The sequence below is a fragment of the Hippoglossus stenolepis genome, chromosome 9, assembly GCF_022539355.2.
Source record: "Hippoglossus stenolepis isolate QCI-W04-F060 chromosome 9, HSTE1.2, whole genome shotgun sequence".
Classification (NCBI taxonomy): Eukaryota; Metazoa; Chordata; class Actinopteri; order Pleuronectiformes; family Pleuronectidae; genus Hippoglossus; species Hippoglossus stenolepis.
The window spans coordinates 14,297,273-14,585,630 of record NC_061491.1 but is presented as its reverse complement, the minus strand read 5'-3'; the positions used below and the strand labels follow the sequence as shown (position 1 = coordinate 14,585,630).

The following is a 288,358-nucleotide window of genomic DNA, read 5'->3' as shown; positions in this document are numbered from 1 at the left end:
TACACCAAGAGGGTGACCTCCGCTTTAATCGAGATTGAGCCCATCGTAGGATCTCCGGTCTCAGAGATCAACAGTGCAACGGAACGGGCAGAGCCCCGCAAAAAGATGTATGTCAATCTCGTCATCGACCAGTTCATCACTCGAGTGTATGCAAAGTCCAAAGTGAACTTGTGTGACGAATCAATACACCTCACTCAATACCTGTTTGAAAAAACATGGCCCGAAGTCCAAGACATTGACTTAGACATGTCCCCAGATATAATCAATGTCCTCCACAAGGCAGTGTTCAAGGACCTGTGTAAGATGTGGGACTGTCCAGAAACGCTGCTGCTTTCCATTTATAGAAAAGAACCAGAGGTCGAGAAAAGAATCGCCGCCTCTATGGAAAACCACATGTCCAAAAAACCCGGCAGAATGTCCAGATTCTTCTCCTCTTTGAGCAGATTCTTTAAACGGTAGAAATGCTATTGCTTTAAATGAGGACGCTGAAGGGGTGTGGATTCACTCTGGGAGCTCAGTTTACCACATCCAAACAAAAAAAAAAGTCTGCATGAAATGTTTTCTGTAACCATTTTCTGTCACAACTGTTAAAAAAGAATAAAAAATAAGAAGATGAGTCGCAGAGGTTGTCCTCTTGGTGTGAAAGCAGCCAGTGTGTGAGGAGGACCATGCAGGAAAGAGGGGGGGATAAGGGGGAGCACAGGGGGGGGTCTGCTTCATTAGAACCGAGCTTTGGTCCCATGAGCTCTTTTCACATCTCATAGCATGAAGTTGTGTGTGTGAGTGCATGTGGCAAGCACACCCTCTGCCCAGTGGTCGTAGCTCAGTGTTTCCCCTACCATTATATTAGGGGGGCGCCCCGCCCCCCCAACGGCACCCCTCGCCCCCCCTGGAAGGTCAAGTTAATTATCCGAAAATCAAATAAAATATTCGCGTTTTTTAAACGCTCCCAGGGTGGTGAAGATGGCAACACTCACTCTCCTGCGAGTAGCAGCCGGAGTAGCTCTCCTGCTTCGGGTCCATGTACAGAAAAGAGCCCAAGTGTTGCACGCCCTGCCCCAGACAAGCATCAGTCCAGTCACCACCGGATGACAGGTTTTGACCCAGCTTGGCTGTCAGAGGGGAAATACTCCCCCTGGCTGTACAAGACTGATCTTGGTAAGTAAGCAAGTAAGGGCCCATCCACACGTAACCTGGATTGACTGAATCTGGAAAGAAATGTTGTCGGATCTGCCTTCCCTTCACACGAACCCGCCAGCGGATCCGTGTTTGCACATCTTCTAACCCGATGACGTGAACGCACCACACCTCGCCTCGCAACCTCAGCCTGAACCCTTATTAACCCCGCTGCGTCACTTCATAACAGCAACAACATAAACCAAATCGATGTTAAGAAGCTGGTTAGGAAAGGGATGACATTACCAAGCAACACTTTAATCTATCACTGTTTAATCTATTTTCATCGGACCATTGTTCAAAACCGGCAAATCTGACGTGAAAAGATTTTTATTATAGACGGAAGTTTCAAAACGGTAACTTAACACAAACGAGGGTTATGGCGAAGTGCGTGATTCTAACTAGTCCTGTTTGATTGCTGTGGTAACAGTGATTTCAGGTGGTAGAGAAGTCGTTCCGCAATGGGAAGATTGCTAGTAGGATCTCGACTTTTGTCTTCTTTCACTTTATGCGCATGCTCCATGACGTCTTTACAGCGATTTCAACCACTCCGCTCCAGCGTTTCCGTGTTTTCTTGACAGGGCTTCGTGTAGACGGATAAACAAAAGTACCGGATCCAAAAATGTTTCCGGATTCAGGCAATCCAGGTTAGGTATGGAAGTCAGTAAATACATACATTACATACATACATACATACATACATACATAGATAGATAGATAGATAGATAGATAGATAGTATAATAGATAGATAGATAGATAGATAAAATACAGTTCATAGAGAATGAATAGGGGATTATTTCAGTTTTCTTTTTGGTTTTAGGAATGTTCTGTCGAATATGTAGACAGCATAAACAGGCAGTTGTGAGAGGAAACCAGACCCGGCCATTTATAGTCTCCCTGCCAGTCCTACAGAAAGGACAAACTGGACAAACACATGACGTCTGAGCACCAGCTCCAGCCCCACTCACTTGCTCAGAGCGACACACGCAGTGTGATCAAAGCTCATTCACGTGAAGCAGGCGGTAAGTGACTTCACCGCCCTCCTTTAAATTATTAATGATTTATTAATGTCTGCCGATGCTGGTGATTGCGCCGTATTACTGCTTCTTGACCTCAGTGCCACATTTGACACTATTGATCTTAACAGTCTGATCAATAGACTAACGCAATACGTCAGCATATCTGGAACTGCCCTTAGTTGGTTCTCTCAGATAGACAAATCTCTGTTTCCATTGAAAATGAGACCTCATCCTTGGCCCCACTGATGTGTGGAGTGCCACAAGGTTCCATTCTTGATACCATACTATTTTCGCTCTACATGCTCCAATTAGGAAACGTAATCAGCCGTTTTAATGGGATATCATATCATTCCTATGCCGATGACACCCAAATATACGTCCTTCAAGCCAGACAACGTCAACAGCGTGAGTGTCCTAACAGAGTGTCTATCCACCATTAAAGAATGGATGTCACTTCCATCAGTTAAATTCAAATAAAACTGAAATAATAATCTTTGGTCCCGACCAGCTAGCGGGCAGACCCCTATCATTTCTTGGTCCCCTGGCAGCCAATATTAAAACTATAGCTAAAAATCTTGGTGTCACATTTAATTTTCATCTGAACTTCTAAACACATGTTAATCTAATCATTAAATTGTGCTACTTTCATCTTCGAAACATTTCTAAAATCAAATCAGTTCTATCTCTCCCGGACTTAGAAAAACTAATACATGATTGATTTAAAGATTCTTTTAATAACTTTTAAAGCTCAACATGGGCTGGCTCCAACATTCAATTTCGCAGCTCTTGACTCCCTATAATCCAGGTCGTAACCCGAGATCGACCAGCCTGTCCCTGTTGGCTGTCCCTAGGTCAAGGCTAGCTGCTCATGGTGACCGGGCTTTCTCTGTAGGGGCCCCAAGGCTCTGGAACTCCCTGCCTGATGAGATTAGGCTCGCCAACTCACCGATCTTTAAATCATTGCTCAAAACTTATTTTTATAACATAACATGCGGCTTCTAATAAATTTCATTACAACACTCAGTCTCAAAGATGTCATCAGGATAGAACTGACAAATCCCCCCCCCTCCATTTAACTTCCAGGTAGAGTTTCAAAAACAGTCTGAATTTCTTCAAAACTGCCTTATTTTGGAAAAGGTGAGTATTGGGGCCACATTGAAGAGAAAAAAATCAAGAGATTTCAAGAATAAAGTCATAATATTACTGGAATTAAGTCGTAATTTAATGAGTGAAAAGTCCTAATATTTCAAGAAATAAGAGGGAAAAAAAGCTTTTTTCTGTGTCCACATCACTTGACTGTCATTGAATTGATCTACAGAACTCAGAAAAGTTGGGACGGTACGGAAAATCCAAATAAAAAAAGACAGCAGTGATTTCTAAATTTAATTTTACTTGTATTTCATTGCAGACAGTATGAACATAAGATATTTTTTGTTTTGTCTGGTCAACTTAATTTTATTTGTAAATATACATCCATTCCTGCCATTCAGGCCTGCAACACATTCCAAAAAAGTTGGGACGGGGGAAATTTAGGGCAAGTAATGAGTTACAATGATAAAAAAATGAAGTTTCTGAAATAGGTGATGTCAATAGGTGATTGTAATCATGATTTGATACAAAAGCAGCATCCAGGAAAGGTCTAGCTCTTTAGGAGCAAAGATGGGCCGAGGATCGCCAGTTTGCCAACAAATGTGTGAGAAAATTATTGAAATGTTTACAAACAGTGCCCCTCAAAGAAGGATAGGAAGGGATTTGGATATTTCATCCTCTAAGGTGCATTACATCATCAAAAGATTCAAGGAATTTGGAGGAATTTCAGTGCATATAGAGCAAGGGCGCAAGCCTAAGCTGACTAGCTGTGCTCTCCGATCCCTTAGACGACACTGCATCAATAACCGTCATTTATCTATAAGAAATATAACTCAGGCTCAGGATAACTTTGGCAAACCTTTGTCAAGCACTACAATACATAGTACATCCACAAATGCCAGTTAAAACTTGACTGTGCCAATAGGAAGCCTTATGTTAACCGTGTCCAGAAGCGCCGTCGACTTCTCTGGGCTCGAAGGCATCTGGGATGGACCATAACACAGTGGAAACGTGTATTGTGGTCAGGCGAGTCAGTATTTTAGGTCTTTTTTGGAAGAAATGGACGCTGTGTACTCCAGACCAAAGATGAAAAGGACCATCGAGACTGTTAATAGCAAACAAGTCCAAAAGCCAGGGTCTGTCATGGTAGGGGGTTGTGTCAGTGGCCTTGTTAAAGGTAACTTACACTTCTGTGATGGGACCATCAATGCAGAAAAGTACATAAAGATTTTGGAGCAGCATCTGCTGCCTTCAAGACGACATCTTTTCCAGAGACATCCATGCATATTGCAACAAGACAATGCAAAACCACATTGTGCACACATTACAAAGGCATGACTGCGGAAGAAGAGGGGTGCTGGACCTGCCTGCATGCAGGCCCCACTTGGCCACAAAAGAGAATATGTGGCGCATTTTAAAACGCAAAATGCGACATCGGAGACCCCGTACTGTTGCACACCTTAAGACTTGTTTGCAGGAAGAATGGGACAAAATGACACCTGAAACGCTTCATCTCTTGGTGTCTTGAGTCCCTAAACGTCTTTTAAGTGTTGTGAAAAGGAATGGCAACATTACAAAGTGGTAAATGCTTTACCGTCCCAACTTTTGTTGTTGTTGATGATGTAGTTACACGCTCTGGCCGCCAGAGGCTTTCAAGGTAGACTGTGATACATCAGTGTTTCCAGTAAAACCCTTTCACAATAAAACCTTCTAATGAGGAGAGACTCTCAGACCTGGTGGAAATCACAAAAAGTGTACATGTTTGTCTACAGTGAAAACGGTGACATCAGCAGGACAAGCCTGTTATTGCAGCTGTATGAAAACTCCTGAAGCATCAAGCTGCTGCTGCATCAATGTGTCAGGTAAGAAATAAGTGCTTACATGGCCACATCCATTTTCTGCCATGCCCTTCAATGCATGATGTCACATTGGTTTCTTTGGAGGGTGAGCAGGGATGCATTTGTCACTTCAAGCAGGAAGCAACTGTTACCATGGATACTGACACACATTGCTTCCCTAGCTGCTGTTGCTATGTGGTGTTTCTCTGTAAAACAACAAAGATGGGGACAATGGTACAATACAGCTCCTCCACGCATCTTATCAGGTGAAGAACAGTAACAGTCAACATGTGGATCGTTTTTTAGGTAACAGACGAGGGGGCTCTTCTTAATGCAGATGTAACATCCGAGGCTCCCTGCACAATTAGTACAGGATCAGGTTCAATGTGGATTAAGAATATCAGAGAATGTGTCCAGTATTTCTCTTTCCTGGAACAGAACAAATCTATGGAGATTTGTTCTCTGAGGTATTGCATTTGTCACATTGTGGGGATATGTCTGGAGGCATCTTGTGGAGCTTTGATTTGGAATAATGGAATATGTGGATAACACAAAACTGAGCCAATGCCTTGAGTTTATTGCATTAAATAAGCATTATTCTCTGTACGGCTGAGATGGTTGCGTTGGTTTCGTGTTTTAAAGCTGTCAGTTCACCTGATGTTGGTCGATCTTTGCGTAGATGATGTCCACAATCTCGGTCTTTAGTACAGAGCGAGATGAAAGCCTCTAGTAGCCTAATGTCGTATTCCCGGTATCTCGAGCGTCTCCAGTTTTGCCCTGTTGTGCATACGATACATTAAGCACGACACCTTTAAATGGTGTGCCTTTGGGCATTCAATAAATTTGGTTATCAGAAAAAATATTGAATATTAATATTAAAAATATTAATATTAAATAACTTGAATTGATTAAAGTTACCTCAGGGCACCAGTAGCTAGTTTCATGCAAATAAAGACTGTGAAGAGCATAACATAATTAACATTAACTTTCAAATAACTTATAACCAAAATATCCCAGCAACACAAATCAAACTTATAAACATCACACGGAATAGAATAAACAGTCTTTGCTTAGCCTAGTATAATTATTAAGCCCAGTTTTGTTACCCGTCCATGAAAAGGGGAAAAAGGTTGATGTGCTGTTTGAAGTCCAGTGAAGTCATCTTGCTGGTTTCCTGGCTCATGTTTTTGTGGTTCTACTGTGCGATGCAGCTCTTGTGCTGAAGTTCTTAGGCAGGCTCTCGCGTCACTGCCTTTTGGAAGGTTTTAGCAGTCTGCTCCAGGCAGGCCTGCTTGAAGGTTGGTAGAGCTTGGGTAGGGAGGAAGTTTCCCTCGCTTGGTGAGCTGGAAAGCTACACCTCTCCTCCCGTGGGGTTGAGTAGAAAGAGAGGTGAGCTGGTAGCTACACATCTCCTCTTGGAGAGTTGAGTGGAAAGGAGCTGAGTCGAAAGAGACAGAAGAGAGGGGGACCTGGGCTTATATTGGCCTGGTGACCTCATGGGTCATGGGGCCTAGAGTGACCAATAGTGGTTGAAAGTTGTGTCCATGGTCAGTTTTCACACCTCTGGGTGAAGTTGAAGCACCCTGGGAGACTGAGTTCTGGAGGCTCTGGTTTGTCTCCAGAACAAAGTAACAGGTGGTCAGGATTTGACTACACATGTAGGCTGAACTGTAATTCACAAGTACCCGGTCCCAACAGCCCCCACCGGGACAGTCCGAGGCAGCTACTGGGCCTTCTTCATTTCTACGTGGTTAATTCGGCATGACGTAATTCACCGTGTTATTGAGTGTAGAGACAAAACAAAGTTTTGTGAGAAGTTAGTTAATTTCTTGCATTAGTTATTTGCCGGGTTATCTTGCTTCAAATAAGTTTTATGAACTTCGACTGCAGGAACACTGTGACTCGCATCTTTAAACATGGCCGCTGAAGTAGTCAGTATTGAGATTTGTATAATTAACTGACCAAAAAGCCTTTAAAATGAAAGACAGGAATCTTTTATTACTTCATCCAGCATTACATCCGGTGCAAACACTGAGCAACATCACCAATGTTATGCCTCTATACATTTATTAATAGCAGGTTTTTCTAGTTTAGTTTTATAACAAAGTGTTAAACAGGGGTGGAAAACATGTTTTACATTAAGTAAGAATATTTTAGGTCAGTTACCACATAGAATGCAATGGCACAAACTGAAGCGTACTACATGTAAAAAAAACCTCAGGGACACAAGGAAGGAAACACAAATAGGAAGAAGCCCGACACTGCAGAAGGGAGGAAATGAAAGAAGAGATCGCTTATGAGATATGTCTTTACAACTGAGGAGTCAAAGCATGAAATCTTAGGACAGTGGTGTACAAACGCTATCACTGAGTGCACATGCAGACATGTCAGCCAGGGACAACCACTAATTAAATACTGGTTCACTGCGGTAAACCTTAAAAACACGATTGATGGAGATCTCTTCTTTAGCCAGGTCAAAAAAGATTCTGTTCAAAGAAAGTACAAAGAAGTATAAAAGAAAAATCTACCGAAAGAAGGAAAAACTATTTTCCTTCCCGAGTTTTCTTACAAGACCATATTGAGTGAGGAGCCAGTTCTGTTAGAGGAGAGGGATCATGACAAATGAGATTCCTTGAGCCTGTTGATACATCAGACAGTCCTTTTTTTAATGTTGTTTCACAGCTGCTGTTGACAGCCCGAGTTGTGCCGAACATCTAGTGGTTACGTTTCTGAATGTGCCACTTAAATCTCTTTGGCCTCCAGTCACTAAAGAGCACGTGGCCTCTTGGGATTGATCTGCTTACTGGCCTGCTCCTCCTCCTGGAGAGTAGAGCGGAATGACTTCACTTTATCTGTCGAAAAGAGGAAGAGACATCATTGTAAAACAGAAGTGATTCGTGTTTGTGGGTCGTAATCGAAATGTGTCTCGACTGGACTTATACCTCGGAGCTCGATGAGGATTTCTATTTTCTGGTCTAGGATCTGCGCCAGCTGAGTGGCGTACGACTCAACGTCATAATCCACCTCCTCTGTCATCTCCAGCAGCTCCTTTTCATTCTCCAGCCACCGGATCGACTCCTGCTCACAGAGAAAGGTGCTTCATTAGTTAATGAAATCCAACCAGCAACACAGAAGAACAACTTCTTAACTAGCACAGCCTTTACAAATGATACCAGTGTGAGCTGATTGAGAGAGAACATGAAAACTACAACTCCTTTGTTACACACAGTTTCTAAAATGATGAGTGATGTCAAAATTGATGTTTAACAATATACAGCATTTATTAATACTAATGGTAAGACATGGCTGTGTTAGTCCAGCTTTATTTGCATACCTAAAAGCACATGGGATATACTGTCTTCATATATGGACATAAAAAGTCATAAAGAGGCGAGCTGTAGTATTTAGGGCGTCTTCACACATAAAAGCTTTATATCTTAATTACATGTTTACCTTAATGATCGGATAAGTTTTAGTCTCCCAGAGTAATTTAGGGAGCAGACTAAAGACTTTTATCGAAATGTGGTTAGTCTTGTCATCATCACCTACGTGGGCTGCGTCTACCCGTACCTGGTATTGACTGGTTTTTAGATGGGCGTGCATCTGACATCTGTGTGTTGTCAATTCAGACATTGTGTTCTGTACGTGTTTGAATGAAGGGCATTCAAATTTAGTCTATCTGTTTGAATGGAGAAAATTAATGACCTGCTTCAAATTAATAACCTGCTTCATCATCATGGTTCCACTACCCGCAAAATGAGCGTCCATGTCGTTCGCACATGATATTCCACTTCTATTGTTTAATGCTGTCGCAACTTCCTGCAATTGGTTCAAACTATCAAATAAAATGTTTTCACTTTGCAAACGAACCGCACCATGGTTTTGTTTTATCTGGACCAAGACCACCTCGGGCCAAATCTGTTGTCTGTTGGTTCAGACCATGGTCCTGGGCACCTTTCACATCTGGTGTTTTAGTTAAAAAGTGGAAAAGTTCACACCGTACAAGGTAGGTGTGAAAGCGGCCTCAGTGTAAGTTTTCTTCAGTGCTCTTACCTGGAAAACAGCTCGGTGGTCCTCGAGGACCTGATCCTCCATCTCCACTACCTGAGACACGGCCTCATGGAAGGTAAATAGCTGGGGAGACACCTCCTCCTCCTGGAAAACATTTACAGGAGTTCACATGACTTCACTATCAACAAAAACTGAACATCCGACAGACACATCTGGATTCCAGTGCACATTACTGACAATGTCAATTCTGATTCTTAATTGTCCATGAATTACTTATTTAGAATTTGCTGTATACTAATATGTGATATGATGTTTCATATAACTTGATATAAGATTAGATCCATACCCGTAATACTTACATTCTGCTCACAGAGCAGTTTGAGGTCGTCTCTCTGTGGCGAGATACTCAGCCACTGCTCATCTAAAAGATCCAGCTGATTGACAGCGTGGATGTTGGGTCGACCACCCTCCATCACTTGGTTGGTGTCCACAGTCAGCTCCTTGACTCTGCAGAGAAAAGACAATGAGCTGGTCAGGCAGAGTCTCCCGCGGCGCAGACCCACTCTGAGCGTGGCTGCCGTTTGATCTGGAGGTGCGGCGTTAACGGTTGGGTCAAAAGCGTTCACGAATAGCACAGGATGACAGCATCATGACAGCAGTGAGATCATGCATGGGGAGAGATGACTGTTGGTCCTGTAAATGTTTATATAATTTCTGTGTCCACACACAGTGGGAAGATTGTCTGGTTCACCTGTACAATACAATTCAATCCAATACATGCCACCTAAAGACTGAGCTCATGTTTAATGAGGCCTCACCCAGCTAATAAGATATTAGCACCTTGGACCTGACCTGCAGGTACAGTGGTAATTAATCAGGACCATGTGAGAGGGATTACCCGCTTAGCATTTGACCCAAAAGCTCATGCTTGATACTTTTACTTAATGGCTTCACAGTTTTCTATTTCATCCTTCCTGAGCATCAGAGGGAGTGTTCACTGAACGACTATGTGCATGCATAGGTGGAATATTTATAAAAACAAAGTGACGTGTGACCCGAGATGATCCCAGGCCAGGCATCAGTGTGCCCTTATCTTCTTCTTGCTTGCGCAGGTTACTGGCTGTAGAACCATTTCATTGAATCATATCAGTTTGTAAACTGCTTGCTGCCTGTAGCATTATGACCACATCGGTCAGAGTTGCAGATTATTTTACCTCCAGAGGCTGCGACAAGCTTTCCCTCTCCCTGGGGAGAACGGAGGAGAGAGCAGTGGAAACGCTGAGGATATTAGTAACTATGTTACTTTGTAAAACATTATTTTTTCAGTTAGCTCAAGCTCCCGAGGTAACACTGACAGGAGCGTGTTCTGGCCGGGGGTCATCTGGTGGTGTTACCTTGCTGAGATATATATTCAACCTAAGCAAGCATGAGAAGAAAGATATTCAGTGTTGAACTTTGCCTCTGAAAGTCATCAAGGAATCATAAAACTGTGGCTACATCCATAACCTCACCAAGTCCAGTTTTGAACTGTAATGTATATATTCACAGATGTCCCGACCAATCAGGCCTCACCACTGATGATGTCATACGGAACAAATAAAGGACACACCCACATTGAGATATGGTTGTGTTGTTCTTCAGGAGTCAGTGAAAAAACAGTTATGTCCACAGCTTATTTAAGATTTAAAAAAAGACACAAATGAAAGCAAAGGAGAAGGATGAAAAATGTCACATCATGCAAAGGAAGGATGAGACGACAGTGGAGGTTTTCCACAGTGAACTGCTGATGAAGTGAATGAAAGCAGCGAAAATTAGATCATGGACGTGTATCATATTGATAAAATCTGAAGGGAGCGCATGCTGTGTGTGTGTGTGTGTGTGTGTGTGTGTGTGTGTGTGTGTGTGTGTGTGTGTGTGTATTTTGTGCTGTTCTTTGGGGAGCTCTTGACCTGCTGGGAGAGGTAGCAGCAAAGTCATCGTACTCAAAGGTATTGGTGGGCGAGAGGTCAGAGCGGCTCCCCTGGCCGCCCTGGGAGAAGGGGATGTCCGACGGACTAATCCCAAACTCCTTCACTCTACACAACGGCACCAGCCCACAGACGAGCAGAAGGCGGGAGAGAAGAGAGGGAAACAAAGCAGGAAAAAGAGAAGTGAGAGGGGACACGAGAGTTAGAACTACTGAGGGTAGGGAGAGGAACTCAGTTACATTTGTACAGCTAATTTCAATCTACACAAAAACCACTGGGGATTATAGTAGAATTATAAAAACTCTAATTTCCTAATTTCCATCGGTTTCTGTGGCAAAGAGGCACTGTTGAAATCACTGTGGTACATCAACATATTCCCACCTGTTGGCGTAGCGTAGTGTGTTGAGTGTATTTTCACAGGATGTCATACCAGGAGAGATTGTTGCAATCTGTGGAGATAAAGAGAGAGTATCATTAAGATGAATGTCATGTATGGCAGAGGTGAGACAACACGTTATTTATAAAAACAAGAGAACTGACCATGCATGTGCGTGAATTTTCCCCAATGAAGGAGTCTCTAAGGACCTGGGTCAGCTTACTGGCTCTAAATGGAGTGTGGGGCTTGTTGCGGCCAAGAGCCCTGATGCACTCCTGAATCATGAAGAAAGGGAGTGTTTTAAAAAAGCAATTGAGTGATTATGAAATAAAGTGAAACGCTCAAGTCTCTACAAAGAGAGCTACTCCCCTTCCCGCCTACAGACCTTCAGCGCCAGCAGGCTTTTGTTAATCTCAGCTCCCTCCAGCCGCGTCTGGCGGTCGGCACTCGACGTGTCAGCGCCCCTCTCATTTCCTGCGAGGTCGATGAGGGAGAACTTGCCATGCATCTTGCCCTTCCTCCGAAGAATTATCTGGAATACAGCGTGGCTGCGAGATGAGTGAGCGTTGGCTGACGTCTGCCCTGATGTTCTAGGAGAGAGAGCAATCAGACATAAAGATGAACAAAAGGCAAACAAGGGTGCAGAGAAAAGTGCAGCAGCCAGAAAAATATGATCATAATAACATTTAGTGAAAAATAACAAATTCGGAGTCGTGACATTGCACCACTAACAACTAGATTGCCTGAGTTTCTGTTTTCATACCTGCAGCTGTTTCCCACTTCTATCAGTTTCAGGACGTCCTCTGTGCACCTCACGTCCTTCTCCTGAAGCCCCAAAACCTGCACCTGCTGTTTCCCATCCTCCAGCACCCTCAGCTTAGTTTTACGATTCAGCAGGTCAAACACCTAAAGGTACACACAGCAAAACAACAAAAACTAATGATTACATAAAGTGCTGTGGCGATTATCTGATATTGACTATAATTTTAAATTATATCTTGTTAATATTAAGCACATGATAATGTTGTGTAAATCCAGTGCCTCCTAAATCTTTTCAGTTTTTTTCTTGTGTGATGCAGTAACTATCTGATTGACACCCCAACATGGTGAGTATTATTTATTAAGGTAGAATTAATAGTTACAACTAAGTAGTGAGCAAAACTCATCTCTCTCTCTCTGTTAGAGCGGCAGAGGAGCGATTTGGAAATAAATCGATAATAAATAAATAAATACATTTCAATTTTAAATATTACCAATATGAATAATTACAAAATATTGAATACATTAGTAGTAGTTATTATTGTATTAAATTTATGATCGGTCTAACCGCCAGTGATCCTATTTTTACTTTATAGTATTTCCATATTTAATTTGAGAGCAGAATTAAATCATAATAATCACTTGCCTTTCCACTGTAGATTTCAAAGAAGGTCGCATACACTTGTAGATCTAATTTCTTGTAGTTGGGTTTCTTCAACATGAGAAATACATCCCGAGCTGCAAGAAAAGAAATGACAGATCGAAACATTTAACCTAAATTACATCATTAGAACACAAAACATTACTTGAGAAAACATGGTTCACGGACTTACCAGCTAACGCATAAATTCCTTTGGAGCAGTCTTGGTTCTTCCCAGAGAAATCTCCACCCATAGTCTAAAATACAGAACACAGAGAAAATAAGTGATATTTTGAAATTATAGGCAATAAAATTCCTCCAAACTCTCATAGGAAAAATTAGGTTTCATCTGTTTTAAGAAATGTGTTTTTTGGCTTTTCCTTGAATGTAACCCACGTGTGTTTTTCCGCTGCCCGTCTGTCCGTAGGCGAAGCAAGTGGCCATGCCTCTCTCAAAGATGGTCTCCACTAGAGGTCTGGCAGTGAACCTGCAGTGAAACACAGAGCACACATCCATTCACTACTCCTCCTGCCAAAGATATAACATCGAACCATTTTACACAGGGTGTGTAAAGTTTACAAACCTGTAAACCATCTCGTTGGTGGTGCTGTCATCAAAAGCGTAGTCAAAGCGGAATGTCTGGTTTTCCAGGTAGCGAGTCAGGTCCACTTTTTGTTTAGGTTCATGCACCATCACCACATCCTTACTGGGGATGGTGATCACATCCAAATCCTTCATGGACAATTCTGCAAAACAGCAAAAAAAAGACTTGTAATACTTTTATTTTTAATAAAATATGGCGTGTAACAGTTGCTCACAAAGATAAAAGACTTTACCTTTTTTGTTGAGTGGACGTTTCCTCACACAAACACATATTCTGTGCTCTTCAATCTGGTGAAACAGAGAAGGACTTTTTAATTATTTGTGACTGAGGGCTAACATACAACAACCAAGAAAGAAAAAAAAGAAACAGTCTACTCACCAAATCTGATGTGGTCAGTGGCCGGTAGTCTAGACTGGCTCGGAAATCTCGGATCATGTACATGATCTCATAGTTAGGAATCGTCGTATCCACCTCCTGAAACAAAAATGACAAGAGGGAGATGTATTCACTGATCAGAAAATCATCTAATGTCTTTCAGGATATCATCTCAGTACCATGACTGATTGATGATCAAGATTAATTAAATAAATTCAGAAAGTTGAATGGTATTGTACCTGAGCTCTCTTCTCCCTGAGCTCCTGTTGCTGAAGCCGACGCCTCTCTCTCTTCTCCTGCAGTTTCTCCACCTCTTTCACACAGTTCGACTTCCTCCTCGCTGCCATAAAGACAAGAGAGACTGTAACTCTGCTCCCTTTCACTGCCAATATGCCATCAGCTTCTCTTTTAAGATATGTCTCTTCCTCTCTCATGCCTCTTCCAATCCATTTCTTCTTTTTCCTCGATCTGCATACTTGACTTGAGCAGCATCTTTCTCTCACTGCATCTTTCCTTTCTCTCAGGCGGCCTTCCCTCAAACAGAAGGGGGAAACCTTGGCCTATTTCCAACTAAAGTAGAACAGTGATAGTATTCAAGCACAGACCAGGATGCAGTGTCTTGCACACAGTGGCCCCAGTATAACAGTAGCTGTTTTCTCTACATAACAAACAAAAGGCCTTTACAATGTGTTCAAACCATGCAGAGCGCATGTTGTTTTGCTCTCTCTCTTCATTCATCACTTCCATTTATTTAGGCTACACGATATATATCTCAATATTTTGAAATCTCCTCTAAATCACTGTACAAATGTTAAATTCAAAAAAGTCCACAGGAAGTGTCTAAGCTAGCGGACGTTAGCATTTCCGACGGTCCCTGAATACACCTTGTTGGAAGATAACAGCAGACATTTTGTCTTAAAACAAGGTGTAAATGACCTTGTTTGAAGCTCAGAGAATTACATTACAAATTCAAATTCACGTGACAATTTATACTCGATGGTCACGATATAGTCATTTTATACATCACACGTGGTACAAACCAGGATACATCGAGTATATTCGATATATTGCCCACTCCTAAGCCAAGCCATCTTTATTATACTGCAACAAACCTGCAAAGCTGACAGCAGACAAGACTTGTTTGTCATCCATCACCGGGACAATAAACAGACAAGTTTGTGAAAAGCTCTATTTTAAATTAAGTTTAGAAAATTGTTCAATCAGCCATCAACGGTTGATGGCTGATTGAACAATTCTCAATCAGAGGATTATTTCAAATTTCCCAGCACAGAACACCCAGAGATTAGTATTAATTCAGGTCAGTGACAACCTCAATAAGAAAACACAAGTTAGCAAACGTGTGAGTAAGCCCTCTCTGACTCCTTAAAGGGATAGTTCACCGAAAAATGAAATGTGTTTGAGTCCACAAAAAACTTTTGGAGTTTCATGGGTAAACTTTCTTGCAACCAAATCCGATACAATTAAAGTAACCGGCAACTTATACTTCAGACGTAATAAAACAGCAAAATCATAACATGCCTCCATACAACTACACCATGTGGCTACGTTCACTAGTTTAGCCACTTCCAGTTGACTTTTAGGCCTAAAATACAATGTTTTTCTGTTGTTTTATTATGTCTGAAGTATAAGTCGCCAGTTACTTCGATTATATTGGATTCTGCTGCAACAAAGTTTACCCCTGAAACTCCTGAAGTGTTTGTGGACTCAAACACTTCCCCCACTCCTCCATCGGCATAGTGGTGAGTAATGAGAGAATTTTCATTATTCGGTGAACTATCCCTTCAAGAGTTCATAACGTTCAGTGTCATCTGATAAATCATGGCAGCCCAGCTTCCCTCTGCAAAGGCAGACCAAAGCCTGCTGGCACCAGTCACTGAGAAACTAGACTACCAGAGCAGAGGGATTAATAATTTGCTCTAATCTGGGAGGAGTAGATGAGCTGGGTCAGCACTGGGACACAGCTCTACAACAGGGTGGCAGCACCGTCACTACTTAAGGGTTATTAAGTTATAGAGGCAGTCGGAGGGGCAGCTGAGGGGATGAGGAGGGGGGACATGGTGTTTCCCTCCTTCTCTTCTTAGTTCATCAAATGACAGTGAGCATGTGGAAGGAATGGAGGACAAAGAAAAAGGTCATTGTTGCCATCTGAGCCTGGAGGAGCATCGCAGAGTGCCACAGGCTTTTCCACATGTGCTTGTGTGACTCAGCAGAAATCAGACTGATAAGAGACAGCACAGTCAAACAGCAGCACAAACCTTTTTTTTTTTTTTACTCCTCGTCTAATACCCAGAAAGCCTGTCTGCTGGATGGATTTGTTGTGCTACTTCACCACAGCTCTGAATAGTATCTGGCAGACATTTTCGGTGTACAATCTTCTCTTAAGGACTAGATGACTCTCAGATTCTATTGGGTACTCTATTAGAATCACCATGAAGCACTTAGGGCAGGGGAAACATGCAGGTGATACATACAAAGCTGTCCAGACTCCTTTCTGGATATCAGGTGATGTGAGGACTCTGTGATAAACATGTAGTCAACAAAAACACGAGACATTAAAAAAGTGATGTTTGTTTCTGCAGGTGGCCTAGAGTCAAATGATCCAATCCTTCATAAATAAAAAAATAATATAAAATTTAAAAAAAACTATTGTTTTGAGGATGTTACCATTCTGTAGTTGCTGTTGAGTCTGAGCTTGATTGGGCAGCACAGGCTGCTGTGATGGAGGCGGTGGCGCTGGCTCTGGTTGCTGAGGCTGCTGGGGTCTTGCCCGGGTCGGAATCACTGAAAACCCAAACCTCAAAGATTAAAGACAAGCCTGTTTGACTCATATGCTCCTAAAACAACACTTTAGATTGAGATTAAAATAGAACCCTCCGTTGTAAATAGAATATTCAAACAGCTTAAAACGTGTTTGTCCACAGTTGATTCCGACACAGAAGTAGCAACTCAATGTATTGAGTTGTAATTAAAAACTAAGGCTGCGAGCAGCACTGTGCGGACCGAGCACTTGCGGTCTCGGGACCTGATGCGGCCACATTGGATTGCGAACAGGTAAAGCCGAACGGCTCCTTGTTGCGTGCGTTCTGTGCGCAGTATAAACACGTCACTTCCTCCGTCCGTCACGCGGCTGGACCACGCCACTAATCATTCATTACCGTCCACGCCATCTAGTGTAGACCACATGGTGAAAATTTGATATAATCGAATTAAAGTTGTAAAAGAAGCTTACTTTCTTTGGCAGTAGGTGGTGCTATCACTATCACTACATACAATAGATCTGTTTCAGTCAAAAACACTCTTGTTTCTCTTCAGATCGTATAAATCTTTCACCTTTGCAACAATCTAAGACATCAAAGGAATCGAAGGACCACTGGCATTGTGACATTAAAGCAAACTGACAAAAAGGAATTCTCAGCTTAATGAATAGTACTTCACTAGCCTCACAATTTGATTACTATTCAGCAGTCAATGATTTGATTCACAACGATGCATTTCAATGCTTTTCAATGCATCACATCCACAATTTTCTGTATGACTGCACATGGCTGCTTTTTCATCAATTAATAAAATCAGTCAGACAATCATCTGTTGTAATTTACTAAATATGGTTTTCAATTAAAAAATCTGATTACAACACTGAGTCTATGAAAGTGGTCAGTGCTCTCCACACTGTGTCTCGGCCACACGGTGAAAATTTAATGTAAATCAAATTAAAGTTGTAAAATGAGGCTTACTTCCTGTTGCCAGTAGGTGGCGCTATCACTACATACAGAGTAATAGATCTGTTCAGGTCGGGGCTCTGATGAAGCCTGAGCAATTTGGGGCTGATGGGACAATGTGCAGTGAAGTTAAAAAAACGTCCTGTTTCATGGCGAATCAGAAAACTATTGTTTTGAGGATGTTACCATTCTGTAGTTGCTGTTGAGTCTGAGCTTGATTGGGCAGCACAGGCTGCTGTGATGGAGGCGGTGGCGCTGGCTCTGGTTGCTGAGGCTGCTGGGGTCTTGCCCGGGTCGGAATCACTGAAAACCGAAAACCACAAAGATTAAGAACAAGCCTGTTTGACTCATATGCTCCTAAAACAACACTTAAGATTGAGATTAAAATAGAACCCTCCATTTTAAATAGAATATTCAAACAACTTAAAATGTTTTTGTCCACAGTTGACTCTGTAAAATTTATTTATTATAATCTATTTGGGGCAGATTGGACAATGTGCAGTGAAGTTGAAAAAAACGTCCTGTTTCAAAGCTAATCAGTAGGTGGCGCTGTGACCCTGAATTAGTTTTGACATATGGAGCTGTTAAGGCCGGGACTCTGATCATAGGTGATGATTTTGTTACCGATAGGACAATGCACAGTCGAGTTACAACAACTTCATTTTCACGCTGGTCAGTAGGTGGCTCTATGACCCTGAGTTAATTTTGAAATATGGAGCTGTTCAGGCCTGGACTCATAGGTGAGTATTTTGGTGCTGATTAGACAATGCAAAGGGGAGTAAAAAAATACTTATATATATATATATTATTATTTATGAGTAATATATCATGAGAATAATTTAACAAACAAACCTCTATTATCCTTGGACGGAGTGTCATTCTTATTTGGTGCTATCGTCCGACGGTTCTGCAGGAGAAAAACAAAAGCCACAGTAAGATATTGTAGGACAAGAGGTTTAGGGAAAAGTTAATCCTAATTTCACTGTTACACAGTTCATTCCTGCCCAGGACCTGAAGGAGGAAACATTATTTTTCTTATGTGCCTCTGTTATGTAGAGATACAGAAATAGACGAACCCTGAGAATCAGATTAGTGTGAGTACAGAGACCTCTTCCATTGATACTAATGCATGTAAAGACAAAGCTCATGCATGAATCCTAAAGTATCTTTTACAAAAGTCACAAGAGTAGCACACATACATATAGAGTATATAAACTATCAGGCTAAAGGTTTAGAGGGTTATTTAAATGCACATTAGTTAATGTATGTTTCTGAGATTAGGGCAAAGAAAATGTGAGATTTATAAAAAAAACAAGCAATAATGGAATCTTTTTGTTGAAGTCTTCTTCTTCTTTGTTCGGTTTATTCGCGAGTGACAACCAATGTCTTCTTTGTTTGTTTTTTGTTGAATTAAATTTAATAAAACTTCATAGTTCAAAATTCATCCCAGAGGTCTCACAAATTCGATGCACTTGCAAGTTGCTTTGCTTTTTTGCCTAGCCCCACTTTTGGCCAATTAAACTGGACATTAGTAAAAATAACCGATTTAATTGATACTTAAACCACATAATTTCATTTTACATGGCCTCACAGTTTTGACTTTAAATGCTCTATGTTGAAAACATAAGAAAATAATACAATACCACAGGTTGAATCATGACTGCAATATTTAACGAAACAATCACTGTGATTACGTGGTAATATGCAGTTACTCTAATCTACTGTGTACTTCACACAGTGTACAGAACAGGACCAATTAGCTGGTTACCTTGAAGGATCCAGGTTCTATATTAAGGTCTAACTGCAGCCACATAACTACCCGAGTAAGCCTGAGCACTTTAGATGCCCTCTTGCTTTCATGTGGAGCCAGATACTCAAATCAAAAAGAAAAAGAGTTACGGTCTTATTTAAACAATATAAAAATCATATTTTGCACGGATTTGTTACCGTTGCTGACAGATAAAGTGGGGCATTGGTACTCACCTTTGCAATTTTGTTGATCTTCAGACATGTGGGTGTTGGTGGGGGTGGAGTCTCTGGACTAGGGGCAATCTCCTCATCGGGAGCCACATCTAGGTTTAGTGCAAATATACTCTCCAAGTCAATCTGTCCAGAAACAGAGGGGCATTGATGTTAAAGTCATCTGATTACATGTACGCTAATGAATGTAACAACAAAATGTATTACCAACAGTTTCAATATAGAAACACTTTCGGCCAACTCTAGGTAGTGAATAACCCTAAACTGAACATTTCAGAAGTGCACATAGTTCCCTTCTGCCAAGTGATATGTAAACAAAGGCTTTAAGTAGGATCACAGCTTATGCAGTAACCTGTGATTTGTGTTTTATATTTGTGATTAATTCACAATATCAGTCATTATTTGTAGAGAATTTTTTTATAAACCAACTTTTTTTGCTGATTATCCTCAAATAAGCTGAATTATATGTATATACCAGTTTTAAAAGTGTACACATTTAAAAACAGGGATGATCAGTTTTAACAGGAGCTGCAGTTTTGAATTGCGGAGGAACGTTTGCCTTTAAACTAGTAGAGGGACAGACTAGCAGAGGTTAAAACTTAAGTCATTGTAACATTAGTTGGACAATCACAATAAAATAACTTTAATATGGACCGGACAAAACACAATATTATCCACAGATAAGCACACTAGTAGTTCATGAGCGTGTATTACTGGTTAGACCTTTAAAAGCCCCCCTTTAAGACTAAAAGGGTCTTTGATACCAAAAAGTGTAAAATAATGTAATACTTTTGCATTCAAGCTTTTGTAGCCTAAATATTGATAATAAATTAACAACCATATCAATATCTAATGTTAACATTACAAGATACTGATTTTACTGAATATTTATTTCACTGTTCGAAAGACTGGAACAACAGAACATAACCTATAACAACTTCATAATAGACGGTCAATTGACGTGTGGTGGGACTGTCATACAGGCAAACTGGTTGTGTAATAGTTGCAGCTACTGAATATCTCTGGATGCATTATTCATTGCTTTGGACAATAAAGGAACCGGCTGCTGCTACTGCTGTTTTGAGTGATCGTGAATGGTGGCTTACTTCTTTCCCTTTTGTGTCTCCATTTTCTATCCACTCCACTGTGACACTCTCGTTGTCCTCATTCAGCGAGGTCACCATCGCCTGGTGTATACGTCCTGTGGAAGTATCATAGAGAGGAGACGCAAACATTAGATTGGCAGAATAACTTGAAAGCAATGAAGGTAGTTCTTACTAAAACCCATCCCGCTCTCTTTAAGGGTGCCAGCAAGTTTATAAAATAGCTGCAGGGATTGCCACAAGATGTAAGCTTTTGGATGTCAAGTTGAACAAAGGGTAACCATATTTTTAACAGTTTATGGGTAAGGAAATAATGGTCCTGTAGTATTTGCATTCTCAAGTTTGACTAATAACAAGGATAATTTAATATAAACAAAAACAGGTGTCAGTTTTAAATGAGAGAAAGACAATATGCTAAGGTTAGTTTTAAGTTTTAGTTCTGACCGTGATCTTTGATAATGACCTGTTGGAGAAAATCAATGATAACGGAGACAAGCACAGCTGCTGCTTCTTCAGTGTGCTTCTGTCCGCCTCCCTGTCTGCAGTGTAATAACACCAGCTGTAAAGAACATCCTCAGCCCTCCCATCTTTGTCTATGAGGATCTGACTGTGCGCTGTAAATTCCCAGCACAATCCAGGGAAACACCATGTTCCTGTATCCATTATTCATAGACACAGAGGGAGCAAAGATGCTTTCAGTGTTCGTGACTGCTTAACATGTGACTGATTTACCTTACAGTGGTTTTACACTGGCAAAATGCAGCAAAGAAAATCTAGCGTCTTAAAACAGGGGGAGCTGGGGAAAAAAAGACATTTTGACTTAAGAGTGTAGACCTATCTCATTCTGAATAATAGATTTCTATCAGCTGAAGATGCAAATTAATATCGGATCAAAAGCATCCTCATCAGAATTTCAACAGTATCATGCCAGAGATTTCCATAAGTGCTGGCTGTCAGCCCGATGGCCAGACATCAAAACATTACCAGCCAAAAACAGACTCATAATAACTTATTTTAAATAAACCCTAAGTAACTTCTGCTGCTAGGGGTCTCTCAATCAAAACTGTAACAAAAGACCTAGTTTGATTTGACTCAGGCGCAAATCAGAATGAGGTAATCTATTAAAGTTCTATTCACATTATGTAGCAGACTGTGATGACTAATCATGATCCAATGAGAGAGTGTGAGTAGTGTGTCCTCCGCCACACATCGTTTGCCCCGGAAGTTATGGCAGAGACAGGTAAGGCCACGTGTAAAACAGATATGACGCAATTAAAAGGCGACCAAATTGAAACGTCCCGTTCCCTTGATTAAAATGTGGTTTTTTTTCGTTTCTTTGGTGCAAGGTGTGGAGAGCACCAGTCTAAAATATTTGATAGGTGCTGATGTTGGATGGAGATCTAATGGCTGTGAGTGTGGAGCCTAATCATTTGTTTCATATCATTTTCATACTTAATCATAATTTTGCCCTATATGAAGAGACCTGCATTTATTATGTTTCCCCAGTCATTTATAAAAAAAATTCTATGATTTGTCACATGTCTAACTGTGCCTGTAACTTTTAGTGTACTTCAGTAACTACTGTGCTGACATCTGCAAGGTCTGGGCTGTAAAAAGTCAACTATAAATGATACCAGTTCAAATCTGAATTTCAAACCGTGATCAACTAGGTTGCAGACAAACCCACTGGAACAACAGGCGTGTGGCTCTTGGTGTCACATCTCTACTTAAGGAGCACTGAAAGCACGTCATGCTGCAATAGACACTGCAGCACTCAAGAGGATTTACAAGGCCCACTAAATCACTACTGCTTCCTGTTAAAAGTTATCTGCTAGCAATACAAAAAATGGTACGTGTGGCTAACTTAGTTTATGTCAATGTTTCAGTTTGCTCCCACATCCTGCCTGTGGGTTCATAGAGACTGGACTGCTCTGATCAGAAATAGAGTTACAGCAGCTCAGTGAGAATTTCTTCCATTACACTTACAGTATGTGGAAAACTGTCCTTGTTCCACATTTTCAGGAAAAGTGAAGATAATTTAAAAATACAATTTGAAGCAAGTCCAAACCTCAAGTATACAAATTGTAGTTTGGCTATGGAAAGGATAGATGACAGAGGGATCAAATTACAACAGTGAACCAGCAGCTAGACACAAATAAATGTTACATGAGGCTCAGTTAATCTTCCCAACTCTGCTGACTTAGCAAGATGTCTGTCGTTATCAACCAGCACAAAGTGGCCTCCTGTTTGTGTAGAACTTCTTCTCTGCTATAAATAGAAACCAGCGTGTCATGACATAATGACCTCAATAATGGGCCTGAATACAAATCATGGTTGACATCTAGTCAAATACTGAACTAAACATCACCAGGTTTACAAGGTAGCTGCGTGTCGAAGTATGCAAATATGAATACACAACCTGAAAATGAAGACCAAAACCGCAACAACAGATAAACAACAATTGGCTTGTAACACACCTTTCTAATCTGTTGCTGCCAGAGGCCCCAAGAGATGAAGCCAAAGAAGCAAGATCTTCATCACCACTAAAACATTGTTTTACTGCAAGAGCAACATACTGCCTCCACACAGGGTGCAATACCGTGACAATGCTAAATTTAAGATTATTTTTGATGATTGATTAAAGGTTGAATATCATTTTTCTTCAAGCGACTACATTCGTCATATAAAATTGATTAAATAATGACAATTATTAGTCCAAAATCAAACTATAGATACAATGCATATTTAGTAAAAACAGATTTACCTAAAAGGCAGAGGAATTGTTGATTGTAACCAATGTGATTTTAATAAAAAATCTGCGTTTTGTCAAATAATGAATGATTCCATCATTAAACATTTCAGCAAACAAGATCCAAATGAGCTGAAATATGTAGTCACATATGCTGGTGTGTCTGACAGCAGATGATTTGCTGATATCCTGTAAGTGAATTCACTGTCCCTCTGTGTCCCACTTTTATACTAAAACCTGGCTGATTGGGTACGCTGACACCTCCCAGGAGCTGAAGGGGCGCTTCAAGCTCTGTTAAGCCGGAGGAACGAACAAACAAAGCCCCCAAAGCATCAGTTTCACTACAAAAGTTAAGGGACCCATAAATGTCACAGATGCACCCACAGATGCACATAGCAGGTGGGTGGCCCATGCCTCTCTAGTACGCGAATATAAAAGGAACTAGTATATTTCACATAAAAATGTAGGCTCAATAACAACATTTTAGAGATGAAACAGGGAATCTATTATCACATTTAAAAAGTGGATAAACACTCCATTGCGATGAGGGCTAAGCAGTGACTGCAGGTTAGCTATTGGACAGTAAAAGATTATTCTCTTTGAGATCTTGCTCTCATCAGGACTGACTGGGAAAAGGGGGGGAAAAAATGCAGAGGGAGCGAGAGTGAGTCCTGGCAGAATCAAGTGAGCTGCCTACAACAGATGGGGTGGTGGCTAATAGTCTGAATCTGGCTTGAATCTGATCACCCCCCCCACACACACACACACACCCAGAGTGAGGGCAATCCCTGCTCTGGATGCAACACCAGACAGCAGGGAATCAGACAGACAGAACCACTTCCCTCCCTGGGCTTGCTGAGCATTTCCTTCACATCAACCCCCTGGTCTCCGGATTTGGGATGATGGCATTAGGAACAGAATGAACATCAACCAGTGCAATATTTAAAAAATACACTTAAAATGCTTTTTAAACTGTTTACTTTGAAGTACGTTGTTGAATCAAGTATTCGACTATGTCAAAATACTCTCACTAGGTGTAGCCTGATTCAGGAAGGCCCGGCAGGAATGACGTAAGCTTCTCAGTCATCTTTTGGCTGCCCTGCCCTCAAGCAATGCTCATTGACGACACAGGACTGGTAGAATAAAGCAGACATTCACACAAGAGTCATATACAAACAGCCAGCTCTCCCTTTCTGGGCCTACTCCTCAGTTTACCCTTCAAATAAAGTGACACTCCAGTGTGTTTACGGTCATACCAGTTTCTTCTTGGGGATAGTTAAACTACAGTATGGAGTACCTCTGTAGAAATCCCAGAGCTGCCATGGTCACTTCATACACCTTTTATGGCTTTTTGTCATACTTATCTTGGTATGGGATTACATTATGGAAAATTACTTTTCATTTATTAAAAGGGGCGACCTTGTCCAAGAAAGGTTATACGGTCAATAAATAGAATCATCAGTCATTATCTAGAAAACCAATGTAACTAATAACTTGGGGATAGTACAGTGCATGATCCAGTAACTACATCACCTTTGACACTCACAGTAAAGATGGTAGAACTGGGTTCAGGTTGAATGCCCATTTTAAATTAAATTAGCTGGAAATTCTCCTACAACTGGGGTCTTATATTCCCCATCTTTGTTATCTGATGTTTTTCATGATTCTTGTAACTGTGTCCTTGCTGTGTTAAGTTTTTTTTTAATCAACTCTTCGTGGTGTGTATCGTTGTGAATGTTTCCTGTTCCCAGGTCTCTCATGAAAAAAAATAGATCGCAAATCTCAATGATATCTGAATGAATAAAATGAAATAAAATTATACAAAAAATACGTCTGTCTGTGGTGTTGCCACAGGATGTTAACAGGACGTTTAATGAAGTGTCTTCCATAACAACTAACCTTCGTTTAGTTAGCTCAATTTATGGATTAAATAGGGTGAAATATAATGTCAAACAGCAAACTTCCTGGGTCGGGGTCTGGTTTCAGTCCAGCGTTGTTAAGCTTCAGTATATAATAAAGCCGGTTGGTAACATTAGCTAGCGTTAGCTATTAAGCTAATCACAACGAAGGTTGCTCTCCATCGAAGCAGCTGACGTTAAGCTAACTTGCTTAGCAATTGCGCTAGCTTTGCTAATGTGAAATCTCGATCACTTGTTAGAATACATAATTTGTGTGGCGTTGTACGAGGCTGGCGACGTTTTCAGTTTAGCTTAGTTGATTTCTCATTGCCCGCGTTTGCTCTTACGATTTGAATTAAGAGCTAACGGCTAATGTGTGTTGAATTCGCATTGCAGCTAGCTAACAAAGATAGAGGCTCATTCAAAGGCTCTGGCCATGTTGAAGCCCTCCGCCCTGACAGCCTCTCCGAGCGGGTAACGTGAGCGCCACCCTCCGCAGTGAGGAGCGGCGGTTGCTGTATTGAACAGCACCGCAGCAACAAAGATCCCCGGACAACTTGCTCAGTGCGACGGGGACAGAATCGACAGGATGAAACTTACCATCACTGCGCTTTATCTCCACATAAGTGCCGACCACAATCTTCCCAAAAGCCGACGCCATTCTATATTACTTAAACAAATACCAGGAACAGGAGCGACGACTTATTACGAGCCGGGGAGACGCAGCTTCTTGTGTTTAGCAGTGTTTGGTTGGGGAGGAAGATGAAAGGCAGCAGAAAGGAGCTAGCATTACGTGGCTAACCAGAATAGCTTAGCGTTTCCGGTCCTGCCTTCAGTTTTCAAAATAAAATCCAGAAAGAAAAAAAAATCATCCTTGCTTGAATAGAAATATCAGATAACTCATCACACTTACAATCTCCAAAATAGTTGAATATTGTAATTGATATGGTATTGTACCAATTGAATGCAGACAGTTATATATAACCTAATGACATACATGAAATCCAGTTAGTTGGTGGAAACAGACAATAATAATGTTGGCCCTATGCATTTTGACATCTTTGAAGGGACATAGCATCTGCAAATCATGGTGAATTAATTAATCAACTAATTGATTTTTAATATGGATGATGCCAGTGATGGGGTGTGAGTGCATTTACTCAGTTGTATACATTTAAGGTTCAGTGTGCAAGATTTAGGTTAAGGGATCTATTGGCAGAAATTGAATATAAAATAACCCTAGTGATGATTTCACTAGAGTGCAATCATCTAAATTGTACGAATTATTGTTTTCTTCCCCTTAGAATGGGACCTTGATATTTTAATACTGTATATGTACATCAGGAGTGGGTCCTCTCCGCAGAGGCTGCCATGTTTTTTACAGTAGTCCAAACTGCACAAATCAAACGCCTTTTGAGTTTTTATGACAACTGAAGGCTACCACAGGTTCTCTTTCATGTTTGGAAGGGGAGGGTGAGGTGAGGGGGATTCAGCTGCAATATGCAACTTTACCCTTAGATGTCACTCAATTCTACACAATGAACATTTAAGAGGTAATCACTCACTGTTTTGCACCAGCAGGTGGCACCAAAGCTCTAATAGTCCACAAATGACACATGCCAAGGCCCAAAAAGAGCTTTCTCCTCTTTGTGTTGTGCATTTGCGTGTTAGAGAGAGAGAGACATATGACAGCACTGACAAAATATGAAAGACATTTAATAATGGCATTTCATCCTGTAATGATTATGCAAATAAACTGTTCCAAATAATTCTATACTATCACTATCCTGTCACTAACAATTGTATTGTTGACCTTTAGACCACTGCATTACTGTCCATTGCACAGATGTCCCATTGCACATATTTCTATTTTTTTCTTACGTCGATATATATATTTTGTATTTTGTATTTTTACTTTTATTGTATTTTATTTTTAAAATCTTAAAGCACGGTACTTGTAGCGGAAGGCTAAGTAACAATTTCATGTACAGGACTGTATATGACAAATAAAACACTTTGAACCTTGAACTTTGAAATGGCTCAACTGAAGCTCCATTTTGCTACCTCAGGGACACTAGTGCCCAGTCTCCTTTGTTTCAACAGTCAGAGAGTGGGCCTCACCAGCAGGATGTAATGCATGTGGGAAACATGAGAGTTTACAAGGTTATCTAGTGTTCCTTGGATTCTTCTTTTTTTGGCTCATTGGTCAATGTAACTGTCTGAGCCAGTTACATTGTGCTCGACCAGAAATGGGATGTCTGGACTGTTTATTTTCTTATTTTGCTGTTTTAATGTTAAGTCTTTCTTAAAATTCGGCCTCTGGTGTTTCCTTGTTGGTGCTTATGTTTCTTGGGGACTTTTTGCCTCTTTTCCGGGGGGCTTCTTTGGTTTTAGCTGACGGGTGGATAGTTACATAGTTAAATGTCCAACAGAGCTGGCTGGGAGCCCATCGCTGGGCAGCTTGGGCTGGGGAGGCCTCTTGGAGTACAAGATAAGCAAGTACAAGCAGGGTCAGCTGTCAATTTCCTAGAGATTGTTCCTCACTTCCTGTTTTCCTTCTTAGTGCTCTGTTAGGCCCTGACCAAAAATGGAATAAGTTGGGATGGGAGCTTGGTATGTTTCATGGTTTATGGTGTGTTTCTCTCATGAGAGCTAGATCTTAAACTTAATTTATTTCCTATATTTTAAATAAAAGACATATCAAATTGTTACAGTTTAATTTGTTAAACCTTACACCCCAGCCCGTCACCAGCACGTCCACTCTGCTCTGCATCTGCCAATTGGCTTGCTGCTCCCTCCTTGCAAGGGACAACTAGCCTCTCAACAAAATCACAACTGAAGCCCAGAAAAACAACATGTACAAAATCCAGATGTCTAGCTGGTCTGGGCCAAATGTCCACTTTGTCAATCCAGAGATGCTTAAGGTACAGTGTGTACAAGTGTATGTGTAGGTGTGGTTTATGTCTGTAGATGTTTTGTGTTATGTTGGTGTGTGTTAAAAGCCCTGTGATTATTCTCTGCAAACCAATTTCCCTATGAAGACAAATAAAGAATATATCTAGTCCAAGATTCAAAGGCTTTATTGTCATATGCAGAACAAGTTATCAATGCAATGGAATTGTTATTTCCCTATTTCACTAATAATATCTTCATATACAAATATAAAAAATAAGAAATAAGAATTAAAGAAATGATTAAGAAATAGAAATAAATGCACATTCATACACTCATCAAACACCTCATACACATACTCTCATACTTACAGCAGACAGTAATAACAGTAGTTAAAGGGAAAGTGAAAAAACAAGTGTGCATATAGTCTGATATAATATTTTTTATATATATATATATATATAGTTTTAACTTTTGCCAGTTTATTGTTATCTAAACTAATCACATAGTTAAACTTCAGCAATGTCTCAAGGACATCGAGGCCTGGATGACCCATAACTTTTTACTTCTAAATTCAGACAAAACTGAAGTCATTGTACTTGGCCCTGAACACCTCAGAGAAACATTGTCTTACCAGATGATCCCCTTGGATACCATTGGTTTGGCCCCCAGCTCTACTGTGAGGAATCTTAGAGTTTTGTTAGACCAGGACATTTCATTCGACCCACACATAAAGCAAGTCTCTTCAGCCTTCTTCCTCCTGCACAATATCATGAAAATTAGAAACATCCTGTCTCAGAAGGATGCTGCGAAACCAGTCCATGTATTTGTCAACTCTCGACAGGACCATTGTCCTGTTGACCATTGAAAAGCCAACAACTGGTTCAAAATGCTTACAGGGACTAGAAGAGGGGATCATATTACTCCTGTCTCATCTTCTCTGCATCATATACAAAGCCCTTAACAATCAGGCCCCTTCATATATCAAAGAGCTCATAGCAGCATATTGTCCCAATAAATTTGTGTCGGTGAAAGCGATACCACGTTGCAGTGAATGAATACATAAATCCTGCACTTTACCGCTTTGGGGGCATTTTGTATTCTTCAGTTGTACAGATATCATGATGTATCATTACACGGTTGTCAATATATTATTGCAGAATCACTGTATCAATGTTATTATATTATTTATACATATTATATTAAATGTGATCGTGGGCCACGTATCACGTTTTGTATCGTATCGTGAGTAGCGCTGCAATTCCCTCCCCTAATAATATACAGTGACTGTTGTAGTGGGATGACTTCAGTCCTCACTGGGTTCTATTATAATCGAATGCATTCTATGTAACAAATCAGCTTATAAATTCCAACATGCTTATTCCTATTTACACTCACAGTGGGCCTGCAGCCTATCCCAGCATGCACTGGGAAGGAGACTAACACCCAGTTCATCAGGTCACCGCCTCACTGGAGTGTGGGATTCGGGGTCATTCTCTTTCCAGAAGCTACCAGGTTCTTCTGTTTGTCACACAGCTGTCGGTCCCTCCTCCCATCACCGCCACTTTGGCATCAGGCATTTGCTGGTGAGTTCTCAGCTGTCTGAGCCTGAAATAGATCTTATCAGGAGCAGACCACCTCTGACGGGGGTCAGTCTCGCAGAATTCATTGAATGGGAAATAACAGTTTCATTCACGAGGCCTTTTATATTTCAAAAACACTGAAATGATATTTGTTGCAACACAAGTAATCATGGTTTTTGATGACATTCGGTGCAAATGATCTTTAAGGGGCCTTTGTATGCTGGGAATGAACCCCTGTGTGTGATGGATGGTCCACCTCAGTCCTGTCCCATCTCATTGAGCTGCAGTATAAATATAAATTGAGGTGTTGGTGGGGGGAAACTTACACCAGACAGAAAAAGTCTGAACAAACACTGGAGACTGGAGGTGAAGGCCGTCTACGTGGGACAAAAAAACCGAAGAACAGTTCCATTGAAGAGGATTGAGCAAGACACACAATCCATAAGGTACAGCACAGCTTCCACAGAAAACTTTTTGTCCCTGTTTTTTCGTGTCCATCAGGCATGGATAGGGTGCTTAGGATAAGAGCACAGTGGGGGGTGGACTGTGCCATATCAGGGGGAGCATGAGGACATGGTGTCTGTCTATTAGGAAAGAAGCATTTGTTCCAAGGCTCCACTTGGGGTACGAGACCATGCCCAAATAAGGCCTGCAGGGCAGGCCATTTAAAGTTAGGGATAGCATGTGCGTGGCCATTTGCTACAGGAGAGCCAGGTCAGCAGGACACCTTTTAGCAAAAATGGTAAGTTTTAAAGATTTAAATGATATTATTATATTAACAGGTTACGATCGCTGTCCTCCAGGGTGATTGTGAAATAAATAAGTACTGCTTTTGAACTGCTTCCATACTTATATTCTGTTGATCTTTACAGTTACAATGGGCAAAAGTATAAAACTGTTCAGGAGGTTTGTTTTAAACCTTTAGATTGTTTGAAATATTTATTTTCTAACCAGAAACCTCTGTATGTGATTGGAATGTTTCACTTTAATATGACGCTTGACACATGCCACATGTTTGAAAGACTGATGACACTGAAATTGTAAAAATTGTGCTTTTGCTGGTGAGGTGATGCTGTCAGACACAAGAAACGTGTGCGTCTCGTCGCACATGCTGATGATCAATTAACATGAAATTTGAGGATTTATAAGGATTTTTTTATTTTATACATGATGATTGAATTCTCCCCCAGATGGGAGACCCAATCCAGTTAAAAGATGAGGGAAACAAACACTTCCAGGCTGGAGAAACTGACAAAGCCATTGACTGCTACACTGCAGCCATCAAGCTATGCAAAGACAAAAAGGTGCTGGCTGTCATTTACAGGAACAGATCAGCATGCTACCTCAAAAAGGTAAGCAGTTTTTGTTAAAGCAGATTTGTAATTCCTCTGGTGAATAGACTATAATTTTAATGTTTTCTGTTTTTGCTGTTGAAGGAAAACTATGCCAATGCAGCATCTGATGCATCAAAAGGTAGCATAATCAATATAAAATCAAACTAACCCAATGAATATTAATTTGAATAAAGGGTCCACAAACTCATTGTGACTCACCCTACTTTTTTAGCAATTGATGTAGATGCAGCGGACATTAAAGCCTTGTTCCGGCGATGTCAAGCTCTGGAGAAACTGGGGAAACTAGACATGGCTTTCAAAGATGTGCAGAGATGCGCCACCATCGAACCAAAGAACAAGACCTTCGTGGAGACTCTCCGTAGACTGGGGGCAGAAATTCAGGTCAAGGTCAGTATTAAACAGAACATCACAGCCACGCACACATTCATACAGGGCAGTATATGACTTCATACATCACTATACATAAATACATGCAGCATTCACTGATTTCTAATAAAAAATCTACACTGATATATTTATTGAACAGTCAATATTCGGCTGAAAAGAAAATCATATTTACCCCTGCCAAGGGAAATGATGAAATGATCGCAGGAAATTATCACAGGAAATGATGCCAGGATATCACAGAACCTTCATATACAAAACTTTTTTCCTCCACAGCTTAAAACAACATTCTCTACAGATTCGAGAGTACAGAACATGTTCGACATCCTCCTCGATGCAGAGATGGAAAAAGACAAGCGGGAAAAGGTGGGTTTATTTTAAATCTGGATACAAAATAACTGGGAAATTAGTTTGTTTCCTGAATTTGCAGCTGTGGATTTAGCACTACTTCCACTTTTTGACTCCACTTCTTTTATGTCTAGGCTGCAAATAACCTGATTGTGCTATCGAGGGAGGACGCGGGAGCAGAAAGGATTTTCCAGAACAATGGAGTCCCTCTGCTGCTCAGTATGATAGAGACAAGCAAACCAGAGATGATCCTGGCTGCTGTCCGTACTTTGTCAGGGATATGCACAGGACACAAGGCTCGCGTGAGTATAGTCTTACAAATCGCATCTTCTGAATAGAGTCAATATAGTGTAACTCCTGCCTATATGACGCACTCAGACATATGCTCTATACTATTTACATGTTTCTTTTCACTCCCCTGGATAGGCCATGGCTATTGTGCACATGGTAGGGGTTGATAAGATGTGCAGCATCATGGCAGTCGACAATGAGGAGATTGCACTGGCCACCTGCAACCTCTTCCAGTGCATCAATGACTCCCTCACTGGTGGAGACTCTAGGGAGTATGGGAAAGAAGAGGCCTTAGTTTTGGGTGAGACCACATCCTCGTCTGTAACTGAGTGACCTCAGCTGTTTGGTATTTTTTTCCCCAGCACTGCTCACACTTTTTCTATCATCTGTCCCTCTGCAGACACAGCTAAAGACCTGAAAACCATCCTCCTCTCATTGCTGGAGATGGTTAACAATGCGAAGGTTTCCGGCCATGGCAGAGACCAGGCGCTGAACCTCCTGACCACGAATGTGCCGCGCAAAGAAAAGAGAGGGAAAGACAACACTAGAACCCTCTTCACCATCGATCACGGTGAGACACGGCTGCATCACATCGCTCAGAATCCAATTAGACCTGGTTTTAACATCCGTCCTGAGTGAGCCGATCACAAATGGTCAGCGCTAAAAGTCAGAAATGCTTCCTCAGTGCGTCCTGAGATCTGATCACTCTGACCACATTCAGAGGTGGTCTGGGATGCATGTGACCACATTCTTTTCACTGTGTGAACCTAAATCCATCCTGGGCCACATATGAAAGACTCAGCTGACGTCCTCTGACCTGCTGCAGTTTAAACGTATTTTCACAGTCATGTTGCTGGAACCTCGACTCTCTGACATGATGTATTCAGCAGATATCCATGAATGCATTTATGTGCTTGTTCTCCAGGTCTGAAGAAGATCCTCAAGGTGTGCGGTCAGGTTCCTGAACTGCCAGACCAGCTGCCCTTGACAGACAACACACAGCTGATCGCCAGCGTGCTGCTCAGCAAGCTCTATGACGACCTCACTTGTGACCCAGAGAGAGACAACTTCAGAGACATTTGTGATGACTACATCAAGTACGTCCATAGAACACTGATCCCCCAGTGGCTCATTTTGCCATCGCGACATAACTTATTATAATGTCTCTGTTCCACAGATCAAAAATTGACCCCAACAACATGGACAAGACCATTCATGCTGTCAACACAATCTCGGGGCTGCTGCAGGGTCCCTTTGACGTCGGTAATGTACTGGTTGGACGGCAGGGCATCATGGAGATGATGGTGGCACTGTGCGGCTCAGAGCGGGAGGTGGACCAGATGGTTGCCGTGGAGGCGCTGATCCACGCCTCCTCAAAGATGAGCCGCGCCTCCTTCATTATTACCAATGGCGTGTCGATGCTCAAGGATATTTACAAGAAGACAAAGAATGAGAAGATTAAAATACGTTCGCTGGTGGTGAGTGTGCCAAGGAAAGAACAGAACATAGAGGAAGTTTGCTAATATAAGACAGGTTAAAATATATATATACTGTATATATTATTTATTTTTACCACGGTATGAACACATAGGAAAAGTAAATATAATGATATACTGTTGTTCAGTTGGAGCACAAAGTTGTGTTGGGATGTAAGAAAGTTTGATGAGAGCACATAACTTGTGTCTATGTGCATATATGCTCATCTCAATGTCCCCTGCAGGGTCTCTGTAAACTGGGTTCAGCTGGAGGAGATGATTACAGTTTAAGGCAGTTTGCTGAGGGCTCCACAGAGAAGCTGGCCAAGCAATGCAGAAAGTGAGTACTCACACAGAGACAATAAGCAAATGTACGATTTCAATACAAAAGTTGCAATGGATTTATCCCTAGATATATAGCAGAATGTCCCTGTACCCTGCAATCAATGTGCGTAACTTTGTCTCATTCAATTTCCTATTCTGAAACCAAAATCAGAAAATTGGTCTATTTTAAAAATAAAACTGAAATAAAAAAAGGTATCGAGGCATTTTCAGACATGAAATATAATTTGTAAAGAAAGGCTCAAAATTCTTTGTGTCTTCATAGGTTTATTTTTTCTTGATTAGAAACCCTCTTCTAATCATACCCTCTCAACATTAACAACATCAGCTAAAATAAAGACAGTTCAGTTATAAGAAGGCTGTGTGCAGTCTGTTGTAGTGAGGGAGGCTGTGTGTGGCCCTTTGTGAGGCGTGCAAGAGATTTAAATGAGTGTTTGGACAAGCCTAAACATGCAGTTAATATTGTGAAAGGGTCTATTTTAACCCAAACAATTTGTTGTTAAGATATTTGTTGGGCATTTTTGTAATTATTGACAGCACAGACTTATACTGTACACAGATGTACAGTAAAAGGCTGTCGGTCAGAGTCATACCTGTGACCACTGCAATGAACTCAAGCCTTAATGTATGAGCCGCCCCATTCTTTTTTAAACGTAACCATGCAGGGGTTTTTTGCCTAAATTTTAACGGAAAACTAAAGCCAGAAACCCTGGCTGCAGCAAGAAAACAACCCCAAATCAAGAAATGGAGAAATTAAAGCTTAAAAACTATTTCCTTTTACAAAACCTTATTTTAAACATTTTGAATTTTACGATTTTTGTCTCAGAATATGAAATCAATTGAGACTGAAGTACACTGATTGGCCAACCTACTACCTGACATCATCAGGATACAAACTTGGTGTTAAACCTTTCCCCTGTTCCTTCAGGTGGCTCTGCAATCCCCAGATTGATACCAAAACAAGGAAGTGGGCTATCGAGGGTCTCGCTTACCTGACTAATGATGCTGATGTGAAAGATGACTTTGTTGAGGACGACCTTGCCATGAAAGCCATGTTTGAACTGGCCAAGGTATAGAAATTATAGTCAGAAGCGAACCTGCAGTATATCTGATTAGATATGAGAAATAACCTTTCTCTTTATTTTCTAGTCGAAGGACAAGACAATCTTATACTCAGTAGCTTGCACACTGATCAACTGCACAAACTGCTATGATAAGAAAGACATCCTCCCAGAGCTGGTCCAGCTAGCCAAGTTCTCCAAGCAACATGTGCCTGAGCAACACCCTAAGGTAAAAGAGGAAGCACAGAAAACTCTATCAGACAGCAGCAATGGGCAGAGCGGGTAATGTCACACGTTCATGTGCATAAACACATTTTGCACACCATCGTTTCTCAGGACAAGAAGGACTTTATTCAGAGAAGAGTGAAGAGGCTGCTGAAAGCTGGTGTCACATCTGCTCTAACTGTAATGGTCAAAGCTGATAATGCCATCCTGACCGACCAGACCAAGGAAATGTTGGCAAGGTGAGGGAAGCTTCTGTGGAACTCACTGGAAACCCCCAAAACATCATCACAACATGCGATGAGTCATATCATTAGTTAAGTCACAAGTTAAGAATGAAAAATTGAAAGCAAACAATAAACAGTTAAAAGCTATTTGAAGATCACACAGCATAAGAGCACAGATACAGAAATACAAAATGTTACAGATGAGAAAAGAGTTAAAACAAGATAAATAAAAAACATATATACCACAAATTAAAGTACCTTTCTTGTGTATTCGTCCTTAAACTGCAACACTGCTGAGAAATATATGAGTGCTAAACTTATTTTGTATTTCTTATCTACAGGATTTTCTTGGCATTGTCAGAGGATTCCAAAGATCGTGGTATTATTGTAGCCCAAGGTGGTGGAAAGGTGAGCGATCGGTTTGGAAATCAATGTTGCATGAATCTACAACATGACACAAAGTCCTTCCACTGTATTCCACAGCTGAATACCCAGAAAAAAGTCTAAAACAAGAATTTCCTTTACTGCTACTACCCAGACAAACTGGTTCTTTCATAATATCCACGCCGATGTTTAGCCACTGTCTTTTAAATCAAACTGTTGCTCTGCCCTCAGGCTTTAATACCACTTGCTCTGGAGGGGACAGATGTCGGAAAGGTGAAGGCATGTCACGCCCTCGCCAAGATTGCAGCTATTTCCAACCCAGAAATCGCCTTCCCCGGGGAGAGGGTAAGACGCGCTGCTTTGTTTTTGAAAGGGGAATGGAAATTTGCTGAGTCACCCAGATTCCTCCCAACCCCCCCTCACTTGGCCTCTTTTTCTCTGTCTCTCCATATGCTGGAAGATGCAGAACTTTCTCAGCGTTTCCGACTGCTGTGATCTTCTGTTGGGGGTTTAAATTATCGTAATTATTAGAGTTAATCTTCAACTGTTGCTTTGTTGACAGGTGTATGAGGTGGTGCGGCCTTTAGTGAACCTCCTTAACACAGAAAGAGATGGACTGCAGAACTTTGAAGCTCTGAAAGGCCTCACCAACTTGGCTGGCTTCAGTGATAAACTGAGGTGACAACTCCTTCCTCAGTAATAAGTGTCTTCGGTGCAGCTTTCGGGTCTTGCCTCAGTGTGGTTACATTGTCGTCCTGTTTTCTAGAGTAAAGATTGTGAAAGAGAACGCTCTGCCCGAGATCGAGAACTACATGTTCGAGGAGCACGACCAGATCCGACAGGCCGCCACTGAGTGCATGTGCAACCTCGTGACATGCAAAGAGGTGAGAACTGAAAAGTTGCCAAAATCCTTACATCATAACTTATGGTGCACAGTCAAACATGTGCGGTTTGTTTTCTAGCAGGTGAGTCATAATGGAACATTTCAACTGTGTTTTAGGTTCAGGAACGTTACATGGAAGACGGCAATGATAAGCTGAAGCTGCTGTTGCTGCTGTGTGGTGAGGATGACGACTGTCTTCAGATAGCTGCAGCTGGAGCTCTGGCCATGCTCACTGCTGCTCAGAAGAAGCTCTGCAACAAAATTACTCAGGTGGTAAGTACAACAGTGTTTGTATGCCCGTAGCCGGCTATGATGTCACCCAGGTCTGGACCTCTGTAATTGTAATATGTAATAATTGAACCATTTTTACGCACCCGTGCTCAGAAATCCTGTGGTTACCTTTACCTCATGAACTGATAACTTACATCTGGCACTTCTAACCATGGCAAATAACGAGGACCACACACCCTTTGAAGCACAATATGACCTAATTTAACTCACTTCTGCCACTTCCGTGAGTCCGGTTCCATGTGAACCTTCCAATGAGAGTAAAGGTGCAGCTTGAATCTGTCTGTGAATGCGATGTCATAGGAAAAAACTAGGACACTTGTAGTCTACCCTCTTGGTTGTTCTTTTTGGGGCATCATGCAGTGCTGCCTCATCTATGCTTTGTGGCAAGACATATTATGCACCCCACCATGTGTACCAAAGCATTCTTTGTGCCACTGAATGCACAAGGAATGAGGGAGTGAAAAGCTGTGAGTTCCACGCACTTTTATTGGTATTTAACAAAATAGCCAAACATCGGTAGCTGGTTTTAACACAGACCTAAATGTGGTTAAGTTAACTTACTGTTACAGCTGTGATTTAACACTACTTAGAGATTTAGTATAGCTGTTTTAAGATCATGAACACAGAAAATGTTTGGACAGTTGGGTCTGGACTTTCTCCAGATTTTGCCTTTGACACATGAAGAACACAGCAGGGAATTTCCAGAGTTTAGTGCATGTCTGAAAGCAGCTTACGTCTATAACAATGTGAGAGGGGACTTAATAACAGAGAAGTGGACTCACAAGTAGTCTCCATTGGTCAGCCTCCAAAAACAATGGATCCTGCAATTTAATGCAACTCTATGGCATTGCATCTCAGACTCCACAGTCCCAGTTTGTAATGGAGGCTGTTATAATTTTGTTGAAATAATAGAGATGAAATTAATTTGGCATCATCAGTGACATAGCATTTTTTTTTATAAGCACAGGGAAACTACACTGGTGGTCATGTGTAGAATCATTGGAAATCTCTTTTAAAACAAAAAATGAAAGAAAATCCATTCACAACCCTGATTTCAACCTATTGACTCCGCTGAAATATGCATGAAACTTGTGTTTCCTTTTATTTTCATCATTCACACACTTCACCGTGTCTGAACTCTCCCAACAGACCGAGCAGTGGCTCGAGATCCTTCAGAGGTTATGTCTCCATACCAACCCTAAGGTCCAGCACCGCGGCCTTGTTATTGTCTATAACATGCTCAGCTCCGACAACAACGAGCTGTCCAAGAAGCTGATCGAGAGCGAGCTCCTGGAAATCCTCACAGTGATTGGCAGGGCCGAGGATAATCCCAAGAGGCAGGAGCCCATTGATGTGGCGCGCACATGCCTTGTTAAAGCTATGGATCTCAGCCTCATCAAACCCTTCACTAACCCTTCTTAAAATGATGGCAACAACCAGAACAGCACCAATGGACCTTTTTCTTTTTTGTTCCCTCTGTTAAATAGAGACATTTTTCAAAATGCTTTTTCCACATCAAAAATATTAAAAGATTTAACAACCTCTCTCCCACCATGAAGCTTCTCTCTCTGTTCAACATATGTGCCTGGATGACAAAAGCAAAAATATTTACTTTAATAACACCTAAATGTTTCAGTTTCAATGTGGAACAAATAAGTAGACAATCGCCTACCTACCTACCTACCTACCTACCTACCTACCTATATCTACGTACCTACCTATACCTACCTACTTAAAACAACCTACACCTACCTACCTACCTATACCGACCTACCTATATTTATGTACCTACCTACACCTACCTACCTACCTATCTACCTACCTACCTATCTATGTACCTATTTATACCTACCTACCTATACCTACCTATCTATCCGTGGTTTAAAAAAAATCCACGTTTCTCGTTCCATACTAGACGTGTGATTCTTGATTCTTAGATGCATCACGATGTGGACGTGGACTCTGCATCGATGCAGTGACTGAATATAATTAGATTAGATTAGATTAGATTCAACTTTATTGTCATTGCACAGAGTACAAATACTTAGACAACGAAATGCAGTTTAGCATCTAACCAGAAGTGCAAAAAAAAAGCAGAAAAAGTGCAGAGTATGTGCATATGAAAAGTGGAATATGTAAATAAATAAGATATGTACAGTAAGAAATAGATATGGAATATGAACAGTATAGATACAAGACTAGCAGCAATAGAGGTAGGTAGTGTAGATATGATAAGTGTATATAAAGTGCAGGTGTAAGTATAAGTGGTGTTAGTAAGTGAGATAAAAATGAGATATTAAGTGAATGAGGTAGTAGTAATATTGTATACAAAAATAACAGTCTAGTGCAAATGTTCAGTGGCTGGAGGAGGGTGTGTGGCAGTCCAAGCCAGGGTGGAGGGGGGAAGTACAGTCACATATAATGATTCATGGTTTCCACCACTGAAACATTGTAACCACCTTTGCTTCAGGACAGACGCACATTAAATGTCCGGTCGTCCTGTGTCAAAGTCTCTGTTTGGAGCAGTGGCGCTGTTAAGGGGGGGGCAGAATGTCGGGGCTTGCGGACACATGGATGACACCACAAGAGTAGTATGAGTATGGAGGCATGTCATAACTACCTATCTATTTATAGACAGTGGTTATTTGTATATTTAAACACAGTTGTTTACAAGTAATCATATTTAGCCCTTTGTGTGCAATGTGCAGAAGCTGGTGCAATATGAAAGAAAATAAACTTGATTCAGCACTTTGTTGAAATGATCCGTCATTACAACACTTGCAAACAAATACAGAACTTAGACTGAAACTAAAAATAGTAGAACTAAATAAAATTATAAACTAACTTAACCTCAACAAAAATGATACTGGAGATAAATGATAATAATAAAAAAAACACCTTGTGTTTTAAAGACCCACGTGCTTTAAAGTTAGCTCTGTAATGGTTGCTGGGGGGTGAGATTGTTGTACCAGGTGATTTAAAATGTTAAAGCTATGTTTGTATTTCTGGAGGTGCATTTCAGCTGTTCTTTCTCCACGTTCTCAAGCTGCTTGTGTGCGCTCGAGATGGCCCTCCCCCTCCATTCTTCACTGAGACAGGCGAAAATGATTTCTTCAGACGAAGCTTTCCTTTGGGAAGGCACAAGAGGCTGAAGACAAGCCCAAGAGAAAAAGACAGAAAGGTGGTGATGATGAGAGAGAAGGATCAGGTACTGCCCACTGTTCCCACCGAGGACAGAATCTGTATTATATCGCTGTGCTGTTAAATACCAAGACTGTTCTAATCCTGTTCAAACAGTGTAATAACCACATATTCTTTGGCTATTATAATGGAACTTACAGGCTCAAGTTAACTACACACCTAGCGGAAGTTTCATAAAAATATATGGTATTTATTGTATAACACATTTTGCTTATGTGGATGCACTGTTTGAGACACATTTCTATAATTTAAATACAAAATGATGAAAACTCAAACACAATGGTAAGTCATTTATGCTATTGTCCACTGACATGGTTTTGAACCTACTGTTTTGAACCAAGTTGTAACCAATAGTTGCTCTCCATATCTAGATCGGGGAAATCCCCCCCAATATTCTGGTGATAGTGCCAACAGGCCTCTTGAAATTGTACCTTGACAATGATTAAACTCTGGCTACGGGCCCGGAAGAGATAGTTCCATATGACGTGAGATCAGACCACCCTCTCTGTGCCAACCACAATTAAGACGGGACTTTCGAGACAGACACAAATATAACTGCTGGCTGCTCAACACACTCACTCCTCCTTAGGCTGAGCCTGACTTCTATTTAAGGACAGGAGTGTGTCAGTGAGTGGATTCTGGCTGGGAATCAGCAGAGTGTTTCGAGGGTGAAACTTGCCATACCTGTGAGTTGTGTACTTTGTGTTATCAGTTACTTCAGATCGTTCAATTTGTTAATTCGTGAGCACGAGCTGCTAGGTGTGCACGTGATTGTTTGTGTCAGCGTATATCCGGATGCCTTTTCACTGTCTTTCTGTTTATATTACTAATTGGGATCTGTAGTTTACACTGTGTTAATATTACAGTAGCAGGAAGTTAAATAGATCAGGTTAAAAGGGTTTTCATCTAATACATATACATGGATATGGATATATTATGCCTATCTATACATACTTCTATTTGGTTTGATTGGTTTGATTGGTTTTATTATTATTATTATTATTATTATTATTATTATTATTATTATTATTATAGGGGAACCGGAACAAGGAAGAAAGGAATGTTGTTGAAGAGAAAATGAGGAACGATGAAATGTGGAAGTGACAAGTGCAAAGAGAAAAAGATGCCAATAATAGAATGTTGTTAATGAAAGAACTATTGCTTTTGCTCAGGAATCTCATATGATGAAAGTAGAGTTGAGTGAAAGAGAGAATGGATGTGGAGGTACAGGGGTGGCAAGATCTTTTTTTCTAGGGAGTCTGAAGATAAGCTCTGTTTCCGGTTTGTAGTGTTTATGATTTGGACAGAAATAATTAAGAATCTAATGTTCAGTCAAGGAGGATTTTGAAAGGCGTTATTGAGATGCATTAACTGATTTACTTCATGGCTCTTGCCACTTCACAAACCATTAGGTGATTTGGTTATGATATGGATGAATGTTTAATCCACCCCTGCCACCTATTGTCTTTGTTAGGTCAGCTAAATGACATTTAAAAGTCTGTATAATTTCATTATTTTTGTTTCCTGTTAGCAGAATCAATTCTTTAAAGCCGGGCAAAGCTTGCTAAAAACTTGTCAACAGGAAGTGAGCATCATGAAGGAGTCCACCCATTCACCCAGACCCGCAGAGTTCTGACCGAGTGGTGATGACAGGATAAGTGCGCGGTGAGCAACCAGTGAGCAGCAGGAAGACATCAGAGGGATTGTGATTCAGAAGGCTCTCTCCACACTGACCTCCAACATGAACAGTAGGTGTCTGACAACTCAGCAATTTAAACTGTGGTTAATAAAAACAACTACAGAGCCTCCAATTTTATGTTACACCTTTTGTGTTGACAGATCTGATCTTCACCGTTCTGCTGTCTCAGTTTATTCCTGAACTCGTTCCGTGCTTTGCAGTTGCAGCAGGTCAGAGAACGTCATCTCTTGTTTACATTCATCTTGTGATTACAAAAAGCCAGAGAATAAACAAACAAAACCAAACAATGTCATGTGTGTTGCAGGTGGAAAAGGATTGAAGCAGGAGTTTTACTGTGAGGCTCAGGACTGCGCTGCTCATGTGGCTGTGGTGTTCTGCAACGACGAGCAGGTCTTCAGTAGTGGTCACATCGAAGAATGTGTCGGACACCTACCACCCAATTCTGTCTGCCAGCACCAAGGTCGGGCATTCGTTTCCACCGTTTCAGGAGGAAACTGTGAATTCGAAGGCCCTGACGGTTATCTTGAGACCAAAAAATGCACAGGTATTTACTTTTACTCTCTAGAGTTCTTTGTATTTACAAACTGTACTAATACAGGTTTTCATTGCACACTATGCTTGAACATTGAACATTTTCATTTGTCCAGAGGATTTCACAGATTAAGTCTGTTCAGAGAAACCGGAGTTTCCTTACTCTGATGTTTTTAGTGTATAAACCTGCGCGTTTGGTTTCATATGGTTTATCCTAGTTCACTCTGACAGAGATGAAGATATAGTGTCCTGTGAATCATTTATCTCAGGGTTTTTATGACATGTAACACACAAAGTTGTAATAATGTGATGATTATCTCTATGGCGCTAGAAAGACAAATAAACCACATCAACCTGAGAATATAAGAGTGGTGAATGCAGCAGATAACAGCAGGAAGCTTCACTTCCCTGTTTCACATACAGTTATGTAAAATAAGTAGGTGTACTAGCTGAAAGACGTCTGAACAGAATGAATCATTCCAGGCTGAGGGTGCTGCTTTAAAAGCATTTCCTCTTTTTAAATTTCATCACTGCCGCCACATTTAAGCTGTTGATCAGATTTTTAATTTGTGTAAAACAATGCAAAATACCCTTAGTGACAAATTAGACCCTAGAATTATATTATTTCTGATGAATATGTTCCTTAAGACGAATAATAATGACACTGAAGATAAATTAGAATTTTACACCCAGCACATTTTTGGATTAAAAGTGATCATGATGACATTTATTATTCCGTCTCAGGGTTCAGGTAAAAAACCACACAAGATAGAATAAAATGCAAAGGAAAGCACAACAAAGTTTATATACTGCAAATATATTAATGTCTAAAAGAGAGATGACTATACCAATGCCTCCACAGCTGGAATTGGTAGCATTAAGTGCTAAATATAACATTCGATAAAACCAAGATGACTTCATTTTCAGATTCATTGAGCCGGCAAATACATTTATACATAAGATTTCTTAGGACGTATTGGAAAGTGTCGACTCCTGCAGCGACATACATTTCACTAACACTTGACCTTCTCAGTCTCTTGAGTAATAATCTCATAGCCTCTCATAGCATCATGATAAGCAACTTCAAGTTTCTTTATGCTTACGTTTTTTTAAAGTTTGACCAAAACATGGGCAGAAAAGAGAAGTGTGAACAGAAACACCTTCGCTCAGTGTGTACACTCACTAAAGCTGCGTCTGTGTCTTCTCATCAGTGACCAAGATAATTTACCTGATAACTGACACCAGGATTACTGTTAAACAATTTGAAGTCTGGACATTTCTGCACATTTTTCCTCTTTGTATATTGATAAATATCTTTGCTGGTGTCTGTAACTGATACTACACTGTCTAATAACACTTTGTAACACGTCTCTTGTTTTCTCAACTAGACCTCGACAGCACATGTGTTTTTACCACTGGTGAGTTTTACCTGCAGATACACCCGTCACATTAAGCTTCTCGCTGTTTTGGTCGAACGTTGACTGGAGTTTTTCCCTCTTTCCTGCAGATACCTCACCACCGAAACACCTCCTTCCTGCAGGTACCTCACCACCGAAACACCTCCTTCCTGCAGATACCTCACCACCTCAACACCTAGGCCGAGCCTACGTAGTCAGCATCGTCTGTGGAGTTATAGGTGAGTTCTGAGCTTCAGTAAACCTGACACTTTGTCTGCATGCACCATGTTTCCTTATCTTCTGAACAAGCAACTGTCAACAGCAGCCACGTGTAACTCTTTCCCTTCAACCCCTTCTAACCCACGTCTTTGCATTAACTTTAAGAAGATATGGCTTTTTGATACTTTTCCCACTTGCTCTCTCTCTCTCTCTCTCTCTCTCTCTCTCTCTCTCTCTCTCTCTCTCTCTCTCTCTCTGCCTTCTAGCTTTCTCTCAGGGCTTAAATGTTCGTCTTTCAAATGCTGGCAACTAGGTGACATCAACATTTTATTGAGCGTTGTATCTATTGTGCATTTATACAGTCGTCTTATATATGCATCTCTGGATTTCACAGGTTTGGTGATAGTCCTGTGACTGGCTGCATATGTCTATACAGACACATGGGGCTTAACAAGGTATGACATCCTCTGCCCTCAACCCTTGACTAGCGTGACAGAGCATTAACCAACAACTACATCAACAAAATAACAATGTTTACAACATTCCTGAGAAATTTCTAACATAAATGGAGAGGTGTATCAAAGTATTTATATAAAAGAAAATGTCTGACAGAGGTTGGGGTGGCATGGAAGGCAGACCAGCAATGACAATTGTAATGATAGAGGTGTAGCAGTAATGGTAGTCAGTGAACATTAAATTCCATCATACAGCCCATAGTTTGCACAAATGTAGTTGTAAATATATTTATGATGACGTCTCTCATTCTTAACATGACCATGGGGTCTGCAGCCTCCTCTCTCTCTTTGACGAAGACAACAACCTTTATTTATAGATCACTATTTAAAATCCAGATTACTAAGTCTTCGTAAAACCCACTAATCGGCCTTGTGTACCTTGAAAGGCGCTACATAAATCAAAGCTGTTGATTGATGAGATGAATGCATGTAGGATGGTCACAGGACTGGTCACATTTTGTGGGTTCTCCCACCCATGACCTTACGATCACCATCGACAACTCCGTGGTAGCCTACCCCCAGACTGGTAGGAGCCTGGGTGTGACACTCGACAGTCAACTCTACCTTACTGCCAACATTGCTGCAACAACCTGCTCATGTAGATTCATGCTGCACAACATCAGGAGAATACGTCCACTTCTCACTCAGAAGGCGGCAAAGGTTCTGGTCAAGGCCCTTGTCATCTCACACCTAGACTACTGCAACTTCCTCCTGGCTGGTCTGCCTGCTGAAGCCATCCGACCTCTGCTGCTCATCCGGAATGCAGCAGCTCGACTGGACTTCAACCTACCTAAGTTCACTGCACAGCATGATTCTTGCGGTCCTGGGTTTGTACCCTCATAATGCACGTATTGTAATCGCTTTGGATAAAGCGTCAGCTAAATGAAATGTAATGTAAAAGTTTGGTTGTAGCTGCTCTTGTAATAAACCTAGTCAATACTAAAGAAGACCATTGTCTCTGTGTGAACTATTGAGTGTTTAACAATTGTGTGAATGTGAGGGTAATAAAATAAACTAAAGTAAGTCAGAGATGTGCTACTACATTTAACTTAAAAAATAAATGTTTTTTTATAAATAATTATGAGAAGTGACCTTTTTCCTCACTTGAGCCCCTGCCCCCAAAATATCTGTGCATGTCCCTGATTCTCACTGCAAATTAATTATAATAGTTAAATTAAATTAGTCCAACCACAATCTAAATATGTTATCTTTAGATAAGTAATTCGTGCTATCTCATAAATGTATAAAAATAAATAAAAGTATCTTGGAAATCATTTAAATTCTTAAATCCCCATCTTTTTTTCCTTTGTTTATTATTCCTTTTGTTATAGAAATTGTCTGAGAGAGATATTAGGCTCATGTTAAAAATATTTTCACCACGTCAACTCAGAACACCCATGTCATGATCATTTTAATGGATGGATTTGGAAACCTTTTACAGACCCCCTGCTAGCGTGTCGCGGACGGATTTGATTCAATATCTATTCTTCCAATGTATCACATCCACAATTTCCTATATTACTGCACATAGCTGCTTTTTCATCAGTTAACACAATCAGTCAGACAAACATGAACTCCGTTTTTATTTATATAGCTCTAAAAAAGTATTGTAGACTGTTACTGTTATTACAATTGTGCTGTAATTTACCAAATGCTGCACCTAAAGCTTAAAACTGTATCAGCTTAAAACTGTATCAAGGTGGCCCCGCCTGGCCCCCCCTTGGCAGCGACAATGCACTAAGGCGCATTACTCCACAGGTGAACAACAGATTCTGCTCCTCTGATGTTTTCTAATCACTCACATGTAGAACTGATCTTTATAAAAACCTGCTAAATTCATATTTATGTTCCTGGATAAACGGGGCGTCACTTCTTCGGCAACAATGAACACTGCGTTGCAGCATTATTGCAACTTCTCTTCTGTCTGCAGGAGTGTGTGTGTGTGTGTCTGCTCATCTCTGCCCCTCTTCACACACAAATTGCTAATCACATGGGATATTCACCATCTCGTCCTATATTCTTAAATTGTTATTAATCAATGATGTCGGATCATAATATCAGATCGTTCCTGTCACTTTAATCCCGATGTCCTGTCTCTGCACGTCACGTTACGTCCTTTATATACAGTCTATGGTTATGTCTCGTGTTGTGTAACAGGTTTAAACGTGTGTCTCATAAGAGTGATCAAACGAACACAAAGGATGCATACAAGTCTGCTGCGCTCCCCCCTCGGCTCTGCTGACCACCACACCATTCTGCTCGCCCCAGCATACACTCAGGTGATATGGAAGGCAAAGCGGGTGATTAAAACCATTAAGCAGTGGAAAACCCTCTTAGCCCCCTCCAACCACATCAATGAGCAAGAGGACGCTCTTTCATCAAACATCTCCTTCTGTGTAAACAGCATCATCCTCAGCAAAACGGTCTCAATCTTCCCCTGCAATAAATCCTGGATACCAAAGAGCTCAAGGAAATTATCAAGAGAAAGAAAATAGTCTTCTTTCCTGGCTCCCAAACAGAAAAAAATGAGGTCAACTAAAAGGCGAAACGTGCAATCAAATCTGCCAAGCGGAAGTACAAAAACAAAGTGGTGGAATAATTCACACAGTGGAACCTCCGCTCAGCTTGGCAGGCCCTCAAGAACATGGCTGCCGTGTACCACCCACAAAGCCATCCAGGTTCCAGGCAGCAGTCCTGCATCCCTTCTTACAATCTCAACTCCTTTTACAACAGGTTAGAAACAGACAACACCACCAAGCTTGAGCCTCACTCAGACCTGGTGACCCTGCACTCATCTTCAACCCAGCAGATGTGGTGAGAGCCCTCAAGAGGACCAGAGAGAACAGCTCCCCTGGCCCAGATAATATCAGTGGCCGAGTCTTGAGGTATTGTGCTGAGCAGTTAGGGGGCATGTTTCAGATCCTATTCCATATGGAGCTTTTTTCCTATCTTTATTCAAGCACGTGGTCTTTCAGCTTGAGAGCATGACTTGTTGAATTTATGTTCAGATTGTGTATTACATTTCATCCAAACCCTGCCTGTGCACTCAAATAACCCCTCTTTGCACTTAAATTTGCTCTGCTTCTGCTGGCACTCAGATATATTGTTGCTTGTGTAGCGTGTAGCGCGGATTTCCTGTGCTCCAGCTTCAGCCCTTCTCCGCACTTGGGCTGCGTTCTGTGCGCTCGTGAATCGTCTGCTCTCAGATTTCTCCTCTGCTCTTGGATTTCATTGTGATCCCCGCCTCCTTGTGGGCGCGTTCGCTTTACGTCAGAGCAAACTTGACGGGAGAATGTGCACACTCTCTCTCACACTTACTTTGACACAAACATTTTGGAAACGGGAAATCGAGGATGCAGACGTGAGGAGGTGAACTGAAGCCAGATTATTGATCCACTTCATCATCAACATTTAAACCAACAGCATTAGTTGTGCTCGCGCGACATAACTGTCCAACGGAAAAATATATGAAACAACTTACAGCAAATAACTAGTTTCATTCCATCAGCCTCCAGACCAGGAACCGGTTGCAACCGTCACTGTCTGCTCTAAGATCATCAGGCTTCCCCTTAGATCACTCACTAACATCTATGAGCACAGTTAGCAAGTCCGATTCTTCTCGACCCAGCACATGCAGTCTTCTCAGCGTTTGAATGGCTCCCCTCAGTAGGTACAGTATTTATTAATTTGCTGCTACCTGGTCCTGTACATATATTCTTATTCACTTTAACTGTATACAATTCACATCTGTACTACTTACCTCAATGCACTCCGTTCACTTCACTCATTCAGTATTAATCTACATTCTTACAATCAGTTTTCACAGCCGTTATCCTGTTCACCCTCCTTTTACATTTATATACACTGCTCTTACTTTATAGTTTTAGTATACTGCATTGATTTGTTTAGACATGCTCTATGTGCCTTTGAATTTCCCTCCGGGGACAAATAAAGTTATTTGAATTGAATTGAGTATTCTAACTAGCACTTATTCCAAAAATATCAGTCTCATTAAGAACTTATGGCAAAAAAGCTTTTTATTCATCATCAAAGATATAGCATGAGCTCATTCTTGTTCTGTGGAGGGAATTCATTCGTAATGAATTATGTTTATAGGGACATGTATGGTTTGACCGCAGTAGCATCCGGGAGTACTGAAGTAACAGCCCGTCTACCTCCGCTCGACGGCAACAAGCGTTACTGTCACATTCAAGGTCAGAGTGAGTCGAAAGCGAGAGGACGGCGAGTGACTTCTGTCTCGTGTGTGTGTGTGTGCGTCCTTGAGACTTGTGAGTCGTGTACTTTGTGTTATCAGTTACTTCAGATGTTTTTTGTGAGAACGCGCTGCTAGGTGTGCATGAGATTGTCTGTGTCAGTGTATATCCAGGTGACTTTTTACCGTCTTTCTGTTGAATGGATAAGGTGGACTGGCAGTTCAGTAAAGTTGGAACGATATTCACAGATTCGGACTTCCCGGATCAATAAGTCATAAGCGAAACGTTGTTAAAGAACCATCGCTGCATAATTCCCACCGTAGTAAGGTGGACAACGGGCTACAGGCCAGTTCTCATCAATATGAGTCGTCCTCCGTGATGGGCACAGACCATTGGCGTCTATGTACAGCCTGCTGTGAAACGAGTGCGCAGGGACCGTCTGCAAAGTGCAACACCGAAAAGAGATATTACACAAATATTCAATAACTTCACTGCAATACTGTATATTCTCACCAAAATCATGTCACAGGTCCAGGGAGTCCTGCTGGCTATGCTTCAGTACTTAGTTTGGGAAAATGGTGTTTCGTATAATTTTGGGAAATATGTATTATGGAAAATATTCAATAACTTCACTGTAATACAGTATATTCTCACCAAAATCACGTCACAGGTCCAGGGAGTCCTGCTGGATATGCTACAGTACTTAGTTGGACAACACCTGTCAAAAGTGATTCTATATGATCTCGCTTATTGGTCATTAAAACAAAGGGAGGTTCACAACTAATTATTTCGATTAAATGTTTTGATTGTGGGACTGTAATGAAACAATAAACTGTTCAGCGTGAAACCCACTTTTCAACTACTGACCCCTGGGAAGGGCTCCTACACCAAATGCTCAGCCTTCTCAGAAGAAGTAGTTTAGATGGATAAGATGGGTTATGTGTCTGAGTCATTTCTGTACGTCAATTCATGAAAATATGAAATAACATTAGGTTCTGGTTTGTGGAAAGCAAATATGGCACCTTCTTACATGGCTTCAATGTTGAAGAGATTCTTTTAAAAATTCAACAAAATTGAGAAATACATTTTCCGTTTGTATTGCATAACCATCAAGGGTCTCCTTGTGCTTGACGTGTAGTTGGTGTCAATACACTTTCTTAAACAACTTTAAGACCATTAAAACGAAAGAAATTTTCCAAACGAAGTACTGTAGCATAGCCAGCAGGACTCCCTGGACCTGTGACGTGATTTTGGCGAGAATATACAGTATTACAGTGAAGTTATTGAATATTTTCCATAATAAATATTTCCCAAAATTATACAAAACCACTTTTTCCCAAACTAAGCACTGTAGCATAGCCAGCAGGACTCCCTGGACCTGTGACGTGATTTTGGCGAGAATATACAGTATTACAGTGAAGTTATTGAATATGTTTCATAATAAATATTTCCCAAAATTATACAAAACCACATTTTTCCAAACTAAGTACTGTAACATATCCAGCAGGACTCCCTGGATATGTGATATGATTTTGGTGAGAATATACTGTATTACAGTGAAGTTATTGAATATTTGTGTAATATCTCTTTTCGGTGTTGCACTTTGTAGACGGTCCCTGCGCACTCGTTTCACAGCAGGCTGTACATAGACACCAATGTTCTGTGCCCATCACTGAGGACGACTCATATTGATGATAACTGGCCTGTAGCCCGTTGTCCACCTTACTACGGTGGGAATTATGCAGCGATGGTTCTTTAACAACGTTTCGCTTATGACTTATTGATCCGGGAAGTCCGAATCTGTGAATATCGTTCCAACTTTACTGAACTGCTTCACTGTGCTGAGAGGCGGTGTTCACCACAGCAGACTTGGACTGAAGCCAGGTCAGACTGGGATTGATTAACCCTGTGTGCAAAGCTGTGGCTGTATGAACTACACTACCGTTCAAAAGTTTGGGGTCACTTAGAAATTTCCTTATTTTTCAAAGAAAAGCACTGTTTTTTTCAATGAAGATAACATTAAATTAATCAGAAATACACTCTATACATTGTTAATGTGGTAAATGACTATTCTAGGTGGAAACGTCTGGTTTTTAATGAAATATCTACATAGGTGTATAGAGGCCCATTTCCAGCAACTATCACTCCAGTGTTCTAATGGTACATTGTGTTTGCTAATCGCCTTAGAAGACTAATGGATGATTAGAAAACCCTTAAAGACCCTTGTGCAATTATGTTAGCACAGCTGAAAACTGTTTTGCTGGTGAGAGAAGCTATAAAACTGGCCTTTCTTTGAGATGAATATCTGGAGCATCACATTTGTGGGTTCGATTATACTCTCAAAATGGCCAGAAAAAAAGAACTTTCATTTGAAACTCGCCAGTCTATTCTTGTTCTTAGAAATGAAGGCTATTCCATGCGAAATTGCGAAGAAACTGAAAATTTCCTACAACGGTGTATACTACTCCTCAGAGAACAGCACAAACGGGCTCTAACCAGAGTAGAAAGAGAAGTGGGAGGCCCCGGTGCACAACTCAGCAAGAAGACAAGTATATTAGAGTCTCTAGTTTGAGAAATAGATGCCTCACAGGTCCTCAACTGGGTGTTCTTTAAATGGTACCCGCAAAACGCCAGTGTCAACGTCTACAGTGAAGAGGCGACTCGGGATGCTGGCCTTCTAGGCAGAGTGGCAAAGAAAAGCCATATCTGAGACTGGCCAAAAAAAAAAAAGATTGATATGGGCAAAGAACACAGACATTGGACAGAGGAAGATTGTAAAAAGTGTTATGGACAGACGAATCAAAGTTTGAGGTGTTTGGATCACACAGAAGAACATCTGTGAGACGCAGAACAGGTGAAAAGATGCTGGAAGAGTGCCTGACGCCATCTGTCAAGCATGGTGGAGGTAATGTGATGGTCTGGGGCTGCTTTGGTGCTGGTAAAGTGGGAGATTTGTACAAAGTAAAGGGATTTTAAATAAGGAAGGCTATCACTCCATTTTGCAACGCCATGCCATACCCTGTGGACAGCGCTTGATTGGAGCCAATTTCCTCCTACAACAGGACAATGACCCAAAGCACACCTCCAAATTATGCAAGAACTATTTAGGGAAGAAGCAGGCAGCTGGTATGCTGTCTGTAATGGAGTGGCCAGCGCAGTCACCAGATCTCAACCCCATTGAGCTGTTGTGGGAGCAGCTTGACCGTATGGTACGCAAGAAGTGCCCATCAAGCCAATCCAACTTGTGGGAGGTGCTTCAGGAAGCGTGGGGTGAAATTTCTACAGATTACCTCAACAAATTAACAGCTAGAATGCCAAAGGTCTGCAATGCTGTAATTGCTGCAAATGGAGCATTCTTTGACGAAAGCAAAGTTTGAAGAACAAAATTAATATTTCAAATAAAAATCATTATTTCTAACCTTGTCAATGTCTTGACTATATTTTCTATTCATTTTGCAACTCATTTGATAAATAAAAGTGTGAGTTTTCATGGAAAACACGAAATTGTCTGGGTGACCCCAAACTTTTGAACGGTAGTGTAAATAATAAAGTTTATCATTTTCTATTACTCCAGGTTTCCTTCTCCTGTCATTGTGTACGCAGTAAAATCATTCTGTGTGTGGGCTCTCTACGTTCTCACCTGAGACGAGGTTTATTCCAACATCATCAGAGGGATTGTGATTCAGAACGCTCTCACCACACTGACCTCCAACATGAACAGTAGGTGTCTGACAACTCAGCAATTTAAACTGAGATTAATAAAAACAACCACAGAGCCTCCAATTTTATGTTGCACCTTTTGTGTTGACAGATCTGATCTTCACCGTTCCGCTCTTCACCGTTCTGCTGTCTCAGTTTATTCCTGAACTCGTTCCGTGCTTTGCAGTTGCAGCAGGTCAGAGAACGTCATCTCTTGTTTACATTCATCTTGTGATTACAAAAAGCCAGAGAATAAACAAACAAAACCAAACAATGTCATGTGTGTTGCAGGTGGAAAAGGATTGAAGCAGGAGTTTTACTGTGAGGCTCAGGACTGCGCTGCTCATGTGGCTGTGGTGTTCTGCAACGACGAGCAGGTCTTCAGTGGTGGTCGCATCGAAGAATGTGTCGGACACCTACCACCCAATTCTGTCTGCCAGCACCAAGGTCGGGCATTCGTTTCCACCGTTTCAGGAGGAAACTGTGAATTTGAAGGCACTGACGGTTATCTTGAGACCAAAAAATGCACAGGTATTTACTTTTACTCTCTAGAGTCCTTTGTATTTACAAACTGTACTAATACAGGTTTTCATTGCACACTATGCTTGAACATTGAACATTTTCATTTGTCCAGAGGATTTCACAGATTAAGTCTGTTCAGAGAAACCGGAGTTTCCTTACCCTGATGTTTTTAGTGTATAAACCTGCGCGTTTGGTTTCATATGGTTTATACTACTTCACTCTGAAAGAGATGAAGATATAGTGTCCTGTAAATCACTTATCTCAGGGTTTTTATGACATGTAACACACAAAGTTGTAATAATGTGATGATGATCTCTATGGCGCTAGAAAGACAAATAAACCACATCAACCTGAGAATATAAGAGTGGTGAATGCAGCAGATAACAGCAGGAAGCTACACTTCCCTGTTTCACATATAGTTATGTAAAATAAGTAGGTGTACTAGCTGAAAGACGTCTGAACAGAATGAATCATTCCAGGCTGAGGGTGCTGCTTTAAAAGCATTTCCTCTTTTTAAATTTCATCACTGCCGCCACATTTAAGCTGTTGATCTGATTTTTAATTTGTGTAAAACAATGCAAAAAACCCTTAGTGACAAATTAGACCCTAGAATTATATTATTTCTGATGAATATGTTCCTTAAGACGAATAATAATGACACTGAAGATAAATTAGAATTTTACACCCAGCACATTTTTGGATTAAAAGTGATCATGATGACATTTATTATTCCGTCTCAGGGTTCAGGTAAAAAACCACACAAGATAGAATAAAATGCAAAGGAAAGCACAACAAAGTTTATATACTGCAAATATATTAATGTCTAAAAGAGAGATGACTATACCAATGCCTCCACAGCTGGAATTGGTAGCATTAAGTGCTAAATATAACATTCGATAAAACCAAGATGACTTCATTTTCAGATTCATTGAGCCGGCAAATACATTTATACATAAGATTTCTTAGGACGTATTGGAAAGTGTCGACTCCTGCAGCGACATACATTTCACTAACACTTGACCTTCTCAGTCTCTTGAGTAATAATCTCATAGCCTCTCATAGCATCATGATAAGCAACTTCAAGTTTCTTTATGCTTACGTTTTTTTAAAGTTTGACCAAAACATGGGCAGAAAAGAGAAGTGTGAACAGAAACACCTTCGCTCAGTGTGTACACTCACTAAAGCTGCGTCTGTGTCTTCTCATCAGTGACCAAGATAATTTACCTGATAACTGACACCAGGATTACTGTTAAACAATTTGAAGTCAGGACATTTCTGCACATTTTTCCTCTTTGTATATTGATAAATATCTTTGCTGGTGTCTGTAACTGATACTACACTGTTTAATAACACTTTGTAACACGTCTCTTGTTTTCTCAACTAGACCTCGACAGCACATGTGTTTTTACCACTGGTGAGTTTTACCTGCAGATGCACCCGTCACATTAAGCTTCTCGCTGTTTTGTTCAAACGTTGACTGGAGTTTTTCCCTCTTTCCTGCAGATACCTCACCACCGAAACACCTCCTTCCTGCAGATACCTCACCACCGAAACACCTCCTTCCTGCAGATACCTCACCACAGAAACACCTAGGCCGAGCCTACGTAGTCAGCATCGTCTGTGGAGTTATAGGTGAGTTCTGAGCTTCAGTAAACCTGACACTTTGTCTGCATGCACCATGTTTCCTTATCTTCTGAACAAGCAACTGTCAACAGCAGCCACGTGTAACTCTTTCCCTTCAACCCCTTCGAACCCACGTCTTTGCATTAACTTTAAGAAGATATGGCTTTTTGATACTTTTCCCACTTGCTCTCTCTCTCTCTCTCTCTCTCTCTCTCTCTGCCTTCTAGCTTTCTCTCAGGGCTTAAATGTTCGTCTTTCAAATGCTGGCAACTAGGTGACATCAACATTTTATTGAGCGTTGTATCTATTGTGCATTTATACAGTCGTCTTATATATGCATCTCTGGATTTCACAGGTTTGGTGATAGTCCTGTGACTGGCTGCATATGTCTATACAAAGACCTACCTACCTACCCCTATAGCCCATATTCGCAACACAATGTGCCACATGGGGCTTAACAAGGTATGACATCATCTGCCCTCAACCCTTGACTAGCGTGACAGAGCATTAACCAACAACTACATCAACAAAATAACAATATTTACAACATTCCTGAGACATTTCTAACATAAATGGAGAGGTGTATCAAAGTATTTATATAAAAGAAAATGTCTGACAGAGGTTGGGGTGGCATGGAAGGCAGAGCAGCAATGACAATTGTAATGATAGAGGTGTAGCAGTAATGGTAGTCAGTGAACATTAAATTCCATCATACAACCCATAGTTTGCACAAATGTAGTTGTAAATATATTTATGATGACGTCTCTCATTCTTAACATGACCATGGGGTCTGCAGCCTCCTCTCTCTCTTTGACGAAGACAACAACCTTTATTTAAAATCCAGATTACTAAGTCTTCGTAAAACCCACTAATCAGCCTTGTGTACCTTGAAAGGTGCTACCAGGCTCTGGTCATCTCACACCTAGACTACTGCAACTTCCTTCTGGCTGGTCTGCCTGCTGAAGCCATCTGACCTCTGCTGCTCATCCAGAATGCAGCAGCTCGACTGGACTTCAACCTACCTAAGTTCACTGCACAGCATGATTCTTGCTGTCCTGGGTTTGTACCCTCATAATGCACGTATTGTAATTGCTTTGGATAAAGCGTCAGCTAAATGAAATGTAATGCAATGTGTTGTGTGACTCATATACTATAGTCAGGCCCTAAGAGTCCTTACACAAGGTCTTTTGTCAAGTGCTGTGATCCAGTTTTGCTTGACTGTAGCTGGAGGACATTGTTAGACATCCACTTTTTGACGTCATTAAGACAAGTAATTTAACAGGTCAGTGACACCAGGATTACTGCAGGTACGGCAGGTCTGTCATGTGGCACAAATTCTTTCCTCTTTGTATATTTTTTCCTGTTTTTTGTACTAATATAAATGTCCAAATTTCTACATGGTAGTATGAATACAAAATTTTAATAAATAACCCTTATTAACAATTTTGTATGTTTGTATTTTGTCATTTGTATATCTTTTTGGCGTGGCTTTCATATAAGCCATCACTGGTTCTGGTTCATTCTCAAATGGGGGTCCGTGACACACGCTGCCAGGGGGTCTGTAAAAAGTTTCCAAATCCCTCCATTAAAATGATCATGACATGGGTGTTCTGTGCTGATGTGGTGAAAATATAAAATAGACAATTTTACTCATGTTGATCTTTTACCTTGTTCATTAGAATTTTAATAACACGTAGGTCATGTCAATAGATTAATATACTGTGTGAGGGGGGGTCCCTGGGATGCTTTCCATCTTGTAGGGGGGGTCCTTGGCTGAGAAAAGAATGAAAAAACTTATGATTTTATCCAGAAACTAAACCTTCGACCATTAGGGGGCGTAGCAGAGTTGTTTATCGTCCTTGTATGCAGTGAATGGCAGCGTTGTGTGTAAAGAGGCAGGGCAGGGACATAGCACACACATACACACACACACACACACACACACAGCTCCTTGCTGCTCTCAGTAGAGGTGAGAGTCTTCAGCAGTCCACAGTCCTCCTGTGGTGGAGATACATCCTGTCACTTCAACTGGCTTTTATTCCTCTGTCTGCTGGGGATTGATTGTCAGCTTGGAGGAGAGATCCTCTCTGTGAGGACTGCAGCAGCAGCAGCAGGAAAAACAATATTTCTACACGACTCTACAGCCAGGAGGAGACGATCAGGTGGTGAGATTATACTGTTTGTTGGGTGTATGATCTGAAACTGTTGATATCTTGTACAAATATTCACTGACTCAAAGCCCTCACCTCACACACTGTGGTATTTCAGAGTCACTTCTCTGGTTGTTGTCAAGTGAAAAACTGCAGGTGTGCGTTGAGAATGAAGTCACCCAGATGTTCAGGAAACATATCAGCTGTTCTGAACTTAAAAAGGCAGAATTTCTCTAATAAGGCTCAGCATGTGTTTCGTGTGATTGGGTGAAGTGTTGATTCAGAATTGAAGTGAAAGTGAGACTAAAGATGAGTGTGTAGCTCATGTGAAGAAAGGCAGTTTTATTTCGAAAGCACATTTCACACACAGAGGTATATTCAAGGTGCCGTACGGGGACATTAGAAACAACACAGCAGAGGCCAAATGAAAAGAGTCAGTAAGAAACAATTTTCAAGCAAATTAAAAAAGGCAAAAATAAATAAAAAGGGCTAAATCTATATCAAAATTTAAAAATCAGCTAAAGGAGTGAAAGTGTACAAATAAAATGGATAGAACTGTGTAAAACCATAACAATTTAAATATAAGATCATTCATTCATCCTTAAACTTTAAATCACTTTATTTCTGCTGTTATTGTTCAGATAAAACCTGTGGTTCAAACTTGGGGAAGTTTTATTTTTGTTTTGTTATATGACTCCATCTGTGCCATGCTCATTTAATGTTTAGTTTGATGGGAAGGAAGAGGAAGAAATGGAAATGTGACCTTTATGAGTGTGGATGTCTTGGGGTCTGACAGCAATCATGTCCACATATTGCTTTTATCACTTTAGGGGGAATAAAACTGTCTCAGTTGAACTTTTTGTAAGACATGTTGAGAAAGTGGCATGCAGCAGTGCACTGGACCAGGTGGCAGATTTGTATCTGTATTATCTCGGGTGCTACGTTATTAAAACCTCGACCAGGTTCTAATAACGATTTACTGGCCTGGAGTGTCAGTGTCTGTCACATCGTCACCGGTCTTCACAGTGAACTGCTACATTTCACCTCCTGGTATTTGACAGCGATGCTCTTTACGATTCCTCCACCCTGACACATCCCACCAGGAAAAAGGGAGATATATATGCTGATGTTTTTTAACGTTATCCCAGTTCGACTGTGAGCAGCAAAGTGAGCAGGGAGGCTGCTATATGGAGCTCAACAACAGCAGTGTTGGACTCACTGGTTACGACTCAGTGGCAGTTCAGCAGCTGAGTTTGCGTTTATATGACATTATATTACTGACAAAATACTGAATTTTATCAGATAATGTTTTATTTGTGTGTCTGAGGGGGAGTTTTGCTGAGTTTTATGCGATGATCTTAAACACATTTAATATGGATGTGATATTTCCCCCTTAAGAAGTGTCTTTTTAGAGGGATTCTATCATAGGTATAGTCATATTATGTCTTTGCAGTTTGAATTAGAGCTAATAAAGCATCACATGTTCAGATATCTTGGGATTTTTCATTGGAACATTAAAGTCTAAGGCTGATTTGGATCAAAGTGTGATGCCGCTACTGTATGTTCGGGGGAAATTATTATCATGCAAATCTGACTGGTCTTTGTTGCCAGACTTTAGGAAGGGCAAGGGCAAGGTGCTACGCATGGATACAAGCATCTGGTTTCCTTTATTAACTTCCTGTTTCTTCCACATTTGACTGCCGGGGCCAGGTTGGTCAGTTTGCCGCAGAGGATGTTTGAAAGGGAAAATCTTTCATGCAAATCCTCTGCTCTCTCTCTCTCTTTGGGAATAACACCTGAGCTCACTGCCCTCGCCAGGCGATGGTATCTCGCTTGTCAAGAGTGAGCGGCATCTGCACATTATGAAATGTTTTCCGGCCGAGTAGCAGCAGAAGTACCACATCACTGCAGAGCAAAAAACTTGTTGTCAAGACAAATCCTCTTTCTTTTGTGACCCTCTGGTTTTGACTGTGGTGGATCGGATTCTCTCGTAAATTAGTGATTGAATTGGCTGCAACAGTGAGCATTGATTAGTGACACTGATTCACAGCAGAATTTTTTTTTTTTTTTAAACCAACATTATTATAATATCTCTTTGTTGCTGCGTAAGCTTCTTGAGGAGAGGTAGCACAACAATTAACGGCTGTTGGGTTTTTAGTGGCGCCTTGTGATTTTGGGTCAAAGAGCACTCTGTGTACTGTGCTCGCACTGTACCATCGGATCCCAGCAGTGATAGGTCCAAAAATAACAGGCATATGAGGCTTATTAAGACAGTTACATAAGTCAGGGCCTTAAACAGCACTACGCTCTCATTTCTGATAATGGTCTGACTGACCCATGTGCCTCGAATCAGCACACAGGGGTGTGGCCCCGTGTTGGTCTGGTTATATTCCAGATAGTAATCTGATTTGAAAAAATAGAAATAGCTCACTGTGCTGTGTGCGTGAAAAACTCCATAATGTTTGTGTGTGTTATAGTGTGACCTAACCGATTCTTCTCTCAGAGGAGCCTCTCTCACTCCTGTCTGCTATCACACTCTGAAAGTGCTAATGTGCTAAGTGTTCGCTGCTGTGAGCTAAAAACATGACGAGCGTTTGTTTCCTTCCCAGATGCGTTTGACTAATTAACTCCACCAAAGGAGGTTATGATGTCACACCTGACATTTTGTTTGTTGGTTGTTTGTATTTATGCAAGATTACACAAAAACTACTGAATCCATTTCCACGAAACTTGGTGGAAGGATGTGGTATGGGTCATGGAAAAACCCATTAAACTCTGGTGTGGATCAGCATCAGTGGGTTGACCCTGGACTCGGACCCCCCATTCTTTTTACTGAACTGATATCTATGACCGTCTAATGTTTGGTGCAGCTTGATAACATTTAAGGGGAATGGTGTACACGCTCTACTGAGTGACCATCCAGTTGAATCAATGCTCTAAGCATCATGAAAATATGTTTAATAAAGAATCTGGCATTTTTTCCCATGGAGAGACGTTCATATGAATGAGATCACTGCTGAATAAGATGGTGTGTTGTGGCATAAACCACAGACTGGTCAGTGCTCAGTTTGACCCACATACTCCCTTGACCTGATGAGGTTTAGCCTTCACACCTTTGTTCAGCTGTGCTGCAGAATTACCTTTACATGGTCTCTTCTCTCTCTCTCTCTCTCTCTCTCTCTCTCTCTCTCTCTCTCTCTGTTATCTCTTTTATTGTGCTCGTTCGTTGGTCGGGCTGCGCTCATGTCAGCACATACCACATACGTATTTGTCTCCTGATAGCCACCATGTAGGACTCGGTCAGGATTTTTATAATGAGCTGTGTTTTATTGTCAGTGCTGTGATCGATGTTCCCTTGAACATATACTGTACAATCACAGGAGCCAGAGTCTGGCACACAGCACATGAAGCGTATATGTGAGCTGAGACAATTAAGATAATCATCTCCTTGACATAAAGTCACTCCCTTTATCCTGTGTTGATGTGATTTGTTTATTTGATCCAGAGTACAAGAACCAGGCAGCAGGCTAATGTAATGTTTGTAAAAAAAAACATATTCTGGCACATTAGCACTTTCTGATAACAATGATAGAAAAACATAAAGCATGAGTAAAATGTTGTGGAAACAGGCATAATAAAATAATTCAAGTTCTGAGTATAAATGCTTGAAATGTGAAGAGGTTGGTCTTTAGACCACTGTGTCATAAGTCAATTATCCATCACTGTTTTCTGGTTGAAAGTGAAAACAGTCAAATGAATAATTAAAGGGGCACTCCACCAATTTTATACATATGGATCCTTCTTTTTAGTCATATAGGGAGTACTGAGTGAAAACTGATGTATGGCTCTTAAATGGTTGAATGGTCTAATGTTTTGTTTACCAAATTAGTAGCAGTTTTCTGACAAGTAAACATGCAAACAAACAGGGTACATCTCCTTTGGATAGAACAGAATACTTTGTATCAGTGGTAGTTAGTGGATTCTGTTGTTAATGTTATTCATTTGGATTTGTAAGTACTTCCTGTCACCAAGGGAGAGGTATGTTTTTGGAAGATGTTAAAGACAGTAAATAAATAAAAAATCCTGGATCCACCCCCAGATTCGGATCTGCATATGTTATCTGTTCTTGCCTGAACCATAAACACATCCTTCCACCAGGTTTTTGGGAATCTGTCCAGTAGTTTTTGCATAACGCTGCCAACAAAAAAACTAAGTGCTGATGAATACATAACCTCCTTAGCGCAGGTAATAAATGCAACTTAGAGCCCCTTTCCACTGGTCTGTAGTCGAAAAAACCCACTAACATCTGTAGTTTGTCTGCAATGGGAATGGATACAATCAACAAGGGGTTCTATTGGCTCATGCTCGTTGGACTGGAGGAGCCAAGGATCAAACCAACGACTTTTAAGCAACTGGACGACACACGCAAACTCCTCAGCCACAGCCGATGTGATAGCTCTATTTGAACCCTCTTTGAGGGCAGATACAGTTTGTCACAGCAATCATTCACAGCACCTTATGCAATCTTAATGTGACCTGACACATCAACACTCTTTTTCTTTTTTACACTGACTTTTGAAGAGTTAATGTTAATCTTGGATTTACACATTCCAGTGTCAGGGTCTGTTTAAAATGTCCCTCATTGACTTTACAGCATCTGAAGGGGGATGTAGAACTTTCCCAGTATTATCGTTTTGATCTTAATGACCTCAAAAGAGGAATTTCCCCCCCCCCCCCTTTCATGGCCCTACTGCACGTCAACACTGTTTGAAAGGATGAAAGAAAAATCTCCCAAAAGAGGCCTTCAGCGCCGATTGGCTCATAATTGTTTCCCTCTGCGTAACGATTGGTTGGCTGGAGGCTGCTGGCAGAGCGAAGGGTTGGCAGCCTTGCAGGAATTCAGATTATTCGAAGGTTGTGATGTTTGTTGTCGTTGCTTGTTGTTGTTGTTGTTTGGGCCCTGCTCAGAGTCCCTCCCCCTGTTCCCTGCCCTGGTAATGATGAATTTTCCTGGGGGCCCACTTGGGGGACCCTGTAGGGTGTGAGAGAGTTGGAGGAAGATGAGACGAAAAATAAAGGGTTTTAACAGCGAGACATGGAGGGGTGGGTGAAGACAAACAAGTGGGTGGAAGGAGTTAAAGAATGTGGAAAGTTGGCAAATGTAAAAAAATCCCCCTTTTTTCCTCTTAGCAGCCTGAAGGCTCAGATAAATAAAGGCAGGCCAACCTACTCCCATGATCAGCCCCATGATCGATCACTTCTGAGAACAATAAACCTGCACCCACAGGGATATGCTTAGGTAGTAAACCTGCTTGTGGTTTAAAGAAAACTGAGAGGACCTTTGGACTCTAGGGCAAGGCAGAGTAAAACTAAGCAGGGCTTTGCTCTGACAGACAAGTCTCTTATTCGTCACTGGATCATGTTTGACATGAGCTAAATTGTGTATATGTCACCGGTGGTTGAATATATTAATCCTGCATAAAGTATAAACCCTCGACTCTGCAGTGTATCGCTCCTTCAGGGCAGCCTCTCTGTTTTCCCTCTGTATGCTTATCTGTCCCCCTCCCTCAGTGGAATCATGTGACTGGCTGGACACTGAGGGTGACCTCCTCCTCGCTGCTTCTCATGCAGAGTGGAGCCGGAGTGAGACGCTCCCTGAATTACAAATACAGCGGCCGATTCCCTTCCCTGAGTCTCTGGTATTCATGTCAAATTCTGTCTTGTGATTAGAGATGTTCAGATACCATTTTCCACTTCCTGATACCGATTCTGATACCTGGACTTTACGTACTGGCCGATACAGAGTACCAATCAGATACTAGTGCATCAAAAAAAACGTATATAATGTATTTTAGGAGCTTTATGTTACTAACTTTGTGTAGAAGTGGGGATTGCTTTCATTTTTGTATGGCCCGGCTCATGTTAAACCATTTGACAAAACAAATGAATACAGAGAAAGAACAATGTAGAACTTAGTTTGATAGTCATAATACACACAATTTACTCCCTTTAAATAGCTTATAAAGTGCAGCCACAGTTTTTATAAAATAAACCACATAGTGCCCCCCATCCAAAATGAAGTCTACGGTGCACGTGGCGGTTTTACTTCGGGACTTTCCAGTGTGAAATTTACTGACATCTTGCTAACGCTACACTACCAGAAATCTTTGTTGCTCTAAAAACAGTACTTGCCAATGGCAGAACTGAGCAACTGCTTTTATGAAATGGAAAAGAAGTAATTTCAGGTAAAAAGAAAATAGCAATTTTTATCTGGGTGAAACTAATATACTTTAAAGACGGTGATCGCTGTCGAATCGTTACATACATTTGCGTACTCATCAATACCGACCCGGCATTTTCGTCAGTATCTGAGAACTTCCTGATACTGGGTTCTGTATCGGAACATCTCTACTTTGGATTATATATTTTTTGGGTCTCTACCAAGAAAAATTGTGTGACATGTGGTCCTACTGTACATTGTTGTGACAGAAATCATGACTGATGCGCCCAACTAGATATTTAAAACGATCACACCTTTTGTCCCGTTGTGTCCATTTCTCGCTCTCATTGTCTTCCTCCTCTGTCTTTTTCCTTCCGTCCCTCTTTCAAGCTCATTTCTTCTGTTCTATGTCACACCTGACAGGTCGAGGTGCTATTTCTGTGCAGTCTCTCCTTACCTCACTTGTAATATTCCTCTTTTCTGCTGGTGTCAAAAGGTCAAATACCATCCTCACAAGCAATACGATTGGTTATCACATACGTCATGCATACCTACATGCTGATGCTTAGTAGCTGTTGTCAGGGCAGAGAGCTGCCATTCTTTACACCTCTGTGATGCCTCTGCTTGCAGCATCTTGTTGCCCCTATCCAGCAGCTTAATACACCTCCCAAAACTCTTCTTTCTTCCTCAGATTTATATTTTCAACAAGTTGAATCGTGAAAAAATTACTGAACATTTGACAAAGGTGGTGTTGGCCCCTTCGCCCTCTCCACTGAGCGTCATCTGCTCCTCGGCCCTCTCACTGTTTGTCTGCGAGCAAAACGCATTCTTGAAATATCCACAAAAGCCAGGGGGTGGATGATTGTTTTTTAGGTGGTGGAGGACGACATATTGCTACTCTTGTTATTGTCTTTGTTCTACATGTTATTGTTATTGTTCGTAGGACTGATTATTTCAGCTTGGCCGGTGGAGGGAAGCCTGCACACTCGCTGTTTGTTTCCCAGCTGCTTGATTCCTAACAGCACATGGCACATTTCACAGACGCAGTATATTTCACATGGTTGAGGTAACTGAGCCAATTATGTAATGACACTGAAAAGTGTTTACACACGACGTCAGAAAGATAATGACTTATGAGGCTTTGGGTGGAGTTATTTTACTCCCCCTGCAAAGGAAAAATGAGGTAGGGTTTTTGGGTGCATTTGTTTTATCTGTTTGTCAGCTGGATTGTGCAAAATTAATGGACGGATATCATGAAACTAGAAAGATGATTAAGAGAAGATAAAATTTTGGTTCAGATCCAGATCAGGGGATGGATCCATGTTTGTTTGTTTTTTTTACTTTCTGTAGCGTTTTCATTGGGAATAATTCATGGACCTTGATAAGGGGACGGATATTAATAAGTGTGTACAATGTGGTGCAGATCCAAATGAAAATGAATTTATACTGAATATGAGGTATCATAAGGGGACTGTTGGGCCTTGGCAGAGGTATGGACTCTACTGAGTGACCGTCTAGTTTTATCTATGATTTCATTCTTCATTTCAGTGTATCACCCTGCTCCTGGAATACAATATTTTAGATCCTGAAGACAGATTGGAATCAAAAAATCAACAACAATGCAACACGGCAAGTACTCTAGGTTAAATTTAGCTCGGGAGGAGTTTCTGTGAGCAAGGATCAGAGCAGTTAAGTTGATGAAGCTGCTCCCCTGCAGGCTGAGCTAAGCGGACTCCCCATGCATCTTCTTGATTGTATTCATCTAAATCCAGATATCCGCGCTTATCTAACATCTCACAGTCGAGTGTGTGTGTGTGTGTGTGTGTGTGTGTGTGTGTGTGTGTGTGTGTGTGTGTGTGGGATTGTGAAGGTCATGTAAGCCCAGCACTCCACTCCTCCAGCGCTCTGCATCGCTGCTCTGCCATTGATTCTCCATTATATGTCCAGTAATGTTCTGCAGTAATCCAATAGGATCTTGGGGCTGAAGCGAAGCAGAGCAAACAGGAACTTATACGTGTCCTGAAGTGTCCTGGTGACAGAAAGTGTGACGTCATGGTGAGATGGGTTGAAAATGAGATTTGTTATCACATTGAACTACATCAACACACAGAGATAATTGACTTCTCAAACAATTGTGACGCATTTTGCAGGTGATTTGCGACTTTAATTGATTTGTATTATTATTGCTACTTTGCTCACTGGAACCAGTGTGGCAAGTTCACCGCAGCTACTTAGACATTCAGATGTATTGGGTCTGAATATTTACCATACCAGACAGCCCACGTCTGCTCTGCAACCACATACTTTTCCTTGCCAGGGCTGCTTGGCTACGGAGCGGCTATTTGACTTCCACAGGGGCTGACACCCTTGGCAATATCCCCGAAACCGTGGAGGAGCTATGCAACGAGAGCCAGTGTTTGATCTGCACTCAAGTGTGTTTGTTTGAAGGGTGGTAGAGTTTCTGACAAGCGCGTTTGGACAAGTGGGAAGAGAGTTGTTTAAGTAAGAGACTGCTGGAAAAGAAGAGCAGAGAAAGTAAGGTTTATGTATATGGCACCTTTTTAAGAACAGAAGTCACAAAGTGCTTAACAAGTACAACGATGAAGTGAGTGAAAATGACCAAGTCTGAGTTTTGACAAATACCTATAGCCACAGAAAGAGCTTTTGTGAGTTTGCCAAGAAACTTTTGATGTGTAAAATACTTTTTATTTCTTTTACAAAGCAGATTTGTGAATCCAAGAACTTTTTCCAAATGGGATTATCCCTATTTCCATTCAATTTCCCTCAGCGTTGTGCAGACACAGTGTCGTATCAAGTCTTTACACGACCTTGCTTGACTTCCTCACAGAAAGTCACAGAAACAAACAAACCCTCAACTCCACCCACTCCTCGCAGGCCAGATCTTAATGTTTTACTGAACTAAACTTTTAAGTAAACACAGTGTCCACAGCATCATTTTTCTGATTTGGTTTTCATCCAGACCACAGAACAGCCACTATCTACCAAAGGCCGTGATGCATTTATTATTACCGCTAAGAGGTTATGGTTTTATCTGCATTTGTTCGTCTGTTTGTTAGCAGCATTACACACAATTTTGTGAAGGGGTGAAGCCAAACGCAAGGGAGAACTCAAAACATTTTTATACAGATGGGTACGGATAAATTGACAGATTAAGGAATTAGGGAGCTCTTTTAGTTTGTTTGTTGGTTTATTTGTGAGCAGGATTACACAAATATACTTCTTAACCGATTTCAACCAAACTTGGTGCCGGGATTGAGCCGGGACTGTGGAAGAATCCATTAGATATGGTGCAGATATGGATTTTTTTACTTTGTTTAGCTTTGTTTTATGATAAATCAGTAATTTAGTTTATCAGACCAATTCTTTTCTTTTATATCTCTACTACAAGATGATCACTTGTAGGATTGTTTTTCCATTGCAGAGGTATGCGCTCTACTGTGTGCCATTCTAGTTGCATATGTAGCACACAGTAATGTAATGGTTACTTACAACTCACATAATCACATTATTATATACACATCGTTTTACACATGTGTAATAGTGCACAGTTCATGCGCTCACTTGTTTTCATGTGAAATTCCTGTAAGCCAGTGGTGTTTGCTGTGGGGGGGTGTACGACAGCAGAGAGACAGGGATGATTAGGACGATCCATCCATCCATCGGTTTTCATCCATGTGTCCGTCCATCTGTCTGCCTCTCTTTGTTGAGAGGTGAACAGTAACAACAACAGACCTGCTGTTGTCCACTGCAGCCGCGGGCCTCCCGTGGATTGTTCTGGAAGCAGTCTGTTAGAGCGCCAGCTGGGTTGTGCAGTCAGGTGAGGGGAGAGAGAGAGAAAGAGAGAGAGAGGTGGAATGGGGGGTCCGAACACTAGTGAGACCCAGGCCATGCAGGGCTGAGACAGACAGTCTGCCTGCAGGGTTGTTAACATTCCTCAGGTTCACAGCTCACATCCGATGGCTCAGGTGCACCAACACCTCTTTACTCAGAGTCACTGCCAATGACAAGGCCCCAGATCGCTAATAGGATTTTGTTTTGTGAACAGCATTCCAGGTGACTTTGGACTCGTTGTCTGGGTTACCATTGCGACAGACTGGCGTTTCATCCAGAATGAGTTGACATTCATGTTTGACCTCATGAGGGAAACACCAAATACAGAATGGAGGATAGACATGCTTTGAATAAGTATAGAAAACAAACAGATTGTGTGATTGTGCTTTGAGTCAAATATAAATGTAGTATGGTATCGTCTCTGTGTTTGTAGCAACAGAAGAGCTGGTGCACAGATAAGGAGTCTGAAGACAAGAGCTGTCTGTTAAGTACTTTTAATATCTGAATCAGTGAGTGTGTGTGAACATGTGTTCATCTGATTCTGCTTATAAAGGCTATATTTAGTGATTTTATTGATACACCCTACACAGCATAGGAACACAATGTTATTACTGTGGATAGTTGATAAAAATAAGTGGAAATGTAAGTTCCCTTCTGATGAGACGTCACAATCTCAGTTCTGAACCGATGGATTTATTATCTGGTCACGGAACAGGTGAACGGAGGACACGGCACTGCGAGCACTGATGAAGCAGAAAGATATTGTGTATAATCGCAGCTCGGAGGCACCATACCACCTGCATATAAATGCACCTGCAGGCTCACCACAGCTTATCAGACGAAATCCCAAATTTGCCAGTGTTTCTGTGAAGCTGCACCTCACTTCCACCTCAGAGTCTCTGTTTTTCCTGCAGAGGACAAACACTGAGAAACAGTTATGTCACAGTTTCATTGAGTGAAATAAGGTGGGGAGGGAGAAAAAGAAAGAAAAGAGTGGTGCAGTAACATTTATGGAGACCATATGAGTGTGAACACACTGCTTTCTTGCGTAACACTAGTGACACACGCTCTGCAACTCTGCTCCTGAAACAGTGGCGGATCTAGGATTTTTCTAAACCAGGGGGCATTAAGGGGGCACAATTTACAAAGATTATATGTACAACAGAAACGTATAATTTCTGATTCAATAAGATGCACATTTAGGTCATTCCTTGTTTACTGTTAGCTCCGTAGCTTTTGAGCAAAGCCACACACAATTGAATACATTTTGAAAATTACTTCTTGTTCATACACAATGTGTTCTTCAAATTGTTGTATTTATTGGTTGTGTTGCAAGTGGGTGATTAGATTTCTTTTAAAGACTATTGACAGGACAGGGGCCAATCAGACTTTAGCTGGGGGCCAGTGCCCCCCTGGCCCCGCCTCGGCCCCTGTCCTGTAATGGAAAAATTGAAACAAATAAACACAGTATATTGACGGACAGAGAGGTATTGTTTCTCCAAAACAAGGCTGTAATAAGAGTAGGTTGGGTTGTTATTATACACACATAAGACGTCACGAGTGGCTGTCAAAGCAGGAGTGAGGGTTTAGAAATAGACTCCTATCAGACAGAGATTAACACGAGAGCAACGGCCTCAAACTGAAAGTGTATCGCAGTTAATTAAGGAATCTTTGCTGGTGGCCATGTTCCCTTTCTTCCTCAGCTTGTTGCATCTTCATTTTCAGCTTTTCTTCAGAGTTTGTTTCATTGTCTAACTCTATTTCCCGTTGTGTGTCTCCTTTTCTGCAAAAGGCTCCAGACCTCCTGATGATTACTCAACCTGACAATCCAGAGATGTCGCCCTGATTCCTGTTTGTCGGACACAGCTTTTTTTTAAGCAAGGTAAGTTTAGGATCTTGACTTGTTTTAGTTTGAGTCATCTGTATAAATAATCTTATTACTGATCTTTATTCCTTTTTAATATGTGTCTCTGTCAGATGTCAACCACAACAGAAAATGGAATGGGAGGGCCCTGGAACACAAGCAGGGAGAAAACTTATAAGAAGGTACAAAATTATATAAGAGCCTCACTTTGTTTGGTTTTATTTTACTCCTATGATGAACGTGAACCTGCTCCCATAACATTTATTTTGGAATGAAGCTGTTTGGAGCCAACAAGCCCACAAGACCTTTACTTGTCACATGAGTCCTTATAAATGTCCTTGTGCAGCACATAATGTCCTTACTCCTGCCAGGGCCCGCTGCCAGAAATCTCTCAAGTGCTGGTCACACATGTTTTCTTTCTTTTATTTTTGCTTTAAACCTTAGACGTCACTGCTTATGGCAGCATTTCTCAAGATGTCACAATTACATGGATTCTCACAGCAGCGATAACTGTTCGGGTTGAGATTTAAAACTGGTGAAAGGTCTTTTTGTCGTAGCAATAACAGTATGTTTGAGTTCCAGGCTCTAAAAGCTCTTTTCAGTGTGTTATTGAAATTTCAATCCATTCAATTCAAGAACTAGAATGGCAGATTTTATTTTATTAATCATGCCTGTTTTATTTCAACAAGATCCATGAGTTATTCTCTGAGAAATCAACAAAAGTATGGAAAAACGCAATGTTAAAGAAAATGAAAGTGAAAAAAATTCCCTTGATCTGGCCCCTGATCCGGATCCACACCAAATTGTAATGGGTTTGTTCCAGATCCACCTACATCCTTCCACCATGTTTCATGGTAACATGTCAAGTCGTTCTTGTGTAAGGCTGCTAATCTCAGAGCCCGTCCGCCATCGTGGACAAATTAGCTTCTGGGGGATCGGGTGTAGACAGCGGATATCTTATTCAAGACTCTTACATTCTCAGAAAACAGCAAAAGGTATTTTAGTTCCAGCAAGATTGTTGTTAAATTAAAAAGCCGATAGCAGAAGCATTTTGTCGAGTGCTCTGCCTCTTTTACTCTCTACACAGACTTTTTGCCTGCTCACAACCAAAGCCTGCTCAAACGTGATTGGTCAAACTAGCACCAGAAACCAGAAGGCTTCGGGCCCCAATCCTACAGGCTCTGTTTGTTCACAGGCAGAATATGTTTATAGAGATTATAATGCTGCTAACTAACAGACAAATAAATGCTGATGAAAACATAACCTTCTTGGCAGAGGAGATAACACAAACTGCATGGTAACCATTCAACATTCAATATTTACGTCTAGCAGGGACCGTGACAGGGATAACAGTGTCAGTGCACTAGAGCCCAGCTGACGTGATGTTTTCCCTCTTTTCTCCCCCTCTAGACCACGTCATCGGCCCTGAAGGGGTCCATTCAGCTGGGTATTGGCTACACAGTGGGCAACCTCACCTCCAAGCCTGACAGAGACGTGCTTATGCAAGACTTCTATGTGGTGGAGAGTGTCTTTCTGCCAAGGTCAGTGCTAGGGTCAACCGGCTCAAACACACATTTATACTGACGCAGCCAGCTTCTATACACAACCCAATATTTTCTATGCATCTTTGTGTAGCGATGGTTTGCACACAATCACGGACTTTTACAAGAACTCAAGGTTAATCGAGCCAGTGAATTAGAGAATGAGATAATGCGTAGGTGGTGACTGGCTGCTCTGTCGATACAATGGTTTCCTGACTCTGCAAAATCAATGAGTGGAAAGCGACTCAAGGTTAATCTCTGATTGTCTGCCACATCACATATGCTACGTCTGGTTCTTGTATTTAAAACATGTAAATCTATTATTAATCATGCTGAATGGAAACTGCAGGTGGTGCGCTGGACGTCCAGCCCAAAGAAATCCCTCTGCTGCCACAATGTGCTGCCGTCATCATTTATCAACAAAGTGAATTTAGCTCGTCTAAGTCATGATGCAGGGATAAAACTATTCTGGCGGATTATCCTGCCAAGAACTGTGAAATCAGCTTATACTGTGTGCCTCTTACTGCCATAGTGCCAAACATATTTCAGTGCAGGGCCGCGCCGTCATCTCGGTCAGTCTTCACAATTACATCATCAGCTTTAGAAAACATTTTATATAATCCACAAGCCAACCAGGGATTCTTTGAAAGTGTGACTCACACATCCACACATACAGTAAAATATAGCACAGAGTTCCCACATCTATTTTGACAACTGTATGAACATGTCAAACTAAGTCTCTCAATAGCTGGTACCATTGGTCAGTGTGTATTTTCTGTATTAACCCTCTATAGATTACTTTCTATCTCAGTTTTACTGAAAAGCAGTAACAAAGAATTCATGTTTAAGTGAATAAATCTTTAACTTAATAAAACAATTACACATTCGCCACATGACAATGAAATCCTGTGTGCATGTGAACATGGGAAACTGAGTAATTGTTCAATAATTAGACTTTCTGAGGTAAGTTAACTTTAAATGTTCAGCATTCAAACCAGTTTACATGTGATAAGTGACATAAATGATAAAAATTATATGAATGATATTGAATGAGAGAAACTCATGTCCCTGCTTAATATTACAAGTTTATGTAACTATATATGTGACATTTTAATTCTTTTTTAAATATTGCCATTATTTAAGCTCATAAAAGTAATAAAAGCACATCAAAACATCTTTGCATAATAAATTAATAATTAAAACTGTAGAGGGTGGGTAATTTGTTTGATATGCTGTGAATGTTTCTGTGTTCATTTTAAATCTTGAAAAACATAAAAGATTTATCTAAAAAAAGAAAGAGTGACAATCAAGCTAAAGGTGTTCACTTCAAATACACACATCATCTGAAGAGAATTAGACTCCTACCAGGAAATACAAAGTTTACCTTTGAGAGGCGGCAGCAGGATATGTAAACTAACTACGGTTTATACAAAGTGAGCGCTGGCACGCACATTGACCTTTTACCGCCCTGCTCCTTGGCAACAGCCAAACATGACTCCAGGGTTTGATGTTGGCTGATGAGAATTAAAAACCTCCTGTAGCCTGTTGAGACACTGAAGAGCAAACAGTGGACAGTTCTTCAGCTTAAGTTTGTTACGTCATCGTCAATCTGCCCTCGATGTCAAGAGCTCTCACATAAAGGTGAAATGAAATGAAATAAAAACAGTCAAGGCTACAAATTGCACAAGACGCAACAAATTACACATAAACAGAGGGAGAGAAAATGTATGTTTTCTCGACGTCTGTGTGTGACATAACCGTTCCTTCTTTATTCTTCACTTTCTCTGAGCATTTTGTTCTGTAACGGTAAACAAACACAAACCGCTCTGTGTCTCTTCTGACAGAGAACCCTCAGAGAGCGGCTGAGTGATAGAGGTGGCTCTCAGATGCTTTTATTGCCTCCTTGTGTTTCACCACTCTTCTCCCCCTCTTCCTCCTCTTGGTGCTGCTCCTCTCGGGAGGCGTCTCTGCTGTTGTTTGTCCCATCAGTCTGGTTTTGTGTGGCTTAGAGACGGTTTTTAGTTTCTCTGTGCATGTATCTCTGACAACCGGCACACATCTTCCCTCAGGCGGCTGCACACAGACGGCTCCCTGATTACACTGAATGAACATTTCCAAGTGCAGTGTGTTGTTAAATGGTTTCCGTGCGAGGCGTACCTTAACATCATTGACTGTCAGTCATAGATGACACACAATCGTTGTGGCCCTCACACTTTAAACGGAGCAATCAGATTTCATTGTAGAGTAATCACAGGTGTAGTGTTACACATCAGGGCCTGGCTGTTGAGAATAGCACCAACACAAAACAACAACACAGCGGCCTCTTTACCCAGAAGACCATCCAAGTTCCCGGAATATAAACCAGATTTATAGGTGCCCTGGAATACAAAAACCTTAATTGATCAAGATTTGTTTCAGATTTAGGGTCAGTGAGATTCCAATAAGAGTTTAATTGATGACAAAACTCAACGCCTGAGTCACTCTGACCTTATCAGACACGCTTACTCCAAAGCTGTGGTGTTCCCCGTGCGACACAGGCTGGTTGCACAACAGGGTCAGTCTCTGTCAAAGTGAGATTCTCCTACGGTCCAAAAATATGTAGGTCGTTGTCTGTTTTTCTGTTTTTTTTATTTATTTATTTTTTTAACGTTCCTTTTTGCAATTCCCTTTCACCCCCGTGGAGTAAAGGCTCATGTGTTGGTTGGTGTTGTTAAGACCCAGTAATCAAAGCCTGCTTCAGTCTCCAGGCGAAGAACTCTATACAGGCCAGTTTGTCACTACAATGCAGGAGAAGCTGGGGTTCCCATTCATGACTTCACTGGGTCAGGGTGGAGCACATTACAGGGGCTCACTGATACTCTTACCAGGAGTCAGTAGCACAAATATTAAGTGTTAAGGTTCCCATTCCCTGTAATGTTGCCTCTTGCTTCTATGGGATCATTGCTTGGAGAATGACACTGACACATTTTACGAATGTAATGTCAAATGTCTAGTTGAAAGACTTTAATAATGTCTATGTTTTTGTGTCTCCTGGTGGGGCTTGGTTATATTGCACATACCAGCGAGGGAAGCAACTTGACCCCAGCACATCACTATCCTGACTTCCGCTTTAAGACCTACGCCCCGCTGGCCTTCCGCTACTTCAGAGACCTGTTTGGCATCAAACCAGACGACTACCTGGTAAGGGTACACTACTGCAAATATTTTTGTCCTCCGTTTAAAAAAAAAAAGTGCTACAAAAAAGCTCAAACAAGCATGCCGGGCCAGTAGGTGGTGATATAGTCTTCATCAACTATACTTCAAATACCAGAGAAAAACTCTGGAAAATCATGTGAGGAAGATGCCTGTGAATGCAGATAATGTGGAGCAGTGATGCTAAATTTAGCTGCAAACTAGTAATTAGGCATAGCAGTGCTAACCAAAGCCATATATGTCCTGTTTATTGAGGAAAATGTCAATAATCAACATGGGATGTGATAGAATCAGGAGCGAGTGTGGGTACTTGGTTGAAGTGATCATGGCGTGGTGCATGTTGGTAGCCTGAACAAAAAAAATTAAACAAAAGAAGTGCAGCACAAAGGCTGGGTACAGCTTGCAGGGCTCGGGCAGCGGCACTCGCTCAATGGTGTAGGGGTAGGCGGGCTTTAAGTAACTGGGAACACTGGCCAGGTGCTTCCAGGTTACTTAATGGCAATGCAGCTCCAGCCAATCAAGGACCTGCAAGACCGGGCACACACACAGTATACCGGACCAGAGGTCTTTGGCCGTCACAAGCAGCCAATGGTTGTTTCTGGTGTATGCTCATTACACAAAGCAACAGTGAGCGTGGCTAAGATTTAGTGATTTAAAACTCTGTTTGCCTGTGGATGAGAGGCCCCCCCAGAGGAAAAAGTTTGTTTGTGAAGGCCTTAAAACTTGGCCTGAGACATAGATGGTAGCTTTATTTTCTTAGTCTTTGTGCTTCTAACCAACTCATTTGCATTCGTATAATTAATTCAAGAACACACACATAATAGTAGAAAGTAGAGAGCAGTTGAATTTTAGCGACTGCATTAAAATACTTTCAGGTATGGTTTTGGGAAATACACTTGTTAGCAGGGACATCCAGAGTCTGGAAGTGTGCCCAGGATGTCACTCTTCCAGCCAAGAAAATAGTCCCTTACATAACCCCCTCAAACCTGCATGGCACCATTTTTGTATACATCATACAAACCAAATATAAAGTAATTTGTGATGGTAGCTGGATTTTGCCGCCTTCAGACACCCTGTTCCCTTGTGTTATTTGTGATAAACTTAGCTAAACCTATCATAACGAACTGCCCTTTGGCTACAGCTTCATGTTTAAGGCAAAGATTCGAGAGTAGGATAAGTATATTTTCCAAAATGTGAAACTATTGCTTTAAGGTATTATATCTATCATTGCAACACATTTGATAGAGACATCATTTTTTTCAGTTCTTCCATTTTCTATAGTGTGTTATACAATTTTGCAAAGCAGCTAGTCTGGCACGCCCCCTAACAAAGTCAGGTGAAGTAAGAGCGGCCGACAACATTTCCTGCCTATGTTGAAAGCAGTTGACCAATCACAACAGAATGGGCAAACTGGCCAATCAGAGCAGATTGGGGATTATCAGGAGGGGGTCCTTAAAGAGACAGGAGCTAAAACCAAGCGAAGCTGCAGCAATGGAGAGTATGCGTAGGACAATGATGCTTTTTTTTTACATTAGAGCACGTGAACTAGTGATAACCCGAATTAAACCTGAATCATGAACCTGAGTATGAGCGTGATATGTCTCCTTAACATCATATAAAACATCTTCAGTTGAAGTATAGTGTTGAACCACACTTTATTTCTGTTTATGAACAAGCATAGGTCAAAAACAGATATAGAAAAATGATGGATGGGGTGCAGCGGCCTGTTGTCTTAGTCTTGAATTACTTCCCACCGACTGGACACTAAATCCTCCACCTTGGTGCATACTTACTTAGTTGTGACACAATCCAATGCTTTTTATTGAGCAGTGGGTGGGTAATGCCACGCGCCATCTGTGCGGGGGAACGACGGGATGGGGGGGTGAAATAAACGCACAGCACAGAGGCGGTGGCGACATTGGATGTAATAACTGAGCTGATGGAGCATGTTCTCCTTACGACGGCTCGAACCAGCTCCCACTGGTGACGGAAACCAGCAGACGATTCTGTGATTTCCCAGCAGAGTCAAAGACAAACACACACACAGAGAATCGGATACAGGACGGATGAGGGAGTAATGTGTTTGTCTGACTGACATTTTAAGCTTGTTTGCATATTTGCAAATGTGATTCAAAAGCCTTTATTGACATTGGTGGTCTACATGCTGTCCTTTATGTTAATTTGATTTGCTGCTCAGTTTACCTTGCTGCCATATTCATCCCTGGCCTTACACGTCTTGCTCGCAACAGGAATTAGATTCTACGTAATCTTGTTTGGTATCCTTATAATAGTATGAGGCCAGTTTTCCTATTTTCCATCTGCCTCCAAACCGTCCCACAACCCCAGCAGCTGCATTTTTTGAATGCCAAATTTGTTTCTGCATTAGTGCAAGACAAAAGGCTCTGGCGGAGAAACCCAGACTAAATGTAACCTGAAAGCAGAAGGGGGAGGACGGCGTATAAGGCACTGCTCATGACTGATGTCCTTTAGGTGGTGATGCATTCATTCAGACAGGCCACAGAGCGCAGCCTAATTAAAAGCGAGAACACACACAGCCTCCTGAATGCAAATGTAATAAACTACGGATGTGTTTGTGCTGGTACGCTAATGTGACTGCAGACGGTCATCAGTGGACGAGTCTCTGGAGAGGCAGAGCGGATGCCTCCAGTGTTGCTGCTCTTCTCTGAACATGTTGCTTTCATAACGTGCTGATTAGCATCTAGAAGTGCTCTGCAGTTCGCTGCTCTCACAGGCTCTCCCCTCGCACGTTGGTTGCCGCGTGGCACTGAAGACTCTCAGTTTGTTCCGGGGCTGTTTGATATACAGCAAAAGCAGCAATCGCTTATATTACTCTCATTCATTATGGAGCAGAACAGGCATTTCTTCAATTAATGGGGATGTGATTCTCTAACAATACACCAAAAGTTAGATGCTTCCATTTATGCAATAGTAATCTGCTATATGGCCAAAAATATGTGGATAACTATGTATTTCAATTGGTTTATCATTTCATCATTACAAGCAAAATGTGGTCCATAGAAAGGGTTTTCTCATTTTGCTGTGGTAGAGCTTGAAGGGCCTGCACAAACTGTTTAACACCCCATGAGGAACTGTAACGGGAAACGTGAGCCAGGCCTTATTACCAAACATCAGTGCCTGACCTCATTATTGCTGCTCTGGCTGAACTGAAACAAATCCCTGCAGCCAGGTTGTGAAAGTCTCAACCAGGGCTGCAGTAATCAACTAGGTCAAAAACTAGGTGTCTGCATTTGTTGACCCCAATGGTTCTCCCACCGATACTGTTATGAATTTAGTGTTTAGTAATTAGTAAGGGGTTTGTGCTCATTTAATTAAGCACACAAATCAATTCAAGAATGTGTAGCCTATAAGCAAAGTTGATAAATATGTTTCTGTATACAGTTTTCCCCAATGTCCCTGAGCTGACCCCTCATCTCCAAGCTGGTTGTCCAGACTGGACCTATACAGAATAATTGACGCCATTACCGGAGCATCAATGTTTTTTGAGTAAAATAGTTCACATTGTGTATGAGGCTAGAAAAACAAAAACACGCATTCAACTAAAGATTGACCAGTGCATGTTTACTACAGCACCATGGTTTTAAACAATGAACCATATGTTCCATATAAACTTAAAATCCTGTGTTCATTTTCTTCTGTCTTGTGTGTTTAGAGCTGTTTTTGTGAGTCTCATAAACAGCATGTTTTTGTCCTTCCTCAGTACTCCCTGGTAAATGAACCTCTCATCGAGCTGGCCAACCCCGGGGCCAGCGGCTCGCTCTTCTACCTAACCAGCGATGACGAGTTCATCATTAAGACCGTCCAGCACAAAGAGGCCAAGTTTCTGCAGAGACTACTACCTGGATACTACATGGTGAGACACTTGATCTTGATCTTGAGCTGCCTAAAACGGATGCATTAGTGGCACTAATGAGATGCAGTGAACGTTCTCATCAGCTCTCACTGAAGAGGGGTTCAGTCAAGAGGATGCTGCAAACAAATGAATACCTAAAAAGCTATTCTGTTTGAGAGGTAATAGGCCTATGCAATATAATACAGTTATTCACAATTTGGATGTCGCTGTGGTGCGTCACAGCATCAACGTTCCTCCCACAGTACAAAGGCAAGCAGATTGGAGTTGTAAAAGCTTTTATCGTATGATGTCTAAGGCTTTTATTATCTGTATCCATGACTTTATTATCTGCATCTTTATTTGTTTGTGAATTTGATATTGTTTGTTGTACAGCACTTTGTTACTTATATTGAAAAGTGCTATTCAAATAAAGTTATATTATAATTATTATTATTAAATTGACCCCCGTATCTCTAACAATGGTAAGCGGTATAGATAATGGATAAAGTTCTTTGTGCGCACTGACACTATTCTCTTCAAATTCACAGAACTTGAACCAGAATCCACGCACACTACTGCCTAAGTTTTACGGCCTGTACTGTATCCAGTCGGGAGGCATCAACATCCGACTGGTGGTGATGAACAACGTGCTGCCACGCTCCGTCAAGATGCACTACAAATACGACCTGAAGGGATCCACGTACAAGCGGCGAGCGTCCAGGAAAGAGAGGGAGAAGGCCTGTCCCACTCACAAAGACCTGGACTTTCAGGACTTGCACGAGGAAGGGCTGTACTTTGACGCTGAGACGTACAACAACCTAATGAAGACGCTGCAGAGAGACTGTCGGGTAGGTGGTTTGCAGCAGTGCGTGTGTGGAGCATTCTTTTCTCTTTGTTGGGCTGAAGAGTAACCTGCAGCCAAGGCACCCATGACATCAAGTCATGTGCTCTAAACAATTTTTAACCTGTAACTTCACAGGAGTGAAGGGACATAGCTGTTGGTGGGATGTCATTGACGTCTCCTTCTCGTAACCGATTATGAAAGCTTTAACAACAACACATGCAACAGTGTAATTCAACCACCACTCCTTGTACTAGTTCATAACAGTGTAAGTGCATCTTAATGGGACAAAATATTTTGATAAGACAGTTTTCCATGTGTCTGCCAGTGCCAGCATGTTTCCACTGTGTGTTCACTCTAAGCTCTCAGTTTGCCCCGGGCACTGTTCTCCATTCTCTGCCCTGCTATGTTTCAGTACATGACAGCTCGCCAAACACTGAATATGATTAAGAAAAGATCCTGGTAGCGTGAGAAACTCGGAGCTTGAACCAAAGATAGTCCTGCAGTCCAAAGGTGCGCATTCCTCTCTATTTTAACGCAGAGACTGGGAGACTGTCCACTGGAGAAGTATATTTAGAGTTTAATCAGAGACATGATATTCTCTGCTTATCAACCATTAGGCCTAAACTCAAAAATTGTTTTCTCTAATATTTTGTCCATCTACTTTAGTTATAGAGGACATGTTTGTTAAATAAATGACCATGTGCAATAGATTTTAATGTTTTGCTGATGTGCTTGTGGATCACAATTCTATGAAAAGAAAAGTCTCCAGGCTTCAAAAAAGAAAAGTATTAGAACCAAACTGTAGAATTCATGATTGGTTCTGTTTTTCCTCGAAATAACAACAACAACAACAACAATAACAACATCGACTGAGAGTTGAGCTCTTAGACTTTTAAACAAGTGGTGTTTAGTTTATATATTATATACTGTATAGCAAACACCAAAGATAAGGCACACTGTAAAATCCATTTTCCTTGTACACTATCCATATTTTTTAAAGCACCAAAACCTTCTTCAAGGTCACAAGAAAACATTTAATGTGATTAAAACGTCATCATAATCATATTACACAATTAACAAGAGTAGGATGAAAGATGTTACATTTTTTCAGTCTTTATTAACAAAGTAATGTCAGGAAAGTAGCTTGGCTAACATTAATGCTAGCTACGTTAGTAGGAGGAACGATGGGGTAATGTGTAGGCACCCGTTAGCTGTTCAGTTGCGATGAAGCCTGACCCTTTTTTAAAATAATAATAATAATAATAATAATAATAATAATAACTTTATTTGTATAACTTTATCTAAACGAGGTTACAAAGTGCTTCACACAAAAGTCCATTGCAGGATTCAAATTTGATTGTACTAAAAGATATTCTGTTTAGTCCAATTTAAGATCCAAATCATAACATAATAAGGTCAAGACCTTAAGTTTAGAGAGAAACACAACAGTTCCCACTTAAAAGTGTAAGCATCAGACGTCTTGTTGCTTGCCTTTATCTCTTTTAGATAAACAGTTGGTCACCAAAGTGCAATGACTCCCATTGGGTCCATTTCTACATAGAAGAACAGTGAAAGGGTTAAAGTTGCTGCCACAGTGCTCAGTTTGCCGTCATTGTAAAACTACAGTAAATCTTTTTGCTTGTGTAGTCAGGATTATATAGTTTATCTAATGTGCAGTGACATTCCCACGGTGTTCTAAGGACAAGGTGAACGGCCTCTTGGGATATCTTAATGTGTGATGACAAACTTCCATACAGTGATTTAAAGAGTTTTGTCCTACTGGCAGGCTAATGATGGGGTTTAGAGCTCAAAGCCCTCTGTGTTGTAATCCCATTTGTTCTGCTTGACATAGTGCATAGTAGCTGCACATGCACACACATGGAGCACGTACACACTACTCCGTCACCCTGGATTCACTCCTGTGTGTGTAACTGTGGATTGATGTATTAGATGAGGCCAACCTGCCAGACTTGGCAGCCCCACGCGGCCCCATTTAGCAATTTAATGACTTCCATTACACAAGGCCTCAGCTGAAATGTCTCAGTTTGTAGTGTGTGGGAGTTGAAGAACCTTCGTGGTGTTATTGTCCAGCAGTGATTGATGGCATATGGAGCAGAGTTAGTGGTAATGAACAGTGTGATGCTATGGGTATATTTAGTTAACGGGACTTTCTTCTCTTCTCTTCTCTTCTCTTCTCTTCTCTTCTCTTCTCTTCTCTTCTCTTCTGGGGTGTTTTTGAAAAGAAATCACCTGATTTACCACAGTTCCATTTCCAAGTCGCCGTATGTTTACCGTCAGCTCGCAGGGGACGTAACTTAGTGACATCGGATTAGAAAAATGTTAATCAATACCTATCGGCTATAACTAAAAGTGGGCGTGTCCGGGGCACAGAGAGCTGCCTCCTGTGGAAAATCTAGAACAACCAATTACTCCCGGAAGTATTATGTATTTAGACAAAAATTAACCAAATAGAATTTGAAAACAACTTATATCAAATGCTCACAGGCCCTTACGGTCTGCCCGGAGGTACGAGTAAACTAATATTATATAATTAAACAATGTTTAACATTTTTATACAGGCTTTTTTATCTCCAGTGCCCAGCGCCTGGTATTAACCAGCCGCCACTGCTGTGAAGTGCTTTGAGTGGTCATCAAGAAAGGACTAGAAAAGCACTATTTAAATACAGACCATTTAACTGGTTAGGCGGCACGGTAGTCTTCTATGTAGGTTTTCTTCAGGAGACCCTAAATTAACTGAAGGTGTGAATATGAGTGTGAATGGTTGTTTGTCTCTGTATGTTTGCCCTGTGATAAGCTGGCGACCGGTCCAGGGTGTACCCCGCCTCTCGCCCAATGTCAGGCTCATTAGATAATGGATGGATGGATGGATCTACTAGACTCATTTGTGGTTTAGTGCTGCTCTTTCAGAAAAGTTTGGACAAACTTGGATCTTGTTGCAGATTCAGATTAACTTCAAGTCATCCCCTCAGGTGACAGCCTTTCTCATCATCATTAACCAATATGCTGACTTTCCATTCTCTGTTTTCTTTTTAATGTTTTCTTAAGCACATTGAAGCCAGTGTGAAATCCCCCACTATTACCAAGTCAGTTTTTCCTTAAAGGGGACATAGCATGCAAATTCCACTTTGTTAGTGCTTCTACACGTTAATGTGGGTATCTGGCATGTCTACCAACCCAAAAACTCTGGGAAAAAAACACTTGCGCGTTTTGTTATGGTTCCTCTAAGTCAGAAACGTCATGCTTGAGTGACTCGATTGCGCTTCCTGGGTTTTGTGTCGTAACAAGGCACTGGAAGTCTCCCTACATGGCCTTGGCCCACCCCCACCTCACCCCCCGTCCCCCGTCCCCCACACTCGTTACGCCGGGTTACACCGGACCGCTGCAAGCAGCGCCACGCCGTTCCCAAGCCGCCTGGCTGTTCACACGGGACGAGCATTTCTCCGCGGTGGTCAGCCCGCATTCACTCACATGTGGCATTTGTCTGGATCGAGGCTGGGTGCAGCAGTTGCTCGGGCGCGACGTCGCCTCTCCCATGCGTGAGCTGGAATTTGTGTCAACGCCACACAGCCAGCAGTGTGGAAGACTTCCGCAGTGTTCAGCGCTACTGCACAGCACAGCAAAACACACAGAGCCCCCACTGTACGCCGGGTTTACACCGGGCCAGAGCGCCGCTGCGGGGCTTTCTCCGCTTGTTGTTGTACCCGTTGAATGTCGGGGTTGGGGGTAAATGATATTCATAGCCCCCACACCTCTCTTTCTCTCTCTGTCTGTCTGCTTGTGTGCTTGTAGTGGATGGGCAGAGGGGACATTTAATTATGTGATTGGGAAAATTAAAACTCCAGGACAACAGAAGGAGAATACAAAGTATGGGATGCATATTTGATAATTTATATCATATAAAATATGTAATTTATATCGTTTAAAATCATGGGGGGAGAGGGGGAGGGGGGAGCTGGCTCATTAGCATTTAAAGGAACAGGCACTCAAAACAGGTCACTCTGTGGAGGGCTGTTTTAGACAGGGTAAAAAGGGTGCTGTTTTAAATGATCCTTGTGGTATTTTGACCAAAGTATGTTACAGACATTTCATTAAGACCCCAAGGAACCATATCAACTTCTGGTAAAATGGGCATGCTATGTCCCCTTTAAAGTTGAACCTGTCAGCACACACACACATTTAAAACCACGTACTGTACTGTCTACCCGCAGTGTTTGCCACTTACTGTAAATGTATTGTGTGGTGTGTGTATCTGTAAGTGAGACTATTAGGCAGCAGCTGTCAGACACTATGTGCTGCGCAGTTTGTTATTGTCGTGGCTTCCTGCGTTTGCCTCCTGAGCGGGAAGCAAAGCGCCCTCTAAGCAGAATCTCTGTCCATTTCCATGAGTAAGCAGCTAACCCCCGTCACCCCAGGAGAGGACGGCCGACCAAAACACAGAGGCGGGGTCAGTACAAGCCGAGCAACTGGGTGTAAAGGGTGTGGGGGGAGCGAGGAAGTGGAAGGGGATTGTTGTCCTGCGAAAGAAAACTGTGGCGAGGCCGCTGAAAAATAAATTTGAGCTATTTTGCAGCAAGTGGATATGATATGATTTCTCTGTTGTTGGAATGTTGGAGGTCAGAGTTGAGTTGAAGCTGAAATCGGAGTGTCGAGAGGAAGAGGAGTCAGTGCAACGAGACATTTGTGCCATGTGGGACACTACGCAGGATACACTCTGTTACTTTTAAGTCTCCTCTCTCCATGCAGCCCCACTGATACTCCCCGAATGCCAAAACAACACAAAACACAAGGCATTAATAATTCATGTTGAACTCTACTGTACAGTGAGTGTGAGACTGGGAGGGTTTATTGTAGTGAGTGTGTGTTTGTTACTGGTCTGGTGCAGCAGAGAAGAGCATCAGGACCCTGTGGTATCACAGCTGTGTGTGAGACAAACACAATGAAGATGGTGAAGCCGTAAAGACGGGTTTGTTCGCAGCACGTGTTTGACAGCAGAGACCTCGTCATGTCGGGGAAAACCCAGAACAAATGACATTAAGATACTTCAGTTTCAGGAACAAACAGACAGATTCAGACAATGCAGGCATGCTTGGTAGGAAGACAATCATGGGTTGCGTAGCAGCTAGTGTAGCCAATCATAAACAGCCCTTTACTGTATGCATCCCCCTCCTCTCAGCCAAGTGATCGTGTGACAACAATAGCCTCTCTCACTCTCAGCCGCAGAAAACAGAGGCCGTGACCTTGCAGTTGAAAGTCAGCAATGCTTCAGCATGATCCTCGGCTACCGGCCACGCTGTTTCCACCACAAACTCATTAATTACACTGCAACTATTGAATATTTACAAGAGTGATGTAATAAGATTTATTCCATTAAATGTGAACACAGTGTTACCAGATGCAATAATTGTTGCCCTCTGTACAATTAAAAATGTACGATAATGTCATAATTTGGTGTTGGATATTACCCCATCATAACCTCCCAGGGCCCATGGTGAAGTGTTCAGATGTGTTGTTCTTACCCATCAATTGTTAAAAGTCAATAATATTCAGTTTATTTTCAGAGAGGAGGACGTGTTTACATTTGAGAAGACATTTGACACTTTTTGTCAATGGACAAGTTATCTGAACAATAATTGCAGCCTTGACACATCTTAATACAAAGTTGCAATGTGATAATATTCCTGTGATAGTAAATGGACTTTGAGCCAGTGTATATATCCAGGATGGCAACACCAACCAAAACTATGGCTAAACTGGTACAGAGTGAGAGTGTATGGGGGGTATGGGTATTTCATGAGGAAGAAAATTCGGTGTGTTGAAGATCAGACTGTTACAAAGCTCACTTCCTACACCAGAGTTAGGATCAGCCTCCTCCATTCACTGCAAGATAACTGAGCTGCTTTTGAAATGAGAGCAGAGGGCAGGTTGCCCAGTGGAGACACCCCAGCACTCGGCTGTCGTGCCACCAAAGCTCAGCAGTGTCACACTGATGCAAACATACATAAACAGCAATTTTCAGAACACAAAGAAAGTCTGTGGCTCTAACAACCATTGAAAATGCAGATGTTTTCTTTCTGTTGTGACGGTTTGATTGTTTGCCTGGGAACACTGGGGCACAGGACGCACAGTGATGGCCTTCTGTAGGCAGCCTGGTGTGTGTGTGTGTCTGTGTCTGTGTTTGTGTGTGCGTGTGTGTGCGTGTGTGTGTGTGTGTGTGTGTGTGTGTGTGTGTGTGTGTGTGTGTGTGTGTGTGTGTGTGTGTGTGGCTTTATTCAAAATGGCTGCTGTTTGAAAAGGCTGGGGGAGTTCGAGTGATGGGATGCAAATTGTTGATATGGAAGAGGCAAAGCTCAGACAAAAGGCCCACTGTTCGAGCCAGTGTTTGCATGGGCACGAATAAATGTGTGTGTCCGTGACTGTGTACAGCAGCAGCAACAGCATCGCAGATGCGAACTACGAAAGTCTTCTCTGAATAAAATGGGTTATTTAGAGAAATGTAAGACGTAGCTTTGGGTCAAATTCAAAACACTACTGGTCTCAATTTCTTTCGCAAAACCAGGCCAGATTTCTCTGGTTTCTGGGTCACAAGTTTTTATATGTCTGGGTGTGGGTGTTATTTATGGACTCTTCATTAGAATGTTAGATGATAACAAATTTTCATCAGTCTTAGTTGTAAGAGAGTTTTCAACCCTGTCTGTATATTTGTTGGTTGGTCGGTTTGTTTGTTTGTAAGCAATATTACACAAAGAAAACTTGACAGATTTCCACAAAACTTGGTAGAAGTTTGCAAAACAGAAAGAACTTTGGTGCGGATCTGGAATCGAGGGGCGAATCCAGAACTTGTTTTCACTTTCTTCAGTGTTAGGCACATTAAGGGAACTGTTGAGCTTTGGCTGAGGTATACGCTCTACTGATTGCCATTGTGGTGGATTCTTGTCTTCTGGTTGAGAGTAACTAAAAGGATTTAATGGAAAAAGTATTTGCGATTCGCTTCAAGTCCTTTTCCTCCAGTGTAGGTCATAAGAAAACATCTGACTACCTGCCACTGACCCTGGCCCCCTTTCTCAGCCTGCCTCTCCTTGTCTCGCCACAAGTTTAAGTTGAGCACCAGGAGCCGTCAAGTCTCAGAGTCTCTGGGAAAGTGGGCAAAAGGCTCCTCAGACAGGTCAATGTGTAACACTTGGCTCACTGTGAAGAAACACCTTGTTTATTTAACTCAAAACTGGTTTAGACAGAGCTTTCCTTTTGCCAGCTCTCTGTGCTTTGAGTCCCTCAAATATGATGCGTGATCAAAGTGTTTTGGGAGGAAAAGAAAGTGCTGCTTTATTTACCAAGGCAAAACATCCAGTCCAGAAAATGAATCTCTTTAGTGTTCATGCACAGAAAATGTGAAATATTCTGTTATTTCCATTAATTATCAACCAGTGCCTGTGCTAAACGTGTCTGGAACCAGCATCACCACAGTCCAAACAGCTTTTTTTCTTCTTCCTGAAACTTTACAAAGAGCTGTTCGCCTGTTTATGCAAAGTTCAGTGAAGCCTGAGTCAGTGCGCAGAACCCTGAACCCGTACTTGTGAATGCACTTTTGTCCTGCATGGTGATGACTCCCAGACGCTGCTGCTACAAAGCGCTGGTCACCTGTTTATTTCAAGTTTATTAATATTCAATGTAACGTGCGTCCAATTCACACCAAATCCGACACTGTGCTTTCTTGGCCCTTTAACAATATACATGTCAAGTGCAAAGCCAATAAGATTATCGACTCTTGAGTCACATACAGACAGAAGCTGTCTTCAGGCCTGACCCTCGAAATAATTGGGTCTGGACTTTCTCCAGAGTTTGCCTTTCACAAATGAACAACGCAGCAGGAGATTCTCTGCTGTTTACAGCACATTGCCCTCCTCCTGAGATATTTGTATTCTGTTGTGTCCATCATCAACACATCCACTTGCTTGGGGTGAATCCTCCCAAGGATCTTTTATACTAGGGGGGTGGCAGGAGAAGCTCCAGAGAAAGTCCGGAGCCTCTCACACAGACATTTTGCAATCTCACATACAGCCCCTCTAGAGAATGTCAGGAGATTGTCCGGAGTTCAGTGCATGTCTGAAAGCAGGTAGACAGAGATTTCTAGGATTAGAAGATAGTTGGACACATCAAGCATCAAATTTGCCTTTCTTGTAACTTGTCCCAGGTGCTGGAGAGTTTTAAGATCATGGACTACAGTCTGCTGCTGGGTGTGCACGTCCCGGACCAGAGTCAGAGAGAGGGCGGCGAGTCGGGCCAGGCGGGGGGCGACGGTAGGAGACCTGTGGGTCAGAGGGTCCTCTACTCCACCGCCATGGAGTCCATCCAGGGGGACGGCAAGGCAGCGGAGGCGCTCACCACGGACGACACGTGAGTGAGCTAAGCTGGGGGAAAACACAAACACACACACACACACACACATTATGAACACATACTTGGGCACACACACTGCCTTTGTCTGTCTCTCGATCTCCACCTTTTCTCTCACAGACAGTTATACAACTGTGCTCATACCTCGCACAGGACACTCAAAGAGTACACACACAGGCGGGCTCTCACATAACCATAGCTACACAAATACAAACACAGTCGCTGTTCTGCTTATTGAAAGCAATACACAAGTATTAAAATACCTTAAGGGCCTCTTTTACAAACACTTTATTTGCACAGAGGTTGATGTGCCGCCCGTCCCCTGACGGCTCCTGTGTTTCATCTGTGTTACAGGATGGGTGGCATCCCTGCTAAAACACACAAAGAAGAAAAGCTGCTCATCTTCCTGGGTATCATAGATATTCTACAGTCATACAGGTACTTACAGATTCATTTTACCTCTAATACTGGGTCTTTCTTATAATTTCCGATTGGAAAGGAAAATGGATTAATCTGTTGACTTTTGAGGACATGAACTCATTAACATCTTTCTGTGATCGGTAGAAATGGCCGTCTCAATTTCTGAAAAGCAGAACGTTGCATTAATAACTAATGAAGATGACATTAAAGAGGGATTGCATGACAGCACGTCGTGATTCTCTCTGAGTGACCTCTTCCACTGATGCCTGCCCTACGACAAGGCCTCTTCATGTTGAATTATCACCTTGCATTGATTGAAAGAGCTACGAGCCACTTTACCTCACTCCTTAAAGGACTAAGTCCATTTTTTTCACTACCCAACTTGATTTAAATGGACACAGAAATCTTCTGTAGTTACACATTGATTTTTTTGTCCTGAGAGCAAACAGTGAGTCAGGAGGAGGAGGAGGAAGAGAAGGAAGAAATTTAAAAGCATGACATAAATCTTTGACCTTTTTAGTTCAAGGCATCAAATTCACATAGAGCAAGTGAGATGAGGTCAGGGAGGAAGGAGGGACAGGCCCCATTTGTCTTCACTCACTGCCTTCACTGTTAGCTAAACTCACCCAGTTTTTAATAGTAAGTTCTGCAGAGGTTACACAGTAAGCACGGGTGCTCAAAGTGGAACTCCCCTCAAAGTCAAAAAAGCAGGTAGTTATACATGGAGGGGTTTCAGGAAACATATCATGAAAACCAGACAGGAAATCTTCATCTGTGTCTATCTGCTGTGTCTGTCTGCTGTGGCAATTGGAAGGAACGTTACCGAATAAGGGCATACACACTGTTTGTAGTCACATGTAATCTGGTAGACAGACATACATCGGCTGTTGTTTCTAGGAATAGAGGAATCGATTTCAGAAGTCATGGTCAACACAAGGAGCATCGCCAAATAAGGGCATGAACTTTGAGGTTACATCCTGTCAGGCAGACAGTATCACAGTAGTGAGACACTGATCATTACAGAAGGAAGGGAGAAGAAGCGAAGTCTTGATCAAGCGTAGAAGGGAAGTTGTTGTGTAATTGAAAACGTTTGTGACCAGACTTTTTCTTGCTCCTCCCCAGGTTCATTAAGAAGTTGGAGCACTCGTGGAAAGCGCTGGTGTACGACGGTGTAAGTTCCCTCAAATCTGACACTGCTTTATATGAATGAGCCTTTTGTCTGCACATGCACTAACATACTGAGTCTTAATTCTTTTTTTTTCTGCTTCCTTGCAGGACTCGGTCTCGGTGCACCGGCCCGGCTTTTACGCCAGCCGCTTCCTCAAGTTCATGAGCACGAGGGTCTTCAGGAAGACTCAGCGTAAGTGTGCAGGTCACACGTGAGGATACGGGAACTCACATACACAGAAACAATGGGGAGGGGAAAGTCGGAAATCCTGGCCCGATAGGGAGAGTGAACACCACCAATGTGTCACTGCATCAGTAGCAACTTGATTAACTGAAATAACCACAGGATTGTTTCCTTACATTGTCCTCCCTGCCCTCCCCTGCTATTGTCCTCCATGGTTGGACAAGCATTCGAGCCACATGATCAACTTTGATTCAATTTCAGGATTAAATAACAGACTTTTATCCTTTAAAATGAAGAACATCATGTTTGTTATGTGATGTGTAAACAATCATGGGGTTGTAAAAAAAGAAACACACAAACAACAACAACAAAGACACTCACAGAAGGACACGATTACACACCACCGACTTGGATAAAAAGGATAAACTCAATAAACTCTTTTAGACCAGTAACAAGGACATTGACTCCTCTTCTTTAACGCTCGTCTAATCCAGTATATTCCAGGCATGTGGAGCCCATCGTACACGTGTGACCGATCCCATGTCGCTTTGACCACAAAACCCTAAAAATCTATTCTCAGGGTTGGTGGATGTGCCTGGAGGTCAGGAAGCTCTCAGGGAACTTCACATTAGTTATGTAACCGTGCAGGGGCTCTGTGTGGAAATCATCACGACTGAGGCAATGGTTTGTGTTATTAACCGTGTCATGTTCCGTCATCTGGAGACGACAGGAAAGGGTTTCATTTCATGCGCTGCTCGGGAGGCAGAATGATGGCGTCCCAGGGGACACTTGTGTAATCGTCACTGTGTCGTTTTAACAGTTGAATAACTCCTCAGCTAATTCTGAAAGGCGAAGCATCAGAGGTTTATTGTGTGTGAACATCACTTCAATTCGCCTCTTTCCTCTGTCTCCTCCAATTATCTTCCCATCTTTCGTTTTCTGCCTCGGTGCCCCCCCCCCCGAATCTTCATCTCACCCTCCTGTCTTTTCTTCCCTTGACTCATGTGTATCCTTTTGTGCTCGGCAGCACTTCGATTTTCCCCTTCAAAGAGGACCCGCACCTCCATCCCAGCTCTGAAGTCGTCCTCGCAGGAGATCCTTTCATCGCAGGCGGATGAGAGGAAAGAGGGGGACAGGAGGGACCGGCTGGGAGGAGCCCGCAGCCTCGCCAGTCTGGACGGACACGGTAAACAAAACAACAGCTTTCGAGCAAAGGCCCTCACTGTGGCCATGACAACTGGTGGTTCACTTTGAGATGACTTGAAAGACAGGAATCTTGTGTTTGACAAAGTTCTACTACTGAATAATTTAGATTATATCAACAGTGAAAACATGCATGCACCTGTCTATACCGATCACATGACCACCAGGTTTGAAACAGCCCAAGGACGGCCATTTTGTGTTTACCTAGATGAAGGCCTTAAAGGCTGAAACCCATATAGGCAGGTTTTTACTGTTGATACAATGATTCAACTATTAGATATTGAAGGGTTTTTAAATTTGCCACCTTCTTGAATGACTCACATTCCTTCAACTTGCCTAAACTTTTTGGATCGTCAAACTGAAGAGCAACAGAGGGACACCCGGCCGTCACTCTTTTAGCTTTTAGTTTTTGGACTCAACCAATAAGACTAAACTCAAACCTAAATGTTTTTATCATAAACACACACTTCCCATTTTTACTCTTATCCTCACCATCTCTGCCTCCTAATCTGCTACTTCATCCTCGGTCAGTTGCAGATTTTGTGGCCTTTTAAATCTTTTCAGAAACACTTCAGGCCCATTAACAGCCACTTGACCATTCGGCAATAAAATCGTTGTCCTCTCAGCATTGTGCCAGGGGAGCAGCTGTCACGGGCTGATACAGTGCTTGGCCTTAATGGAACGAACACGGGGGCATCCCTTCAGATGCAAAATAAATGCTTGTGTGTCGTCCTCACAATCTGAGCCAAGTGCACGGAGGTGTGCTGATCTGGCGTCTGATAAAGGGTGAATGTGTCTGAACTTTGTGTTTGATATGATGAGGGACAGCGTGAACACCGAACCGGAAGAGATCAGGGTGTGACAAATCACAGGGTCATGGGTCATTTTTCTCTCTCTCTCTCTCTCCTTCAACCAAAACCTTATGCCCTGCCTCAGCCATTGGGCCTATTCAAAGATGGAAAGAACAGAAAAATAAAGAAAATCTCTTCTTTGCTAGGAGCATCCAGCTCTGCAGCTGTATTCATGCAGCTATGGATATATTGATCACATTGACACATTAATGGGGCACTTTAGGTTTGGATGTGGACGAGCTTTTGGCCCATCATCTAAAGAAATCTGTTCATGGAGTTTGAAGATGAGTGAAATGCACTCACACACGTGACTGTTTCCTCCTCAGCTGTGTTCGGTTCGTACCTGCGGCCCGATCTGGTCCCCGCCAACCCGTCGTTCTACGAGGGCTCCTCCATGGGAACCATCTCCACCTCGTCCATCTTTGTCAGCGTGGACCACCAAACAGAGGACAGGTAGGTTTCCCTGTCTCACACTTACCTGTTGCTTCCATTGGGTCACTGCCCAGAGTTGATTTAGAGGCATGTTTGTGCAGTTTGTCATCTCAAAACCACGATGTGCGGCTCATGTGTCCTTGAGTACAAGAAGGGAAGGCATGTCAATATGCATTGCCCAACACACGCACGCGGCCACACACGCCCACGTAATTGTCACCTTACATCACATGATCCTATCGGTGATGTGCGTCACGGAGCAGGTGACTCAGCTGGCTTGGCAACATGCACCCAATACACACACATTCACATGCACACACTTTTACACTACATATGGAAAGATCAGTGAGGAATGAGGGTGTGAGGGTTGATTTACATGACAGGGAGGAAGAAATGCTCTGAAAGTACAACACAAATCTTTCCATAATAGGGAATAATGGTTTTTACTTACAGGAACAAAATCCTCGGTTAGTTTGACTTTATTTTATTAACCACAATTTCTGACAGCTCGATTTATTTGCTTGATTTATTGACATTTAACCATTTTTTTGTCATTCTGCTAAACAAATAGTCAATAATTATATATTATTATTTATTTAGTATTGAGACGTACTTTTTTACGTCTCTATTGTATTGAGAGGACTTTTACAAGTTACTACTTAGTTGTATATTATAAAATTATATTCATTTCCACTCCTCTACATTGTTAGAGGACAGTTTGTGATCGGATGCCTCCGGACACTTTGTCCTCTGCCCTCTCCGTGTTTCCCATCTTCCACCTCTCCTCCTGTCCGGCAGTGTCAGGTTCTGCTCGCTCTCTGAGGCCCCATTGTGCGACTTGTCCGGTCTTGTCCCCTCCGGCAGTCACCTGCTGCTGCCCTGACATTGTTCTGTCGGTTGTTTGCATAAATATTTAAACAGCGGCTTTGACACGGGTCTCACTCGGTGCCATTATGCTGCAGAAAGACGGTGACAAAAAGAGGACTAGTGGTGCAACGGGACACTGTGGATCCACTGACACAGTAATCACTGTCAGTAAGCTGCTGCGTTACAGTAGTAACACCTCTTGTTGTGATGTTTGAGGCTATAGGATTGCTCTATAACAACGGTTCACATGTGCATCAATACATCCATCCGTTTATTATCTATACTGCTTATCCTTAGAGGGTCGTGGGTTGACCCCTTCACCCAGGATTCGAACCAGGAACCTTCCTGCTATGTTTTACAGTAGTAACACATCCCTGTTGTGATGTTTGAGACCAGGATTGCTCTAAAACAAAGCAGCTGTTCACACGTGTTCACATCAGATCTATTTCTACAGGTGTACGTCTCTGTTATTCTCTCTCAGTGGACTTGGGTCAGTCACATGTCACAAAAGAGTGAAAACACATCACTGAATTTATCAGGGAGTCACCTGATGAACATGTAAGGCAAACAGCACTGCCCCCTGGTGGAGGCACCCAGGGCATAAATACAGGCATAAATAAAACAGTATCCAGGATGTGTCAAGACGTGACAACCGCTGTAAAACTCTTTCTCACGTTTATCATCTGTAGCAGCGTGTCATTGAAACATTTCACGGTTTCCTCCCTGACCAACACCACATCCTTTCCCCAGGTTTGGTGCAATAGTTAAAGCGCAATCCTGCTCAATAAGGAAGAAACAACAAACATGAAAGCGAAACCCACTTGGCAGATGTAATACATTTATTCTAAAGACATTTAAAGGAGTTTTAAGTGCACACACTCAAAATAGGTACTAATTAACAAAGTACTCATGTAATACACTGTTGTACTAATGACCAATGGCTGCACGGGGATAAAAGCATGTTTGGAGTTGCAGGAGCAGGTGATGCCTCTTAAGCATCATCATTTAAAACCTATTTCTCATTTTATAGTTTCTGTTTAAATCTTGGTAAAGATTTGGACACATATATCTACTTACATTCTCCCCAAAACATTGGATGATAAGTTTGTGACGTGTTTCTTGCCTCAAGCTAAAACCAAAATGGCTGAAATTTAATTTGTCTTATTCCCTTAAATATTTCATTGCCATCTTTAAAGCTATTGTAACCATTTGTGGTAAATAATCTCCCACCGAGGGTCTGGCTCCGACTCTCGAGGACATTTTGTTTGTTTCATGTGAACCGTTTCGGAGACTATGAGACAATGAGCCTGTGAGCGGAGGCCTCCACTGGGCCTGACGCCAGACGGCAGGTTTCACATCCTGTTCACGGTCGGCTCATCTCTTCGCCTCTTTGATGTCGGGAATCTCAGCCATAGCGTGTGATTTGTTTCTTGGGGGAAAGGTTGTTCATCAGTTTTCAAGCAGTGCTTACACAGCTGCTCCACTTTAAATGGCCTTCACCTCGACAAGAAGCTCTCAGCGCCGTCTATACGACAAAGGTTAATGTTAAAATATCGCTTCCTGTTTCAGAGACGATGTCGCGTCCAGCTCCACGTTCACCCTGGAGGACAGTGCCATCTGCCTCACGTCAGAGCAGAGCACCATGGATGTGGACATGGACCGTGATGATGGATCTGTTCTGGACGTCTACTTGGTGAGTTTCCTCGGTTATTTTAGGTCACCGTCACATTCGGGTGGTTCGTGGAGATTACACTTCAAAGTATGAATCCCCAAAGTTTTGCATCAAAGAGAAGATTAAATACAGCACTTTGCTCTCTGAACAGCTCTCTCTGCCGGATGAACTTTGAACTGACTTATTTGATGAAAAAATGAAGTCCTCACTGCTGTTACAGATAATACTTTGAAATGGATAAATTGGTGCGTATCGGCAAAATTCTGTCCGACGCCGATATTCACCGATGTGACTGAGAGGTGAATATCAGCAAAGCGATAAATCGGTCGGGCTTTAGAGAGAACTGTGCATGTGCTGGAGGTAAATCAACAGATCTCCACTCTCTTAACAATAATCTTCTGATTGAACATAATGGTCGGGTGAATTCGGTCCAGTTAAGGCGTAGCAAGGTTTCTTGGAGGAAATATCTTGGCATGTGATCGGTCTTATACTTTCATGAATAGCACACAACAAAGTCTGTAGATTCCCACCAGTGAAAAGATGCACCATCATCCACCTTATATCTCCAGCAAGTCGCTCTATCTATAAGTTTAACTATTCAGCCTTGTTGGCGTCCAATATGCTCCATTAATTAGCTTGACTTGTTTTATGTTCTTTTTTGACACATTTTTTACCTGCACGTTTATGTCACATTAACAAAACATGCTGATACTATTTCTTTCTTTCTTTCTTTCCCTGCAGTGAATAGAGCCGCCTCACAGCCGTCATTTCCTCCTGCCAATCATAAGACAATCGCCGCACTCCATTGGTCAGGCCGTGCTGGCCTTTTAACGCCACCTCCAGTGCTGCTACATCCCTGTTGCCACTTGTTTTGCCAAAACATAAAAAAGACTGAGAGACAGAGTAACAGAAGACACAGAGTCACAGTGACGGACATCTGCAGGAACCACGTGACATGTCACCCTAACGACGACGACCACCACGCTGAACTGAGAGTTGCATTTTCAGAGCACGTGTCAATGCAGTGCCATTAAGTTTTATATACGTATCCTGTTTTCATGGCATTTCATGACTTTGACTGTACATACACACACAAGGAGACTAGATACAAATCATACATTTCTTTAAATCGTTTTTTTTTTCTTCTGCTGATCATAAAGAAATGATGGACACTTTTAAAACCTGCAGCCGCACCAGCTGCTGATCAGATGAGGAATGTTTACACTAGTGATGGCACCTCTGAGCCTGATGACGGGGGACGTCCCTGCGCCACACACAGAGGACACACGCCAGCTCGTAGCCACAGACAACAATATGGACGAGAAAAGCTACTGAGGCCGAACACACACTGAGCTGTGTATGAAGCGGCCACCTTCTCCTGACTGGGCCGAAGGACACGTGCTGCTCTGACGTGAGGAAAACACAGTTACTGGCAGTCGGATGAAGCACAGAGCGGATGGACAATAGACTTGCTCTCATAAAAAGGCACTTTTGACATTGGTTATGATTACTGTAAGAAATACTTCTCTCTGAGGACGTTGCTTAGGTGACATAAGCACAGATTTGGATGTGTGAACATGCACTTTTTTCTCCCCCCTCGTTCTACTCTACCAATGCACACCTCTGTCAGTCCTCCACACCACATGTACAGAGACTATGAAGGAACATTGTGGATTATTTTTGATGCGGAGCTCCTAGTTTTGTCAGGACTGAAGATGCTTTTACTCAGGACGTCCTCCTTTGATACTGATCGAGTCACGAGACATACAGATCCCACACATAGAAGCCGTCTGATACCTCTTCATCCACATCAAATCCAACTCTCCATGTTGAATTCCACAATCACGTCATCACTTGAGACCATAATTTATGTAAATCTCACTATTTTACCGTTTGCTGAAAGAAATCTTTCATCGCTGAATGTAAAGACAATGCATATTTATATAGAGAAGACTATAAATAAACTGTTAAAAATCAGTGTCTACTTCTGTTTATCTTCCGAAGCAGTACTTTGCTTTGTTCCCATTTAACATTATGTTCTCTTTGCATATCACCGTTTTATCATTCATCCGTTTATTATGTTCAAAGCCTGCTATCAGTTTCTCAGCAGTGCAACTAAAATACATTTACTTTACAGACACACATTTACTTTAATTCTCTTGTGAAACAATTTTAATTTACAGAACATTGTCAAATTGCATTCCATTTAGTGCAAATAATAACACTTCTGATGTACAACTTAGAAATATACAAAGTATAAAGTGTAGATTACTGAGAAAATATCAAAATTAAAAATGCTAAATGCATTCTTCAGCTGACGTTGCTCGTAGATCTAGCTCTTGTAATCATCAGCAAATCAATGATCCTGATCCTTCGTGACCTCTGACCTCTTTAGAAGAAAAATCTGTAGTTCAATTTAAGCATGCGGATCTACCGATTGCAAAACTCCCAATATATGATTACGACATGAAACATAAATCTAGAGCAAACAGAAATCTTGAGGTAAGATGATGTGAAATGCTGACCCTCCCCCCCCGCTTCACTTCAGAGTTGATAAATGCACGTCTGGTGGCGGCTGTACAGTAGAGAACGCCAGGCATTAGCGTCCCGGGGTCTAAGGCATTCTTAGGGGTAGTTTATCAGTCAAAAGGGTGGGAGGCCACTGCACTGTAGTGTGGATTGTGAAATGTTTTGTTAAGAGTATGACTGAGAATGTAGGGAGTAGATGACATCCTGCTCAGCATTTTACAACTTTACCTTCACCTGCAGAGAAGTAGCAGGATTAAATTTACAAACGTCACCTGTGAATGGCCAGACTTTTTCCCCCTTCTTCTTTGGGGGCTGGAAATTGGTTTAAAAACAACAACTTTAAGTTTGGAAAATGTCTCAACTCATCCCTCAGTGACAGATGGGATTTTTATATCAACCATTATGGTGCTCATTCGGAAATATCTGTCAATTTTGTCAATAAAGGTGAAATATCTGTGTGTGACAAGGCGGTTTAAGACAGACACACACTCACAATCGACCACAACTTATTACCTACAGACCACAGTCAACTAAGTCCTAGTTACCCAATTATTTGTGATCAGTTCAAATATGGCAAAAATATTGTTCAAGGTGAGTTTGTTAGGAAAATGCTCTTCATCTCCCACTTCCTTGGACCATCACAGTCATCAAATTCAAGCGCTTAACAGTCAATTCACATTTCTCACATTGGTAAACTAACTGAAAACTTAAGTCCGTTTTCTCTGTACAATACATTGTGTCCATGGTGCTCAGCGAAAAGCTACGTTATAAACAATCTATAAATATAAAGATTTCAAAGCTTTAGGCTCAGACCCTCCATCAAACTGCAGAAGAGAGAGAGAGTCGTCACTAGAGGGACAAAAGAAGGCAAGAGAAGAGGAAACACTGTACCACACCTCATCAATTCTTTTCCTGTCAATATCCACGCTCCTCCCTCATGGTTACTTTAGCAACAGCAAAACAAGCAGCTGTAATACTAGTGATTTGAGCAAAAAACAAAGAAGTCATGATGTATGTAATCATAAGAAATGTACAAAACAATTTACAAAAGAAAAATCTGTAATAACAATTCAAAAAACCACTTTGCAAACTGTTGAATTAACATACAAATGTACCCATGACCAGCAGATGGTGTTACGCCATTAGAAGGTGGCTGGGATTAGAACTACTGATGGATTAAAGCTGTAAAACCAGTCTCGTCTACAAGCAGGTGTTCTGTGGATGATATGGTGTCCTGCAGGTAGAAATCTGCAAACGGGTGATTGGGTCATCCAGAGCCTGTTCCCTGGACAACATCGTTTCTCCAGTGGGAAACCTCAGCCCTTCACAGGCCTGAACAAGAAAGAAGATTAAAAGTCACCACAAGATAACACAACTGAAACTAGTTTAAATTCACAATTTACGGACTTTTATTTGGATCTGCACCAAATTGCACACACTCCTAAAAACGGGTCTCCTGAATTATTCTCTGAGAAATCAACGAATATGTTGAAAAACACCTTATCTTGAATGGGTTCTTCCTTCATTCATGCCCCACCCAAAACATTTTATGAAAATCAGTAAAGTAGTTTCGGTTTAATCCTTGCTAACAAACAAAACCTCATTGGTGGAGGTAATAATACCAGATTCTGTACATCCACTGTCCTTTTCACAGTTCAAAATTGAACATCAAGCATCAGCCAGGAGATTTAATGACAGTGTAAGCAAAGTAAGTTGCTTTTTCAATTCTAAAACAGGATGTGTTTGAGTTCCTGTTACCTTGTAGTGTTCAGAAGAGGATCGGCTTCCCTGCGGTTTTCTCTTGGACGTAGGAGGTGAAGCGTTTGAGGAACTTGGGATATTCTCTCTTGGCCACAGCTCTGAGAACCGAGGCTGGAGCCCAGCCCCCTGGGTTTACTGTAGAGAGGGGAGATTATCAGAAACTTTGTGTGATGATTAAACGATGAGTCATAAACCCACGTTGAACAGCTTCAGTGCTCAGACAGCGGCCCAGGGTGCCCTCTAGTGACTATTTCTTTAAATGCACGCCCACAACTGCCTGGCCTCTCTAACAATAAGCTGACTCAGGATTCTTTCTGTGGTGCTGGTGTATGTCATGTCTACAGGAAGTAAGTGGAGGGGGGTTACTTTTGTGGGTTTTACATATATTAGTAAGGACTGTGTTTAGATGAGAAATAAAAATGTGACCTAAATTGATAAGAGATTCGTACTCAGTTCTCACTGTAAGGTTGTGTTTTAATACTAAGGTGCTCATAGGTAGATTATAGTTAGATGGATGACAGTAGAGAGGCTTTGTTTTCTGAGCTGCATAACTTGTCTTGGATAAAAACGGAGGCACATACCATTGGCAACGTAGGTGATCTTACAAAGGATGTTGTCTCTGCTGATTTCTTTATCTCCCTCTGGCGGGCTGACCAGTGTTTGGCAAATCATGGCAACATTGATTTTGGCACGAACACACCTGTTCGTGGGCTGAGAGCAAAACAAAAAATGAATATGAAAACATCTCACTGTAGTACATTTGACAGAGTGACTGTGGTGAAGAGGTTGAAAATCATTCTTTCCCCCATTTAGGCTGAAAAAGAGTCAGAAATGTTCTGAAGTTCAGTCCCCTGAAATTTCCAAAAGGTGCTTTTCATGTAAACGCAAATGTCCGAGTCAGTTTTCCCAAACATTTTCAAGAACTTTTCCTGCCAGGCCCCTACAAAAATGTACAGCGACCAAGTGCGTGCTGAAAGAATAGAATCTCAGGATGAAAAAGAGAAGACCTAGACAATGTCAATGTTCTGGAGTTCATGTTTGAAAACAGTTTTTTGAACAAACCCTTGTTTGACTGTGGGATATTTGCAGTTATGCATTCAAACTATAACAGTACTAATATAGGTATGAAATAAGGAAAAGTAGTCACAGAAATGTTTTTCAACAACCGGACGCTCACGTTCAATACTGTGTGGTAAGATTACGTGTAATGCAGTCAGTCATCTTACAAGGGCATTGTTGTGGTCCACAGAGAAGTTGCAAACCAGCCATGTGTCTGGATCATTTTCGTTTGTTGCCATGATCTTCCTCATGGCTGACAGGTAGAGCACATCTCTCTGAGAGGCAGGCCACACTCTCTGAAAAACAAGCATCAGTAACATCAGTCGGGCTTTCAGAATATTACTGATCAATTGTGCAACACGGTTTCAAAACGTCAACCAACATGAAGAATATTCACCTTGTGCGTCTGGTAAACTATGACAGCATTATCAGAGAGTGTTTCCACAACGTTGAAATTTTCAATGGTAGCTGCGGGAGGAAGAGTTCAGTCAGGCCACAACATTAAAACAGAATGTGTTGATATGATGGTCATGTCTGAAGTAGTGAACTTACTTTCCCAGTCCATTCGGACATCTGTTTCCCAGAAGTAATGGCAGACCTCATGTCCTGTCACCCCCTTCACAGAATGTGTAGCTTTTAGAGGATCCAGGACGATACCGTTCTCCTCCACCTCTCTCCTGTACACCTGTTCCACACAGAGCAGAGCAGGAGACAAACAGGTTCACCAGGTGCTTCACAAACATTCAAAAAACTGAAAACACGAGGTGCATTTAGTTTATCAATTTCAAAGAGACAATGGATAAAACATCTATTTAAATGCCATTTTATTGAGTAAAATTATTTTTAGCCCAGTAAATGAAACGCAGTAACCTAGATGACTGGAGACAAAAGCATTAATGAGAGTTTATGCATTATTGAATGAAAGGCTCCTTTCGCATTGCCAGTAGTGGAGATCTGTTTTTTTTTGTTCAAACACAACAAAAATTGAGGTGCTCTCTCACCTCGCTGTCTTATCAAATTAGCACATTCACCCGAGTGTCATATTTCCATCACTGCTGATCGGAGTCAGACTGATGCAAACCAGTGTCTACGGTCATTTGACCAGGGAGCGAATGCCGATTGAATCCATTCCCATTGCAGACAAAAGCAAGATGTTAGTGTCAGTGGGTTTTTGACCAGTGCAAAAGGGGCTTTTATTTAATGGATTTAATTTATTATTTTTTCATTGTGGAATTAACACTTAAGTGTGAGTGGATCTTCCACCTCCACAAGCTAATAATTCCCCCTGCCCCTGATCTGTCGGTGCTTCAAGTGAAACCTCAGTGCCTTAGCTTGAAATATTCAAAAAGGGAAATGATTAGCTTCTCTATACACTCACCTTCATCTCTCCCTCTTCTATTACCAACTGCCAGTTGGCATCTCCACCCATATCCTGAAGAGAGTAAGTCATATGATTCTGCACCATCTCCTCCACCTAAGAGATGGACAGATATTGATTAAAATCACATGTTAGAGACTCTTTTGCTATTCTGTCCATTGGAGGACATGCTTTGAAACTGGTTTTGATAACTTCATGGGGTCAAACAGAACAAATATTTCCCTTTCAGAATCTTAAGAATTCTTTGAGAAAGGAAGCCACTGGGCAATATACAAATAAATATTGAATACACAATCCTGCCAAGGGTTTGTTATTCAACATCCCAATGATGCTTTAAGAACACAGTGCATAACCAGTCTGGATTCATGCCTGCACATGCTGTGGAAGTAATGCGAGGTAAGAACAAGGCGGAAATGAAAAGGTTCACTAGATTCCAGCCATGCAACATTAGACTATCAGTGAAATGATGACAACCATTATGTGATGAAGATAAACCACAAAGTCTCTCCAGCAATTTTAACTTTGTCCAGTTAGTTTTTTAGTGCATCACATCATACTATACTACTATAGACATGGGTGTAAAACGCTACTATAAACAAAAGGACTAAAAGCACATGGATTCTGAGATCCAGAGTCTGAGATCCTGGAGAGACTGGTTAGTAGACATTCTCATGCATTCTCCGACTGTGGTGAAAAAGCAGAAGGCAGGTCTGCATCCCACTGCAGACAGAGGTGCTCTCTGTTGACCAAATACAGTACCTGAGTGCTGAATCTGTGAATGTCATCTGAAGCACTTATTAGCTCAACGGAGGACAGGGAAGAAGAGTGGCTATGGGGCTGTGCACCGAAAAAGAGGTTTGAAAGAGAGAGAAATAAGAAACAGAACCTAAAGAGTTGCTGCTGCAGCAAACCAGAGCAAACAATCAAAACCTGCTCAACTAGCATTTCACACAGACACATAATGTAAATCTTAAAATATAGTAAACATAACACAAACTCATTGTGTGTGACCACATGAAGCTGAAGGACATATTATAAGAAAATGTTATTGAAGCATCAGTTTAGAGAAGTTGCCGGGTTTATAGACAGGTCACACTGGTTGTGAGCTGACTCGGATTCGAACAGGATCGATGAGTTGCAGAGAAGAGGAGCAACTAATACACTTGTATCAGAACAAAAGTAGGGTGTGAATAAAGGGAACATTAAAGTCAACGTGAGAAACATGTTGAGCACCTTGTTGGCATATCGGTGTGTACCGATGGTGGAGTAGGCGTCTCCGGGAGTAACTGAGGAGGGCCGAGATATCCTGACCTTCTCTGACTGGCACTGAGGGACACAGAAGAGCAGTGTGTTAAGAGAGATTAGGAAGACACACACTGAACAACAAAGACATGCAAGATCTCTGTGTGTAATGTGTGGAACTGTGCTCAAGTGTTTTTTCCAGAAACAGAAAGAGAAAGATGAGGAGGGTAAGAACAACACAACACGGCTTCTAAGGTAAATGTATAAATGTTTTATACATCAAAACTAAAGAGGACATTATGATTGTGCAAAGAAATTGTAATCTTCATCACACCTGCTCCTCTATCTTGTCTTGTCTGTCCAGTGCAGCTTCCACCGCATCAAAGAACTCATCTTCATTGATAAGACTGTTAGGACCCTCCTGTTCAGATGCAACAATAAAAACATGTTGTATGATTTGTAGAACATCCCATGGGAACAGCCCGAATCAAAGAGTATAACAGTTAAACTAATAGGACAAAGTGAACACATGATTCTACTGTCGTTTTACCATTTCAAATTCATTCAATCTATCTAGTTTGATCTTACCTCATAGTCTGGGCCTCCATAGTGAGACTTCTTCTTCAGTTCGTGCATAGCACACTTGTAAGCATCTTCTACCCTCCTCCTCTTCTCCAGCTCCTACACACACACAGACATAACAGTGCAGTACGGTTACAATAAACGACTGTGAAAGCACGTAAACATAGACGCCAATTAAAATATCTGTGTTGCAGTTAAAAGAGGTCTGCTTATCCTTTACATTCGGAAAATAAACAATAAGACTTCAGTGTTGTAGAGCCAGAAAATATGTGCCACAGTGACAATGCTCCTTTCATCAGATCACAGCTGATAAAAAGTGAAGGAGGAAGAGATGTCTGCCCGTCACAAACACTCTTCACAATTTTACCAAATTACCATTTTACCATTTACCAGATGTAACTAAACTCCCTTCATGAAAAAATAAACCAACAAATGAACTGCCAGATAAACTGCATCCACTATCTATTACGTAAAAGCACAAGGACCTAATGCATTAGCTATGAAGACTTGGCTCTGGTGAGTCCACTGAACTCTGCTGAGAAAATAAAAAGAGTTCACATTTCAGACAGCTTAGTCCCACTGGGATAAGAGCAAGAGCAAACTGAAGCAGTTGTGTCTAAAAGTCCAAAGTAATAGAAAACAATACCTCTTCCCAGACAATGTTTCAATAGGGGGAAACCAGACAGAAAGAGACACAAACAGAGTGTAAAGGAAGGTGTGGACATGTAACACTTGCCACAAAATAAACAGAGGGTGATCCTGTCGTCAGATGAGTGAAAAAGACAGACAGAGACATACTGCAAAGAGGTGGCTGCCCGTCTGTAGAGGGATCCATCTCTGTGTCTGGTACGTGAGCAGCTCTGTCCTCCTTCGTAGCGAGGGCTTCCATAAACTCCGAGTCGTCATTTTTCCTTTCTGTACAAGTCTGAGCCGGCGTATCCTGTTCCTTTAAGTGTGTGTTTTGTTAGCGATTTCTATTTCCCTACTCCATATCTGCAGCTAAACTTCACACACACACATATAACCAAACAGAGTTAAGAGTGAGGCAGTTTCACCTGAGCGTTCTAGCTGACTGACAGAGAGCTTCTCAGCTTTTGTGAGTTTTAGGGTTGGGCAGCACACCTTCACACACTCAAGACATAAAAAGTAAAGAAACTGGTCTGACAACATCAGATGAGCTGATCAGGATGTAAGCATAAGCAGCTCCAAAGGGCGTAACTTTACAGACACAAGGCACTCACAAGGTGTGGAAAAGTGTTTAGGGAACTTCAATCATGCAGGTAAAAAAAAAAATGAAAAGCTCATTATAGGAAACAGGTGCATTTTGTGAAACTAATGGGATTGATTACAGCCATTATTGTTACATTTGTAAAACAACAATTTTTACCTTGAGGATCCTTTCCCCTTTCTTAATGCTGGCTAACACAGATGATCTTTTTTTACCACCATCCTGCTTCATTTACCAACAGATCTGAACTACATCCTATGAAATCAAGGGTCGTCAAACATTAATACAGCCAGTACATTTTAAATGTAAATACAATCAACAGCGATCACCAGAAACCCTTGTTTGAATCTTTCCAGAACATCCACTGGGTGTTGTCCACAACCTCGTCACCTTAAGGACAAAATATCAAACTCTTGCTCATAATAACCAACTTGTTAAAGACAATAGAAGCAACAATTACTGTAGCTTGTCAAAGCACCGGCTGCTGACACGCCCACTCAGGAAACAGCCGATGACACTTCAGGGTGACATTTCTTTTATTTACCTTGTCCACTCTTTTCTGCCAGCTGTCCTCTCGTTTGACCATGAGTTCGATGCAGTGGGACAGGGTGGACAGGATGCCTGCTGTTGTGGCCTTGAAGGTAATGGCCTCCCCCTTAAAGTCTATTCCGTTCATGCCTTTTGGGCTGGCAGGAGCAAACACTGGCACAGACAGAATGAAAAAAACAAACATGTTGAGGCTTCCTCATGGTTTGATTAAAAATAAACAACTATGACCAGGCCAAGCAAATGAAACAATGAATATTTGTATCTGCAGGATAACTCACGTTTTTCTTTGCTGCCATTGTTGTTGTGATTATATTCACCATCAGGTCTTGTAGTGGTAGGAAATTCATCGTCATCATCCTCAACTATTGGTATGAAAACAACAGCAATCTTAGATCTATCTTCCATTTATATATCCAGTTAACCATGATGTAAGATAACATGAACACCTAAACCTGGATATGTATCGAAGAGCATAATGTTTTTAGATATACAAACATATTCAACAGTATTAGGAGACATTGCGACTTTTTTCCCCCAGAATTTGACAATTGTTGATCACACAATCCGAAATTTTCGAAAAAAGAGTTTTTCAGATTTCATTACAGGTTGGTTTAAGCCACACGAGAGACCAAAGTCGATATAAAAGTGATTTTTATGGCCACAGAAAGGTTCTGCCAGAGATGACACAGCTCACAAAGTGCTTTATAAGTGAATATTGATTTTTGTTTCCTTTTTCAATGATCCCTATCTAACTACTCTACTTCTATTCTTATACACCATTTCCTTTGAAAGAAAAAAAAGATACTAACTCCACCATGTCCACAGAATTTTAAACATAAGCATTTGTGGGTTATAATATCTGTTTTGGTAAAAAAAAAAAAAGGCAATTCTAAACCAACGTAAATACATTTATAATAAATCTCGGACAAGATACAAGCAATACAAGTATTTATAGCACAGGTTACCTCTGTCTCTGTGAAATTCATCTTTGGAGACAACATCAGCACAGGAGTCAAAGTATTTCTGCAGGGTGTCCACTTGTCTGCACAGAATGTCCCGGAAGGTCTCCATTTCTGATAGTTTCTCACGCAGCCGGTGGCCCTTCTGTGCAGAAACACAGAGAAGAGCAGAGATGCAAACAACAACTAAAGTAGAAAGTCGACAAAAGGTAGTCTAAGGAAAGAGTCATTTCAGTTAAACTGCGTCAACCATATACGACAATGATGTGAATGTGATAAGAAATAGTACAAAATGCTAATTATTATCACTAACACTAATGTTACCAGCATGTCTTGCTAAACTATTTCATTTACCTTGAAGGAGGATGCGGATGTGGCAGACAAGGCACTGGCTGCAGAGGTGAGAGACAACATGGAACCATGACGCCTCAGACTGGTTTCTGAACCATAACCAGACTCGGCCTGAAACCCAGACAAGGCACAAAGAGGGAGAGAATAGAGGAAAGAGTGAGTATCATGATGGAAAATGGAGTAAAGAGAGGAGAAAATGTGTGTGGAGAGAGGAGAAGCAAAGAGGGGAGGATAGAAGTTCAGTAAGAGCATAAAACACATTTAACAATCTGCCAAATAAAAAGGTCTTCTGCTCTTAAAAACTAGACAGAGGAAAAGTGAGATCAATTCTATCAGTCGGCAGCAGTGAGTAATGCTGAGCAGCATCAGATCAGGACCTACACCCACCCACCCCCACCCACACACACACTGTTGAAAGGGACAACCAGACCTGATACTCATGGAAATAAATCATACTGAATCCAAAAGTGGACAGATCAAAGCTTGATTAGAGACTTTCTGAAGGAAAACATCTATACTGGGAAATGTTTTGTACTGTCTTACATTATAAATCAGATATTTGACTGGGCATTAGAGACTGCATCATACTTCCATTAAACAGACATGTTAGCATTGTGTAATGCCTGGGAGTGCCAACTCAGCTCAGTGACAAGACTTTATTATACATATTGTATGTGCACGCACAGCCAGCCAACCCCACCAATGAAAAATATTACTATTGTTAACTGTTATCCACTACATTAGAGGGAGATGGCAAATTCAAACCAAATATTAGAGCCCAACACTTAAATGTATACCTTCACTCATTCACTAGAAACAGTAAGATGGAGCCAGTGTGACAAGTTTAAGAATTAAATTATTTTACATATAAATCAGGACCCAAACATGCTGGTGGTATGTTCTTTCAGTCTAAATTTATTTGCTTTGGTTTAGTGTGTAATTATCCTCATTTTATTTCAGTAAAGAGACTAAGTTGTTTCTGGTGGCTAACTGACATGCAGAGGTTTTACTGAACACAAGAGGGAGACAGATGACAAACCTGAGGGTGGACACATACATCTGCTAAGTGGCAAGAAATTAACTATGAATGTTAGTGAATAGAAAGTGAACTCAGTTGAAGACGGTTTTGACGTTAAAGAGTATGTTTACATTCAATAAATAACTAGAGCAATCAAAAAACTAAACTTAAAAAATGTGTTATAAAATTACAAATCACATAAAGGCAGTGGAAAAATAACACGAACACCATACAATAAAATAAAATTCAACAACTCAACAACATACAACCAATTACTCAACCCAGTCTGAACTAGAAGGGTACTCAGTCAAGTGTCCCCTTATGAAACCACATTGAAATTCACAAAATCTGGATTTTTATTTGGATCTGCAACAAATTTCCCACACTTAGAAATATCAGGCTCCTAAACATGCCTGATTTTCTTTCATCAAGATCCATGACTTATTCTCTGAGAAGTCAACGAAAATGTTGAAAAACACCATATCTCACAATATTATAGAAAGGGGGGAAAAAATTCTGGATCCGTCCCCTCATCCAGATTTGCACCAAAATTGATTGGCCCAAACGTTATTCGTCTACAAGGTTTTGTGTCCATCCAATACTTTTTTCTTTTTCTTCAAAAATTGGCATCAGTACCAGTGAATATTTCAACATTCAGTGTTGTTATTAAAGAGACACTACAGCTCAGTTTTACAAAGGTCTTTTAAAAATAGTATCTTTAATGGTGTAAAGGTAGATTCTAAGTGTAGATATTTGCTGCTAAAACACACTGGAATCCAGTGGTTAACTATCAGTGGCTGTGTGTGAGCTTTGACTGGCTCTTCATAGCAAGTAGAAGAGTTGTTTTGTAACTTCAAATAAAAGGTCGAGGACAATTGACGCTTTGATTTGTGGTCTGGAAAATACTCCAGCTGCACTGACGGCTCCACAAATATTATACAGTGCCAGGGGATTTTATTTCTAAACCACCTTCTTAATGCATTTACACAACATAAACAATATCATCTCCGTTTTTGTGTAATGTTTGTTTCCGGCAACAACAGTTCTCTTTATTTATCCTATTTACTTCTTGTTGGCATTTCTATAAAGCCCACACTTCAAACAGCGGAGAAGGACGGCCAGGTAGTTACATAGGTAAACAAATGTGTGTTTAGGACTAAGGGCTGTTAGACTGTCAGATTGTATTTGCTGTAGTTTATTTTATTTGAACAGACAAAGATATTCATTAGGTTGCTGAAATCATCACTGCTGTATCGCTAGGAGACCACGAGGCAAACCAACGCACTGCAATGACAAAACAAAGACCAGACTGTGACAGCCATCTTTTATGCACCGCTGGTAAGCTGCATGACACAACCATGCAAACTAAACACCCACTCATAATACACAACACACAATATAGCATCTTTGTGAGGGTAATGAGATGAGTGACCCCAGTGACCACATCTGGGCACACGGCTGCTGAGGAAACCACCTCTTAATAAAAACACCGGTATTCCAGCATACACCCATGCAGCATAAGATTGATTCACAAAAACATGGTGACTGCTTTCTTACAACCTGCAGAGGAGTTCAATGCTAAAACTAGCCCATCAGTGCTATCAATGGTAAAAACTAAATGCATGTTAACAGAAAGTGATATTTTATTCAATGTATGGATGAGGGCAAATGAACAGTAACCACTGCCAAACTACTTAAATTACTTCAGTGATGGGTGACAGTGAGAAAGCAGCATGCCAACATGCACCTATATAAGCCCACCATTCTGCCATTCCAACAGCCAAAGCAGAGCAGGACACTGCTGCAGTCCCGGTAGTTTGCTGTCCCCAACATGGCCCAGACGCTTCCCCAACACGCCCAACGTTCTGATAATTCAGAGGCTCAAATCCAGTGCTCCGCTTTCCCTGGACACACCTCGCTGATGAACAAAAGGAAAGAGGAGGAGATGGAGAGGAGAAGAGAAGCGATTGAAGCTCAGCTTAGGTCGTTTAGTAAAAAGAAAGCAGCGGTAAGAGAGGGAAAAGAGAGAGGAGGAAAAAAGTCATTGGCCACATCGCGATGAGAGGAAGAGGCAGACACTGGCTACTCGGTGATGCAGAAGAGACGGGAGTGAGCCGAGAGGAAGAGTCTTGTAAATCCTTGGCTGAGCGATGCAGGTCTGCTCTCTGTCACTTCCTCTGCAGACACACACGAACATGGACTCAAAAGACACACTACATACATGCACTTCACTCATGCTGCATTCATTTTTCAACAGACCACACACCCTGATTTGTGAAACCTTTTCATCTTGTCCATCTTTACGTCCCGCACCAATCACCGAGCAAGCAACCTTGACTCTTTGCATTTGGGTCGAAGAGAGAGAGTGAGAGAAGGGTAAAAATGAAGGGTGCATGCATGTATTCATGAGAAAGAGAGAGAGGGATAGAAAGACAAGGGCTGTCTGGAGCTGTTTGTGTGCTAAACCACTTAAGTACCAAATGGGTGGATGAGTGCATTATGACAGAGAGAAAGAGAGAGAGTGTGGGAGGCAGAGAACAACATTTGTTTGGATCCTCTGCTTTGCTTCTATCCACCTCACACTCCTTTCATTCCTTCCTATTTGCTAACATCCCCTTATGAAGTCTGATCTGGACAAGTAAGAGTCAGACTGTGCCAACAACCCCTCTGATGAAGTGGTGTTAAAAACTACAAATAAATACAAGGGGTTTTCCCCATTCCCTGCTCTTACCACCCCTCTAAATCTGACAGAATGGAACAGTCTCCTCAGTATGATGAATGTGTCCCTCTTGATTTTTGTTGCTGTGAGAACGGCTGATAAACAAAAATGCATTATTCATCAAGAGCTGCACTTATCATCGGTGCAGTTAGCACAACATTTCCCACCACCAACACAATCACACCCACACATAAAAACACAAATGGACTTGAACAAAAACTCCCTTTTTTCCCTTCACAGTAATCTGCCTAGTTTTGTTATGTAAATGTTGGTTATTTGCCTTTGCAAAGTGTCATATAGGAGCCATTTAAAATGCTGCAATTATCACTTGTTCAAAACATATTAAACCCCATTTATAGCTGTTAGAAACCGAGATAAAACAAGCTTGGGGTATTCAATATTGGCTAAAAAAGAAACCCTAAAACATTTCTAAACATTTTAAATAATACAATGTTGTTACACACCTTGTACCTAAACTAACAACCGAGTGCTGAACTACAAGAGGCTGAATATTTAACTAAAGACCTGTTCTTTAAGTCTATGTCACCCTTAACCTGACCACAGCCCAGAGGTCTGTCTGTGCTCAGTTTATATGTGGTATTTTGCCTCTGGTGCTGGAAACTGGATGCTTCTACTCTATTCCAGAGGAAAATAGAAAGTGTGAAATGTGTAACGGGGAGGGGTCGAAAATGAAATGCAGTTTTTGTTCTATTGTCCATTATATCATAACCTTAGTCAGAAACTTTTCTGTAAAATGTCTGCAGACGTGTTTGACTTTGCTCATTTTGTGTTAAATGCCTACCAACACGAACGGCGTGAGGCAATACCAAAGTTATGTTTCATATGTTTAATGACCAAAGAGAAAAATCGTGCTTTAATTTGGTGGTGGTGACAGTCTTACAAATATGCTACAGCTACTTTAAGGAGTATTTTTTAGATTTAATCACAAGGACTATAATTCAAAATAATACACTAATGCTGAACAGATGCATGTGTTTTTTACTGTAACCATTTCTTGTGATGAAATTGTTTTCAGCATTGTACGTTTGATATTTATGATGATTTTCTTTTGTTTGTTTTACCTATTTGTGTTTCTTTCTATTGGGTGCAGTGTTTTCTTCATTGGTTATTTACTTGTTTTTTTATTTTTTCAATCAGCCAGTGTTTTAATCATAGATTTATTGTACAGTTAGTTTGGATGGTATGCATAATGCATATTAATTATCAATAGATATTTGTAATTATATAAGAAGTACCTTGATTGTATTTCCGTTTGCCTTGTTAGAACTGGCTAGGGATAGCAGAAGAAAATTAGCCTATAGAGCAAACTCTGGCTCATTTACAAGTCTGTTGATTAATTAGCAATAAATAAACAAATCAAATAAAAGTTCGAAATGTAAAAGAAAAACACAAAGATATTTTTTTTAACTAAATACCAGAAAAGAGACACTATCGAGTTTTAGGCTACGCTGATTCATGCCCTTGAGTCCTGACACAAAGAGTAAACCCTGATTCTAAGTGGTGAACACTCCATGGGGAAAGTCCTTCATTTTCCAGTTGGGACCAGTGCTGACAATCTCACCTTAAAGCATTAAAGCTTAGTGAGGTTACTGAAGGTCACACTCCAGACATAACCCTGGAATACTCTCACAGAGCTGTTAATGGACAAGCGGGCTGCGGCCACTCGCACTCAATTGACATGCAAACAGCCAGTAGCATTTATGAAAGCATCCATGGCACCAGTTTTGTGGAGAAGCAGGGCTTAATGAGCGTTCACAGGATAGTGACTGTGGTGCATTTACCGTGGTCTCTCAGCTGTGATATTTTGATGTGAAAGCAAGACAATAAAACAAATGTAAATAATTTAGGAACCATGCACTTAAAGACCAAATGAATTCCTAGTCAGCCAAAGTAACACAAAAAGCACAAAAACACTATAAATGTACAACCCAAGTTAATGTACAGTCTGTACAGTATTTTCAACACTGCAGAGTTTTGCTAACATTTTAAGACTTATGCTGCATTCCAGTTGGGTAAGTCGATATTTTCCAAGTTGGAATTTCCAATTTCCGACCCCCAAGCTTTCCAGTCGCATAACGCCAAACATGAACAAAAAATATTGCTGACCATGTTTTGTTTTTGTATTTTGGGCTAGTGATTAGACAATTGAACCACCAGCAATGTAGCCTCCTTGCATAAAAATATGAAGCAGAGATTGTTTAATTTAACCAGCTACCTAATTACATAAATTTACATGAACAGGTTTTATTTATAAATGATAATTTGTATTAGCTTTAATAAATTAAGGCAAATATACTTTATGCTGCCTTTTAGTTTATGGCTTATGATTTACAATGTACACCACCACTGGCAGCACTATTGCTAAGTGACATTAGACAACGGCTTCTCCAAGAAGTCAGGAGTCAAAAGTAGCAAGTACTCAAGTTAATCATTCTTAAAGAAGTATCAATGTGCTCAATGTGCAGGAGTGTCTGAAGGCTGGCGTAACACGGTCTGCTGCCAAGAAGGAATTGAATTCATGACGAGCGAAAACGAATTCTTCTGACGTCTTCACTGCTGAGATGAATAAAAAAAAACCTGTCAAACAGGCAAGAATAATGTCTGTCACTGATGATGAGCTTGAAGAGACCCAAGTCTGAAACATGTTAACTGTCAGTGAAAATCGTTATGTGAGAGGAATGAGGGTGGGAGGAGAATCGACTCACTAGAGTGACTCAGCCGACTAGCGGCCACTGGGACAGTGAGCTGTCTTCAACTGCTCAACTGAACAAATATTCTGGTGAGCGGCAAAACAAAGTTACACTTTTAGGTGGTTCTGAGAGGTTGATACGATTGCATTTTCAAATCCACTCACTATCACTATAAATTGTTATACAAGTGTTATTTTGTGTGACGCACAGTACATTCACTCACTTAAATGTGTCTGAGTACTTCAGGAAATACTGTTCACATCATCAGTGAGCAGATTTGTTTTGTTGAGTGAACTGTGAAAAAAGTACCTTGTGTTTTTATGAATACTAGAATGATAATGGTACAAAACAGTGTCAAAATAAATAATATATAAAATGCCCAAATACCCCCTACCCCCGCCAAACAGGCACCTAAGCTGTCCAGATACCTGAGGAAAACTTTTCATTATTGTATAATCAAAAAATGTATTCTGAATGTTAATCAGCTTAATATTCAGCACACACTAGAACAAACCTGGTACAAACTAACAACAAAATGATTGAGGTATATCTAGATGTAGTCAGCTAGTTTTTGACAGATTATTTCTGTTGCACATATAATGAAGGTTTTTTATGCACTCATTTATATTCTGTATCTTGATAAAAACAAAGAACTAGATACTTAGATACTATCTACAATCCCATCTGATCTATTTCATCGCAACATGTCTAAGACATGTGATCTTTGTGTAATAATGCTTACAGCAACCCAGGCCAAGCGATCCCGCCCTGTCTAACAAGACACCCACACAATGCACATATAAACCTAAATCCAACCTTTGTCCCAATAATCATCTGAGCCACAGTAAGCCATGAACACATATGAAATATTCTTATTTTGAGGAACCATACATCATTAGCTAGATGTCTTTACAGAGTGAGCAGCTGCCTGGTATCTGATGACAGGGGATACCCCCACCTCAATACCTCACTCCTCAGATTCCTCACATTCCCAGGGTAAAGGGCTCTGTGTTAGAATGTGTGTCCGAATCTCTGTCCAGCCACACCCAGCTCACTGAACAAAGTAGATACCCTGTTTGTTCAGAACAAACAGCCTGAACCAAAACTGAACCTGAATACCTGAAATAGGTGAATCATATCCATAGCCAAAGAAAGTCACATTACAAATATTTGTTCTGATTCTTGACGAACACCAAGCAAATCAACAAACAGTATCACTGGGACTGGTTTCAGACTCATTCACTATCTGCAGTATCAAATTGTCTTGTAAGAGTAATGTAGCTGACTTGCTTACAGGTATAAAAAAATTCCCCAAAAAGTGTGTATGACGAGCAAACCCAGGATTTAGATAAAGCAAGTCTGTTCTCTCTTTTCAAGATTAACAAAAGCGTGCTACTCACCTTGTGCAGCTCTATCGACTCAATCCATTGGAGTCTGTGTTCAGGATCTTCAGCTCTGAGGTACCAAACGCTGTCGTTCACGCTGATGTCAAAACGACACTCGTCAAACTCATGAGGCTGCACAGAAAGAAGAAGAGGTCATTAATAGTTATTGGACACGGTGTGTGAGACAACTCAGGAAATATTATCACCAAAAAACAAATATCTTTAATTTCAAAATCACAATGTAACATTTTCCCCAAATTCTACAAAACCACTGAGAAATAGGAGCAAAACGATCCTGCAATAACTCCTCTCAAAATGTGTCTCTCTGTTTACGACACTGACTGAATAGTGATGACACACTCTTGAAACACATGGATTAAATCAGTCACAGAAAAAATCTCTGCCACACAATAAACAGGAATCTTAATTAAAAGCTGATGCATTATGTCTCAAAGCGCAATCCTAAACGACCGCAGCAGAGCAGTGCAAAAGAAACAGATATTCTTCCAGCGTGCCTTTATTTGATCCTAGGTCATCATACCTTTCCTTCTACTCTTGGGCCAAATCTTTCAACTATTCCACTTTCCTGCTCTGCAATGCACCCCACCCAGCTCCAAACATTGACTGTCACCCAAACACATGCAACAAAGAATTTCCCCGTTTCCTCCGAGACTGGAATTTAACCACTGCACTCCTCCAGACTAAGGAGAGATCTGCTTTGCAAAAATGTTCCTTATACGAAATAAGACGGAGTTGAATCTACTCCCCGTTTTTCTCCTCGGTTGCATTGAGACTACAGCTGCTCTGTCAGCTGACAAAACCTCATGTTGCCCACGTTTAATTAGATTTGCTGAATGATGCTCATGTGCTGCTTTATTTGCCATCATTGACAATGGCGACATACACCGCAGCTCTGAACACACAATGTTAGCCTCCATAACTTCATGTAACATTGTCTAGACACTGATGTGACATTTTTTAACTTGTATATCTGGGATGCTGCAGAGGTCAAGTGGTTTTCTCTACTTTCAATTACAGCCTCAGAGATAAAGCTCCCCATTGAAAGGTATAACATAAAAAATCCCCTCCAGTTACAAAATTTCACTGCAGAGAGGGCACACGATGGTTACCTCAAGTGCATCCAGGTGTGATGCCATAACTGGTGAGAGAAAACCCAGTCTATCATACTGTGCTGTTTCAGACACGGCCCATAAACCTCTGCTTTACAATCCAGTTTATGCCTCATTCTTTCAGACTAGAACATTCTCCTTCCCCATACGTAAGCACTACTGTATATCCATGCTGCACTGCCTATTTTTCCTGTGGCATCCTCAGTATTAGGAATGAGGAGGTTGTCAGTTAAATGCTGATAGTCACAGTTCACAGAAGGAAGGTCTACAACTCAAGTTTGTTTCCTTCTATTCGCAGTCTTTAAATTAGTGCGTTCCATGCAAGTTTGAATTTTAATTAAAATAATATCTGACAAATTAACCATCAACATTCACTATTACTTAAACAAGAGTGCTGTGAGCAAAGATATATAAGAAAACACTGACGCTTTGACAAGAGCTTAAATTGATGTGAGCTTTAGAAAATGGGTCTTGGTCGTTGATACGAACGTTCAGACAATAACATTTCCGGCACGTTTGTCTCCATACGAGGACATTATGGTGTCTGTAGCCTCATAATTGTAACAAACTGATGTTAAGCAAGAAGAGTAGCAAAGTTTCTGCATTCCTGACTCCTCACACCCAAGCCTTCTTAAACAGCACTGGCTTCAGATATTTAGGAAGACGGGAGGGTTGGTAAGTTGCGGCAGTGTGGGTTATATTATTACTACTTAAGTGTTAGTAAACTGTGTAAGCTCCTGGTTAGCCTACTTTAACAAAATTACAAAACACTGAGGGTCATGTGGCGTTTCATTGAGGTCTGCACAAACGCAGGAATGCTCACTCCGACTATAAGAAACTAACAGTAAACTTTCCTGTCACAGTAAAACCATTAGTTTGGCCACTGTACTTGGTGGCGGCATGCTCAGAGAAAACAGTGAATATTTAACCAGGGTGTGGGATTTCAGCCAATTTCACCAACAGGAGGCCTGCGCAGGGGGGACACAGATCCAACCACTGCAGCGTATGTGGTTGAAGCTTAAATTTTAACCGTAGGGAATGCCAATTTAAGGTAGCCTGTGAAATGACTGCCACAGAGGAGGAGACATGCAAGTGTGCTTGAGCAAGACTGCAACAGCCTCATTACTAGTTAATGTTTACTTTTTTATCTTTGAAGGAATAAAAGTTCAAGTCCATGCTGATGACAGGGAAGGACAGGATGAAAACATTGTAGCTTCCTCAAGAGTAACCCTATGGTGTGATACCCCATGTTACATTTTTTTACTCACTTAAATCCAATAAAATGTCCAATTGGTTCTAATTGAAAACCAGTCTAACATTTGACGTGACATTTTTGTTAAAAAGTGAAGAAAAACCCATTAACACCCACTAACAACTGGCTTTTGTCTGTAATGGAGATGGATGAAATCAGCATTTACTCTCGGGTCAAATGACTCTGCAGTACACACAGGTTTTCATCAGCTCCGCGTGGCAGCGATGGAAACGGGACACTCAGGTGAACATGTTACTTTGGCAAGACGCCGAGGTGAGGAAGTGCCTCAGTTTTTGGTGCATTTGTGACATTGATTGAGGTTTACCTGCGTTTAAAAAACCTGCGAATACCCTGTATGTTTGGTGTGAAAATGTGAGATTATTGGTTATCAGTATTGGCCATGAGAAGCAGGTAATTATTGGTATTGGTTGTAAAAAAAATCCATATTGTGCATCCCAAGTGCAGCTATCTGTGCATGAGAGAGCAGATGAGTAATATTCCTTCCTGGCACCATGTAAATACGTACTGTGATGACAGCCTTGCTGAGGCACAGGGACCCCCTGCAGCCGTACTCCCGTTCATCCTCCGACTTGTAGTAGCTCAAAGTGTTGTTCTTCAACACAACCCATCGGTCCTGCCATCCGTGGATGTAATTTGTCCACTGTAAAGGAATGAGAGGCAGAAGACACAATGTGTAGTAACACGTTGGAATCAACAGACCATACGTCCAAATAATAATACTAAAAATAATAATACATTTTGTCTCACTTTGGCTTTCTAGACACCCAACAACACCTTACACTATAATCATAAATAAACATATCAATAATTCAAGTTTAATTAGATTAGGAGACACAAACGCCTATTGATACATCACATGTAACACAAGACCAAGGTTATAATCCTGTTAAGAGGCAAAGACTCCTAACAACACATCATATGTGGACACAAAAGTGAGTAAAAGCAAAGGTGAACATCTGATAAGTGTGGTGTGTGTGTGTGTGTGTGTGTGTGTGTGTGTGTGTGTGTGTGTGTGTGTGGGTGGGGAGATAAGATGTTATGTGCATGCAGTGATTCTGGATTCAATGTCCTCTTTGCCTTCACACCAGCAGCTCAAAGTTATTTCTGCAGCCTCCACATGCTAGAGTAATTGACCTAACGTTACCTTGCTCAACACGCCTCCGTGCTCCGCTTGCTGCCCAGATTCCGGGTCCACATCCTCGTCCGACCCGGACGATGAACTCTTCTCGGACATTTAAACCGGAGATGCGAAGCACAACAAGGGATTCCGCTTTGATTCTAGCTCGACGCTAGCTGCTGGGTTTCAGACACCAGCTCCAAAGGCGTCACAGTCCAACCTGCTGACAGATTTAACTTTAGCCTGAACGCCACTGAAAACAGCGTCAAGTGAGCAAAACAGGCAGCGGGATAAACGTAAATTACACTCAGTGCTCCAGCCGAAGATGGCAGCAGGCTGCAGCGGAGCAGGGTCTCAACTTCACGGGGCTTTTGCAAGCTTTGTTTTGAAACTGACGTCGAATACCAATGAGACTAGCTAGTTAGCGTTAGCTGTCAAACGATGCGACTAGCTAGCGTTAAGTTAACGGGCAACTTGTGAGCGCGCTCGTTAGCTCCGCTCGATGTGCTGCTCGCAAGAGCGACGGGGAAACAAGGCCGCGGTGTTAACAACGAGCCTGAACTTCAGCCGACATGTGACAAGCCTCCGCGGGCTGCTTCCCTGCTGTAGTTCCGCAGCTGAGTGAGCTGGAGCGCAGGAGTGACGGGCTCGTCTTCATCGGGCTCCGGGGGGCTGGGGGAGCTGCGGCCACGCTCCACTGTGTACCTACAGGGAGAGCGGCGCCAAGCTGGGCGGAGTCACAGCCGCACCGGATCTCAGTCATCCCTGCCTTCAAAATAGGAGCATATCCTTTTCATGTTGTGGGGGAAGAGAGCAACAGGAAAACAGCTCAGGGAGGTACCATAGAGTCTATGGTAGGTACTTTCATTTCTAATGAAAAATACTGCTCCTTCAATTTGCATGTTTATACAGTAAAGATGATTTGTGTCTGAAATACCATGCAAAACGATGCTATTTTGAAAGGAAAACACCGGAAACTAGATTTTTATTTTGTCTAACTTGACTTCGACTATGACAACAGCTGAATTTGCCAAGTGCGTTTTGTAGTTTAAACACAATATAATAAAAATAACATAACACAATAAATCCAAGTGTGGCTCTGAGTGAACTGATCATTGCTACAGTTTTATTTGTAGAGAATTTCCTAAATATCCCCCCAGTAACCAGCTGTTCAGAGGGATCTGTGCACTTTAAACACATTTATATCGCCACAAGAAATTACCACTAATATCAACTCATAAAGCCTGAAACTAGAGTGTTTTAGGTAAAATGAAATAAATAATAATTTCCAGGATTAAAAGAACTCCCTAAATAATTTATTAAAAATAATTTACTTATTTAAGACAGAGATCCCACGACTCCCTGTAACCACAGGAGGCCGCTGAAGAGCAACTAGATATTTCTAAATTCAGGCGGACGACTATCAATTAGTATTAGTAGTAGTAAATCTTTTTTATTTTCATATTTACATAGGTCTCTGGAACTACATGTGACTAAAAGGATCTGGAGACCAAATGTTTTTGTGTCTATTGTTGCTCGTCCTCTGTACTAAACAGTGCTGTTGTATACAAGCTGCTGTTTCCCCAGTCGAGTTTGTAAATAGAATCTGTTCAATAAAATAAAATAAAATAAAATAATCTGGAGAAACTTGATTTCAGTGGACCATGTTCGTGTTGGGTTATATTACTTGCTTCATTTGAAAGAAATTGATTTGATTTTGTAAAACCTCTCTAGATGGCACGGTGTCATATCAAACGCACGTTCAGTACAAAAAAATCTTTAACATTAAATTATTCATATATATATTATATATACATACTACTTATATACTATATATATATAGAGAGAGAGAGAGAGAGAGAGAGTCATTCAAATAAACCCCGCCTCTTCCGTTGATGACGAGTTTATGCGGAAGTGCAGTCCGTTTCAAAACTTGTAGGGACATGATCGTTAGTCAGACTCAGGAGATCCACTGTTAGACAGCTGATAGATATTGATATATAAAAATTGTTGATTTTGATTTACTGATGGTTATTGGATCGAGCTGGATAGGGCGCACATATAATGGGAAACACTGCTACGTTGTCTTACAGCTTTATCTGCTAACTTTAGAAGAGAGTTGAGATCGATGTGCATTGGACCATACCGGCAAAAAAACGACTATTTTCCCATTTAAAGACATTTCTTCAGGATGGAGAATGGGGTCGAATCCTCCAAAGGAGAGGGCTTCCTCTCCAGAATGGCCCTCAACGACAACAAGGCTGGTATGGAGGGTCTGGACAGGGACAAGATCAACAAGATCATCATGGAGTCGTCCAAGGTAAACTCAAACAAGTCAAAGTCACTGTTTCATTTTGTTCAAACACACATACTCCCAGTGATCAACACAGACTCACTTGTGTTACCAGCATTATTCTTAACTAAGGTATGTGTAGGAAAGTACAAACCAGGCTCTCGTGAGCAATTGAAGACATGTGATATCCACTGTTACAGATTGTGTCCAGCCTTGTGTGAAAGTCCCATATCCCCAGTGTGATGACACAGTCCTGGAACACTGAAGCTTTTCACTGTCTGTGCTGCAGGATCTGTAATTCCTGTAATTCTGTGTTGTCCTTGCTGCAGGGATCAAGGTTTTATGAGAATGAGCGGAAGAGAGAGCAGCAGGTGAACCAGCGCATTGAGAAAATGATGCTTCAAAAGGCACAGATCACAGATCAGCAGCTAAAGACGGCTCAAGCTCAAGTAAGACAAGTTATGGCCTGTAACTGGTGACAGTGGCTTTGGTTTCTTTTATTGTTCTTTAAAACACACAGGCAGACAAATGTGATCAGGTGTAACAGCTTCATTTCAAACATCACGCTACAAGTGTTTGTGATCAAATCTCTCGGTGCAGGTGGACAGGTTGGCCTCAGCGCTGGAGAGTGGTCGTGATCTAAGCCGTGCGATTGTGCATGTGGACATGGACGCTTTCTACGCTGCTGTGGAGATGAGAGACTGTCCTGAGCTGAAGGACAAACCCATGGGTGTAGGATCCATGAGCATGCTGGTAGGTTGATATATTACCTGGGAAATAAACTGTATTATGACACTAATTTTTGGCTGTCTGTATAGGTGCACCAGGTATTGTACATGTCCAGAACACATTTTGCAACACAAGCAGGTCAGGGGAGAAATGGTAATTGTAAAAGAAAAACTGCGATTTTCTGAAATGCAATTCATAACAAACAGGAATTATCATCATGGTTGAAATATTTACTCCATCATCATAAATCTTCAAACCACAAGTCATATCATTACTCTGTAGGAATAAGTCATTATACTATACTATACTATATATTACTAAATTCTTAATATGTTGAATTAAGTTCACAATATATAACTGCAAAATTCGAAAATATTGATTTCAATTTCTAACCAAATTTAACATTCAAACAAGAGTTTTGTACCAGTTTGCCTTCCCTATGTAAAAGTGCTTTATTTAGATCTCACCCTTTCTTTTTCAGTCAACATCTAACTACCATGCCAGGAAGTACGGGGTCCGAGCTGCTATGCCCGGCTTCATTGCAAAAAAACTCTGCCCTAACTTAGTCATTGTTCCAACCAACTTTGATAAATACAGAGCTGTGAGTGAGGAGGTAAGAGCAATGCCACAACACACACACACACACACACACACACACACACACACACACACACACACACACACACACACACACACACACACACACACACACACACACACACACACACAAACAAACTCACAACCAGCTCTATGCAGCCCTTTTGTGGCTTCTTGCTTAAACTAACAGGTGCTCATGAATGTGTTTCCCTCTGTTAGATCCGGGAGATTTTTGCCGACTATGACCCTCACTTCCAGCCAATGAGCCTGGATGAAGCCTATCTGGATTTCACAGACCATCTGGACCAGAGGCAGAACTGGCCGGACTCCTCTCGTACACATCGCTTCCGCACCACCAACACCACCACAGGCAGGACTTAATTATACAGAATTATTATATGGTGTGATGACCGTTTTTTTATTTAAATATTTTAGACAATATGATAGAACATGTTTTGCATTTCATCTGATTTTTTTATGAAACAATTTCTCTTCTGTAAAAAGGTGAAGATCAGATTGAGTTTCAGCGAGAGGCAACTCCAGAGGTGATAGACCTGTCTCCAGTGCTGTTTGAGGATAGCCCCAGCTCCTCTCCCTGCTTGCTGGGCTCTGAAGCTGCTGCTGCTGGTGGTGGTGGTGGTGCTTTCGAGGTGTTTGGGATGTCTCTGGAGGAAGCTGTGAGAGAGATGCGCTTCCGCATTGAGCAGAAGACGATGCTGACTGCCAGTGCAGGTGAGGGGGCAACTAATCAGGTGTGATTGTTAAAGCTGCATCCTTTATTGTTTCTCTTTATTGATAGTTACGTTCCAGATTAATTAGTCAATATCACGTTTGTATGCATCACCTCCCCTTACTCAACAGTGCCATGTTATTTTTGATCATTTTGCTTTTCTCTTGGAGTTCTACAGTGGAATTAAAACATAAATTCAATTCGGGTTTTCCTCCTTCCAACCAGAAACTTTACTTTTTTCAGTGTAACCAGGGATTCTGCAGGTTTCAACAAGTTTAATTTAGACTTTAAGACCTTTTTATCACCATTTTGAACACAATTTAGGACCAATGTCAAATACGACAAATTTGAAGGAATATCAAAGTCCCAGAATTAATCTTTACACTTCCCCATAATTGAAGATACAGTGAAGTAGCCAGGTCGAGAACAAACCTCAATACACCACAGTACCATTGCAAACTACAAGCAGATACAGTCGGTATCGATAGTCTTTAAATTTCCACAGTCACGCTGAGTGCACTGGAATCAATTCTGACGTTAATAGACCATCATTTATCAGTTCCACATTGGTCTTTTTTCTAGTTTTATTACAGCGTGCTAATATCTGTATCACTGAGAAACCTAATATTTTAACATATTTGTGGCCTAAAATTCATATTGCTGAATTTTTGACTTTTTTTGTCCCTGCGGAAACTCTGTGTAACTCATTCTTTACAATAACAAAACTGCTCAACGATAATAATAAAATGTGCAAAGTCTGTCTTGATGTTTAGAATTATGATCAATATTATGCACATGTTTTACCAGCTGTTCATCTGCAAATACACCTCTCAGTTACATTACTCACTCTCCCCAGGCATCGCTCCAAACATGATGCTTGCCAAGGTGTGCAGTGACATGAACAAGCCCAACGGCCAGTACAGACTCCCATCCACCAGAGCGGCGGTCATGGACTTCATCCAGAATCTTCCAATTCGCAAAGTACAGTGCACATTGATTGCTCAAACTAAAACATAAACAGAGCCTTGTGGTGTTGCCGATGAATAATTATGGAAAGCTGTTAGAATGTAATCATGAGTTTTTGTGATTAATGATGTGCTGCTGATGGGGGAAAGGTGGTTGAAAGAAAATCTGTGTGAATATTAAAAAATAGTAGAAATGTTTTGGGGTTTTCCTTCAGGTTTCTGGGGTCGGGAAGGTGAGTGAGAAGATGCTGAATGCTCTCAGCGTCAGTAGCTGTTCTCAACTCAGACAGCAGATGGCGCTGCTGTCGTTGTTGTTCTCTGAGACGGCCTGGCACCATCTCTTGCAGGTTTCCATGGGTCTAGGCTCCACATATATACAAAGGTAATGTCTGTTTATTTGATCAAACTCAACACAACCGATTAAAACAAAAGAAAATTTCAGAAACAGAGATAACTCTCATGGTCTTTGCTTTCAGGCACGAAGAAAGAAAAAGCATGAGCACAGAGAGGTTGGTTTTTAAAAAGGCATAAATTGACCCTGACAGGATTTAATTTATTCTTTTGGTATCTGGCCTCTGAACTCATATTTCCTTTATTGTGACATTGTATTCCTACAGGACATTCAGAGAACTCAATACAGCTGAGGAGCAGTTTTCTTTGTGCAGGAAGCTTTGTGAAGATTTAGCAGAAGACATGAAGAAAGAGGACCTGAAGGTAATGAATGTCAGAGCCGGTTTCTTTATGCAGTAACACTGTGCACATTTTCTGTACCAGCAGGGAGAGTGAGAACATGTTTTGGCTCACACAATACAGCATTTGATCTAAGACACTGACCTGGTTACATCAGCCATGCATGTGGTTTTATTTTATAGCTGCAGCAGACTGAGCTCAGCTGGGTGTTGCCTCAGAGTTCTAGAAGAACTGTCTCAAAAGAAATAACAGACTGAGAATTTGAACGCTACAAAATCAGAGTTTACGGTTAAAAAAAACAAATCCCATTCCAGGCCACCCTAGACTTGCCCTGTTTCCAAACCAAACCTTGTACAATTACCTCAACCTGTTCATTCCTTTTCCAAATCGATAAAGAACGGACGGGATGGCCCCAGCGTGGCCATAACCCCCCTGCCTGGGTCCCGATGTGGCCGTGATAGCAGGAAGGAAATGGAGGGCCATTAAGGAAACAGCAGGGGCTTCTATCAGCCTCGGAAATGTCTCCCTGGGACATGATCACATTACTATGAAAGCGCCTTGTGGCGTGTTACAAAGATGCATTCTGACAAATCAATCGCTGATACGAAAGATTGTACAGGTTTATATCTCTTCTATTTATGTCCCATTGGTTATGTCAAAGCTGCTTTAAAGAAGGGATTTTGGTGTTGGGAAGAAAACAGAAATTATCATAACTGTGTATTTTCTTCATTTTAGGGTAAAACGGTGACGCTGAAGCTGAAGAACGTTAACTTTGAGGTGAAGAGCAGGGCGCTGACGCTGCCGTACGCTGTCGCCACGGCGGATGACATCTTTGCTGTTGCTAAGGACCTACTGAAAACAGAAATAGAAAATGAAATACCCCAGCCACTCAGACTACGGCTCATGGGTAATAAGATTTTGCAATTAAACTGACATATCAATTAATATAACTGTCTTGAAATAAATCTAAATGTTCTGTGACACGCCCGCTTGTGGAGGTGATAACACGGTCGGCGTTCATTCAGGAGTTTTCTCCGGATCATTTGTTTTTGTGCTCGTAGGTGTTCGCATTTCTGCATTTGTCACCTCTGATGACAAAAAGCCGCAGCAGAGGAGCATCATTAGCTTTCTTCAACCAGGCAAGACAGACTCCGATGGCTGCGTCAAAGTGAAGCAGCAAAAACCCGAGAGGGAGCATCTCTCCAGTGGCTCCGTCCAAACCTGCACCGTCGTCTGTTGTCCCCCGACGCAGAAACAGGAGGAAGTTCCCTGGCAGAGCAAGAAAAGGGGGTTAGAAGGAGGCCAGACTGGTGAGGAACCCCAACTGTCTTTCTTCCAGAGGGCCCATGCTAAAAGATTACAACTGCAGGTGGCAGGTTCAAGCACACAGGTGGAAGGACACAGGGAGAATCCGCCTGTAATTACCTCCGTAGAGTCTGATGGTGAAAATATTGTAGAGCCTTCAACAGATGCCTGCACGAATAGCGACTCTGATCTCCTAGAAAATGACTTGGAGGCCAAAGCATCCACATCAGGCTGTGGTGCCTCAGTGTCAAAGAGCTTCACTTGTCCAGTGTGTTTCAGGCAGGTGGAGACGACAGATTTAGATGCCTTCAACAGACACATAGACCAGTGTCTGAGTGGATCCTCAAGAAAGCCCAACCAAAGCACAGATCCGGACTCAGAGTCAGATTCGGACTTGGAGAGTTACCAAAAAGAACGTGAGGTAAAGGATAAATGGAGGGAGGAGTGTGAGGTCAGAGAGGTGGAGGTGAACACAGTCGATCTTCAACACCAACACAGCTTGAAAACAGATGATCCTATTCAAACTGTCTTGTCGAACATTGACAATAAAACTGCGACCTCGCAACAGCCTCAGTTGTGCAGTGTCCTCATGTGCCCGGTGTGTCAGCTGACCCAGGACACAGACGACCTCACCGTCTTCAACCGCCACGTCGACCTCTGCCTGAACCAGGAGGTCCTGAATGAGCTGGGGGGACGCACGTCATCGCCCATAAATCCACCTTCAGTAACAAATGGCAAGGCCACAGGTGAGTGTGTGTATATCAATATACACACATATCATGCTGCATTTTGTGTCTTTGAGGTTTGTCGGTATTTAACCTTATGGATCTACACTCTGTCAATATTTATTAGAGCCTGACTGATTTATTGATTGGCCGATAAAAACGGGCCGATATGAACATATCAATGACTGTGCTCATATCTACTGATGAATTTATTTTACAGAATAAACAATGCAGATAAAATGTGCTTTTATCTTTATATTTCACGTAAAAAAAACAGTTTTTCATAATTTAAGTTCTATATATTCGTTTTTTCTTTTTCTTTATAGTTATTTATAATAAAGTTGATGGGTAAACTGTAAACTTTAAAGGCTTGATTACATTTCTTGTCATAAGGGATCGAGAGGGACTCATAGTTATCATTGCCAATTTTTTTATATATATGTATATCAATACATCTATCAATCAAATTTTTTTTGTATAGCCCACATTCTCAACACACAATTTGTCTCATAGGGCTTAACATAATGCGAGATCCTCTGTTCACAACCCTCAACAAGGGAAGGAAAAACTACCTAAAACCTGGAGGGAAACAAATGTAGAAACCTCAGAGAGAGCCACATGTGAGGGATCCCTCTCCCTGGACATAAGCCGATATATTAGTATTTGAAGATTTTTACTTCTTAATATTGGCATCAGCATCAGCCCCCAAACAATCCACATCAGTCGGACAAAAATGCATAAATCTGTGCTGATGACAGATCCTGTTAGTAACGTCTATAAGCTGTGGCTGTGTGATGTCTGTTTGAGAGAAAGTCTGTGACCTCTGACCTTGTTATTTACTGACACCGAGTATTTGTGAGGCGTTTGTATCGATTCCTGCGGAGAAAACACATCTCGTTTCAATCCGAGGGGGGGGGGTCCCTATTCCCCCGGTCTCGGAAATGGCCAAATCACTTTCTCACCTATTCATTTCCTACAATGAACTGCACCCATGGTTTCCTCTTAAACAATCCTGCCTCAGAGATTGCTCTCTTTATTTCCCTGAGGAGGTTCTGTAATTGTGTACTTCCTCAGTGGATGTCATTTTTTTTGTCAGACAACAGATACAAAAAAGGTTTCTATCCATCTGTTCCTGTTCACAGAGAGAGGCTCCCTCCTGCCAAGGCAAGCAAGTAGAGGCAAAAACAAAAGGTGAGACTGCTTCATCACACGTTGCTGCGGCACAAAATAGCAGCATATGACATTTAGCATGTCCCTTATGAAAAGATGTATGAGTTTACAGTTGCGTCAACATGTTTTAATCAAAATGTTGTGTCATTTAGACAGGACTGTCCTTCCTCTTCTCCATCAAAGAGGGCTAAAGGCTCCGGTCCTGTCAACACCATTGACAGGTTCTTCAGGTGACATCATGCGCACAGCCTTATCTGGAGAACCAGGGAAAGTTTTCTCCACGTTCCCTTGGTTTCACTGCACAGGTTTCAGTCGTGCTGTGGACTCTCCAACTCAAAGTGGATGTCCCACATCCATCCCTCCATCATCTGTACCACTTCTCCTTTGAGGGTCAAGGGGGGGAGTTGGAGCCAATCCCAGCAGGAGGTGGACAAGAGGCGGGGTACGCCCTGGACAGGTCAGCAGCGTATCCCAGGGCCAACATACAGAGACAAATAATTTATTCAAGATTCAAAATTCAAGAGTTTACGCGGCGAGAACATGCAAACTCCTCACAGAAAGACCACGGCCGAATCAGGATTCAAACCGGGAACCATCCTGCTGTGACACAACAGTGCTAACCACCATTGATCAAAGATATACGTTCTTCAAAAAAACTGCATTTGTATTTAAAATCTCTGAAATAAGGAAATACGCATTTGCACTAATGAGCCTTATTTTTTCGTTTACACAAAATGAAATATGACAAACACAATCTTTTGTTTTAAGTCTGGCAAATTAATAGAGATTTTTGATGACCTTGTTGTCTCTCGATGCCAGTTTCATGTCAATTGCATATGTTCCTGAAAATGAGCCTCGTGTTTTTTATATGACTGTATGCTTGAAAATTAGGATATTTATTAAACTCTATTTTCAAATCTTTTTTGAGTTATTTTACTCTGATATTTCCAGTTGTATTTATCCAGTTGTATTTATTACATGTTCCAATGATAATATTATATATTTAATAATATAGATAAGAGAATCCTTCTATCATGTAAATCAATGTGGCAATAAATGACAACAATAAATGTTTTTATTATTTGACAATGAATCGCCCTCTCTTTGCCGTTTATGTTACTTTTGACCACAAAGCGTGAACCCAGTGAAGTTATTTGCTGATTAAGTTTGTTTTAAGAACATGTTTGACTGCAGGGCTGCTGTTCTCTCAGATAAATACCTGCTGCAGGTGAAGCTTCCCAGTTGCCAACAGCAACAGGTTGTGTGAATGTGAGACTGCTAAAAAAGAGTGAGTGTAACTAGTCAAACATCCTTGGACAAACAAGTTCAACTACTTTTAGAGCCTTGTGTTGATCTTTGGTAAACATTGCACTGGGTTGTCTAATACTAATAATATTATCATTTTCGCGGCCACTAGTCACGGAGCACAGGGGACGAGTCATGTTAAATACACTCGTTTACTATCAGCAGCCAGCCTCTGAAGGGTGGGAGCTGGTGAAGCAAACAGGGATCAGCCCTCCAGTGGAGTACACTCGCATTTCAAGGTTTGCTGTTGACTATTTGAAGATGGTTACGAGACGAACCTGAGCTCAACACGCTCTCACCTTTGTTTTGTGTTTCTTTTCTCCTTGGGTGTTTTGCTGTCCAAGGATTTACAGACGGTTTGTCGCATTAGACTAAGTCCACCCTGAGTACAAACAGAGGAAATTTAAAGAATTTCCAAATGGAGGGGAAAGCTTTGGCTTTGAGGGCGGCTATCAAGAAGCATTGCCCGACCAAGGAGAACCTGGACCCCAGAAAGTGGATGAGAGAGGAGAATGTGAGGGCCTTCTCTGACTTCATACTAAACAAAAACTCGGACAAAGACATGGACAAGAGCTTTGACAACAAAGAGATGTGTGAGTACAAAAGGGCGAGGAACATTTTCTCACTCACTCCGTCATTTAACTTACAGCATATACCTGTTGAGGTTCTGACAATATAGTCAATCAATATAAAAGGTACATCGGGGCACCGCCTTTCAAATGAACTGCAACTTGGAATAACTATAACCAAAAATCACCACAATAGTAGACAGCAAGGTTGGAGGATTTGCATTCACACTTATGTAACATTAGTAAACAGACAACAAGACAGCACACACCATACCACACAACACATACACTAAACATCATTTACACAATAGAGGACGATCCGCCATCAACTTATAGTGAGATCAAATAAAACGTTGGACAATAAGGATGTATAGACATTAATTAACGTGTACATTTTATATTGACATCAAGCCTCAAGTGTTCCCATGTCTCAGTTACATTTCTACCATTATTAAAGTATGTGCCCAACTCACTTTTACTCCTCCATTGGTTGTAATCAGAGTGTCATTATAAGAAGTATATTTAATGTCCAGTAGTATCTGTCCACTATTTAATATCGGATAAATTATCTATACATTTATAAATTGCTATAATATTATCAGACTCTGTGTTCAACCAAAACATTTAAAAAATAAAGGGGGGAAAAACCCCATAAAATAACCTATAAATTGTATAGAATATACATATTTATAATCTGTTGTGTTGTGCAGTGCTTGATGCAGAGCGGGAGTTTATGAAAGCAGCAAAGAGGAATGATGTGCAGACCATGAAGAACCTTGGGAGAGGTCTGAATGCCAACGCAAAGAATGTGGTGGGTCTAATAAAAACAAACTCCCCTCTGCACCTCATTGCTCCACACTGTATAATACCACTTAACATTTCAAGGGTTTAAACTGGTTTAACAAATGATTCACTTTACTGAGTTGTTTGCCCCAGCACAACCGGACTGCCCTTCACTACGCAGTGGCTGGCAAGAACAAGGACGCCGTTCAGCTTCTTCTGCAGCGCAGGGTCAAGGTGGATCAGAAGGACAAGGTGAGAGGAACTGAAATGGCTGCGTGTGAAGAGTTGAGCCCGACGATAGCATCACGCCACATTGTTACGTAAGCACAACTCTCCACTTTGTGTTCTCTGTCTGACAGCACGGTGTGGCACCCATTCATTTAGCTGCCTGGTTTGGCAGTTTGGAGATCTTGAAATTATTAGTGCAGGCCGGAGCCGAGCAGAAGGTCGAGAACGAGGTAAAAGAAGCACAAAGAGTTTTTCTCCTTATATGGGATCTGGTTACAATCCTCAAGGCAGACACACAAGTACTTTTCTGATGAGCAAAAGGCATGAGCATATCACCCCTGTACCTTTAGCTTTCAAATTAACTTTGACATTTTATTACTCACTTATACGGCCCAACCCTGAAATGCAATTCAGGATTATTGAGCATGTATGTGCCTTCCTGGTCACTGAGCTCTCAGGAATGTTTGATTTGTGTTTAACTATACTGCTTTTATTTGTTTAGTTAATTTTTTACTGCTTTATCTGATATGTAACCAATGTCCTTTTAGTCAACTGCCTTGTCTGGTTTTTAATTATTGGACTTCACTTATTCTTGTTAAACACAAATTGTTTGGAAAGGTGCTGTAAAAAAGTTTATTATTATTATCAAAATATCTTTTTGTTTCCTGGTTCAATTCAAGTTAATCTTCGTTCGACACTTGCAGTGTTTGATTAAAATTGAATAATATAATTCTATTTTTCTTCTGCCTAAGGAAGGACTGAACATTTTGCACTGTGCCGCCATCAACAACCACACTGAAATAGTTGAATATATTGTAAATGATCTACAGATGAAAGAACTGGACAAAGATGACCTGGTATCAACATAAGCCTCATTTTTTTTATAAAGCAACATAAGAGTCACTTAAAGGACGACAAAAGAACACCCACTAAATGCTTCAATTGTAACCTGACTCTTATATTTCAGACAGGGCACCAGGCGTTTGCGTTGGCGGCAGAGCACGGATGTGTTGACATGTTACAGATGCTGATGAATCCATATGAAATGGCCTCCATGAAGCCCAACAAGGTGTGTGTGTGTGTGTGTTGCTCCTGTTTAAACTCAGTTATGCCTGAGTGCATGTTTCTGCGACACACCTGCTGGAGAGCTGAAAGTCAAACACTCTTTGATACGAGCTGTTTCCCTCCCTCCCTTCTGTCAGAGAGGCGACACGCCCCTGCACTTAGCTGCCAGGAACGGCCACTTGGACGCCACACATCTGCTGCTGCTGAGCTTTGATACCCGGGATGAAGTCAACATGGTAGACAATCAGTGTTAACATGCTCTCTATCCCGGTTTGCTTTGTGACGAGTGTGTGCTCAGGGGCTGATCCAGTGCTGCGCGGTGGTTCCACTTTGGGATTAATTAAGATGTATCAAACATGTGCTGGTTATTATCCTAGAATAAAGTAAACAGTGTTGTGGATTAAACTCCAGCTCAGACTGGTGATGCTGGTTGTTCTGCTGGACAGATTCTGCTGACAATCATTAGTCATTACCGGTTTTTAAATGGTTATAAAAATGGTAAGCCAGCACCACCGGTACTTTTAACTGATGGATCCTCTGTGACACAGGATGGTGAGACAGCTCTGTACCAGGCTGCAGACAACGCTCATGAAGAATGTGTGCTGGCCCTGCTGGAGGCCAGCTGTGACCCCAACATCGCCACAACGGTAGGTACAGCAAAGTCCTTTACTGATGCTCTAATCCATCTCTAGTGTCCCGCTGCTTTTAATGATACTGCTCCCTTCTCCTGCAGGTCAACTGCAGCGCTCTCCATCCAGTCTCAGAGAGAGGCGACAGTTCTCTTGTCCAAGTCCTGTTAGAATACGAAGCCCAAACTGACTTTCAGAATCAGGTGAGCAAACACAACCTAGGTGGCAGTAGTAAGCTTTCAGTGAAGTTTTCTGAAAACACACACACACATCAGTTGTGTTGTTGCTGACACACTGTCTGGATGCCTATCATTGTAGTTTTATTATAATCAATATTTATTATTGACACATTCCCTTCTGGACTCATGTAACAGGATCTTTTTGCTCTCAGCACCTGGAGGTTCCTCTCCACCTGGCAGTGATCCACAGTCACATCCCCGTCATCCATTCTCTCCTGAAAGCTGGCTGCAACGTTAATGTCACCAATAAGGTTTGATCACTGCACTAACACACTTCAAATAAGGTGTCAGCCAACATAAAAAACAAACATTTAAGTGCATGGGTAATGTGTTGTGCTGTTATGTGTCTGTCCTCTCAGAGGTCCCAGACTGTTATGCATCTTGCTGCAGAGCTGGCCAGGATAGAAGTTGTGGACATGCTTCTTAAAGCTGGGCTGGATCTGAAAATCCAGGACAGGGTAAGAATTCAAACTAAAATTTGCTGCGTAAATATGTGCCTTTTTTATGCACATTGTTTTTATCTTGATCAAAACCTCACAATCAGACGATCCAAGGGTGGAAAAAAAACACTACATGACTAGTTTGAGGCATAACATCAGCTTGCTACATTGAAAATATAAGGAAAAAAATGTAATCTCATTCATTATTGTTCTAATTCAAGTTTGTGTATTTTGCTGTATGTGTCGGGTGTGGAGTAGCAGGGTAAAACAGCTCTGGGTGTGGCAGCCAGAGCAAATGAGGTGATTATTGTGGACATGATCATCAAAGCAGAGAGATACTACAACTGGAAGTTGGTGAGAGATAACGAAATTACTATTCTCATATGTGCTATAATCCATTCTTGAAGCTGTAAAAAATCTATCATTCTGATCATTACAAATGATTCATTTATTAACGTCACATTTCTGAATTAGCTGAATCTCTTCTAACATCTAATTTGTCAGCCAAAAATGTAATTAATGATATTCCCAATTCCTTTTCCCCCTCTTGATTTCCAAAATGTTGACGTGTGGCATTCATTTTGCTAATCACGTGCATGACTGTCTTTCCAATAATCACTTTCCCGGGCCCCTTGCGCTCTCTGAGGCTGGTGGCCTTTATCAATCTGCTGACATGATTTAATTGCCCTTTCAGGCCAACCCTGGGCTTAATGAGAGCGTTCATGACGAGTATCCGCTAACGTTTAAACTCGACCACCACAATGACACCAGGCAGCTCCGTTCCATGGCCTGGCGCCTGGCCTACGAGCTGCTGAAGCCGGGAGACTGGAAGAAACTGGCAGAACACTGGAACTTCACTAAGGAGCAAGTGTGGGCCATCGAGGAGCAGTGGACAGGTGCCACCACTCACAATGACCATTCAGGATTTTTCACTGTGCTTCTGGCAACTCACTGAAATACTTAGAGATTCAGATGCCTGACTTTTTTTCAAACAGACTATTTTATTTTTCTATTTTATCTTCCAATGCATGTTGATTTCAGAGGGTGATTTTTTTTCTTGACTGTGCAGTGTTGTGTGTTTGTCCTCAGGTCAGCACAGCTACTATGAGCATGGGAACAGGATGCTGCTGATCTGGCTCCACGGTGAGCAGTTGACTCAGAGGAACCCAGCAAAAGAACTCTACCAGGGCCTCATCTTCACAGGGAGCAGGAAAGCTGCAGGTACATTCAACTTTTATTTAAAACAAATATTCGTAAGAATATATGAACATTTAGCTCTGTTGCCGTGGGAGATTCATAACAGAAATGTTGATTTGTCTTACAGATAAGATTCGGATGGAAGCAGAAAGTGTCAGCCATAAGAGCTGCAGCATATCATGAGGATGAACAACATTTACTCCATGTTTACATCAATTTCATCTACTGCTGAAATAATTTATTTATAAAAAAAGGATTGTGCATCAAATAATGGACAAATGGCTTTGGTTCAGTACACAACCTGTGGTCTCAGTAGAAATCATCAGTATCATCATCCGCACAAATATTTAAAATGATGTGGTTTTACACATGACAACCTGTGTATAATTTATAGTAAAAACATTCACTGAAATAAATGTTGTAATTCTTAACTCTGCACCTGTTCATTATTCATCACTAAAAACATCCACATGTGCAGTTCTTAACACCTGTGTCCACTTGTCCTACGATAATTGTGCATTTCACATTCATGAATCTGAAAAACAAATGTTCACTTCAAATGTAGAGACAAAAAGCAAATTCAACTCTTCAAAAATAAAATAGACCTGAGGCCAATGCCAGGTGAACTATTTCTAACGTAGTTGCATTGGGTGCGTTTAATCTTAGGTCTAAACAAGGTGAGCATCACTTTCTGACATGTATGCGTGTGTGGTCAGTCAACTACTTTGATGGAGTGTACATGGCACGTGCTGGTTTGTGGTCTGGAGGGGCCTCGGCCTCCGGTGGAGCTGTGGCCATGTTGGGTGGAGCGAGGAAACTTTGCAGCCGTGGCCTGACCGATTGTGAGCTGAGAGAATGAAAGAGAAACAAAAGAACAGGTAAACGCATTATAAACCAACGTAGACAGTTATTCGCAGTAGTGCAGACTGTTTCATACCTGCGTCACAGGATGATGACGTTCAACTATCACAGAGCTCATGGGCGGAGCCACACCCGACCCCTGCAGGTTGCTGCGTGCAGTCTTACTCATGTCAGGTCGCGCTGTGACTCGAGCAGTTACGGTTTTTGTGGGTTTTTGTTGACTGGCTGTCACAACACGACCGCCGACCTGAAACAATCAACAGTCACATCAAAATGTAATCTGTGTTGCTGGTCAACCTAGTGATGGTAGTTTTTTGATGACATAATTACGCATAATTACGTAGCAGTTACGCATCGTGGACAGTTGCCTGACTACAATCTAATGCTAACCTGTTTGTGGGAACTTGCAGCGCCCCCAAGTGGTAGGAAGCTGTGCACCACTGTAGTGGGATGGGGAACTTCTGCTCTGGCCACAGGGACACCAGAACCCAACTGAAGAGGAGATCATCAGTGAAAACAGGAAGAGGAGTGAGATTTAGTGCGAGTAAGTGCGAGTATGTCAGGGTCTCACCATATCGTCTGTGTCACAATGGGAGGGAGGGTCCGGGCGGTCAAAGTGAACTGGGCTGAACCGCGTGGAAGAGATGGGAAACGCTTGAAGTTGAGCCAGTGTAGCAGAGCCAGGCTCATCCTGAGGAGGCAGAGGATCTGTACAAAAAAGAAAGGTATAGAAACTGTCACACTCTGACACAATATATCCTTGATACAAGTTTGTTATAGTTACAGAAAACCACTGTGAATGAAGCTGAATGACGCTGGACGAATGCTCTGAATCTTTCCTAATCAACTCAATATGAAATCTTGATGACTCGCATCTTGCAAATAAAAAAACAACCAATGAGATATTTCCTTTTAGAATAGCTGTCATTATATGATGATTCAAAACTGACATGCGAGTGTGAGTATGAGTTGGAATATACAAATCTTCAATTTCTTTGGTTATTTGAAGATATGTTAATAACTGAATGTATAACTGAGCAAAGTGCCAACTACACACTCCTGCTTTGGCAAATTAAAAAGGTGGGTGACCATCATTAATCCATAACACCTCTCAACTATCTGTACTTAAAGAAATAGACTTAATGTCACATCATGCCAATTCATTTTGAGTTTGTCTGGTTGGCAAAGATGTGCAAGTAATGAGAGATCATAAACATGAATTAAGACTTGTTCAAAGCAATAGAAATGAATATTGAATCAACAGCCCTGTTTGACAGTAACATAGTCAAATACATCTCAGGTTGCAAGACTCATTACAGCTGAAAGCAAATGGATGAACAGAAACGCACGTCCGAGTTCATTTGTACAAGATAGTGGGACAGTGAGATTCAACTTCAGCAGAGATGTGCCATAAAAAGAGTGGCCCAGGGATCTGTGTGCCATGAATTCTAAAAAGTCAAGAACTCTGCACAGAATTTCTTGCGCAGCCCAAAATTTTTTGTTTGAACACCGGAGTAGAATTTTTACCTGATCTGAGGAATCCTGACTTTTGGTGGAAAAAGCTAATGAGTGCAAAACCACCATGAAACCATGAATCTATCCTGGTTGCTTTCAGTTGGACATAGTGGCGAGAATGGTGCCGAGTGAGCGTTAAGGTCAAGTACTAGGCTGATAAACACTTTATTACTGCCACTTAAATGCTTTGGGAACCATAACAGTGTTGCACCTCATATTTGTTCCGATACTCCCACAAAAAGAAGTGTCATCGTATTCACAGCATTGACATTATACAAAATAATGATTTAAAAAATGTTACATGGAACTTATCCAGTACCGTTCAGTACCACATCCAGGTTATAACCTGTAAAAATTACCTCTCAGTCTGACTCATCACACCATTAAGTAAGTTAGTAAATGACACCAAGAAAAGGAAAAAGATCCATACGGTTACAGACCGTGCTGATCGTGAGCTGGAGGTTGCTCGGGCGGTCCCTCTGTAGTGTGGAACATGCTGAGAGCCTCCATGTTGAGAGCACACACGCCCCTCATGAAGGCTTTCTTCATGGATTCCTCATAGCGCTCCCGCTCCAGTCGTAGTCTCTGAATCTCGGCCTGAGCCTTTTCTATCGCATCGCAGTGCTGCGGAGACAGGAAGCAGAGAACAGAACCACTCATGTATCTGTTTATATGGCACTTTCATTTTGAGCCTTTGTATCCCACCCCTGATATTCACCTTTAACACCATCAATAACACTTCAATGAACCTTTACTTCTACTTTCTTTATGGTGATTGCACTGCAACCATTTAATTAACTTTAGTGTTGATGTTATTTACTGAAAAGTTTTAACTGTATGTATTTATAACATCTTACTGAATTAACCACTAAATATAAATCTATGTAAGAGGCAAAGCAAACCCACTAGCTATAGTGGTTTTCACTTCAGGTGACTCAGCTCTGATTCTACTCTCTGATTCACTGACTGGCCACAGATGCTGTGATTCATGCAGTAAAACATCTGTGAGGTTGAGTCAAGTATGAATTCGGCAATGCAGCATCACCAAACACCTGCTGTTCCATACGCAGGTCCTTGTTTACCTCAGCCAGCTTGGCCTCATACTCGGTAGACAGTTGAGCGCAGACGTCTTCAGCCCTCGCGCGACAAGCCTGCTCCACCTTGACCTTCCAGTGTTTCTGGATCAGAGCGTGCCAGCCGAACCACACCTTCTTCTTCAGCTGCTGATTGTAGTGCTGCTGTGCTACCTGAGCAGCATGAGCCTGGCAGGAAGAAACCACGAGACCATGACAAATATTCACCAGAGAATAATTACACCCATAATTCATTCTCTGTGCAGGTGCAGTGCATTTTCTTGCGTTGGTAGCTTTATCGCAGCTTAGACAAAAATATGAGTCACCCACTTAGTTTTCCATTTTAAAGAAAGAAACAGACATTTTGTAAACGCAGGAGGAAAAAAAACTTTCACTACCACATTTTAAACACGGTAGTTCATCAGTGCACTGACAAAATTTCAGGTATGTAAATTTTGTAAGAGAAGATATTTGTGTCATAAACAATAACACTGTACTGACAGTAATCTCGACATTTTAAGAATACTATTGCATTCCTTTACACAAAAAATATACATAAATAAATATGAAATGAAACAGAAAGAAATAGTTAATTAATACAAATTAGAGACAAAGACTATGGTAATGAGTAAACTATGAAAAGAACAAAGACAAGTGTGTGTTGTTCAAGATGTGAGAGTTTGAAACTTAAAAGAACAGCAAAGACTGAGCGTGAGCAAACATGTCAGCTATTTAAAGGATTCTGTAAATATGCTCCTTGCATTAAAAAAGGCAATGAAATCGACACAAAAGCCCACAACCACCCCCACTGTAAATATCGATTTTAAAATCTGTAGGAATCACCACGTCATCTATGTACCTCTTCTTTGGCCTCGGTGTGTCGAAGTCTCCACTGTGTGAAGGCCCTCATCTTTTCCATCTTTTCTTTTTGTCTGTCCAACACCTGGCTCAGGTTCACAATCACCTGAGGGAGGACACACAACAAGTCAGTACAAAAATCAGACGTGGTTCCTCATTTTTTTGTTAAATGTACATTTAACAGAAAGTGCAAGTTAGCAAAGGATAAATGTGTGAGGCTAAGACATGTATTAAGCACACCCAGCCCTACACTAAAAATTCACACCAATGAACACGACTGTAAATTAAACCTCAGTTTGGTTATTAATCCAACAAACCACATTATGAACTAGAGGAAGTGAATACATGTGCAGTCACCTCATCTTTTCTCTGGTTTGATGTCTCATAGGTGTGGAGCAGCTCCTTGAGGCTGTTCAGCTCTGCCTTCAGGCCAGCTGTCTGAGCAGCACACCGCTCCTTCTCCTTCCTCACCTCCAGCTTGTGTTGCTCCACAAACACATGCTTCCACCTCCGCAGCTCGCTCAGCACATTTGACTAATTGGGGAATGGACAGTGGGACAGACATGGTGTGGTCATTTTAACCGCTTTAGCAAACACGGACAAAAATACACATGTTAAGTTGTTTCATAATAAGACGAACAGATGAGCAGGAGGGTTTGTCACTGACAGGAAGCACAAACTGCATGAACAGAGCAGGTTTCATCCTAAGTCTTTTTCATTGGATTCATTTTTTGAAATGTCTAACAATACCTTGGCATAGAATTGGATTCTGAGTTCTGAGGTGCAGCTACATTTTCAGGCTTCTACGTGCTCCACAAGATCCAAAAAGGTTTTTACAGACTTAAACGTACCCAACACCCACAAATGTAAACATGGTTCATAAACAAAACTTCTCAACACCCTCTACTACATTCCATTGTTCTCTATTGACTTTTCCCAAGGCCGGCTCTACTCTTTTATTAGCTCTGCTTGGCAGATCATTGGTTGTCATCTGCCCTTCATGAATGAGCTGTACAAGATCAGGAGAAAAGGGCAGGAAGGACGCCCACATCCTCCAGAAGTCACTCCACTGGGAAACACAATTAAAAGGTCACTGCTTCCACGAAGAGTAGAGCTGTCATTCAATTTAGAGAGACTCAAACACATGTACATTCCCTTTATAAGCTTTGACCTCTTCCTCACTGCCACTGTCAATGTACCTGTTCCACAGTATTTCTTCCAGTTAGTTTTATTCTATGGGAAGTAATTATAATTGCGGATTTATTATCTGAAATTTGCAGTGTCAGTGAGATAAATTTAGAGTGAAATGTTTTTTTACAACATCTAACTTTTTCCATCATTCGCTACTTTATGTTTTGTAAAAGAACGTCTGAAACACTAAATATATGTGTCAGATAAAGCATCATTTAATTATTTGATTTTAAGATTGCTCTATTTAGGCTTCATTAATCTGTCAAAACTGCACCATAGATTTGACCACTTATGCAAAACTCTTAATTATGATTAAAATACCAGTTTTCAAAGTAAATTAACAATTTGATGTTGTGGCTTCTATTCATCAGGAACAAACATGTCAGCTCTGCCTTATTTCGCTGCCAACTGCTGCATCTCAAAACCCATCCCTGCTATTTTATGCACACCACGTTCAAGAAGTTATTACTCAGCTACGTCAGAGCACCTAAATATAGCCCTACAATATTATTTATGGTCCGCTCTTAAGCAGACAGCCAGTAAGAGCCAGTAAATTGACGAGAGAGCAGATCAACCTTCAGATTGTTACTCCACGTGTCCAGAATGTTCTCCATCTTGCTGATGTTCTCCTCCGAGACGAACATCTCCGTCACATCCGATGTGAGGGGGTCCGGGCTGTTTGGCCTGGACCTCTTAGTTGCCGCCTGCAACCTGTCAGAGGCAGCGTCTGAGAGCAGTGACACCCTGCTAGACGAGTGACCCCCCATCTCCTCAGCTGAGAGGTAAAGAGAAAAACAGACAGACATACAGAGTGTCACTAGAAATTAAGCAACTAGATGGGGCTAGATGTTTCTGAGCTTATTTTATATTTAAAAGAAATTGATATACGGTTTGATATCGCATATAATGATTTTGTTTCTTTGTAGTTTTGATTAATGTTTACCATGAGGTTCTCTGGAGTGTGTGGGGGGCTCAACAATCAAGGGTGAGGCCTGTGATGATCTCACACTCCTGCTAGAGTGCCTCCCGTCTTTAGCTTCAGCGGAAGTACCTGAGGGCAGACAGAGTGCCAAGGGAGGGAAGTCAGCAAGAAAGTCGCAAAGGTGAAAAGACAAAAAGGACACTTTGACATGGGATAAGTGAGTAGCATTAGGTAAAAGTAAAAGATTGGAAAACAAAGGACCGCTTCAGAAAAAAAGAGGTAATGGAAAGAATGCTGATTAAGATGAGCACGGCCCTCATCCAGGAATGCATTTATGTCAATATCTTAATTAAATACTGCAGGGAGAAGAGAGAGAGAGAGCCTGCACTCTAAAGAGCAGTACGGGCAGAGCGCCAGGAGATCATTACCAATCAGCCCGTCTGCTTTCTCCATCCCTGTGCATTACTCCATGACAGTTAAAGCACTAAACCTCCAATAAGAGCTGCAGCTGGGGCGAGAGCTAGCGGGGGAGAGTGCTGGGCTGTTTAAAATGCAGGCATCGTAGGGAACAGAGATTGGGGGGTACAATCTGACGGACTGATATCATGTACATCTTGACTAGACTGGTTCACAAGCTGAAAAAAGAAAACGGGGCTGATAAATACTTTTTTTTTTTCATGTTGTGATGCCAAGTCCTACTTGATGGATGATCATCTGATGGGGGCTCAAGTTGTGTTTCTGTCAGAGGGGCTTAGTGAAATGTGTGTACGAGTGTGACCTGCACACAAGAGGAACCTACGATACCTGCTGGGCGCTGTGATTTTGTGTCATCTTTTCTCTGGGACTTCCGACTCCCTGCAGACAGATGCGGGGCGCTCAGCCGCTGCAAGTGAGCAGTGGTGAGCGTCTCAAACTTAGGAGCGACCACAGCATAGCGGAGGAGCTCCTCATACTCATCCTGTTGATCCAGAAACAGAAAGAAAAAGACCAGTGTGCTCAAGTGTCTTATGATAACTATTACAGAGGCTGTTTTTTTTTTTAGAAGCTTGCTTTTATTTTCATAGTTTCATATAAACGTTTTTTTGTTTCATAGTATTTTATGTAGCAATCAAGCCAATTGGTTATGATGACATTTCATTCATCATCCTCAATTTTGACATACAAAGAGTGTATAAGAGTGTGCATCAAAACCAAACTTACTGGTAAGTGAAAACTACAATGAAAGTTAAAGTTACTGTCCCTATTGAAACATTAATGTGTCACAGCTTTTGACTTCTACTTAAATTCACTAACCACAGTTAAAATACTTTACCATGCAACAGGCTGTTCTAATAAGATAATTCATGTGTATTTCCTTTGTAAGTGGACTTCATTATTGGTTGAAACTGGGTAGTCTTTTGAAAATGGTATTACTGGCCCTAGTTGACTTCAATGTGTATAAAAGCACAGAAACTGTAAAAGTGTGGTTTGTTTATTTTATCACCTGAAGCTCAGAGGACACAGAGCTGCCATGATCTGAGTCATTGGGCAGAACAGGACTGGTTGGTTCCTCTTCGTCTGATGACATCTACACATACACATACACATACACATACACATACACATACATGACAGGTCAATGAAACACCAACAACAGCGTGAGCTAACGTCAGGTCCCAGTGTCTAACTCTCTATGTTAGTAACAAATGATCGTGTTCATTAAGGGTAAACAGCAGACAGACAACTTAGTAACTCATTTCAACATAAGTTACTGTATAAAGAACATACATGTGTGTAATGGAACATTTTACCATCATACCACACTATATATTATCTCTGCTTATGCATACTATTTCCGCACACACATTGATATTAGAAGCAATCACGTGCTTAGAAATGAAAAATTACTTTTCTGCATTGAACTACATCACATGTTCATATGGTTCCTGATATCACATATGAAAAACAATGGTTTAGAGATGAATGCAAAATGATAAACCTTTGATAACACATTTATGCTGGGACACTGATCAGCGTGTGGGTTTAATTAGCTTATCAGAAAAACAGTCTGAAATGTTTCAAGTCTCAGACTCCAGCGCACACATCTCACTTGCTAAAGTTGAAAAACAAAAATGGAAAGACTCTTAGTAGATTCACTACCAAGAATGCATCCGTACTATATTCCCCCCAACTGCATGCATATAAAAAGTTGTTTTTGTGTTACAGCGCACGCGCAGAGAACTGTTCATCTGGTACCTTTAATGTCGTTGACTAATCATTTTTTATCTCAATGGATGTTGCGAACATCTCCGCTCTACAGGAAATCCCTAAGACACTGTGGGCTCAAGGCAAACATGACGTTGGCTTAATAAAAACTGCTGAAACTGTAGTTATAACACCTAAATCTGATTTCCGGCCCTGCCAACAGCAATATCCATTGAAAACTGAAGCCATTGAAGGCATTACTCCAGTTTTTGAATCATTACGAAAAGCAGGAGTTATCATTCCATGCCATTACTCACAAGTACGCACTCTTATGTTTCACGGGAAAAATCTAAATGGCAATTTGTTCGACAAAAGTTACTTTTCTGGGTCGTGTGATCAAATCCCTCTCACCCAAACATATTGAGACTAGACCGAAGCAGAACAAAGACTTGACAGACGCAGAAGAACAAAGACTTGACAGACGCAGAAGAACAAAGACTTGACCGACGCAGAAGAGCAACGACTTGACTAAGACCTAGCACCTCTGAGTTCCATATGAGCAAAGAGAAACACGCAGATAATGTAAATGACGATGGAGATAGCAGGACTTCACCCCTGTGGGTGAGGCCATCAATGTTTGTTTCTACCTGAGACAAATCCCTACTGTTTTCCATGATTTCTGTTACAAGTGTGATTTCTAGTAATCAGACAGTGAATTCTTATAATTCTAATAATTGTGTTTCTGTTGCTTTAACTCCATAGATAATTAAGACATTCTAAATGATTTACAGGACTGTTACCCTTTTTGTGACTAATTCTATATAATACTTTGTAATGAATTCAAATATTGAAGTCCCAGATTAACTTTATGTTTGAGCATAACTTTTGTTTAATCAATTTTACTGCTCCTATTTGATGTGAATATTAAACTGTTCTTATCCCAAGGTTGTGAAGGTAAAAAGTTCAGTTAGTAATTGTCCCAATAATTTTGTAATTGTACAATATGAATGTTTTGTATTTTAACAATTCAATTGGAGAAGCAGTTTACTGAGCTGGTAACATATATCCTGTGTCAAATGTTTTTATGTATTCAAGAGCAATTTTTGTTAACGGGACTAGAGAGTCCATCTTATCTGGTGTTTTAGTTGTGAGTTGATTATTTTATTTTTGTATTGTTTTATTAGATGTTTGTTTTATTTGTTTATGTTTTATTCATCAAGGATATTTTTATATCTCTAAATCAAATTCAAATGTCAGACTGAGTAATGTTCATTGCTCTTTGAAAAGGTGAACTTGCATGATATGTTATAATATACTTTTTCCTAAAATTGTTTTAGAGTTATGACAATATATAATCCAACAGAATTTGCTATCGAGACCGCCAACCATAATATTTTTTATAGTGCACAAAGTTAGAGGTTTCCTTTCACTGTTACACATATCCAAGCAAAACTGGTACTGTGAAATGATATACCCTTAACTGAATAGAGAACAAATTTGGAGTGACTAAGAAACAATTTCCACACAGAAATTCTTTGTAATTTTTATTTTTATTTATTTCATTTTTTTCATTTTTAGAATTGGAAGATAAAGACTGCTTAAGAATTTAACTTGAGATTTTCACCCTTAGATATAATATGTGCTCACATTTTGCAGGTAACTTTTGTATCTAATGTTGTGATCATTTTATGATCAAAAGGAATGAATGTAATGGAAAATGTTCCCATCATACCACACTATATATTATCTCTGCTTATGCATACTATTTCTGCTTGTGAAACTGTTAAAATGACATTAGAGCCACAAATCTGACTAGGTTTGTCTCCCACCACCAAGACTTCGAAGAAACCTTCAACCTGTGTCCAGGAGACCTTCAGCATGTGTCTGTCTTATCTCCTGGGATTTTAATATTCACTCAGTTCACACACATAGATCTCACAACACATACCGTAGTTCTCACAACACAGAGTTTTCACAACACATAGTACACACACACACACACACACACACACACACACACACACACACACACACACAGTTCAACTTACGCCTGCAAATGTTTCTTGTTCATTCCCTCTGCAGAATGCTCATCGCACACTGTATGACTGTCTGACCTTCCTTGCCAGGAATAAAATCCTCTTAAAAGACTATTACTCTTGAATCTCTTTATTTCAGAAGTCTCACCAGGTCAAATTTCCATCACATGTGGAACTAAACTGTAAAAAGGGACTTGATAAAAGAAAGCTGAAAATGGTTCCAATAATGTTCAAAAAACATAAACACATGATCGCATATAATGTTCAGTAACATGATATTCAATATACAAACATTTGACACAACACGGAAGTTCACTTCTGATTGGTGAGTTACATGGAAAGTTAAGGGAAACTGAAAAAGCAGCGAAATCTCCCATTCTTGTTTTCATATATAAAACTGCCTTTGAAATCACAACTTCTACACATCAGTTACAGATGCAGAACACAGAGAATCTGTGGTTCAGTAACGTGGACTAACTTTACATTCATGTGACTGCAGAATCGGGAGCTAACTTCAGGGTCGCACATTTAACAGACAACTTAATGGCTCTTTAATCTGTGAGATGTAACTTGAGACACATTAAAAACCCGTACATAAGATTCAAACAGCCAGTAAAACAGTTAGATAAAACACGAGACCGTTAGTTTGCTCCAGTTTCATGTTTCGGGTTTGATACCCAGGTCACGACCTGAAATCTGCACTGACCACAACACGTTTCCTTCTCAGCTGCTGTAACGTAATCGGACTAAATCTGTGCAGCGACTAGTTCTCGCTGTTTAAAACGATCCGCTAACTTATAACCAAGCTGTTCCCAGACATGTTTACCTGACAGATGTAAATACTGGAGTTTGTTCCCACAGGCTGCCTCACTGCTCCCTTTCCACAAGTTATTCGTCAGTTTAAAACAGAGCTTCCTTTGCCGTTTCAAACCACTCGACTACTCAACAACAGACTCTCCGATTGGCTACTGTCTCTGAAGCTTCCTGCCAGGTCGTCTCTGATTGGCTGAAATGTTTTCATGGCAACGGGAAGCGGAACAACGCTGAGCTCACCAGCTGCTCCCACCAGTGTCCAGGAAAACGATCTGAGTTTGTTGTGATTTCTGATCGATCGATAGATAGATAGATAGATAGATAGATAGATAGATAGATAGATAGATAGATAGATAGATAGATATATGGATAGATAGATAGATAGATAGATAGATAGATAGATAGATAGATAGATAGATAGATATATGGATAGATAGATAGATAGATAGTTGATATATATATATATATATATATATATATATATATATATATATATATATATATATATATAGATAGATAGATAGATAGATAGATAGATAGATAGATAGATAGATAGATAGATAGATAGATAGATAGATAGTTGGATAGATAGATATATAGATAGATATATAGATAGATAGATAGATAGATAGATAGATGGATAGATAGATAGATAGATAGATGGATAGATAGATAGATAGATAGATAGATAGATAGATAGATAGATAGATAGATTTATTGATTGATTGAAAGACAGACAGATCGATAGATTGATTGATAAATTGATTGATAGAGATATAGATAGAAAGACAGACAGATAGATATATACATTTATTCTTTATTGATTCTGATGGAAATTTTGTTTACATATTAGTGTATAAAAGAGAATTTAGTTAATACTATTCTTATCTTATCAAAATTACAACAGGGGCCGCTGATTTGCTCCTGTGATTTGCAGATCATATAGTTGTGATGGTTTGAGATTAGCTGACTATCTGTCATAAGGAAGTAAACTTAAGGTGTGTAAAGAAGGTGAATACCACCACGCTGTGAACCTCCCTGTGGCTATTTCTCATCTAAAGGCAAACTAACATAAGCAGACCTGGTGCTTAGCAGTATTAAGACACATATGGGAGATTGGCCTAATGGCTTGGCAGTCCCCAGACATAGGCAGACTTCAGAGAAGAGACATATGGTCCCTCTCAGCCGAGCTGTGAGCAGTCCTGTTGGACCGCGGCCTCCACACCACCTGGCCGTGAGTACATCGTTGCCTGAAGGTGTCCTGTCAGCATTGTCATGAGGGAGACCTGTGTGCTGACTTTGAAAAGGAGGAGGAGAGGTTGCATCATTGTGACACTGGTGACAGTGCAGTAGTGTCCCCCAAAACATGTGCTCACAAAGTGTTGTCTGCCCATGAATCATATTTCAAATGTGACACGTTTTATATAAAAAAAAAAATATATATATATTTAAGAAATGAACAGGATGAAAAAATTAGTGCCAGCAAGACCTGGCGCAGACACCCCTCAGTGCACACACACATTTTACTATTACATGTCTTGACAGCTGAAGCCAGCTATGAATTTGAACCAGAATCGTGAGGCACAGAGGATAATCCTCGCTGCTCTGTGGGGAGAGGAGGTTTCCTGTTGAATGACAGGAAGCTGTGGCTCCCACAGATTATTTATTTCCATTTCAGACCAGATGATTCACATGTTTTGAAAGGTTTCGGTCTGACGTGTTCATCACAGTTTCTCTTTTATGGTGATTTTTGTCATCCCAACCTGGCTTACAAGGTATGCTGCTTTTTTTTAACATGCAATTGATGTTGAATTAGAAATTTTCTCATGCCTGTCTGCTTTTGTTTAAGTTATTATAACAAGGACTGACTAGAAATAGACAACTGCAGAGTTTGTGTTTGCCTTGTGGTAGCCAGCATATTTAGGGGACTGAATGGAATTTGGTGCAGATCCAAATAAAAGTCCTGATCCAGTGAATTGTGGTTTCCTATGGGGACTGTAGGGCCTTGGCAGAGGTAAACACTCTAATGAGGGCCATCGCAGTTTTATTAAAAGGACAAACAGGCACTTTGATAAACATGAGCACTTTGGTCCATCATTTAAATGAGCCAGATATAGCTAAACAGGCTCATTTTAATTAGCAGTCCCTGGCAGGTTGATAGCATATAACAAAAATATACAAAAGCACATACAAGCACATTATTACAGACAAAAACACATGAGCAGTACAAAGAGCAAAGTAAACAAACACATAAGCATTGATAATAGCACAAAGTCACATGAGCACATAAACAAATAAACAGACAAAAGCACATACACACAGACAAACAGTAAAACAATGACACAGCTGCTCCTACAGATTATGACATGTTTGATTGTCCAGTTACTATTGTTCAACAGATTTGGAGAAAGAGTCTTCATGTGACATGGGCAATATCTGTATTCTATTCGTCTTGAATGACTATACGGATTAATTACCCCGTGTGGGATTATATAAAATTGCATCAAATTTCCATCAGTCACATATGGTTACATCAAATGTCTCAGATATCGACTGAATATTCTGTTTGATCTTTAATTAACACAAAGAAGTTAAGATCAGACGAACGTGTATTGGTTATTACTCCAATCTTTTAATCCACATGGGAAGAACTGTGAATAAAATAAAAGAACTAGCTTAGACCTGAGTTTAAGATACAGATGATATAGACAGAAGTCCATTCTGTACCTATTCTGTGTGTTTTCCCTTTGTGCCAGACAAAGGTAATAAGCCACTGTTGATAGTGGTTAGATTAAAGCCTGTGTTGCCGCCTCAAACCTTTCTTCAGATCCCCTTTTGTAAATTCACCTTCCTTTCAGCAGAGGAAATGCACCTGGGCTTGTGGGTTGAAATGGGATTCCGCTCACATTCTTCTCTCATAGCCTGTTCAATCTGTTCCAGGACAATAATCACAATCCATTTGACGTTCTCCCCCCCCGGTATTTTAGCTCAGGTACATTAAACTATTCAAAACCTTGCAATGCCAGACAGAACAGAAATTAGGAAATAACACTCTGCGCTCGTACAAGTTGACTTTGTAAAATAACTTCTTCCTACAGTAATTTTTTTTAACCAAATTTTTTTTATTTGACGAATTCCACAAAAATGTTACAGTTGTTTTGTATTCGTGTCATTTCCTCTCTTGCATTCCTTTTGTAAAACTGCAGATCGCAAACTTGGTGTGAAATTGTTTGTGCCTTTGATCGATTTTCAGTCAGACGTATTTACAGACAACCATAACTCCCGAAGACAGCAACTAATGTGCCATCATCAATCGTAATGTTATCAACCCATTTTTCTCCCATATGGGACAATGATGACCTCCCATTGAACACAATGTTGCCAGAACTGGTAGCAGAGTTATTCTGAGCTGCCTGCTGTTTTCAAATTAGTTTTCATTACATTTTGATGGAGCAGGACTTCCCCCTTGGGCCTATCTAATCCATCACATCTCTCCATCGGCGACACCAGTGTCCTTTTGTTTTGCTCTCAGAATTGCCTGAGCACCGAATTCACCGGCAAACACATAGTATCAACAACCAGGTGAGAGACAACACAGCCGCATAATTTCTGTCTTTATTATGGAGCATATCCACGTGTGGAGGCTGTGAGGAAAGATCGAGACCACTGATCAGCCGGAGCCTCCATCTCCAGAAGCCACAGTCAATTAGCATCAGTGTCCTCGTCGGTTTGTTATTATCTGGATGAAGATAAGCAGCAGACTTTTGTTTGTTCTAGTCTACATCCACCTCTCTATTTATTTCTTTAAGAAAGCTCACACTACAGCCAGTACATTTTTAGATCCTAGGGAAGTATGAAAAACAGGAATATAAAACTGATGTAATATATTACAATTCACAGTATATCAGTATTGGGAAATGCATTTAAACTTTGAATAATGTCCATGCAACACAAATCCAGAGGTTTTATACTTGGTAAATTAGAACCAAAAATGTATATACACATGTTTTGTATATCATAGATCATCTGAAAGCAATTTTGTTCAGGACAATTCAAATATGGCCTAAAAACAAGATACAGACGTCCACTTAGAAAACAACACAATAAAACACCATAAAGGAGCTGTTCAGTTGTGTTGAGCTACAAATGCAATTTCTGTAAAAATACTAAATTTATTTATTTACATATGCCTTTTGTATATATGCATTTCATGTAAGAATGTAACGCATTTTTATTCATATTGTATAAAAGTATCAACATGTTTTTTTTCATATGTAGAAGGTGAGAGCTATGATTTGACTGGTATGAACTGCTCAGCCAGTAGGAGTATATACTGTTTATATATATATATGATATTCCAACACTGTCACTTTCTTATTACAGCACCTACAACCTATATAAGGCTACATTTGCTGCGAGCGGTATATGGGAATTCATTACCCTGACAGCTATATTCCGAACATGTCAGTATGCAATGTGCAAGCCCCAGATAAAGAAGAATCATTGTATTTTCACTGTAATAAAAAGACAGAACATTTCTTACTTGTGTGTATGTTGATGTAACAAACAGAAGAGTATAAAGCTTATGAGAGAGGAGGCATGCGCAGTGAACTGTGTGTGGATGTGTGTATGTGTGTGTGTGTGTGTGTGTGAGAGAGAACCATTTTAAGCATAGATCTTCCAGAGTGAGGACATTTTGGGAAAGTGGGGACATTTTGACCGGTCCTCACTTTTTCAATGGACTGTTTGAGGGATAAGACTTGGTTTTAGTGTTGGGGTCAGGGTTAGGTTTAGGTTAGGGGCAGGGTATGGTTAGGGTTCGGCATTTAGTTTTGATGGTTAAGGTGAGGGTAAGAGGCCAGGGAATGCATTATGCCAATTCTTGTCCTTACCAAGATAGAAGTACAAGAATGTGTGTGTGTGTGTGTGTGTGTGTGTGAGAGAGAGAGAGGGGGGGTACTGTCCCCTACATTAAGCTAAGTGCTCCTCAGCTGTCCTGCACTAGTAAAAGGAGTCCTGTGGCTTGAGGGGGGGTTTGTCTCCCAACTCTGAATCAAAGGCAGAGAGTGTCCCAGGCCTCAGGTCACTGCTTCTGTCAATCATCAAATTCAGAGATAGTTGCTATTTTTGTTCATGTGTGTCCTTGCACACTTTCCTGCTCTGTGTGTGTGTGTGTGTGTTTGTGTGCACACTTTGTGCGTCATTTAAAATCCATATTCAGCATCCTTTGTGGGGAATGTGACGCACAACCAGTGTCGGATGCGTGCATGTGTTGGTGTTTCGACTCAGGGAGCAAATGTCTACAACCAGGCTGCACTGTTGACTGCATTTCCTACATACAGGCTGTTTGAACTTGTAGCGATAGAGATTTATTTTTTCTAGAAGGTTAGAATAAGGAATCAGATGGACGGGGTGTGTAACATCAAAGAGCTCGCTCTCAGTCATTTCTGCAGTGGAGTCTCACTGGTGGCGCTGGTACAGTTTGCAGGCTTTAACGACGTGAATACTGAAAGGCTGAATGTCCCCGTGCTTGCATCAGTCCGTCATCTCCTCTTTCCCTCCCTCCCTCCCCTTCTACAGGAACCACTCGCTGGTTTCAGAGGCGTTAGGATCTGACATAGCAGGCACACAGGCAGCCACTCTCTCACACTTTATCTAAAGAGCCTACTTATCGCAAAGAGCCTGCGTTAGGTTATGCAATTATTGTAACAGGATTGTATAATCCTTTCTGTGGTGTTCATCGATAGTATGACTCCCTCTGTGGTCATCATTTGCAGACACAAGAGGACTGAAAGTGTTTTATTGCACCTCAATTGCATTCGAGAATCGAGGGACTTATCTACTGCATAGTCGTCAAGTTAAGCTCAGTGGAGTGTAAATTTAAAAAAAGATGCTGTTATTGAGAAGAAAAAGGAAGATTTTTGTAAACATAAACACAAACCCCGAGCACTTCTACTGGCACTGTTGTGTAAAATGAGAATAATGAATGTGAATGTGGTTGTATGAATTCTGAACGAGGTTTTATATCAGAACCCTTCTTTCATCACATTGTCTTTTTTATCACTGTATTTTCATCTGGTGACCTGAGGGAGAGCTCCTTTGAGAACTCATCGATCCAAAGTTACATTTATATCTGCTCTATTCTGGGACGTGTCATCAAGCAGCAGGGGTCCTGCACGGCCCTCAATGTATGGCAGCGGGTGAGCAGGTTCATTCGGCTGTGAAGAAAAAGTTTAACTTCAACCTCAAGCCTAGAAACTAGAAGCACATTCCTCTGCCAAGACCCAGAGGTACTGAAATTCATTCAAGCTGCACTAAATTGCTTATACATCCATATATATATATCGATCCCCTAAACATGTCAGATTTTTTTTTTATCAACATCCATGACTTATTCTCTGAGAATTCACAGTAAGGTTGAAAGGTGTTCGACTTGTTAAAGAAAGTGAAATCAAAAAAACCCTGGATGCATCGCCTGATCTGGATCTGCACCAACATTTAAATTGTTCTTGAGAAAACTCTTTATTGGATTATAGTGCTTCTGATCTTCTAAAAATGTTTAAAATGATATGTATACTTTAACAGCCTCCATGTCATGTGACCCAAACCAATGGAAACACCTAACTTCTGATATTTTATAGGGATATTCATATTTCAAACAAATATTCTTCCAATAGTCACCGTGTCATGTGACCCACGTGTCTTCTTGTAGACATGCACAAGTGAAAAACTTAATGAAGCTCCCTCTTCCCTTACGGTGTCTCCTCTTCATCACGGTGACACTGTTCTCCTGCTCCTTGATAAACAGTCATCGTTCGTGAGCCGGTGAATGGATGAAGTGTGTAGTCCGCTCAGATCGGAACTCTCCTCTCGGCTTTTCGCATCCGTGCGCTGCGGCTCCACGTCATTCAGTCACCCAACCGGAATTACCCGCATCACTCAATGAAATACGATTATTGATTACCCTGCCCTCCCCCCGCCTCCCCGCCTCCCTCCCTCCCTACCAGCATCACTCTCTTCCTCTCTCTCTCTCGCTCTCTCTCTCTCTCTCTCCTCTTTTTTTTCCTGAAGTGCTGCAGCGAGAGGACTGCACCGGGGGAAAAAAAAAAGAAAAATTCATTGTCGTGCTGCAATTGCAATTAGACAACACATCTGATCCCATTCTGCACGTGTAAAGAAAAGAAAAAGGAAAGAAGCACACACAAGATTGTTTTTCGGGGGTCTGATGCAATGGGTTTCCATCAGCTCAGCCCACTCCTCTCGCCATAAATGACGGTAAGTGCAGACTTTTCTCCTCTGGAAACACGCTGACTGTGTAACACTTGGGAAGAAACCCGGTGTTTGCCGTTTCACTCCTGTGTGAGCAGCCATATCAGGTTCTTGTGAGGGATTTTGTGAAGTTACTCGCATCTTTTTTTTCCAGTGAGATCTCCCATGGAGGCTGCATGGGCTCATGCAGGGATTCCTCATTATTTATTCATAAGTTTGTGTATCATTTGTTAAAAGTTGTTTCCGGGGATGTGTTTTTTTTTTTCTGTGGGTGCAATATGGCTCCTGGAAAAGTAGAGACAAACTGGCATCATTAGCTGGAAATAGGCTACAGGCATAAGAACTGATAGAACTCGATGTAATGAGTTTCAGTTTCACATATTTGGTATTTCAGGGAGACACGAAAACCTCTAAATTCATCTTATACTATACATTTTGGTGTAACATATTTGGTTTATGCTGCATAAATAAGTATTACTAGTATTTGGTCTACTTGAACAGTATTTTGTAAGCTTGAGATGTTAGTTTGGTTTATGAAAAAAAACGGGAGCTCATAATTTACCCAATGTTTTTCTGGAGATATAGTGGACAACATGTCCTCGGCGTGAGCATGAGTTTTGGTTTGCTGGCTGCAGACTGTGCATGTTGTATATGGTGCAACCCATGCAGCCACCTGCCCTGGGGCGGTTAAAGCACTCTGCACTACCGCCAGAAAGAGGGGAGGGTGCGGGGAGCAGGCAACTGACTCATCCGTGAATTGCACCTCGAGAGACAGTGAGCGATTGACAGGCACACAGCCGGTGAACTGGAAATCTGTGGCAAAGTGCTTCGTCTGCAACGCGGAGGCTGCTGTAGTGTGGTCCTGCTGAGTTAACAGGGAAGGTGCCCATCAATGGGAAAGCATTAGATGACATAAAAAAAAAGTTAGTGCAGGTTGCAGAAATAATTCCAGTGGGCCAATTTTCAAGTTCATGTAGAATCCTTTTTCTGCCATGGTAAACAGAAATCTCACTGTGATCCTCTGCATCCATCTCCTTCTCAAGCAGCTCCTGACCTGTGATATTGTTAGTTTTCCTAAAGTTACGCAGCATCACATTTTCTATCCCAGTGTCTCAGAGTTAAAAGTAGGAAAGGTGTCAGTGCAAAGTGTGCTGGTATCTTAGGGGCAATTAATCCCAACAATTTACACAACATTAAATAATCTTCTTGTCATCCTTGCATCTGCTATAATGACTTATAAAGACAGATTTCCTCTCTTAACATGAGGTGGTGGGATGTGAGGTTTTATATCTCCCAAATAGAAGCAATGCATTGTGTCAGCAGTGAGGTCTGTCCTGATGCACAATGGAAAACTATTTTTAAAAATTATTTCCATCTGAGACAGATTCACAGGTGTGAAGAAATGCTTTCAGAATCCTTTATTGTTTTAATCGAAGCATTCACAATATAAATATGAACGGAGGGGGCAACCTTTCTCCCCAGCAAACCATGGTACAGAGGTGATTGGAGTCAATACTAACAGTATCAATGCTAGCACTTGAGGAAAGGCAGATGCCAACCTGCTCCAGCTGCATTATGTATGCACGGATATATTATTGATGCGTCTATAAGATGTAACAGAATGGCTTACAATCAGCTGTGCCTCTGAAGTCTATCTTCTGTGGTGGAGTTTTACATGTCGAGGAGAGACCTGATTCCCATCAAACGTTTTATTCTTCCCCCTGACCGTTGGACAACCATTTTTATTAACCGCATTAGAATCTTGGTAATAATACCCCCCCCCCACCTCCCCTCGCACCCTCCTCCAAGTCAGTAATGGCCTCAGTGTTTGATGAAATCTCTTAACGGAGGACGTCCCAGGCTGGCTGGGCTCCTGCCTCCCAGATGAGGTCATGGGCTCTCCGTTCTGATGGGATTACATGCGGCTCTGCCCACTTAGAGATTGGACCTGCTCCTTTCTGATGCTAATAGAACAAACTGGCCGTCGAGCCGGTGTACTTGCGCGTGTCTTTGAAAGGACAGGACAGTGACAAGTCAAGCCGGACGGAGATGGAAAGCATTAGTCATTCCTATACAGGCCAAACTCCAATATTGAGAAATAAGCAAGAAAGGTCGAACATTTCTGCCAAAGCAGCAAGCATCATACATTTAATATGACATTGAGTTGCAGTGTATAAAAATATTTTTGGGTTAATTTCTCGACCAGAGGACTGCTATTGATTTTCCTTCAAGATCTCATGAAAAAATATTAAGTGTTTGTCTCCTCCAGCAGTTGTGGGTAAAACAACCTGAGATTCTAGAACAGTAGATTTTTTACTTCATTTTCTAACAACCGGCTCATACCGTGACTGCTGCACAACACCGACGCTGGCATCAATCCTTTTGACAAAGAGCCCTGCTGGTAGGAAACTCTAATTGTACCGACGTATGCTCCGTTAGGTTTTAGGTTCTTCTGACTGAAGCTGTGAATTACTATTATAATAAATGAGTTAAAATGGACAGAGTTAACATACATTTTTTTACTTATCCGTATTTCTTTCCCTGAGTTGGATTCTGTGTAACGCCAAATCTCCCGTGTCTCTAATCTCCTCATCCATCTGTATCTTCATGCAAGAGGACGTTTAGGGCCAAGCGGCCTGACCTAGTGTTTTTTTCCAGTATTTTACAGAGGTTGAAGGAAAGCAGGAGCAACATCCATCATGCAGACAGAGGGTATTGCCAGAGCAAGGCCTATTTTCAGCCATCGTCACATGGTTCATATCGCAATGCTACACCCACCATATTAACTCTAATTATATAGAGTATGCCCTGGGTTCAATGTGGATACTGCTGCGTTATTCTTCTCATTAACTTGTTATCAATAATCAAGTTTAGTGTGTATGGTTGTCTTGAAGGGAAGAAATCAGAGGTGAACCAAATGTCACGAAGAAGGGTATGATAAAAAATGACCAGGACTTGGTAGAGAGCTTGTGTGAAGACAACTTGGAGATAGAACTAATGGTCTTCAAATGCAGACTACAGGATTTTGAAATGTAAGAATGTAAAAATGTGCGGGTAACAACAGATGCAAGATGGAAGTGAATCAAGAAGATGCAGGATACAATTAATTGCAGTAGAGACGGAGTAAAACTAGAATGGCACCAAATTTCACACAGTCCTCAATATGCCAATTCTTTTAATCAAGATCCATGAATTGTTCCCTCTGGAAATGGGAAAACGTCACATCTGCTCTCTGTGAATTAAGAAGAGCAAACTTTACCCAAGAGGACCTGAACCCCAGATAATGAATTGCATCCGATCGGTGACACTGAACTCTGACATGCCCCTAGCAGGGTGTTGGACCACTGAGTTTACTCTGCACCTCGACATTGTTCCAGCGAACGATCGATTTTGCACAAAGGAAATAAATTGCTAAAAAGCTGTTGCGATGAATCATCCTTAAAGGAGGATGTCTGCGGCGCCACCGGTGTCACTGACGGCATTCAAAAATTATGGGCCTGTGTATAAAGGAGTGCGCTCATAACTACAGAAGTCATCCAATGAGCCAAAAGAGATTAGTGGAGTCACCTTGAATCAGCAGTGTCATTTTGCCCAGCAAAATGGCATTATGGGAGCTGGAGCTGGCCCTGTGATTTGTGTCCTCCTGACAAGGCTTCAGTGTTCATTATAGAGGCTGTGGTGAGCAGCTCCTCAGACACACGGGAACCGCACACGCGCCGGACAGCTCTGACCACACTCACACTCACGCACACACACAAACGGAACAGCTCTGACCATCTCCACTCTACCTCTAAGTATATCTATCTCATCCAAATGTTTTATATGAAATAGAGGATTTTCTCATTTGGCCAATTTGAATTCACAGTCATGTTGTATTTGTTTAACAATGGTTGTGTCTCTGTCACAGATAATACAGTGAACAAACAGGCCACAGTGAGGCCTGTAGAGTCAACGTGATGATAGTGAACTATAGATCAGAGTTTGCACACACATGACATCATGTTACATCATTCACACTGTTGGGCTAGGGGTCTCCCACTCATCAGTCCTGGCCTTGTCAGATGGGAAAGGGCTTCCCCATCCATGTAACGGGTACACGTGGGTCACACATGTGCATGTTTTTAACACATAAACTGATACCGCCAGAGAGAACAGGCTATGCACATGTGTGACACGTGCATGTGCTTGGCATGGACAGGGAAGCACTTCCCAGCTGACATGGCGAGGGCATATGGGAGGGAGACCCCTAGTCTAACAGTGAATCATGGGAGTGTTCAAACTGTGATCTACTTTCATCATCATCACGCTGCCTCCACAGGCCTCTCTCTGGTCTGTTTATTCCCTGTAATATCTGTGACAGCACAGAGACACGGCCATTGTTAAACAAATACAACATGACTGTGAATTTGAATGAGAAAATCCTCAATTTCTCACATCACATGAAACATTTGGATAAGATAGAGATACTTATAAGTAGGGTGTAGATGCTCAGAACTGTTCTCTGTGTGTGCGTGTGTGTGGATGTGTGTGTGTGTGCGCACTTGTGCATTTATCTACGTAGCCACACTTGACCATTTCTCCTTCCCTCCTCTCTTTGCAAGGATTGAAGATGACAGTGCCGTTCCGGTTGGATCGTCAGTCCCATTATAATAAACCAGCTCTTTATTGGGGGCAAATTGATTTTGAGGAGAGCCTTGTTTATTAGCTTCTGTTCCTCGGAGCTGATCATGAGTCAGCAGATTCAGCGTATATACGTGGACAAATGCTCATCTCTTTCAAAACTACGTCTAATTCATGAAATAAAGATCAAGGAGTGTCCCTGGAAATTGAATGTTCATTTTGAATAAAAATTGAAAGCTTTACAGCGAAAAGCCTTTTTTTCCTGACATCAATCCCAGTGATTAAAAAGGCCTATGCAGAATGGCAGGTGAATGATTAATGAGTGTATGTGCTGTCTATAAGATGTCACCTGTAAGTTTGGGATAGTTACAAATGTAGTGGAGGAGACATGACTGATGAACATCTCCCTCTCTCTTCTCCCCCCATCCTCTTTTTTTATCTGTCGCTTACCCTTCCCCCCCATCTCTTTCAGCCAGGCCAATGATTGCCACAGCCATTGTGGGTTATCTCCCGTGGTGACTGCAGCCTCAAGAGTTTCCTTCCCTGCTGCATCTTCAGACCCACCGATCTCACCATTCCTACAATCCTCCCGTCAGCGTTCATTCACCTCTCTTGCCCCTCTCCCCCTTTTCTTCTTCTCCTGAGTATCTACTGAGGCCCTGTGATAACCTACCTGCGGAGTCAAAATGGAGGACACTTACAATAACAGGACTTCTCTGGTTAAGGGGGCCAAGGACATAGTCAAGGAGGCCAAGCGGCATGCGACGAAGAAAGTAGGCAAGGCGGTGAACCGCGCAACAGATGAGTACTCGTCCCACCGCAACTACAGCCGATTCCAAGACGAGGAGGATGAGGATGAGGATTTCTACAAGAACCCGCCGCGGCAGGATGGAGGGGGCGACAACGAGGAGGGCTCCAGCGATGCCACAGAGGGCCACGACGATGAGGACGAGATCTACGAGGGCGAGTACCAGGGGATCCCCTCAGCAGGAGACAGTAAGCATAAGGACGGCCAGGTGGCGCTGGGGCAGCCGGTGTCGGATGCCACAAGGGACCGTAAGGAGCTGGAGCAGGAGAGGCAGGCTGATGAGGAGGAGCTGGCCCAACAGTACGAGCTCATCATCCAGGAGTGTGGCCACGGGAGGTTCCAGTGGCAGCTGTTCCTGGTACTCGGGCTGGCACTCATGTCAGACGGCGTGGAGGTGTTTGTGGTGGGCTTCGTGCTGCCCAGTGCAGAGACAGACATGTGTGTACCCAACTCCAGCTCCGGATGGCTAGGTAAGGCTGCTTATGTATGTGTGTGTATTTGAGTCCTAGTACGTTTGCTTGCATACTTTGCAGACGCCCATACACATAATACTTTGCAGTATGACACACATACATGCATTTTTTTTATTTCAGGTCATGCAGATGGCTTTGGCCCATCCCTTTTTACAATAACAAGACACTTCCTATTTATAAAAACATAGGCTACATCTTTTTGATGAAAAGTATGGGTATAGATATAGCTGGAATAAATGTGATGATGTCATACTGATGTCATTACGGATATATCAACTTGGGCCTGGAGACTACAAATCTAAAACAGAAAGTGTTACGCTTCAAAGTGGTGATGCAGAGTGTGAAAATCGTGCATTTACCAGGCTGGTAATGCAGAAACCTATAAGTTTCTAGTGTTTTTAGTGCTGGACCCATGTTTGGTCGGACATCTTTGCCACTGCAGAACAGATTTTGTTTCTCACAAGTTCAACAACTTTGTGGTACAGACAGATTGAATTGATGGATGATCCCTTTCAGAGACTATTGACTAGTGATCTGCATGTGATTAAAAGTGTCACCTCATTTTCAACACCCTGTTACTCTAAAGAAACCACTTCATCAGAAGACGTTATCTTCGGTACGGTGGATAACTAAGCAGTGACAGCACTAATGTTGACAACACAAGCTTTTTTCTGGTGGTCAGGGCACTCTTGAATATAAATGTGCAATTGATCCATACTCTGTGAATAGTATACAAGCCTAGACCATAGACTGTATGGAAGACACGTCTCAACTTCCTCCCACTATCCAGAAATCCAGAAGCCAAAACTTCCACACAAATGCTTCCATCTTACACTCAATGACAACATTTAGAGTCTGTAGCGATCAGGAGCGGGTTCGCAGCATTGAGGTCCCGCCCATTCATGCGCTTGACCAATTACGAATCTGTCTCAGCTGTGAGATATGATGTTTTACACCATTTTAATAGCATCAAATAAGTTATTATAACCAAACTAGAAACATGAACACTCCAACATACATCAGTGTGATAAGAACTACCAGAAATTATGGACTATCGTTGAGAAAAAATGTATTTGATATGTACTTTGACTTTTTAGTTGGGTCCGCATCCCATCCACTAACATGGGGGAGGACGTTTTGGCTTCACTTTAGAGGAGCAGTCATGTCGTCCATCAGTCTATGGACTATACAGTGACGTATTTGATGATTCAAAAACAACCACATTCAAATTGAAAGGATTTTATTATGCAAGAATACAAAATTTTTAATTTTTTCCAGTGTTAACATGATTTTAATTTGCCTGCTACTTGGATAAAAGGGAGGGTCATACTTCTTTCTGTGGCGCATTGTTTGACCGAAAACACATCACGTGTTTGTGCTTTAGGTTTCTCACTTTATCCTATAGTTGTTCTCCACGTGTGTGAGGTGTTTCGGTCCACTGGTCTCCGTGCCAGGATTAAAGAAGGTAGCTGGTATTCCCTGTGAGCTCTCTGTGTTGAGCAGGAGTCCCAGCAGGCCTCATGGCTGCAGGTGTGTAATCCATCACCACAGAGCTGTGTGTGCAGGGGCTGACTCACTGTGTCTGTGTCCGAGTGGCGAGGACATTAAATCAGGAACGCGGTACCTTTCATACTCACTGCCACAGTCAGACATGACAATACATCAACTGCGCCGCAACATCCGATGCAGAATTGATACGACAGGGCCAGTTTGAGGGTGGAGGCAGTGAGAGGAAGTTTGAAAAAATTGGATTTCAGAGGGTTAATGTGTAGAATAAATACTTCACACACACATTCATTATCAAAATTTAGATTTTACTTATAGTTGATGATTATAATGTTTATTGCATATTGGGAGTATATCTGATCAAATAGTTTGCCATGTCCGTGTGGAGTCAGAGATAAATCCCCACAAGATGCTGTGCGTCCTCACTTTTCCGTCGCTTTCCAACTATCCATGTTAACTCCCCTCTTCCTCTTTATGGCCAAGCAACGTCCTGGAGGCTTTCATGCTCTACGCTCTGCTTCTCCTTGTTCGTGACTCCGCTCCTCACCCCCTGTCCCTCCCTCTCACCCTCTATTCTATGTGCCTCTTTTCTTCTCCCATCCTCCCCCATTCTCCTCTCCTTTCTCCCACTGATTGCCCAGAGGCTCCTCCCTGTTGAGGTGAACATGATTGGTGTTTGTGTGTGTGTTTGTGTGTGTGCATGTCTGAGCATAGCCTACATGATTACTATGACCTTGCTGGTATCCATTTGGAGTTTTCCACACTAATTACACTTAACTACAGCCAACAGAATGTGGTGAGCTGATGCTTTGCAGGTGCCATGGTAATATCTTATCGCCTTGACGTTCAGAGATTAACAGTGGCCAATTAAATCAGTGAATGATTTTGATTGGGATGCTCACATTTTTCATTTGTTTAAGCTTTATTTAACTGAGCAGGACAATGAAGATATTATTTTATTAGTCACAGCCTCACCATAAGATGTCCTCCTACTGGAGTTGTGGATATATAGAAAAGTCTTCAAAGCGCACAGTGCAGAGATCTGGGGACAGTTTTGGCAGCTTATTGTATGTTAAGTTTGTGGAGTGATGTCAAGGGATCACTCACGTCTTTGTAACCGCTGTGCTGGTGACTCTGTACTGTTTGGCTGTGGCTGCAAAGAAGGAGTTGAGATGTTTCAGAGGAGACGAGGTTACACTCCTCCAGGGTACAGTGAACTTTCTGTTTCTTAAATATCTTCTACTATATAGATTATATAAGACAAAGCGCATTTCTTGGCTATTAATGCAGAACAATTGATCTCATGGATGTCTGCGTATGAGCAGGTGCTTGAGAGAGATTTAGGCTTTGGACTTCATGTGATATGTTTTTTCCCCCCTATCCCTATTCAAAAGGGTGGTCTTTAAATTTGAGAGCAGCATTTGTTGATTGTGAAATCAGATTTTCTACTGCTTTCATTCAGAAGCCCCTGCTTGTGCTCAGATTGGCTCAGCTTGTGCTCAAACTGTGCGATTGCTCTCAAATCTTTTGTCGCTTGGACGGAGACAAATAACACCCCCTGAAACAGGCAACTTTCAAATAAATCAAACATTTAAAAACACAAACACAGACCACTGAGAACATGAAATTATCTATTCTATTGGAAAGTCTGAAAGCATTTGGATTAAAAAGCCATTTAGTGTTTGTCTAGTTCCACCTGAGCTGCTCTCCCACCATAGTTGCATGGTGCAGCTCCATTAACCATATAACAGGCAGTGACAGATGCAGGCTGCGCGGACTGAGCTGGGCGTAATGGGATAATGCAGTATGAAAAACGCAAAGGCCCGAACAGGATGGATGAGTAAAATACTGATTAGATTACTGAATTCAATTTGGTCCCAGCCGTATCCAGATCTTGTGGGGAATCTTTAATGAGACATGAGGACGGAGAGTTTGGGCGGGAGGAGGTGAATCACTGTAAGTCCTTTGGATGCGAGTGGACGATGTGGGTAAAGGACACGGGAGGGAAAACAAACACGGCGAGACGCAGTACGTGCAACGATCAGAGGAGAGGTGGAGGAGGAAAGACAAGTTAGAGCAGAGTAATGGCGAGAGAGAAGTGGGTGGACTGGAGCAGAGAGGTGGAAGATTGGTGGTATTCAGTGCACCAACAATGTGCGGGAGAGGCTCAGCTATCATCTCAGATACAGCAGACAAAGGGAGAACATCAGCCCTATCATTACTTATTTGTTCTCTTGAGTCTGTCTCTCCCCTGCTGAGTCGCTCCTCACATCCCTCTCCGAACTTGTTTTCCTTAAACAGCCACCTCTCCTTCTCTACTGTTGCTCCTTCCTTTCTTTTTACCACTTTAACTTCCTCTTTGTATCTTCTTCCCTACTGTCGTCTGATCTCTATTTTCTTAGTTCGGCTGCATTTTCCATCTCTATGCATTTCTTTCTCCATCTTTCCCCCTCTGTCTGAGTGAGCCAGCTGGCAGGCTTTGCGGGACTGGGTGGTCCAGGGGCAGCTGAGCATGGCTAAACTGCAGTAAGCTCGCAACGTCACTGCGGAGATTACGCTACTTGAGTAGTGCAGCTAGTGTGGGAGAGGAAGGGTGTGTGTGTGTGTGTGTGTGTGTGTGTGTGTGTGTGTGTGTGTGTGTGTGTGATGCATTTCAGCATATGGACCAAACCTGCTGCCGCCAGCAATATCAGCCACAAGTAAACCATGTCTAACAGCTCGCTCTTATCGGAGGTTCATGGCATCGCTGTATTTCACGCGAATTATTAATAGTCTTTAATGTAATGAAGGTTGGATCATTACTGGTGCTGAGTGAGTCATTTTAAACCCTGCACTCTAAGCCCCACAATAAGTTACTTCCATATAGACTTCATTGAAATCCTGCCCCCACTGATGTGACTTAAATATGACAAAAAGCTTCAATCTGTTTTTCTGCGGAGGTGGCAGAAGACAGAGGCATGAATCCGATCAAACTGACACCATGTAGTACAAATGTGATTACACGCTGCTCAGTGTAAAGGAGCTGATGCCAGTGGAGCACAGAGGAAACTAAGGCAAAAATAAATGAGAGGGACGCACAGTGGAGGAAGGGAAAATGAGAAGTGAGCCAAGAAATTGGAAAAACGATAGGAGAGGGCACACGCTGCGAGAGAGAGAGAGGAAGGGAGGTAAAGGGAGGCAACAAAAAGCTGAGGAGAGGTGAGAGGGAGATGGAGATAAAATAAGTAGAGACTGACAGAAACGGAGAGAGAGAGAGGGGAGAGGAACATTTTCAAAGAGCTACCACAGCGTTGATGGAGTGCGCACCAGGTGCACAGTTGTATGATAGTATCATCATTATGAATAAAACATGACGGGTGTTTTGGGCAATGCTGAGACCGTTTGCACCGCGGAGAGCAAAGAGCATGAAAGCATGAAATCAGAGAAGAGGTCGTGATGCAGCTCAGCGCTCCGACGGCTCTCAGGGGGCTCCACATGTGACAGGACAGAAAACACTGCACCAGGGCCTTCCCCTCTCCTCCCCCTCTTCACTCTGTTTCTCTCACCCGATCCAGCAATTACTGAACTCTCCTCCCTCATAACCCTTTTTTCTCTCTTTTGTCAACCCCCTCCCTTCTTTGTTGCTTCTGCTCTTTCTTCTGCCGCACACATATTTCATCTGCTTGCATCTGTGCTTGCTCTCGTATTCATGTGAATTTTTCTGTCATCTTCCCTGCTTTATCTATAGTTCCTCAGATTAGCCTCACTAAAAGAGATTAAACGTATGTGTGATATTCCAATCTATAAATTAAATGGAATGTGTGTGTACTGTCTTGGGGAGCTTATGGGGACAAAAAACAAGTAATGTTAATTGTGAAATTTTAAGGTGAAGACATGTTAGGTTAGGTTTAAGTTAAGGTTAGGTTAAGTTTAGGTTTACATTAAGCTTAGGTATAAGTTTACCTTTAGGTTACTTTAAGGTTAGGTTAAGGGTTATGGTTAGGTAAGGAGTAAGTCTCCAGGAATTCAATGTAGGTCACTGTTCTGTTTCTGAAGTCCTAGAGAGTGTGTGTGTGTGTGTGTGTGTTTTCGTAGCTCTTATGCTCCATATCTTATCCTGAAAGAACAACACCTTGTCTCGTCTTCGGAGTGCGCCGTGTGATTCCTGCTGAATATTTACCACTCGTAGAGAGATGTGTTTTGACATCTCAAACTGAGTGTCAAGGGGCAAAACCTTTTGCGTCTGCCTGAGAGGTCTCCTGACACACTGTCATTTCTGATGGTGCTCAGCGTCTCTACGGGTCATCGAGTCTGAATTCAGCTGCATTTTACACTCTTGCGCTGAGACGTTGGTACCAGCTGGCTAACATGGAGGAGGCATGGTCTATGATCTATACTGCAGCCAGCCACTGGGTAGCGATGCTAGGGATGCTATGGCTTCACTTTTGGGGAGCAATCATGTCGTCCATCTTTACACACAGTGTATGGTAAGGATGTGGATTGAGACAAAACTTCACTGAGCATATTTACCTCTAATCGGAATACATTTCTGCACTGTAGGAAATAAAACCCTTTAGATTTTCACGCTTTCCGCGGTTTCAGAGGCAAATTTCAGTCTCGAATTGAAGACTATTGATTCTATCCATCTTCATGTGACAAAGGAGCCACATTTATAGCTCTACTAAATCAATGGTGGGGCAGTAGTAGGGGATAGAACCCAGAGAAGGGGTTTCATTTGTTAAAATGCTCTTGTGGTACAGCCTGATCATTACCAATGTGTTCAGTATTGACAAATTGACCGTCGCCTCAGCGTCAGTCTAATAAAACATTTCATGGGTGATAAACAGTGTTATACTGTTGAAATAGAGTGGATCATAAACCTCTAGTTATCATCAATGGTGTGTGTGTTACCTTTATAAACAGGGTGTTTTACTTTGGAGTAAAATCAACTGCTCGGTTTTAATCGCAACACTGTAGCGTACGTGACTGTATCTGTCTGACGTCACACTGAGTCACAGAGTGTGACTCAGAAACAAATTGGAGCCAAAGGAGACGATATTCTGCTGGAAATATGAGCCGTAATTTTCACAGGTTAATTCCCCCAGAAGCTACTTTCAGGTCTTTGGGTGATGAGACGTCATCATGTTCTGGGATGTCTGTGCTATTTTCGAGCTAAATTTACTTATTTCCTGGTGTGGGCACTGCTGACATCATGCTCCGAGATACAATACAGCAAGTCGGACTGAACGTCAATGAATTCATTACGTAATGGAGCGTCCTGTGAGCGACGTGCTCATTAGTCAATGTTTTTTTTGCATTTAAGCAGCGGAGACCGGATGTTCTTTCTTTGCCTCTTTTGTGCTATTGTCTCTAAAAACCCCAAACCCCAAAAAGAAAAAAAAGAAGTGTATTGTTTTAATGGGAAGTGTAAAAATAAAATGAAAAGACCCCTTGGTTGTTTGGAAGAATGACATTTAGATGGGAGGCCAGTGGGTGTTTGCTCGTGCACTGGATATTTAGCCTCTCCTCATCGAAGCAAATGTGAACTGTGCAGAGTGAAGACTCCCGTTTCATTTAGAGTTGAATTTATGGCACCTTCAGGGAGGATCTAGATGGCTGACAAATGTGACGGATAGCTGTGTTTTTGACCCCTGAAGCGAGAGAGTCAAACACATATCAGTTCACGGCAGAGGAGAGAGACCTGACTGCAGACTGCATTACAGAGAGGAAATGCACCTTGCTATTGAGATTATTGGAATGGGACGAACAAAGTGTCCCTTTCGGCCGAGTCATATTGTCCATACATGACGAGATGGCAACATTCACAGTTTCTTCCTTTTGTGTGGACTTAAGATTTTCAAATAAATGAAAATACCTGTGTTTATGTGTCTGCGTATGGAACTGATCTGGATCATAAACTCTATATAAAGATGGCGGCGCATCTCCACTTCCTCCCACTATGCAGAAATTAAGCCAAAATATACAGGATACTAACGTCGCAATCTTGCATCTGCCGACAAACACTCTCGACCCATCACGAGTAGGTCTCAGCTATCAATCGTTACGTTTCTTCCTGTTTTTATAGCATTAAATAACTAAGCTTATTAGAAACATAGTCACTTGGGACATGCAGCTGATGAGAACTAAACTCTTTAAACACATTCTGCATGTGAACAAACAAAACCTGACCACGTATAAGCAGTCTTTGGTTGCCCACAAGTAGAGAATCCATGTGGAGAGCAAAAGAAGCGGAACACATTGACTGAAATGCATCGGCTATTAGGTTTTTGATTTAACAACATTCATATACACATAGGTGGAAATAGAGATTAGCCAAAATGTCGTATGGACCTAAGAAACCTACAAAAGGTATCACTGTTTTTGTTTTGTGTGCGAAAATATTTAACATGTACTTTTTAGTGTGGTCCATGTCCCATCCACTAACATTAAGGAGGCATGGTCTATGATCTATACTGCAGCCAGCCACTGGGTAGCGATAGAGATGCTATGGCTTCACTTTTGGGGAGCAATCATGTCGTCCATCTTTACACACAGTGTATGGTAAGGATGTGGATTCAGACAAAACTTCACTTTTAATAAATGAATCCACATTTTAACCTGGAGGGAAATCGCAAAAACAGAAATTGCTGCTAACCACAAAATACCAGATACAATGTCGGCTAAAGCAGCAACAATGGGCTTCTCTCTCTCTCAAGAGCAGAATTATGATGATCAGTGAGAGAAATCGATGCTGTTTTGTTGCTGCATTGATTCCATTTGCAATGAGAGGGATTATAAGAGCCGAGGGCCATTTAGTAAAGTCACCCAGCAGTACTGTTCACATTTATCTCCTCAATGATCACACACTGTTTTCAGTTCATTACACACTGTATTTACTCCATGTTGGTGTGTGTTACTGCGGCCGAGTGTTTTTACACTGGGTATCAGGTTCATTCTCATCAGTCTGTGCCACAAGTTTAAGGATCCAGTCGGAGCGGCAGCAGATTCCATTTGGAAACTGTACATGTAGCAATCTCTTCCTGTCATAATCAAACTAGAAAGTATAGGTCTGATGTGTAACCTGGTAGATGTGTTGTGTGTGTGTGTGTGTGTGTGTGTGTTGTGTGTGTGTGTGTGTGTGTGTGTGTGTGTGTGTGTGTATCTAGCAGCTATTTCATCCATTTGTCCTTCTTTTCAAAACAGCATGATCCTCTATAAATTAAACTTTCCATATGGAGTCAGTCATTCACACTGGTGAACATTCAGCAATAATGGAGGCACAAGCTTAATGTTGCTCCATATTTTAATTTGACACTTCACCGTTTGCCAGCGGAGGCTGATTTAGAGGACACCATTTCTCCTCTTGGCTGTGAGTCAGTGTTTGGGTGGCTTCGACTACTTAGGCTGAGATCTTTTCAAAATCTCACCTCACCAAGTTGACATTCACTCCGGTGAGTAGTATTTTATGGTAAATGCAAACCTGCGAAGGTCGTCTGTTTAAGCTGTCAGTAGGGAGTGAGCAGCAGTTCATTATTCTGGGGATTGAAGTTTTCTGTCCAAACCCGACCGAGCCAGAGAGTATACTAACCGAGCCCGACCTGAACCCGACAGGCATTCTGTTTTTTGGGTCTGAACCCGAAAGGTTGATAGCCCAACATGGCCAAACCCAACCCAAGCCCAGAAATTATTATAAGAAAAATTGTCCCAACCCGGCCCGACAAGTCAGGACCCAATTGAATATCCACCATCTGCTGGGAGCCTCTCTTGCCTGGATGTCTGTAACAACTATACGTTAACATCAGCCACCTACTGCACAAGGATAAGTGAAGCTGTGCTGCTGAAGCATGTGTTTAATTCAATTTTATTGGGTCGTTGTCCTGAGTTTTATTACTTTGTTTTTCACCGTAAAAAAATATTCACCTCTGAGAAAACAAGAGGCGTCTGCAGCATCTGCCTGCCTACACCACCTTCCTTGATGTTCGAATCCGACTATCTCACAAATTAACAATGATAGTAATGCTCATACTGTTCCTAAAGATGGTGTATGGGTGTGTGAAGATAATCCAGCAAATTTTATGTGGAAAAAATGTTTTCTTACAAATAAAAGAAAAATACTGAGAGAACACTGGCACCAAAATCATCTTTATGAACTCCCCAACTGTCGGAGTAGTTCTAGCTACCGGAGCATGCAGGAACATAGAGATGCACTGTATATTAAGGCAAATAAGAATCACAGCCCCTCTCTTCTCCTTTTTTCTCCCCAGGCAGTGTTGTTTACTTGGGGATGATGGTTGGCGCGCTCTTCTGGGGAGGGATGTCTGACAAAGTTGGCCGCAGACAGATTCTCCTCATTTGCATGTCCACAAACGGCTTCTTCGCCTTCCTGTCGTCTTTTGTCCAGGGATACGGCCTGTTCCTCCTTTGCCGTCTCGCCGCAGGCTTCGGGTAAGTCTTGATATAGTGGAGGTCACTCTGGGGCCGGTGAGGACGGTCAACGGGACAGTCACACTGTCTGAAAACATGTCGGAAATCAAAGCGTGCGCCAGCGCCAAATCAGAAAGAGTAAAGAATAAATCAATGCGAGGCAAAATCTATTTGAGGAGTGTTTCCTTTGGCATGTCTCTGTCTCTCCTAATTATTTTTCCCTTTGTTGATTTCAACTGAATAATTTTGAAGTTGAGAAAAACTGAGAGCAGTTTTCTTGAATGATTATGTAAAGCTTTCTGTCTCACTTCTCTATTGATTCTGACCGTTTTATCATCAGGGGGTTTCTCTACACCTGTCTGTCAAGGTTTCTCTCCATCTTAACGAATGTAACTCATAATGCTTCAAAAACTAACACTGCCTACGATGTTTCGAAGAAAACTTTCATTTTCATTCAGACAATGTTAGAATCTCTTAAACTAACCTCCAATCAGATGGTGTTTTCATCCCCTCGCAACATAGAACAGACCGTGATTTATTGTGTCCTCTTCTTTGTCAGTGTAGCTGTTCCTCTAAGAGCTAATTTGGTAATTGCATCTGCATCATTGTCCCCAGAGACATTCAGACTAATTGAAAAGGCTATTTCAACCTGCCAATGCAACGTATGCCACTGAGTCATGAGGAGCTTTTTTTTTTTATTATTATCTTTTGGGGATAAGTATGCTTACTTTATCTCCTTTGTAACAATGAGCCGTCATAGCAAACATGCAAAATGTGAAAAAGCTGAACAATGTCCATTAGACAGTGCTTGATACTTGTTAAAGGAACCACAGAATTAGGGATCAAGGCAAAGCATGTGAAAGAAATTTGCTAAACCCACTGTATGTGAAAAATGTAAAACATAAGGTTTATTTCCTCCCCTGTTTTAGGTTCTAGCTGCCTTACTCCGACTCACTGTCCCATTCTCCGTGGTTCTTGCAGGATAGGAGGTGCCGTGCCGATCGTCTTCTCCTTCTTTGCAGAGGTGTTGTCCAGGGAGAAAAGAGGAGAGCACCTCAGCTGGTTGTGTATGTTCTGGATGATTGGAGAGATCTATGCATCTGCTATGGCCTGGGCCATCATACCACACTACGGTGAGTTCACCACAAATTATCATAGCGTGCACCCAGAATGTGAGAAAATCCCAGTCTTGGGTTTTAAATAAAGTTTTATCTCATATAAGCTCTAACAGGACAAGTGTAAGAGAACAGACGTGATGTGACTGTATGCTGAGCTCCTGGCTGCCCTTTAAAAATCTGTAAGGCCTCCCTGTGTCCCTGGGTTGAAGAGCCAGTCTTCCTTCCACGAGAATCAATCACTTAATATCTTTGAGTGGCTGCAGGCAGGGAGAGGCAGAGGTTAAGAGATTAACGTATGCATGGATACCACAGAGCAGACGCACGCTGAAAGGGTGAGGGCTGTGATTTATGACAGCACTGCGTCAGATATCAGCTGGACTCATCATAAAAGGAAACAAAAGGAAGCGGCTGGAGCTCTCCTCCTCTCCTCCTCTTCTCCTCTTCTCCTCATTCTCCCTGCTTTTTTCTGCTGTCCTGCTGTCCCTCCCTTTTACTGCCTCCCCTCTCCTCCTGTTCTGTACTCTCCCCGTCTCTCTACCTCTGTCCTTCCTTTTATTACCTCTCCCCTCTCTCCATTCTCTGTCTCCGCAGAGTGTTCTTCTTGATCAAGCATAATTAGGTTTTTCTCCTTGCTCTAATGGGACAAAGCTACAGCTAGAGGTGATTTATGGCCAGACCGTGCTTTAGCCAACCTGTGACGTCAGTGAGAGAGAGAGACAGTGTGTGTGTGTGTGTGTGTGTGTGTGTGTGTTTGTTGCTGTAAGTGGCATGGATGATGTTTCACTGGGCTACAGTGCACATCCAGGTCTTCTTCAAGGGAAATTGAAGGCAATAACATCTGACACCATAAGAGGTCATTCGAGTTAAAACACACACAAACACACACACACACACACACACATGCACAGAGGCACGTAAGAACACACACAGTGACAACAATCGCATTGCTTTTCAATAAAAGACTCACATGTTCGTCAAAGTGACGCATACACACATGCGCACATGGATGCAGAGCTTTTGATCGTCCGTCATGGATGTACAGATACAGAAGCACGCTGGTGAAAGCAGAGTGAGTCTTCATGAAGAAACTCTGCTGTCAGATCAGCTGATATCGTACTGAAGGGACGGTAGTGGCCTTACTTTGCTCTTATTCCCTCTGACACTCACTACCACTCTTGCCTCCCTCTCTCTGAGGAGGGAACTACGTGTCTTGCATAAACACTCCAGTGCTCACCAGTGGTTTTTATGTTTGTGCTGCAGTGCTTTCGGCACTAAGACGGGCAAAAAATGCCGCTCGCCTAGATACCTTCACGTCTTTGAACCAAAACTTACTGGTGTCAGCGATGGGTTGCAATACAAGTGCCTCGGCATGGGTGTTTAATACACCATTAGAGATCTCATTTATCTCCTCCACTCGCTGACTCCTAATGTTTCCCAGAAGCCCCCCTGCCAGGCTCACAGCTGGAGTCCTGGAGGAGGTCTGCCTGGCACAGATCCTCATCACACTAACGGGAGTGTTTGAGGGGTTTACTCGCTGCCAGGCAAGCCTACCACTAAGAGTAACATCATTAGACACTTCTCAGATGTACAGATTAAAGATGAATCATCCCCAGTGGGCTCTGCGTCATCGTCTCATCCTTGTAACTTCTCAACTTGTATTATATTTTAAAGACATTGTAGATTGTCACTCAGGTGTTCTCAAATGTAAACCACTAATTTTTCTTCTAAAAATCTATCTCTGTACAGTATCTCGGCCTGGGTGAAGCGTAGCACTGCTGACTCAGTCAACCATAAACTTAGTCAATTATGTACATAATCCTTGTAATGAGATTTCCAATGGCATGGGCGAAACACTAACCCTGAGGGGCACGAGGCCGCGCTACACATCCGTAGAAAAAGGCAATCACTGCTGAACAACTCCTTCCCTTTTCTCTCTCTGTTACTCTGTCTCACTCTGTCCCTTTCTTTCTTTATTTCTCTCTCCCTGAGTCACTCCAGACGCACAAACACACACACACACACATACACACACACACACACACACAGGAAATAAACACTCAGACTCAGATTCGGATAAAGCAGGGGTACAGACAGGCGAGACGTCATCTATGAAAGCCATAACTCCTGGAGCCCAACAAAGCACAAAAACAAAAGAACAAAAGACAAGAGTGACACCCAATCACAGACTCACGTCTTATGTAAATTGTCCCACACATAAGATGAGTCAGCACATATAAGATTACTCAGCACAAAAACTTTACTTTAAACTGACCAGTGAATCGGTGCAATACATATTTTCTGTTGCACATTGAATAGTGTTCTATAGGCTACATCAAATATTGCACGTCTAGTAAATATACAGTAATTACAAAATACATCATTTCCTTTTGCTGTTTTATTTTTTTTCATTTCCATCTCTGTGCTCTGTTTTTTGCTGCATCCACCACTTATAACGGACGCCCACACTCCTTTGTAAATACATATTTTATAGCTGATATGTATTGCTATCAAAGCCGGATTTTAATATGTTGGGAGATTAATTCCAAGCAGTGTTTTGTTTTTTGGCATAAACATTAGTGTTAACCCCCTCCCCACCCTCTGACTCCTCTCCCACGCCTGTTGATGAATAATGGTGTTATTCCCTCTGGAACAGCATCTCCACGAGGCACGATCTGTTGAGAGACGTGGGAGGTCACGACTGTCACGGCAACCCTTTTTCTGTGCTTCCTCCCAAAATTTTTTTAAAAATACCAGCACAAATACAGATCTACATATACAATATTCTGTAGTGTACATTTGTAGTTCCACCCTGGCTGGCCCTGGCATCACTTAAGTCTCACTTTAGTTACATCACATGCATTTCTCTCTGTAACTTTTATGTAATAAACTTTTACAGAAAAAAGCAATGCATCAAATAATCCAATATTTGGAGAAACAACACATACATCTGCATACTTAAATCATTACTTTGAATTGAATCTCATATCCAATGCCTTTTAAGGTCTATGAGGAAACATCTCCGTTCGGTTTAGAAAAAAAAATTGCATTGCAGATTGTGGGATGTTTTCTTGCAATAGTCTGTTTGTCTTTTCTTCTCCGAATGGTTTAGAAAGGGTTTTAGAATTAACTGTAATTTTTCAAAAGGAAAAGGAAAATGTGCCCTGTTGTGTGAGCATGTTTATGTGTTTGTTTTTGCTTGTGTGGGTGGGAATGTGGCATTATAGAATTATGTTAGTGGTGTCAGTGTCATCTGCATATGGTAATTCATGTTATTAATTTCTTTGTTTTTTTCTCTGTCAGTGCGAGGTTTTCTGTGTGGGTACGCGTGGGTATATGTGTGTGTGTGTGTGTGTGTGTGTGTGTGTGTGTGTGTGTGTGTGTGTGTGTGTGTGTGTGTGTGTGTGTGTGTGTGTGTGTGTGTGTGTGTGTGTGTGTGTATGTGTATGGTACAATGATTAATGAGTCTTGGAGACTGCCTGTGGGCTGAGATCAGGTGCAACAAGATTTAACTTAGCAGCAAACACTCAATTCCTTTCCTACACATTCAATTAACCTGTCCCTTTGCACCTCTCTCAGCTTCCCCCGGAGAGCCATTCATCTCAGAGCTAACACATCGCTCTGCCGGGGCCACAGTCTCTGTATTAAAAAGGCTGCGGTCGTGCAGCGCTCCTGTTTAAATGCCATCTTTTATTTGCAGTTCCTTTGTGTTTGCAGAGTGAGATTCAAAGACAACATTTAGAATTGGCCTCTCAGATCAAGTGGCCCAGTGATGAGGATACACCACTATAATACATTATACTCAACAGCTAATATTAGTCACTGGCACTGCTTCCTAAAAGCCTCATTTCAAGGCTTATTAAGTATCATAGTTATTTATAATTTACTACTGAGAGCATAATTTATCAATGAATAATACAAACATTTCTGGGTTTTAAAAAAAGGGAGTGCCATAGTATGTTAAATGTTCATTAGTATTATTTGTGAGCTCAAACAAAAACTTTGAGATTAATATGAGATTCCTTATAATAGCAATTGAATAATTTCAGATACCAAAATATCAGCTGAAATGATTCCTAAGATGTCATTATCAAACGTTTTTGACGAAGAAATACATTTGAGGCTTGAGTTTTCAAACTTTAAAATTAAAAAGACATAACACAAATACAACCATAAAATGAAAACGTCTTTTCTGCGTTGTTTATTCTCTAAAATAAAAGTTTTCACATTGGTGCATATTTGCATTCAGACAGAAGCGATATATTCATCGGGCTACGTTTATATTCAATATTTTGATCTTGTCAGTGTCCACAACAGTTGTCCTTTTTCATTAAAGCTGCACTTATTCATATTTTTGACATGATCAAATAACGAAATCTGATTTTGTGTATAGCGGAACATGTTGCCTGCAGTGACAGAGCCACAGAGTATATCACAGTTTTAATCCTCTTGAAGCCATTGTTTTGGTTTGTTAAAAACAGTGGCTATCAGCAGAGAACATTGTGGGACTCTGTCAGTAGCTATGTCAAAGCAGCTTTTAAACAGAAATAACAAGAAACCACTTGTATTTGTGACGAGTCACTGGATACGACAAATCCACTGAGAATCCTTATCATCATTATATTACCATGACACTCTGCAGCTCTTACTCAGCTCTACATGGAGCTTTATAGCATCTTGTAACTCATTGTTCTGGTTCTATTGTTGGTAGATGCACTGAGTTGGTTCACTCTCACCTTCCACCAGCAGCAGTTAGAAACTAGCTGGTGAACAGGCATTTTCTGGGCAGATAACCTTTCTTCCTCAGTAGCCGGTGAAGACAAAATAAATGTTACAAAGAGAGTGAATATTGGACTCAACATTTGTTCAGCAGCAAGAAATCAGGCCAGGAAACAACTAGCTATTGTGTCTGTATATGCTGGGAGTGTAAATACGCAACTACAAGTTCATCACACTAATATTATGGTGTTACTGTACAGTCATAATAATTCTTCTAGTGTTTGCTTTGTGTTGTCTTTATTATTCTCTATGTAGTGCAATATGATTAACAGCTTTATTTTGTCAGACAATTGCAATGGCCTTGTTGCATGTCAGATTCCATCTCTGCTGTATTGGTCACATGTAAATGGTCTTAACTATACCAGGTTTAGTTTATTTACTTCACTAGACAGATTCAGGATTGTACTCAGCACTTGCAAGAAGATGTAAAATTTGTCATGTTAACTTCAAGTACTTAAGAGCACTTCCTATTCTGCCGTGTCATCTGTCCTCATCTGATTCTCACAGTCACTGTTTGTTTCACCGTTAACAGGTTGGAGCTTCAGCATGGGCTCAGCGTACCAGTTTCACAGTTGGAGGGTGTTTGTGGTCGTCTGCGCTCTCCCCTGTGTGTGTGCTGTGGTGGCTCTTACCTTCATGCCTGAAAGCCCCAGATTCTACCTCGAGGTAAACAGATTGACACAGTTTTACGGCTTTCACACTTCTTCTGAATCTGTATCTCGAGGATTTCCACACACCATAGTACTGTGTCACACACCATCTCTAGAAAAATACGTCGAGCAAATATAAGAGCATTTGGACATTTTCACACTGATCAGACCAAACCTCAGTGAGTCATCTGAATCCAGGGCTTATAGACATTTAGCCACAGAATAGAAGCTGAGATCTGTGACAGCAGGTTTTCTGCTGCTGGATAATTAGCCTTTGAAGTAAAGTGAGTCACTGTTGTCGTGACTCTCATCATTTTGGCCCATCTTGGAGAAATCAAAGAGTCTGTGTTTGTGTGCCGCACACATGCTTTATCTCGTCCTCTTTCTTTCTCTTCCTCTCCCTCGCCTTCCCTCCTGACAGGTGGGGAAGCACGATGAAGCCTGGATGATCCTCAAACAGATCCACGACACCAACATGAGAGCGCGTGGGCAGCCGGAGAAAGTCTTCACCGTGAGTGTTTGCTTCTGCAGCGGCGCCGTCTCTGCCGGGTTTCCTTGATGCTTAAGGAAGCAAAGAGGCTTATGTTCTGCCACCAGTGGGACAGGTTTTTTTAATGCTTTCACTCTGCGGGATCGTATCTGAATTATGAAGCTTCTGAAAGCTGTTTTGTGTCATTCAGGCTTATGTGCTGCGTGAGCTGCACTTTTGGGAAAGCCTCTTAGTCAACACGTTTCCTGAATTGATCATTTACTGTAGTACACACTGTTTATATTCACTTGTCTGATTCTGATTTGATTTTCATTACTGTTATATTCTACTGTGATGCTTTCACTCTGGAGATGATCACACAGAAATGAGCAAAAAATCATGATACGCATTGTCGCAGTTATGACACGACATTAACATTACCTGAATGTAGACTGCCCTGATTTTCCTAATATAGTCAGGAGCAGGAACAGGGGCGGGACAAGTGGGGCACTGGCCCCAGCTAAAATCTGATTGGCCCCTGAAGTGCCCCTGCCCAGTCAGAAGTCTTTTCTTTCACAATTTTTTTTGTCAATTATGAACAACACTAACAATAAATATTTGCTCAAAGCTATAGAGCTAACAGTAAACCATGAATGACTTAAATGTGCACCTTACTGAATCAGGAATCGTGTCTGGATGTTGGACATTGATGTGGCCCCTCTATGCAATTTCTGGCCCCTTTTTGTCCCCTTCATTTAATCCTAGATTTGTCGCCAAATATTGCTTACTTTGTTATTTCTATTAGGCATTGGTTCTGTATTTACTCTGTATACACTTTATATTTTCATTTTCACTTATTTATTCGACTGTACCTTTTTGTATATTGTGTTACTTTACTTACTTTGGGATTAATAAAGTCTATCTTATCTTATCTTATCTTTATTATGTCTAGTTATACTGTTTGTCATGATTCATTTTACAGGTAAACAGGATCAAGATCCCCAAACAGTTGGATGAACTGGTTGAAATGCAATCCGAGTCTGGCAACCCAGTATCCAAGTTTTTCTTTCGGATAAAGGCTGAAACACAGGGGGTAACTATTTCTATTTTTATTCACTTTTATAGAAGCCATTTATTTTCTTTATGAAACGTATTCCTGTCCTCCGCCCCAACCCCTTGTGTCTTGTGATCACATGACGTGTAATAAGTCTCTTGTCTGTCTTTAGATCTATCATAACCTCATGAAGTGCTTCAACTACCCAATGCGAGAAAACATGATGCGTCTTGCCACGGTGTGGTTCACACTGTCATTTGGGTGAGCTCCTTTCTGATGCCATTTGTGTCACGGAAAAAAACAGACAAATCTAATTTCTTGGGTCAGATAATAGCACCAGGCAGCTGGGCTCGCAACCATATTACAGGTCTGTCATGTTGATCTCTCTGCTGTGCAGAGGCTGCATGGTCTCGAAATCAATCAGAGTGTGTGGATCAATACTGGCACAGAGATAGGAAGGAAAAGCAGCAAGAGAAAAAAAACACTTTTTAAAACCAAATAGAAACGGCAGGTGTCTCCTTGTGTTCTACTTTGTCTCTCTGGTATCCGAGGAGAGCATCTACAATCAGAATTTGTCTCATTGTGGTTGCAGGTATTATGGGCTGTCAGTCTGGTTCCCTGACGTCATCAAACACCTTCAGGCAGATGACTACGCCTCCAAAGTGAAGATCCACAACAATGAACGCATCGAGGACTTCACCTTCAACTTCACCCTGGAGAACCAGATACACAAAAATGGCGTCTTTATTAACGACCGGTAGGTCAACTTACCACCATGATGAGTGGAAGCAAAATCTGATATTATGAAGTTGTAAATGTGAATACTTGTACAAGACAAATAGGGAGATTTAGGATCTAAAGTCTTATAGATGTTACTGCACTGAGGTATAATAGATACTAAACAGTATCTATTTTACTGCGATAGAATATTAAAGGCAGAATCTTACTGTCCTTTTTCAGATTCATCAATATGAAGCTAAGGTCCGTCACCTTCATTGACTCTACTTTTCGTAACTGCTACTTCGATGACGTGTCATCAGTGGGCTCCTTTTTCCGCAACTGTACTTTCATTGATACTTTCTTCTTCAACACAGGTGAGACACCAGGATTTAAGATTCTTTCATTCAATGCAATATTTCAGATTGTCTGATTCATCAGGGGAAGTTGTGTAATGGAGAAAAAAGGAAAGAATCTGCTCGAAATTACAGATATGATAGACGAGTGATCTGTTTTGTTGCAGACATCTATGAGTCCAAGTTGATAGACGGCACAGAGGTGATCAACAGCACCTTCACCCACAACAAGACAGGCTGTCAGATGACTTTTGATGACGACTACAGCGCCTACTGGGTTTACTTCATCAACTTCCTCGGGACCCTGGCTGTTCTGCCCGGCAACATCGTGTCCGCCCTTCTCATGGACAAAATTGGCCGACTGTCCATGTTAGGTAAGAAAGAGGGGCGAGGGCCGGGCTCATGTTTGTGTGTGCACTTGAGTAATTGGTTTTCACATTGACTGTAGGATGCTGAAATGATTCATGCTATGGATGTAGCATCCATCACTGAGTATGAAGGCAATTTCTATTATAGCTCCAATAATTTAGCTGAACATTACTCAAATGAATGACACATGCACTAACTCCTGCTCCTTCACTCTCTTTGTGTCTGTTTGTCAATCAGGTGGTTCCATGGTGCTGTCGGGCATCAGCTGTTTCTTCTTGTGGTTCGGCACCAGTGAGTCCATGATGATTTTCATGTTGTGCCTTTACAACGGCCTGAGCATCTCTGCCTGGAACTCCCTGGATGTGGTCACTACTGAGTCATTCCCTACTGCCAGGAGGTGAGCTGACTTATCATACACTCCGAGATAAACATTTACATTTTACAGAAAAACCTGGCAGCTGTGGTTGCCGGAAATTTAAAAAACCATTGGAATTAAAAAATCAGTAAATCCAACTTTCCTTTTCTGTTGAATTAGCACAATCATGCTGTTATTAAATCAATATTTTCCTTTAGCTTTACATGCTGTTGTTGCTTGTTGTATGTAGAATAAAAAATAAATAAAAAAATAAAAAACTATAACCATTTAGTGTAGGTCTAACCCTAACCCTTTTTTTTTGGACTTGATATATATGTATACATATGCGTTTTTATATTTTTATATATTTGTCTAAACATGCTTTCTGTCCCTGATTCCCTCTCTCCACAGGGGAACAGGCTTCGGGTTCTGCAACGCTCTGTGTAAGCTCGCCGCCGTCATGGGGAACCTGATTTTCGGTTCACTCGTCGGCATCACCAAGGCCATCCCCATCCTCATGGCCTCGTCCGTGCTCGTCGGTGGAGGCCTGGTCGCACTCAGGTTGCCTGACACCAGGGAAAATGTTCTCATGTAACACCGGCCTGGCGTTCAACAGCATAAAAAAACCTGGATCAAACCTGGCTGAGTCCGAGAGGACGCTCAGGCAGCGTTGGGTAAGAAGTGCAAATTGCTTGGTTCACACATATCTATTCCTTTTTGCCAATGTTACCTCAGTGAAGCCACCCGTTCACAGTGTAATCATACAAGTTAAACTCCTTCGATTCAGTGTAAGTTAATAATAAGCTCAGTCATTTTGTGAATGTACTATCTGGGAGTTTGCACAGGTTTTGGCTCAGAGACTTTGTTGGAGTTTCAGTTTCAGTGACTCTTTGCACCTTCCAGCTGCAGCCGTGAGTCACTGCTTGGTTAAACCTCAAGGCTTTTAATATTGATACGGTCTTATTAAGACGAGCCAGATGGGGAGACAAGTGAAAAACAAGCTGTAATGAGCACAGCCAACCTGCTGCTTGACAACATCAGGAATAGATGATCAGACAGAGCAGACACACGACACACCGGTATGACAGCTGGCTTGCCCACAGGACCCACATGCACAGGTCTTGTTGCAGACAGTGTGCAGAAAGTCCCTGTGCTTGAAGACATAAAAATCCACACATATATCTGAGATGCAAATACATATCTTAAAATAGACCGATACTGTACATATACCGTATATCATAATACAGACACAACACTGCATTTGGGTCAATGTGACATTTGCTCAGACGTCTGCAAACTTTTCAGAGTTAATGATCGTAGGACACCAAGCCCTTTGCATTTCCTACCCAGCCGAGAATCAATAAGGCCATAATGAAAAACTGTATTTTCTTGTACCAATAATTGTCTAGTATGTTCAATCTGAGGATGTTTGTATTATTTTCTGCTTTGTTATTGTAAAAGTTGGAATTCTACAGATTTTATCCAAGTGTTGTTAGTGTGGGTCGTCTCTCAAGTGTGTATTATTTGTACAAAGGCTCTCTGATGAGCTCTCCCTCTGAGTTTCGTTAGCTTTGTGTTGGATCTTGCTCGTGGCAGTGGCATTCACATGTCATGCCATGCTGCTTCCTTTTTAAAAATACTGAATGGCCTTTTTTAAATGTGCCTCTCCTTAACTGGAGCAGTCTGCCCATAGTCATGTGGTGTCCCGGGGGACACGAGGATCAGACAGAAACTGCAAAACAGAAGTGAATAGATCAAATACTCATGGGAGATTTGTGATTATGTGTGGAATGAGTTAGGGTGTGAACCTCTTCTCCTTTATTAGTCTTCCCCTTTTTTTTATAAAGCTTTTATTTCTGTGGGGAAAACCTCCTCCTCTCATGAAGAAAAAAATCAGTTGTTACGAATAGTGACAGCGTATGCTAATATGATCAGATGGTGTAAGTTACCAACGCAAGACTATAAAGTAATAATGTAAATAACAATCAGGGCCTCTTTGTGCCGCCCATGATGAAAGTGTCTCCTAAGGAAACATTGGCTTTTTTTTATGATTTTGTGTCTTATTCAAATCATCTGGGCAAAAATCGGCCCAAAATCAGTTTCAATAATTGTTGAGAACAAACTCAAAACTTGATGATTAATTAGATTTTTAAATAGGGAAAACATTTTTTTTAACTTGCCATAATCGAACAATTGAAAACATGATCTACCTTGACCTGATGTATCCTGTCTTTCAACATTGGAGCCTCAATTCATCATAGAGAATATCAAAGGGGGTGAAGTGTTAAAATACCTCTAAATATTTAGAAATCAAATAGATATAAACAGTTGAGACTGTTGAGGTACTTGCAGTCTTGTTTATTTTGTCCTTGGGGGTTTGTATTTTCTGTGGCTAATAGCTGAATAGAGTTCTCCTGTGTTTCTGTGTTATTGCAGCATAGAGGTAGTTTCTTGCTCTGCAAACGGCTCTCGAGACTATTCCAAAAAAAAAAAAGCTTCCAAACTGGTACTGTACACGTGCATCAATTTCCATAAACCTATTGTTTTCACAGATTTTCAGTTGGAAACACATAATGAGGTGTGCTGCTATTGTGCGATAGATATTTTGGACCATATGTCCTATTTTTGAAACTAAAGTATGACATACGTATATTAAATGAATGCACTGATGTCAAAAGCAATGACTTTTGCCCAGCGTCACTGCAGTGAAGTACTGATCTGTATGTTTCCCGGCTGGTCTACCTTTTGTGTTACAGTATACTGGGGAGAATTCATGTTACTTGTTATGTTTGAGGTATTTGGGGGTTTTCTTTCTCTATGTACTGTATTTATGTGTGTTTATGCGAGGGTGTGTAAGAATGAGAAAGCGAGGGTCCTGTATGTGTGTGTGGATGCACGAGTATAAATATTATGTACATATCAAAGCTGATATTGGTGAAGTTCTGGGTTAAATGTGTATAAAATCCTTGATCGACTCCTGCTCTGTCCAAGCGACAAATACATCTCCTGTATCTCTGTTGTACATCTCTGTGTGTCCTTGGCTTAAGTCCCTTCTCACCTGCTACTTTGCGTGTGTGTGCGCGTGTGTGTGCACCAACTTGCATGTATGTAAGAAAACTTCCATTATTTTGTGGTCAACTTTGCGTTCTTACTGTAAACTTCTTCTGGCAGAAAATGATGGCAATATTAAGAGTTTTGTTGAAGAAAATGTGAATGTATCACTCTGTTGATCCATTTTATGGAGGTAATTAAGTGTATGTGGAGAATACAGTTGTGTGTTTTATTGTATGCCAGTCATAGGATGACTGAGCTGTGTGTTCAGAGATCCGTAAGTGTGGAAAGATGTGAAGAAATATTTGCCAAATGATGCTCTGTGAATAATGTTTAAAACTGGAAAGGCAGGGATTGCAGACTGTGCTGCATATATACAATAATATATATACAATAAAAGCTATGTTCTCTAGCAAAACTATGCTGTGCTTCTGTTCTTTTTACACATTACATTACTGCACTTGTTTAAAGACATTTGAGCAAGATGGAGTCCTAATTTCATTTCCTTTTGTTCACTTACATTAGTCAAACCTATTTGGTGTGAATACAACTATTGCAGTTAAACAGTGTAATATAAAACAACTGTTAAATAAAGTCTATCTTCATGAAGGTAATTCAGTTTTGCTGAAACTGTTGTAGAAACATGGTGTGTCAATTGTATGGTCATGTTAGAGTTTACGCAACTGTTGTGCTGCAGTATTGTGTTTCCAAAATTGTATCTATCATCATTGATATGTGTGAAAATATAATAAGGGACACCCCCCTGTGTACTTGGTTACTTAGTATAAATACTTGCAGATAAACACTTTCAATAAAGTTGTGTTCCTTATGGTTCCTTCATACATAATCTCAAAGTAATGCTTCCATCTAGTGTCTGAAATAAAGTATTGACATCATTAGAGTACTTGGTATAGCATCTCTATTAAAGTCAGATGTAAAGAAAATTGCTATTACAATAGCAATTTTAAATATATATATATATTTCTATTCTTGTATATATGTGCCTATTATTCCAATATTTATTTTTCAATAATTAAAAGAATTTTAATTACGACTTTAATTTACAATTGTTACAAATATTTTAAAACTTGATTTGCCAACCAGGTTGCTTGTTTAAGAATATATTTTGCAGAATATACATTGGTAAATTACATTTATTTGTATTTTATTTACAGTATGTAAGTTAGTATTTTATTTTTATTAAGTACAGTTCAGAATTGAAGTTTTCATTTCTGAATTCTTAAGGCCCGTTCTGGACTTGCACAAAGGCTTCGGACCAGAGGAAACTTTTCTGTCTTTAAAACAACCTCCCTGAGGAGATCCGCCCGGCAAACTTCTTATCCTCTTCTAAATCTCTCTAACAGACACATTTGTATAGGTGGGCTTTCTCCTAGTTCTGATCATACCGTCTATTTTAATCATTTTATAATGTTTTATTTTATCTGGTTGCTTTTCACATACTGTGCTCTATTGCTGTGTGATCATCAAATTGCTTTTAATTGTGTCTTATTGTTTGCCTTTTCACTGTTTCCTATTGTTTGCCTTCCACTTGTAAAGCACCTTGACTGTGGAAAAGGAAAAGATGGTTTAGCCTATTTGTGAGGCACCTTTAAAAATCAAGTAAATTCAAAGTACTTTGCACAACAGTGACCTCCACAATGGATTTAAAGAAACAAAACACTGTAAAAAGTAGTCCCTTAAATTTGTATACAGTGATTGAGTAAATGTACATTTCATCATTGTTTACCCCACGCCAGTACAAATTAACAACAATTACAATAATAATAATAAAACGATATGTTATTCTAGGAATATATGATTCCATTTCAGTTGTTCTAGTCTCATACTCTATAGCTGTGTCTCAATTCAGCCACCGCATCCTTCGTAGGACCTTATCTATTCAGATGACGTCGGCTGCATCCTCCAACTGCCGCGTAGACGGCGCCGTCCAAACCACAATGAGATGGTCTGATCTGTCTGTTGTGTCATTGCCTTTACCTATTTGAAAAACAGTTTGTCACTGATACACAATGAATGAATCATGGGATGCGTTGGGCCTGGGAAGGATCCATCTGGTGGTGCCTCTGGTGCTGGGGGGGGTGGCTTCCGAATTGAGAAACAGCTCATATGTAGTCTTGTATATGGTCTGACTGACAGTTTATGAAGGAATGTGGGGGGCGCACCAATAAGCAATTACGCCTAGGGCACCCAGCACGACCACCACCAGGGCCCAGCAGCGGCCCTGGTGGTGGTCGTCCCTTCGCAGTGAAAGCAGCGTGTGTTCCACCTTTTTGACCAGCAGATGGCGCGAGGTGCCGAAACCCCAGCTCCGGTCCCGTCAATCATTTCACCTCAGATAAGGAGCCCGGGGAGCCGCGGGGGAGCAGAGCCCGAGGAGAGAGCGCGCGGCATGGGGGTGGTCCGCCAGTGACAGTCGGCTTGTTTTCACATGTGACCCCTGAAAAGGACACTTCCAGTCATTTCATCCTCACCACCGACTCAGCCGGGGAGGAGGCGCGGCGCTCTGCGGGCTGGTAACGTTAGTTTGCTCGTGGACTGAAGCGCGCTCCAGTTCAGACGAGTTCACACGAGTGGAGGAGGAAACGAGGCAGGATGCACCATGAAGAAACCGCCACTGCACAAAAGCCTCGCTATGGAAGTAAGTAGCACGGGGTTTTATTCAGCTAACGCGGCGGTAACAGTCACGGGGAGCCTTCAGCGGGCTGGCGGGTGTTTGTGGTGCCTTCGCCGGGACGTTTGATCAGCAACAGGTGGTTGAGCTCCAGCTGAGCCGCAGCGGGGCACCTTCTGTAGGTGTGGCAGACAAAAATACGTTCAACGTGGTCAGACGCGAGCGAGAGTTTACAAACTATAGCTTGAAGAGGTTACAGGTGAATGTTCACTTCACTGGTGTGTTAAACTAAAGCTGTGAAATAGTTTAGTTTTTGGGTTCCAGGGTAAAGATGTGGAAAACTCCCGACCCTCATTGAACTGCGCCTTTTTCACTTGAAGTGCACTCAGAGAGTTTTATCATCTATTTATTTAATGGTGGCGTATCAGCCTTTCTACACATTTGGCATTTTCTCATGGGTTAACCATTAACTCGGGATTTGGCTGCTGCTGTGGATAAATCTATCACTTGGCTCCATTAGCATGCCAGGAATGTACCTGAGTGATATATAAAATAAATAAATGTTCTACGCCTGCACAATGCTTCACTAGGTAAAGTTGCACCGGAGAATATCCTGTCACTTGACCACATCTGGGGGCAAGGTGCAACTTCTGAGAGATAACGCCAATCAATGATGTCATCAGTGGAGTCCTTCTGCCTTTTTGACTGCACTCATTGTGAAGACACAAATAAACGTTGGACTCTTTCATTTGCTGCCCCCTTATGTGCAGCCTTGTAAAAGCCTTGGTTTGTTTTTTCCCAGTTGGCCACCCCAGAATGTTAGGGAGCAAAAACGCTGCAGTGAGTCATAATCATAGAGCCCGTAGCTCTGGTTCATGACAAACAAAGGCAACAAATGCATCCTGAGGGTTAAATATAAGGCTCAGTTCAAGTGTGCAGAAAAGCGACTCCAGGAAGTGTGTCTCTGTGTGTGTGCGCGTGTGTGTGTGTGTGTGCGCGTGTGTGTGTGAGAGTCAGCAGAGGTAGTGTGTAATGGCTGCACTGGGGTTGCTCTGGCCTCTGAGATCAATGTTCATTCATACAGATTTGTAACCATGTCAGCCGCACAGCTGGGCTGATGTGGTCGGATGGCCGGATACAGTGCTCATGAGGGGTTAGGGGCATTGTTGTGTGTGTACTTTTACAGGAACGCCACCATACTAAGACTTAGACCTGGATTTGTCCGCTGCACATTCATGCTGCCCATCTTTCGCTCCACCACATCTCCAAGGTGCCCTACTGGAATCAGATCTGGTGACGGAGGGAGGCCAGTGGAGCACAGTAAACTCACTGTCATGTTCACGAGACCAGTTAGATATCATGATGCAGTTGAATCCAAATTCTGACCCTTTCATCTGTGTGCCTTTTAGAAGAAATTAATATCCATCAGTCCAGTCGATCAGTCACATGATTTGCTGATTGGATAATGAATAAGCAGGTGTAAAGGTGTTCCTAGTGAAGTGCTACATCAGTGTATATCCAAGTATTATACACTAATTTGTCAGTTTATTGGGTACGTAGCTAAAACTTGTGCTTTAAAACACATCAGTCCTGCAGTTAATCCTACGTTCATGACAGTTGTAATCTTCCATTTCTACTTAAACTGTCTGAAAGAGGAGTTGATTTCATTTAATCATCATTTTGGAGGCAGCAGTTTCTGTTGCAGTTGAAACACTGGTTTTTGTATTGTTTTTTCCAGCCCATATTCAGTATATTAGTGAGGGTACACTAAGTAAGAGCCAGGCCTAATGCAGTGCAGTTCAGCTACAACACAAACTCCATCCTCAGAAGTGATCGTACAGTTGTAACAACTTCTCTCTAAAACATTTTCAGTAAAGATGAAAAATTGTAACCTTCACGAACGTAGGATTTGTTGCAGGACTGCTGCATTAGTTTTAGCTGGGTGTGCCTAATAAACTGCCAACTGAGTGTGTCAAGCCTGTGTTGAGACCTTGTGAACGGATGCAGGTGGCTGATGAATAGACAGAGTTTAATGGAGAGAGCTTGACAGCTTTAAAGCCCCACAGAGGCTTCATGAACAGAATATATGTACCACAGGGAAATCGTTTTGGACTCTGCACTGCAAATACAATAAATACAACAAAGGATTTGCAGGAATAACATGCTACAAATGACATGACTCCACTAAGTAATTGAAGCACAGTTCAGCATTACAGAGCTGCAACTCTAAAGCTACCCTTGCAGCACTTGGATTATATTATTTAAGCTGATCAATGAACAGGTTTAACCAGTTTAACTTAAGGGGATAGTTCCCCCGAAAAATGAAAATCCACTCATTATCTACTCGCCACAGTGCCGATGGAGGGGCGGGTGACGTGTTTGAGTCCACAACACTTTTGGAGTCTCAGGGGTAAACAGTGTTGCAGCCAGATCCAATGCAATTGAAGGAACTTGTGACTCCTTCTTCAGATGTAATAAAACAACAGGAAAAAACATAATATGCCTCCATACTGCTCGTGTGGTGTCATCCAAGTGTCTGGAAGCCCTGACTTTCATATTCGACTCGAAACACTGTCATTTACACTTTGTTTTTAAGCCCCTGAGACTTTTCAAACACTTCACCCACCCCTCCATCGGCATAGTGGGGAGTGGATAGAGTGAATTTTCACAGAGTTGAGAGTTTAAATTCATGTCGCATGTGGACAAAAGATAAATTGACTCTGTTGAGTTTTTGCCTGAATCTTTGCAGTATGTGTGTTATTCAATGTTATTTGAGATCCTGTCCTCAAAAGTAAAAACCAAAATGTCAGCTGCTGGTCTATAGTTGAACTCAAGACAATGCTCTTGGTCCAGTTTGATAAAGTTCTGTTTTTAAAACTGAGCAGACATTGTCCCTTCACTCAGCCAGAAATAAAGAGATTTGATTGGATTAGAGTGGGGTAAGAAGTATTTTGAGGGGGGGGGGTTGGATCTCATTAAGCTGCAGGTAAAGGTCAACTCTCAGCAGAAGTTACTTAGGCACCCCACTAAGGCCACTACGACATGAGCATTTCTTTTCCCACATAAAGGGGCTCAGTGGAGCATGTGTTAGAGGATAATGTCTGAGGGGTTATCAAACTCTTACAAAATCAATTTGATCCCCTTTGTAACAGTAAATATCCTCTTAGCCTGAAGTTTTGTGTTGTTCTGTGCACTCTTTAACAAGATGAAACTAAAGTATCAAAGCTCAGATGAATGAATTTTATGCATTAAACCTATCAATTTACCTGATCTACTGTACCTACACCATTTATATGTGTACCAGTAAGACTCCTACTGCTAAGCATCAGCAAAATAATTTAACAATTTGGATACCTCTGCTTACAATGAACTTTTAATGTCCGTCTAATGTGGTGAAGTGAATTTGTACAGTGGATAGATAAGCTGTGTTATGTATAAGATAACTTACTGTATATATCTGATTCTAAAACTGCACTGGCTAATCCTCTTATTGAAGTGATCTTTCCTGGGATCTGATCTCTTCTGAAAACTAGAATTGCACTCAGTAGAGCGTATACCTCTGCCAGATCTGTATTTGGATCCATATAAAACTGCACACACTTTTCATTCATTCACACATATGTTTCTGAGAAATCAACGAAAATGTTGAAAAGCTCTACCTTGCAATGTTAAAAAAGTCCTTGTCCAGATCTGCACCAAAATGTATTGAGTATTTTCCTCAGTCATGCCAAAACCCTCCTTGGTGGAGGTATTTATTCATTTTTTTATATTTCACCGAGCACTACTTTTACCTGTAATTTATTAAGCAAAATGTATTAGCATATTGGAAAATTATTACATGATAACATGTTTTTGATGATTTTCTTTCAGCCATTCAGGATGATGAGAGGCTGTCAGCAGAGGAGATGGACGAGAGGAGACGACAGAATATCGCCTATGAGTACCTGTGTCACCTGGAGGAGGCCAAAAGGTAAGACGCGAGGCAACACAAGGAGCTGACAGGAAGGTGGGAGGGAGGGAGGGAGGGAGAGATGAAGGGGAAAAAACCTTGCAGATAAGAGCAGCTTAATGGCACATGCTGACTAAAGCCAACCACTTTCCTTTAGGTTGTTTACTCTGTCACATCTCGGAGCTCATTGGAATATGGGTGTGTTTTTTGAGTCAAGCACTCCATGGTTTCTTTCATGTTTGATTATCTAGAACAGTTTCACAGTACAAGTTTGCGTTTGAACTTTGTTATGCAGATATTAAACCAGCAGGACGTGTTTGAGAAATTAAGTGATGGAGAGAAAGTGATGGTAATGTGGATAGATAAGGGAACAAAGCAGTGTGTCATTAAAAATGTTTGTAGTAGCATGGAGCTGTAATGAGATGACACGGAGCTGTAAGCATCGTGTGTGATTAAAACACGGGAGGTGCTGACTGTGAGTGGCTCTCTTTCCATCACGCTCTTAAAGGTTCAGTGTGTAGAATTTAGTGACATCTAGTGGTGACGTTGCTTGTTGCAGCTGAATACCCCCTACCTCACCCTCCCCTCCAAACATGAGAGAGAACCTGTGGCATTCAGTTGTCGTAAAAACATGGTGGCCTCCGTAGAGAGGACCTGCTCCTGAAGTAAATATAAAGTATATTTAAATATTAAGAGCTCATTTTAGGGTAAAGAAAACCACAATTCAGACAATTGAGGTGAAACACACTAGTGCAATTATCACTAGGATTATTTTATATTTAATTTCTGCCAATAGATCCCTTTCACCTAAATCTTACACAATCAACCTTTAAAAGTCATTAATTGTTGAATTAATCAAATAACAATCCAGATGGGTTTTTGATATATTTTGAGTAGGGGAAGTGGACTTTTTTGTTCCTGGTAGCTTGCTCTCATTTCCACAATCTTTTTCAATAGTAATTCTAAAGAAAACATGAATCTGATGAAGAATCAAGGTGCCTGATCAAAACTAAAACGTGCTTCAACGAAACCACTTCCTGTCTTGTAAAGCAGGGCATCCACTTGAACAGACAAGAACAGGAAGTGTGACCTTGCCTATTTTAACACAGTGATCTGTGACAGCCCCTCCCTGTCATGAAGAGATTATTCCCAGGACGGAATATTTATGCTCAAATCCATTTTAGCAAGCTGTAGTTTAGTGGTGATTCAACAAGATTACTGTTTGACAACCAAACATGCACTTTGACTTTGTAAAGACTGTTTGAATAGCCTACATCATCTGCTTATGTCACGGGATAATAAGGGTCTACAAGGGCAGTCAGGCTAGACTAAGCACAGATTCAGTCATACATCATTCAGTAACTGGGCCACACCTAGATTATGACACATTTGTCTTGGAGTCGTTTGCTGCTAAAAGTTTAGTGGAAGAGCTGAGCTGTTTACTTTACAGTTTAGAGAACAGTTGCTTAAGTGATACACTATGGTAAACCACAAAATGGCCACAATTTTACTCTCGTACACACACTTTTACTTTGTGGCTTTCTGTTACACCACCCTGCAGTGCCACTGACTTCTCCCTCACTCCTGGTGAATTGTGCAATGGAGCCTCTATTCTGGGAGAGGTGTCACATTCGATTAGGATTAAGACAGAAGTCTAATGAAGCTGTTGTCCACAGAGAGCATGGGATTAGGTCCTGCTCTCTGGGGTCAGGAGTCAGCAGTCACTGAAACCAGGTAGCCTTGAGGAAGCAACTCTCTGGCGTACACCTGAGTTATGATCTTAGAAGAAGAAATGATTGAATCCCCAACTCCAGAACATTGGTAGTGACAAATGTTTGACCATGCACATGCAGGCAAATGTTTGTAAAACACCACTGTATTTACCAAGTTCAAATTTTATTATTGGACATGGAAAGATAATTCTTTAACTATTTTTAAATCCATAGATTCATCATGTATAAAAGGTCAGGTCATTAGGACACTGATATTTGTTTGTAATTATTATTCATTTATATGAATGAAGAAACATCTAGTTTGCTATTCATTCTTTTTGAATTGCAATTGATTCACAATTTTGTAATTGAGTTCATGACCGTTCAAAGGGTGACAATTTGTTTCTCCTCCATATTTATGTCATTGTTTATTCTAGTAGGTGACCTGTTTTTATTAGTTGAGTCTTAATTAGCTACTGTGTGAACATGTGTGAATTATTGTCTGATGGACCCCATGATGAATAGCCGAAGCTTATGCTGGTGCTAATCGAGATTCCAATAAAGAAATTTAAAAAAAGTTATACCTCTGCTTTATCTACTGTGACACAGCTAGATGTCTGCTGTGATAAGAGACTACTGGAATAAATCTAGGTCAGTCCAAAGTCAAAATGTCACATATACAGACTTGCATATTTCATTTGAAGCCAGAAAACTTGACATGCTTTATTGTTCAAAGTCTTCTATGTTTTGAGCTTAACTTTGTGGGTGGTGTTGTCAGTACACACACACACACACACACACACACACACACTGTAACCAGACTTTGTACCCTCACTGGAGAGTAAACAGTTGCTGGTTTACACTAGTAGCTTTTTTGGATGATGACCATTTTGGTTTTGCTTAGATACAGGTCCACTCCTGAGCTATGTTGAGCTGTGAATGATACTATCCTCATTTTTAAAGACACCCTGTCCCACAGCACACCAACTAAGTCTCTCTCTTTGCACACACAGAGGCACATGCACAAATACAAACTCATGACCAGCATGACTAAGCTGGATGACGCAAGAAGAAACTCTTTGTAGACAGAAATACTGTAGCTAAAAACAAAGGACTGTAGTTTACTAAAGATGTGTTGAGATGTGACAAACTTAAAGTCCTGTAGTCCAGAGAGCTGTGTTGTGTTGAGCCCGGTGGGCCACAGATTGGACAATGACAGGAAGGCCTGCTGTAGACGTTTGTAAACAGGACTATACCCTGTCCTGCTTCAGGAGACAAATTCCCCCTGCATTGTTTTAAGTGAAGCAGGAAGTGAAGCTCTGTTACCCATGCAGGATGTTCCTTTTGACTATGTTTTCATATTCCCGCCCACAATGTTTTTGCTTTCTTTTTTAGACAGGTATGTTTTTGTTCTTTTTTTTTCTCTGCAATCATCTGCATTTGCTCTCCATTGATGTGTGTGTGTGTGTGTGTGTGTGTGTGTGTGTGTGTGTGTGTGTGTGTGTGTGTGTGTGTGTGAGACTTCTAGGACCTTTTCCAGCATAAACACTGACCTTGTCAGGACCAGTAGACCTCATGGAGACCAATGCCCGGGCCTAATGAGGACACAATTTCTGAGGTCCTAATTAATGTTAGGGGTATGATGTGAATTGTGGTTAGGTTTGGTATGAATGGTTAAGGTTTTTGGTTAGCCTGTTCCCATGGACTGGAAGTCAATGTGAAGTCCTAATAAGGATAGCTGCACAAAGAGTGTATGAGAGAGAGGACCCTGTGTCTGTATCCATTTTTGAAGTCATTCATCCACAAATGGGCTTTTCCTGTCAGGCAACATTGTGTGGTTGTTGTCGATTTAATTGATGCATCATTATGGTGATGCTACAATAGCATTTGCTTGATACCAGGTCCAGAAATGCCAACTCAACATCAGTGTGGGTAATTAGATTTGGGAGAAGAGCATGTGCCTGGTAATCTTAACCATACCAGTAATTCAAAGAAAATCATCCTTGAATTACTGTTATTATATTTAACCAACAACCAGGTTTCAATCTGTGGTGAAGTGCCGGAGACATATGTAATAATGTCTTGAACTTTCTTTGATCCCTAACCTGTAAAAAATCCCTTTCATATGTGGGGAGAAAATGTCTTAAAAAAGGACTAGATCTATGTTATATATTTTGTTGACATGTGTTCTTGCATTATCCAAAATGTTTCCGACATTGTTCAAACCCAGAGAATTACGGGATGTTTCATTTTGGTCGCCTTTTAATTGCTTCATATCTGCTTTACTCTCGGCTTTGCTGTAACTTCTGGGGCAAATGATGTTTGACAAAGGAAAAACACGCTGCTAGCCATTTTTTTTACTGTCCATTTTACAAAACACTGAAGTATGGTGTAGGGTTTCTTCTTGCATCAGCTGACGTAATTGGTTTCGCACATGCTTTATCCTTTAAAGTGCCACACCCACTCACCTCACTGGGTTCATATTGATGGTACATGATGTGTTGTGGTTATCCTTAATGTGCTGACACTTATTTTGGGAGAGTGTATCCGTAGCACCCACATGTCCTTAATTAACACAAACATGGAGTCCGTGGGCCTGCATGTGGGAAGGTCCACTTTATTGCTTTAAGGCTCAAAGTAGACAGGAGTCACTGGTACTAATGAAACTCAGAAATGAAACATAAACAAACTATATCGCCGAGCACTGCACACCTTTACAAAAGCTATTCTAAACTGTACAATGACGAGCAACACTTTTTGTTGTTTCATTGTGCAACAATCGGGGCTGTGGTGTGACCGAAGTAATAAATATGGTGTCACACTTCAGATAATGTGTAACAGATTGTCAGACCATGATGATTCACAGTGCTCACAAATCATTCACTAGCTCTTAGGAATGTATTTTTGCTAAGATCTCAGGGAATCAACTGGCACAGGCTGCAGCTCTGAAGTCACGATTCAACCTTCCAAAGGGACATGACATCAGTTAGAAAGATGGTGAACATGATTCAACATAAACTGAATATTCTCTGTTCAGTTTTTATTTTTTTCAAATGTCTCGGATTCACATTGTTGAAGTGAAACTCATTAACCTTTGCCATTGATCAGTTAAGACTCTAGATTAATTGATTATTTGCTTAATTTAATCATCTTTAACCTGAAATTGTACCTTCACATGGTGTCATACTGCTATTCTTTCCACAGCCCCCTTCCCAAAGCAGGCTGGGAACAGTGTTAGTGTTGCCTGTAACAATACAGTCCTCTCAGGCCAACACATTTGTCACGTTCTTTAACCAAAAACCTGTCAGTTAACTGTACCAGCAAAAGCCTCAGTGTGTAATGAATAAATACTGAATGACTGGTGCCAATTTAATGAAAGATGTTTTGAATGAATAGCATCACATGGTGTTAATTATTAGAAAGGAGTCAATCAACTGAGCGTGACATCTTAATGCTCTGGAGATTTTAGTTTCTTAGACGATGATAACTGTAGAATCTAATGAAAATACATATATTTTTTACATTAGCTGATTAAAGATGATTATGAAAAAATCGTTTGCCTGGCCTGAGGTCGATGTTTGTGTACTTTCAGGTGGATGGAGGCCTGCCTAGAGGAGGACCTACCTGCTACCACAGAATTGGAAGAAGGGCTGAGGAATGGCGTGTATCTGGGAAAACTCGCCAATTTCTTTGCCCCCAAGATGGTGTCGGAGAAAAGGATCTATGACAGAGATCAGGCCCGTTATAAGGCAAGTCTCCATCATTTTGCATTCAAAACATTTCAAGCTTCCCTCTTTAGGTAAGGTCCTACTACATTTGTATTCTTCACCAGGCTGTTTCCAGATCTTTCCGGCATTTCATGACAGTTTTACAGTTTTACAAAGTTTGACATTAGAAAGGGAGTGGGGGCAGGCTAGAGTTTTGGACTTCACTGTAACACACAGCTTTGCTTTTCAGAAGTAGCCTGACTTTGAGCTTATTTTTTCCTCCTTGAATTTTAAACAATACTTATCAGATGTTGTAATCAGTTTGGTTATTCAGTAGGGGGATGTTGGTTGTAAGTGAGCCAGATTAACTGTTGCATGTGTTTTACATTCATTGATGATAAGACTGCTTTTCTGTTATTATTATTATTATTATTATTATTATTATTATATATTGTATATAATCATATAACAAACTCTTTATCATTGTCAGTAGTGTAACGTTTTTCAAGCATCTCTTTGCAGTTCCTTGTATTAATGTTGCCATATTTCTCATTTTCATCTCCAGAGCAAAGGGCTGCACTTCAGACACACTGACAACACAGTGCAGTGGCTCAGAGCTATGGAGTCAGTGGGCCTCCCCAAGGTAAACCATTACTGATGCAGACACGTCAAACAATTACAAAAAACTTGTATAGTGTGAAAACCCAATGAGCCTGATATCCCAATAAGAGATGGTAGCTTTTGTTACAGACTAGGTTTGGGTGCTGTTTACATTTGAATCAATACCTGGAATTTGGTACCGGTACCTAACTGTACTTTTTTTCCCTGTACTTTACTCTCTCTGTATAACAAAAAAATGTCCGACCATGGTTTTTCCTTCATAGAGAAAGAGACACACACACACACAGATTACACTTCTCTCTCTCTCTCTCTCTCTCTCTCTCTCTCTCTCTCTCTCTCTCTCTCTCTCTCTCTCTCTCTCTCTCTCTCTCTCTCTCTCTCTCTCTCTCTAAATTGATTTGTTTGAAATGACGGCACAATATCAACACTGCACATAATGATCGATACTTTCCTTCTATTAGTCAAATCTTTTTTTCATAGCTGCACATTCATTTATAATTCAGCTCGTCTCTCGGGCTGATTCACACACAGAAATGGTGATCGGACACATCTGTTAACTCCGACTGGGTAAAAACAACAGAATTTGTAAACTTAGCCAATGTATGGAGGGTCAGAGCCAGATGGCGGGACGAGCCCGGTTTGGCACAACTCTGTTGGCTGTGAGCAGCAATAATGACACAGCGAGAAGCAGTAAAAACTGACAGTCGGTAAGAACTGTAAAACGATCCAAACATGTTTTAAAGACCCAAATGAACACTTTAAAGCGAACATAGTGGAGCTGTGCATGGTTCCCTGGGTGTCTGCCTTGACTCGCCATTTTTGTGACTGTGTGCTCTGATCAGAAATGAGCTTGGTTTAATTACCCTCCAGGGATGAGTCACATGGTCTTGCTCTCTTTATCGCAAGTATTCTCTCTTTCACTCTCACTCACGTATACACACTCTCTCACCCAAATGCGCTCACAGCTAATGAAATTTGGCACCGATTGATTTAAGGTGAATCGGTGCCCGGTAGTACCGACGTAATTCAGTCGTTACCCTTAAAAGTACAGAGGTCAGTACCCAACCCTATTACAGACGGTACATCATTCGCAGAAGGATTAAAAGTCATAAACTCACAATATTCTGTGAGAGCTTTCTCCAAGTAAATAACATTCCTTGTTCTCACTGAAACATTTGATTTGCGATGGAGCCACATACATTAAAGTGGAACAATCTGAAAGTGGAACAATCTGGAACAATCTGAAATGCCAAATGAACTAGCTAAAGCAACAGTCCTCATCAACACAACAACATGTTATTAGTTGTTGCCAGTTGTTGAGTTGATTATTTCAACAGATTTTATTTGGAAGATTTTTTTTTTCAATGTAATGCTTTATACAGGACTGAGATCTGAATAATCTTTCTCAACCTCAGTGGTATAACAGATGTCTTGCAAATGAGCTGGAAACTTGTGCTTGATGCAAAAATAAACAAATCATCCAGTGAGATCCTTTTAAGTGATGCTTTGCACCATAAACTATGATACTAAGGGGCACTGACTCTTTGGATTGGTATATGAATTCATACACATTAACACAACCCTTGATCCTTACGTAACTTCTCTAACCTAGTCTGCCAATGTCACATCATCTAGGGCAGCTCTTTGGTTCAGGTTAGTTCGAAGGTTGTTGGAGGAGGTAGGATTCAAACCACAACCTTTCGATAAGTGGATGACCCACTTTTTTTCTGAGTCAGAGCGGTTTCATTCTTATACTTCAGGGCAGAAACCATCCTTGAAGTGGGAAGTTGTAGACAGAGTAGAATCAGTCTATCCAGTTGCCTGCAAAACTAGGCCAGTGTATAATCTATCCTGAGATAATTTACATATATAATAGTTTTGCATCCTCAAATTCTACAGAGCAGTATTTAACGCATTAAAGAATTTGAGGTCACACAGCTGTACAGAGGTGTATCCTGGAAATGAAAATAAAGTGAAATTGATGGCCAATTATCTCTTTACTTCCCTTTGGGATTGATTTTTAATTTATTGATTAACAGGCTTTTTATGAATTGCCTTTAGGAATAGTCATTCTGGTAATATAAGCTTAAATAGGCTTTAACATTATTCCATGTTTTTGAATGAAACCAGCAGAGCAGTGATAAAAGGGGAACAACAGCATTAACACCTTTTTATAATATAACCTAGTCTAATGCAATAGCACTGGAGTACAGTTTACCAGTGGGAAGTTTGTAATCCTCAATAATTATGTAAGAGATTTGTGTTGATTCACCTATAGATATTTAGTAATCTATATACTGCTGTTGCCTGGGATTATATAATAATTTACAGGTGTTAGTATCATTGCATGGAGGACAGTATTATTAGTGATGGATTGTGTGCTCCTGTTCAGTTGCTGTAGAATAGCATGTCAAGACCCTGATAAAAGAAGAGTGACTGATTCCTATTGTGGTTTTTACTTTCAGATATTCTATCCTGAAACGACAGATGTGTACGATCGCAAAAACATGCCCAAGGTGGTATACTGCATACACGCACTCAGGTAAGACTACACGGATAAAAACCTAGTGATTTTTCACTTTGCAGCTCCTACGCATTTCTCCCTTCTGACAGTAAAATTGCTCCCCCATCTCTAAAATCTTTTGTTTGCTCAGTGGTAGAGTCGCTTTTTCCTGAAGGTGCCACACCTGACTATCAAATGTAACTTCACTTCTGAGAAAGAAATGAAAACCAGTGGACTAAACTGCTATTGTTTGTAGATGACCTGAAGGCCAAGTGCTGCTCTCTGGTAGCTAGAATAAAACTGTGACCTGTAAATGTTTCATTTCATTTTACTCAATGGCTATGGCAGACAATGTCAAACACTCGTTTGACGTTCGAGGTTATTTTGCTTTGCACAGAGTCATGTATTAAGTTACATAGTTTGAGGGCTGCTCATATGTAGAATGACAATTGTGTGGAAGTGCTTAACCTAAGATTTATTTCTGTGGAATTCAGGCACTGGCTATTATTGTGCACATTAAGTTCAACCTCGTGTATTTGCCAATAGGAGAACTAGTGTTAAGTAGTGACATGAAACGAGAAGTGGAAATTGTTATTCCTACTTATGTAAGACAGTTACAAATGCAAACCTCCTTAGGATTTCTGTTAAACAGGTCAATGTCATACTATACAGCACTGTTCATTTAGCTACAGCTTGCAGTTCAATGTTCTGCAATGTCACCTGGTTCCAAGACCTGAATTGTCTGTTTGCTCAAATAGCTATGCTAACATTCACAGCTATTTTTATGTCTGTTACTCAATGAACATAACCACACTAAGCAAACTGCTTTACCTCCAACACAGCATGTGAGCATGGGCTTTGTGGCAAATCAAATGTTTCAGTGGTCAACTCTTTACTTTTAGTTTCACCTCAAAGGGTTACTTCTTTTTCATGGTTTCATGTGTGTGAAAAACTCTGGTTTTATTGTTACATAGTTAGCTTGAGCATTAGGTCCTGACTACTTCAGATAAGATGACTTGGAATGCACTAAAGTCAGTTTCATCTGTCTGACCCTTTCAGTAAGCCACACACAGATCGAGGGTGTGGTTATGTGAGCTCCTTGGATTGTTTTCTCTGTTTAAGTGTTTTGGTCAGGTCCTGAGAGAATTGGTTTCCTTCCTTCCTTATGCACACACGTGCTCTTCCTTCCTACGAGTCCAGTGTAAGTCCCACAAGACCTAGTGAATACTCTACGTCCCTGGGTACAGACAAATGTAGATATGGAGGCAAGCAGTGGATGCTCATTACGTGTGGTGGAAAATTGAAACGGGAACAAAGTGTGACAGGGAAAGGACATAGCTTCTTCTGACAAAGTGGCTGAGACACAGATCTCAATTTGTATTTAAAATGAAGAGGAAGACATGAAAAACAAGGAGGATCCACAGTGTCGAGAGAGCAAGTTGCTCCAAGCTAGTCAGCTGACTGCTTTTTACTCCTGTGGCTTGTCATCGGCCACAGTCATTAACCCCAGTCAGCTGTTGCTGTGTTTGTATCTCAGACTGAATCAGCTGCCTGCATGTTTAAATGTTACTCTTAGCATAAGCAGAGTTTAGATAATCGTCAAAAGACCCCTGTGTCTGAAGGACAGAGGGCATTTCATGTTTACACACACAATGTGACCAAAGGGCAGAATCGCCTCTACAACTGTTGGGTTGGTGCCCGACCTGCCTTAAATATCTATAATTCATCATCACTTATCAGATACCTGCGGCAAGATGAAAGTTTAATGAGGTTTCCAGTAACCTGCTTGTTCAAATAGTTGCTCAGTTTGCAGAGTCATCAGATGGTGCTTGTTGTTATCTGAGTCAACACTGCCCCCCTGTGTTGTTAGTGGGTCACCACATGGGGAGTAGCCATCAGGAGTAATCACAAATGAATGACAAATAAAAATAAATCTAAAGTTCTGGTTTCATGATTTCTGACTGAAGCTACAAAATGTTTCAAGCTTTAAACTGCTTGATTTGTTTTTTTGTATAAATCTTTACCCCCTTATGTTTTATTTCAGCTTGTATTTGTACAAACTGGGCATTGCACCGCAGATTCAGGACCTTCTGGGTAAAGTGGCCTTTACAGGTAGGATCATGTATACAGGATGTTGCAATCAGTTTGTGCGATCATGCCCGTGCATCTGTAATCATTTAATTTCTGGAGGAGAACTCAAAATCCATTTGTAATATTTTTCATAATACTTAACAATTATGGTATCAAGGCAATGAAGTGGTTCCTTTTTTTTATATTCTCTGCATATGTCGTCAACTGATGACTCTTGTGTAATAAAGGGTACATGTTGGCTTAGGTCTTTAAGAAATCCTCATTTGTACACGCACCTAGTTGAGCATGTCTCTCAAGCATGTTACGTTGTCAGGGGATTTGTTTATACATCCTCTATTTAGATGTTTAGATTAGTACCAAATAATACTCAATAGGACACAAACAACCAAGCTTCAAAGCATCTGGCCCTTGATTGTCCTGAATAAGCCTCGGGAAACTCGTATGGGATTTTTCATCACTGCAGAACAATTTAAATTTTCCCATTTTGACTCATATTTAACCTTAGGGAAATGTCAGTATTTTTTGTTTGTACTCTATGTTCAAGTTTTTCTCTACCGCTTAAATGCAGTTATTCTGAAACGGTCTTGCAATCCCCCAAAACCTAATCTGTTATTAACTTTTTCAACAAGTTCATCAGTGCCACCAACATTTAATGTTAACCTGTAAGAAACTCACTCATTATGAGAGACCAGTTAAATAGTTTTTATGCATCACAGCCAAATATTCTCAGCAAAACTGAATAAGTCACAAGAACACTGATGAACATGTATAATGGTTATACAGAAAAGCAGTTTTCATCTGTGGTCAAAATAAATTGTATTTGGATATTTGTACTTTGACATTTGACTTCTGAGAGAAAGCAAAAGAAAAAGGTTTTGAGAATGATGATTCTCGTTTAATGCATGCAGTATACTTTAACCATTAATTAACCTATATCTGACTTCCAGAGGAGGAGATCAGTAACATGAGGAGTGAGCTGGAGAAGTATGGTATTCAGATGCCGACTTTCAGTAAGATTGGAGGTATCCTGGCCAACGAGCTCTCAGTAGACGAAGCTGCCTGTAAGTCCTCTTACCATTTCAACTAGATATTTTATTACTATTTTAACAGAGACTTCAAAAGATGAACTGTAAGCATTTAATATAGTTGACTAATTTTTCCCAATGTCTGTTTGGCCAACACTCTTTATCTTAAGTGCATGCTGCTGTGATTGCCATTAATGATGCGATTGACAGAGGTCAGGCATCTGGGACGATGGGAGCCCTGAATAATCCCAATGCAATCCTGAGGAACATCCAGGAAGCTCTGGCCCAGGACTACCAGGACCGACTGAGCCAGGCAAAGGCTCATAAACAGGATCAGTCCTCAGGGAAGGTGAGAAGCCAACAAACCCCTTAGTGACCTCTATAGTTTGTCTGTTATTATTGTGTTACTATAATTACAGGTAATATAAATATTACAGGTTGGATGCAATGTTACATCTATATTCACCCCAGTTTGGGAATAGGGTTACAAAGTCTGGTCTAATGTCATATGTCGACCTATTGACTAAAACGGGTGTCCTCTGACTAGAGTGTACAGACAGCTGTAGTAACGGAGGAGGACCCTGCACTGAGGTCTGAAAGGGGTCAAATGCACTGACTCACTCCACTTGCCCTGCCAGCACATTCCAGTGGCTGCAGTGTCAGCTGTACTTCAACAAACGCTAACCCTCCACATCATCTGGCATCTCGCCTCCCATTCTTCTCACAAATACTGTAAAAACAGGATCCATTTCCATTCATCTGCTTAAACCTGACATGATGCAACCTCATGAGTATGAATGGGGAAAGATTTACCTGAGCAAGTAAAAATTGATTATGTTCTATTAAAGAAACGTCTATTAAATGTTTTTATTTTCTTTGTCCGTCTCTTAGAGTTCCTCAATTGCTACTGAAGAAAGAGACGTTTATGAGGAGCTGCTCACACAGCAGGAGATCCAGGGCTGCATTGACTTTGTCAACAGTAAGATCTTTTCCTCCCATGACCCTGACATGCTCCCCCCCCCCACAAAAAATGCTGTCCACTATAATGAATACATGGGAAAAACAGTGTACTGTGACCACAGGACATCTGGAGAATATGCAGATCAAGAAAATCACATAAATTTAGACTGTTTCGGAACTTATCTAAAAAGAAAATGCATTATCACTCAGTGACACTGGTCTTGTTTTTCCCTGTCTCCAGTCCAGACGGCCATAAGGCAGGTGAATGAAGCACTGTCCACACAGGACACGGCTGCACTACTGGCTGCACTTAGACTTGAAGCTCTGTCCCTGCTGGCGGTTCAGGAGTCAAACAGCCACTGGTACCTGGAACATTTTACCACCTACTGCCAACATAATTCCAAGGTATGCTGAGTCAGCTTGTTTGCTCGGTTATTTCTGACTCAGGCCCAAGGAACCAGATCACCACTGTTTTATTATGTTTTTCATTTATGTAGATATTCAGTAAATAAGCCCATATTAGGTTGTTAAATGAAAAATGAATCCTTGCTTTTCCTCAGGGAAACCAATGAATTTACTCAGATGAAAGCATTTAAAGAACATTTTCAAACGGGAACAAATCCCACATATTTATATGGAAACAAATGATTACAGCATCTTTGACCTGTTTTCTAAACTGAATTTTTTATTTTTAGCTTTCCATCTAACAGAGACAGTTGTTTGGCCTAGGATATTTAATGTAGACATTGATGAAGATCTGCAGCTGCTGCTGTTTTGCTGTTTTACTTCTCAGGCAGTAAACACACTATGTTATAAAGAAGAAGAATCAGCTAATCAGCCACTTTAACTTCAGTTGGAATGGACTTTTAGACACTTTATCCTCCAAGCCATTGCATTAAAGTTTGCTGAATAAGCATTGGGTCCTTCTGGTATCTCTGGTTCACTCTAATCTTGCTGCAGGATGGAGGGAGTGCCGTGATGGTGAGCAAAGAGGAAATTCAGAGAGTTGTCAGCTCTTGCAATGACTTTGCGGAGGCTGAGAAACGAAGTAAGCACCTTTTTTGTTTCTTACCATAGATTTGTATTATAATTACTGATCAGTTGAAAATCACAGGCATTTCAGTGTGTATTAGTATTGCAGGGTAAAAACATTAATTTCGTATTGAGATACTTTAAGGAAATGGCATTCCTGTATGTACTTAATAATGTCATTGATGAAAATGATCTTGACCAGAACTGGAAGCAGTTGCTGCCATCAATACCGCCATTCGTCTTGGCAATGCTTTGGACACAGCGGAGGAGCTGACAAACCCTGAGGCACAACTTCCTATTGTCTACCCAACTGCTGCCAACCTCTATCAGGCTGAGCTTTTCAGTTTGCAGCTACAAAGTGGGAGGGTGAGACATCATGTATAACATTATGACACTTGCATCTCGACCCACATGCCCATAAAGCTGTAGGGGATGTATATATTTTGCAGATAAAGTCACTTCATGCTTGTGATTCAGACCTTTTGTTTTTATCAGTCTGGCCTGAGCCATGAAGAGCTGAGTGTAGCTGTGGAGATGCTCTCAGCCGTCGCAGTGCTGAATGAGGTGCTGGACACCAAAGACCCACAGGCTGTGATCGAGCAACTGACTGACTCTCCGCTGGGCTTCACCAACATGGACCAAGACAACCTCAACAGGTACGATGGCTGCAGGACAGATAGCTGTGGACTACTGAAGAATAAAAGCCTAAAATATGTTCTTAGAAGGAACAATAATAATTGTATGTATATACATGGTAGCACATTTGTGACATCAGGCTCAGGGTTTGTTTTTGGCAAGCATTTGTCCAGTAAAACAGTTTAACCATCTCCAGTTCTGAAGCAAAGGCCTACCTAACCTGCTGCCCTATTTTTGTTGAATTAACTTTGGCACTTGTGGAAGTAAAATTAAGATGATATGGAAAAATGTATCTGATCAACAGATTACAGTTATAGGAAGAATGTCTTTTAACTTAGCGTTTAGCTTGCAAGTCACTGTGCGCCAGGTTTCCCTCCACGGTAACTTGGTCAACACCAGGATGGGCTACTGAGTAAGGGACTCATATGATGTCATGAAACTTCTCCTCCAGGTATGCCGACACCCTTATCAAACAGCGAGCTGAGGCTCTTGCCAATGGCCAAGAGTTCCTCACCTGGAACGATGTTCAAAAGTGCATCGACACAGTCAACGTTGAGGTCCACGAAGAACATGAACGTAAGAAAGTCTGCAGAGTTTTGGTTTACATGTTGTAGCATGTGCCTTCATCAGTTGAAACTAATGAACTATTTATACAAAATAAGAGAGGGCTTTTGAGTCAGCATTTCAAATCCTTAGCTGTAGGCATTTAATAACTTTTTAAAAACGCACAATAATTGAAAAAAATGAGTGATCAAGTTTCAAATGTTTGTTGTCCAGGCATCATAGCCATCGCAGAGATCAATGAGGCACTTAACTCAGGTGACCATCACCAGACTCTTGCAGCCCTGCTCCTTCCTACAGCCAAGCTGAGTGGGGTGAACGCAGCCACAGCCAAACACTACCATGGCGTCCTACAATATACCAAGCAACTTCTCTGCCAGGTAATTTAACCCTGTTTTTTTTTTTTTTAATATATTTAGTTCATGGAAATTTGCTTACATATCCCACATCCCCACAATGCAAACTTTGCAAAGTTCTTTATTATGGAATTAACCAGTGTTTGAAAAATACATTCCTTCTTATTACTTTGCTCAGATTTCCACAGCAGCCTCTCATTTCTCAAATGTCTGTATTTATGTATGAATCCCAAGCGCTTCATTGTCTTTTTAGGACATTTATGTACATATTTTACAAGTAATGAAAAGGTGGAACGATGCAAGTAAATATCTACATAAATATAGAATATGTCTTGTAACACAATTTACATAATCATTTCCTTACACTGTACAGAGACTGTGTTACAAAGATTATTGTTGTTTTGGACCGAACAGTAATTGCAGCATTATCTCAGTCCTAACTTTCACATCATTGTTTCTTGTGCTTCCCTGCTGTGTCCAACAATGGCCCAGCAAGGATGTGTTTTTTGTTTCTGTGCACACACATCCAGTCTCATGTCATAGCCGCCCGTCTCTGGGGTATCTCACGGAGGGAAATGAATTGTAGTTCTGAGGTTGGTGTCTTGGAAAGGAGAAAACACAGGAAGGGGTCCAGACAGCTGTGGAGGCAGCAGAGACACACCGCCACTCTGTAGTATCCATACAGCATGTCGTCCCCAGTGGAAAACAGACGGATGTAGTGGGCGATATGTAGGATGCCGCTGGGCAAGAAACACACCACAAAGATGACAAAGACCAGAGTACTGACCCTGATAAAAGCTCTCCAGTCACAGCCAGATTGACCTAGGTGGTATACCACTGACACATGAGCATAGATACAAATCAGGAAGGGCACTATGAAGCCTGGAAAAACCAATATCAGCCTGTAGAGCTTCAACCAGGAGTGAGATTTTTCATCTAGGGGTAGAACGTCATGGCAGGTGGTGACTCCCAGAGGGGTAATGTAGTAGCTCTGCCCGACGAGAAGCTCTGGCACAACAGCTGCCCCCAACAGGAACCATACAACCAAGCATGTCCCCACTGCCAGCGTAGTCTTAGTCATCCTCCGGTACAAAAACGGTCTGACCACAGCCAGGTATCTCTTCAGGCTTATGCATGCTATAGTTTGAGCAGAACAGTAAACATTACCATAAAACAAGGCTGTGATAAGCCGGCAGGATATCTCCCCGAATATCCAGTTGTTTCCACTGAAGTGGTAGTGAACACGCAACGACAGGGTGAGCAGGAGCAGCAGGTCGGACAAGGCCAGGTTCAGGTAGAGAACTACTGTGGACATGGACTTGGCTCTGAGTCTGACTCTGAGGAAGCCCAGGATGTAGGCGTTGGAGGGGATTCCCACCAGCATGGCCAGGATATATGTTGAAGGTATGACCCAGGTACTGATAATCCCAGTGGTGTAGGCTGTCACTGGGTCCTCTGGGTTCACGTAGAGCCGCGGGCGGAGAGCCGGTAGATTTTTTGTGTGGTTACTTTTGTCCGTCTCCCCTTGGAAGGTTTTTGGTATCGCAACAGATTTTGTATCTGTCCTGGATTGATTTCCTATAAATGGTGAGGGGAAAAAAAACAATGCTGTGGCTTTAAAGCAACTTTAGTTTTATAACAAAAGTACACTCCAAACGATATCATTTTTTTTTATCATTATTTAAAAAAGCAATTCTATCATGAAACTTACAATGTTTCAATATTTTTTATTGCATTATATTTATAGCTGTACTAAAATACTCAAAGTTGTGTTGTGTAACTTTTATTTGGAAGAGTAATCTTTAAGCAGTGTAGCAAAATTACTTAATGTTTCTGGACCCTGGCTTAAAAAGTAACATCATTTTTAAATAATCTTTTTTTATAGTATTGTGATAAACTTACCCTCATGCTGAATAGTCTGCACGGCCATTAGACAAAAAATGAATCCTGGCACAAGGTCTGCCATATCACTCTTCTGTGTGTAGCCCCGATTTTTGAAGAAAAAGTTTCTTGTTCTCATCCGTCTTGATGCGGCATCTTTTCAGTAAAAGTTCTCCACCGGTGAAATTTACCGCTCAGCATCTCGACAGCACAACAGTGGAACTGATGACAGTGTGAGCTCCAGCTCAGCTTCCTGCTGGTGTATGTGGGATGTTTGTCTGTTTGTGTGGTGCAGCGAGCATGTTTCCTGACCGGGCTTCAAAACTAAACTGCCTTTCTGCCTGTGTCAGTAACGGCCCACTGACTCACTGGGGTGGGAGTGTACTTCTCAATTTTAATAAGAGCTGAACAATTTACACTAATCACTGTCACACTAAGTATTTCTATTGTGGTTTAGGTCATTTATGGGAGTGGTTTTATAAGTAATTTTACTTCAGTAAACTATTTTCCAAGCTTTTATGGTAAAAATAGATTTTTTTTGTTTTCCTGGTAGATTTCAGTGTTGATTAGTCTCTGGATTGTCACAGAAACACTGATATAATATCACTTACACAAAAATGTATAAATATTCTTTTCTTAATTAGAATTTATAAGGAAAATATTTTTTGTGGCTAAGTGGGTATTTTTTCCACTGCATGATTTGCAGGAACGAGATTGATCCTGTTCTCCAAACAAGATTAGCTGGTTGGGAATGTGGGGAAATATCGGTCAGATGCAGATATAAACAACAAAGCTATGCCCAGTCTGTATTAATGATGACTTCCATCCTGTTGGCCCTGTGGTCCCCGGTCCCCAGTAGAGTTCTCTAAAATTAGTCTCAGGCTGAAAAAATATTCTTTGTTGTTCTAATTCTATATTGCTTGTTGTGATGGTTCACCGTCGGCGTCTGTTTTTACAAAGTGGCTGGTTGGGCGGGGGTGTGGATATGATCTATGCAGAGGAAATGGTACTGTCTATTTGCTGTTGCTCTAATAGCAACAGTGTTGCTTTGCAGTGTTACTGCTATAGAGCTTAAAACTGCATCTACAATAATCCACAATCCTAACCTGATTAATTTAAATGGTATTATTGTAAGAAATTCTAACCTTGACATTGAACGTTTTAACTAAAATTGCTTTGAAAGATTCATAATCTAATATCAATTTAGTATTATTCAGCTATGCATGTACAATGCTTTGTGTGCATAAAGTAATATTTGGTTTCTTTCTTTTCAAAACAAGATAAATGAGCTTGTGCTTTTTCCCCCTTGATTCCAGAACTCTGGAGATGAGTCTGCAGTACTGTGGCTGGACCAAATTCAAGAGGCCATACTCGCAGCCAATCAGGATGAAGAGGAGGCTCTCACATGTACGTACACAGAGCTGAACTTCACTCATCCATATCAAATTATCTCAAAGAAAAGTAGAACACAATATTCTGATTGTCTGGAGGAAGTTCATTATTTTCACATCACAGCAAAAGTTCATCACTGTTCTAAATTAGTGTTTGTTTCAGTGCTGCCATGAATCACAATACTGTGTCCTGCTAATCTGAAAGTATTTGTAAAAGTGTCATGGTTGCTTTTGTTTGCAGATTGTTTCTCTGCTCTGTGGCAGTTCAGACTTTTGCAGATGATGACATTATCATGTTATAATGAGACTTAGCACTTAAGTACAAGTCATGTTTATTATTTGCAAAACTTTTTTTTTATTTTTATGTTTTCCCTTTTCAGGAGCATATCTTCCCCTTCAGTTACCTGCATACTGCAGTGTTTGTTGTGGCCTGTGTGTTGTTGTTGCTGTCATTATCCCATCTGCATCATTATTATCGAATGACCCCCTTGTGTTGTTTTCATGTTCAACTCAGCACATCTTGACTCTGCTTCTTTGGTTCACTCTTGTTTATTTGTCCAGTGGCTGGAGCAGTAGCTGACATTAACAGGAGCGTGGCTGAGGGTGACTCCCAGGATACACTGAAGAATTTGCAGGCTCCATGTGCAGGACTGAAAGCGGTGCTGCCTGAATGTGCTGACACGTACCAGGCTGAACTGGAGCAGACACAAACTAGCGCTGCTACTGAAGGTAACTGAACCCACACACATGATGATTTGTGTTGGTAGTCTATAAAATGTGCACTGTGTCTAATGGGGCAGTTTCTGCTTTCCTCCAGGCAACACAGACAGTGTGTGGGTAAAACACTGCATCAAGGACAGATATGACTACTATTATAACCTGGAGACTGGAGAGGGCGACTGGGAGGAGCCTGAAGAATTTGAACACAATGGTGGCCAGCTCAGTAAAGACGAAATCCAGGTACTGTAATTTGTAGGGGCACTACTAAATTATGTAATATGAATTAACATACTTACAGTTGCTTCAAAATTCCTCAGAACCCTTTACTTTTGCACACTTTATTGTGTCGTAGATTACATTTACAATGATTAACATTGCTACCTTTTGCAATTTATACTCAATAAACTAATAATAAATAGTGAAATATGGCTTTAGAAACATTTGCAATTAAAACTCAAACAATGAATTATCTCAATTAAATAAACACAAAGTTTTAAAACAGTGAATTAGTCTTAATACTGTCTGACCCATCCAGTACATAATGTATTCCCTACGTTGGGACTGGTTTAAAACATGAATAACTTGAAAACATGCCTTTTTCCTCTCAGACCGTCGTCAGCTGTGTGACGGCAGAATATAACAGGGAACAGTTATGGTTGGCAAACGAATCCTTCGTGACGCAGCTGCAGGCGAGGGTCAAAGGTTACCTGGTCCGAAAAAAACATGCTCAGAGAATGGAGTTTCTACACCAACAAGAACCACACGTTGTCAAATTGCAGGTAATGTGTTGCTCCACTGTAAATGGAGAATAATGTCAGTCATCCGATCATCTCAAGTGATGCCTGATGCCCTGACGTTATAAAAACATTTAAATTAAAATATAAAACTACGTTGTCAGACCCATAGTAATTATTGACTATCCACATGTAAAACACAACTTTCAGGGATTTCCACATGTTTCTTTTTCTTGCAGGCTTGCTGGAAGGGTTTCAAACAAAGGAAAATATACAAAGAAAGAATGAATTTGCTTCAGAAAAATGTTGCTTCTGTTGTCATGGTGAGAAATCTCTAAACTCACATTGAGTTGAATAGAAAACTGTAAAGCTATTCTAAATGTCTCTGTAAATCCTCAGCCACTAACTAAATTAATCATGGTAGCTGGGAGTTAGACATATAGTAGGTATCATTCATGAAATTGCTTTCAAATCAAAGACTTGACATGAAACTGATGTTTTTAGATCCAATCCTTCGTGAAGATGTGGAAAACCAAACGTAAATACAGTCAGAGGCTGCAGTTCTTTAAAGATCATGTGAGTATCACTTCACTCTGTCAGCTTCCTCTGGTTTTGTGCAGTTTTCTTCCATGTTGTGTGATTCGCATCGTGAACTGTGTTTGTAGGAAAAAGAAATAGTGAAGATCCAGGCTTTTCTAAAGGCCAACAAAGCCAGAGATGACTACAGAACTTTAAGTGAGTCAAAAATACATTTAACACTCCTGCAGGTTGCTGAGGAGCTGAGCTACATTAACTTAATGTTGTGCTGTAAGACCAGATATTGTTTCGTGTGTTTATGTTCATAACAATGACGAGTGCTTTTGATCATTTACCAAATCTTAGCCGGAGCCAAAGATCCTCCTCTGTCAGTTGTGCGTAAGTTTGTCCACTTGCTGGACCAGAGTCCTCTGGATCTGCAGGAAGAGCAGGAAGTGACGCGTCTCAGGGAGGAAGTGGTCACCAAGATTCGCTCCAATCAGCAGATGGAGAAAGACCTGAACTTGATGGACATAAAGATTGGACTGCTAGTGAAGAACAGGATCACCCTGCAGGTTGGCAACCCTCACTTTTATATTTTCAAGGGGAAGATTTCATTGATGGTTCCTAACTCTGACTACATTTCTATAATAAACCTTTCTTGTCCAATTAGCCAGTTATTAAATTTGATGTTTTGTTTCTCTTGAACAGGATGTTGTCTCCCATAGTAAGAAGATGAAGAACAAGAAAAGTAAAGCGAGTAAAGATGACTTGACGGCAGGAGACAGACTGGGTATTAAGGGCCTGAACAAAGGAAAAAGACGGAAACTGGAGGCCTACCAACATCTCTTTTACCTGTTACAGGTATAAAGAAAACCTGTCCATTCACCCCAAATTAAACTACAACTCACATCTATTAGATTTTAAAAGGTTCAGTAGCAGAATCAGACTTAATGTTACTCCTTCTCACTCTACTCCCTTTAAGACCAATCCATCTTACCTGGCCAAGCTGATCTTCCAGATGCCCCAAAACAAGTCGACTAAGTTTATGGACACTGTGATCTTCACCTTGTACAACTACGCCTCCAACCAGAGAGAGGAATTCTTACTGCTCAAACTCTTCAAGACGGCTCTGGAGGAGGAAATCGAGTGAGAACTGCTGCTCTGAACATTACTGAAGAAATATTTTACCCTTAAGGATACAAGTCTCCTTGAATACATGTTATGTTTTATTTTTGCTTGTTTCGTGGACTCTACTGATCTGCTGTACCATCTTCTTCATGTGCCTCAGTTCTAAGGTGGACCAGATCCAAGACATAGTGACGGGGAACCCAACCGTCATCAAGATGGTGGTGAGCTTCAACAGAGGCGCTCGGGGCCACAACACACTCAGGCAGCTCCTGGCCCCTGTGGTCAAAGACATCATAGAAAACAAGAGTTTAGGCATCAACACCAACCCGGTGGACGTGTACAAAGCCTGGGTCAACCAGCTGGAGACGGCTACTGGGGAGGCCAGGTGGGTGTCAGGCAGACGATGATATACAATATATATGTACGATTTACAGCATGAGACTTGAACCTATTCTTTGTGTAGTTATATCACACAATTATTTTCTGTCGAGAGCACATACTTTGAGCCTTTACATGTTGTAGCCCTGTGTGTGTACTTTGAATTACTGCTAATCTCTTTCCAAAGCAAACGATCAGATAGTGTGTTAGACTGACCGTCTGCAGCCTCTGTTTTCCACTCATTTCAACATCTGAACTTCTGTGAACCCAGTACCAAAATGTGCATTGTCATGCCATGTTAACATACTTGAGAAGATATTTATAAATTGTTGCTTATTGTGTTGGATTTTTTAAGAATGTTTTTAAATATGTTTCAATGTTTGCCTGATTTCTGTCCTCACTTAGCAAGCTGCCTTATGAAGTGACTCCGGAACAGGCCATGTCACATGAGGAAGTACGCAACAGGCTGGAGGCGTCCAGTTTAGCACTACGGACTGCGACAGATAAAGTCTTGAACTCCATTGTCTCCTCACTGGATAATATCCCGTAAGTTTGGGGATCTGGTAAATGTCAATTGTCCACTCACACTTTTGTGTTCGCTGGGACAGTTTTGTTTTTTCAGTGCTTGGGCGACTCGGTAGGCTTGATTTTATCAACTGTATTTCTTTTTAAAATCAGATATTCAAGGAAGAATAAATAGGACATACCTTTCACATTTGTCACTGAAAGTGTTCAGTGTAATCTCTTCCAAAACAACAAACATATTACACTTCTAATACAGCTATACCATGCAAAAACTACTGCCTTTGTAAAAAAGTTTGAATTTAGATGTGGGTTGTGACTGTAGGAAAGACACGAGTCAAGTCTTGAGGCCATCATTTGAGTTGTCTGTAGTGTTGTGCTTGACGGCATTATATTTGTAGCCATTCATCTTATTGCATATTACCCCCCCCCCCCCTCCAGAACAGTTAGATTGTGAGTTAAAATTTAATGCCTGATCTGTGGTGAAACTGAAAAATAGTTTTTGTCCTTGCATGGATTTTAAAATTATTTATTACATGTAGAATTTTAACCAATTGAATTGAGAGGTTAACATTATTTGTCTCATGCTTTTATCTAAAAGCAATCTTGTTATCTTCTCATCCTATTTTTACATTATTATTTCATCGACATAATTTGTGCAAAATAGAGCTAGACGGGATATGATTATAAGTTTCAGTATGTCATTACCTGTTCATTCTGGTTATTAAGGGTTCAGCTGCATGTTAGGACGTTGTCATTACAAGATAATTATTGCAATGATACAAGCAGTCATCTGCTCATGAAAAAAAACAAGTTATGTCCAAGTAACTTAAGTTTAGATTGGAACACAATGATTATGTTTTCATTCTTTAATCTAAAATATTCACACAATTGTAAACTGTACCACTAGGTGGTGATGTTTGATTATACAGGGCACTTAGGCACTAGGGTTATAATTATTAATACTGTACATCTAAAGAGACAAACACATTAGTACGAGCCGTCATTAATGCATGTTTTGATGCATCAAGTAAATGGTTTATTCTCCCTGTCATTAGCTTGCTTTATCATTTGTCATATTTTATGTGAATGCATGTTGTTTGGTGTTTCATCTTCCATCATTGCTTTTTGTTTTGCATGTAGTTATGGCATGAGATACATAGCAAAAGTTCTGAAGAACAGCCTTCATGAAAAGTTTCCAGATGCCTCAGAGGATGAGCTGATGAAGGTAGCAGCCCTCAAAAGTATAAAAATAAATTGTATACATTTCCCCTCACAGCCCAGTATATGCCATCTCTTTGTGAGCATGCTGAGGTGGGAGCAGTTTGATCTTATGAAAGGTTTTAATGATGTGTCCTTTCTTTCATGGAAGATTGTTGGAAACCTGCTGTACTACCGCTACATGAACCCAGCGCTCGTGGCCCCCGACGGCTTCGACATCATCGACATGTCAGCAGGAGGGCAGCTCCACCTAGACCAGCGTCGTAACCTGGGATCGGTGGCAAAGATGCTCCAGCACTCTGCTGCCAATAAGCTGTTTGAGGGCGAGAACGCACATATGACTCCAATGAACAACTACATATCTCAGACATATGAGAAGTTTCGGTAAGAAAGGAGAAATGATGTTGCCTGCGTAGCCGGCACAAATGTTCTGCAGAAACCTTTGCCTGTCGATGTGAGTTTGGCTCGGGGGCAGCACTGAGGGAAAGGTAGATCCTCCATGATGTTGTATTTACATACAGTGTTGTTTGGTTCATGCTGAGAAACAACACTATAAATTTAGAGGAAAGAACGTGTGGTAGAGAAAGAAGAAATGTTCCTTCCAATAACAAAGACAGGAGGATAAAAAAGTAAATCCTGCTGATGAACATGTTTTTCTTGGAGGGTCAGGTCAGAGTCAGGTTAAGTTCACATGGTGGAAGTCATGGTAAAGGAAGAAGCTACTTTATCAGCAAGTGTTGAACTGAAATCTAGATGGGCCAGAATTCAGGTTTTTATCTGCATCACATTATCTGTGATTGACTCATTACTGGAAAGCCCATAAAAGCCCAGTATCTGAGGCTGATTCACTAACTAAAAGTTATTTTTCTTCCAGGGTATTTTTCCAGTCTGCATGTGATGTCCCTGAACCAGAGGAGAAGTTTAATATTGACGAATACTCGGACATGGTGAACTTGAGCAAACCTATCATCTACATCTCAATTGAGGAGATCATCAATACACACACGGTAAATCCAAACAAAATGAGGCTGTGCAATAAACTGGATTGAATTGACCTTCCTGCAGATGCACAACAATGACTCAGTCTACATTAAAATAACACTAGTAGAGGAAAACATGCAGTCTTACGAAGGGCATTTTTGTCAATTTAAAGAATACTTACTGGATCTTGATGAAACAAATCAGGGACTTGTATATCTAATGGTGTGTACAATTTGGTGCAGTTTGACTGAATTTAAGGGAACTGTGTGGAGGTATGTGCTCTTCTGAATTCTATTCCAGTTAGGATATCGTTTCATCCCTTTCTCAGCCTTTTTTTTTTTTTTAAATTACTTGTTTCCTGCACTCCCACTTACTTTCTTTCCATCATTGTCCTGTTTCCTTTCTTTATATTTTCAGACCACTTCCTCAGAAAGGAGGTCAGTGGTGAGGATGTCAGTGTGTTAAATCCATCTGTCCCTTTTTATTATCAGTTTCACTCACACTTACAGGGAACAATGGAGAATGGGCAAAAGTTCTCTCAGCCTTTATTTTTTTTAAAATACTAATTCAATTTAATAATTTCCTTGTTTAAATTGAGACAATATGCATTTATTATTATTTGTATGTGTTAAATGGGTGTTTGTTGCTATATGAACATAGTAAATATTACCCTCATGTAAAATACATGTTTTTAAAATATACTAGGCAAGAATTGGTTTGACTTGTAACAGACACTTCCTAACCTGTGATCCATAAATGTGCTCTGTTGTTTTTTTCATCGATAAATAACAACATTTATTACAATGCCACAATCAGTGACTAATTACACAATGGCATCTGTATTTCTTCAGCTGCTGTTGGAACATCTGGAGGCCATCTCTCCAGACCACAGTGACTTACTACACGAGCTGCTGCAGGACCTCGGAGACGTCCCTGATGTAGAGTCCTTGCTCGGTACTGTCAAACTCTTTCTTTATAGCAATCACAAGTTTGCTACAGGGCGTCTATTGGTTTACAAGCTGTGCTGTTTCATTTCAGGGGAAGGAGCCGTTGACTCAAGTGACCCAAACAGAGAGAGCGCTCTGAACCAACTTGCAAAGACGGAAATCTCCCTCACGCTAACCAGCAAGTTTGAGCTGCTGGAAGGAGACGACAAAGACCTGAAGGCTCTCATGACGAAGTAAGTTTGTGAAAGGGGGACAAAATAAAAGGCTTCCTGCTAAACCTGCTGCTGACTTCTGCATTTGTAAATAATTACAAAGACAAACTTCCAAAAATAACTGATTTCAGGTATCGGACCATGTAACCACTCAAGTGTTCAATATAAAGTTTGGGATTGCTGTAAACGCTGTGTGCTGCACTTCACTTCACCTTTCTTGACGCAGTGTGTTTTTTCATGGCTATCACTCAGTAGCTGGCCTTTGTTATCTTTCCTGCTCTTCTATCATTTCCTGTCCATAAAGGAAGGAGTTTCGTGGTCAGGGTTATCTTGCCTATAAACATGTATCCGTCTACGTCACCATCTTAAAACGGTCTAAGTTGGAGAGCTGGTCTCTTCATTTCTGGCAAATAAATTTTTAAAAAGAATAAATGTGAATCAGTAATTCTGAGTTTACATGTACATATAATTGTGTTCAGGCCATGGTAACATGCCTTTGGAAACCAATCATAGGAATCATTCAACAAAACATAAAAACTATTTGCTATAAATTTCATAAAATATGAAAAATAAGCCCTGCCTTAAACAACAAGTTTATCCTTCACTTATTCGAATCCAAGCCTGTGTTAATGATTCTTTCTTTATGATTAAAGGAATCTGATCTGACACAACATTCAACCCATTACCAGTTTGAACGTTTTAGCCGATCAGTGTAACTTTCAGTTCAGGTGTAATGTCAGCAACAGCCGAGTTCTGACTCTAAAAGATTATCTTTGTGCTTCAGGACAAAAAAGCTAATAGTGGATGTGGTTCGAATTCAACCTGGAGAGACTTTGCCTAAGATTCTTGAGACCCTTGCTACAGCACCACAGGTAAAAAGAAAGATGATATGCAATACATTTAGTTTTTTGTAGTCTTTTGGAACCTGATGTGGTCAGTTATTGCTAATGTGACTTATTTCCTGAAGGAATTGGAGCATACAAAGATTGTGGAGCGCCGGGCAGTTCAGGACGCTCAGACACCAGAGGGTCTGAAGAGCAACCCGGCCGTGCTGGAGGACGGCCAGCTGCCTCTCGAGCAGAAGAAGAGGAAGATCCTGAGGAACCTTCGTAACCTGGAGCAGGCCGGCCTCGCCACCGCTGGTGACAAGTACCAGGAGCTCATCAATGGCATATCAAAGGTTGGGACATGCGCCTTTAACTAACTAGAAAACTCTGTTGGATGTGTTCAGCCTCTACATGTGTCAAATCTGTAATTGACAGGACATTCGCTACCAAAGACGCTACAGACAGAGGAGGAAGGCCGAGCTTGTGAAGCTGCAGCAAGCGTTGACAGCACTCAACTCGAAAACTGCCTTCTACCAGGACCAGATGAATTATTATGATACCTACATCAAGACCTGCCTGGATAACCTCAACCGCAAGTGAGTTGTACCATGTTAGGATGAGGTGCTTTACAAAATATGTTTTGTTCATATACGATATCTGTGCTTCCTGTTGGTTTGACGTGATGCGGCCAGAGTTCTTGTGATTTCTTAAAATGCATTGCTGTGTTTTGTTTATCCAGGAATTCCCGCAGATCTATAAAAGTGGACAGCAAAGGAGATGATAAGGGCAGTAAGAAGTGGAAGCCACAGTCTCTGAAGTACACAGCAGCGAGGCTGCACGAGAAGGGAGTCATCCTGGAGATAGAAGGGCTTCAGACCAACCAGTGAGTTCAGCCCCTCACCACAGGGAAAAAGAGCTGATGCGTTTGATTCAGTTTCTCCAAAGTCCTGTGGAAATTCCCAAATCTGTCAATGATGGTCCTATTATCCCCATTGTGCTGTGGTGGCACTTTCCCCCGTGCTAATGTGTTTCTCACATCTCAGGTTCAAAAATGTCATGTTTGACATTTCACCCACGGAGGAAGTCGGGGATTTCGAGGTAAAGGCCAAGTTTATGGGAGTGGAGATGGAAAAAGTCCAGCTTCATTTCCAGGTAAAGACTTCACAACATTTCCCTGATATGAAGCGGCTCACTGGTCATCACTAAAACTTGATGAGTTAATGTGCCTGTTTGCCTCGTTGGAAGCATCATGGGAATAAAGTAAATAGTTTCCAGTTCAGACACTCTTGTTGTGATGAGTCAGTATTTTTGAGAGATTTTAGACCCTATAATCATCTATATAATAACTGATTGTACTGACATTATTGTGTGTGTGTGTGTGTGTGTGTGTGTGTGTGTGTGTGTGTGTGTGTGTGTGTGTGTGTGTGTGTGTGTGTGTGTGTGTGTGTGTGTGTGTGTGTGTGTATATAAACCTGCCAAATCTGAATGTCTTGTTGCAACTGTTGTATTTTGTGTCCAGGACCTTCTTCAGCTGCAGTACGAAGGCGTGGCCGTGATGAAGATGTTCGACAAAGCCAAAGTGAACGTCAATTTGCTCATTTTCCTCTTAAACAAGAAATTCTATGGGAAGTGAGAAACTAACGGGAGCAGAGCAGGAAACAGATTGTGCCTTTTGAGTTTGTTCAACAAAATGAGTTTAGTCAGAAAACATGAGATGGTTCAGGACAGAGTTTCAGATTCTTCTGATTCTAATTTGAGGCATCCCCCCCTAATGAAATGTTGTTTTTGTCCAATTAAATATGTCTATTCTTGATTTTCCATGTGGTGATTGTAAATGTAAAGTATTTTTAAGAATTGACTTATAATGGTAATCGTGTTTTGTATGTAAAAGGTCCTAGAAAACGATATTGCTCTCTTGTACACTGAAAAAACAGTTGGATGAAAATTTCAGCTGAAGCAGTTCTATCTCTGTCGCTCTATCTATCGCTCTGTCTCTGTCTCTCTCTCTCTCTTTGAGCTGTGGAGCAACAGCATGGCTTTATGCAATACTGTAGTTTACCAGTGCCTTTTTAATGAAAGCATTTAAAGCAACATGTTTTAAATAATAAAACATTTCAAACTTTTAAAGCTACAGTCGCTGTATTTTTTAATGTGTATTATCAATAAATAAGTGATTTCTAATGTTTGAACGATGTGAATAATAAATTACACATGCCCAACATTTCTCACATTATTGTTTGTTACATATTTCCATAAACAAACCCTTTGAGGGGGAATATTTAAAGCTCATTGGTCATGTCACATCATTTCTCTGCATTAGAGGAGGAGACGTGTGCCGTGTGGAGGAGGAGGCGTGTCCACACTGAACTGTAATAACAGGTTTTATGCTGGATGAAAAACATCGAAGCGACTGTCCTGACAAACAGATCATTTCCACACGTATTCGGAGGATGTACAGTGGAGCCATGGTTCACCTGTCTGCTGGGCTGTTGCTATTTGTTTCTCTCCAGAGCTCAGCACTCGCCCTCCAGAATGGTAAGTTGCTTTTTAACCATTGTTTAGAACTTATTATTTTGTTAGTAATATTTTATTGGGCAAATGAATGTAGATTTCACTGGGTTAAACTCTGCTGGGTTTTACGGATGCAAGTTTAACTTTTTGTTTATTAGTTTCAGTCCTTTTGATTGAACATTTAAATGTGGTTTGTCGTATTCATACAGATGCTTTTGCAGATCAATGCCACAATTACCCATATGTCAAGCTGTAGCTTATAGGCAAGACTATTGGAGATCCTTTTACGCAGGAATAACCATGGATTCACCCGGAAAGAATTTTCAAGAATTTAAAATTTATCAGAAACTTGAACCATATTTGTTTTTGAACAATCTCCCCAAAAATATGTATTTCTGTCAAAGTCACATCAGGTCATGAACAGTGGGGGAAAATAACTCATTACATTTGATTAAGTATAATTCAGAGGTAAGAGTACTTGTAATTTACTTGACTATTTCAATTATATGATAATAAATATATCCACTCCTCCACTACATTTATTTGATAGTTGCAGCTTTTAGAGATTCTACCTACAAACATACTTGCCTTGTATCAGGCTTTATGGTTCACTGCTGGACTGACCAGCAATATATATAGTAGTTACACATCAGCTGCCCTCAGACTTTTAAAGGCTGCTACATGTTTATGCGTCTGTAATAATCTGAATGTATAATAACACTCTGCAAGGGCATTTAAGTACTTTAAAGGGGACATAGCATGCAAATTCCACTTTGTTAGTGCTTCTACAGGTTAATGTGGGTATCTGGCATGTCTACCAACCCCAAAACTCTCGAAAAAAAACACTCGCGCATTTTGTTATGGTTCCTCTAAGTCAGAAACGTCATGCTTGAGTGACTCGAATGAGCTTCCTGGGTTTTGTGTCGTAACAAGGCACTGGAAGTCTCCCTACATGGTCTTGGCCCACCCCCCACCTCATCCCCCCCGCCCCCCCCACACTCGTTACGCCGGGTTTACACCGGATGCTGCGAGGCAGCGCAGCGCCGTTCCCAGCAGCGCAGCCGCCTGGCTGTTCACGGGGACGAGCATTTCTCCGCTGGTCAGCCCGCGATTCACTCACGTGGCATTTGTCTGGATCGTTGGGACTGGGAGGCTGCAGCAGTTGCTCGGGCGCGACCGCTCGCTCTCCCATGCGTGAGCTGGAATTTGTGTCAACGCCACACAGCCAGCAGTGTGGAAGACTTCCGCAGTGTTCAGCACTACTGTAACACTGGCACAAAGACACAGAGCCCCCCCACTCGTTACGCCGGGTTTACACCGGACGCAGCGAGGCTGCGAGGCAGCGCAGCGCCGTTCTCAAGCGCGCAGCCGCCTGGCTGTTCACACGGGACGAGCATTTCTCCGCGCTGGTCAGCCCCATAGACTGTATATATAAGGTCAGCCCGCGATTCTGCTTTCTCCGCTTGTTGTTGTACCCGTTGAATGTCGGGGTTCGGGGGTCAATGATGGTCTTCATAGCCCCCCCCCTCTCTCTTTCTCTCTCTGTCTGTCTGCTTGTGTGCTTGTAGTGGATGGGCAGAGGGGGACATTTAATTATGTGATTGGGAAAATTAAAACTCCAGGACAACAGAAGGGGAATACAAAGTATGGGATGCATATTTGATAATTTATATCATATAAAATATGTAAATTATATCGTTTAAAATCATGGGGGGAGAGGGGAGAGCTGGCTCATTAGCATTTAAAGGAACAGGCACTCAAAACAGGTCACTCTGTGGAGGGCTGTTTTATACAGGGTAAAAAGGGGGCTGTTTTATATGATCCTTGTGGTATTTTGACCAAAGTATGTTACAGACATTTCATTAAGACCCCAAGGAACCATATCAACTTGTGGTAAAATGGGCATGCTATGTCCCCTTTAAAACATTTGGCTGACAATACATCTGATATTTAAATTGTGATGGAGCATTTGTTTTTTTGCAAAACAGTATTTAATACTCGTAATAACAGAATCCAATTACTTACAAAATAAAAATGCCGCCCTGTGGTCCAAGACTAATATGAGGTGACCTTTGACCTCTGAAATCTAATCGGTTCATCTTTGTGACAACAGGTGAAAATCTTAAATTCTCTAAGGCAGACTTGAGATCTGTACACAAGGCCAAAAACAAGATTTTCTTTCAAGGGCACTCATACCTTTACTTTGAATCAACCACATTTAATCAGTAAATCTGTGAGTCTAAGTGAACATTTGTACCAAATTTGAAAGAATTCGAGGTGTTCTTATGGTAAAACGTTCACGAGGCAAAAAGAGGTTTGTAAGGTCACTGTGACCTTTGACCTTTGACCATCAGAATTCAATCAATTCATCCGTGAGTCTCTGAATGTTTTTACCAAATTTAAGAAAATGTCCTCATGGTGTTATAAAGATATCGTGTTCACAAGAATGGGGCATACATATGTTTGGACAACCCTGAAACAAATTGCCTGTCTGTTGCAGAGTCAGAAAAATCACTCATCCTCCTGAGCTGCTCTCAAACTTACTGAGTTAAGAGTTAATTAAACTAAAATAATTTATACTAAAACGCCTCCAGTCTTAAAAATCCTCATTTTGAAGCTTCCTCCCTTGGTTCTGGATTACAGAACAGAAAGTTGAGTTCCTCTCCTCTGTCTCTTTAAAGGTTCCCTGCCCCGGACCTTCTCTGGGCACTTTGTCGTGGTCACCTATGAGCCCGTGGACCTTGTTGACCTGTCGGCATCAGACAGTGGGAATGACGACGGGGGGTCGGGCTCAGGATCGGAGCAGGAGCCGGTGAAAGGACACGGTCACCAGGGCCCACGCCATCATCCACAGAAGCACTATTTTGTGTCAGAGGGGGCCAAGCGTTTTCTCAAGGGTCGCCTGGCAACAAGCTTTGTCCCGACCGTTTACACCCTCGTCTTCATCATCAGTGTGCCCCTCAACCTCGTTGCTATGGTGATGTTTGTGCATCAGATCCGTCCCAGGAAGCCAGCAGTGATCTACATGCTGAATCTGGCCTGCGCTGACCTGCTGTTCGGCCTGCTCCTTCCTTTCAAGATAGCCTACCATTTCCATGGCAATAACTGGATCTATGGCTCCTTCATGTGCGGGGTTGTGACGGCCGCCTTCTACTGCAACATGTACTGCTCTGTCCTGCTCATCACGTGCATCAGTATCGACCGCTTCCTGGCTGTGGTCTACCCCATGAACTCCCTGACCTGGCGCAGCCCTCAGACGGCTTCGGCTGTGTGCGCCGCCATGTGGCTGTTGGCCCTCGGAGGGGTCTGCCCTCTGCTGGTCTCAGGACAGACCGTCTATTTGCCAGACCTGGACATCACCACCTGCCACGATGTGCTGGATGTGGAACAACTACAAGCTTACTATCTGTACTTCTTCCCAGTCTACTCTTCTGTTTTCTTCTTCATCCCTCTTGTCTTCACCGTCGTCTGTTACGTCCGTATCATCCAGGCTCTGGCGGAGACCAACGTGGAGAACCGCTCCAGGAAGACCCGGGCTGTGGTGATGGCCGCGGTTGTGCTGGTGGTGTTTGTTGTCTGCTTCACTCCCACCAACATCCTGCTGATGGTCCACTACGTTCAAGTGTCCCACAGCTCCAGTGACGACTCCTACCAGGCGTACCTGCTCTCCTTGTGCGTGGGCAGCCTCAGCTGCTGTCTGGATCCAGTCCTCTATTACTTCGGCTCCTCTCAGTGCATGAAGCAGATGGCTGCTGTGTTCAGATGTAGGCGACTGGCGAAGGTGGAGCACAGCTCGGAGACGCACAGCACGAGAAGCAGTGGGCGGACAGACAGCAGCAGGTTATGCAAGATGGAGAGCGCTGAAACGGGCCTGAGCAGCCACTACAGCCGGCTGGAGGCTTGAGTGCATGAGGAGGCTGAGACACTTCCAACACACACCCACACTATATTACATCAATGTGTGTCTGAAACATTACTGCTTCTGTTTGACCAAAGGAAAAATCTAAATAGCATATTCACATACTTACATGTTTCTGCATATATGCACAGTGTGGTTTGAAAAGGTTTTGGAGAAGATGTTTGCAGCCTTGTTGAACTGGATTTATTTTCTCTTTAATTAGTTTTTCTTGGATGTATCATTGTTCAACATATATTCACCACGGAGACAGTAATTTCACAGCAAAGCATTTTTCTTTCAAAACATGACTTTTAATGAATTACAGAATATACAACAATAATAATAATAATAATAATACTTTTCTTTTAATCTGAAGAAAATCATGTAATGTGATGTAATCACTGCAGAACAATAAAAGTGGCTGTTAGGTTTTTAAAGGTGAGCATGTAAAATTAATCACATTCATTAAGTGTGTAAATACCAAAGCTTGTGCTGAAGCATCAATCAAAACAAAACTACTGCATTACACATATTTCTGCTTAATACAAAAGTTGATCTCTTGTGTTTTTTCTATTACTGCTCACTGTCCTTGTTGTCTGGGCACAGCTCTGAAACACAGGAAAACATTTAAAAAAGATTAACCGTGAGATCAAAGCAGAGGGAAGTGTTCCCTCTTGGAATTACTGCAATTATAATCAAAATACACAATGCATGACCATGTTTAAAAGCAGCATCACCACCTTGTGGAAACTTGTGTAAGTGGCAGTGTCCAGTAAAGATGGGGACACACAGTTATTTATTTTGCGATGAAAACTGCTTATTACTGACCGGTTTTTCCATCGTAGCTGTGAAAGTTCTCCGGGAAGTTCAGACACCCGACTTGCTTCTTGAAAATTTCAACATTTTTGGGATCTATTTGTCCTGTCCTGGCTAAAAGAGGAGAGAGAGTTTTTTTTTTTAAAAGAAGGAGCGTGCATGTTTAAAACTCAGTCCAAATGTGTGGAGGAGGACGGGACTCACTGAACTGCAGGATGTATCTACCGGTGACGTCCCCATTTCTGAAGGTGTCTGTCCACAGCAGGCAGTCCGGGCACGTCTGCAGGATGTGTCCTTTGTGCTCAGACAGATTCTCTTTGAAGAAAAGGGACTGATTATCACATGACATCTATCTTTGTAATCGCAGACTCGTCTAAAGATAAATAAACTCACTGCGAAATGTGGTTGCAAGTCCTGACACTGTTGCATTGACCTCCCCCAGGATGCACCGATTACTGAAAAGCCCGATAAGTTGTGACCGAGGTTTACTTTCACCTACTAAAAACTTAACATTGAATTGAAAAAGTATTTTTTTTAAATTTTATTTAGTGCCGTAGAACGTTTTCTGATTCATTTAATGTAATTTAACTTACAAGCAGTGATCTCCCCATCGCAGTGTCACAGTCTGACTGTCAGAAGTGGGAGACAAATCTATCCAGGAGCTCTTCAGAGACTCCAGCGCCTTGTGGTACTGCTTCGGGTCTCCAGCTCCCATCACATACACCCACTTTCCAAACACCTAAGCAAGTCAAGATTCCAATGTAACTCCAGTATTTTACTCACATCTCACTGTGCTTACTAATAATACACTTTCTATAATCATAAAATCAAACCGTCTTTGAGATAAATAAGATATATAAGCATGACTCACCAGTTTGGGGTCGTCCGGTATAAAAGGTTTGACCAGGTCCTTGCAGTCGGGTGCGAATGCAGCACAGAGGGAAGTGAGAGCCAAGAGCAACACAACACCACGAGCAGCCATGTTCAGACTGATGAGGATGAGAATCGCTGCAGAGGAAGAGCCTGCGACAGAAACCGTCTAACACCGATTCATTTTCCCAGAGGGGCTTGAAAAAAAATCTATATATGTATATGCTAATCTGGGGGAGGAGGGGGTTTGTACATGCCCAGCCATGCTGATCTCTTTTGTCCAGCACTGAATGGTCAGCCCAACAGTCCTCTGTTCCCCCTGGTCGATGGCCCTGAGTGAACTTGAGCAACGTGCCGAGACTCGTCTTGGACCCGGAGCAGCTTTTCATTGGCAGAAGGAAGGTTGTTTCCCAGTGGGGGCCGTGTGGACTCCTCTCAGGGACACTTTAAAACTTTGACTCCTTCTCCCCCTAATGGAGACGTTACCCGGCAACAGCCTTTGTTGAGGTTTCTGGGAAAAGCAGTGCAAAGAGCTGCACAAGTGAAAGTGAAGCGTATAATGCTGACATGGGTCAGCACAGTGTCTGGCAACTCTGACCGTTATTTGAGAGAGGATGAGGAAATGTTGGTGCCGAGAAGCCAGTTGCTTTTTATTGAGCAGAATTAAACGGCTGGAACACAATGAGGGAGACTGAGAAGTGTTTTTTTTATTTCAGCACACACAACCAGTGGAAAACAATGGAGGCATTAAAGGAGCTAAACTACATTCATGTCGCAAAACACAAGACTACGTCAGTGCACAAGCAGATCACAGCACACGAGTTAGTTCACGTTAGGCTGGACTTGTTTTAGGTGTTTGGAAGCTGTTCACTTGGCAGGAGGCTCAGCCTCAGTCGGATCCTTCTCCGTGTTCTCGACGGCAGGTGAAGCAGTTTCCCTGTCGTCTGCACACAGATCTGAAATAACAGAGGAGCCATGAAAAGGGTTTGCTGTGATGATGGAGGTGTGGGTGGCAGGAAGACGCAGAGCTGAAATGACGACTGACCTGTGCCCACAAAGTGGTACTCTGGGAGGAAGTTCAGACACTTGGCCTGCTGCTTGAAGGTCTCGAGTTCGGACGCATCCAGAGTGCCGGTCCGTGCTTTAAGAGAGGGGCCACAGAAACAAAACAGGAAGTGAGGAGGTGTGGGGAGGGGGGCCAGAGTCAAGAAGACAAAACCTTTTATTGACATAAAAACAAACATAAAATTTAAAGGTTCAGTGTGTAAGATTTAGGTGAAATGGATCTATTGGCAGAAATCGAAGATAAAATAATCCTAGTGATGTTTTCACAAGTGTGTTTCATCTAAATTGTACAAATTGTTGTTTTTTATACCTTAGAATGGGACCTTTTATATTGAAATACTTCATATGTACATCAGGAGAGGGTCCTCTCTACGGAGGTCGCCATGTTTTTTACAGTATACAGTAGCCCAGGGTTCTCTTTCTTCGGAAGGGGAGGGTGAGGTGAGGGGGATTCAGCTGCAACGTGCAACTTCACCACTAGATGTCACTCATTTCTACACACTGAACCTTTAATACAAAGGAGTAAAAAGAGAAAAAGAAAAACTTACTGAAGAGAAAAAGGTATCGTCCCTTTGTCTTGCCATCAGGGAGGAGGGTGGTGTCTTCAGACAGGAGGCAGTCGGCACACGTCTCATAGTACTTCCCATCATGATAGGACGTGTGACCATTGATGTTAACTGTGGAACAAAGATTCAGAGCAGCACAAAGTCAACCACTGTTCTTTTTTCATGTCGAGCTCAGGAAAATACATATAAATAGTATAAATACAGCAGATAATATTAGATAGTGATCCATTTGGATGCTTGTGGGACTGTTTTTAATGAAATTCAGACATTTCTTAGTGATGCAAATCTCCCACATAACATAACAGCGCATAGAGAGAGGGATGGTGAGTCTGACACAAAAACACTGTGAATATTTCAAGATGCGTACAATTGGTGTGGCTGGTCATTCCAGAGATGGTGGCGTTGGCTACACCCTGCAGGCATTTATCATCATTTCTGTAATGAGAGAAAAAAGATCCACGTCATCTTCTCGATATCGACTATGAGCAGTGAGCTCCGGAGGACTTTGTGTGTCCCGTGCAGTGTCCTCACAGGCGGTCGGCCCAGTAGATGGTCATGACTCCGCTGTCGGAGGAAGCCGACAGTTCCACCCAGGAGCTGTTCACTGTCACCAAGTCGTTCTTCAGGCCGGGCTCGTCCCACGTCCCCACATAAAACACCCACTTCCCATAGATCTGCCACACACACACGATATAATATGATAAGATATGAACAATACAGTTTAATATAACATTACATTACATTACATCACATAACACAACATAATATAATATAATGTTATCCACTTAAAATGGACACAAATTTAAACACACAATTGCACAACTATATCCACTGATACAAGATTATGTATAATATGATCAAAAGCTCCAGAACAAGCCTAATGGACCTTGTGATGAGAAACTTTAATCAAAGACTTAATTTATATTTCATCTTTTTAATTTTTTTATTTTCAAACTTGACAAATACCTATTATTGGTTTGTTATCTGCTATGAATTGCTACTAAATAAAAAATAGAGATTGCTTAAGGCACATAATACTCACGCAGCAATGTGAATGGACAGCTTATAATAATATACAGTATGCATGATATATTTTTCACAAATCTGTTTTCTATGTTTAATCTCATTGTAGAAACACAGAAATGAAAAACAAAAACAAAACTCTGCAAACATCAATAACCTGGAGGACTGCACTGCAGAGCCTCCTCACGGACGACACGCAGCTCATAACCAGCGACCAGCGTTACTCACAGGGCTGTGGCTGTCCAGGACCAGAGGCTTGACCAGCTCTTTGCAGTCGGTCGGTTCAGACGAGACACCCAGGGAGGCGAGAGCCAGCAGAGCCGCAACCAGCTGTGCAGCCATGGTTTGAGACAGCGGGCAGCCAGAGAGCATCAGCAGTGTCAGGGATCCTGCCAGCTACAGCCTCCTCACAGGGACCAGGGGAAGTGTTCTGTAACAGTGGGCTGGGCCACACACACGCACGCACACGCACACACACACGCACACACACACACACACACACACACACACACACACACGCACACACACTGCTAGTTTCAGCAGGGCTTGTGTCCTATTTAGCCCTTTACATAACAGCCATCTGGCAGAGTCTGAATACCAAGACCCCTGCATCTTTCAATAGGCAATCACCCTCCTGCACAGAGTCTCACACACACACACACACACACACACACACACACACACACACACACACACACACACACACACACACACACACACACACACAAACACACACACAGCGGACCAAAAGGACACACAGCAGAACGAACACTGAAACTTACTCCTCTCCCGTCACATTACAATTCACGTGCACTCTTACGCAACGTGGACTGCCTCCTTTGTTTGCTAGGAAAAGTTCAGGGACTTTTAGCCCACTGATGAAAGTCAATAATAGATCTTTTGTAAGAGTGTTTGCAAAACATCTAAACTGGAAAATAAATGACCAATGATGTTGTTTGACCGCAAACTGCATCGAGAGGTTTTGGGGGAGAAATACAGAATGTGTTGTTCAATTTGGCAGCAAACGTTTTGGGGTAGATAATAAAACGAGCCCCTTAAAGAATGAGAGCTGCGTGAATGTGGAACTTACACAAGACGAGGTTGTGCAACTCTTTTCTGGAACATAAGCATCAACATGTTCTTCTTCTTCTAGAAAAAATCTCCACATGGTACGAAGCAACTTGAAGAAGGGCTGCGTTCAAATAAACCTTTCTCACAGCTGTGTTGAACTGTCGCTTGCTCCCCATCATTCAAGGGGAACTCTGACTAGTAGTAGTCGCCATGAAAAGACTCATGAATGAAAAAGTTATGAATCAGATAAAGCTCTGCTCAGTTTTTCCTTCTCTGACTCCCCTGACATTTTAGATTTGCTCAGTCATCCAAACTCTTTTGCAGAAATCACCGCAGGTGACCGAGTGGTGTCAGGGTCAGGAAGAAACCACACAGATTGTATTCAATGCAAAATGGAAGTATCCAAACACACAGTCACTTCTTTTTGTCAAGCTTTTTATGCACAGATGAACACAATGTTTTTCCGTCACGATTCATGAACCGTACAGTTAATGTGAAATCAGTCTCTTCATCTCATCTTTAATACAGAAAAGGTTTCTATATACTGTAAATAGTCTCGCCCCAGTGATAAAGACTTATGAGTGGTACAGATTCATCAAACAGATGTTCAGGATGGATTTGAGGTTCACAGCAGGTGACGACCGGCTCTTTTCAACAACGGTTTTCTCTAGTCTTCTTCCTCCTTTACGTCTGTGGCAGCCTCCTCCTCCTCGGGACACAGGTCTGAAACAGAGGTGGGAGGTGAAGTGAACAAGTGTCTCAGTATGTTACCCAGACTGGTGACTTCTGGCGGCCGCGACAGAGAAACTGCAGCATCTCACCTGTGGTCTCTCCAAAGTGGAATTCAGCCAGGAGGTTGAGGCATGCAGCTTGTTTCTTGAAAACATCAAGATCAGCATCGTCCAACTTCCCAGAATTTGCTGCAGGAGGGGGGGGGGGGTTATAACGTTATCTCAGTTTAGTAGTGAAAATAAAGTTGGTTGAGTGGAGAGCAGGTACAGAGATCAGTGAACTCACTGAAGAGGAAGAGGTGTCGGCCCTGTTTGGTTTCCCCGTTCTCCCTCCACACTGCGGTGTCGGTCCACAGGATGCACCCAGCGCAGGTCTTCAGGTGCTTCCCAACATGCTCGTGAGTGTGGATGTTGAAATGAACTAATAATTTCACACAGAATTTACAGAATTCTCATAGAAGTAAGTGTTACAGCACATGTAATATGTCCTTGATAATAACGTACTCACATGTCACTTCGGAGTCGTTTCTTAAGAAGGTGCCAGTAACATCTCCATGAATACATTTCCCATTCCTGTTAAAGAGAGTTAAACATGATCAGCAGAGAGGGGAATTGACCAAAGCTCACCTCATGCACTGGACACTTGCATTTAAAACAATTTAAGGTATTAAAAATGAATTTTCACAACATTTACACTCTGTCCATCCAGTGCAGGGTCATGTTGTCACTATCGGGTATGGGTGAGAGTTCAATCCGGGAGCTGTTGAAATCTTTAAGTCCCTTTAGAGACTCTTCATTGTCTGATGTTCCAACGTGGAAAATCCATTTTCCAGAAACCTGCAGGACAAAGATGTGCAAAAATAAAACCCATAATATTATCTAACCATCTATCTTTAAGGGATATAAAACACTTTAAACAGTGGCTTGACCTAAAACCTTCCAGATGTTAATGGCTCTCAAACCCCAGATGTTGGAATTTGGAGAACACACCCCAGCATGAACACAGCTCAGTAAAAAAAAAAAATATATAATTGTTATCCTATGTTAGTGTTAATTCATGTAAAAGCACCAACACGCAAACTAGATAAATCCTGAGGACAATGGACGCACCTGGCCTCGCTCCTCCAGAGGTTTGAGCAGCTCTGCACATTCTGGGTCAGACGCAGTCGTCAGAGAGCAGAGAGCCAGCAGAGCTAAACAGAGGTGAGCAGACATGGTCAGAAGGCAAGTGGACACAGCAGCGAGTACAGGACAGCTGGACTCCTGCAGGAGGGACTGGACGAGCAGAAGAGATCCTACATTAATATGGGAGAGAGAGAGAGAGAGAGAGAGGGGTTTAGGGTTATGTGTGTAAACTGCATCGTCATTGGACTTACTGTGATAAGGCTTCTATATTGTGGGGTTGTTGAATATTTATGTCTTGATTGTGCTCCAGTTAAAGACTTTTGATTTATGTGTTTGGATCTTTTGTTGGACTTGTTGATGTTTTCCTTGTGGTTTCTTTTTGGATTTTTCTATATTTAGCTTCTGTTAAGTTACCTTTTGCCATTCCTTTTGTTTGGTGGCTCATTTCCTGTTTTATTTTGAAACCCACACCGTGTCTCAATGTTTCCTACTTCTTTCAATCTCTGCAGCCTAATGTATCGATTCAATTCAATTATATTTGTAAAGCGCCAAAGCACAACATACAGTATTTATGGCCCTTCACAGAGTAACTCCCTCTCAAAAGGGGGGAGAGAGAGGGAGGAGAGAGAGACCAGAAACTTTTGTGTAACCATCATATTTAAGCTCAGTCAGACTGACTGTCATAGTGAAAATAAGAAGAATGACATTAAGTTAATGATGCTATTAATGATAGCAGCAGTGGAGAGATACCTGCAGAGATCGAGAGATTTATTGCATGATGGGAATTCCTATAGCAGCATAACCGAGGGATGGTTCATACCCGTGTCTCTTTGTCTTTCTCTTCATGGATTTCATGCCACAACCTTATTAGATGCACCAGTGTCTTGTTTACTTCTCTTTTTACACCCTCTGTTCCCCGTGGTGCGATGTCAACACCGCGGCTCCAAATGATGTCACCAGCCCAAGATGGCAGCGTCCATATCTGGAATATTTCCATTTTTCTATAGTGGGAGGGAGTGAAGATGCGTCGTTTTTTTTACAATCTATGACCTTACACAGACACCAGGAATCAGACAGATGAGTCTCAGCAACAGATCTTAATCGGCCAACACAGTCATTCAGTCGTGTTCATGCCGACACACACACACACACACACCTCGCAAATGAAAAGCTGACACTTTGACTTAAGGGAAGAGAAGCTTTATACCAGCATATTCAAAACCCATGAAATACTTCTCTGTATTTACAAAAACACAATAATAAAGAATAAAAAAGAGAAAATGAACACATCACAAATGGAGTCCCACGTTTTGCCACAAAACAGAAAACATGATTCCATTTACAAATGCATCTCCTTGTACTCCCACTTATGGCTTCAATCTAACAACAACAACAACAGAAAAAAACAACATAACAATATAATTTTTAAAAAAGTCGCTGTTCAGTTGTGATGGTGCATCATCAGTCCATCGCTCCATTTCGCGATAACTCTCCGGATTTTTCTTTAAATAATAACAATAATATCAAATACACATACAAGACAGAGGAGCTACATTTGTGAGCTGTACACTTTGCAGTAGGGGAGGGCAAAGGGGAATGTTCACAGGCATATTGACCTTTTATACATGATACAATCCTGGGCAGTGAAAAAAGTTCAAAACGTTGATTAAAAACAAGCTTATTTTAGCTCTGTACCAACCATCCTCTCATATCCCTCTGAGATCACAGTTATTCCGGATGACACTAAAGTATGGGTGACCTAAGTGAAGCTTGTGTCTTATGGTTTAAAATCTTTACGGTTTATCTTTCGATTTCTCTCGTTTTAACATTTCTGTCCAGTAAACTGTGACGTAAACCGATAAATCATTTGGATCCAGAGGTCAAGAGAGGCCTCAGCAAACAAAAGCCTGACTAATGTTTCCCTATCTGTTCACCTTAGACTGTTACATAAGACAAAAGAACTTGTTTGTGTGGTTGTGCTGTGACCAGAAAAAAAAAGTCTGAGTTGCAACAAAGGCGGTCTGCTCAATGCTCAAAGATCACTTGCATAAAACAAACAAACAAACCAAAAAATTAATTAGAATTTTCTGTTTATCTGTTGTTCAAACCTTCTTCCTCTTTGCTGCTCCTTGCAATTCAATGACAGTTGGCATTAGGGCTGATCTGGTTTGGTTTGAAGGGAGCGGAATGGTACTTGCAGAACTTTTGGATTCTGTCCAGTAGATCGACCTTTGATGTCAGCCGCAATGTGGCGGCAATGGCTCTGATTTAATCTTATGGGGGCAACTGCGACAATCCCTAAAAGCGCTATTTTGCCACAACTAAAAGGCTAAAATTATGATTCTGGGTCTTTGCTAAGTGTCTGGCAACTTAAGAGATATTTCACTAATTACCTCACAGAAAACGTTTTGGGCATTGAAGAAGTGCTTATCAAGTTTGGATGTGTGTATATTTTCTCTCTAGCTATGGCCGCAGGTGCTCAGTCCCCCGGCAGGGTCTCCCAAGCTGTACAGGTTGAAGGGTGGAGGCCAGACGAAAAGAGATCCACTGGTCCTCAAGGTGGGAGGAGCCAGTCCCGTAAAATAAGGAGCAATGTTACGGAAACAGCGACAGAGGAAACTAATGGCAGAAAGGACTTTGTAACTTCTTTGTAATCCCTCAGGGGATTTGCTTCTGGTTTGACCAAATGCTTTTTGGTTTGCTATATGTTAGCTAAGGTTACAAACTTGAACTAGACATTGCTATAATGCTATGACGGACATTACCAAGCCACTTCATGGACTTTACAGCGCTACTCCACTTTTGCTGTTGTTGCAATATGTTTTATCATCATTACTATAATTTACCATTCCGCCACAACTTGTGACAACAGTGGCTACAGCTCAAAAGTCACGTATTCTCACTTTAAGCCTTGAACAAAGCTCAGTTTTCTCTGTAGCTTTTCAATGCAGAAAGATATTTCAAGTTGTGAGGAGGCCTTTGTGTTATTTATGTTTTAAGTCTGAAAGTCGCTGACATTGCCCTGCACTCATGTTCCTCATCAGGCCTCGGAAATGTAACAGAGGTGAGACAGAGGGAATGATTTTGCATTTTTCACATTTGTGGCGGAAATGTTTGTGATGGAAAATTTTTAAATAATCATGAAACCCATTGTATAAAACATAAAACACAATTTTAGAAAGCCCCAAAAGTTGACTTTACAAATATCTGCGTCGATTAAAATCGCATGTTAATATGATTGTGATGTCTCTCGATTCTCCTCCACAAAGGGATTTCTCAGGTAAAGACAAAAGATGTGGCAACAAGTTAGATTCCATTTTTACTGTCAATCCAAAAAGTGTCTGTATCTCTTTAAGTCCTTGGAAATTTAAACTTTAGCATAAATAGGATACTGGCCATTTTGTTTTTGAGCATGAACTCCGTGACATGATGCAAAAGGCAGAAACACCTGTCTGTGACTGGAGTGAGTGTGCACAGTCACATCGTTTGCAAATATACAAAGAGTTCTCCTCCGGGGGGTTTCATCCGTTTGGTTCCTTTGTACAGTCTCATGGTTGCAGAGGAAGAACTGATGAATGTAGCAGAGTCACCACGTAGAACAGGGGGAGACCAAACAAGGGAGGAGGAGAGGTGAACAGAAACCAATGAAGGAATGGGGGAAGAGATGTAGGGTTGACGGGGGCGGAGAGGGACGGAGCCCACGGGGGGCAACTGTCCTGACTGGGTCAGTGGTGGCGGTGGAGGAAGAGTCACTGGCTTAGATGACGTCACATCCAGTCTCTCTGCTTTTCACTGCACCAGCGCACTGAGCGAGTGATCGAGGCGCCGCCCAAACCTTCACACACTCATCGTCATGTTTGGAGAATACTGCGGAGACATAAGTCAAGTGTCACTGTGTGTGTGTGTGTGACGGGGAGAGAAAAGCAGTTTTGTATTTGACAGTGATGTATACGTCTTAATTGCATTATAAAGTCCTATTGTAGTTTTTACAGTATTTTGCCACATCAACAGGTGACACACGGGTGTAAACTAAATAAATAAAAAGGAGGTGCTTTTTAGGAGGTGCTTTTGCAAAACTTTTACAACTTTTGTAATGGCTTAGTGGACGTTATGATGTGAGTCATAATCAGATTATCCTCTGTAATATGTAAACAGGAATATGAATGGAATATTCTATTATCAATATAATATATAATAATCTTATTCTGAATAAGGTCAATAGTCGGAGTATTGGTGTCCAAGTAGACACAGTCACTGTTACACACTAGTATCCTGGATTGTAAATCCCTCAAATGACATATTTCAGTCATTGTGGACACACCGCTCACATGTTAAAGGTACAGTTTAACGTTTTAGTTTTTGTTGAGAGCTAGATGAGATGATTGATATAACTCACATGTCTGTCTGCTAAATTTGAAGCTACAGGCAGCAGCTGCTCAGTGGTTAACATAAAGATCGGAAACTGCTCCACAGTTTAAATAAACAGGGATCTCTACTTCCTGCTCCGTGTTGAGGGAATGTCGCTTTAGGGAACTTCCCTCAGCAAAAAATCCTCCATATGGAAAATCCTGTTACGTCACAAACACAGATCTATCACTTCCTTCATACGTTACCGCAGTAACATAAACATCTCAGATAACTGATAACTTACTGCTAATATGTTGATATAATAAGGCTGAAATAAAATATTGACTTTATACTGAAACAAATTCTGGTATCATTACAAAACAAATTCCATTGAAATGTACGTAATTTATGAATAGATATATTTAAACATAACTCCTTATTACTGCTTTTAGTCTGGCGCAGTCCTCGAAACAACATGGAGGAGGCAGGATTTATGAGCTATACTGTAGCCAGCCACCAGGTGGCGACTGAGAAGTTTTGGCTTTACTTTTGGGGAGCTGTCATGTCGTCCATCTTTAAAAACAGTCGTTATGCTAAGCTGAGCTGATTGGCTGCAGACTGTAGCTTAAAATTTACATGAAGATTTACTTTTTTTATTGTGTATTTCCCAGAATACCACCCACTCCTTTAAAAGCACTGCAATATTTTTCAATACAATTTTAGCTCAATTTGATGTGAGTTCTCTGCAGCACCACCCATCACCTCCCTCTGATCAATCCGAACAGTAGCTGACGACTGACTTACACTTTCATTCTGAAAAGGGTTGAGGAAGTTTCCTCCCATCTCTCCATCCTCCCTGGGGGTCCCCGGCTGGTTACTCATACTTAGGTTACCAGGCGAGTTCTTTACAAAGGTAATTCAGACGAAACTTAATGAGAATACTGTGCCTCAAAAACCACAAAAATCACAGTGCAATTTACAAAATGGAGGTTCAAAATAAGTAAAAAGCTTCTCTCACCTTAGGCAGACTGTCCATGTCACCTGACCCTGAGAGGGAACATGAGTCTCTTAATAATGCAAATCGCCATGATCATGTGAATGTGTTTTTTGTATAAAATAAATCTATATAAAACATAAATAAATAAATAGAAGCAGAGATTTGGCGTCAGTGCAACACCTACAAGCAACTTGTTCCTGTTACCTAATGATCCGTTCATGTGATGAGGCTCCATTCCAGCCATTCCCCCTAATGGACCATCGCCACCTGCTCCCATAGGGAACTGAAGAAAAGAAACAAACACGAGAGGCAGTGATATACCTGTAAGAAATGTGACCACAATATAAAGTAACAGTTCTAATATCCACCCCCACACACACTGATATATTAAGGGTATGACTCACATTTGGTCGGTTTCCACCTGGAGGGACTGTGTTTATCAAAGTGTACATGTTGTCGCCAGAGTTGGTTGAATCTGATATAAGAGACGTAGGAACAATAAGATGATAGAGGAGCAAAACATTGTATATACACACTAATGCACTCGTGCATACACAGAGCTTACCTGCTGGACTTGGCATTATTGGGGTCCCAGGTGGCCCTCCGCCTCCTGGAGGTCCCTGAAATTACAGTTTTGTTTTCCATAAGATTCATTAATAAACTCATGAATAACAGCTTACATTCAGGGAAACGTAGTTTACAAACTCAAACACACAGCACATACCACATAACTTCCTGGAGATGCAGAAGAGTATGGGGTCTAGAAAAATGCAGAAGGATAAATCATTAAAGAAATGAAATAACTTTAAACTGAGGTGTCTTTGTTAGAGCACTTACCGAATTGGAGTTTGGAGGATTTGGCCAAGGTCTGCCCCCACCAGGTCCCCTGAACGAACACGCACGCACACACACAGACACACATGCACGCACACACACACTTAAGTTTTCTGCCTTTGGCAAGCTTCGTCGTTTCTAATTCATTTGGGCAGAGTTGGCAACAACAATGTCTCCCATTGCCAGAGAGAGGTGATGGGAACAACAACAACAAGAAGAAAACAGAAGCACATCAAAATAAGACAAAATGGCCTCTCAGCTCCAACAACCAAGATCATAGAGTAAAGACGAGTAAGGATGTTCGTTGTTCCTCATCTACTGCAGCTGAAATCCTTTTTCTTCACGAGTGTCTTTATACTATCTAAGAAAATCTAAAGCTATTTCATCAATTTATTTTATTTCATTTCTTTTTTTTGTGTTACTCATTTAACATGTTTTTTAATTCTTATACAGATCTATTTTTACTTTTTTGTTAACCCTTTAATCTCTTTACCTCTTTTCCTTTGCTCTTTTTAACTTATTTTGAATTGTGCTTTTTGACTTAAATTTGTTTTTGTTGTTTTAAATGTTTCTGTACAGCACTTTGAATCTACCTGTCTGAAATGTGTTTTATAAATAAAACTGTCTTGCGCCTGAGTGATATACATTGGGGGATGGATCATTTAGATCTTAAGAGATAAATGCAGGAAAGAAGGGGAATTTGATGAAGCCTTGAGTTAGTTACTCTGCATGCTCCACCCTCTCTCTTTCTATGTAGATGACATCGTGTGGATTCCACTCACATGTTCATGCCAGGCATCCCAGGACCAACCAGGGCGTTCAGTGGTGGTCTCATTCCACTTCCATAACTCTAAAACAAAACAAACAAATAAAAAGCCCATCTGTAGTTATGTGTGTATCTGAACCATGTGCTGTATATAAAGATGGACGACATGTCTCCACTTCCTCCCACGATCCAGAAATGATCACGTCACCCCATTTTTACATCTTCAATATAAATCATTCAAACCAGACTTACTGGAGAAATGAACACTTGAACTAACATCAGTGTGAACCACCGTAAATGACAGAAATCATCTTTATAAAAAAAGTATTTGACATGTATTTTGATTAAAAAATGTTGGTCATTGTTCGCTAACATGGAGGAGGCAGGGTTTATAACCTATACTGCAGCCAGCCACCAGGGGGGGGGGGATAACGTTGCTTTGGCTTCACTTTTGGGGAGCCGTCATGTCATCAATCTTAATAAACAGTGTGAGATCTGGACGGATTATCAGAAACAATTTTTGTAAATATCCCTGTGAATCATGTGGCTCCGTACCTGGGGCCCCAGCGGAACCATGCCTCTGGGTGGAGTCATCCGCTGCATCGGCCCTCCCATATTTGGATGTCCTGAAACACGGAACATCAACAGTCAGCAGCAACCACAACCATCCATAAGTGTAGTCCAGGGTTCAGGACTATAAGCGTACCTTGCTGTCTTGAGGGGTCCATTCCACTGGGTAACATCGGCTGACTACCTGGGACTCCAAGTCCCTACAGAGGAAAGAGGGTCCTTCACCAACAATGTCATCACTTGTCACACATACTGACACTTTCTACAGTCTGCAGTTCTTTCTGCTGCCAGCAGGTGTCAGTGGGGCTCTTACCTGATTGGGTAATCTGAGGGGTGGTCTGGGCCCTCCAGGGTACCGAGGTGACATAAAAGGCTAGAAAAAAACATGCAGGAGTTATAAACACATCATGTGCAGGAAATTTACTCAGGCTGGGGCATCACAAGGGTGCAGTGAAGGGAGTCGTGCCCATGTTAAGACTATAACAACATCACATGTAGTTAAGACAGAGATTTTTAAGGGAAAATTTAAATATATACAATATAATAAAACCTAGAGTAAACACTACTAAACTTGGCAATAAGTCCTGTGTCGCCAAACCACATAAAGCCTTTATATAAACCTTTCTTTCACAGAAGTTGTACAAACTGAGCACTACGGGGAGATTTCTCTCACTCTCCAAAAACAGGAAACCAACCAGAGCTACATGTTCTCTGTTGGGTTTGGGCTCATTTTCCTTCAGCAACAATCCCATGACAGGAGAGTGGGGACGACGACCGCATTTTCATTGGATAGCGTTTACTGTGTGTGGAAAAAGAGCGAGGGACTGAAGGACGAGGTTTGTTAATCATGATGCCAGTGTGTGTGTGTGTGTGTGTGTGTGTGTGTGTGTGTGTGTGTGTGTGTGTGTGTGTGTGTGTGTGTGTGTTAAGCATGTGGAATCTGGCAGCATGTGTGAGAAGCTCTTTTGCAGCTGTGAGTGTGTTTTCACTTGTTCTCGCCACAGACGGTAGCAATGCTGTAGCCATGTCTGCTGACTGATGCCACTGTGGTGAGAGGAGTCAGTCTTCAGTGTTGGAGAGTCAGTACTGCAGCTGGCCACTAGAGAGCAATGGTCCACCTGTTTTGATCGAGGTTGTCTCTTTAATAAACCCAACTTCTTATTCCCTGCTGTGCTGAAGATCCGTTAAAATGGAAAACAGAAATGAGCAACAGACATATTCAACCTCACTTTATATGTAATATTTATGTAATTAATAATCATGATGATATATGAAAAACTTATATAAATAAGAACATGTCCAGTGTTAACAACCCCCCTCCTCCCCTTGCCCACTGTCAGCTGGGATTGGCTGCAGTGACCCTCAAAACGATAGGCAGTATAGCTAATGGATGGATGGTTGGATGAATGGATGGTGGGATGGATGGATTATTGCAGGGATGGATGGAAGGATGGAGGATGGATGGAGGATGCATAAAACGTCTCAGTACAGTTAATCACAAACTTCTGCTATAATGAATTAATTTCCTGGAACCTGAATGAAGAAACTGTTGCAACTAATTGGTTTTGACAGGACCTTGTTTTTCAATTGATCTACAGACAGAGATGGAAAACTCTGTTCAGACCCATTTCTCAGACTTTTTTGAAAGCGGAGCTGAGAAATGTGCACGAAGGTTATTGATCTGCATGTCAGACGTGAGCGTCAGACTTTCACAGATAATGACGGTCAATCAATGTGCAACTGGCAGAGCCTTTCTGACGGAGAACAGACATGATCTGGGACAAAGACACATGTGGATATTTCCCCCGGTCAGACTCTTTTCTCTCAGATTTGGGAAACACACTTAGGTGCACCTGAACACAGATACATGCAGATTGCATTACACTAATATAGAGAGTGACGTTTGAGTGAAGGAGTTTTTTGAGGAACAGTTCCCAAAGTTAAATACTCACATTTGATGAAAAAAAAGGAATAAGAAACATTTGTTCCTATTAAGACAGATACCCTGAATAAACAATGGGCCATAGTTTACAAAGTGGCTCTTTTATTATTTACTTGTGCGTTCTAAAGAACCCAACAATTATCTCTCTCTCTCTCTATGTGAGTGTGTGTTTATTTCCTTATCTTTGCGAGAACCATTTTGAGCATAAAACTTATGGAGTGAGGACATTTTGGGAAATTTGGGAAATTGGGGACATTTCAGTCGCTCCTCACTTTGTCATTGGACTATTTGAGGGTTCAGACTTGGTTTTAGGGTTAGGATTAGAATTATGTTCGGGTGAGATCTAGACAAAGGGTATAGGGGTTAGGCATTTAAGCATGATGGTTAAAGGAAACACATTTTGCCAATGTGTATTCTCACTCAGATGTAACTACAAGAATGTGAGTTTGTGTGTCTTTGTGTGTGTGTGTGTGTGTGTGTGTGTGTGCACCGTATACCTGGAAGAATCCTGGAGGGACTGGTCCCACTGGCATGCCCTCTCCTGGGGGAAGGCTACCGAGGACTGGGCTGGGAGCTGCTGCAGCGCTCTGAGGCAGCAGACACACACAAACACACACACACGTGACACTTACCATCACAATTCAAATAGGCCACTCTGCATTTAGGTAATTAAGTATTTTCATTTGATGCCACTTACATCATGATGCACAGTTAAGGATTAAACCACCCAACAGAGTATAAAACAGAATATTAAAATCAACCGGCAGTAAAATGTTACTTATACATGAATACAGTAATCATGATCCAGTAATATCAATTAGTATTTCATAGTGGATATTTTCAGTATTTTGAGTGGCCTAGTTTTACTTTACTTTGACTACATTTTTCTAATTATGTTACGTGATTTGACTACAGTGACATTTTCAATGCAGGACTTTATTTCTAACTATATTTTTAGACTGCATTGTAGCTTTTTTTCACTTCCCGTTCACTTCCCTGTCTGCTTTAACTTACAAAACCTCTAATGAGGTTGCCATCAGTGAAACAACACAAGAGTCATAAAAACAAACAAACAAAAAAAGCAATCCAAAGTTCTTCCCCTGTCTCTCTCTCTCTGTCTCCCCCTCAGCGGGATGTTTCCTGTTACTGCAGATGCCCTGCCATGCTGCGGCCCAGGTTTATTTTTGTACCTTGTGTTTTTTGTTGTGCTTTTCCCAGACGGGCGGCACTGGCACATTTCAGCGCTGCCTCTGTCTGCTTCCTGTGGCATTGTGCTCCTGACTAACCCAGAGCTACCACCCAGCGTCGGCCTCTTCCTCATCCTCATCAGGAATAAAGAGCAGCTAGCGACATGCGGTGTGGGAGAGTGTGTATCCATATATATGATAATCTGTGAATGCGAGCACATAAAGCCAGCTTGCTGCCTGGGTGTGTGAGTATTCTATTCAGCATCTGCCCACTCTCTGTTCTACTTCTCTGATGGCATCGGGCTGGGTGTGAAGACTCCAGCGATATTCACCCACAGTCTCTGAAGTTTCCGCCAGCTGACTTTTTAGGTCAGACAGGAACAAGGTTTAATCAGAGCCGAGATAAAAGCGGACTGACGACGCTCCTGCATCCTCCGCTGCTCCACCACCACCACCACCACTGTTCCCTCATCCTCCCTCGTTCTCCTTCATATCTCTCGATCGTTAACGTTTGGCACAAAGAGGAACTGGATGCTTTGCAGATTTTTGACTCCACATTCTGCTGCAAACAGAGTCTGTATTTGTCTCAGCAGATGAACGTGCAGATGGACACAGATGGATATTGTATCTCCATGGTTCAGTGGTGTGAGACTGGATTTGGTGTGTGTGTGTGTTTGTGCGTGTGGGTTTGTGGTGCACAACACTGTGCACAGCATCAAGTGTGTTTTGTGAGTTTTTTTCCCCCTTTCTTTCCCTCTTCCGTCTCGCAACCTGGATTACCCAGAATGCTTTTACTCCACAGCAGCCTGGAGGTCTGCTGAGTTTGCCTTCATGCCCACAGAGAGAGAGAGAGGGAGCGAGAGAGAGAGGGAGAGAGAGGAAGGAGGGAAAGAGGAGAAAAGAGGACAAAGCAGAGATTATGAGTGTGCATGTGTGTGTATGTGTGTGCGTGTGTGTGCATGTGTCAGTGAGTGTGTGAGTGCTCTTAATGTTTGTTTGTGTGGGAGAAAAATGAGAACTGGGGGAAGAAAAAAAAAGAATCTACCTGACCTGCTGACAAAGCAGCATTTTCCAAATACAGCAACAAGAAAATAAATAAATACACAAATAAATAAATAAGCAGCACAAGGATATCTCCCTGCCCCCAAACCAGCACCGCTCCTCATCTACGGTAAACAAAAACATCACCGCCAACAATAATAACTCACATTGACTGAAATGACGTAAAATCATGAGGAGAAGCATCAGAGGGGAGATACATTTCCTGAGAGGCTGTATACACCAATCAACTACTCTGTCATTTCATTTCATTATCTATAAAGGGGAACAGGAGCCAATCACAGCTGACCTGAGTGAGACGCTGCAGGACAGGTTGCCAGTCCATCATGGCGTTGTTATTTAGAGACAAAAAACAATTCACACTCACATTTACTCACTATTTATCATTAATTCTCTGATCAACACGAGCTTTAGATTTTCTCCCGATCCGTCTTATTTGCTTCTTTTTTTAAATCTTTTTCGAGCCATATTCTTCTTGACCTTTGACCGATCAGCTCCAGAAGTTAATCATTTGAAGAAACCCTCCCAAGTAATACTCCCCAAAAAAATATATTTACTGCCAGCGGCTGGTTAGCTTAGCTTAGCACAAAGACCGGAAAAGAGGAAACAGCTGGATGGGCTCTGTTTGAAGGAAACAAAAAACCTACCAGCAGCCAATTTACAAGTTGTTTCTCATTAGATTCAAAACATCTAGTTCAGTCTTTTTTGATTTAGGGGTCTCAGGCCAGAGTGTAGTGATTACAATATATTGGGCTATGTATTATGAATAAGATTTAAGAATTAATTTAAGCAAAAACAAAGTCCAAAAACTAGCTTTGACTGTTTCTGTGGCTAGGCAGGGGAACCTCTGAGAAGCCAAGATCTTCAATGTGCTCTAAGCAGAACCATCCAATATAAACGTAAATATTTTTGGGGCATTAGGGCCTTTATTTCATTTTGGTCTGTGAATGGTTAAAGATAATGATTTAAATGACATTTAATGTTAATTTGATTAGTAACGACTTATTTGCATAACTGCTGTTGGCCGTTACATTAAACACGCTGATGTACGGAGACCTTTACTGCACCAAACTACACAGTCAATCCTGTCTGTTGATAATAGTGTTAACAGTGAGACTGCAGAGCTTCCCTTGATGAAATGTGACCACATCAATGTGAAGCAATTACCTCATATTAGCCACAACAGTGTGGTAACCAGGAAGGGAATGTTTACTGTGTGTTACTCTGAATTTGACTCGGTACGTTCCTGTCGACCGCCTCTGTTTAGATACTGATTCACAGCCGAGCTCAGCATATTCCAGCACTTAACCTTTGCAAATATGACACACACACACGCACATGCACACACGCACATGCACACACACGCGCACACACACACACACACACACACACAGTTAATGAGGAGTCTATCATTTACACTTCTCACACACCAGTGTTTACACTTTCCTGACAAGGCCGAGGGAAAGGAGCAATGAGATGCTGATCTGGTGGATTTACAGATTAACTCACAGTATCAAAGTGTACTGTACGTTATGGTGAGAAAGTAACTGTCAACACTGACTTTTCAATGAGTCTTGGCACATTAGTTTAAACAGAAGTAAGTACTGCTGCTAATATTTATAGAGTTTATCAGTATAATTATAATTATTTTCATTACTTTATACTGGAGGACCTGAAAAACATACTTTCACCAGCCTTTATTGATTTTATCTGGACTTTTTATTTATTTTATGTCTTTCATTTTATTTTATTTGTTGTCTGGCTTATTTTGAAATGTGTCATATATATACAATTTATTATTTAATATTGCACTTGACTTAAAGCAGCTGGCTGCTTTTTTCATTTTGAGAAAAATGAAAAATTATGTAATAAGTATAATTAGTAATTTAGAGCAGGTCAGGACTGCAGTAACTGCCTGACCTTTTCTTTTAGCTCAACTTTCTTTCTATCTATTTTGTCAGTTTCAGAGTTTTGCTCCTTCTCCCTTGATTAGCCGTGTTCTTCTCCGTCGCTGTCGTCTTTACAGAGACGACGGGAGACTTGATTCAGTTGTTAGAGTTTGAAAACAGACGATCAATCTGTCTGTCTACGAGTCACTGACTTGTTGAACATTTTGCTCTTAGTGGCTCGATGTGAGCTGTGATCCCTTTGGTCACAGTCACTGGTGTTGTGACCACGAGGTGTTTGTGATGAAACCTGAGACCGTGGAACAGCCACAGCTTGTCCTCAGATGAACACTTGCATCTCCTGGCAAACTCATTGTTCTGCATGAATTATTCAAACCAACAGGAGAACGCTACATCGAGACTTACACATCGAGACTAACAGTACAACACAAGACAACATCGCTGACATCCTCCATGAGGACAGGGGGTAAGGGGGTAAAAGGAGGTAAAAAGGAAAAAAGGAAAAGTGGATCCTGATTTCCAGGTTTTAAAAACTAATGAAGACAAAAGAGTCTCTTTTCCCATGTGGACTAAAGATTCATATTTTTGTTGATAGAGTCTGTGCGCAACATTTTCCTCCGATGGTAAAGCATCACTAAGATAACACAAGAAGTACAGAGCTTAAACCTCCACAAAGGGCTAACAGTGCCCTTCTGGTTGTAAAACTAAAAACAAAGCAAAACAAACAAAACACCCACCACCAGATATCACAATGATAAAGAAAGTAAAAAACTAAAATCCTGGATCTGCCCCTTCGTCCAGATCCACAGCAACACTTAATGGGTTCCTACTTGGCCCGTGTCACATCCCTCCAAAGACACAAACCAACAAACAAACTTAAATGGTATTCAGTAGAGCATATACATCCATCAAGACCAAACAGTCTCCATATAAAACCACATTTAAATTCACTAGATGTAGATTTTTATTTAGATCTTTACCAAATTGCACACACTCATAAATAAATGTCCCCTAAACATTTCTTTCTCAAGATCCATGAATTAGTCTCAGAGAAACCAAGGAAAACTTTGAATAATCTTGCAATGTTAAAGAATGTGAAAAAAAAAAAAGAGTCCCGGATCCCTTCTTTGATCCTGATCTATTTTTAAATGTTAAACTCTTCCCTGACCCACATCGCATCCTTCCACCAAGTTTCGAGGATATCCGTTAAGTTGTTTTTGTGTAATCTTGCTTACGAACAAACCATCGAACAAACCACACAGGGGCGAAAACATGAGCTCTTTGCTGGAGGTAATAAAAAAACCACAAAGAGAAATGGTCCAAATTTGCAGTAAATGAATCAAACTGTATGACACCATCAAAATGACGTCATGCGAGATTGACGTGAAGTTATGAGTGCAGGTTTAGACGAGTAAGAAAACCTTCGGCCAATCTTCTGTCACCAACGTGCTCCAGACATGACGCACTTGACTGATGTACAACAGCAGCGCTGCCTTACCCAGCATGCTCAGCTTTACATGACTGTGGAACGAGTGCTGAAAAGAGAGCTGACTCATTAAGAACGAGAAGAAAATTGCGCAGAACACATTTTATGTAAAGTAATAAAAACATGCTGTGCCCTCCTGGAGAAAACACAAAAAGAGCTGAAGGAGCCGCAGACGTTTAAATGTTGTGCAATTTCACTACTTTGCAACCCAATCAGACTTTGAGCGCACTGCATTCACACTACACTAATCCCATCAGACTAAAGGGCTCAGTAATACTTAATGAGATAACTCACAAACTCTTTTATGCCTATATGTTTACTGATTGTGTTCGCCGCTAATGTGTGTGCATAATGCATGCATACGTACATTGTGCATGTGTGCGTGCGTGTGTGTGCGAAAAGGCAAGAAGCCATTTTCATTCAATACTTCAGAGACTGAGAGACCCTCAGAGATGCGTGAGTGGAATCTCAAAAGGCTGTCTGTGTCCATCTCCTCCCTCTCTCACTGTCTGTTCATCTCTCTCTCTCGCTCTTGCTTCTCACAAAAATCAACTCTGTCTCTCTCTCAAGAGGAAAGCGCTGCAATAGTCTATATTCTTTCTGACTGTCAACATGAAAAAAATTTAAAAAACAACAAGAGTGGCATTCAGTAGAGCGCAAACCTCTGGCAGGGCCCAACAGTCCCCTGAACCTCAATCAAACTGAACCACATTCCACACACTCATAGTCATCAGTCCTCTAGATAGGCCCCATTTATTTTATTTAATATCCATGAATTATTCCTTGCAATGTCAAATTAAAATTCCAATCTCAGAATGCTCCTTTGTCTGCATCCATTTCATTTATTTGTTTATTTGACATGGACGATGCTCATTAATCAACAGCTAAATGAGTGTAAATGAGCCAGAGTTAGCTCAGCACGCTAATTTCCATCTGTTGTTCCTGGCCTGGTTTTTAAAATGGCAACCTAAAATTGAAATAAAATGACTTGTTATAGTCAACACATACAAGCAATATACTGTAGGCAGACTAATATTCAGACGTGTACAATGCACAACAATAAGTAACAACACAACATATGAGGCACAGCAAGTAGAAACCAACAAAGACAAACTGCAGGCAGGCAGCAAGAGTCAGTAGGCAGTCAGAAGTCTAATGTGCATTTCTTCAGCTGACGAGTGAAAGAACGATAAGTATTTACTTCTCTTATCTGCTCTGGCAGCAGATTCCATTCTTTAGATGCTGTGACACAGAACGCTGACTGACAAAAAGCACTTCTTCGAGTGGGAATGATACAGTCCCCTCTCACTCTTGAGTGCCCATGCTCTTAACACAACAAATGTCTTCAGTGGAGGCGGAGCGGTGTTGTGTAATATCTTATGAACTAAACAAAAGGTTTTTCCCAACTTAAAAGTCGATGTGCATTTAAAAGTTGACAGCTGCTCGTGGGTGTCTGATCTAAAACTTTAGGAGTGCGTTTATATAAAGTTTCAAGTGGCTTCACTTTAGATTTGTTAGCCTGTGCCCAGCTTGTCAAAACCAATACGTAAAATGTGGAATATCATTGCAGTTTTAAAGCTGCGTGATTGTCTAACAAATCTAAAATTACTTTAGTTAAGTAGTCTGTTCAATAGTGTGTTGCGTAATCCTGCTGGCAAACAAACAAATCAATCCACAAACAAACCAGCGGTCAGGGGTGATAACATAACCTCCGTGGTGGAGCTAACAATGAATTGACCCCACAAACAAACACTGACTGTGTATCAAACACGATATTTCTCCATTGCAAACCAAGAACAAGCCAAATCATTGCACATGTTCAAGTTCCTTCATTACATTGAGTGGGTGCAGTAAATAGTAACCAGCTAACCAAATGTATGTATCCTCTCGTTAAAAATGTGTCCCTAACAAATACATTAGTATAAACACCCGCTTGAGTAGTAATTTTGGAAAGCTGCAGCGACCAGATGTTTTTAAAGATTAGACTATAGAGCTGGGAACAATTTTTTATTTGTATTTAGTAACAATGAACAGGCAGCGTTTCCCCTAGAACAGTACAGATCAACCGTCCGAGGGTTTACTGAGATGTAAAAGTTAGAAAAGATCCTTACATCTGTAAGCTGGACCACAGAATGTTTGACAGTGTTGTTATAAACAATGACTATAAAGTTGAAATATTCCATCATCAAAAGATGTTGATAGGCTAATTGATTGAAGTGTTTCAGTTCTAACATTTGACAGAGTTCATGGTGGAACTTGGGCCATAAATAACATAATTTTCAGTGAAGTGAACAGTGTAAGAAGGACAAAGCAGCGAGAGCACTGGGACAGAAATGTAAAAATGCAAGTTCACAAATTTCAAGTTCATTTTTTATTCTAGGTGTCTTCACAGAGCAGTTGGGTGGGGCCAGTGGGGGGGGTTTGAAGGGGTTACCACTGAGTCTCAGGGCCACTCGCTGAACAACAGGATCTACAAATGACACACCACACAGGAAGGAACTGCTCCTCCTCCCTCTCCCTCTTTCCAGCTCCCTCCATCCTCTCAAATGCCATTAGTCCACTTCCTGAACACACACACACACACACACACACACACACACACACACACACACACACACACACACACACACACACACACACACACACACACACACACACACACACACACGTTTGTACTTCTGACTTTGTGAGGACACTCATTGGCATAATGCATTCCCCACATGCTTACTCTTGAACATAATCCTAATCTTAACCCTAAAACCAAGTCTTAACTCTCTCTCTCTCTCTCTCTCTCCCCCTCCCCCCTCTCCCTCTCTCTCGCTCTCTCTCGCTCGCACATTTAAGTTTAAGTGGAAACACAATAGGAAAATTGATTTCTACATTAGTGTATATGCACACACTCAAACTTTGTTGTCTGTAAGTCACTGTCAACAACATGTTTACGTCTATATACTAAGAACTTAAAGTAAGAAGAAAGCAGGGAAGACAGTAAAAGAGAAGACGTGTGTTTTAGCAGCACAGAGATGAGAATGGATGTGCGCTGCTTTTGAACATGTATTATTCACAGTCTCCCATGGCGACCACAGACGGATCAACAAGCACCACTGTCCAATCCTGAGCCAGACTCACTTTTTAATTTCAAGGCAGATAGGCTTAAAATTGCCCTCTGGCATTCAAAGCTCACATCTTAACCAAAACACACCATATGCTACACCGACGCTGCAGCGGGTGAATAAAACACTCTCCGTGTGAACTTCAGATCTCTGGTGTTCGGCAACAGACTGTGGCGGAGTTCAAGCTGTCAGATGAGTTATACGACTATAACCATGTGTTTGTGTGTTAGTTGTATGTTAACTTTGGGTCAAACCCAGGTTGCTGTGGGTGAAATTCCACTTTCTTTAAAGCTGGGTCTTGATTTTGTTGGTTTGGTCTACTCGACAACAGTGTAAATATAGAGTATATTTGTTAATGTCACCAATTGCGTGTAAAAAACAAAGACTGTATATAAAGGTGGACGATATGACAGCGCCCAAAAGTGAAGCCAAATCATTTAGATTGCCTCCTGCTGGCTGGGTGCAGCACAGGTCCTAACCCCCACCTCCTCCTTGTTTGTAGATGGGACATGGACCAAACTAAAAAGTAAAAGTACATGTCAAGTCATTTTAGGTAGTTCTCGTTTATGAATGAATTAATATTACTGACAAGTCTGCGTAGGGACCTTTTATTTGAGCAGCTGTTTTATGTAATTACCAAGCTATTTATAAAACTGCAAGTGAACATCACCCATTGTCAACCTTTATTGTCTTCAGGAGAAAGCACTAAAGCACTGGGCTTAGACCTGAAGGCCACAGAGAAGGTAGGATGGTCAGAGAGTGTAAGAGAGACTGTATTTTTAGTGTTGGTCTTTTCACTGTTGACAAAAACATACTGTAGCTCAATACTACTCTGCTGAGCTCCGAGAACATGGTGGTCTCCATGTGGTAATAAGATGGAGCAAGTCAGGGTCAAACATCGAAGACATTAGTGTCACCCATAAAGGTTTTCAATCTTTTCAGTCCTTATCACAATATCCTATACAGCACCATTCCCATGTTACCTGGTAATCACCTGCAACGTTACATGACCAGGTGGAAGCACAACACTAATCCACTTGGCCTCACCCGGTGATTACAGTTAGGGAGATATCAGCTGCACAGGGGGTGGGGGTCCATGCACGTATTTCCTTTATCGCTGATGTCATTATCGACCCCCGTAGACATCTCTGCAGCTGTATACTATGTGAGGTGGAGCCGCGAGCTGATGCACTGTCAGATACACGTACAGAGCTGAAAATGATAGTGGCTGTGGTGCGGGAGACACACTTCTATCTCACGTAGTTTAACGACACCAGGGCAGATAAGGGAGATGGACTGAACACTGAGAAGAGGAGAGGGTCGACAGACACGAAGGAAGATTTAAAAAACACAGCTTGAAATGAAGATGAGAATATATCGCGTTTTTTTACATCTCCCAGATCGATACGAGATAGAATAGAATATTGAATACTGATTGAGAATATCGATCCGCCTGAAATCCAGACGTTTTCCTGATCTTTAACACCGAATAGTGATGCTTTTATTTTGCAACTGCAGAAATTAAACAGGAGATTGGAATTAGACACAAAAACTCATCAATCCAAGCTCACTGGAAGAAACTGCGTGAAGTCACACTCAGTGTCTTATCTCCTTCTAGGGCTGGAGGGCCAGAGGCAGGAGTGAGAGACAGATAAGGGATATGGGTGGGTACAACAGCAGAAAAAATACAGGGGGGTTAGTTGGGGTCAGAGAGAAAACGTGCCAGTCTGAATGTGTCAGCATTTCTCTCTCTGCCATGCTGCTCTGCCTCCGTAGTCCCAACACAACTTCCACACTTCAATCTCTGGAACATTCACAATAATCCCTTTCACACACACAACCTGTAAGGGTTCTGCTGTGTAAACGTTTACGGCAGTTCCATAACTTTCCTCCCAAATGGGTCAGGAAAGACCCCCTAAGTTTTGGCTGAGGTGTCTCCTCTTGGAAATTCAATAAATACCTTTCAAGTGCAGTGCTGGGAGGTGGGGCTAAGAAACATCACATACCCACCTCCACACACACATACATCATCGACACACATGTACACATTTGACATACCAATAAGCGAGCTAACGCAAAGTTATCCTGGTTGTCTAGCTGAGAGACGACTCTAGCAGCAGCTGTGTGTCACAGACACAGCCAAAGCAGAAACTACTGTGTCTGAGGACATGAAAGAGCAGGAGATGAGGGATGTGTCTGAATGGTAGATTAAGGGTTTAGTTTCAGCATGGATTTGAAAATGAGCATAACTTCCCAGATTCCCACCTACGAGCGGACGATGGTGAAGGGGGGTTGCCCACCTTTGATTAGAGGCTGTTAACTTTTTGAAATAAGTATAAATCTTGTGAAACAGAGACGTCCGAAACGGGGAATTCTTCGTAAGCGTTGGTCCTGCAAGGTCCAAGACAGTTTGAAACACTAAGCAACATTATGAGCCATGTTCAACAAATAAATGTAGATATTTTTATTTGATAACTTTGGTAATAAATGTGATTTTAAAACCAGCATAATGTATGTCATCAAAGAACAGTCGTGCAATTTAGTTTACAGCAGCATCACTTTAAAGTTGACAGAGTCCAATGTGCAAAAATGGACTTAACCAGAAATATTCTTGAAGCTTTCTGGGTGATGCTGATGTGGCACCTTTACTCTGACAGACACATAAATATGCTTCTGACTTAGCCCCCGTATCTTCATAATCAATAATAATAATAACTGCAGTCAAGCTAGAAATGACTCTCCTGTATCGTATCCAACTGTGTTTGAGCTTGTTCTTGTTCCAACACCCTCGTGTCTCTCCCTGCCCTCAGTTAACCTCTCTCCTCCACTCTGTACCACACCCTCCTCTTTGCCCCGGCCCACCGCGGAGCAGCAAGGCGTGCATATGTTAACATCACATAAACACTCCGCCTCGGCGTGTCCAAACACGCATGTGACATGACTCAGCGCAACAGGCCACTGGAAAACACATTCCTCTGAGACCAGAGGGCTGAGCTCGCAACAGGCCAGCGAAAGAGGAAGGAAGACGATAAGAGACTTAAAGAGGAATGTAGTAGGACAGAGAGCGGGGACCGAGAGGGATGAAGAGGAGGACAAATACTGATGTGAAAGAGCGGCGATGAAGCAGTGAAGAGAGCGAGGGGGGAAAAAGCAGAAGGAACAGAACAAGTGATTGTAATGTTTTTCCAAAGAAAGCCAGAGACATAGAACAGGCTTTAAGCAGCAGCTCAGCATTCACAGTCACTGAAATGTCCCTCGTTTAGTTTTTCTGTTACAGAACACGACAATCATCTCCATCTCTGCTCAACCTATATGGAAATCCCTGCTCTGCTTCTCCCTTCCATCCACCTTCACTCAGCTTACTCTTCATTGCCATGGCAATGATGTTACAGTGAGTCACCTCCACATCTCCCTCCTCCTCAACACTGCCAAGAAGGAACATGGGAGAGTGTGCAAGAGAGCAAGAGAGGGAGAGGGAGAGAGAGAGGGAGAGAAAGAGGGAGGGAGGATGAGACAGAGAGCGCTCTGTTTCCCTGGAAACAGACTGGGGGTCTCCCCAACCCCCATTGGTTCTCAACTGGTTGGAATCAGCTTGTTACCCACAATGCTTGGAGCCAACAGAGTCTCTGTTTCTAGGTTGTCTCTGTCCTCTCTGTTAAGCTCTGTGTCTTTACACTGCTTACACACACACAAGCACACAAACAGGTTTGCATTTCAGGCCTCCCAATCATGACTGGATTATGCTAATCTATAACCACTTTAGAGCTTGACGGACTCTTTGGGCCGATGTCAGGGAGTAAAGAACTTCTGGTACCAACAGTATTAAGAAATGGTGTCTTGACAAGCAGCTGATATTTTTCCAGGACTGTACAAATCGACGTACAGTAAATGACTCATAATGATGCTTTTTGTTAAAACTCTATCATTGTATTATTATTATTGCAATGTTTTATCACTGCAGGATCCACATCAACATCTGGCAAAGGCACTGACAATGCAATTTAGCCTTTCAGCTATTTACTTTTGTATGAATGTTGATTAATATACATTAATATACATTGTCCCTTTTCAAATAAAGAATACATTTAAATTTAAAAGAAATGGCAATGATTACTGAATATTTATCAAACATTTCTGGCAAACAATGGTAATTGAGGCTTGATTTTTTAAAATATTAACGATAAAGATTTTTGATTTAAAAGAAAAAAGAAAGAAAAGGAAAATACAACCAAATATATATAACATAAATCAAGACAGTAAACATAATTTTGGACACCAAATGTAACAGCAAACACATCTATTCTGAAAAATAAAAGTTTTCATATTGACCCATATATTGAGCCTCATATCAAACGATATAATATCGATTAATCAGTCGAGCTCTAAATCAAATAATAAAACATCAGCCCCAGGATCTTACTGATTTTTTAAAAATATAATTGCAGTCAGCTTCTCTGAACATATCTATGGACTTTGGACTTTTCAATATGTGTTGTATTATTTCCTAATTAATAAAAGTAAGGCTCAAATATTGCCTGCAGGCACCACAGTGAAATAGTTTAGGGAACTGATAATCAGTGCGAAATTAGTTCCAGTGAGCAGTGAAACTTTCTTCTCAAGCTTTATGCAGCTGCAGGTAATTGTGACAATATGTTACTGAGGCTCGGAAGAAAAACAAGATATAGATGGTTCAGCTCAGGTTAGAAAACCTTTGCTGCGAACTGAACTGGTGGAGCTTGTTAGGAGGCAGCTCTGCCTGAGACGACAACTTCAGGGGAAAGAAAGTCCCATAGTCGATAACATGGCGGCAAGGATGTCAGGATGTGAAGGCAAAATCTGTATTTGATTTGACGTGGGCTCTGGATGGTCGTTTTCAATGCAATTATTTCATGTAGAAACGATCACTGATTAAAAAAGCAAGAAGTCTTTAAATTGGATCAATTTGTGTGAAAGAGACTGGAAACACAAAAACAAGTTGATTAAACCTGTTAGATTATGAAACAATAATTAGATAATCTTGTGTGCAAAATGGAAAAAAAAAACCTGAGCAAAACAGATAGAGTCTATTTTCCAGGGAGCGTGAATGTGATCAGTGAATTTCATGGTAATCTGCTGGTTACATTTTGATATTTCCTGGTTATTAGTGGACATTTAAAAGCTTGAGCAATGGTGCCAAAATTGAAATTAAACATAAATAATTAACAATTTAAAGATTACAGCATTTTCTATTGCAACTCTCCGTCAGCACTGCGTTATTACATTTGCAGAACATGAACTCACAGAAAACAATCAGAAGTGAATCAGGAGTAAAGACCAGTTTTATGAATAAAACCCCACTTGTACAAGAGAAAACCAGAAAAAAAGAAAAAACCTGTCCATGGTCAAACGAATGAATGAGCGTCCTTCTGTTTAGTGTCACGCTGCACTTACACTGTACACTACATGTTTCTCTCTGCAGAAAGGAGTTGTTTTCAGTTAAACCCCAGGGTCACCACGCCTTCATGTCCTCCAGCCTCACACACACACACACAACCCCCCACACACACACACACACACACACACACACACACAAACAACACAGTGCATTATGTTTCCACAGATATCAAACACTGACAGTGCATCAGGACGCAAATGAATAAAGCAGCCCCGTGTCTTTATTACTTATTTATAAACAGGTGTATCCTTTCAGCTGCACAATAAAGACAGAATGTGTGTTTTGCTGCGAAATTGGCCGTCGTGAATGCGTCTCCAGAGCGGGTGAGTGTGAATGTGATATCAGGCAGCGTGAGGCAGAGCTTTTTTATCAAAGGGGGTTGCTCTTGGCACTGCCTCTTGATCTCTTCTTCCCCTCTAACTGCCGTGTGCCTGCTATCTCCCACAGTGATGCCACGCGACGATACCAGCCTGACTCCCTGTGCTATAATACTGCAGCCGGTCCACGGTGCATTTTATGTTCGCTGCTCACCCTCCAGTTCATCCATCTGTCAACCCCTTTGTTTGTTTTAACTAAATCAGCCAGCAGCTAGTTTTTTCTCTTTGCAGCTTTACAAATGTTTGCCAAGTAATAAAATCTGTGATCTGTGGAGGTTAAATAAATCCGACAGCTTTAATGAGAGTATTAAAACGATAAAACAGAAATAAATACTGTACACTAAACGTCTTTTTATTTTCTTGTGAAAAACGTCTTCATCAAAACTAGAATGGCACTTAGTAGAGCACATACCTCTGCAAAGGCTGAATGGCCACTTTATCACCATTGTAAGTGCATGTATTGAGATCAGATATAAACCATGGGGATACGCAGGCAAAATATCCATTCTCTCATTTAGTTGAAAGGAATATTTGTAACCGCACAGTAACTGAGCATCTCCCTAATTTGATTCACCTAATCCGGATCATTATCCAGATCTGCACAAAATCTAATGGGCTCTTTCTTGACCCATCTCACATCCTTCCACCAAATGTTGTAGTAATCTGCACACTTATTTTGTATGTAATACTAACAGACAAACAAACAAACAAACAAACACACGAAAGAACAAACAAACGGACAGGGGTGAAAATATTATAATATAATCCTGAATCTGCCCCTTAGGTTCAGGCCCCATCATTCCACCATGTTTGGTGAACATAGGTTAAGTTTACATTAAGGGCCATCAGTTGATTTAAAAAAAAAAAAAGATTATCTGTTTTCTTGTTTTCTTTATCGTTACATTTTTTAGAGGTTTTCTTCTGCGGTTGAGAGATCTCAGAGCACGTCTTGTACACGTCTTCTCTTTGGGTGCAGTGCATTGAGCTTTCTTGGCCAGTGTACATTAAATGAACCAAACCAATACTCAAAATCAAATAATAATCATTAGTTGCAGCAAATAAAGTGTATGGGAGTCAACATGAAGTAAATGTATTTGACAAATTGGATTTGTATTTTCTTTACCTGGCAGCAAATACGTTTCTCTGAATATTATGCGCTGTAGAAATATCCACCAGCTTGTCAGAGTGTCTGCTCTGCGTGTGAGGCTGCACGCTTGGCTGATTCTGCATGTGTCCCCGTTTCCCTAATATTTGTCTTCTTGCTTTCTGGCTGACTTAATAACAATCGCACTTCTCCTCTTTGAGAATGTATACACACAGCGATGAGACAAACATTTATGTGATGATGGTAACTGTGCATGTTCAGGCTTTTACAAACAACATTCACAACCACATTATGGCTGACATCATATTTTCTGTCACAATACCCAGTTTAAAAAAAAAACGTTCATTCTATCAGGAGTGATTTTTCAACCAACATCTTAGTTACGGTTAGAAAGCCCGTTCTTATCAGGAGGCTGCACAGCTCAACCAGTACGGCTGTTGGAAGCTGTTGACCTCCAGATCTCAGGACTCAGGTATCGCTCACTCTGGAGGTTGTTGTTTTTTTTGCATCACTTCTCCACAAACTCCCTGAAGGTTTCTAACGTGTCAGTCCCTCTGTAGCACCAGTCTGCCTCCAGAATAAGTCACACCTAGAACACATACAGTTTGTTTCTTGTAATTAATCTAAATGTCAAAGTGTAGTCGAGGTAATGCTGCTAGTGCCGAGTTGTTTCCACAGTTAGTACAAGCTGCTTCACGCTGGTTTGATTCTTTCTTGCTCTGCTTTAATTTGATCATAGTTTGTTAAAGATCACTACATTTTAGTGGGAAAAAGAAAATATTGCCAGTAGAGAAAATACTAAGAACCAGTTCAAAACATATAATTACAACCACATTTCTCTCCATTCATGTTAGTGTATATACTTTTTAACCAACGACAAGATCAGGAAAAGCCTGAAATGACCTGAGCGCCTCAATGTTGATTCTTCTTCAAAGATTGAAAAGTGAGAGCCTCTGACTTCTGTCTCTAATAAGGCCATTTCCGGGTCAAGCATAAGAGTTTAAAAATAACTTGATTTTATGACTGCGTGGCCTCTCGCAAATGGAAACTACTCATTGAGCATCGAGGAACACAATTTACAAAGCACTTAACAGAACTGTAAACGGCCTTTCTGATGCCTGAAAAGCCTCGTCTGAGGATGGAAATCAATAACTCGGCATCCCACTTTGTTCATCAGCCTTTTCTTTCTTTCCCTTTTAACATTAGATGACTGTATTAATGTCCTTGAAGTCCATCCTCAGACAGTAAAATGTAGCGATATGATAGAGACACATAAAGTACACAAGCACATGCAAAACATCGTAAAGAGACTTAATGGAGAGCCTCTTAAATCAGAGAGCAAACTGTATTTACAGTTCAACCTGGGAGAGGCGAACACATCCCGTCGACAGCCTTGTCACAATCCCATCAATTATCTCAGGAAAGAAGGAACACAAAGATGGTGCCAACAAGCTCCTGCGTGTCGCCGGCATTAATTAGGACTTTACTCAGTAATTAGCAATCTGAAAATAATTACCATCAAAATGTCTGATTAAAATCTCCATCAGTCTCAAAGTCAGGAGACTCGAGGAGAGCGACGCCGGCACCGACTTACGGCGCGCCACTTTTTTTCCCAACCAAGTCCACCGCAGTTGTCCCCTCATTTTGTTTTAATTGAGTGGCAGATATGTGGGTAGTATACCTCTGATTGGATCTGAGAAGCGGCGCGGCGTTGCAACAGTTGATTGAAAGTGACCTTGGTCTAATTACAATTGGTCTAATTACAATCCTCTGATTAGATCCCAGCAGGAAATGGAGGAATAAAAACGTTTCTTGTGGCCTCAGCTAATGACGTTAAGATATATTCCGGATGATTTCTGAATTGAATTGATTCTGATCAGATAAGAAGGAACAAGATAACTACGTTGTCATCTTGGGAACAATTGAAAATAATGGATGTAGATGTGTTCTGCTCGTTCTTTTTGGTGTCAGACTAATAAATCAGACATACGTGTTCAACTGTTTGTCCTTTTTTTTTTTACTCTCTCCATCTCCAAGTTCTCCATGTTTATTCTACTCTTTGTGTCTGTCTCTTAGGTCTGAGGTCGAGCTGCCCTCCAGCTCCCTTTTTCGGCGGAGCTAGGATGACATCATCCCATAACTGCCTCGTCCTCGGAGTGCCTATTCATCACCCTGATCATCATCGCCCGCATCAGCAGCATCACCTGCGTATGCACACGCATAAAGACACACACACACACACACACGTACACAAGCACACACACTTCTACTGCAAGAAGAGAGGAGAGAGGAGAGAAAACACTGGTTCTGCAGTATTGCAAGCCTAAAGGAAAGAGCTAGGGAACCGCAGAGAGGGAGAGAGACCGGAGGAGGGACGATCCTGCTGGTGTAGGCAGAAACCCCTGACCTGTGCACTTCCAACAATACATCTCAATAAACCACAGAACAGGCGAATCTGATGAGTCAGACTTCAGGCTACAGTGGGAAAAAAAAACAATATAACGAGCAGGAGAGAGAGAGGGAGAGAAAAAAACTTCCCAGTCTCCCCCCAACTCCGCCTCACTCTGCCTCGCAACTTCCTGCGAGGAGCACCACACTTCCTCTCTCTTAGTCACCGGTTAATCTGAAACTTCAAGAGCTCTGGCACTGCTCGCTGTATTCCGGGTACTGGGATGGCGCATGGCTGAATCAATGTCCAATGTGGGGGACTTTGCAGCAGGAAAGTGGAGCCACACTGAGAGCGCACAGCAATAAACAATGTTTCCACCATGGGCCACTGTGTGCTCGCCCACTCTGCTCTCCGGCCTGATGCTCACAATACTTTATATGTGTGTGTGGTGTGTGTGTGTGTGTGCTGCAGTGCTCGGGTAGAACATAACCAGCAGGTAAATACTTAAACAGTACGTTCTCTCCTTTTCTTTATCACACACAACAAGCGTTCATTTCAGAAACCCTTCAGATAAACGATTCACAGGATTAAACCAGTTTGTAAGTTGTGGTCATATCAGAACCACAGAGTTCAGTTTATTGATCTGGGTTTAGACACTGATAAAAGTTGGGGAATCAAAAAGTCTCATCCTTATTAATAAATACATATTAATGATATACTGTACTTATTAAATCCAAGTATTACTTATTTACGATAGGCATATCTAATACTATTTCATATCTATTTATTTGATATTGAACACTTTCATGTGTGTTAATCGGAGAGTGCCGTATTTCCACAAAGAGCGAGGGAAAGCTACTTCCTTGTAAACTCACATAGTCATGAAAGGCCTTGGCCTCACTGGAGTGTTCACACGAGTCTCTTCTCTCCGGAGCTGCACAGTACAGGTCCCAGAAAACACTACGACAAACAGAGACGCAGTCACACAATTAGCAGAAGTATGTCAAAAGAGAAACACTGAAGAACACGACAGATAAATATTATGGTTCATTTTGGAGGCAGGGTAATCCAGCATCGAGGGCACGAGTATGATTCTATTATCAATATTGCAATAGATGACTGAAGGTGTTTTGTGTGTTAGGATTTGTGAACAAGGGAGAAGGAGGGAGAAAGATAAATTCATTCAATGGTGTCAGCGATGAAATACAGCATTAGGAGGATTGTAACTGGAATCATTCCACAACACAGAAACACTCACCACCACCACGAGTGGAGGAACCCCGGAGGTTCTCCTAATGTGATGTTCTTCTCCCATCGGATCTACACGAGAAAGAGAGAGCGAGAATGAGATGCTTCAGAAACATATTGGGTATTAAAAACATCTGAATTATCTGCTCTTTACAATTGGAGAGGGTGCGAGGGAATTCCTAATACACGCCATTATGTAATTATACCATGGATTCATAAGTGGATAAGTGAGTCTATGTGTGTCTAAAAGCTTGTCGATTCACAAGTACAGGACAATGAGCGTGTGCGTGAGCGCGCGTGTGTGTGTGTGTGTGTGTTTGAGGTCAGAGCGATGTTTCAGCCCGAGGAGCCCAATCAAACCTTTGTACAACCCACACACCCTTCGGTCGGCTCCTCGCCCACATTATCTGTCCTTGTGCTTCCACTGCACTTCTTATTCAAACTTCCTTCAAACTTATATAACACACACAGTACTTTTTATTTCTTCTTTACAGTTCCAATTAAAACATTTCTCCCTTTATTTTCCTTTCTTTCACACCTGTGGGCTGCCAGTTTTGGAAAGCGACTGTCCAGTCGCTTAGCAACCATACATATCAGGCCTGTGAAGGATGGTTTCTATTTGTTTTTAAACCAAAAGCAAAACTATACCTTTATTACACAGTGTGTTTATTTTCTAATTCACAAATAAAACTGTGAAGTATTTACTCAAGGCTCTATTCTGTCCTTCATTGGATTTTACACCAGAGTCTGTGCAATTTGATGTCTTTTTTTCTTAACATAAAAAACACATAACATAAAAAAGGAAATATTGAAAGAACAAAAAGCTTGACAGGAGCAGCCACAGTAACAATTAGCATTCATCAGTTTCAACAATGAGTGTCAGCTTAAGTTGAGTGTGTGTGTGTGTGTGTGTGTGTGTGTGTGTGTGTGTGTGTGTGTGTGTGTGTGTGTGTGTGTGTGTGTGTGTGTGTGTGTGTGTGTGTGTGTGTGTGTGTGTGTGTGTGTGTGTGTGTGTGTGTGTGTGTGTGTGTTGGGGTGTGTGTTTCAGACACTGCTTGACCATGACAAGCACTTTGGTTGAAGCATTGTGATGCCTTAACACCTTGGTCAAGGTCAGCGACTAACAGGAGCGAGCGCTGACGTCACCGGCAGCAGGGACAATTTATGTTTGCACACAATGTCACAGTGTGAGCAGCAGCTGTGAGCAGCAGTCAGACTGTAGTGCCGTCAGACTGTGAGGCCTCGTCTGCCTCTTCTCTCTATAAACACACTTACATCACTCTTTTATCTTCCATCGTTCAAGTCATCTCGTGTCCATCTTATTCAATTTCCTCTGCTGAAATGTTTTATATGGGTGAAAGAACAAGACGGGTGTACCACCTGCACTGTTTGGCAGCGTGAACCAGCACTAACATAACAGGAAAAAGTGAATCAGCGCACTTTCAATCAGACTGTCCTGACCTCAGCTGCAGATCAGACACAGTGACTTTTAGAAGGAATGCCTGGCTTTGAAGTCCTTTCAGTTTTTTTAAGGGGGGGGAATCAGGAACTGCCGTCTCTTTGTTTATCCGACATGTTCTCATTAGGTTCGGCAGTTCTCTTGAAGACATGGGGTTAACATGAAACATTATAGGCAACCAGCCATTTCCATACACTATGGTAGAGATGGATTGACTCCTCGGTAAAACTGTTGCAGAATGGGCAAGACATTTAATTGGCTGTAGCCGAGTCTGAACACGATTGCAGACAGTTCAGGTCAGGACACTTTTTAGTGAGCTCTTTTATCCCTGCTTCATCTGGAAAGCGTCGAAGAAATAGCCCTGACTGCGCCCGCATATCCTGTCTTCTTGTGGTCTGCGATCTCGGGAGGTTCATTCATTTACCTTCACTTCAGTGAGACGCCTTCAGCGTGATTACTGGCAGATGTGGGCTGTGTGTTGCAGAGGTTGCTCTCATTGCACCAAAAGAGATTTAAAAAGAGCTCTATCTGCGGAGTTTTCTTTCTACCCACGCTAATATTTGAACCTTCTGCTGTTAAGGTTAAAGTGTATTTTTGTTATCACTTTACGAGCCATCGCTTTAGCTTGACAGCTTCTTGTCTCCTCTTCTTCTGAGCTGTCTGTCTGTGATTTGTTATTTGCGTTCAGGTATTTGTGTCTGATTCGTGACTCGTCTTTCTGGGCTCTTGTTTCCTGAGCCTGAGGATACACTGGTAACAGATGTGCTTGATAGAAAATTGGATAACAGGCCTTTAAAGCCATGTTTTTGCTATTCCAGCCAGAGCTACATTATGGCTTAATGCTGTGTGCAAGTGTGGTACTTGTGCATGTGTGCGTGCATATGTTTGCATGTGTATTGTATACAAGCAGCTCTGTTTATACTTGTTGCGCTCTTGGCTAATGCGTTCCCACACTTGAACATGACACCGCCTATCCTTTTCATCTCTCACATCCGCGGAAGAGCGAGCAAGTGATATGACAGAGGAGAGGAACAGAGGTGTGTGTCTGTGTGTGTGCGTGCAGAAACACTAAGTTAGAGTGATGAGCATTGGTGCCAGCTGATGATGTAACCTTTTCCATCCCCCTCTCTTTGTTCTTCTCTTCTGGCCAATGCACAACAAGCCTCCAGCCACTGTCTTCCACATTGTAATTTACGGTCATTTAAAGCGAAGCACCAGAATCAACTAACCTCGTTTTCAACCCGTCACCTTTTTACCTCTGCTGAATTACAGTGAAGACACGCTCGCGGCTCGGGGAGAGCGGCGGAGAGAAAGATCGAGAAAGCGAGGGAGCGGAGAGATCGCAAAGAGAGAAAGAAGAGAAATTCAGGAAAAAAAGAGGACAAGAATAAGATTGAGGGAGATCGACAGAGACGAGGCTGCTGAGCAGGGATGATGTCAGTGAAAGACGTCACCTCCAGGCTGAGCAATAACTCTCCCTGTGCTCCGGCTCCAGTCCCACTAAACGTAACACTCGATGTTTAAAAGCTTGTTTGCTGCCACTAACCTCTCGGCTCGGCACTGCACAGCCAGGCTATACTTCAATGCTTCACTTACTGGACACAGTGTGTGAGGGTAAAGACCACCGCTCACAGAGGACACACGAAGCCCTGTACATGACCTGCGCTCTCTGGCCCACAAACAAATACAGCATGACTTACCTCTGAGAGGAAGGTCTGTGCTGACTTCTGTGCTCCGACATGCAGCAGGTACTCGTAGACGTACAGAGCTAACCTGCACAGAAACACAGAGAACAGAGAGGAGGGTCAGTGGGTTCATTAGGATCCAGACAGTCAACGTTAAGGTGGATTGAGGTGGTTTCTCTCTGGATCACCTAAAAATAAAAAAAGATGGAGGAACCCGTGTGTGGATACGAATTGCCAATCAGCCCCAGGATGTAGTAATGTGCGCTGATGTGAGACGGGACGAGATGTCACAGTCTGTTACAGATCTCATGAGAAACAGAATTTCACACTACAGCTTAGGAAGCACTAGTCGTCTGACAAATGCCTGAAAGAAACAACAGGCAGGGCACCCTTCAAAGACAAGTAGAATTCACCCAGTGGTGTGCTTAATCTAAAAAAACACTTGAGGAAGAAACAACGTGGGAGCGTCCTTCGTGGGACTACACTGTGGAACACCTCGCTGTCGTGCTTCAGGATCTCTGCGGAGCTCCTCTCATAGCTTTGATCACAGTATGAATTCATTACTTGATTTGTTAATCAATTTCCCTCCCAGTGCGTCTGTGCTGGTACCAAAAAAAAAACTTGGGTCAGGGGGGTTGAGGGGTTCACTGGTCTATGGACACTGATCCACATAAGATCAATAGCAGATCGCACCGACTCTGAATGGCGCCCTGTAGATTCAGTCTGCTGTAACGACATAAAGGGCCGTGAGGGCAAAGAAAACATGTTCATTTGTGTCTGATCCTCACATTTCCTCTAAAACACAATATTAACCAGGTTGGGGGCTGATTGGTTTGATTTGTAAGTTGCTCAACAGAGAAAAATAACTTTGAGGTGTTTTGATATCCTGGGGATGTGCTGTATAATAATATAATAATGTACTTGGCTATAAATGCATGCTCAATTAAAGGCTGGTGTAGTGAGATATAATGGGACCTCAAGTGTGTTAATTTAGCAAATTGTTAGTGAATTATTTAATACATTTTTCATTGACTGTTAAAGTCAGAAACCGGTGAAAATACCCATAATTTATAAGCTTAGTGATTAATTAGTGGCTCAGTATGACCGAACCCCCCAAAAGATATGAAAATTACACCATTTACTATTTAATATGACAAACGACAGAATCACTTTGTCACACTCGTGTAGCTGGAAGTAATGCGTAAGGTAATGTGTGGGATTTATGCAAAATAGATGACATTAAATCATTATAACAGTTTCTCCCCTGTTAATCATTGGCGTATCGATATGATGCAGATACAAAAAACTGCAGGTAAGGCTTTTCTGTGTATGTGTGCTTGTCTCTACGTGTCGATGGTTGATATGTGCATTGCCGCGGCGAGAAGGATGGTCACGCCGGGACAGCTGCTGTCCTGGAGCCCCCCTGAAAGGTGGTAACGGGCCGCCGCAGCCCGTCCAGACTCCTCTTATAACGAGGTAAAAATAAACTCCCCAGACGGCCCTGTCTGCCTGTCTGAGGATGATGGACTGCACACCTTTCTGCTTCGCACACAGGTACGCTACTACACCCCCTTCCCTCCATTTCCATCTCTCTTCTTCATCACCTTCATCCTCAGTCTCTCCCTCCCTCTCTCTCTCTCTCTCTCTCTCTCTCGTGCCTTTTGTCTCGCCTGCGCTGATTTCCTCGTGCACTCTTTTTGTTAAGGGGCCATGTTTGTTAAATGACGAGAGGATGAAGGGAACCACGTCCTCTCTATCCCTCCCTCCCTCCCTCCCTCCTTCCCTCCCTCCCTCTTTCCCATCCCTCCCTCTCCGCCGTGGCCTGGCAGTAATGTTTAACCAAAGAGATAGAGACAGAGTGTTTCACAGGGACAGCGCTAACGGAACAATGAGAGGCTTGACAAAACTCTTGACACCTCGACAACTGAACATGAATAAAAGATGATCTCATTTTTTTTTCCCAGGCACTGTACAAAACTGAACATCTCTAGAAACAAACTTGTTGAGTCGCCCTGTTATTTCGTTGTTTTTATTACGACACGCTGCTGCAAGTTTTCATTGATACGGGAAGATCTCGTGCAATCAGAGGTCAGAATTAACAAAGTACAAATACACATTATTACTGTACTTAAGGAGATTTTTCAGGTATGCCTTTACTTGAGTCTTTTCTGACAACTTTTTACTTTTACTCCCTACAATTTAACTCAAGTATCTGTGCTCTCTTGTACTCCTCACATTTACAAATGAATGGGGCAATAACACAGAAAAGACGATTGCTTGTTGTATATCTATCAGTGCATATTAAGCACAACATATGTAACACGGCGTATAAAGATGAAACAGACAAGAGATGGAGACCTGGAAAAGAAGAGCAGTGCCTATGTCTGTGACAAACATGGAAGAAAGTGAAGAATCAGCCAACATCGCTGATAACGTTGACGACGAAGCAGAGCAACAAAACATTCTCATCCCTGGTTTTATTTTAATAAAGAATACTTACTTACATTTCCTCCTGGACAAATTTTAATGCTCATAAATCTATGCTTGCTTTAACTCGAGTTTTTCGTGTATTGTTTTTTATTGTATTGGAAGTAAGAGGTTCAAATTGAATAAAAATATAAAATTGTTTGCTTTGCACAGATACAGCCAGTAAAAATGGCCTTCAGAGTGGGGTACTTTATACTTTTATACTTCGAGTACATTTCAGAGCCTGCACATACTTTTAATAAGGTAAAGTGGTTCAATCAGTACGTTTTATACTTTTACTTCAGTCTTTTCAACACAAGTACCTGTACTTCTACTTGAGTAAAGAACACGTGTACTTTTGCCACCTCTGTCTGCGATGATGAGCCTGATTGGAAGCAGTGGACAAATGAATTGTATCAGTGGGAATAAAGAGATGAAAGCTTGTCCTCAGCAGACACTGGCTTGTATCCAGTCAAAAACACAGCCTTTCTTGGTGGCTGCCTTTCAAGATATTCAAGAGATGTTTGACCTACGATTGATTCCACAGGAGCTATAAGATGTGATCTTTGGCCCCGATGTGGAGGAAGGGTCGACAGAAGTGAGGGAAAATAGGCAGCGGTACAAGGAGAGGTGATTCAATAATAGAAAGAAAAACATTAGAGGATATCAGAGGTGAGAAGGCTAATGCAAGTTTTGGAGAAGAGATCAGAGGGAAGGAAAAATGAAGCATGTCTTCATTCTTTCACTGCCTTGACCTGACCTTAAAGACAATACTTTCAATGCAATGATGATTGTAAACACACAAAATCTGAATTAAAACCACTCCTCTCTCCCTCCATCCTATCTGCTTTTTATTCAACACGCACCAGGGGTAAGCAGAGTGAGAATAGAACTGATAAACAGACAGCAAAGCATTTCAATATCTATTGAACTTTGAGTCAAAACTACTAATTTCCTCAAAGACGAGTGATAGAATTTGAAAAACGTTAAAACTCCTCATTGTTCGGTTACCACTTGTTCAGTCAAAGCCTCCTGCTGATAACACAAAAAGCCCCCAGCTGACTGACAGAGTGAAAATACTGAGCGGAGATAAAGGTTGAGGATTAGAGGACGGGGCACTGTTCAAGGTTAAAACATCCTCTAAACTTCACACATTGAAGAGGAAGCATTACAAAGACTCTTGTCATTAAACAAACTGCCACTTTATTTAATCTCTACATTAGGTTTTAAGGTAGAAGTGCTCCGAGGGAGGCCTCCGCAGCACTTAGAACCTTTCTGAGTCCGCATTAGTTCATTCACATTAAAGCTGTTTCGGTGTTTGCCCTTGCTGTCGGACAAACACCATCAAATTAAAGAGTTTATATTTTTTTCTTTCCGAGCCGTCTACCCTGGCAATTTGCGTTGTAAATAAGAAGCAATTCACATTAATCACAACTGCAAGCAGGATGATTGAAGAGATCAGGTGCCTCCCACTTTGCTTCCTCTGTGTGTGTGTGTGTGTGTGTGCGTGCGTGTGTGTATGTCGAGCAGGTAAAAGTGGAGAAGGTGGGGCAGAGAGGGGAACTTTAACGTCAACGCCTGACCCCTTTCTCCTTCAGATTCAAGTGGCTTTTGTCTTCTGCGAGTCAAATTTAATTAAATTCGTATTCGGAGACGACGCTGATTTCTGTCTGCGTCTCTAAATCTGCACCGGTCCAGACAGCCGGCGAGCTCCGAACACTCGGAGACGGAGCTCAGCTTAATGAAGGCGGCAGGAAGGAGAGAAGAAGAGTATCTCATAGCTCAACCACAACCTTCTGTTTAAAGCGAAGACGTGAACCTATTTTCACGGGATCAGCATTTAGTGGGGACCAGTAGATCACTGCTAATCAATTTACCGCCGTGGCGATCAAAGTCTGGCAGAGCCTCAAATCACAACAGACAATGGCTTCACTGATTGGATTTGCCTGTGATAGATTAGCTCCAGATTATTTCACCCTTGTAAAAGATGAAATGGAAAAGTGATTACACTTCTGATCTGAATCGCCACGTTAATTGACATATTTACAAGACTTGCTACTGTGCTGCCACAGCCTAACAACACAAATCTAACCAGGAAAAATTGAATGTTAAGTGTGTGGATTCTTTCCAGTAAACATGTCACTGCCATTAACTGTGGATAAGTTACCTCTTCATCAGATTCATCACAACTGCAATACAGCAGCACAACCTTGCTTCAACAGTTATAGTTGTAAACAGCATTTCCTCATCCCACAGTACTGAAAAAACAACAGCCCAGTACAGGTCACATTTTTCTTCTTTTGTAGCTGCGACTATTTTTCTCTACATGTCGAGTTACTTTCTACAACAGAGTATTGTGTTGACTTAAAGAGGAAAACAATTGAGAATAAGGTCATGATATTACAAGAATAAAGTCGTAATATTATGAGAATAACGTTGTAAATTTAGGCTGGGTGTCATTTTAAAGGAGAATAAAAGATGAAGAGCTTGATGAGTGTACATGTATACATTGTTGACATATATATGTACAAGAGCGTAGCAGAGAGAGATGAAAGGTTCTGGTGAGGAGACTGGAGAAAGGAAGCTGGGTAGGATGGAGGTGATGGGTGCTAGCATGATGAGTCCCGAGATGAATCCTCGTAAGAGCCGTAAACTTTCATATTCTAATGTTGAGGATTCTCACTGACTGGTGTCTCAGTGAGCCAAGCACCCTGCTGTGACCTCCTTTTGAAAATTAACACAAAACCCCACAACATAACGTCGGGACTCCATTCACGATGTTCATAAGAGAAAGTGTCTGCAAACATAACATACAGAGACAGACTGAAAGATACATACGCCTGGAGTTAGCGCTGTATGGTGTATATTCTTTCCTATGCACATCATTTAAATATTAATGTGGTCAGATAAAGACGTCTTGTTCTCTTTGGTCCTCATGATGATCACATGCTGCAAACTGTACAGCAGCGGAGGTGTGACTTTGTTTTTCTGGATGAGTTCTGGGCATTTAATCCTGCATAAGTGTATGATTGGCCACTTGAAGGCAACGCTGAGATATTTACCTTGTAAACCTCTTGAGGTGAACAGTGGATTAACCTGGATTAACATTAGCATTCATTTGGAGTCTTGTTTTTGATGGAACCAGCTCCTTTTAGCTCTATTTTTGTCTCCATCATCACCTGAGGAAAAGCTGTTGTTTGCTGCATGGCTTTCAACAGCTACTTGCAAATCAATTATAACTCTTACACTGTATTGATAATAAAGTGAAACCTATGCGACCAAATGGATTTTTGGGGACTGATGTTGATCCCAAAGAATTCAAATTCCAATATATCTGCTGATTTATAGACTGTATAAAGAAAGTTTGGCAATGATTTCTAAGATGTAATTATAAAACCTCTATGAAGAAAAAATTCTTGAGGCTTGATATTTTACAGTTAAACCACTTGCTTTATCAACTATGAATAAAACATTTTTAAGAATAAAGGTTTTCATAATTCAGCATATGGGCAAAAATAAACGCCAATAATATCAGCTCATCAGCCCAATTAAAAAATAGGAAATGTTGGCTCTAAATTTCTAAGGTATAACATAAGAAAATGGAGGAAAACTACAGACAGAGAGAGGAAATATGATAAAGAGAGTGATGGGTAACAGGAGCGTAGCAGAGAGAGATGAAAGGTTCTGGTGAAGAGAAGAAAGTGAAGAAGGGGGATTAGAGAGGCAGGGAAAAAAGGAAGCTGGGTAGGATGGAGGTGATGGGTGCTAGCATGATGAGCCCCGAGATGAATCCTCGTGAGATCTCTAAACTTTCATATTCTAATGTTGAGGATTCTTGCTGAATAGTGTCTCAGTGAGCCAAGCACCCTGCTGTGACCTCCTTCTGGAAATTAACACAAAAATTATTCTTTCAGTCGGGCTGAACCAGACATCCTCTAAGAGAAAAATCAAATGACTGCATGCTGTGCTGAAAACATAACATACAATAAGCACAGACTGGAAGGTACACAGGGAGGCTCTGCTTAGGAGTATGCACTGAATGTCATTATATTTTTATAAATGAATTTCAATGAGCTCTGTGTGAGAGGTAATAACAATGGAGAAGTAATCCTCGAATGAACTAAGTCATCGTCCCTCAGTTGAAATATTGTAATTATCTCCTGGATATGCTTACCTACTACAAAAGACTAAATTACCACCTTAAATCTCTGCTGTGTGTTCACAGCAAAGACTAATGTTAGTAAAAGCGACACCGTGAAGTATCTGCTGAGAGCTATAGTGTCTTTGAAGCACTTAGCTTTCAACAGAATGGAATACCTTAAAGAATTATAAAGCAATGAGGAGAAATAAAGTAACTCCTTAAATTTCTCATGGACACAAAAGGCTGAGAAAGCTGTCTGCACAACAGATTAGACTCTAGTTTGGTACAATTTTTTAGACAATAAATTAAAGTTTGAAGCCAATTCTAAGATCGTCAGTAAAAAGGGATGAAAATGTACCTGCTAAAGAGGTTAAATGTTTTTAGTGTAGACAGAAAAATATGTCCTTGTTTTACAAATCTTCTATCCAATCTGTTCTACTTTCCTGGTATGAAAATATAAATATTAAGGACAAAAATCAGATGAAAGATATTGTGAAGGTGGATGACAAGGTGATTCCACAGGCAACATCTGTCTTGGACAGAATAAATGACTGGGTTTTAAAATCTTACGGACGGAGATTTAAAACAGTGATCCCTTGGTGGGGGGGGGGTTGAAACACTGAGTAGAAGTCACAAGAGGATAAATAAAATGTACCTTAGTCGAAAGAAATATGATTTAAATTCAAAAATATGATTTAAATTCAAAATAAAATGTATATTTTGTACAGTTCTGTTTTGTTGTCTTGACTGGAAGTCAGGTTTCCCACCTGAGATAATAAACAACTGAACTGAACCAATGTTGTGCTTTTATTTTGTCATGTCAGAAATCGCAATAACTGTATTGTATTCAGCGTCTGCTTGTGTATCTTCTGCTAATGCAGCTTGTTTGTGTTATGTCATGATTTCTCAGTCTGCATTTCATCAGTATGGGACTGATGCAACGCAGGCAGCGACAGCAGTAACCACAAGTACAAAGACATATCCTGCTGAGCCATACTAAGCTGAATTTACAAAAAACAACGTGGATCAGATTTGTTGAGGTCCGTCTTCATTACAACAAGTCAAGGAGGTGTAGATGCTCAAAAATCAGACGATTGCTTCCTACACTCTCATCAATATGAGCATCTTCTGGATGAAAGTGATATCAATATTTGGGAGTTTTTAAACATCCAATGTTCCAGCCTGATAATTTAGTATTTCTGCCCTATGATTCCTTTTTGGAGGACACACACATAAACATTGATAAATAATAAGTTGGCCGATATACTGGCCTGGCTGATTTATCGGTGCAGCTGCGTTGCTACAGCTTTAACATGCTGCCATTGCCTTTGTTACTGTATTCTGTATTGTGTTTCTATTATTTAGTCCACCGCCTTCATAGTAAGATGAGTCTAGATCAGTGATGGAGAGATAAAGACCTGTTGTTAACTGACGTTTACTCCTCTTTGTTTGTATCCTTGCTCACTTTCCTCTCACCGCAGAGCTTCAGGCCACAGGAGCAACACAGATCCCTGTCTTTGACTCAGAGGTGGGATCATCGACATTATCGTCCTCATCAAGCTCGGCCAACGGCGGAGCCAAGTCTCCAATCAAGCCTCCATCATCAAACAGAGGCCACCTGTGGATGAGGCGAGCGTCGACAGCCCGGGCCCCCCGAAAAACACTCTGGCGAGAACGGAGAGGGACCCCGCCATGAAAGAGAGTGCAACGATCAAACTGCTGCCCCTGCTGAGGGCAGCCCTGTATGTGACAGCCAAACACTTTCCCTGATTAATCAAGCCTAGCAGCGGGGCTTTATGTGCCATTAAGAGCCCTGCTAAATGACTTCACTCCATTCATTAAAGTGGAGCATCCTCTGCGGGCGGAGCCACTCGGCCTGCCCAACAGACCGACGAGAGACAAGTAAAAGCTGGGAGAGGGATGGTGGTGGGGCAGCGATGAGGGTGGCGAGGGCAAGATAAACAACGACAAATATAGACCCATTACAATGTTGAATAATTCATCTTATACGCAGGGCATCAGGAAAACAACGCAGGGGGGAGAGACAACAGCCCAAACAACCAGGAGGATTATGGAGCCTTTATACATTGAAGTGCATCTTCAGAACAGGGCTATTTATAAACACACCTTGTCTGGGAAAGCGACAGGATCATGGCCAAATCACTTTATATGGAAAATCAGGTTCCAGTGGACTAATCCCCGATGCTTTTCATTACGCTAAAGTATAGTTTTAATGAATCTGCGCAGGCCGAGCCGGGCAGCTAGGTGCGAGCGGATTAAATGTGTGAAAGTAACATTAGCTGCCTCTTCTGACAATTCACATATGCACGACTTGGAAACGCTACAGTAAAAAGCTACAGTACAACTCATACACACAGTTTGAAAAGTGGTAAAGGGGGGAAAAAAGAAAAATGGAAGAGATTATAGAAAGAACGGGCAATGATGTGCATCGATAGTACAGAGGGAAGGACAAAGATAGGTAATTTACCAGTCAACAGAGAGATAAAGATGAAGAGATGGAGAGAAAGATTAGCAGCAACAAGAGAGGGTAGATAGGAGGAGGAGAAGAGAAAGAGCCAGGGCAGAGAATGGGAGGAGGGCAGGAAGAGAGGGAGAGAGGTGGAGAGAGAGACAGAGGGGAGGGAGGGAGAGAGTAAATGATTAATGAAAGGAGCTGGGAGGCGAAAGCAGTGAAGGGGAGGATAGGACGGGGCCGAAAGAGGAGTGATGCTGCTGCGGTCTGAGAGCGAAACTGAAAAGGACAACATTATGAACTGCTGCCGTCACACACCGTTGTCAGGGTGGATCTCTGAGAGAGACTGAGCTGGTATTAGGCTGCGTGGCCCTTTAATTCCAGATTTGCACGAGTTGGACTGAACCCGACTTGAAAGCACTTGGGAGCCTGAATCGCAGTCAGTGAATTAGACGATTTATTAACGTTTAATTTATATAGACAAAAACTAACAGGTCATTTTGCCTTTGTGTTGTCATTAATTAAAGAATGTTAAGCTATGAAACTTTATTATATCTACCAAGTAATTCCACAAACCTCTAATCGACGTCACATTTGTGTATTGTAAATTGCCAAAGGAAGAGCAGAGCTGAGTTTAGTGTGATTGGACAAGCCACACATTGATTATGGATACAATTTGAATTCTGAAGTCTGCGGAGCGAGTTGAAAATTTTTCTTTGTCCTCGGATAAACCACAACAGTGATCAGCAACTGGTTCAAACCGCTAATTGGAGAACAAATATAAGCAGTTCAGTAAATGATTCAAACTTATATACGATACAAACCACATACAAGAACAAAAACAAAGCAAATTCAGCTTCATCTTATGAAAAACATGAATTATAACATCTTCATTGCAGATAAACCAGGTAGGATGAAAACAAAGTTTTGCAACTTTATTCTGCATTGTAAAGTTTATTGTAGAACTGTTTGAGGAGGTCTCACTGATGACAAGGGATAATTCTGAAATAGCCCTGGAGCATTAACACAGGCTAAACAAACCTGTTTGCAATGGGCTCTGCGCTGATAATAACAATATGTACAGTGAGCAGGATATACAGTATATTGAGAGTGATGACATCGTACATGTTCAAAACTGTGCATGTGCTGTAAAAACAACTCAAAACATTGAGATTATTCGGTACTTAAATGTGATAAGACTGTCCAAAGACTTCCATTAGGCTCCTTCAACTTCTCAGTCAAATGCATGCCTTCAATTAATCCCCAACATGGCGGTACGCTGTGGGTCTATCGCTGGACACTCGCTGATGCATTTCTAATTGGTATTTTTGCTGATGGTCACAAGTTAAATCTATATTCTCCATTACCCTTCCACAGCAACCCCTGGGGTCTCCCTCTAATGGCTCCTGCTAAAGGCAAAGCACTTGAATGGATATGCTCATATAAAGTAGATTCTCTCTGACGCTGACCGGACTCCGCTCAGACTTTTGTTGAAGCCTCGGTGCGTAGCTGAGACTCAAAGTTTAACAAAACTCGTGTCTGCGTTTAAACAGCCCGAGGAGAGACACGCGTAGTCAGTTAAACTGCGTTTTATCTGCTCATGTTCACAGATTTGTCTCACATGCTGCTTTGCTGAGAAAATGTTTGTCGTAGCCTTTATCCCTCTCCCTTCTACAACACATAGTAAAGCCCTTAGTGGAGCTTTGGCTGGGTGACAGGCCTCCAGCACCGGCTTGGCAAAGAGCGGTGCGGCCTGCAATGGCTAAGAACAGTCGGGGTGAAGAGCGCTGGCTGATTCAGAAACCGTGTTTGAGAGGCTGATCCAGCAGCACAAATAAAATCTTTGACAATATGCAGGTGGCGGATAAATGCCATGATGTGAGTTAATGGCACTTGTTGACATACACAGCATTACAGTACACTCTCTGTTCTGCTATAAGCAACACTTGGAGGAAATGCTTCTCATATTTTGCCACTTAATAAAAGAGGTAAAACTGCACATGGGGATGCAAAAAAAAAGAAGAGGCAAAGCGTCTCTCTCTCTCTCTACATTCCTCCTGCGAAGAGAGGAATTTGCCAGTTGAAAAGATGAAATGTCATGCGTGTACGAGTCAGAAGAATGAAGCTCATATCCTGACGGAGAGGAAGAGTCCTGAATTCTTTGGCTCACCTCAGAGTCGACCTTGTGTTTACCTTTCATTAACTCGAGATCCCACAATCCTCTACTCCCCCCTCCTCACCCTCGGGACAGTCCAATACGAGGGGAAGATAAAAGCTGGAAAACAGGCTCTTGAGAGACATACTGTACCTTTCAAAGGATAAAGATTATAATGTTTTGATTTTGGTTAAAAGTAGTTTGAGATGCCCGATGTTTAGCTTTTGTTACAGTTGGTATTTTTAAGCCATTTGTTCCAAAACATAAAATCGTTGGCATCTCATTCCCAGTGATATAAAAGCGGAGGAAATCCTATTCTTATTTGATTTTTGTTGACTGACTAATCACTCAATAAACTCCAAGTGACTAATGTGCTGTTTTGATCTTTAACGAGGAAGGAGAATAATGTATGAGAAAAAACATTCAGAAACCCGAGCTACAGTACAGCGACTGATAGCAGCCAACTTATCAAGATACCGTGACCACAAGTCAAACTGTAGCTTTAAACCTCCACCCAGTGTTGTGAGCACAGCGCCAACTGTGTTCCCATGAAGGCTCCACCCAAAAACTGGTCACCATCACATTTTCTGCGCCATTGACCCGAACAGAATAGTCAAACAGGGTAAACTAAATGTAACGGAATTAATATGTGTTCACGATGTCTGATTGTAACTAATTCAACTTTTAGAGCACAATATATATGAGATGAGTGTTTAATGCAGCTGATGACTGAGCTACTATATCATCCAGAGAAATTTATAATGAACACAGTTTAACAGGGATACTGTCAGGACTGAATAACCCTAATTCAGTAGGTATTGTGTGTGAATACACAAACATATAAAGACCTGATGTGGTTTCAGCTTCACACTGAAAAAAGAAAATTGTTTATCAAATTAAAGTTATCAAGTGTGATAATATAACTTTAATTTAAATTATAAAGTTGAACAAACTAACAAAAAAATGTAAATTTATGTGTAACTGATTGAACTAATTTTTTAAGTTGGTGAACAATTTATATTTTTCAGCCAATGGTAATGTTACAGTTGCATTGTATGAGATCAGTACTTTGAGTTCAGGTTTCAAAATCAGTAATGTTGGAATATAAGGGAGGATCTCTAATCAGGTATTTGTACGACAAATCCGATTAAGGTTACTTGATACTTAATTCAGTAAAATACTGGAAATGGCCATTAATCAATGACTAATTGTTCAGCTCTGAAGTATTTTTATTATTTTATTATATATTTATTATAAGCGTAGTTTTAGTTGACTAGATCCTTCACATCAAGTCTGCTTTTTCAGTTTTTTGTTCAGATTCCTGCTTTATATCACTGACATGGCAAGTTTGGCCACTAAATAAATAATATTTAACTGGCTGTAATTTTACATTCAGTGGTTCTACTTCATATGTAGACATGCTGACTCCAAGGTTTTGCATCACTGTGTAATACAGTAAGAATGTTTTTTCATTTTCATTCAATCTTTAATTCAGGAAATTTGCCATTTACAGCTTGGTTTTGTTGAAGATGATGTCATCTTGTCCTGGGGTCTGGAGTATAGCGATTGGTTTCTGCAAGGTCCCATGAATGTAATAGATGTTTTTGCATGGATTTAGTCGAGAAAATCTACGTCACGAGCTGAGAAAAGTTTTGAATCGTTAAGAATTAAGAGTTAAGAAACCCTGCTGTGAGACAATATACAGGCGGACTGACTGTAGGCAGCTCTGGCAGGATTCACTCTCCCACTCACATCCTAAACAGCAAATTAGTGCAGCCGCTATTAAGACTCGAAGAGACAATACAATAAAAAGGAAGCATCCTCCCGTCTGATACAGACACAACAAGACAAAGTGAAACAGTTCTTGTTCTGTCAGCAGTGCAAAGACTATACTGTCTCGCAGAGCAGACAACAATACCCAGGGCTGAGATAACAGGAAATGCCAGCTTATCAGAGAGAGGGAGAAACAGAGAGATGGTGAGAGAGCATGATGCTCACTGTTCGCTCACTGTTTACCAACACGCCAACTGAGCAACTCTCCAGTCTTTTACATTTGAATCTATCATTTACATACAAGTTTCAGTTCCAGTAAGATTTTCCAAAAGGTGAGATTTGTTTGCAGAAAGTGGATGAATGAAATAAAAAAAAAAAAGCAGAGGCAAATCCATCACTTTCTTAATTTGAGTTCCATTTCATTGGCTTTGATTTGTTTAGATTGAGTCACCTCTCGTGGGGAGTTTGTTTAATTTCACAGCTGAAAGAACACCAATGATTTTTAGGAGTGTTTTCCTTGTTCAACTTTCTCTACAAGCTATTACAGTAAATCTTGAATGCAACACAGCCATAAAGCACAGAATATTAAACTGCTGTTTACATAGGGAACCTTCAGTTCGATGACAACGCTCAGTGATCGCGTGGCACTAATTACTGTATTCTTTTTAAGTCTACAGTTTCAGGAAGATGAGGGTTTGGACTGTCACTAATTGAGCTATTGCATGGAGTAAAACAGCTCTGTGCACAATGCTCCGTGCACAAAATAAATCTGGCCGATGACTGAAGGGCTGCACCCAATTTCCGTGAATGAGTGTTGATAAAAAAATACATTTCACTGATTTTATCATCATATATTCTGCCCGCAGATCACTTAGGTCATCCTCCAAACAGCTCCTTTCAATTCAGCTCCCATTTGTTTGTTAGCTGCTGTTTTCTAGACACCACTTTCGTCCAGAGCCATCTTGTTTTTTCTTTTGCTGAAAATTACCACATTTGCTGAGCCTTGCATCCCATTGGAAAGTAGTAGCTGTCAATCACACACCATGCCCCGATGCTTTATCATCTATTTTCCAAATTGGACCATAATTTACGAAATGAACAGCATGCTGTGTTGAAGAAGACTCGAAACAAGTGATTGAGACTATAAACTGCTTTGGGAAATGTTTACTGACGTTACAAATCAAGTGAGAATTTGAGTCATTTTTTCATAGACTTCCATAGACACTGACTTTTGGCCACCTCTGGAGTCGCCCTCTGTTGGTTATTTGAGAGAATACATGTTTCAAGCGCTACTGCATTGGCTTCACTTTCTGAAACTGGAGTCCCCATTCTCGTCTAAAAGCTGAAGGGGACCAGGCTTTCTCTGTTGCTGCCCCCAAACCTCTGGAATACTCTCCTGTCCCATATTAGATCCTGTCCCCCTAATAATTTTATAATTTAAAGTCCTACCGTTTTATCTGGCTTTTAATTCGGCTTGATTCTATCTCACATTTCGGTTAGTGTCATAATTTTATCTTATCTTATTTCGTGTGTCTTTTACTCTGCTTTACTTTCTTTTTATCTTTCACCAGGGTTGAGCACTTTGGCTAAACTCCTGTTGTTTTTTAATGTGGTGCATAAATAAATCTGTCTTGAACTGACTTATAACCTGTTTGGCTATTTCACAAGCTCAGAGCCACAAGCATGATGCTGTGCACAATTTCATTCAGCAGGACGAGCCTTCCTTTCTCTCTTACATGTATCCTCTCCTTCTTTTCTCTCACTTGACACTGTCACGCTAAGGTGTTTCCCTGCTGCCCTCCCCAAATGAGCCCTGCTGACGTGTCCCTGTCGTTTACTGTATAAGGGACCTGGAATGTGACGGCCCAGGACCCTGCCCTCTCTCAGACCGTCCAGCGGCACACCATCATTGTTCAGCTCACACAATGCAACATTCCACAATCAGCCGCAACTCCAATAAAACCAGAGGGAGAAGGAGACGACTAAGAGGACTGTACTGCTCTAATCTTATAGGATTAGAATTCCTTTCTATGGGCCTCTAATAGGCCTCTATTCTTCTTGAACAACAAAGCTTCCAGATGAGATAAAAAAAAAAGAGGAAAAAAACTCATACAGATGAAGGCAATCTAGAGCAATTTGCAGAAGAATGTGAGGCCATTAAGGCTTGCACAGTAGCTGGGGACTAAGTATAAATAAATGACAAACCATTTACAATAATGTATCTTTTCTGCAACATGAAGTTGTATAAATTAGCAGTAAAATGTATCAACGGAGAAAACTCACAGAGAAAAGATGTAACCCTAGGGCTGGACAAAAACATTAAAGAAAAAAAACTTCCGTATCAGTCGATTGATAATTATCACAATTAATGTCAAATTATAATTTTTTTGAGTTTAAATAATGATTTTAGCTGCTTTTTACAGCATTTTTTTTACTAATCTGAGGTAGAACATTAAAACCAATGACGTATTATCATCCTTACCATGCTTGCACAATGCAAAAGCAATGTATTGATATATATTGAAGGTTGTGATATTGCTAAGGATGATCGCAGACAATCATTCACACACACATTTCAGACAAGAATAAATACTGACAAATATAAAAACACAAACAAGTTTTTAAAAAAAACAAATATGTCACATTAGAAAACACCTACTCAATGACAATATTGTGTTAATCATCATCATAATTATCTTCATCATTTCTTTGCCCAGCCCCAACATATAACATGTACTGACATATTCCATGACTGGAGCCATCCTGCTGAACTGTCTCACTGTTGTCCTGGTCTGCCCATGCTTCATATGGTTAAGAAATGGTATCAAGTGGACCTTAAAAAGTCAGGAACTCTGTGTCAGCGATATAAATCCTAAGTGAGGGAGAATACTGCCATGCATTCAGATGGGAGAAAATGTCACTGTGGACTTTATAGGGATCAGTGGACAGGGAAGCCTGTACGAGGTCATGTAAAGACGGTACATCTATGTAGAATTAAAGCCAAGAACTCTGACTTAACTTAAAAAAAACAGGCGAGGGACAATTGAGACAGAGACATATAAAGGAAGGCAATGCAGCACAGTAAGAGAAATGTGTGTTTGTGGGAGAGAGGGAGAGAGGGAGAGAGAGAGAGAGGGAGAGAGAGAGAGAGAGAGAGAGAGAGAGAGAGAGAGAGAGAGAGAGAAAGTTGTCTGAAGCAGTTCCTAAGCCTGGCCGTCACGCATGCTTAACCTTGCGCTAGCGCCTGTGCGATGCAGCTTGCATATCAATGATGGAGGAATATCAGCAGAGAGGCCTCCAACCAACCTCCACTACACTCAGCAGGCAGGGGAGGCACGGCAGCATCCGCAGTTACACTGTGACAGGACAGCATGTGCAAGTTACACTGGAGAGCACGAGAGCTTACTGGAAAAGTGAGGGTGACAGAGCACACACACACACACAAAATGACAAATATAGACACAGCTGGACCACAGCTGGACAGGTGAGGAACAAATGAGGATTGCTAAATGAATAATGACAAACGAAACTGTCAGGCTTCAAATGTAAAAGCACTCCTCGGCTGAGCCTATATAAACAGCGAGTGTTGTTTCCACCATTTACTTTTGGCTGGAGCTCTCAGGTTACAGGAAACGCTCTGAGAGGAGTGAGAGAGCATCCCTACCGAGCTGTGGTCCAGAGAAAAGCTGTGCATATTTGGTGTCACCAGGGGCAACAAAGAACTTCCTGACAAAACCACAAGTGCTACCACTAACAACATGAGAGAAGCCTGACAGCGTGGATTGTAGTTTGCACTCATGGTCAGCAAAGCATACCCCCCCCGCTCTGTTTGCATCATGTCTCACACTCATCCACAGAGCACTGATCTAAATCCTTCACTCCCAACATGTCAAGAGTCTCAATCCCAAAGACAAATCTGTGACTAAAGCCTGTATTATATGGATTTTTGGCTGCTGATGCCGATATGGAATATACATTTTCCAATACAGATTTTTTTGATGATGATGATAAATATAAATATATATATATATATATATATATAGAAATAAAAGTAATTGGAAATGACTTCTATCAAAACCTTTTGACAAAGAAATGTCATTGAGCCTTAATATCTTACAGTTTAACCATAAACCTAACTATGTGCAAAAAGGAAATGCAAAAACTGCCAAATATAAAGAACTTTAATTAATTTTATATAACATGTTAACATAAATATAAAATATCTCTCTAAATTTTTATTCTGTATAATAAAAGTGCAAAGTGTGCATACACCAATACCAATTTGTCAGTGAAAGGCTAATACTGGCCGATGTTATTGGCCAACCGATATATGAGTCAGGCTCTAACTGATACACTAACTTCTACAGAGAGGAGAGGAGAAGAGAGGAAAAGAGAAGAGAAAAGGAGAGAAGAGAGAAATATGATGTGTTTCTAATTAAAACCGAAGCATTCTGGGACACATCGGGTCCTGAGGGACCAGCACTGGGTGATAAACTCACTCATCCGTACCCTGCATCTTTTGAGGGGACTGATAAAAGTCTTCCAGGATGCTGTGCCCTCTCTTCCTCGCCCCCCTCCCCCCTCCTCCTTTTCCCACATGCTATCTGATGCCAACAGAGGCCTTTTGTCACATCGATCTTTTCCCAAGGACCCCAAAGCGTCCTGTGAGGGTGCCCTCTACAGGGAAACGTATGTTGATTGACACGTCACCCCTTTTTTTCCCCCCGCCACGTCGATCAGAGGCTGTCTTCTCTCGCTGCGCACAGCTCAATAAGAGGCTGCTGCTTTGATAGTAGTTCTGTGGCAAGTTACGTCTCTGGCAGCGGGGATAAGAGAGGGACTAGGAGGGATGCCAGCAGATAAAAGACGACTTTTAACAGCCTCTTTGTGTTTGCAGGTTAAAAAGTGTTTCATATCAGAGCCTTGTCAATCTGTCCTCATCACTTCTTTTTTTATTTATTTTTTTTTACAGACAGCTGTGTATACCCCATGTCTTCTCTGGTTGTCTTGTAATCCCAGACTGATGCTAATCTAAACTGCTGTGAGGATTAAATGCACTAACGGCAGTTTTGAGTCGATATCTTTCACTGCGTTGACGACAGGCGACAAAAGAGCGCGGTGACAGTTCTCTGGGTCCTCACACTTGTTCACCAGTGTCCCATGAGAGCTGGAGAGGCTATTAGCTGTATAATGATCACTGGATGTTGTAGTTCACAGTCACACAGTCAGCGTGACAGGCAGATGGAGGTTGATTTTGAGGGATGAAACATATGGGGGAAATGCTGTAAGCAGACGGCTCAGATGGGCTTACAGACTCAGACACGTAGTGGGATCTCTATTGACCCAGAGCAGCAAAACGCACACGCACACACACACACACACACACACACACACACACACACACACACACACACACACACACACACACACACACACACACACACACACACACACACACACACACACACTTTTATATTGTTCTCTGTCGACTTACAGCTCAGAACCAATGTGGCTCTTATGAATTTGTGTATGTGTGGGGTGAGAGGTTTCCCACTTTTCAACAGGTGAAGTCAAGTCCCAGTTTAAGGCCATTTTCAAACCTGAAAGTCTGAACCAATCATCATGTCTTTGTTTACATTTGATCCGGTTAGTTTTGGTTTCACTTTACAATTTAGTGAGCGGACAAAAGGCTTTTGTACGACATACGTAAGTCCTATGGTCATCACCTACATGTGCGATGCGTCTACTGTGTACACTTAACAATTAACAATGATTGCTTTGTAGACGAGCGTGTGCCTGACATTCTAGGGTTAGCATGTTGTCAATTTGGTGGGTGGTAGTATGTACCTGCTGTAAAATCATTATGGTATTTCTACCAGCATCACCAACTTAAGGTGCAGTCCTCTAAAGTAGTTCAAATATGCCAAATTTACAGTATGTCCTCGTCTGTCAAATATTATATTGTCAACGGCACAGCAATTCAGAAGCTGGTGCATAATCAAAGTGGGCTGACGACGCATCCGCTGGCTGCGTATTAGTCCCCAAAAAAAAGATGGACGATGCACAATCTGAACACTTCAAAAAGTGTTTTCACACTGCAAATGATCTGGACCACCTGTTTGGTTGGACTAACGTTTGGTCTGTTGGTCCAAGGCCCTTTTTTCTTAGTGTGGAATAAACTGAAAAATCTGAAGGTCCGGACCAAACAATGCAGCTCCAAGCTCCCTTACTGATCCACAGACAGATATGTGTGCAGAGTGCAATGGTCTGACACTCTGACATCATGGAGCATTAGACCATGAGGTCCTGCAGGACATCACTTTTACATGGACAAAAATATTGTCTTTCCATTTTTGCACTTTCTCTCATTCGGTCCTCATTTTTTAACCTCTCTTATTGTTGAAGTAAATATTCAATTTGTTTTCCATCATTCAAGTTTCGAAGCTCATTTTCTGTACTCAGCCTCTCAATTTACCTCAGTTGACCAGCAACATATGTTTGTCCTCTGGCTTCATTCTCTTGTTCACGCTCTACCAAATGATCCTCCTTTCTCGCTCTACTAATGAGCGTGCCTTTCATTTCATATGTGAACTGAAATGTAGCAACAAAAAAACAACTCATCAATTACATTCATCAGGTCGAAGCTGGCACGGACATAATCAGATTCCCTGCCCATTTGATACAAGTCATTGAGAGGATGTGCATGTGTGTGTGTGTGAGAGATACCGCTCCGTTTTTTTTGGTAGTTCTCCTGTAATGTGACTCACTGTCAGAGCCAGAGTGGCAGCCTGAACTGCTTCTGTCGGATATAAACACTCCCAGCATGCATTGCTTTGCCTCAGTCTGCGCAATGCTGCATTGGCAGCCTTCTGGCAAGATTCTGAGGTGTCTAGGTTCAGGAGTAGATATGCGTGTGTGTGTGTGTGTGTGTATGTATGTGTGCAGAATGATGATGATCCTCACCGCACTAGAAAACTTAGCACCGACCAGACTGATGGTTGCCACCTGAGAAACAATGACACTTAATGACAGATGGCCTTTTCACAGCTGTGAGTTTACAGTTTGTGTGTATTAATATGATTTGTGGAGAACAAATAACACACAGGCTGTACTATCTAGGAAACCAAAACCACTGACAATAAAAACAGGCGTGTGCCACATGAGTCTGTGACAGAAATGGAGGAAAGTGAAAGGACTTGCGAGAGTTTGTGTGTGTGTGTGTGTGTGTGTGTGTGTGTGTGGATTTCAGGCACAGTTTGTTCCATGATTAACTTGCAAACACAAGAAAAAAGGAATGTGTACTATGTGCTGCGATGCAACTCACTCAGGACCACAATCCACATAGTTCTGATGTGGAATGTGTTTGCTAACTGCCAGTTAGAAACCTAAACTCGTTGAACAACTGCAGTACACAGTCAGTGGTCGTGTCGTGTCACTACGAATCAAAATCAAGTGCAGACCATAACACAGGTAGAGCCAGAGAGAGAGAGAGAGAAAGAGAGACAGAGAGGAGGAGAGTCAGAGGGAGAGGGGGAGAGGAAGGGCTGAACAGTGCTGCGGTCTGAGACTCACAGTTTTCACTACAGGGACATATGTATAAAAACTGCTTCCGATTTCCGGACATCCTGACACAGACAGACACACACACACAAACACGCACACACACACACGTTTCACCTCATTAAGACCGTGCTCTGGTCCCCATAAGGTCTATATACTGCTCCTGACAATGTCAGTGTTTCTAGAGTTTCTGAAATGTTACTTTGAGCCACATCCCTGTAGCAATATCTTTCTAGGCAGATACCACAAATCCAACCTGTAATATGTGACACTTAGAAGTAAGTGATACAACATGTTGTTTATGTGTATTAATGCGTTTTTTGATTTGGGTAGATCATGAAATATGCTTCTAATATTTTGTGCGGTCTGAGTTTGCTTAGTCTGTAACATGTGCTGCAAAGGATATACAACATAGAAAAATGTCATTAATTATCGTTAATAAATTTAGCTGAATGTAAAGATTTAAATTCCGTTTAGAATGTGTTTCAATGTAAGTTTACAGGACACAACATAAAAAGAGCTCAGCTCACTTTTAGAAGATGAGAAGTCAAAGCCTGTGGACACAGAGACAGTAGATATCCATGCAGTTTCACAGTAGAGAGAAAATGAGGCTTCTTTCATTTTGTTTAATCCCAAGTAGATTCTGCATACAGTTTGTTTTATCTCCAAGTGTGTGCATTGTGCAAACTGCAAAACCACCGGATAAACATTTCGGAATTTGTGCAATAAAGCTGAGACAAAAAAAAGTATGTTACCGAAATGCTTCTGTAGCCAGGACACATCGCAGACAATCAGGTGCTTATCGCACACACACACACACAACACACACACAGGCGGGTGAACAGAGCTACACAGAGGTCAGCTGAATTTAGAGTTCCTCTACATTTACATGGGCGAGACGCCAGAGCCCTCTGTCTGCGGGGGTCCATTCAGAGGTCAATACTACAAGACTGTAAACTAATGATCCAGCAAATTCCCTCAGTCCCGCTCTCTCCCCTCCTCCTTCTTTGCCTCAATCTGTTGTTGCCCTCCGTCTCTCCCACTCTCTGATCCCCTGCTGCGCTGCAGAAATGAGAAACAACTGAAGCTTCAGCAGCGCTGGGCCCGCTCCGCTTCTCTGATACACACCACTGATAAACAAGGCTGCTTGTTAAGAGACAAATGAAACTCTGCCTTTGCCTGGATTTTCTTCTTTTTTTGCCGTTCACTATCTTTTCATCTGGTGTTTTCTTCACACCCAGTCCTTTCTTTTGTCAAGGCCTTGGCAGTAACGCACAATGGAACATCACCCTTGCATCAAAATGTAAACACAGATAACAAAGTGATCTGCAGCAACATGGAGGTCTACATGAAACGATACGATATAAGATGTAAGAGTCGGCAGGAAAGAAATCTGATCTAATGGACACTTGTGTCTAGATCAGCACAGACAGTGAAGTACCTCTTGGATCATGTATGAACATCTCGGACAAAATCCACTATGAAACAGAAATGACATTTAAATGGCTGTTATATCTGACAAAACTTCTAAATAATCTAAAGATACCACTAGATGATTCACTTATTATAAATGTACTCTATTTGTGGATGAAATCTTATGCTCAATTACACATAAGTATTTCAATCACACAAGTTCTGGTGTCCGTTGATGCAAAACCCCTCGAGTTGATCTGAAAATGAGATTCTAGTTGCTGACAATCGCATCTATGAGCAACATTTAGGTAGATGGTTGCTTTAAATGTACAATATGCAACTTCAGCCACAAGGGGTCTCTGAGTCTTCAAATCAAATAAAATCGATAATGAAAGTCGTGAAGCAGCGCAGGTTTAATGGGAGCTGCCGATGAAAATCGATCTGCCTCAGGTGCAAATCATGTTTACGGATGAGGCAATGTACTTATGTTATAATCACATTAGTAATCGGCTATGAATAACCGTGACACATGAAGAGTGACCGAAACAAACAGTGGAAGGAAAAAACTGCTAACTGGCTAACAGTGTGTTTTTCCTTTGTCATGTGTCATTTGCCCTGGAAAGTTATAGCAGAGACAAGCAAAGCCACAGGTAAGGCAGATATGACCTTAGAATTGGGGATTTCTCTGGATCTGAACATTGTCGGAAACATTTTGGATGATCTAAGTTCACAAGGCAGCAAAATATATAACATAGGTCTACTTGTTTTTAGACATTTTAATGAAGAATTGTTACCTATTATATCTTTTAACCCAGCAGGTAATCTGCTCATTGGCCATGATAACACAGCACGTCTCTTCCTCTATGCAAACTGTCAGGGGCCCTCTGAAGAACACTTCTGCCAACTAGCCATCTACTCAGCCAAAAAGATTCTAACAGACACACTCTCTCTCTCTCAGACACACACATGCTTACATGTGTTCACACAGAGCATCCTCCAAGCCTGAAGGAAGCACTCCATCTCTGGCCCTGTCACTGCGATGAGGCAGCCATAGATCCACACTGCTCAGTCCTATCCATATCGATTTGAGGATAAAGAATGGGGCTCAGGGGATGGAGCTGAACACTCAATCACGCTGTTGACAAACATGAATGAACTGGATTCTAAGGGTACAATAAATGAGCAGCGGCAGTTCGCGAGTAGAGGTGAGACGATTAATCTGGTCTTTCACGACCTTAAAGGACCCTCGCAAGTGAATCATACAAGTTAAATACAACGCAGTGTAACTTCATCATCACTGTTTTGGTTATGTCATAATGTAGCTGTGTCTCAACTCGGGGTCTGTACTGCATTCGAAGACCGATTACGTCACAGCGGTGCGACTATAGACTGTCTCAATTCGAAGGCTCCTCCAGACCAGACCATCTCGACGTGGGCTACAGGATGCAGCCATCGTCGGCAGCATAGACCAGGTCCTCCGAAGGATGTGGCCCCTGAATTGAGACACAGCTTGTAACTCGCTCGCCCCCACCTGTCCCAACAAGAGAAGGCGACCAACCATAAATGTTTTGGTCTGTTCACATCAATACACACATTCTCCTCCTGTACGATCCGTGCTCGCTGATCATCTGACCCCTGAGCAATGAGTACTGAGCAGCCATGGCTTGTTACATGCATCTGAACAGGAGGTCTTCTTAGAGTCACTTCCCTCCAACAGAGACCAAAACTTCACGCCACAAAAAAAAACTGTTTTCCCCGACTGCAGCGAGGCCTCGTCTATAGAGCCCGGGACCCCATCACTGCAATGTGACTGTGAAATCTTAACTCTGTGTGGCTCAAAACGATCAAACTGTACAAACGCTCAAATGCACACATATCTAATGTTCATATTGAACATCTTTTTTCTACTGTTAATGATTTGTATAAACTGTTCTGTATGACTTATGCTCAGCACAAACATCAAATTCCTGATTCGGATTCACCTTGGATCTGTCGTTCCCTGATAGTCTGAGAACATGTGGATTTACAGTTGAGTTACAGCAGAGGAGATGTAGTGTTGAAAACACGCACAGGGAGATTAGGTAGAAAAAATGCATGCATGGGTTGAATTTTTCTCATATATACAAACATCCTGTCTGGAAACTATAACTACGTTTAATCTTAAATCTACAGCACAAAATCTGAGAAGGATTCTTGGGTCAAAAACTCTGTCACACCACAACCAGCATTTCTACTGCTTGATGCGCAAAAGAGAAGTGCCTGTTCATCTTAGTCTAACGTGCCCGATTCTTCAGAGGAAGAAACGGCGACAGTGGCTGGCTCTCCAGCTGAGTGTCTGCTGTCACATCTCCTCTGCCGCGGCGGTGACTGGACGGTCACCACGCTCCCTGCTGGAGGAGGCACACCGCGGAACACGTCGCGCAGAGCGAGCGCTGGGTTTACGCGCACTTTTAGTTGCCGCTTCCATCGCGCACGGAGCGACGCGACTGTCTAGTTTCAAACTGACGCGGAGCGGCATTAAAACGAGCACATGTCAGACACAACAAGGCGATTCGTGATTTAAAAACAACAAACACAGCTCGAAATGACAAGAAATTAGACAACAAGCGGAGAGACGGAGAGAAAAGCCTGTGTAAACAGCCCCGCCGCCGAAATGTCTCTGTTCCTCCAGATGAACAGAGCGGTCAACTTTCCCCGGCTGGCGGAGCGCGGAGCCCCGGGTGCCGCGGAGAGTGAGCGGCCGAGCGCCCTCCCTCCCTCCCGCAGCTCGGTGTGTGTGACTGCCCCTGGCCGCTCGCACACTTCCCCCCTTCCTCCCGGTTTCCTCCCCCATAAATAAAACTTACTTCTCTCTGGCTTGGCTGTCGGACGGCACGTTGCTACTCTTGCCTTTGGCGTACATGCTTGCAGAGAGCTCCGATTGTCACGCACCTGTCAACCCATCACAACCTCCCTGGGCACAGCCCCGTCACCATGGCGACACACGCAGCGTCGGCTCCCATTGGATGCCCCGCTGTTCGGGACCGCCCGCTCGCCATGGCAACCGCCAGTGAGTGACAGCGGCTCGACCACGCCCCCCATGGAATAACTCCACCCCCGTGTCTTTGGGTCTCTCTTTCTTTCTCCCTCTCTCACACACTTTCTCTCTCTCTCTCCCTCCTCTGTCTCCTCTCTCTCTCTCTCTGTCTCCTCTCTCTCTCCCCTCTGTCTCTCTCTCTCCTCTGTCTGTCACTTTCTCTCTCTCACTCCCTCCCTCTGTCTCTCTCTCTCCCTCCCTCTGTCTCTCTCTCTCTCTCCCTCTGTCTGTCACTTTCTCTCTCTCTCTTCCTCTCTCCCTCTGTCACTCTCTCTCTCTCCCTCTGTCACTCTCTCTCCCTCTCTCATCTCTGTCACTCTCTCTCTGTCACTCTCTCTCCTTCTGTCATTCTCTCTCTATCTGTATTTCTGTCACTCTCTCTCCTTCTCTCTCTCTCTATCTCTCTCTCTCTCTCTCTCTCTCTCTCTCTCTCTCTCTCTCTCTCTCTCTCTGTCACTCTCTCTCTGTCACTCTCTCTCTGTCACTCTCTCTCCCTCTGTCATTCTCTCTCTATCTGTATTTCTGTCACTCTCTCTCCTTCTCTCTCTCTGTACTCTCTCTCTCTCTCTCTCTCTCTCTCTCTCTCTCTCTCTCTCTGTATCTCTGTCACACTCTCACTCTCTCTCTTCCTCTCTCCCTCTGTCACTCTCTCTCTCTCTGTCACTCTCTCTCCCTCTCTCATTTCTGTCACTCTCTCTCTGTCACTCTCTCTCCCTCTCTCATTTCTGTCACTCTCTCTCTGTCACTCTCTCTCCCTCTGTCACTCTCTCTCTATCTGTATTTCTGTAACTCTCTCGCCTTCTCTCTCTCTCTGTCACACTCTCACTCTCTATCTCTGACTATCTGTGCCACTCTCCCTCTCTCTCTCACTCTCTCTGACTGTATCTATGTCACTCTCTCACTACCTCTCTATCTCTGTCACTCCCTCTCCCAGTCATTCTCTCTCTCTCTCTCAGTCTGTCTGAAATCGGTCTGTCTGTCAGTGTCTCTCTCATCCCTTCACTGATTGGAAAGGTTCTCCTGTCAGACACACACACACGCACGCACGCACGCACGCACGCACGCACGCACGCACGCACGCACGCACGCACACGCACACACACACACACACACACACACACACACACACACACACACACACACACACACACACACACACACACACAACCACAACCACACACACACACCCCTCTCTCAGTGTAAAGGGGGGATTTGAAACCGTCCAACTAGGATTTTAGACATCTGGCTTTGGCTGTTCCTTTTATAGACAATCACACCCTCTACCGATGCACACGCACGCAGCGCACTGCGCAAATGAACTGCATTTGCATTTGTGTTGTATTTACATATGTGTTAAGATATCCAAACTTGCATGGAGCGGAGCGTGCTGGGAACAGGCCGCGCACTATCGAGGGCCTGAGAACGGCACACCCAGCGTGCACAGGGAGGAGAGAGGGTGTGAGATGTGGCCACGTTAGAAGCCTTCCTGTTACACACATGTAACTCTGTCCCTGCTCCACCAACGAGAGGACGTGTTTGAGGGGATCCAGTGATACTCCAGTGATGGATAAGGGACATCATAATCTGTGTAAATGGTGACCTGTTGGAGTATCTAACACGTCTGAGTTGAAGACCCCTAAAGGCCTCACATACGCTGCATGAATAAACCCATGTGGTGATGCAGGTTAAATACATTTGCAGTTGTGCTTTTTTTAAACTAGAGGTCACAATAAAACACACTGTCGTCTCCTCTCCTGTGGATCTGCAGCGGGGAAGAAGAAGTGCTACGTCATGCTGCTGTCCGGTCTGGCAGCTAACGGAGAGGAGGGTTCACTCCACTGTCATGATGTGCTTATCGCAAATCCACTGAGAGAAGGAGCCCAAGAGAAAAGAGATGGACCACAGCTTGGTACCACGCAGGATCTGACAAACACTACACTACTGTAAAAAACACTGAAAGACACAGTGTGTGTGTCTGTGTGTGTGTTGGGGGGGGGGGATTGTTTTTGTATTCCTGTGGGGACTTAATTCTAGATACATACTAACCCATGAGGATTTGCGTCTCTGTGGGGACAGTATTTGAGGTCCCCACAGGTGAACTCAATTTTTTTGCATATATTTGTGATGGTTTAGGTCAGGGTAAGGGGCTAGGTGATGCATTATGCTAATTTGTATCCCCCACAGGGATAGTGAAACAAGTTTTGTGTGTGTGTGTCTATGTGTGTGTGTGTGTGTGTGTGTGTGTGTGTGTGTGTGTGTGTGTGCTGAGGGCATAGCACAGGGGCAGCAGTGTTTACGCTTACGCAATGCTCCCGCGATGTGACCCAGTTGGAATGGATGCACGCTGCCTCATTCTCTCCCCTTCTCTCTCTCTCTCTTCCCTGTCCTCACTCTTTCATCTCTCACTCCTTGACTGAAACTCACTCTCTCTCTCTCCCCCACTCCTTCCCTGCCTCCACCCTCCGTGTGCCAAATCAGCCCCCTTCCCCCTGGAGAGAGGCGGAGGTTCTATTTCAGACAAGCAGAACTTTTGGTTTTGGGATGAGTCCCTCGGGGTGGATCACCATGACAACCACTCGCAGGCAATAACCATGTGTTCCAAAGGATGGAGGAGGAGGAGGAGGAGGAGGAGGAGGAGGGAGAGATAAAGGACGAGGAAGAGAGACATAGACAGAAAGACAGAGTTTAAAGGTTAACAGGTCAGATTTTTATTTTTTTTAAAAGCTGATCACACATGATCTTATTGGGTCACCTGCTTGTTATCATTTATCAAGATTGTTCAGTGAACACATACAAATATATGGTAAATCCTCACATCACAAGCGAAGAGCAACTGGATTGATAGATGGATGGTCGGATGGATAGATAGATATTTTATAGGTGTATCTTCCTCTCTTCTTTTGCCTCTCTCAACCCTTCACCAACTTCTAATTTCCTTCAAGAAGCCACAGGTGGGAACATTGTGCCGTGGCTTTTGTACAATAGGGGGCAGCATTCTGATCATAGCAGTTCACCTCAACTCCCATTCATTCACCCAATGACAAGAGAGACGTATTAGCTGGTAAATTGTGAAACCTGTCTCACAGATGGAAAAATGGAAAAACTGGGGCTAAGCCACAGCACTCTATCAATCACTCTACCTCCACAGTTTATCAATGAAATGTACAACTGCACTTGGGAGCAAATCCTCGTATCCAGAGAGTGAAGATGAGACAAAAAGACACATTTATACTTTCAAATCTTATTTCAGATTTGCACAAAAAAATCTACAGAATTAGTCCCACCTATGTGTATTATATCGCATACATTATTTCTCTGTGAGTCTTCCTTCCTTTTCCTCTGAACTCATGAGCCTCGTTGCCTTGACTTTACACAAACTAAAAGTCCAAGAGAAACTGAATTAGGAGGAGGAATGCATGCCCTTCCTGGGTCAGTTCTCCTCACAAGATATATGTCCGAGAGATAGCAGGATGATTAAAGACCACATTTAAATTCATTAGATCCAGATTTTTATTAGAAACTGCACCAAATTGCACACAATCATAAATATTAGTGCCCTAAACAGCAAATTCATCAAGATCCATGAATTATTCTCTGAGAAATCCCCCAAAAAATGTTGTGCCCTCTCTCTCTCTCTCTCACTGCTAAAGAGAGTGGACCCGCCCCCTGATCCGGATACACACCGACATTTAATGGGTTCTTCCTCCGGTCAAATTTCATGGAAATTGATTCTGTTTTTTTGTTCTCTTTCTGCATAATCCTGCTTACAAACAAACAAACAAACAAACTAAGAACCTTGGCAGAGATGATTAAATCATCTTAGAAGTATAGTGGAACTGCTACCAACTCAACTTATGTGAAACATGAGGGGCTACAACTAGACACTGACAACATGATTGGATGATAAACTATATATTTAAAAACACTAAATTTCCCTTTGAAATACAGTTGAACTGCAAACTAACTAATGAAGTAGCATTAAATTGGACTTCAAACTGGTGTTTAGGTAAAGAGTAAATGTACTTAGTTATTTTCAGTCATTGGTCATCCTGTAAAACAACACACGTATCAGATATGATCAGATAACATCCCTCCTGTTGCCCATTGGGCCTCTTCCTCACTCTTCCTCCATGTTCTTTGTCTTCCTCTCTCCTCTTTCTCCCTCGGTCCACCCACCACGTCCTTCCTCTCCGTGTTGCCGCACTGAGCCATCTGTCTGAGGTCATCTGCTCCAGACTGTCTAGCCAATGGAAACCCAGCACCATCCAACATGGTGACAAGTTTAACGTGCAGTCACTCTGAGGTAGAGTGAAATCCCAATGTGCCCAACAATCACACTATGTCTTTGTTCTTCGTCTTCAGATCACTTTCCTTGTCTCTCAGTCACACACAGTAGACTGCAGGCGCACACACACACACGCACGCACACGCACACACACACGCACACTCAAATGCCCCTCTCCAGCTTTACAACAACTGCTTTGGCATTTTGGCAAACAGCCTTTGTTTACTGAGCCTGTCGATGGGCTATGTAATCGTATATTTCCACTGAGAGTGTCTGTTAGCAACGCGCTAATTAGCGAACGATTAAGCTCCCACACAAAAGAGCTTCTTGAGATTAATTGGTGCTGAAGTTTACAAAAGCTTGTGGCTCAGTAAATTATTTAGCGCGGACAATGGTACACCATGTCATGCTGTGTTTTTGTTGTCAGATGACTAATTGCCAGTGTCAAGAGGTGAACCACTGTTCAACACTGGTTCTTTAAAGTGGACACTGGAGTGGTAATGGTGACGATACAGTACATTTCATTTTTGACCATCGGCACAGCGTCAAACTAACAGCTGTGGCCTTTCATGTAAGGTATTGGAAACACACCTCCAGGTGTAACTACAGTATCCTCTCCATTCGCGCCACAATGACCTGCAGGGCAAATGTCTGTTACCCTGTGGAA

At 41.6% G+C, this 288,358-nt stretch overlaps 14 protein-coding genes across 24 annotated transcripts; 7 read left to right on the top strand and 7 right to left on the bottom strand.

The window, feature by feature from the left end:
* Positions 1–7,094: 7,094 nt before the first annotated feature.
* Positions 7,095–26,141, bottom strand: kif2a (kinesin family member 2a). 6 transcript variants are annotated; one of them, XM_047341151.1, is made up of 23 exons: positions 25,926–26,141; positions 20,682–20,776; positions 19,579–19,701; positions 18,448–18,502; positions 17,782–17,898; positions 16,541–16,657; positions 16,348–16,392; positions 14,095–14,195; positions 13,859–13,954; positions 13,713–13,767; positions 13,460–13,622; positions 13,273–13,363; positions 13,070–13,133; positions 12,883–12,974; positions 12,241–12,383; positions 11,863–12,067; positions 11,642–11,752; positions 11,483–11,550; positions 11,084–11,209; positions 9,494–9,641; positions 9,177–9,278; positions 8,066–8,201; positions 7,095–7,975 (listed from the first exon to the last, which is right to left on the bottom strand). In XM_047341151.1, exons 1-23 carry the CDS (start codon positions 25,984–25,986, stop codon positions 7,890–7,892), a joined length of 2,400 nt encoding a protein of 799 aa, XP_047197107.1. In that variant the 5' UTR covers positions 25,987–26,141; the 3' UTR covers positions 7,095–7,889. The 6 variants fall into 6 exon arrangements, with proteins under 6 accessions (XP_047197107.1, XP_047197110.1, XP_047197108.1 ...); XM_047341154.1 differs by lacking the exon at positions 11,084–11,209; XM_047341152.1 differs by lacking the exon at positions 16,348–16,392.
* A 3,949-nt stretch (positions 26,142–30,090) lies between these two features.
* unc45b (unc-45 myosin chaperone B) lies at positions 30,091–38,614 on the top strand. Of its 2 annotated transcripts, none has more exons than XM_035165515.2 (20): positions 30,091–30,246; positions 30,991–31,152; positions 31,237–31,273; positions 31,367–31,542; positions 31,816–31,905; positions 32,022–32,189; positions 32,314–32,479; positions 32,579–32,749; positions 33,104–33,275; positions 33,356–33,656; positions 33,899–33,993; positions 34,924–35,065; positions 35,145–35,285; positions 35,393–35,520; positions 35,847–35,913; positions 36,121–36,234; positions 36,452–36,567; positions 36,656–36,773; positions 36,890–37,045; positions 38,213–38,614. In XM_035165515.2, exons 2-20 carry the CDS (start codon positions 30,991–30,993, stop codon positions 38,483–38,485), a joined length of 2,793 nt encoding a protein of 930 aa, XP_035021406.1. In that variant the 5' UTR covers positions 30,091–30,246; the 3' UTR covers positions 38,486–38,614. The 2 variants fall into 2 exon arrangements, with proteins under 2 accessions (XP_035021406.1, XP_035021405.1); XM_035165514.2 differs by lacking the exon at positions 30,091–30,246 and adding an exon at positions 30,410–30,542.
* An 18,001-nt stretch (positions 38,615–56,615) lies between these two features.
* Positions 56,616–95,402, top strand: pip5k1bb (phosphatidylinositol-4-phosphate 5-kinase, type I, beta b). Its single transcript, XM_035165529.2, has 15 exons — positions 56,616–56,845; positions 68,698–68,787; positions 68,883–68,951; positions 70,180–70,310; positions 73,373–73,490; positions 77,242–77,394; positions 77,922–78,221; positions 86,427–86,629; positions 86,984–87,067; positions 88,172–88,220; positions 88,325–88,409; positions 89,428–89,586; positions 90,781–90,907; positions 93,323–93,446; positions 94,167–95,402. The coding sequence occupies exons 3-15, from the start codon at positions 68,883–68,885 to the stop codon at positions 94,167–94,169; spliced, it is 1,605 nt and encodes a 534-aa protein (XP_035021420.1). The 5' UTR covers positions 56,616–56,845; positions 68,698–68,787; the 3' UTR covers positions 94,170–95,402.
* Positions 95,403–95,579: 177 nt separating this feature from the next.
* Positions 95,580–116,862, bottom strand: LOC118114823 (ceramide transfer protein). 2 transcript variants are annotated; one of them, XM_035165524.2, is made up of 19 exons: positions 116,722–116,862; positions 116,444–116,636; positions 115,805–115,939; positions 112,912–113,028; positions 105,067–105,174; positions 104,719–104,857; positions 104,032–104,115; positions 103,749–103,906; positions 101,983–102,075; positions 101,729–101,815; positions 101,386–101,478; positions 100,912–100,989; positions 100,153–100,248; positions 99,327–99,459; positions 99,172–99,242; positions 98,942–99,070; positions 98,297–98,426; positions 97,713–97,850; positions 95,580–97,286 (listed from the first exon to the last, which is right to left on the bottom strand). In XM_035165524.2, the coding sequence occupies exons 2-18, from the start codon at positions 116,531–116,533 to the stop codon at positions 97,723–97,725; spliced, it is 1,869 nt and encodes a 622-aa protein (XP_035021415.1). In that variant the 5' UTR covers positions 116,534–116,636; positions 116,722–116,862; the 3' UTR covers positions 95,580–97,286; positions 97,713–97,722. The 2 variants fall into 2 exon arrangements, with proteins under 2 accessions (XP_035021415.1, XP_035021416.1); XM_035165525.2 differs by lacking the exons at positions 100,912–100,989; positions 116,722–116,862 and having other exon boundaries at positions 116,444–116,582.
* Positions 116,863–117,133: 271 nt separating this feature from the next.
* On the top strand, positions 117,134–126,685 carry polk (polymerase (DNA directed) kappa). 2 transcript variants are annotated; one of them, XM_035165520.2, is made up of 15 exons: positions 117,134–117,270; positions 118,595–118,736; positions 119,039–119,158; positions 119,310–119,462; positions 119,920–120,051; positions 120,255–120,405; positions 120,540–120,767; positions 121,622–121,746; positions 121,946–122,112; positions 122,207–122,239; positions 122,348–122,444; positions 123,156–123,327; positions 123,482–124,471; positions 125,593–125,641; positions 125,773–126,685. In XM_035165520.2, the coding sequence occupies exons 2-15, from the start codon at positions 118,608–118,610 to the stop codon at positions 125,852–125,854; spliced, it is 2,628 nt and encodes an 875-aa protein (XP_035021411.2). In that variant the 5' UTR covers positions 117,134–117,270; positions 118,595–118,607; the 3' UTR covers positions 125,855–126,685. The 2 variants fall into 2 exon arrangements, with proteins under 2 accessions (XP_035021411.2, XP_035021412.2); XM_035165521.2 differs by lacking the exon at positions 117,134–117,270 and having other exon boundaries at positions 118,332–118,736; positions 125,547–125,641.
* A 330-nt stretch (positions 126,686–127,015) lies between these two features.
* ankdd1b (ankyrin repeat and death domain containing 1B) lies at positions 127,016–132,341 on the top strand. Its single transcript, XM_035165528.2, has 16 exons — positions 127,016–127,164; positions 127,270–127,518; positions 128,205–128,305; positions 128,431–128,529; positions 128,637–128,735; positions 129,258–129,362; positions 129,473–129,574; positions 129,708–129,806; positions 130,119–130,217; positions 130,304–130,402; positions 130,591–130,689; positions 130,798–130,896; positions 131,137–131,232; positions 131,573–131,774; positions 131,968–132,099; positions 132,203–132,341. Exons 2-16 carry the CDS (start codon positions 127,344–127,346, stop codon positions 132,256–132,258), a joined length of 1,662 nt encoding a protein of 553 aa, XP_035021419.2. The 5' UTR covers positions 127,016–127,164; positions 127,270–127,343; the 3' UTR covers positions 132,259–132,341.
* On the bottom strand, positions 132,095–143,652 carry poc5 (POC5 centriolar protein homolog (Chlamydomonas)). The gene is made up of 13 exons (XM_047341483.1): positions 143,542–143,652; positions 139,979–140,062; positions 139,300–139,453; positions 138,517–138,624; positions 138,149–138,348; positions 136,740–136,916; positions 136,384–136,488; positions 135,534–135,713; positions 134,892–135,075; positions 133,508–133,644; positions 133,327–133,428; positions 133,013–133,183; positions 132,095–132,922 (listed from the first exon to the last, which is right to left on the bottom strand). The coding sequence occupies exons 2-13, from the start codon at positions 140,060–140,062 to the stop codon at positions 132,788–132,790; spliced, it is 1,737 nt and encodes a 578-aa protein (XP_047197439.1). The 5' UTR covers positions 143,542–143,652; the 3' UTR covers positions 132,095–132,787.
* A 6,922-nt stretch (positions 143,653–150,574) lies between these two features.
* sv2ca (synaptic vesicle glycoprotein 2Ca) lies at positions 150,575–179,940 on the top strand. 2 transcript variants are annotated; one of them, XM_035165523.2, is made up of 13 exons: positions 150,575–150,803; positions 155,894–156,695; positions 166,448–166,628; positions 167,589–167,740; positions 173,034–173,167; positions 173,573–173,662; positions 174,603–174,713; positions 174,847–174,935; positions 175,267–175,431; positions 175,635–175,768; positions 175,915–176,121; positions 176,354–176,513; positions 176,883–179,940. In XM_035165523.2, the coding sequence occupies exons 2-13, from the start codon at positions 156,104–156,106 to the stop codon at positions 177,064–177,066; spliced, it is 2,199 nt and encodes a 732-aa protein (XP_035021414.1). In that variant the 5' UTR covers positions 150,575–150,803; positions 155,894–156,103; the 3' UTR covers positions 177,067–179,940. The 2 variants fall into 2 exon arrangements, with proteins under 2 accessions (XP_035021414.1, XP_035021413.1); XM_035165522.2 differs by having other exon boundaries at positions 155,890–156,695.
* Positions 179,941–181,871: 1,931 nt separating this feature from the next.
* On the top strand, positions 181,872–214,895 carry iqgap2 (IQ motif containing GTPase activating protein 2). Its single transcript, XM_035165507.2, has 38 exons — positions 181,872–182,181; positions 186,025–186,124; positions 191,408–191,564; positions 192,088–192,165; positions 194,609–194,685; positions 196,691–196,758; positions 197,685–197,798; positions 197,933–198,111; positions 198,654–198,741; positions 198,964–199,127; positions 199,683–199,770; positions 199,957–200,120; positions 200,250–200,410; positions 200,842–200,966; positions 201,168–201,331; positions 204,505–204,595; positions 205,141–205,308; positions 205,397–205,539; positions 205,908–206,078; positions 206,273–206,356; positions 206,538–206,609; positions 206,699–206,768; positions 206,916–207,124; positions 207,261–207,413; positions 207,535–207,698; positions 207,841–208,065; positions 208,464–208,604; positions 209,724–209,808; positions 209,953–210,185; positions 210,676–210,808; positions 211,634–211,736; positions 211,821–211,962; positions 212,726–212,813; positions 212,909–213,121; positions 213,204–213,364; positions 213,508–213,651; positions 213,812–213,920; positions 214,288–214,895. The coding sequence occupies exons 1-38, from the start codon at positions 182,136–182,138 to the stop codon at positions 214,399–214,401; spliced, it is 4,989 nt and encodes a 1,662-aa protein (XP_035021398.1). The 5' UTR covers positions 181,872–182,135; the 3' UTR covers positions 214,402–214,895.
* On the bottom strand, positions 201,413–203,585 carry f2rl2 (coagulation factor II (thrombin) receptor-like 2). The gene is made up of 2 exons (XM_035165546.2): positions 203,210–203,585; positions 201,413–202,885 (listed from the first exon to the last, which is right to left on the bottom strand). The coding sequence occupies exons 1-2, from the start codon at positions 203,325–203,327 to the stop codon at positions 201,840–201,842; spliced, it is 1,164 nt and encodes a 387-aa protein (XP_035021437.1). The 5' UTR covers positions 203,328–203,585; the 3' UTR covers positions 201,413–201,839.
* Positions 214,896–215,157: 262 nt separating the features above from the next.
* On the top strand, positions 215,158–219,727 carry f2r (coagulation factor II (thrombin) receptor). Its single transcript, XM_035165538.1, has 2 exons — positions 215,158–215,303; positions 217,961–219,727. The coding sequence occupies exons 1-2, from the start codon at positions 215,219–215,221 to the stop codon at positions 219,181–219,183; spliced, it is 1,308 nt and encodes a 435-aa protein (XP_035021429.1). The 5' UTR covers positions 215,158–215,218; the 3' UTR covers positions 219,184–219,727.
* A 1,823-nt stretch (positions 219,728–221,550) lies between these two features.
* LOC118114845 lies at positions 221,551–223,951 on the bottom strand. Its single transcript, XM_035165563.2, has 6 exons — positions 223,746–223,951; positions 223,026–223,168; positions 222,862–222,929; positions 222,477–222,605; positions 221,909–222,004; positions 221,551–221,819 (listed from the first exon to the last, which is right to left on the bottom strand). Exons 1-6 carry the CDS (start codon positions 223,887–223,889, stop codon positions 221,731–221,733), a joined length of 669 nt encoding a protein of 222 aa, XP_035021454.1. The 5' UTR covers positions 223,890–223,951; the 3' UTR covers positions 221,551–221,730.
* A 1,055-nt stretch (positions 223,952–225,006) lies between these two features.
* On the bottom strand, positions 225,007–226,614 carry LOC118114846. The gene is made up of 6 exons (XM_035165564.2): positions 226,430–226,614; positions 226,014–226,156; positions 225,828–225,892; positions 225,606–225,740; positions 225,410–225,508; positions 225,007–225,311 (listed from the first exon to the last, which is right to left on the bottom strand). Exons 1-6 carry the CDS (start codon positions 226,532–226,534, stop codon positions 225,256–225,258), a joined length of 603 nt encoding a protein of 200 aa, XP_035021455.2. The 5' UTR covers positions 226,535–226,614; the 3' UTR covers positions 225,007–225,255.
* Positions 226,615–227,628: 1,014 nt separating this feature from the next.
* Positions 227,629–283,452, bottom strand: ssbp2a (single stranded DNA binding protein 2a). 2 transcript variants are annotated; one of them, XM_035165548.2, is made up of 17 exons: positions 283,177–283,449; positions 258,365–258,437; positions 255,216–255,277; positions 254,833–254,917; positions 236,398–236,487; positions 234,272–234,331; positions 234,095–234,158; positions 233,944–234,014; positions 233,405–233,472; positions 232,626–232,674; positions 232,513–232,548; positions 232,354–232,408; positions 232,193–232,263; positions 231,993–232,071; positions 231,810–231,838; positions 231,596–231,694; positions 227,629–230,311 (listed from the first exon to the last, which is right to left on the bottom strand). In XM_035165548.2, exons 1-17 carry the CDS (start codon positions 283,230–283,232, stop codon positions 230,282–230,284), a joined length of 1,077 nt encoding a protein of 358 aa, XP_035021439.1. In that variant the 5' UTR covers positions 283,233–283,449; the 3' UTR covers positions 227,629–230,281. The 2 variants fall into 2 exon arrangements, with proteins under 2 accessions (XP_035021439.1, XP_035021440.1); XM_035165549.2 differs by lacking the exon at positions 236,398–236,487 and having other exon boundaries at positions 283,177–283,452.
* Between the last annotated feature and the right edge of the window lie 4,906 nt (positions 283,453–288,358).

Bases quoted from the DNA above. Each gene is read 5' to 3' on its own strand.
- kif2a (XM_047341151.1), bottom strand. From the start codon at position 25,986: ATGGCGTCGGCTTTTGGGAAGATTGTGGTCGGCACTTATGTGGAGATA. The intron at 13,955-14,094 runs GTACAATACCAT...TTTTTGTTTCAG, and splicing joins TCAGGGAGAAGAGAGCTCAG to GAGGTGGATACGACGATTCC. The intron at 9,642-11,083 runs GTCAAGAGCTCC...TTTTCTCTGCAG, and splicing joins GCTGCTACCTCTCCCAGCAG to AGTCAAGGAGCTGACTGTGG.
- unc45b (XM_035165514.2), top strand. From the start codon at position 30,483: ATGTGCGTGGCCATTTGCTACAGGAGAGCCAGGTCAGCAGGACACCTT. The intron at 32,190-32,313 runs GTGAGTATAGTC...TCCCCTGGATAG, and splicing joins GCACAGGACACAAGGCTCGC to GCCATGGCTATTGTGCACAT. The intron at 32,750-33,103 runs GTGAGACACGGC...CTTGTTCTCCAG, and splicing joins CCTCTTCACCATCGATCACG to GTCTGAAGAAGATCCTCAAG.
- pip5k1bb (XM_035165529.2), top strand. From the start codon at position 68,883: ATGTCAACCACAACAGAAAATGGAATGGGAGGGCCCTGGAACACAAGC. The intron at 87,068-88,171 runs GTACTTACAGAT...GCTCCTCCCCAG, and splicing joins GATATTCTACAGTCATACAG to GTTCATTAAGAAGTTGGAGC. The intron at 88,410-89,427 runs GTAAGTGTGCAG...TGTGCTCGGCAG, and splicing joins GGTCTTCAGGAAGACTCAGC to CACTTCGATTTTCCCCTTCA.
- LOC118114823 (XM_035165524.2), bottom strand. From the start codon at position 116,533: ATGTCCGAGAAGAGTTCATCGTCCGGGTCGGACGAGGATGTGGACCCG. The intron at 113,029-115,804 runs GTACGTATTTAC...CTTTCTGTGCAG, and splicing joins TCAGCAAGGCTGTCATCACA to CCTCATGAGTTTGACGAGTG. The intron at 98,427-98,941 runs GTAAGATGACTG...TTTTGCTCTCAG, and splicing joins TGGACCACAACAATGCCCTT to CCCACGAACAGGTGTGTTCG.
- polk (XM_035165520.2), top strand. From the start codon at position 118,608: ATGGAGAATGGGGTCGAATCCTCCAAAGGAGAGGGCTTCCTCTCCAGA. The intron at 119,159-119,309 runs GTAAGACAAGTT...CTCTCGGTGCAG, and splicing joins TAAAGACGGCTCAAGCTCAA to GTGGACAGGTTGGCCTCAGC. The intron at 124,472-125,592 runs GTGAGTGTGTGT...TCCTGTTCACAG, and splicing joins AACAAATGGCAAGGCCACAG to AGAGAGGCTCCCTCCTGCCA.
- ankdd1b (XM_035165528.2), top strand. From the start codon at position 127,344: ATGGAGGGGAAAGCTTTGGCTTTGAGGGCGGCTATCAAGAAGCATTGC. The intron at 128,530-128,636 runs GTGAGAGGAACT...TCTGTCTGACAG, and splicing joins AGGTGGATCAGAAGGACAAG to CACGGTGTGGCACCCATTCA. The intron at 131,775-131,967 runs GTGCCACCACTC...GTTTGTCCTCAG, and splicing joins CATCGAGGAGCAGTGGACAG to GTCAGCACAGCTACTATGAG.
- poc5 (XM_047341483.1), bottom strand. From the start codon at position 140,062: ATGTCATCAGACGAAGAGGAACCAACCAGTCCTGTTCTGCCCAATGAC. The intron at 135,076-135,533 runs GTAAACAAGGAC...CTGTCTCCGCAG, and splicing joins ATGAGGCCAAGCTGGCTGAG to CACTGCGATGCGATAGAAAA. The intron at 133,645-134,891 runs GTCTGTAACCGT...TTTTTTGTACAG, and splicing joins TCCAGCTCACGATCAGCACG to ATCCTCTGCCTCCTCAGGAT.
- sv2ca (XM_035165523.2), top strand. From the start codon at position 156,104: ATGGAGGACACTTACAATAACAGGACTTCTCTGGTTAAGGGGGCCAAG. The intron at 174,936-175,266 runs GTGAGCTCCTTT...TTGTGGTTGCAG, and splicing joins TGGTTCACACTGTCATTTGG to GTATTATGGGCTGTCAGTCT. The intron at 175,432-175,634 runs GTAGGTCAACTT...GTCCTTTTTCAG, and splicing joins GGCGTCTTTATTAACGACCG to ATTCATCAATATGAAGCTAA.
- iqgap2 (XM_035165507.2), top strand. From the start codon at position 182,136: ATGCACCATGAAGAAACCGCCACTGCACAAAAGCCTCGCTATGGAA. The intron at 199,771-199,956 runs GTAAGCACCTTT...GATCTTGACCAG, and splicing joins TGCGGAGGCTGAGAAACGAA to AACTGGAAGCAGTTGCTGCC. The intron at 206,357-206,537 runs GTGAGAAATCTC...TGATGTTTTTAG, and splicing joins ATGTTGCTTCTGTTGTCATG to ATCCAATCCTTCGTGAAGAT.
- f2rl2 (XM_035165546.2), bottom strand. From the start codon at position 203,327: ATGAGAACAAGAAACTTTTTCTTCAAAAATCGGGGCTACACACAGAAG. The intron at 202,886-203,209 runs GTAAGTTTATCA...CACCATTTATAG, and splicing joins GCAGACTATTCAGCATGAGG to GAAATCAATCCAGGACAGAT.
- f2r (XM_035165538.1), top strand. From the start codon at position 215,219: ATGTACAGTGGAGCCATGGTTCACCTGTCTGCTGGGCTGTTGCTATTT. The intron at 215,304-217,960 runs GTAAGTTGCTTT...GTCTCTTTAAAG, and splicing joins AGCACTCGCCCTCCAGAATG to GTTCCCTGCCCCGGACCTTC.
- LOC118114845 (XM_035165563.2), bottom strand. From the start codon at position 223,889: ATGCTCTCTGGCTGCCCGCTGTCTCAAACCATGGCTGCACAGCTGGTT. The intron at 222,606-222,861 runs GTACGCATCTTG...TTTGTTCCACAG, and splicing joins AATGACCAGCCACACCAATT to TTAACATCAATGGTCACACG. The intron at 221,820-221,908 runs GTCAGTCGTCAT...CTGTTATTTCAG, and splicing joins GTACCACTTTGTGGGCACAG to ATCTGTGTGCAGACGACAGG.
- LOC118114846 (XM_035165564.2), bottom strand. From the start codon at position 226,534: ATGTCTGCTCACCTCTGTTTAGCTCTGCTGGCTCTCTGCTCTCTGACG. The intron at 225,509-225,605 runs GTGAGTTCACTG...CCCCTCCTGCAG, and splicing joins CCGACACCTCTTCCTCTTCA to CAAATTCTGGGAAGTTGGAC. The intron at 225,312-225,409 runs GTGAGATGCTGC...CCTCTGTTTCAG, and splicing joins CCACTTTGGAGAGACCACAG to ACCTGTGTCCCGAGGAGGAG.
- ssbp2a (XM_035165548.2), bottom strand. From the start codon at position 283,232: ATGTACGCCAAAGGCAAGAGTAGCAACGTGCCGTCCGACAGCCAAGCC. The intron at 232,549-232,625 runs GTAAGTGCTCTA...GCATTTTTCTAG, and splicing joins ATCCTCCAAACTCCAATTCG to ACCCCATACTCTTCTGCATC. The intron at 232,264-232,353 runs GTAAGCTCTGTG...CTCTTATATCAG, and splicing joins AATAATGCCAAGTCCAGCAG to ATTCAACCAACTCTGGCGAC.